Source organism: Colletotrichum jinshuiense, chromosome 10, assembly GCF_051148585.1.
Source record: "Colletotrichum jinshuiense chromosome 10, complete sequence".
NCBI classification, from domain to species: Eukaryota; Fungi; Ascomycota; class Sordariomycetes; order Glomerellales; family Glomerellaceae; genus Colletotrichum; species Colletotrichum jinshuiense.
This window is the reverse complement of record NC_139303.1, coordinates 2,622,531-2,894,261: the sequence shown is the minus strand read 5'-3', so window position 1 is coordinate 2,894,261 and position 271,731 is coordinate 2,622,531. Positions and strand designations below refer to the sequence as shown.

The window sequence follows — 271,731 nt, the reverse complement described above, 5'->3', positions numbered from 1 at the left end:
GAGACGTCGAATCTGGTGGCAGATTTTTATGCTGGACTCAAAGTTCTCAATGATATCGGGCTTGAGTCAATCACTTCTTCCCCGGCCAAGCGACTGTAAACTGCCCAAGAACTTGAACGATGCTGATCTGCACACTACTGCGACGGAACGATATCAGGAACACGAAGGTCCTACGGAGATGGTGGTTCCCCTGTTGGTGTATCAAATCGGGTACTGCATCCAACAAGAACCAGACATCGAGGCTCTTATGCTCTATAATGAGTTAAGAACCCTCAGTTCTAGCAGAAAGAGTAAAGTGCAGTCGGCTCAAACAAGCGCATTCATCAAAACCCTCGAGGATCGGCTCAACGGCGTCATGGAGAAGAACTCCAAGCCATCCGCAGGCCCCGTGCACGAGTTCGCAGGGCTTCTGAAATCCCTTATGCTGCAAAAGATCAAAGAGACTAGTTGTCCTCCACAAGAACAACCGGAATGGGGCACTGAAATTATGACGCCAAAAGACAACCTATTCAAGTGGTCAGTCATGACTACTGAACAAAATATCAATGCCTACAAGTCGAATAAGTATCCCGGGTTCCACTGGTTTATCAAGCTTCTTTTTCAGTATGACGTCCTTATTCTCATGGTTGGCCAGCTTAGCCAGCGGATGTCGGGATCGTTGGTTGAGCGGGCTTGGCAACAAATACCTGCTATTTATGAGTATCATCCTGAATTTCTTGATCCTTCTCAAGAGTACAATATTGCTCTTGCCAAATTCATTTTGAGAGCCTGGAAGGTGCGAGAGGATTACCTCTCCTCCCAACACGGAATTCGGCCGGATGAGCCAGACTTCGTAAACCGAATCCGGAAGAATCTAGGGTCGTATTTGAGTAGCTCTAGGGGAAAACCCGAGGCCTCGTCTCGATCTTGCGAGCATTCTTTAGAAGTTGATGATCACGATGAACAGGTGCCACTGGATCACCTATTCTCGAGATACTTGGATGCGAGCGAATCTTGGGATTCATTGACGATGACAGACCAAGAGGCCATCACTAGGCAATTAACCTCGTTTGGAGAAGTAGATATGGAAACTTCTACCGACTGGTAGCTCTATTGATATAGGACATTTATTCTTGCGTTATTTGCAGTGCTAATCCTTAACGTCGACTCTTGATTTCACGTCCTGATTCTTGGTTTTTCATGGATAACCTACCAACCAGAAGAATTTGCCTCCAGTCATAACAAATTTCACTCATCCGACTCACTTTTAGTGATTTACACTCGTATTTCCTTAGTCTGACTTTGTTGGGTAAAAGTACACCTTTATACTAATACTAATAACAAGAATCCAATCCCAAATGACAACATTACTGACCTCAATCGGAGTGTATTTAAGGTGTCCTCAAGAATCATCAGCGTGTCTAGACTTTTTGTAATCTAACGCCAAGTAAATGATTCGTAAGCCTCGGCTGGGACTTTGCATTCCAGGTTTTTTCTTGTTTTCTGTTTGCCCTGTTCCAAAATTCTGAAAATTTCAATCCAAACTTGGCGAGGAGCACAAGTATCCAATTTGTGATGTCGTTCCGGGGGCCGGTTGGACGGCTGTGAAAGTGCTAATTATCGGCGGCGCTAGCAGAAGTAGTCGCGGGGACAACGCCTTTTCTGGGACCACACCGCCGCTGTCTCCCCACAACCTTGTCTGCTCTATCAAATCACAGACGCGCATTCCTCACGTGCCTCAAGGTACCAATGCTACGTTGCCCGCATCGGCATAAGTGTCCGCGCAAGACAATGGCCATAGACAACACGATAACAGCACGTGGCCGGCAATGACCGGGCCGACAGCCTCCATGTACTCCGTAGATTGTACGGATATGTATATATTGATATGTTGGCTTGCAATGGTTCAGTCCCCATTTGTTCTGCAGCCATTTTCTGCAGCTCCTTTTTTGATTCGCAACGCGAATTCATATACAATGTCAGTCGTCAAGCTCAGTCTCGTCTGCCTTGCGGCGAGCTTGGTCGAAGCAAGCTCAAGAATTCTTGCGCCAATTCAAGACATTAATTTGCCGGCCAGCGAAACTGCTGAGCACCCACTTGAGCATTTGGGCGCCAACGGCCCTTGGTTCGCAGGTAAGGCTGGTTGCAATCTCGCACTATGAATGAACATATTGGACTCACAGCATGCATTCCAGGACCCAACGTTCATGAAATTTCTTCCGATATCCCTGAAAATTGCTATGTCGACCAAGCAGCATATGTCTCACGGCACGGGTCGCGATATCCGGATCCTGGTGCATATAATGGCTGGGTATCGATGCAGGAACGAGTCAGTTTGCCAGTTTGATTTGCTTATTCATTTATGTGCTCGAATTGGACTTACAATGCTTCCGTATCCAGTTCCAAGCCGGGAATTACACCGCATCTGGTAGTCTAAGCTTCCTGCCACGATGGCAGACAGCATTGACGAACCCGTCGTCTCAGATTTCCAACTTGAGCCCAACTGGCTATAAGGAAATTTTTGATCTTGGCTATACTTTACGGACCAGGTAAAAGAAGGTCATTCAAAGAAGAAAAAGACGTCGCTAATTTCAACAGATACCCACAACTCTATACCGAAGGCGAAGAGTTCATGGTCTGGGCCAATAATTATTCTCGAGTCCTCCAGACTGCGAAGCTGTTTGTCCACGGCTTTTTGGGCACAAACGCCACTTTGCTCGGAGATATTATCTCTGTTACTTCCAAGGGATTTCCCTCCGGCATTGGCGACTCCTTGGCGCCATCCGATATGTGTCCAACATTCAAAGACACTGAAGGAGGAGACTACGTCACCCAGTGGAACAACGTCTATATCCCTCCGATTCTGAACCGCCTACAAGCACTCATCGAGGGAAATCTCACTCTCACACAGAGTGATGTGTCGCAAATACCTTATCTCTGTGGTTATGAGAGTCAAATTACCGGTCGTCTCTCGCCGTGGTGTGATATCTTTTCAGATGATGAATTCCTGCAGTACGAATACTTCCAGGACCTTCGTTACTACTACGGAGTTGGCCTTGGCACAAATGTCCCCAAGACCATGATGACACCCTATTTAAATGCTCTGATGGGTCTTTTTGGAGAGGGTCCTTTAGTGACCGGTAAGCGCGGAGACGGCAGCAATTTCAACCTACCGAAGCTTATTATGTCATTCCTTAATGACGGACAACTCAACCAGCTGGTGGCGGCTTCTGGGGTGTTTGACGAGCAAGAACCGCTCTCGAGCACTTACAAGGACGACAATCGCTTGTTTGTTAGCTCTCGTTTTACCACAATGCGAGGAACTATTGCTTTTGAGCGGTTGAACTGCGAAATACCCGGAAACAGTACCTTTGGCAACTCAACTCGCCTCACTGGAACCTCCGCGCCAGTTAGAAGGTGCAACTCCACGGCGCCCTCCCCCCCGCATCACAGTTCTCATAATGCCACGTTCGTCCGCATTCGCCTGAACGATGCCGTCTATCCGGTGCCTTCTTGCAAGACTGGCCCGGGTTCGTCATGCTTGTTGGAGGACTACAAAAAATACGTTGCCGCGAAGCTGGAGGCTCAGGGCAATTGGATTCAGAATTGCAACGTAACCACTCCCGGCGCACCCACCGAGGTCAAAGGCGCAAGTTTTTACACGGATTTGAGTAGTCCGTGGTTGAGCCATGTTGCTCCTTGATCAGTTCTAGCACCGCAGATTCAGTTGGTGTTTAGTCTTTGCAAACGTATATAGCGGAAAACGAGCGAAATACACAGCCAGCTCACCATCCCGCAACAGACACTCTCGTTCCATGTACATCTCTAGATAATTTTATTCAATATTATAACTAATGTTACGTTGTATCTTAGCTGCATTGAGATGTAACGTGACTCTAAAGGAGTCGCGGTGCGTAGTTAAAACACCACAACACCTTTCAAAGCAGAACATAACTTTCTAATTAGGGGCGCCTACAGGTGTAAGCTTCACCCTAATTAGACAGAAAGCTCTCTATCTCTTATATTCACTTGCCCTTATAGTTGTAGACAAGCTTGATCAGACCTTCTGGGCCTGATTAGGATAGGCGCTCCTGTTGTGTGCGTATAATCTAAATGTTAGAAGTCATCTTCAATTAGGGTGGGTTGTTAGCAGGCTGATTATATACTTGATGTCTTAAGGGGTCCCTAATTAGGGTCACCTTTAGTGGAGAAGTCCTTCTTTTCGCTTGAGGAGTCTCTAATCAAGCGTGTAGGTAACAATATTTAGGGGTCTGATCTTGTCCTGAAAAGTCAATGTTGAATTTCTTCTCTAAGTCTAAGCCTTGATCAGGCTTATATCTGCCCTCGCACGGGTTCTAACCTGGATGATATAAGAAAATAAAGAAAATCCGCCCCTGATCTGAGTGGGCATCTGCAACCCCACCCCATTCCAGTAGCACAAGACATCCAACATTCCCATTTTCGATAATCTTTGTTTACAACTACCAAGAGTTAAATGTCAATTCCAGGTGACTCGCTTACACTCCTAGTACACTGTAACAATTTAGGAATGCCTAGATGCTAACTAGCACCAATCACCTCTCACGATGACGTTCCAGTTGGTTGGGTGGAAGGCTTGTCCTCCGACTAATGGCCTGATGAGGAGCCCTTTGGTGCAATAGCGGTTGATAGCGCCAGCACCGTTGGCAATGCTCCGGAATGAAAAAAGAGTTTTGGTTTGGGCAGACTGGATGTTTAAGAATGTCAGTTTCCGCGTGTTGTAATTGTAGAAATCGTCGTAACTTACGTCGTTGCACCACCAGATGGCAGAGTCAGCGGAGCAGCTCACTCGTCCACAGTTTCCCGGGCCTGGTCCATTCGAAGGCTGTCCCGGAATCTTGTCCAAGTATTCAATACCAAGGAGAATAGCCCATGATTCCGCAGGAGACCAGCGACCGAAGCACTCGCGCCGAAACTCGTCCCATTCTGCCTGACGCTTGCCCACACCCCACTCAGTGTCGCGCTGAAAGATCTCCTTCACTGCCGCAGCAGCTTCCTCTGGCGTGGAAGAAATGTTGAATTCCTCCTTCCAGTTTGGGTTGATCTTTGCGACCTCTTCAGCAATTTGCTCGATCGTTCCGTTAAAGATTCCCTTGCGGCCATCGGAAGAAATGTCAACTTCCCATTCAAGGTCTACGACGCCGTAGCCTTCGATGGGTGCTCCTTGGGCGACAACCTGAAGACAGTTAGTAATATTTCCATAATCAGACAAGTTACTGAGCAATACCTGTGCAGCGAGAAACGACAAGGCGAGTGTGCTGGTGGTAAAAGCCTTCATCTTGCCAATGGGTTGCGAGAGTTGTCGAGCGGCAGGAAGTCTATTGTGAAAAATGTATAGTATGTCGAGAGAGTTGGAGCTGATTAGAGTTGAAAGTGGAATCAGTGGTGCCCTTTATATATAAGTTGAGGGTTTAAATTACTGTCTGGGGCAGGTGATGACTCTCCATGAGCTGATGCTTTGACAGGAAATTGATCACACCTTGCGGGTTGTATCTTCCAGGAAGTGGATTCCGAATTACAAGTCCTCTTGGTTTGCTGTACGTGCTAAACAGAAAACGGAAGACCCCATAGCTAGTCCTCCACGTTCAAGGCCAAGTCCGTAGGTAAAGGGTAAGTCCGTAGGTAAAGGGCAAGTCCGTAGGGAAAGGGAAGATCCGTAGGGAAAGGGAAGATCCGTAGGGAAAGGGATTAAAGGTCTACACCGCTGCGCAGTGAAATGTGATCACACTATTGAATCCTACCAAAAGTTCTTCATGGGTCAAACTTGGAAAACAGTACCGACCTCATGGTTATTTCAAGGATTATCGATCGGCTTTCACCAATGCTAGCATAGATTAACTCGCACCCTTACCATGGAATCGGTAAGGGTCGTTCACTGTTGGAACCAACAACTATACCTATGCGACCATGTTCCACTTTTTAGGTTGGTTTCGCCCCACAAATAGCCTAAACACTAATTAAATCAAGCAGAAGGATTGTCGGAGCATATGCGTTCCGGTTCTTGGGACCACTTCTAATCTCTGACCTGCCGTATGAAAGCAAGTGTACCCATTGCCAAGCTCTTTGCCTATTGAACAGTTTCCGAGCTCCCAACGATCATCACTCACCTGCGGCGCAGTTTCTACGCTATCACCACTCACCTGCGGCGCAGGCCCCTATGCTGCTGCATGCCATTAATGCTAGTCCCAATAAGTATTTCTAGTGTAGTTGCATAGCCAAGATAGTTTAACGACCAACATACCAAATTGAAACTTTGAGTAGCGGTTGTCAATAATCCTGGGTATATAGATAGTGGTCCACTTCTGTTAATCCTTGAAGATATGTTTTGTAGCCACTTAGTCCATATTTTGTATAAAATTCTGCCATATTAAAGATGTACAAAGTAGTTTTATGGGCTTAAGGGCTTGAACCCACAATTCGGACCGAGTTCTAACAAGGACATGCAGCCAAGCGGGCTTGGAATTTATCCATCTCTAACTGCTTAATATCGTAATGAGAAACTAGGCCCCCTGCCTTGAGGGGTTTTGTTGGAACAATAGCTTATGATAAGATATCTTAGACGGCCCATGAAAAGAAATAAAAGCTAAAGAAACACCCTTCTACTCAGACAATTCATTCCCATCTCATTCTTCACAAACCCGTATCACCCAGTCAATTTATACTTTCTTCATCATGAAAGCCAGTCTTGTAACTGCCCTGTCTTTGTTGACGATTGCGGTAAATATTTGTCCCTCTCCCGATTGGTCTGTGGCTAACTCAGTTAGACTCGTGCTCAGGAGTCCGTTGTTCCTGGCTACAATGTCGTTGACCTTGAGTGGGAAGTTGAGTCGGCCCCAGGCAATGGCTTTGTTTCTGTCAACGGCACCATTGAGAGCATCGTGGCCGAAATGACGAAGGTCAACCCGAACTTCAGAGACGACTATGGCCTTGACAACACAACCCTGACCACGGAACTCTTCGAGGCCCGCGACGCCCTCGAAAAACGACAGGCAGTTGTTTCAGAGTTCTCTCACAAGTGCTTTGACCCTTGGGGGCCAGCTGATCGTGATGAAATTCGAAAAGGCATCGATTACTTGTACAAGGTCAACGGAAGACCCAAAAATGGTCCTGGCCCTGGAAACTGTGGCCGGGTTAGCTGCTCTAACAATGCCGCTATTTGGTGGTGCAATGATGTAAGTCTGCGTGTTTTGTGTTCTCGATCAGTGTCTCTCTCCCCCCGCTTTATTCTTTTTTCTTTCGGATTATTGCCGTTACTTATTTTATCTATGCCACAACTCATGACTAATAACTACTCTTTTGCCTTAGGACCCCACCACCAAGACCCTGTTCTCCTTTGTCAGCATCGGCAATGGCGCTTGGAGGATTCACCAGAATTGCCAGCAATATCGAGGGGGCACTTACTTTTACTATGCTACTGGTGGCCAAGCATTCCACCCAACCAACTGGAATGTCATAGTACGGGGTGATTGGTGTTAGTGAAGCTCACATCAATTGGGCACAAAGACTTAGCCTCTCGGCATTTTGCCTAAGATCTGCTTACAGTGTTACGTCCTTCATGTGACGTTTGCTAGTTAGTTGATCTATTGCATGCCATAGATACAGAGCCGTCTTTTCAGCCATCTCGTTGACCAACACCGTTACTGTTGGATTACTCAGCCAGAATACACGGAACCGGCCAGCAGCAGCAGCCAGCCGCGGCAACGGAACCCGGAAATCCAACCTCTGGGCTGCCAACAGCGATATTTTCACTACTGCTGCTGCTGCCAACCTACCTACTTTCTCTTCTATATACATACACACACCAGAATACAGTACCAGTTTTTGGCTTTTCGTTGCTTAAGATTGATCTACCACCCGTACGGGCATCCTGTGATACCAATGGTCACACTTACCAACAAGACTGAATAACAAGACTGAGCCACAAAATAGACCAACCTGATCAACAACCCGGATGAACTAGATCAGAAAACTGCGGTTCTTGGAGCCGAGCACCTCTCCTGTCGGTCTTAATCGCCGGTTCAAATCAACGACGTGCAAGCCTGTGGTGGGATGCAGCGGCCAATCTCTTGTACAAGGTTCTAAGAGCAGTCCGTCACTGTCGAAAACAGAGCGTGAGAACGTACATATCATAGTTTAGTTCAAGATAAGCTAGAGTTTGTTCACATCCAAACGGCCGTTCTTATCGTATAAATGCCATCTCTTTCCTCATGTCACTCACATGAAATTGTCCAGATCAACCATATTTTACTCGGGACTCTATTTTACCTAACAGTTCAGAAAACTCTCATTGCCTTCTAGCGACTATTGAGTAGACTTACTGCCATAGAAATACATCCACGTGGATCTCTGTGAATGAATCGGTCGGGGTTATTTCCAAGAATTGTTATCCCATTACGCCCCAAGCCATCCAGCATACTGGTATTCTGGCTGTAGCGCGTCCTGCAAATCACCTACTTTTCTCTAATCAGCTTCAAAAACTTTCATTTTTGAGAATCTCATGGTTGCTCTATATCTTCGGGATTGACCGTGGTGGGCTGTTTGTAATCCTGGACGTAGAAGTGGAGTCGTCACTATCATCTTTGTTAAGTTAATGAAGCTAATGTCGGTTGAGGCTTGAAGGCATCAAGGCCGGAAACAGGCGGACAAGCTCCCGGCGAAGGCAACATGCCAACACTCAGGGACTGTGAACTAGATGGCCTGGATCCACGTATTTACGTGTAGGAAGAACTTTACATGGTAAACTGGATAGAGATAGGGGGACAAGGGCCAAAATCTCCCGGCGTCTATTATAAGGGAAGTTCGTACGTCATGGAGAGCTTGGTACCAGCATAGGTATTACTTAGATGAAACCAATCAATATCAGATAGTTTTACCTATGAATCCCAATCAGTGACGATAGATAAGCGTCCCAATACAATCGACAAAGTCGATTGCTCACGTATAGTGCCCTCGTGGATCTCCTCGCAGATTATTTCAATCTGTTCAGCCGTGCCAACGAAACAACTACATCAACGCCAATTTTTCAACTTGTCGCAGGCATCTGATCCTAGCATGATGACGACTATTGCCAGCCGGGCGACCGGATACGGAGCCCTCTACTAGTTGCATAGTTGAGGCTTCCAAAACGGCCCGCTTGCGATGCCCTTAAGCGCCCACTGTTACGGCCGGTAGAGTATCCGCCCTCTAATAGTAGGATCGTCGGGGTGGGCGCTTCAAATGCACCGACGACAGTTACTGGTAGGGTACCGCATACCGGTAGTAAACCCTCCAATAGTAGCATGGCCGGGGTCAGCGCTTCAGCGGCCTACTAGGGGTGGGTCCTGGACAGGGACCCCAGTCCCCGAGACGTGCTGTCTGTATGTTCGGGGGTGGTGATCTGGGGCCGGTGGCTTGGGGGCTCCACAACGGGACGCCATGGCGACTCTCACCCCTAGCGTCAGGTACCCTGGGTCATTCTGGCATTGAAGATGATTGCACCGCTTAGGATCACCACACTGCACTTTATTTCGGTGTGGGGTAGGATGTGATTGGACAAGTAGGGTTCTGGGGCTTCTTTTCCGAGGTATGTGAACATGGAGCTTCGCTAAGGTACTGAAGAAGGTGACTTACTGAGCAACCGGCCACCGCACTACATAACTCTAATAATTCCCAGGGAGATCACGATCGCCCAACACAAGAGTAACTCAGTACCATAGCTTATAGAAAATTCGGTAATCGGCCTCGTAGATTGACTCTTCGAGTAAATACTACCGCCAATGTTGAGTAAAAGCTGACTGCTAGCTTCTACCGCCTTCCCGACTTGCAAGACCTACCAGAGTCAATCGACCATGGTGACAAAAGGGAACTGGCCACTTCACCAAGCTTCCCCGATGGGCACACAACGTCATGCGGACGCACCGGAGACAGCCGGCTCTCCCCGCCACAACCATGACAGACATCTCCCTCTCGGCCCTGCAGCAGAGCATCGAAAGTCTACGGAAAGACCACCCGGTCCGCCCTTACTCGGAGACGCAAGCCCGATTCTGGCTTGGGTACATGAAAATGGACTTCCCTGGTCTGCGGTCCAGCAAGGCGTGGGACTCCAACGAGTTCGGCATTGACGTCGCGCAGGGGGGCCTTCGACATGTGGGCGTGGGAGGCGCACTCCTCTCAGGAACAATGGGACTCGGCCGACGATGCGCTGTCTTTCGAGCCGGAACTGGACGGCACGCGCAAGAGCGAGGTGGTCTGATGCGGGTTGCCGGACGGCGGGGAAGGCTTGCAGGCGTGGTGCCGGGGGTGGGAGCCTAAGTTCGGGTGTGGGAGCCTGAGTTCAGGAGCGAGCAGGAGGTTGCTTTCCTAGCGGCCGTTGCGGCAAGGGAACAGAGTTTGTCGACGTGAGCAGCAACGAGGACAACCTGGACTATGCCATGCGGTCGCACTTGTTTCTGGGTTTGCCGCTTGTGGCGTTTGAGACGACGGATAGGGAACGGCATGTGGGGGGATCTGAAGCGGCGGGTGGTTGAGGCGGGTAGGCTGGACGAGAGCAATGCTGAGCAGTGGATTTGACACGTTCTAATGGTCATGAAGCCATATGTGCACGAGAGGTAGCAGCATGGATGGATCGCCTGTCGCTGCAGAAGACTGGAGTGGGTTGCTACGGCGTGTCCTGGTAGAAAATGGACAGCCTTTCGCAAGATGGATGCTTTCACCCACTTCCAAGGAGTATAGCTTTAAGTTGAAAACGAGGGAAGGAGAAAATAACATATCGATGGCGAGGGCGATAGTGTGACTCGTGCTGGATTACACCCTAGTGTTACATAAGGTACATACACACGCGCGCGCGCACACACACAAAAACACGTGTGTATATCCTCATGTCACAAACATGACTATTCCCAACTCTCAACCCTTAACTGCACTATGTTTCTGGGCAAGTACCAAAGGCCGGCTGGCATCCAGTCCCACAATAGGCATTCACACTTCCACAGTAACCGCATTCGAGCAACAATTAGCGGGTGGCATATGGCGATGGCATTGGTCAGTGCTTGGTCACACTCTTTGTCAACCCTATGGTTACGGCAGATGTTGCAGCTTCCAGCTGTCCGCCGTTGCAGTCCGTAGGACCTGGGTTATTTCTTTGTCAATTAAGTGTCGAGGTCGTAGGTCAACCGCCAATCACCCGAGAGCTTGCATTCGGATAGTTCCAGCGTCGGGTAGCGGTTGTTGATTCTTCTCGCAAACAACACCCTGGCATAAAGGGCATCGAAGACGAATACCGTCTCGCCGTTCCGGCCTTTTTCACTTCCGCCGTAGCCAAAATCTCGTCTATGAAGATGCACTCGTCCGGGTCTATCGAAGTTTTTGCCCTCTCGATATGTTCCTTCACATCCTTTGCAGTCTCAGAGTCGAACCGGGTACCAATGAAGTATAACTGGTCTTAGCCCGCGGCTGCCACATATGGAGTATCTGGCGCCACATCTTGGGGCCGTGTCATTCCTCGATAACCTTGGGCATGTAGCTACCCCGAATACTCCTCTTGATAGATTGGCGGACCCTCGAATAGTTGAAACGGGTTAAGAGGCATAGCGATCAACAGTATAAAGAGTATTGCGGTGAAGGGAAGGGTTGCGTATCAACTTCTCGAGGGTGGGGAAACACAAAATTTAGGTTTCTATCAATTGATCAAAAGAGAAAATTAGTTACGAGAATAATGTACCAATAAGCAGTCAATTCAACAAAATAGTGCTCCAAAAAGATGTATTTTCTCCCCTCTTGTTGATGAGAAATTTGGGCTCCTTTATATCTTCTAAGAGACACTTAAGGTTGGCGGTTGGGTCCTCCGCAGGAAAATCGCCTTAAACGTTTGACTCGGTCTCGCCCCAATACATGCAGAGGGCACAGGCGATAAGGGTTGCTTGCCAGGCGGGGAAGTATTGGTACACAGCCAATATTCATTACCCATTTACCTCAGCATTATTCCTAAGACGACTCACTGCTGGCAGTCCTTGGATCGGGAGATGGCGCGGTGAAGCATTGAGTGCCTTACCAATGTTCCCGTGTTGGTTTAAGCTTAGGACGTAATAACTGGACAAGGCAGTGAAGTGGTATTCTCATGAGATAACCCGCCACCTTTACATATTGCTGGGACACTGAAGCCGCATTCAGGTTATGCTTGTGGCTCAAGCTTCCTCAGATTTGTGATTAAATCGCTGTTCAAGGTTTCCGGTGCCTAAGAGGAAAGGTGCGCTATTATATCGATGCCAATGTGGATGTGACGAATGAATAGTCTGCTGTGGTGAGTTCGGAATCATGGCCGAATACGAGAAATCACTGAGTGTCTCTCATCAACCAACATTTAACACAGGCTGTCGGATCGAGCGGCAAAACTCGTAGCTTTACAGGTATTTGACCCTCTGTGTTAGGCTTCCTATAGCGAATGGCAATCCTGGTGGAGATGGGGATATCAGCAGACTTTACTGGGTGTAAGGGAGAGAATTGCACGTGGATACCAGAGGAAAGACAAGTTTTTGGGACGGTATTGATACGTTGATTGGTTACATTATAAAATCCGTCCAAATTTCAGGAAACACTTTCTGCTTTTGTGAAACCTCCAGTGCCTATATGTTTGCGGAAGTGATATCATCAAAGTTTGCGTTTTATACGCGCCCACATAAACTTAGCAGGGAATTGGACTTGCTTTCACGGATGCTCCTGGTAATTTGAAGCTCAGACTTACATCACACTCCGAAATCAAAGGCCGAAGTAAGTTTCATTATATTTCTTTCTCACGCAATGAACACGAATCAGTTGATGTTGATCGTAGGAGTGATAGTTCTCGGGTGGTTGTTCTAGTGGCTTAGTGTATCTTTCTGAAGACCTTGCACCTGGCGCTACGTAAGAAGCTAAATTCATCGCAAGCCTCATAGAACAGATGATTAAGGCCACCATGATATAATTTCTGACTAGTTGGCAACCCTTACCTTAGAACTCTATTTATGGGAGTGCATGTGCCGAAGGCCATACCCCTACGATGTCATAAGCAAAGTCCGCAAATCTTGAAAAGTAACTCTCTCCCATTCCTATTTCATAATGTTTTTGTTTCCCCGCTCGCTTCAAAAATCCAATCTTTACATATTGCCTCCATTTTGCTCATCTTTTCTGCGTGGTTTGCCTGCGTGCATGGGATAAAGGATCGGGGACCTGGCACCTATCGATATCGGAGATGTGAAGTGCCACCCATCCGGCCGCGACGAATTACTTCGTTGGAAAACCCTCAAAGCCTTCCTCCAAAGAATATACATACATATTTTGGACGAAATACAGACCACATGAGCTTGCTAATATGACGAATAAAATGGGGGGTATACTCATTGGCTCCACGGTGGCCATGATTTGCACCACTACTCTGGTAGTCTCAATACGCATCGGAGTCAGAACAAGCCTGAGAACGTATGGAATTGACGATGGTATGCTAAATCTAAAGTACCGCTTTGTTGAGGTTTTGCTAATCGACATGACAGCACTAATCACAGCAAGTTGGGTATGTCAGGTGTATTGAATATTGACCCATCTGAACAAGGAACTAACACATCTATTTTCTAGGTTTTTACTATGGCCATGTGCGTTACTACTATTGTGTGTGAGTGTGGTCTTACGAGGTTCTAAGTACGATCTTACCGAGATCGGCAGCTAAATTATTTGAGCAGCGGCTCATTCAGGACTTGGACAGCACCATCAAGATGTCAGTCTCTTAGGATATGAACTTTTTCTCAAGGCAAGCAGTTAGAACTGTATTCGTTGAAAACAATGTTTTAGCTAATTCGGCACAGCTTAGTATCGCCATATCGGTGACCTACACCTACGGACTTGCGCTCGCGAAGATGTCTTTCGCCGTGCTATACATTCGAATGCTGGCGAATCGGCAGCTGATAATGTTAAACAAATGCGTCATCGTATTCCTTTGCTGCCAAGTTCTCGAAGAAAGCCTCATTCCAATATTTCAATGTCAACCAACCGCCAAGACCTGGACAGTGGGTATGCGTGGACATTGCCTCGATCTTCCTGTGCTATGGTGGTGTGGTGTAAGTCTATGCCAAACCTCAAACATCAGTTAGTGTCAGTTCTGAAGATTGACTTTTCGTGCCTACCTAGTTTGGTTTCAATCTGTGTACGGATTTGATTCTCTTCGTACAGCCCATACCCACTCTGTGGAAGTTGCAGCTGCCGTTAGTCAAAAGACTCGGTCTCATTGCAATGTTGTCACTCGGTTTGATGTAAGGTTCTATGCACGAAGTGATCTGCCATTTTAGCATGATGCTAATAGGTTTTGAAGGGTGGTGGGGATTTCCGTGATCCGTATGCACTCTGTCACTCAAATGGGACTCGATGATACCCGTAAGTATTCTCTCTGAGGTAGGGCGTCAGAGATCTAACTAATGTTGAACAAGATGACATTGCCATCCCAATCATATGGTCTGAGGCAGAGGTCAGCACCCTAATCGTATGCTCTTGCGTACCGTCGCTACGTAAACTGGCACATAAAATGCCATGTTTTCATAATATCTTCGGCTTTTCCAGCAATGACATGCAACAACGCAAGATTGAAACAATCGGCCAAGCTAGGAATAAAGCTCGGTTTGTTGACCACAACAGTGGCGGTTGGAAGAGAAACTACGGTCCCGAATCCGATTTAATGGGAACGACTGTAGCATATCCTTTGAGCGTTCTGAGCCAGCCAGCCAAGAGTCAGGTCGCAGACAGCGACGACATGCAATTGATTCTGCACAGCGCAACCAAAACCAACTATGACGTTGGCTCACTTCGTCGCCTTGAGGTGGGCTATGATTTGGAGCACAACGCTGAAATACTCAGCATACCTTCGCTGTTATACTTTCCTACAGGAACAAGTCGCGAAAAGATGAACGATGACGAGAGATAGATTGAGATATTAGATCAACAATTAGTTTTGACCATATTTATTGTCCGTTCTGGCCGCTTGTCCTCTTCGGCAAGTTGGGAATCAGGTCTGACATGAGACCAGGACTAAGCAACGGAAGTGGGACGCGGAACGGCCGGATTCTGTGGGCTGTAGAAACGCCCGTCTCGGACCACCAAAAGTCAATGACGTAGGATATGTAGATGGTCGACGTAACTGCACAAATGCAGCCCTACGACCCTGAATAATGAGCCCATGAGTTTCTTGAGAGTGCCGGAACGTCAAATTTCAGTCCACAAGACAACTAAGTTCATCTTGTCACACATCGATGCATGACACCAGGTGTAGACGTCATACCACAAAGCACTACCATACCCTTTGAGAACATTTAAACAGCCCAATCTCCCCAGCACCTTCATAAAATTTCCGAACGATTCTCGGCCGAAAAACTTAGCATCTACTAAAATTTGATATAGTGAGAAGTTACTGAAGATGGGCATTTCCCTCTCGACTGCTAAATGGCTCGCTCCCTTGTCCTTCGCCGTCGACTTCGCGGCACAGAGTTATGGCATGCTTAGCACCCCCAACATGAAAGATGTCCATGATGCAAACATTTCCTTCTGGTCACCGCAGCCATTCTTTATCGCCTGTTTCTTCTTTCCCCAGCAGCTTTTTCAGCTTGCGTGGCTGTGGCGCCTGCACAGGGCGAACCCGAAAGCCGACAACGTTGACGCCGACATTGCGACCATGGTTGACTTTGCGCCCTTCTATGCTATCGGCAACTTTTGCATTGCCAGTTAGTCGCTTCGTCTGTCTCCAAATCTTTCATCATCACGACGCTGACTAGGCTCAATTAGCATGGATGCTCTTCTGGAACAACTCGGACTTGAAGACTTCCAACGTTTTTGTCCTCATCAATAGCCTTGCCCAGCTCTACTTCATCTTCATCCGCCTCCCGCAGATGAACACGAAATCCATCAATTCCGTTCTGACTCACGTTGTTGCCAAGACGTTTGCAGGAATTGGTGTCCTGGACCTCCTTCACAATGGTTCCGTCGCCTACTTCGTCCATCAGCAACCCTCTACCACTGTGAAGGTGCTCACAGGTGTAGGCTTCGGCCTATTGTCGACTGCAAGTGACTGGATTTTTGGAGGCTGTCTTGTCTATGACCTCATCGCCCTTTCAGTTGGCCAGTCTGCTTACGGTAACGCTGGCTGGAGCAGGCTGCTTGGTATCTATGCCGGTGGCGCCGCGGCCATTGTTGGAGCTAGGAATCTACTTAAGTATAGTCCTCCTTCGCACAACATAATCTGACAACCCGATCTGACTCACAACCCAGACCTCCCTACACTAGCGAGTCTACCGCTGGCTATCAGTCTTTATAGAGTGCTTTTGATGATGGATTCAGCTTGATGGCCTGTAGCCTTGCGACGAAGCATAGTGCTGCTGGGCCACAAGTTTAAACTATAGGGGGCATTTGTTATCCATGGATTGTTTAAAGCAGTTGCTTGCTATAGTACAGCATAGTCCGTACTTTCACTTGTGTGATAAGTGCTATTTTCAAACAATTCGTTGGGAGTTGGACGCGATAGTTCTATTCTTCAAATGTTTATTTCTCTATATGGTATCATTCATAGCTCATGTATAAAAACGCCTAGTGTCCTACCAACGCCATTTGGATCTATATGCTCACTCAACTATTTAGTCGGCGCCCAGTTTTTTAACCACTCCCGTGCTTTGTCTAGGTCTCCAGACGCAGCCTCGCACGCTGCAATACACCATTCAAAGTCCCACACACCCTCGCCCGCCAGCATTTCTGCCAGTTTTCTACGCCTTTGAGAGCCCTCGTCGACACAGAAGTACATTGGTTCTTGGAGTTGAGGTATTTCCTGGACAAGAGGCTTAACCAGCGGAAGGGCAGCCTGTGCACTGGCCCCCTTGGCCTCAAGGCCGAGATTCGTCCTACCTGACCGACACCATTCGTTTCCACACCACTTCTTGCCACAGCCTGTCATCAACTGGCCGAGGTATCTTCTCTCGATGCGACGACGTAAAGCCTTGCCTTCAGGATCATGCATGCTGACGTAAAGAGGACCAAAGCACAGCGAACAGAGGCCAAGCTCATTGCCAGGTCCTTGTCCCATTGCTGTGCCTGCACCAACGGCGCCGGCGTTTCCGACGCCGTGGAGAGTTCTACCGCAATTGGCGTTGCGGCAGGTATCAGGCTTTTGCCGAGAGACCTTGTCCAACTCATGATGCTTCATATGGGCTGTCATATCTCGCATGCGGACAATCTTCCCGCACAAGTGACAATCCGTGGTTCGAGCGCCATCTGCTAACTCATGGGCAGTGAGGCCAGAGAGAATAGTCTCGGCGGACGGATTGAAGGGATCGCCTTCTTGTGGCACCTCGAGATGACAAAACTGACAGAGAATCAATTTCCCCGGGCATACACTTGTACGATGAAGCGCCAACTCCACCAATGACGGAGCCGTGAAATCGCAACCCGGACACTGGCGTTCTGCGTGACGCACGCCGTCGTGCTTGGTTTTACTTGATGGCGAATCGCCAAAAGCGTCGTCATGGTCACAGTGCCAATGCGCCTCCCATTCCGGTGAACCCTTTTTGAAAACATGTTTGCATTTGGTGCAAACAATGTTGTTCCTAAGGCAGAAATTCTGGTGAAGAACCATGGTTCGTTTGGGAACCCACTGCCGGCAGTTCTTGCATTGTTCCTCGTCCGGTGATCTCGTTTCACCGTTGGTCAAGTCAACCGGTATATCTCGCGATCCTGCTGCAGCCGCAACACTGGCCCTCAGCCGGAAGTGAACTGGCACAGGCGCGCCGGAATCGCTCGTCAATGGGTAGCCGTGAACTGAAATAAGAAGTTGCTCGGCATTTTCAAGTTCGACGTTGGTCGGTTGAATGGTGATAGTCTTTGTTCCCTCTGACGCGGGTCCAAAGTCCCCAAAGACATGCTCGGAGTCGCGGGGCTGGGCCCGTTGTCGGTTCGACTTGGGGCTGATAAACAGGTCTACTGCATCAGGACCCTGCAGTCCGGAGAGCTCAACAGTCAAGGGGCGACTTCGGTCCCAGGACGATAATTCGTAGTCAACGTACTCTCCGGGTAGAACCTGTCCCTCAACAGCCTTCCACACGTCAATCTCGCCTCCTGTTGAACTACCGTTCGCAGAACCTGGCTGGGCCTTGGCCATGATCTGGCGCATAGTCTCGCGGGCTTGCTCCTCGTTGAGCGCCTCAATATCAACATCCAGGTCCGTATCAACTACACAGATGCCGTCGCCCTCGGGGAGAAACTTGTCGACAAGGAACTTGAACTGTTCGCCTTTGACGCCGCGGACAGACAAGACAGTATCCCTCGTGAGGGTAGTATAACTTTCGCGTAGCTGTCGCTCAAGCAACGACTTCCAATCATCCGGATTGTAACCTGCTTCAAGCGGCCTGAGACGAACGTAGGTGCCCTTGGGCAGCTGCTTGGCGTGCACCGTCACCCTCGGCTGCGTGTCAAGCAGCATATCAGAGGTTGAATCGATGGGTTCGTTGGCGGGGCCCTCGTTTCCAAAATCGGTAGGCAGTATGCCCAGAGCCTCCAAAAGGTATGTGCCCAGTGCAATATCGCCTTCCTCGGCAGAAAACTCGCGAATGCCTGCGTATACGGTGTTTCCATTCTTCTGGTTCACAAGGCGGAACATCAAGGGATTCGGCAGTTGCTGGGATGTGTCGCCGGTATGGCTCTGTTGCTGGCGCGCATATGGATTGAAGGGATCGTAGGAGGTGAATGTCGAGTTGGACGGTGCGGGTGGTCTGGGGGACGCTGCGAGCAGCTGTTCGAGGGCCGATTGGGGGAGGAGGATCTTGTCGCCGCGCAAGTCTCTAGGGACAGCTTTGGCAGGAGGCAATACGGAGAAGGGCGCAGACCACTTCAGCTCCGGCTGGGGGTCCTCCATGTTGTATCCGTGTGTTCGCCCGAGTCGTCTTTTGCAGATGCGGTAGTTATTCTTCCCGTTTCGTTATGTCTTGATGGAGTGGTGGGGTGGAGGGGTGGAGGGGTAACCGAGGAACTGTTCTTTCGCAAAGTGAAGGCTCGGAGATCGGGCTGTTGTAGGTCGTCATAACCAAAAGAAGAAAGATATCGAAGGAAGTGGAGGAAACGACGAGAGAGGAAAATACTCGTGCATGCCGGTTGGAGGCTGCATCATCTGGAAAACACCATGGTGCCGGTCGCGATGAATCAGCAGGATGATGGGATTCTTCGGGATTCCACAGAAATGTATGTAATTGCGGTTGGGAGTCTGCCGCGCACCGGCGCTGTGCACCAGCCACATGACAAACTCAGCGCCACATGATGCTAAGCCTGTCCTGGCTAGCTGGCGCCACATCCTGCCCAGCTTCCAAACTCACCGCCCGGAGCACAGAGGCCCGGATCCGGGGGTTGATTGAACCGGCTGCCGAGACTGGTTCGTGGCATGGGTGGAGATTGGATGACGCCACTGAGAAGGACTGTGCGGCCCGATTGGGAAGTACCGCAGTGGCTCTGGTGGCTCGGTGATTTGGTCGGCGAGTGGCTCACTCAAAACAATTAAAGCAGAAACAAAACGACTCCTCGGTTGCTCAAATAGAACTGAATCATGATGCGCAGCAGCCAAGAAGCTTCATGCCCCGAGCCGGCTTTGCAATGCGCCCTCCGTTGCCAAAAACAGCAGAAACAAAAATGGTCAAAACCCCCGACTCCGGACTGCAACTCCGTCACCCCCGGAGCAGGCCTGGCTAGCGGATCAGCGCGCCGAAACACTGCCCAAAATAGGCAAGGCAACCCTCCTGTGCCCCCAAGCACCCCCAAAATGCTTCCCATGCAGGAAACAAATATGGCGCTCTACACTAGGCATTGACGGATGAGCACTATGGTTGCAATGCTGCAGCTTCAGGATGGGGGTAGCGTGGTCCAGTATATGCACGGCGAATGGAGCAAGATCCGGGATTGGATCAGTCCAGGTCGAGCAATAGAATAAGAAACATTCCACGGTGGCGTGCCGCTCCCCGGTTGGGGTTGGTTTGGCGTGGTTGACGGTTGACAGGGTGGGATATGGGGCGAGACTGCCAGAGTGCAGCGCCGCGGAGTGACAGCCCTTACCACAAGGCCTATCGCCAGCCAAGCCTGTGACTAGGTGTTGGGGAGGTGTTATTGGGATTGTAGGTAGGTGACCATGGTGAGAGCTCCGGCAGGGCTACTCCCAACCAAGCTTTTACTTGCGCCCTTTGGTCAGGAACAGCGAACAGCGAATAGCGAGCAGCTAGCCAGAGCGGGTGGTGCGGCCAGATAATGGTGGACCTACCTGCGCAACTCTATTCACTAAGTCAAGCACGGCAGGTTTAAGCGGTTGGAGCGGCTAATTTGTCGGTCGTCAGGTTGTGTAACTCTTTCAAGACATGCCCAGCTCGACACCTTTCATTGGAGCTTGGATCCCGTTTCTCCTTTTTTTCCTTTTTTTCTTCTCCTGCGCGGCATGCGATCTGATGGGATGGGGGGTATGAGATCAAACGAAAGCATCATGTATCCCTCCTATCCGTACTTTCTATCCAAGGGGAGTTGGGAAGCTGAGCTGCGCTTCTAGATCAACGCCCAGCCGAACCAGGGACGCCTGTCTGGCTGCCCTTCCTTCTGCGTAGCCGTGCGAATGCCGTGCAATTACAGAGACCCTCCTCCGGTTATCTCGGGTGAGATTGCTCGCGGATATGCGCATCTGGGCTCACCTGCTCATCTTCATATCCGCAGAAGCTCAAATGAGATGAGAAGCGCCCAGGGCACGCCTGACCTGATGCAGTTTGCCTCGCCTCACCACTCCAGTCCCTCTTCCCATGGCTCCATTCGTTCCCATCCTCAACATCTCCGTCCACCGCCTCCCAGTTCCGTCTGCATCTTACCTTTGCTCTCTCCCCCAGTTGCCGCGTACCGCATCACGGTCGCATAAACAAACCCATGCATGGCACGGAGCATGGCAAGGGGTATGGTATGTGGCTCCCAGTGACAATCAACGTCGACGTCAAGGTGCCAGCGCAGCGGACCTGCTATGTCTATGTTGCTCTGCAGCTGCCAAGACCGCACCAGACGGCGGGTTGAAGCTCTTCCGTTTCAACCGTACTATTCTTTGTCCCCCTCCCCCCTCTGTTCCAATATGGCTCCATCCACTGGGTATGGATCCTTCTCTCAGGGTCCGGCCCAACCGGGCTAACCCCAGATACTACCGCGCTACCACCTTCTGCCGACAACACCTGCCCTGCTGGGGAAGCTAATGGCAGCAGATGGATGGGGGGCACCTATGACTCCTGCGTCTTCGCTTGCGTTGCGTGCGTTGCGTTGCGTTGTGTTGCTTTGCTCCAGCCTCTAGGATGAGGGACGTGGGCAGGGACCTGAAGGATGGGGGTGTGAGCAACTTGGACGTCCATCCACTTGGGAACTTGGACCGGTCTAGCCTGCTGGACTCTAGCCTGCCCGTGCTGCATCTCTCGGCGCATCTTGTCGACGGAATGTTTGTATCTCTGCGGCGGTTGATCCCAAGGTCCCTTGCTCGATGTGCATTGGCTTCCCTGCCTGTCTTGCCTCGCCTCACGGAGTACCTCTTCACCGCAAAACACCAGGTAGACCGGTCCCACGTTTCTTGTCTGGCCTTGCCCGGGCGTTGGCCTGCCGTCCACGCTCTTGTACTTAGCAAGGTTCGATGGCGTAGATATTTAGACCGACCACGCCTTCCTCTCAAGAGCGGCTCTGGTTTGGTTCACCACTTAGCAAAGCTCTCCCTCTCCCATGTAAACTCGACACCATCTCCGTCTAGAAGCCGACCGCAATTGCGCCAGCGCCAGTGATACCGCCCGACTTATCTTGACGGCCATCCTGTCGTTTCCTCGTCCTCCTCTTTCTCCTCACATCACCACCGCCACCACCACCCGCCTCCAGTCTGATCGCCGCGAACCCTCGTGGTTTACGGCCGTCGCGTAATAACTCGTCTCTGTTCCCCCGATCAACCCCCTCGCGCGCGTTCGCCGTAACATGCTCCAGGACGTCGACGACGCCTACACGCTTTACGAGAACCCGGCCATAAGTCTCCTCTATCTCCTCTCTAATCCTCTCATCCTCGCCCATACCGCTCCTCACCTCCCCGCCTATGACCTTCTAAGCCTTGCATCAACAAGCCGATCATTTAGAGAACTCGTCAAACACACGTCTGGTGTTTTCAGGCACCTCGACCTCACCCAAGTTCGCGGCGCGCAATTCGACGTTGACGGCATTGATCGCGGAGGCGAAGTTTGGCGCAACGCCCAACTCGACGAGAATTTGACCGAAGATGAGTGCGTCTAATTATCCCCCTCCATCCATCCAACGGTCCCTTTTCCCGGCCGGGGAAGCTAGTCGCTGTGGGGGCGCCGGGACGATCCAACGGCGGTGCAAAGAGTCGGCTGACACGATGACCTCAACAGTTTTTACTCGGGTCCGTTGAGGGGCATCTTCTCCAACATCCGCCGACAACACATTCTCCAAGATGTGCAGACGCTGATCCTCGACGGGTTGTCCGTCACTGCCGAGCTCTGCCACGAAATCATCCTCGACCCAGCCTACAGCGTGCGCATCCTTTCTATCCGTGGCGTCAAGAACCTCAACGAGCGCAAGCTTTGCGGTTCCCTCCAGTATGCCTGCAGGCCGTCGCGACCGGAGGGCATGCCTCGCCTGAAGGGCATGTACGTCTTTGGCGCAAAAGAGAGTCCACGGTTACCGATGACGGCCGCAGGCCTCTCTTCTGTCGCCATTTCTCACGCCGCGCAGATCAGCGCAGGGTGGAACGCCAAGTCGCAGCAGGCGTTGAGCTCCTCCCTGCGGAGCGAGGGAGAGGACTGGTACCAGAAGAAGGGCCGCATCATCACGCGCCCGCTGGCCGAGGAATGGGCCAACACCCTGGTCGACTGTCACGGCATCATTGCTTTTGATGCTGTGCCTTGCGCCGGCCCTCATCACACCAATTCGCCTGCGTATGGCAAGGTCAAGATTCCGGCCTCCGCCAAACACTGGGCCGTGGCTACGGTCGCATTGGGCGGCTGTGCCGGGTGCGGGGCCTCTCCCGAGGGCATGACAGTCCATAAGGACACCTCCGCGATCCAACGCCCGCTTCTGTCGCCCCCGCCTCTATTGACGTCGTCGGTCAAGGGTGCCACCACTCCGCAGCTTGCTCCAGGATCTGGTTCATCCTTCGTAGCACGATGCGTCGACTGCCTCCGAGAGCGGTACTGCGCAGGCTGCCACAAGTGGTGGTGCGAGGAATGCTACCAGACGCCGAGCACCGCGGCCGAGCTCGCCGACACCGACATAATTGTCGTTGACGCCGAGGGCGGCGCCTGGGTGCAGCACCAGGAACACGAGAGCCAGCCCAAAATCAAGGTACGAAACGGCGCCTGCTTCCCGGACTGCACCGTCGGCGAGGTCATCGATGCGCAGAGGGTGTTGCTGGGCTGAGTCGGACGTCGTTTGTCGTCTGGCCTAGCCTGTTCCAAAGTGTATGCCACAATGCCGTCTATGTTCCTCGTCGTCCATTGTCTGACTCTGATTTGTTGCGAAACCATGCCTGCCCACTGGGGAAATCTGTCGATGCTAACTGAGATCCATCTAGGCTCGCATCGCCAAGAGCTGTTGGGAGTGTGGAAGCAATGTAAGTTCCAAGGCTAGACCTGGGTCTATTGTCGACCTGGACCCAAGCTGACGGCAACAAACAGTGCCACGATTGCATTGAACTCACCCAGAGGCTCTGCAGAGGCTGCTGCGGCGGGTACTGCATGATACACAACGAGGGGTCAACCTCGACTTTCGTAAGCCCTACCTCTCACCAACCGCATCTTGTGGCAATGCTAACGTTTTTCGCAGTGTGACTGTCCGATCCCCAACTCCTGTGGAATGCGCCAAGATCGCTGACTTTTGTGCAGGGTGCTCAAGCCGCGGCCGTTTCTTGCGACACTTGTAGAAGCTTCTGGACTCAGCAAAACGGCACAACTCGTCGACGACCTCGTGTGTTGTTTTCGCCGTCGACCCCCTTACAATCTTCGCCCACAGTAATCCGAATGGGGTCATAGGATGATCCTCAAAGATGACTGAAATTCCACGACCATCTTTTTCTTTCCATCAGGTCACTCAATCGTGGCCCGAAGCTCCCCACTCGCCCATTTTGGTCATCATAGGCAACCGGCATGGATTGGGCATTGCCCGGACACTACGCTACGATTGACTTGGCTCTTGCAGGCAGTGTTTGTTTTTTTCCAGCTCGGGCAAGTTTCATTGACAGGCGACAGGTGCTTGTACATTGTGAGATACCCCTGAATCGAAGCGTTTGAGTCGTCGGTTGCCAAATAGCTAGCGGTAATAGACCACCTCATTTCTCTCCTCACTAAAGTACACGAGGCAATGAACTATACTACTCCAAAGATGCGTGCAAGGCTGCTATCCCATTCCTCCCGATGCGTTGATCATCATTGACCCCTCGCCATCCTTTGGATTATATGACTAGCACATTGTCTAGTATTAGTCGCTAAAACATCGATATTACTTGCATTGGCTCATGATTTGGATCACTTCAACTGCTGAACATAAGTAATGGGTTTTTGGTACGCTCTTTTGCTGACTGGAACTATGGTAGGACAGGGCCAATGAATGATGTGGGCGATATGGCGTATTATGAAGCCATCACCGAACCCGGGGACGCCGGGGATGCTACAGGAACCTTTTTTCTCGTGGTCAGTTACGCATCTGACAACTTCAGTCCTTCGTACAAATGCTTTGCCCCCCTCGAAGGAATCTGCCCCCAACTCTCTCGCTGTCACGAGTCACAGGTGTTGGGTCCCATGGGAGTGTTGCGCATCATCGTAGCCTAGAGTCAATTATGCTTCAAGAGCTGGGCGCGATGCCCCGAGAATAATCTCACGCATGAATCGACAAGCCAGCAATACCGCCCTTCCCTCCAGTATTACCTTGTTGACTTGGCATGAATGGGTGACTATGCCGGCAGGAATATCATGCGGTGCCATCAAGACAAAAGCCTGTCCTCCCAGAAAGCTTGTTATCACATGGCTGCGTGGAGTTGTTCCGAGCGAGTGTGGGACCTTGCCCGACAGTAAAGCTGGGAGGAGGTTCCACGAGCTTACTCTGACAGAACCCCTTGTGTCCCCCCTCTCCTTCGTTTGACATCAGCAAACTGGGTCCCGGTCACCTCAGGCGACCTCGTGGCAATTTCGACTCCGGACCGAACAACGTCGGTATGCTTACTACTCTCGCTTGGAATCATCCAGTCGCTTTTTGAAGCCCACCGCCAATTTGCAAGCAGTTTTTGGTCCCAGCAGCTTTCATTTTTGGAACTCGGACGCTTTGTCTCGAACGAACGTTGTCTATTACCAGCTCTAGGCTTCCTCGGCTTACAAGCTAGTCCTTGCCCGGTCAAAACATGGCTCTCATGGCCTTTCGTGTGCTAGTCAGCGAACATATCCTTAGGGGTCCTGCGTGGTAAGTTGCACCACCGCCTGGCATAGGGGTCCAAGGGTCTCTGCTGTAATCCGAGGGTCCTTTTGCTCTTGGAAGCATCCTGTTTGGCCATCTTCTCTCTTCAAACATATGCAGGCGATCGCCGATCGTGCTACCACCAGGTTAAGGTTCGAGTAGGGGTCTTTCGTCAACATGGGAATCGTATGGAAACGAAGGAGCTTTCTCTTCGGTGGCAGTTGTGGCATGATCCGGAAAAGAAGCTCCAGCTGATCACGCAGGATTTCAAAAGTTCACCGTGCTTCACCCGGAGATGACTCCGGTCTCTTGATTCGATGTAACCTGAGCTATCCGAGCTTTGCAACGTCCCAGTGAATACCTCTCACAAGGCCCCGCCGCGCCACGACTCTGACGGGGAACGAGGAGTCCTATCCACGAGTTCGAGGGAGACAACTGATAAAAGGTCACCTCATCCTGGTCCACGAAACGACAAGGAACTGGCAAAGCAGCGTATTTGAGATCAAGTTGGACGCCTCCTGGTTGCTTCGACCTTATTCACAGTTCACACCGTCCAACATGGCCGTCTTCTTCATGTCGCTAAATATCTTTTATCTCTTGCTTTTGTGCTCACTGGCAGTGACAACTGACGCCATAGACGACACACTGTACCCGGATCTCGTCAGATCACTGAGAACAAGTCCGACAGGTCTCGACAAGCTGAGCATCATTCCCAAAGATGAAGACTGGACGTTCAACTACTTCGCTCATCGATTCTTCACCCGCAACCCTGGCGGAGTCGTCAACGCCAATGCCGCTACATTTCCAGCAACCGTGGGCAACGGCATGACCATGGCTTGGATAAGTCTCGGTGCCTGCGCCATGCTGCCGCCACACTACCACGCTCGTGCTTCCAATTACGTCGTATCGATTGAGGGAACTACCGAGACCTACATGACTTTGGAAAACGGTGCTCGCGTTGTGAAAACAACTCTGGCACCGGGAATGATGACCATATTTCCTCAAGGTAGCCTGCATACAATGCAGAACACTGGTGGGCTCTTCCCCCTCCCCCTGATCAGAAAGGGCTGACCGTCCCAGGCTGCGAAAACGCTACTCTGATCTCGGCGCTCAGTTCGGAAGATGCCGGCACACAAAACGTTGCTAACGGGCTCTTCGACCTTCCTCCCAATGTGGTTGCCGCAGCGTTCGGCGACAACCCCATTTCAGCCAAGTTTGCGCAACTTCGACGCGATATTCCAGCAGTCGGGACAGGTGCATCGGTTGGCTCTGCTGAATGCCTGAAGCGGTGCGAAATCAGAGGCTCCATGTAGGTGGCATTTCGTGCATACATGCCTCAACCATTCAGGGGCAGTCTGTCCCACCATCGACGAGATTCATAGACAGGCCCCGCAAGGTCTTTAGGGGCGCCTAGTACAAATGCCTTTGGATGTCAATTTCCATTCGAACAGCGTGTTTGGAGGTTGCAACGACTGCTTCTCGCCGTTAAAGGTAGGCTGGTGCTGCTTTGGTTTTATAGAAGCCTACAAAGCATAATAGGCATACCCGAGACCAGGCGATGGATATGAGAGTTGCCTGTAGCCAACGTCTCCAATTCGGTTATATAGAGTATTCGTAATTCAGTCACCGGTATTTCCAGAACCGAATTTGCGAGCAACCCATGCAGCGCCGTACTCTTCATATTCCTGCTTCGTGGCAGAAAATTTGAGAATGTCAGGATGCTTGGCCAAGTTGGCACCACCCTGCCAGGTGCTCGTGATAGGATTGACGGGATGCGCGACTCTGACAATGCAGGCATCCGGCACTCTCTTGACAAGCTCCTTCTCGAGACGCTGGATAAAGCCAGGGAATAAGGCGTTACCCCCAACGACGACGATATTAGCCAACAATCCGGGCCAAAGTCCGATGGGAAGCTCGGACAAAGACTGCATTATGACATCTGCAAGACCGGGTTGGCGGAGGCCAATATCGGAGGGCTGAAAGAGTAGCTCAGGAACGGAGAAGCGTTCGTTGCGGAGCGTCAAGACATCTTCGTCGTTATCCGCGGCCCTCGCCGCCATCTTCTTCGCCTTTGTGTGCATAGCAGGGTCATAGTCTCGAACGATGCCCTTCGTACGGCTGTGAAAGTCGGGCAAGACGTAGTCTTTGGCGATACCAGCTCCAGTTACGTACGGCTCTCTCTTCTCGCCTCTGGTGCCCTTCCAGGTTTTCTCAAGGTCGCCGTTGAAGTCCATAGAAACATAACTGGCTTGCTCCTTAATCTCGTTGACGATGTAAGTATCGTTACGCATATCGTAGTATCGCAGGGAGAGAAGGCGTGTTAGGTAATTTGTCATGAGTTTCCCGCCGACGTCGAGTCTGCGGACAGCAGAGTGCAGCGGTCTCCCGTTGAGGAGAGGCATGACAATTGTGTTGGAGTAGCCGGAGTCGATTAGTAGCACAACTTCGGCTGGGAGTTGGGGCGTCGCGTTTGGGTCTCGGGGAGTTTGGAGAATGCCTTGGATATCGTGGTACGCGTTGAAGGAGGCACCTGTGAGGGCAATGTCAGTTGAGGCGTGCCATCGAAGGGGCGGTGGAACGATGTACCTATCCCCCGGTAGTAGCTCGCAAACTGGTACTCCTCGAATACGATTTGGTCGCAGTTTGATTGTAGAATAGGCAGCGAGCCTGGCTGCTCTGTCAGAAGCAGTCTGGTCTCGGTAGGATCGCATTTCTGCGGTGCGTTGTCGTCAAAAAACTCGTGGTCCCAGATCTCCTTCTGGGCTTCCCAGTTGACAATGAAGCCCTTTTCCACCGGTCGTCGAAACTGTATCTCTCCAAAGTCGCGGCACTTCTCAACATCTGACCCGACGTAGACCTTCCTCGCTCGGTCTCTGGCGATGCAGTTGGGGATCACTCGGGGCTCTTCGGTGAGCTCGTCGGAAACGAAGCCGGCTTTAATGGTGTAGGCGCCATTGTCGAGGACAAGCGTCCGGGAAGGGGGCGCAGGGCCTGCAGATTTACTCTTACGGCCGCCTGCCATCGGGAGAAGACACACTGTTGCAAGTGTGTGCAGAGCAAAAAGGCACCGAACTTGACTTTTCTCGAGGTCTTAGCTCTGCAAGCTCACCAATTCTGTTGGCGATTTCCATTGGCTGCTTCACCGAGGTGGACCAGGGTCAATCGGGGGTCGGGGAAAATGTGCCCAACGCAGTCGCTGACGTAATGCACGACCGGGAAACTGTTCGAGCTCCCCTCCTCTTGACCACAGACACCTGCGGCAGCGGATGAGATTGTTGTTTGACTTCACGAACGCCAGTGTCGTACTCTGTTTGGGGTTTCTAAGTTCAGTGCCCGCTCAATGTTAACCTATTCCCCCTGACTCCCTCCAAAGTTTGAAGGTGTTTTACCTTGGGCATGAAAGCCTTCAAGTTCTGTAATAGCTGGAACGTGGTACATCTCGCCCGTATGTCTTCACTCTGGGTTGAACGGATGCATATAGAATCATACGCAGACGCGTATACACAAACTCGGTTTAAAGCTTCAGGTCGCAATCTGGCATCCCGATCTCCTGCTCCCATCCCACAGCTGATTGACCAACACTATTGAGCAAGAACTGTTCGAACACGGAATGTGATGTGTCGGGCCAAAAGATTTGTTGGAATGAAAGCACGTGCAAACGTATTTGATTTCATCCTCAACCCTAGAATCCCACGAAATATTGGGGCAAAAGCAAGCTTCCGGCAACGAAGTCAGATTTGGATGTCCTGGCACTAACTCCGGGACAGCTTACCTGACTCACGGCACACGGGAACTGTCCGACGTGTCGATAAACCATCCCCATACCTCATGGCAATGTTACACCGATCGACGACCTGCGCTCTTGAATTGGCAAGCACTCGTGCACAGCAAGTCATGGGCCATTCATATTTCCATGGCACCAGGGCAGGTTTGAAAAACTATTCACCGCTGGCAGGGGAAGAAGATAAGGCCGATAGGCTAAGGTGGACGGTGGAAGAGCCATGGCCTAACGTGGGGTGCAGATGGCGTTTTGACGTTCTCACCGCTGCTAACATGGTGGGATGGTTGTCTCAGAGGATCACGCGGCAATGTCACGGCACTGGTCACAGAGGTAAGGCGACGGACGGCCGGGGCTTTGTAGATATGAAGGTGGTGTGTGGCTGGGCGCATGAAACCTCAAGAGACGTCGTGGGAAAGGTCAGTCTTCAGCAACAGCATGTATGTCAAGAGTCCAGATGCCGGGGTTAGTTGAGGCAGAATACGAGCGAGCGAGGCGTGGGAACGCACCCCGACTATTCTGTAAAGAAACCTTGAAAAGCGGCACATGTCGACCGCGCATTACAATACAGGGTACGACGCATCAAGGCGAGACTGCCACAGTACCTAAATGTGGCTCAACAAAGGATCAAACGAAAGATGCAGGTCTAGCATGAATGACAGTACATGCTCGGCTCAGACCAGCGGCGTTCAAGTTGGGTTGATGGGGTGGTTGTTGAGGTGCATTGCTTGGCGGAAGCGGTTGACACGTGGAATGAGTGCAGATCAAAGGGCGGTGGATTCGATTCCGGAGCCTTGGCCGCAGCAGGCGCTCAAGCCCGCAAGGCACCATAGCTCTGCAGGACACCTGTTGCGAGAGGATGTGCATGAAGCTGTCGGGCAGCGGTTCATGGATGAAGGTTGAAGGCAGTAAGCCTGAGGGACAATGGCAGCGTTGGGAAGCATTAGGCGGCAAGGGGCCGCGGGCGTTGTGGAGGGCGACATGAGACAGAGGCCAGGGTCCGGGTTATATGGGCGCATCTTGTACACGTGTAGACGATGGGGAAGACGGAAATAGGGGCGCTGGAGCACATACAATTGATGCAGTTCATGATGGTTCAGCTGGTGTTTACCTTGGCTCAAGAGGAATCGATGCTACCAGAGCCTGGTCTTTCATTTTCCCCCGGGGCGCTGGTTGCGGCAAGACCGGAAGCAGGGTTTTCTGCTCTCATCCAGAGCGGCCAGGCTTACCTAAGGCAAGTGTCGTTGGGCAAAGGCCAGCAAGCTACGAATACACTAGGTATGTTCAGAGTACCTTGGCCGAGCTTCGCAGCAAGGCATTAATGGCACCCCTGGGCCCAAGGCATCTCTCGTCGAATGTACTGAAGCTGTGGTGAAGGGATGATGCCTCATGGCCTCAATCTCGAGAGAGCGACAGCACCACATGAGATGCAGCGGCGCTGACCACTGTGAGGGTCATGGCCGGAGCCGCCGTAGACAATACCTACCTCTCAGGCGTATGGAGACTCGGAGGCCTACAATACGCTACACTGCGCTACATAGTGTGTAAGGGTACGAATACTGAGTCAACAGGTACCCCTGCGCGGGGAAATGCACAGAATGATACCTCCGCAGACGGTGAGAGGCGATGGGATGTCGGGGAAGGAGGGGTCCAGTCAACACTGGCCCCGCCTTCCACGCCAGCATTTTGCCCCCCACCCCCCTCCCGCCCTCCCTCCCTCCCTCCCCCCTCAGTGCCTGTGTCTGCAAGGTACGTACTTGCTTGAGTGAGCTTCCCCGACAGCTGGGTGAAGTTTAGAGCGAGGTAGGAAGGCGAGAGGCAAGAGGTAATAAGAGATAATAAGAGGTCAGAGATGTGAGGAAAGAGCTGGGAGGCAGTTGCATGGCAGGTACAGGTACAGGTACAGGTACAGATACACAAATGTGCGTTTCTGCTTCTATACCACCATGGTCATTTCATAATGTGGTGAGATGTGGCCGTTCCACTGCGCTTTTCTCGTCAATGCCTCTTTCTTTCCACTCATCGCTGTTCAATCCCTCATTAATGACGGCTCCCGTCCGTCCCTTTTGAGTTCCCTCCTCGCTCCTCCGTGCTCCTCGTAGTGCCTCCCAAGTGCATGCTGCATAGTGAAGATCTCGGGTAGTATCCAGTATTCATCTCTGGCCTGTCACAGGCAAAACAAGCAACCAGCCGGGCCGGTTCTGCCAGCGATTTCGGTCCAGGTTGTCTTGTCTTGTCCCCATCACCAAGCATCGCCGGCGGCCAGAGTCTCCAGTCTTTCCGCATCCCACAACAACAGCACAGGCCCAATGCCAATGTACCTCCCACCCCAACCAGGTGCCTCGTCTTGTACCCGGACAGCCGGCAAAGACACCCAAACTGGCCCTGCGGCCAACCGAAAGCCCGAGGGGGGAACAGAGCCCGGGTACGTTGGGCTCAGGTACGGGTACTTCTGGCCGAGATACCTGCCCTGGCCTTCCTTCCAGGTTTGAGGCACCCGACCTTACCTCATCTTAGTGCGCTTGCTGTACGGAGTACCATACATGGTAGTCTGTTGTGTGTATGCATACACGTCGCGACCCAAACACAACCGACCGCCCGCCCGCCGCCGCCGCACACCCACACACCACACACACACGCACACACACACACCCCCCGAGCAGTGCAGGCGAAGAAGCGCAACAACGCAACGCAGCGCAGCGCAGCGACAGCTTTGGGAGGACCCGGATTTCCTCTTGGACCCTTCCTGCCTCAATTCTTGATTCTTGATTTTTACACACGCTTCTCTGCCTTATTCCACAATTTTTTCGTTTCTCTTCTCCTCCGGCAGTACCACTTCAGACGTCACAACGGCCCTGCTACATCATCATTGGCAGATCGGCGCCTATCATTGAAAGACGGCAGAGATTCACCATCTCCTTGACCTCCAATTGCCATCCTCTGTACAGAGGACGGATACGTCAGTCAATACCAGCGAGGCACTGCACCGACCGATAACCATCCATCCCCCCCCCCCCCCCCCCCCCGGTCCGCCTCCTCCGCCCAGCTCGACCAGCATCTGCAGCTCGTCCCTCCAACAACGACACCCCGGAGTCCCCTCCTCATCTCGCCATCACTAACCCCGATCGGTCGCTACCTACCTTGCCATCTTGGCCTTTTCGAGTCTCCTCTTATCCTCCCGCTGGCCTGCCTCTGAGCTGTCCCTCTTTCCTGGGCAGATCTCCCATCTCCCCACGCCCGGAACCTCTCTTCAAACTTCGGCCGCCCAGCGCCCAGCCACGCACGTACGACTCCCACGCCGTCACAAGCTTCCCCGACCCGACAGGCCCGACCGGTTCCATCCCAAACACACAGCATCTGCTGACTACAACCCCTGGCTGTCAACTGCACTGCTAGCATCATACATCAACAACACCACAATCACAACCATCACCACCGCCGCCGCCACAGACCGACCTTCGCATATTGCCCAGCGACTACTTTCTGACGAAATCCATCGTGTCAACCATCACTCGCCATCTGACAATGCTCGCAGCTCTCCACAACCTCGTCTGAAGGATGCATTGTTGACTCGACCCATCTCCTCCCAGACCAGACTGTGGTAGTAATAACCCAGCATAACCACGACTTCGATCCTGTTTTCCATTCCCGCGATACGAACCCGACGACCTGACGCCCATCCGACCGAACCGAACCATCACCATCGCGCTGTTGTTGGCCAGTACCGCTTCTGGTCTATTCGGCCTTGTCCCTGCGACCATAATTCCTTTGGGATCGCCTAATAAGCCCTGCACATCATCTCCACGAATTCATACCGCCCGAGTTTGACGAACCCGTGAGGAAGCCCGCGAGTGCACGTCGTCTACAGGCAAAATGGGAAATTCAAGCACCAAAGAGTCTCGTCCGACCGACCCGGCGACTGATTATCGCCAGAGTCAAGCTGCCTACCTCCACTCCACATCAAACCCTGGCGATCGTCCCAGCTCTCGAAGGCAAAGCCGCTTTAGCAGGGCCGACCTCAACCTGCTTGGCCTCGGAGCAGCCGGATCCTCCAATGCTGCCAGCAGAGAAGATGCTCCGTATGAGCGGAGGGAGACGAGACAGGAACGAGAGGCTAGACGTCTCGAACGAGAACGCGTCGCTAGAGAGAAGGAACGTGAGCGCAGTATGAGGGAGGAACACATCGACGGAGGCTATCTTGTCACGCTTGGAACGTACACCGGCCCCGAGGACTTCAGCAAGCCCATTGTCCGGCAATTGCAGGTGAGAGATATTTCTCCAAACGATCATGGACCAAGGAACGTGCACTGATAACTGTGACCTGTCAGATTGAGAGACGCCTTGCACCATTCTGGAGGGGCCTCAACGATTACTCCGACAACTGGACCGAATATCAACTCATTTGTGCCGGGCGCGGCCTTCCCATTCCTGCTGCTGATGAACAGCCTCCGCCCGAGTTCATTCCACAGGCGAACACTTCCGCCTCCCCGACCGAGTCGTCCCAAAACCTTGCCAACTTGACCGTTCCAATGGGCCCAAGGTCTTTGTCAGTTGGTTCGGATCGCAGCAGCTCGATGCCGGGGTCCGGCATCTCGTCGCCCAATGCAGCCCAGCAACAGCAGAGAAGTAGCTCGCCCTTCAAGCCCCGTGCCAAGGCTCTTGCCGCTGCTCTCAGCGGAGGATCACGCAATACCTCATCCGCAGACGCCGCCCCACGTGAGATCAAGCTGCCCCGTGATCCGTTTGTCAACGGGCAGCCCTTGGAGGTCTTTTTGTACAAGGACGCCACTGAATGCCCGATCTGCTTCCTCACCTACCCTCCCTACCTCAACCGCACTCGCTGTTGCGACCAACCCATCTGCAGCGAATGTTTCGTGCAAATCAAGCGTGCCGACCCTCACCACCCCGAACACCACGGCGAACAGAACGAGGCGCCCCCCAACCCGGAAGAAGCAACTGAGATGCTCATCTCTGAGCCTGCAACGTGCCCTTACTGCCAGCAGACGGAGTTCGGCGTGACCTACGATGCCCCCCCTTTCCGTCGTGGTCTCTCATATGCCATTAGTTACCCGTCGCAAAATACCGCCATGTCGTCGCAGAGTTCTTTGAGCTCGACCTTGTCTCCCGTGTCTCCAAGCCCTGGCAGACGACGTGCGCAGAGTCTGTCTGCCAACGCTCCGAACGTCATCACTACTGATCGGGTCCGGCCTGACTGGTCGACAAAGCTTGCGGCGCAGCGAGCCCACCAAGCCCGGAGAGCCGCGGCGGCAACTGCTCTGCATACCGCTGCATTCCTTATGGGCAACAATGAACAACAGCGTGGCTTTGCCTTCACAAGACCGGGACGGTTCAGCCGAAGAAATACAGGGAGCCGCACTCCTTCGGGGCCATCCACCAATCAAGTGGAGGAGAGCCCAAGCCGCAACCCGGAGGGCGAGGATGCCCAGACTGGACCCGAGCCTGGGCCACGGGGTTCCTCCGGACGTGGAGCTCTCAACCGAAGAAGTAGAATGGAAGAGCTGGAGGACATGATGTTCATGGAAGCCGTTCGCCTTTCCCTTGCTGCCGAGGAGGACCGGAAACGCAAACAGGAAAAGACGGAACGCAAGGAAGCCAAAAAGAAGGAGAAGGAGGAGCGCAAAGCCCTTAAAAAGCAGGAACGCCAGAGCGTTTACGGGCCTGGGCAGAGCTCCGCTAGTGGGAGCAGCCTCTCCCTCGGTCTCGGTCGACGTAGGGGCAACAGCACGACCAGCAACCTGCGTGTCGAAGCAACGCTTCAGGGAGCGCAGACGAGTTCGGTGGGAACCAGCGCCGAGACGTCCCCCGTAGCAACATCCGGCGGCCCGGCTCCTACCTCGGCGCCTACTTCAGCGCCTAACCCCAAAGGCAAAGCCGTCGAGCGCCCAGCCGTCGAGACGCAGTCATCCGAAAGCAGTTTTCAAAGCACCTCGTCAACCCCTTCGTTACCAATTCCGACGACTAGTCGCGGCCCTTCTCATCTTAGACAGATGAGTAATGCTTCCTCGATTGCGTCGTCGTTGGCCGACAGCGCTGGGGGGAGCTACACCAACCCGGCATACCTCGATCCTCGGGCCAGCGAGTTGAGTGTTGGTAGCAGAAGCGAAGAAGGTGATCGTGATAACACGGAGCCAATGTTCAACTTCCGGAGCTTGGCAGAAATGGTGGGCGTTGACATTGAGAACGGCGAGGCGAATCAGAATCGGGATGGGGCATCTGGCGAGGGTCAAGTTGTCACAACCAAGAAGGCCGACGCTGAAGACGAACCAGAGGCGGAACACATGGAAGATGCCTACAGCGAGCAGCCTGTGCAAACCAGCGTGGGCACTTTGAAGCCGCCGCCTACGATTCCCGAAGAGCCCACCGACGGCAGTAGCAAGGACGGCGTGCCTTTGAGTAACGGGGCGACAACTCCCGAGGTTACAGTAACACCGGAAACGCCAGCCCCCATGACAGATGAGGACGGCGAGACGAAGAGGTTGGGCCATGAGAATGTGGTGGAGAGGTCGCCCGGAATCACGCAATGAGCGGGTAAACATGACGATACAACTAAGGAGGGCTACGAAGAAGGACTACTATTATGCAACATCTGACGGAAGCGGCTCAACGGTGATTTCGTGGGGAGACTTTTGCATACACACTCGAGGGGTTGGGAAATCGTGGATACTGGGCGTTGAGCGTGAAATTTGGAGGGCAGGGCGGACTAGACGTGATTCTTCTTTTGCCATGTGGATGGCTGGCTCATTGTATTGTACCCTACGTGAGACAAATGGCCGGGATCATGATGGTCCCGGCTAAACAATTCTATGTATCCAAGTAAACGCCCAAGATTGCAAGCCAAAAGTTTTGATTTTTTCCGTATCCCGTGCTCCGTGAAAGACGTTCGCTTGGTCTCGTGTCTAGAGTTGCAACTCGGCAGCAGCAGTAGCGGGAGGGGGCGGCTGGACACGCTGGTTTACGAAGCCTTCATCGGGACTGGCCCAGCTGTAATTGCGCCACTCTCCCAAAGCCGGCCACATTTGTTCTGTCACCAGGCGCTGGATTTTCTCATGGCGACTCACCGCGGAGCCGTCGGGCTGCGTGTTATCCCCCTCGGCCGAGAGCTCGCGCAACATGCCCTTCCAGGCAGACCACGTCTCCTCCAGCTCGGCAACAGAGGTGACGCCCATGACGCTGACGCCGACCTTGGACGGGCCGTTGAACGAGGGCGGCAACAGCTCGCTGCCAAAGGCGCCGCCGACGCGCGCCCAGTTCGCCATGGCCCAGTATAGCGCAACCTCCTCCATCTTCTCGCCGGCGCCCTCGGCGATGGCGACGAGGCCCTTGCACAGCTTGCGCAGGGGGCTCGGGGCCGGGTGCCAGCTCGCCATGGGCCCGTCGTCGACGCCGCGGGTGGTGAGCAGGCCCATGCTCAGCATGCTCGCATTGGTGACGACGCCGACGGAGGCGTCCTTCAGCCGGGCCAGGATGTCATCGCTGCCGAGGGTGGAGTTCTGGATGCAAAAGTGCGAAAAGGACTGGACGGCGTCGACGGGCTCGCCCGTCTCGCGGAGGATCTTCTCGGCGAGGCCGCAGAGGACGGGGACGGGGTAGCCGCAGATGCCGACGTAGCGGACCAGCCCCTCGTCGCGGAGGCGGCGGAGCTCGCGGACGGCGGCGACGACCTCGTCGGGCGAGACGAACTCGGCGTCGTGGGTGTAGACCAGGTCGAGGTAGGGCGTGTTGAGGTTCTTGAGGCTGCGGAGGACGGAGGCGCGGATCCAGGCCGGGGAGTAGTCGAACTCTGTGGGCGCGACGCGGCCGGCCTTGGTGACGAGGAAGTAGGAATCGCGGGGCGGGGCGAGGATCTGGAGGGCAGAGCCCAGGATGGACTCGGAGGGGCCGTAGTAGGGGGATGTGTCGAAGGCGTTGACGCCGAGGGCGAGGGCGCGCCGGACGATGTCGACAGAGGGCATGCGCTCGGGGTCCGCGACGTATTGGTAGTTGAAGGTCGCGGTGCCGAGGATGAGGGGCGGGAGTACGGCCGAGAGGGGTGGAAGAGACGAGCGCGGGGCGGCCATTGTGTCTTGTCTTTTTTTTCCTTCTTCTCTACTGTTGATCTGTAGCTTCAAGACTTGGGAAGTATGGCACAGCCCCCGTGGTTACTATCAAGTTTTGATAGAGAATACAACCAAAGTAGAATGGCAGCAAAACAAACTGTCGTGAGAAAAATCAAGCAGGTGAGAGGGAAGGGCGCAAAATACAGATATCAGGTCTAGCACGTCAATGATTGATAGTCAGGGTCCCCGCGTGCCCAGGTTCCCGACTGCGATTTGCCCCGCCGGGAGGGTGGGGGGATTCTTTTTCTTTGGGGGATTGCTGGAATTGGACTGGACTGGACCAGTAGCTCCGGCGAGGACCGAGCAGGTGAGGGAGGGGGGGATCCTAGACGAGTTGGTTATGGTCGGCTTCTAGGCCTGAGGCCCTAGGCTTGCCAGGATTAAGTTTGTTTGTCGCTCGTCGCCCGGCGGTGGATGTTGTTTGTTGAGTTGCCATGAGGCGAGCGGCAATAGAAGCAACGATACTCACCATTTCTCTCCTATCCTGTGCACCGCTGGGAGATGACCAAGGCCGACGCATTGCGGAGGTCGTGATGGGAATCCATCGTGGACACTGCGGGGATGGACAACGAGGCCAAGCATGACTCGATCCGGGTGAGGGACTTTGCGAGGCAGAGAGCTCTCAAGAAAGGGGATCCTGGGGTTTTCAATCTGGAGCTACCAGGTTGGCGCCGCTTGGTGCCGTGTCGGTGTGGAATCGCGGGGTGGTTTTGAGATGGTGGTGGCTGGAAGCCGGGCCTTGGGGCGCGATGCAACGACGGCGACCTTGGTGCGGAGATGTTCTTGGAGGAAAATGATTCTCTACTGCATGAAACAGACAAAAGACACACACACCATCTGCAGGCTACCGCCAAATACTTGGCCAAGCTGGATCGCTGTTCTTCCGGGCTTCATTCGCAACCACCTGCTTAGGTAATGAGCGCGTCTGCTGGAGGTAAGTACCTACCTCACTGTCTTGCCCATTAGTGGGGGGGAGAGGGGCTTATCGATAAGACGCCAGAATGTCACGATGATCTAAGCAAGGAGCAGTTGGCACGCGCTTGCTCCACGCTGAGCCGAAGCCGCTGCCATGGCCGTTGAACCTCATCGTCTCATCGATCACTTCCATCTCCGTCCCGCCAACAACGCCTTGCAATACTTGTTTTTGCTGACTGCTTCCCTACCAATGAAAAGTTTCTTCCACACTATTCTACTCGAGTGAGCGAGCAACTGCCCAGGCGACGATGGAACAACAGTTGGCTTGCCAGACCCGAGACTGAACAACCGCAATTGCACAAGCAGTCGAGTGTCCCGATCTGGATCCAATCATCGGGCATGGGTGATCTTCAGTATCAGGCAAATATTCTTTAAACAATAATACACCCATGCGTACTACTTTCGAGACCATCCCAGCTCCATCCCACGCATCTAATTCTAATCAAATCGTCCACATTGGTCGGCGATTAGCCTAAACATCCCCGGTCATGGGCTCGGCTCGTCGCATAAAGTCTTGTCTAACCCCCAATGCTGGCTGTTTACTTTCTCATCAATTTCCAATACTCCGCCGTCTCATTGATGCGACTCTGGCTGCCCGCTCCCCGCTCCCATCACCTTGACTCTCTTGGGCCGTACGCCAACCCCATCCGGTGGTATTCTGCACCGTTTTGCACGTCTTCCGGTGGCTCTGGCTCGGCGTCACCGCAATGCGCCATCGGCTTACCGTTTCCTCCAAGACCTGCCCTATTTAGCCCTCCCAATCAAGCAGTTTGTTTTAGAGTGTGCTATCAAGTGGCTCTTCAGTGACTTCATCCGCTCCATGATCCCTTTCCAAGTATTTTCTGGGTCTCATATATGCCGCTTTGGGTGGTCTCAGTTCCATTGTAGATGCCACGGTTGCGTGGACGCAGCCTGCCGCATACCTAAGCTATGGTTTAAATCCCCATGCCACCTATCCGCTTCTCGGAGCAGTACAAATGGATCGGCCATCCAAGTCAGAATCGTCATCAACGGCGTTTCCATTCCAGTCGTCACAACGCTAAGCAGTACAGGCAGCGTTTCTAAACACATTTGCAGTATTGCGAGGACACCCACGCAATCTGTCAGACACAATCTTCCGCCTTGGCGGCCTGTTGGCGCCGGGATCTTCGTATCGAAATTCCTCCTTTACTCTCTTGTAGGCCATGATCGCCTCGCGACAACGTTATTTCGTCCAAGGTAGACCTTGGGTTTTGCTGCCGATTCCACAGTCCCGCCAAGAACGGTTGCCGATAACAACAATATCTCGCGTCTGCTATTACCCCTCGCGTGGCTAGCCCCGTGTTCACCTGCCATGTTCATATCATATCACATCCCTTTTTGTCATACCGGAAGTCATTCCATGGAGCAATGTTCCGGACGCTTCCTATATGCGTCGATATTGCCATGAGCCGGGCTGTTTTAAAAAGCCCAGTGTCCCAAGTCATGCCTCTTTTTTGGGAATAGAGAGGCAAAGCTGCCCTGTAGTCTAAACGCCAAGACCGACATCATGCGCTGGCTGCCTACTGCACTTGGTGCCGCAGCACTCATCGCCTCTTGTGAGAATGACTATTTCCCATCCGTTCCAACAACCACTGACGCACCATACAGCTGCTGCCCAAGAAGGGGAACAGCCAACGTACTGCGATAGTCTAGGGCGTTGCTTTGCCTCCTTCACCAATGATGGTGGTGTCACTTTTGGCATCGCTATCCCGGAGGGCGCTACCTCGGGCCAGCCGTACGATGCCATCGTCCAGATCACCGCCCCTATAGAGGTTGGCTGGGCCGGGTTGGCCTGGGGAGGATCCATGACCTACAACCCACTGACCATTGTATGGGCAAACGGCAACGACGTCGTTGTTTCGTCTAGGATGGCATTGTAAGAACTCCTATTCGCAGCAGAACGATCAGTGTTGACCTCGAAAACAGTGGCTACTTCACCCCTCCGCCATATGAGGATGCCGAATACACCACCCTCCCTGGCACCTTCGTCAACGCCAGTCATTACTCAGTGACAGCGTTGTGCAAAGGTTGCACATATTGGGCTCCTTTCGGCAATGACCCTACATCGTTAGACCCCAATGGAGAGAACTACATGGCATTCGCGTACTCTGGTGTACCCGTCGACGACCCAAGCGCAAACGACACGACCTTTGGCATTCACGAACGTGTGGGACACTGGATGCACAATTTTGAGCCAGCACAGGCAGCCGATTTTGAATCATGGGCCGGCGGCGACAGCGGCGGCGAACCTCCAGTCAGCACTGTGACCCAAACCACATTGTTGACAGCTACTTCGACTTCGACTTTTCATAGTACCACCACGTTGAAAACCACTGTTACCAGGACTGGGCTTCCCACTAGCAGCGCACCCGCAACTGTGTCAGCCCCGGTACCTACAACATCGTCGACTGTATCGGCCATTGAATCTGTTCTTCCCATTCCCAATTCATGTGCCGGCGTGAGCGGCTTCAGATTCGGGTACCAGACAGCCAGCGGCTGGAAGGCCGTGAAGCTTGCCGGGTCTCTCACGGGGCCTAGAGGAGTGGCCGTCGACTCTGAGGGGAACCTTCTTGTGGTGCAGTCAGGCAAAGGCGTCACAGTTCACACCTTTGGATCCAACGGCTGCATCTCGTCGACCAAGACCCTGATCAGCAACCCCTCGCTAAACCATGGCATCGGCTTCACACCGGACGGGAAGACATTGTACGTCAGCTCCATGACTACGGCTTGGTCGTTTTCCTACGACGCAAAGGCGCAGACTGTGAGCGGTCAGACTGTTGTCGTCAAGAACATGCAGCAGGGGGGTCATCCGACGCGCGCCCTCATGATCCCACCTGCCACGCCGCATCTGCTCGTTATCCAGCAGGGGTCCTACAACAACTTCGACTATGAATCACTTAACAAAGCCGTAGGACGTGCCGTGGTTAAGGTATTTGATATGCGAAGCGTGCCCTCTGGTGGCTACGCGTATGCATCTCAGGGATGGCTCCTTGGTTGGGGTCTGCGTAACGAAGTTGCGCTTGCCGCAGACGGGAACAATATGTATGTGACAGCAACAACAACAACAACTCCCCGTCAAGGATTAGTGCTAAAGTTTGTTACAGGATTTGGGGCGTAGAGAACAGCGGCGATGACTTTACACGGACAGTCAACGGCCGGAGTTATGATATCCACAACGACAACCCGGCAGAGGAACTAAACTTCCGTAAGTCGCTCGAGATTCAAAGAGGTCCCACGAGTAAACTAACACATCATCCAGTCGGCGACCCATCCAAGCCCAACGAGCAGTGGTACGGCTACCCTACCTGCTACTCAGTCTGGGAGCCTTCCGTTATCACGGACAAGACCTTCAAAGTCGGCCAGCAGTTCGTTGTCGCCCCCAACAGCACCTTTAACGACGACACATGCACCCAGCGCTCCACTGCCGCGAGGCTTTCGCTCCAGGCGCACAGCGCACCCATCGGCGCCGCATTCGACAAGAGCTTCCAGAACCTGTACGTGACCCTGCACGGGTCGTGGAACAGGTCCCCCGCCACGGGCTTCAAGGTTTCCGTCGTGCCCTTCACGAAGCTCGCCAGCGGAAGCTTTGACCCCGTCGCCGCATCGGACTCCAAGACTGGCTACACTGATGTCTTCTGGAGCACGAACGTCGGCAGCTGCACAGGGTCGACGTGCTTCAGGCCCTCTGGTATTGTGTGGGATCGAGCGTTTACGAGGCTGTTCGTCGCCAGTGACAACACCGCAGAGGGAGAGTTGTTCATGCTTGTAAAGTCTTAGGCCCTGCATGAGAAATTGCTTGGTTCGTAGAATGAGAAAAAAAGTGAATCATGTCTTGTCGTTCTTGGCACCCATGTAGTCTGCACTTCCAATCAGAGTTGCGAGGCAAATGCCAGAGTCCAATGGAACGATGTCTATTTGCAAGCCTTGACAAAATATCCGATACTGCCTATTCCCGGATAATTACGCAGGTATCACTACTAGGTCGAAGCTTAGCCGGCAGAGCCGGAGTTCATTAACAGCTCCTACAGTCACCGGAGCCACCATGCCCGATCCTCTCCAAAAGTGCAGATCGAAGAAGGTGCCTAAAACACGTGTCTTAAATAACGAACCCTTTCTGTAGCAGTTTAGGCGGCGTTATCGTTCCCGGCTCTTTCAAATTGTAGTCGATCATTAACTGTCTGTTTCTGTCAGTGGTGTTACTAGCAGAGTGAAGGGCGCAGTAGCTCCGTTCCCCTAGGGGTATTTTATAGGAATGTTACTGAAATCTACCTCCTCCACTGGTGTTGGAGAAACCCGTCCTTATATCTGTATTGGCGACGCCCTCTCCCTTTACCCGTGGTCTACGTCCCTGCGTAACACGCTGCTATGATTCTGACCCCAAGATTGTAGTGCTGAGTCCCTGGAAGTTTCGGATTATGTTATAGGTTACAAACTCGTGATGTTAATATTCGCATGCTATAGTCTCCAGGAAGTCCATGAAGGGAACTTTCATATAAACACTTACATTGTACGTATGAGTACGTTTATACCGTTTGATTAATCACCCAGACATCTATGAAATATGCGTAACGAACGAGGGATAATACGATGCACGGGAATAATATCGCAGTGTATGAGGTAAGCGGGAACAAGGGAAAGGTGGAGGAACTTCAAAGTAATGGCCCTTACACACAAACACACTCGGGCATACTATATCACGATGAACATTGTGAGGCAAGTGTACTATGACTCCAATCCGATTATTCAATGGCTCTCTTAGTTATATAGCCAAACGCCGCTTTTGCTCAGGACAAACTCAGGTTAATTTAAGCTCGACTCACCCTATTCAGCCCACGCTCATCTGTAGCTCATCTTAACTTCCCCCCGTTCCCGCTCAGCGACAAATCGTCCGGCTAAGCCTTCAGACGACTGAAACTGGTTCTTTGATGGATTGAATATATAATTATTGCCGACACGGCAACATTCAAAAAGCTTGCTCATAATTGTTAACCAAAATATAATAGCATAAAAACAGTGTGGTCTGCATAAGTTCTGATGAATTCAAAGCTAGAGTTTCCGTTTCGCATGCCATAAGTCTGTCATAGTGGGAGTTTAACTTTGAAACGAAGCAGAATCGCCGTTGTCAAAGACTAGAGGTTCTGTCTAAGGCCCTGTCCCAACAGGGGGAGTATCTTGGCGTGCGGTACTGGTGCTGATGCCAAGCATGCGATGATGAGAAATCCTCTCAAATGTGCTCATGACAAGGTCAGAAGCAAATGAAGGGGCCAAAGGGTAAGCTGCAGAGAAGGAGGGAAGCTAGGCTGATACAAAATCACATCCAAGTTGAATCATGATTCCTACTCCCGCATCTGGTTTGGCAGACGAAATCATAGGTACTTGCAATCAAGAGGAAGGGCATACACAATGACATAGCACAAGCATGGCGTCCAACACCCGGTCCAAGTACCCCATCAAGTTCAAGCGAGGGACCACAAAGCTGTTCGAGCTGCGCAATGTATCGATTTATTTGCAGTAGCTACTTTTGATCCTCTTCTCCCTCCTGGACGTCGGCTATGACCCAAGCAGCATCACCATGGACCTGGCGCGATATTTCCCCTAGGCCACCATCATCAGCTCGAACCAGAGCACCCAGGTGACGGAACACAACCGGGCCAATATCGAATTCTGCCAAGGCGACGTGCGAAACATTTCCCCACCCAGCCGAGATAGACACCAGGCTCGACGTAGTTCACAAGAATACAACGCCCATCTGCACCCTCAAGAACGCCCGTGCTCTTGTGGCTTTACAGGCTCTTCGTGCTCCTATGTAAGGGTCATGATATTGGATTTACTATCTAACAGAATTATTTTTGTTATTTATTTGACTGGCATCCTGACTGCTGGCATTATCCTGCCGTGAAGGATTAGAGCATATGGCATTGAAGTTGTGCATATACCCTTCACCTTGACAGATTTAAAACATTGACAAGATTGAGTGTTAGGTGGAATGTATTTCCTTGGACCGGTCATCGAGTGATATAAGGGAAACTACTCTTCGCAAAGTCCTCCCTACGACGATGTGGGTGCCACAAACAAAGGCTACCGCTGCACTTTTGACATGTTTAACCACTGCATGACCAGCACCGGGCTTCAGCCGTGGCGCCGCATCCCCCATCATAAATGGCCTTCTGCGGGTACGGGCACACGATGCGACTTTGCATGGTTCCCTCCAGATCCGTGACGGTGACCGGTGTGTGGTCCGGTGCGGTGCCGTTTTCGACCCACGTGCGCAACTGGTCGAAAAGGCTGGTCGGCTCTCCGCTCGATCCTCCGGTACAGTGTGCCATCCCGGGTACCTCAAAATGGCGATAGAAGTCGAGGATGTCTGGGATGAGGGCCGAGACTTGGTTGTGGTACTTAATGGTGCCCTTTGAGGGTAGCAGCTCGTCGATCTGTGCCGTCGTTAGAAGTTACGCTGGAGGTAGCAATGAGGCAGCAGACTTGGTAAATAAAAGTAGACCTACAAGACCATGGAAGGTGACGAGCTTGCCACCGGCGTTACGGAAGGCAGACAGGTCGGGGTCATCCGTGCCGATGATGGACCTGTACCTCTGCCGACCCTGGTGGGCTAGCCAGTCGAATTCGACATGACTTATATTAGACAAGTTCAGGCCCGCATCCCTCGCAACGAATAGCGACAGCCACTGCGTAGCGATGGTCAGCGGCACGCCCTCACACGATGCATCGGTGCAGTTTGTCGTGGCGACGCCGACGGTCAGGTCGGTGCCCGGGTTCAGACCTGGCCACGTCTGTGCACCCTGCGAGTCTCTCATCCCTTGCCACGTCGCGTTGACCACGGCCGCTGCGGTAGAGCTGATCTCGAGTACCTGGGAGCAGTTAATAGCCCGACCGACCATCTCAAAGGGATCAAAGCTAGCCAGGCACTCATCAACATCACTGATAATGCCATCAACCACGCCGTCCAACCCGTCGCAGGCTGAGACTGCCGCTGCCGTGATGGCCTGCAGCTCACACGCGCGGGGATATTCGCCAAGCATGTTCATGAACTGTTGCGGCCACAGCATGCTAGGGAAGAAATCTGTCCAGTGGATGCCAGGAGCGCCAGCCGCTATACCGTCGTAAGCCGTCGGATAGCGTTGAGCGAGCATGAGTCCTTGTCGACCGCCTTGCGAACAACCATTCCAGTACGAGTAGTCCGGTCCGCGGCCGTAGTAGGACTTGATGAGCTGCTTCCCAATGATTGACTGTATTTACAATGAGGAAAAGGCCACTGATTGAGTGCAAGAAGGGTTATCGCTCACCTCATCTTCCAGAGACACTGACGCGAGGTTCTGCAGACCATACAGGTTCACGTTTCCGGGGCTAAGCAGCGCCCATGGACTTGCGTCCAGGGTGCCTCCAAGCCCGGCATCAGTGGTTATCGTTGCGTAACCGTCACCAATCGCTCCGCTCATGGCGCTGTAGAAAGCTGCATAGCGACCTGCGACCCACCCACCGCCTCCGACGGCCTGAAGACGCCCGTTCCATTCTTCTGCGGGAAGCCAAGCTTCGACAATAACGGTGTCGCCCTGTCCCGGGTGCGTGTAGGTTACCGTGATGTTGCAGAAGCTGGCGTTCCGTACTTCTACTGAAGGTTGGGTGAATCGCACGGCTGAAGGAACGGAACTACTGTAGTTGGTGACGAAGCTTGTATCTAGAGAGAGTATTTCGGCGCCAAACAAGGACACATTGCCAAAGGTCGCCGGTACACATGCTAGTGCTGACATGATTAACAGAGTTAGGTAGCAGGAAGCAGGGAGCCACAGTTGAGCGCCTAGATTCAACGGTGCAGAAAATGGTGCATTACAGCCAGCCTTTATAGTGTAGCTCAGGGAACTTCGTGTTCAGTTATTCCTACCCGGCTACTCTCCAAGAAAGGCAGACGTTTTGATATTGAGCAAATTTGAGCAAATTCAGTAGCATCCAGTTCAAGAAGGGCTAGAGGCAAATGGTTAATACTATGGGTGTCTTTATCCATGTCGATGCTTACAGGCAGGTCAGGTATAAATTGATTAGGATCTTGATCCCGGGCTGTGCATTCCGACATGAGCGTTAAAAAATGAGTTACACACAATGCAGCCAACCCCATTTGAGCATTCACACTATGGAACAGCTGGTGTAGTATTGTCTCGCACTACCCAAAAAGACTAGCGACAAGATGCTGCTCACCTAGAAGAAACTCCACGTGTGCATATGTCATTTTGTGCGTTAATTTCGTCTTGAGTCTCAGACTTAGAGTTGCCCATCCCACAAAGCTCAACTGAATATGTAACACCACGCCGCTTTGTCTAGGACAAGTTCTGCCTCGACTCGCCTTGCTCAGCCAATCATCACCGTTTACAAGCTTTGAGATCTAAATAGGTTGTCAGAAAGACTTCGCCACCATTTCTCCATGTTACGACTTTTGCGGCTCGCCGGTGTTGATTTCTTATCTTCACATGTTCTAGCGATACAGAACGATTTTGTTTCTCATCAAAGACATATAAATTTCTGCTGTGCCTGTCACGACTCGGCATGCCTGGCTGATGTGCTCTTGCTCCTGTAGATTTTGGGATCAACGTAATCTCGGCGTGCTCTGAGGGGCTCTGTTTGGGCAGGCGGGTGGAAGCTCGCCAGCAGTAAACATCCACCGTAAAAAGCCGATTACGATTTAAACTGTTTCGTGCATATCGGCCAAGCCTAGTATTCCTAAACGGATTGAAATGATAGCTGGACTAGGCAAGGCCATGTCTAACACGACTCCTTATTTGACGCGCATATATCCATTTTAAATCCGTTCTCATCTTACACTAGCGCATCTAGTCCATTGTTATCATTCAATACAAATAGTGGGCTTGCTGCTCATTGAATGAGACTGAGATCCCGGTCTTCTTCTCTCCTTGTCTCGGGAACTGACTCCTCCGAGTCGCGATAGTGAGCATCGTCCTGAAGCAGATGCTCGGAAAGATCTAGGAAAAGTTAGAGAGTCAGTTTTAGGATTGGAAAGGTCATTTGACGCACCATCTCTGTCTGTTCGTCGCTTGTTAATGGCCCCAAAGAGAGCGTCCATATCCTCCAGCTCTCGGCCCTTAGTTTCTGGATAGAAGGCAAAAATAACCTACGGTAGCCGTTAGTTTCGTGACTGGATTCTTTCTCGGTCTGGTGGAAACACATACCGGAATGCAAATAATGTTCACGGCCATGAAAATAAAATAAACGTTGCTGCCTAAGTAGAACATACCCATAGGCCAAACCTGGGCAACGATGACAGAGGCGATAGAGCCGCCAGCTGCGGCAAAGTTCAGCCCTCGGGCCCGTACAGATGTGGGAAAGATCTGAAGGACAGTGTTAGTGAGGATAAGATTTGAGTAACATCAGTAATCTTACTTCCGTATTGTAGACCCAGGCAGCTGGCCCAAAGCCCAAAGAAAATCCCATGGCGTATACAAATATGAAAATAATACAGATCGCATCAGCGGCTTTACTGATGTTGTTGGGGTATGCAATAGGCAAAGCCCCATTGATCTGAAAGGCAAAATTTAGTACGTGATATCCCACTGGAAACTTGCGGGCCCTATACGTACCAGCAAAGATAAAGCCATAACAGCACACCCAGCAATGAGGCAGTTCCTTCGCCCAAAACGATCAATAATGAACATTTCAAGAATTGTAAAGCCTATCTTGATCGTCATTTCGACAGCGCCGGCCATGAGTGCAACTCGAGTTCCCAAGCCAAGAGCCTTCAGCAGGCTTGGTAGGTAGTACTTCATTGAAGTAGCGCCGCAAAGTTGGGCCATGAATTGCAGCAGCGCCGCACGCCACAGACGGGAGAATAATGCCTTCTCCTTGAAAAGAGAAAGCCAATTGCTGCCCGAGCGATGGTACATATCGACGTTCTTGACCATTGCACTGAACTCGTGCTCGACCTCTTCGTCGGAGAAGCTGCCCTCACGAAGCCATTGAAGGGTTGAACGCGCCCGATCCTTGTTGCCATTTTCGACCAACCACCGAGGTCTTTAGCTGTCAGCATAGCCAAGCATCTCAAAAATTAGATCAACTTACGTTTCGGGGATCCAATGCAAGCCGCCGCCAAAGATCAAGGCTGGTATTATCTCCAAAAGGATAGAAACTCTCCAGCCATAATAAATACCGGAACTTGAATCCCAAAATCTCATCAAAAACCCGACCCTAACATATTCAGCTTGTATTACATATAAAATGAGTCGATACAACTTACCAAAGACCGGTGGCCATACCGGCGATGAATCCAACATGGTTCATTGTGACGAAGTGGCCACGTTTGTTGGCTGGTGATATCTCTCTGTGATCGTCTGTCAGTCATCAAAGAGTGATAATAAGTTTTGAAAGACTTACGCTTGGTAAAGTGGTACAGATGTTGAGACAATTGCAACACCAAGGCCACTGATCAGTCTACCAGTGATCATAGTGCCGTATGCGGTAGCGCCGCTACTTGTGCCTTGCAAGATAGCACCAAGGCATACAATTATGGTACCGGACAGAGCTGCGTAGCGACGTCCAAGCCAATCGCTAGCAGGATGAGAAATAAGAGCATAACTGATGAGTGTTCCAACATAATAGACGCCAGTGATGTTGCCCTTTTGAGCAATTGTCGGGAAGTTTAGAGCTTCAGTCCAACCGGGACTGACGAGAACCGAGGACAGAATTCCGATGTTGTATCTACAAAAACAGATCAGTTTTAATGCTGTACTTTTTAGATACCGCAAGCTAGATCCTTGAGCATCTATCGATTTGTACTGCTGGGATAAATGCCGGGCCATATGTCGTCAAACCAGCCACGACTTGCGCCGTGGCCCCGCCCCCGGTAAGGATGGATCTCCAGGGTGTCGGAATCAGTTAAACTCACCCCCAAACAGAAGCGCCGATTCCAAAGTAGAAACAAAGGAAGTAGAGACGTAGTACGCCAGGCGGCGTTGGGGCTTTTATCCCAGCCATGGCCACGGAGATCTGGTATGGGTCGAAAATGGTGGCGGGGTCGTTGCAACACCGAACGTCAAATAAGGGATACTCGACAGTTTAGCTGGGCTGGTAACCTTCCAGGACAAACTTTCAAGCCCACAGCCTCAAGCAACGCGCTTTCTATATCGATGGCGTTGGTCAGGCGATAGTGCGTTGCTGCAATTGAGGTGGTGCATGTTACGAAATTCTAGTAGTCAGCCGCGGGGTCGCTTGGCCGAGACAAGTAGGATACTGCATGATTATGTAAGATAAAACTACAAATCCTGCGAGAAGGTAAGTAGACACTTGCGCAACTGTCATTCCCACCTGGACAGGCCATCATACTCGCCTAGCGAATATATTACCAAGCCCACCGCTTTCACATCCTTTATAGTATTCATGTTTCCATTCCACTGTCAAATTGCTCTCTTCAACGGGGGGTCGCCGATGCCTACTCAAGCAATTGATTCTACCTCATTGCGAATGACGCAGTTGTGGAGGATAAGTAGTGTGTTATTATAATAAACAAAACGCAGGCGGTTTATTTTGCGAGAGATGCGATTTTGAGCTTGCAATCATTCTAATTACACTTGTAAATGGCTATTTGAGGGTTAAATGGCGGTGAACAAGCTTGTTTACCCAGTTAAAGAATGAGCAAAGAGCTTCACATGTTCTATTTCATCAATTGGGGGGGTTTCCACCGGCACAGCAATACTTTAGCTCGTCAATCGGTCTAACTACCGTTATGACAATGTTTCAACTTCCTTCCACAAGCTCTTCTTCCTCAATTCAATCATAGAAGGATCCCTATGGCTTGCTAAGGAGGTAAGAGACTATTTCAATGTACTACCTTCTGGAAGTGTTTGAGGAGAGAATGAAAAACCTCTCTGCTCGACAAACCCGTCATATAATCAGTGTTTCCCATAAGACAGAGTGCCAATCGTTTCTTATGTTTGTTTATCTGCTTATGTTGCAGGTATGCGTCGTACCTCTCTGCCATTCGGAAAGGTGTCAATTACGACATTGCGGATTGTGCTGATACGAAGGCTGTGTCTTGAAACGCAAAGCAGTGTTTGTGGTGTGGGCGAATTCAAATACATATTGTGCGCGCCATATGGGCGACACCTGAAGTCGATACTAGCAAATTGCGTAGTTTCCCATCTAGCACAGCATTACCGCTGCCATAGGAGCCCGCTATTAGGTTCAAAGTTACATGCTTACGGCGTCTCCATTACTCATACAATAACGACGCACCTAACGCCGCCCTTCACGGGGCCCAAAATTTCAACTCGGCACATACCCCGAAAACCCATACATCCCATTATGATCCTGCGTCCCAGCGTTCCAATCCAGGAACTGGTTCTGCCCATTGACATCCGTAGACGTTGCGTACATACTCATCTGGCCCGGTAGCGTCGACGAAACATTACTTCCTCGATAGCCCCAAAGTTGTGCTGCCATCTCTGGTGTCATACCACTCGCCATCTGCATGAACTCAGCCTGCTGCTCAAATATTTGTGATTGCTGAGGCAGTTGCTGGTGCTGTTGTTGCGCCGGTGATGGCTGGTGATGTGGAGAGCCTCCGAGGTGGAAGTCTGACGCCGGCAGCTGCTCCATCAGTGGCTGCAAGGTACGTGGCGGCACCGAGCCTCTGAACTCGGACGATGTGGAAGACACCCTTCTCACGGTCCGCACACTATCCGAGTGGCTCATCATACCCTGTCCATCAAGCCCGCCGCCCGGAAAGAGGGCAACCGACTGACTGTCCTCGGAGCCCTCATCGACATCTACGCCCGAGTCCGGACGAGGAACACTGCGGGTCAAATGGCGCGGGGCCACGAATCGTGACGGTGAAGGCTCGTTTTTGCGATTGCTCCTGTTGCAGTAAGGCATCATCTGTGCATTTGAGATACACTGCTCAATGACTTGGATGAACTGGTTGCGATAGATGTTTCCAATAGTCTCCAATGCCTGTGGTGTCATCCCCTTGTTACGTAGATTGTCTTCGACAGATTTGAGGCTGTTCATGAACTGCGTTTGCAGCTCGAAGTGTTCTATGACGGGGCAGAAGTCTTCCAGACGTTAGTTAGTACAAAGAATAATGTTAAGCGTTCGGTGTAACAAGGGTAGCTCCTTACCGAAGGGTCTGACGCTGTAGTCTTCGTCATCTGGGAACAGCAAGTTCCAAATCTCCCTCCATTGCACTTCGGGTGTCATGCCGCTTGCACGCTTCCTGCTGAGCAGTTTCGTCATCGTAGGGCCATCAATGCCGGACTCCGGGTCGTTGTCGGCAACATCGCACATCTGCTCTTTAGGCAGACGCTGGTGGTCTCGAAGGTCCTTCTTACTAGGGAAGTCTCGGTTGCAGCGGTCGCACATGAAAGCAGACGGGTCATTGCGCTTGTGCTGCTTGACAATGTGTTGCCTGTTCACGATTAGATCATGGTACGCGGGTCGGCAGGCTACCGGGGGTAGAGAGAACTAACCTCAACTCGGCAAACTTAGGGAAATAGGTCATTGCACAGGAGTGATGCTCCCTGACATTAAACCTATGCGGGTTTCTCTTCCGAAAGGGACAGCTGAGGCGCAGGTTCTCGTCCGCCTCTCTTGGCGTCGGCCTCGCTCTCTTGAACGGAACGCTCGAGTCTCCATCATCGTCGGTCAAGTCGTCGCCGTCCTCATCTCCGTCCATACGGCCTGCTTCTCCCTTCTTACGTTTCCCCCCATTCTGGGATCCGCGGCCAGACCCCGATCTCCGCGACAGGGGCATTGAGCCATTGGACGAGGTGGATGTGGTGTGCGCTAATTGGGTAGTAGCAGGAAAGCCATTGAAAGCGAATCTTCCGATATCCTGGACGAATCTAAATACAAATTGACGAAGAAACGACGGCGGCATGTTGACCTCCTCGAGGTCAACACCATAGGTCATCTGCAAGACATAATTGAGGATAGCATCGGCTTCTTCGTTGGAGAAGTCAATTGGTGTTGGCGTTACCGGCTCCCATGCGCGCGACAGACGGTCAGAACCAGAGTCGAAGCTCATTCTTTCGTGGAGAGGCCGTGGGGGTGACGCTTCCTGACGGGGCGATTCGGGCAACTCTGGCGTTTCGTCCGGCGTTGGTGGCCTTGGCCTGGCGTGAGCATGACTTTGGCGATATGCAATTATTCGGGACTTACCTTGGTGTTCCCGCGGCATGAGACATATCGTTTTGCACATCATCCTCCGGCTCGTTGATGTCCATACGTGACAGTATGTCATCCTTGTGCCCCATGCCAATGGACTCCGGATACGCCGGAAACCTCTCGCCATTGATTGAATCCACGAACGTGGACCCTGAGTCGCAAGATTCCCTATACCGATGCCCGTTGGCGCCGGACCTCGATGCCAGAAAGGGGGCGGGCAAGCGTTCCAGGTCATCAATATCCGGGGTCGTCGCTCTCGTGAACGTCGACGATGTGGGGGACATGGGCATGGAGCAGGTGGTCGCCGAGTCTGGGACGTGAGTAGAACTCATCGTCGACGAGGTTGGTGAGCGGTCGCGGAACGTCTTGCCGAAGGCGCCCGATATGATCTTCAGACCATCGGGGCATCGTTGTTGTTGCTGCTGCAGCGGCTGTGACAGGCGGAAGTGGTGCTCAAAAGGCGAGTGAACCACCTCTTCAATCTTGGCTTGCGTGGCAAGAGTTGAATCGCGGTGACGCGGCTCTCGAGGCCGAATCGGAATTTCGACAGAATATGAGCGCTCTTCGCTCATCGTGGACGTTGTTATTATGGCGAAGGGACCTCTTGCGGAATTGCCGGGGTGTTTTGAATGAAGGTCGGATGGCGTCTGTCCCTGTTACTGGGCTGCCCTTGATTGTTCTCGTCCGCAGAGTCCCTTGCTAGATCCCTTCCGTTACTCGTCGCAAATATCACAATGAAAAGAAAAACAGTTAAAAGAGAGAGTGAAAGAAGGCGAAAAAGAAGGCACCGAGGCTTGGGCAATACTCGAAAAAGGGCTTTCCCCTCGCTCATGCTGTTGCCTCATGGCTCAGCCCCCAAACCATGCGGAGTTGGATGCGAACCATTTTAGCATGACAAGGGAGGGCTGAGCCAAACCCTGTGATTGGATCATGACGACGACCGTTGTTGGCGCAAGAAACAAGTTTCTGTCATTGGACAACCGGGGCGCGGTGGACGGGATGCCTCCCCTATTTCTGGCGCGCAGCTTGCAGCAGGCGGGCAAGACCCCTACAGTAAACTTTGGGAGCTGATTCGCTCGTGGTGGGTGCCTTTCCTGTTCTCTGACAGCGCTGGCAGGCAGAAACATGTTTCTCCTTAGTTGGCCACGTTATTGCGTTAAAGAGCAACAATGTATCTGAGCGGGTTGCCGCTGCACGGTCCATGAATCGCGGTATACCCCTAACAAACGTAATCAGAGATCAGCATGCCCCGTCTCAGGGGTGATCCAGGCGTACGTTAGTATCCTGGCACTGGCACCACTCCAACTGCCAAAACTGGACATCAGCCCTACGAGGATGGCAAACTGCTCAACATCGCGTTCCCATTAATGCACGCCATCGCAACCCCGGTGTAGGAAGACACTCGTCTGGACCTGAAGCGTTCCAGCTTCAGTTGAAATTAAAAAACAAGGGCCTCATGGTTGCCCTGTCGCAGGCCGGCCGCCGGCGATTCAGACGCGCCCTGCCATTGGATAATGGCAACAGTTGGTCCATTGAGCATGCAAAGCGCATCGTCAACTCAATCGAGGCTGGGTTGGTATTGATGAGATACCATTCTGGCCCTTTTCAACGCCCGTCAGCAACTGATATTGTGAGATTTGGGCTGCAATGGGGACTCGGTCGGCTAAGATGAAGTTGGATATAAAGAGTAGTGGCGCACCAAGAGAGGATGGACGAGGACGAAGGCGAGGCCAGCCATCCTTGAACCCATTGAGAGTCTCGATTGAGCGCAAATAGCCATTATCAACTCGGAACAGCCAACACAACCAACCGCATCAGAGTCAGAATCTTACCAGGCGTTTCTCAAACAATTGAGTCCATTTGAAGCAAACACATAATTACAAGCCTCCCAAAAACTGGCGCCGCAAAAATGTCGCACTCAGGAGCTAGTTCTGGGCAAGGCTCATATGTTTACTCGGGCGGGTGAGCAGCAACTCGACGGCCCCATTTTCCCACCGAACGCACTGACGATGCAAGCATACAGGTCTTCCCAAAACACACCATACAGCGTCGATCGCTACATGACCGAGTCATCTTCCTGGACAACATACAACCAAACAAGCGGTTCGCCCCGCACAAGCTACAGTGACCCGATGCAATCGGACCTCGATGAACTATTACGACAAGCTCAGCAGCGGCCGACAAGTGCCAAAAGCTGATAATCATATTGCCAGGGATGATTGTACGATATTGTATAAATACTAGGATGAGGGGTACATCGAGGGAACCTGATGGTAGTCCTCGATACATGGCTTGGAGACCCCTACGATTAGCAACTTGTCAGCTGGTCTGCCAGGACGGGGCTGGATCAAAGATGGTTTAAATGACTGTTACTGAGATGGATAATTGGCAATTGGCATGACTAGTTATAATCAACGAAGCATAAGTATCCGATTGTATGAATAAACTTGTTGAAAGGGACGCGGCTGCATTGCATAGATCCATACACGATCTATTACATTCATTGGGAAAATGTTAATTATGAAGCGCCACACCCACAATGTTTTCTATAAGTACGATTGAAGGAGGGGCCTTGTGCATAGGCAGGAGCTGGAGCCGCCTTTTGTATTAAACATAGGTCTGGATTACTAGCAGCAGGATTTGGCCGCATTCTCAGGTTACATGTCAAGGAACTAAAGAACTTTGGTCAAGAAATGACGACGGGAAATGTCTTGATTGGTGAGATGGCTAGCCATCTCACACGGGTATGTAGGCTACATTTGTAGTATATGTACGATGAAGCGTATGTACTGCTGACCTTGAGTATAATATGTACCGTGAAGATTCGAACAAAGCAACTATCCCCTCCTCCCCCGAAGATGGATGGTGCATTAACAGCTCTCTCCTCTTAAATAGAGACAGAGGAGCTCACATCAAACATCAAACATCAAACATTTACTGGAAAAGCTCGACAGCATCAAAGATCTAGAAGTCATAGTTAGCAACATTTTCTTCTTCTGATAATGTAGGGGCACGGTGTGAACTTACGACACTGGGGCTCAAGTAAGTGGTACCAGTGCTGCCAGAGATGACAGTAATGGTGATAGTGTTGGCTCCAGCAACGAGGGTGCCAGCAGGGATGGTGACGTCGTAGACCTCACCGAGACCGCGGTAGGCGCCGCGGGTAACGCCGCGAGAATCAATCTTGGTGGGCGCAGCGGGGGCCGCGCCGGTCCAGCTGTTCACCTTGGCCTGGGGGCGGCCGCTGGCAAAGGCAAGAGTGGTGGCAATGCGGAGAGTGGCGGCGCCGGGGGCGGAGGCAAGGTTGAACTTGATGGTGACGGGGTTGTTGACGGCGGTGAAGATAGCCATGGGGAAGTCGGAGGCGGAGGACGTGCCAACGGTGTAGGTCAGGGGGCCCCAGCTGCTCATGCGGCTGTCAGAAGGGTGCATACGGAGCTGCTTGTCGGCGTTGCGGAAGCCGGTGGGCTGGCCGTCGTACTCTCCAATCTTGAAGAGGGTGGTGCGCGAGGTCAGGGTGCTGGCAATGTTGGCAGTGGTGGCCTTGCCGGCGGTGACGGTGACGGTGCTCTGGGCGACCTTGAACTCGGTCTGGTACAGGACCATGGTGTAGGTGCCGGGCTTCATCTGGGGCGAGGTGAAGGCGCCGCTGGAGGAAGCGTAGGTCCAGTACTGGGCGTTGCTGTTGTACCAGTGGACGACACGCTGGAAGCTGCTGGAGATGCCAGAGGCGGTACCGGTGACGGTGCCACGGCCGGAGCTAGCGACGTAGCCCTTGAGGCTGAGCTCGCTGTAGAAGTCGTAGTTGAAGTCGGTGTTCTTGGGGATACCGGAGCGGGAGAAGGACTGGACGTAGGGGCCGTGCAGACCCATGCGGTAGGCCTCGGTCTGGGCGTGGTTGCTGTTCATGTAGTTGTACAGGTTGGTGGAGTCGCCAGCATTGTTGGTGTTGATGTCGCGGAAGAAGGGGCCGCCGGAAGACAGCTCGAAGCCGGTCTTGGGCTCCACGGACACGCAGACGTGGATCTCCTCGGGGCTGGTGCCGTAGACGCAGCGGACCTTGTCATCGATGAAGCGCTCGCTTGAGTAGAACTTGGAGCGAGTCTGGCCGCTGACAACGAAGACATCGGAGCCCTCGACGGTAGAGCTGGAGCCGGCAGTGGTAGAGACGGAACCGAAGGGGTATTCGCTAGGGAGGGTGTCCTTGTTAAGACGGGAGATCCAGCGCAGCTCGCCAATGTCGGGCTCAGCGGAGACGTAGGTGGCCATGTAGATGTTGGCCTCACCCTCCTTGACAATGAGGTAATGGGTCAGAGTCGAGGTGGTGCAAGTCACCTTGATGACATTGCCGGTGCTGGCCTTGATGGTGGTAGCCTCGACGGTGGCGGTGCCGAGACCAGAGCTGATGTGGCTGCCCTTGCTCGCGTACTGGAGCTCATTGCCGCGGTACTTGATCGAGTTGATATCGCAGCTAGACTTGGAGACTTGGAAGACGAGGGTGTTGGATGAGCCGGCATCGACAACAAAGTTGGTGCCCGAGGTGGTGACGCCGAAGGCGGCCAAGGCGGAGGAAGCAAAGGAGAGAATGGAGAAGAAGAGAACTTGAAGAAGTGTGTTGAACGCCATCTTGGCTACAAGGGGTTGCCTTTTGCCGGGCGACTAGAGAGAGTGAAGGGCGAAGTTGGAATAAGGTCGAACAGCAGCACAAGCAAGCAAGAGCAAGAGAGGCTCTCCAAGGCTTCCAGAAACGAGAGTGATCGACTTATTATAAGCCACGCCACGCTCGTCGGGACTTGGCGCTTGGCAATCGGGAGGTACAGAGGTGAGCGGCCAAGAGTCTAAGCTTCTTCTGTGTTTCTCTCGCGGGGTTCCATAGGGGCCCGTCCGCCGGAGAGGTTACCTCTAGCCAGGACCCGTGATATATTGCGACAGCCTATTGATTGGCGGAATCATTGTCTCAAGGGCCGTCAGCCAGGGGATTCCTCGTCGTGGCTGCGCGAGATAGATCACGAAGGGGGAAAGAAAAGGGTGAGCGACAGGGCAGGAGAGACAAGGGTCGTCCAAAGTCCCGCTCCGGGTGGGTGGAGGACAGACAGGGAAAAGGCATGATTGATGGGATTTCGGTGGGCTTGGCAGGCACCCGCCACAGCAGTGTGCCGCGAGGTTCACAACGACGGGTGCCTCTCCATCTGCTCGATTGGATGGCAAAACTTTTGGAAGGAAGCATTCGAGGTTGCAGCGATATTGACATTACGATGACATGGCGGACAGCATTTGAGCGCGTAAGACGCGATCGTCCGAGACGTAGTACTCGGCCGCCTCTGCAGATATTGTGAGGTGAGGGGCTGGCGGTGAAATTGCTCCGCCGGACGGAAGGGGACAGGCGAGAGGGGACAAACATATCGTATTGGACTGTCTGATGTGAAAGCCCGGATGAACCGCCCAAGTTGAGTGTGCCTAGTACGGATACCTATGTTCAGACGAACGAGCAGCGTGGGTGCAGTGAGTCCAGGGGCATCTCGGGGTGTTCTACCCCAGATTGGAACCGGCAAAGAATGCAGGTGACTGTGACTCGGTGCTGCAGAGCCGGCAGATGAAATGCGGAGACGAGACTTCGGGGTTTCATTACTGCTGAATGCTCTACTATGTGGAATGAGCTAAAACAGGCAACGGTAATAACAATAATAATAAAGCGACGGGAAATTTGAGTTTGGGTTTGTCAGATGAAGCTTAAAGTATTGGCGAGGCGGAAACCCGGCACAAGAGTTCGTAAACGATGAGGAGACGCGCAACCCACCCATGCTGGCTGGTGAGATTGTTTTTACGTTTCAACCTCGCGCCTCTTTGCGCCGCGCAGTCCTGCTGACGGAATGGACGACGAGCTGGACGACACAGTGAGCCAGACGAGTTGAAATGAGGACTCTGAGCCTCTCCCCTTCCCTTGTGGTCTCCTTACACTAGTTCTGGGGGAGAGAATCCACAAAGAGAAGTCGAATGTCCGTCCGCCTTTTCGAGCCAGGGCTCGCTCGTTTTTAGGGTAAGAGGGGCCGTAACCGACGACTGTGGATGAAAAGTGGACTTAATCGCCGAAGGGCTCTGGGCTCTGTACGGAAGGTGGGAAGGTGGGACTGTCTGTGCCCACAAACAAGCCGGCAAATGAGTGATACAGCGGGGATTCTCAACTCAACAAGAAAATCCAAGCGGTGGAAAAAGAGCACACGGGACAACCGGGCAGAAAAAAGGGAATTGCTCCAGGGACGTCAAGGGGGAAAGCGCCCCACCACCCAGCCCTCCGTGCTCATCTTGCCATCACGTGGAAAGCCGGGGTAGAGTTCCCGATACGTACTCCTTGCCAAGTGAGCGGGACCCGCTACGCTTAATCCGTCTAATCGTTAGTGGCGCCCCTATTACATCCACCGCATCGCGCATGGCATCATTTTGAGCCACTCTGCTGTGCCCCATCTAGCTTATTCTGGCTTAAGCAGTTTCGCTAGCATCGGTACGTACCCCACCAGCCACAAACATCCCCATTCTGCCCACCCCCATCGGCCATCCACCGACCAGAAAATGTCCCCGTCCCGGCCATCGGAGTGCTGCAACCCACAAACTCATCCACCATCCCTCGCAATTTCACCTGCATCGCGACATACCACCGATACTCTCCCGTCACCCGCCCTCACCAAGCGCCCCAGCCGTCTCACTTGTCCATTGGCATTATCCTGCTTCATCTCGTCTCAGTAGCGCCAGCATCTCCAGAGTACGGATACCGCTCTATGACATCCCACACCTTATCCTGCGCCTTCACACAGCATCTATCTGACATCCTGCAATATCGACTTGATTGCCTTCACTTGTTTCCCTGTTTGTATTTTCCCGCCATCCCCCCTTTCTCCTCGGGAATAATTCAATCTTGTTTTCAGTTCGTCCACCAACATCCCAGTCGTCACGTCGTTTTGTAGTGTAAGCGCGCCGTTGCCTCCCCCCCTTCACAGGAAACACGCCTGCAGGCCCAGCGCTGCATCATTCCTTGAGCCTCAGCTCGGCGCCCTTGGCGCCAAGTTGCTGCCAAGAGCATACACGTTTGAGTCTTTACTGTACCTACTCCTGGATTACTGTCCCCTGTATTTCCGTACACTATAACCAATGCCACTTTCTTTTTCTCAAACTGTGGCTTGTGTTTGTTGGCCAGGGTTTCTTCCCAGCAGCATGGGCAAGCGTACCCCTCAGGAATCTCCCTACGAGGCAACACCCCACCCAATTCGATGTTCCCTTGCCAGTCGGATCTTGCCAGTCGGATCACGGCAGCAGAGGCGACGGGATGCACACCTGTCAAATCCTGTCGTGACAAGCCCATTCGGCATCCTAAACCCGTGATATGGCTAATGGTTGTGATACGGCCAAATCTGACCGACCCATCCATCTACCCATACCACATAACAAAACTGTACATCACCCGACTTGTTAATTTGTCCAACAGTTGCTTGTAGGGAGGAGCGAACAGCTGGCAGCGACGGTACTCCACCCATGTTTGACCCTGATGCTTGTAAGCTGGCAGCCCCATATCGCCGGCATCATGCTAATGTCCAATGCCGCCGGCAGTTTTGTTGCTGTACTCTTTTTGGGAACTATGCCCTCGAGATGCCGCTGCACAGCGACTCGCAAATCATTACAGTCACACAACGCAGTCGAAATCACGCTGCCGAAGACACGGGAGAAGCTCGAGTGTACTCAAGGGCTGAAGAGATAAAAACTGTGCATGGAGTCCGCCCAGCTGTTCAGAGCGAACCCTATCGCCATGGGCTGGTGCGGGCAGCCGCTGTTCGCCAAACACCTGATTCGCGCCCCTAGTTGGTTTAGAGCGTTACTGTGTCCATGGTTTTTGTCGGAAAATACGATACGCAGATGGACGCATCACCAGCAGTCAGGCTACATGTCATAGCCAACATGTTCGGGCTCCTGGTTCTCGCACCGCCCCTGTTGCCCTCTAATCGGATGTAGTGTTCGTTCTACAGAGAAAAAGGTTTAAGCTATTCGAGCACGGTCGTTACTTCGAAGCAATTCATCGAGGCTATACCCTTTAGGCATGAGCTGCTATCAAGACGTCATACTGATAGCTCGTCGAGAACTCGAGAACACTATTGATTATCATTTTTGCAGGGGTTAGTGCGGGTTTATTGCCTGGATGACCAGAATTATTGCAAACTCTGCCGAATATGCTCATTGACAAGGTGCCTGATCAGGGGTCGAGGATCGTGGACGCTGTGGCGAAGCTTCGTTTTTTGTTACACTTGCATCCGCCCTACTGTCAATCCTGGCCTATAGATTATATTCTGATCATCGGCGAATCTATGCGAATAGCCTCATGGGCTGGTGTAGCGTTCAATCTTTCCAAAGCAGCGAGCCTTACGAAAGAGGGGAGGGTATAAACGTTTACCAGCGAACGACTGCGCCTGCATTGTGGGGTGAGATGGCCAAGCCATGTTCTCCCAGTTAGGCCGTGGTTCTATTTGTCAGTAAACTCAATTTTCTAGACAACCGGAACCAAGTCCATCCGTGCAAAGTTCCCTCTACCTTGAACACGTGGTGTCCCGCTGACTGAATGAGATGATAGGTGCCGGCAACGATGTGATCCGAAAGCCAGCTTGGTTCACATAGGGTATAATCAACAACGAAGGAACGTATCATCGAACGGCTACCTTTGTAGACCTGGCACGTACAGACACCAGAGGCATGGCTCATTGAGTTGAGCGGCCACTTGCCACTACCACGACGCCCCCGGCTCCCGGGATTCGGATCGTCGCCTTAGACTATCCGGACATCTTAAATCCGGGGAATCAACGGCTCTTGCCGGCCAATGAGAGAGGATGTAATTCACAAGTGGTAATCTGTTGTCCCGACTCGGGCGTTGCTCTTCCCGGATCGGAGCTGTCCCGACGCTAGTCCCTGGCAGCTCACTAGCTCTGAACTCTTAGACAGAATCCGTGCCAAGGGTGGTCAAGATCGTCATTTCCTTTTCGGTATCATTTGAGAAACATTCTTTGAAGGTCAACTAGCAGCCTTTGGGTAGATGAATGATGCTGAGAGATGAGCAGGTTTGTAGGATAGCTTGCACTCGCCGCATTTAAACCCCAGACTTCGCACTCTGGAAAGCAATCCTAAAAACAGTATTTCAGCTTTTATTCTCTCTCTCTCAATACCCTACAGTAGCCCTCTAGGTTCTTTTGCCTAGTCTCCAGTCAATATGCACTGCAAAAATCTCGCGATTGCCCTCGCCATGGCGGGTGGTGCTCTCGCTCAACGCCCGACCAGCACTCCCATCTGCGACTACTACACCACAGCCCTGTTGAAGACCAACTCGGCCGAGAATCAGTACACTCTATTGACTCTGCTTGTCAACACTGTTGTCATTGGAAACTGTAAGGGAGTCCTGATAGACCTCCCAGAAATTGGCTAACATGTGTCCAACCAGATACCCAGCCAAATGTCGGGGTCAAGGTTCCCGGCATCCTGGCAACAGGCACATACAACGGTGCAGAAGTCAACCTCCTGCCATACTTCAACGGGAAGCTCGCTTCATCGAACCGGGGCGGCAGCTCCGGTGTATCTGTCAACTTTTTGGACGGCGGCGGTGCTGATCCCCTGATGAAGAACATGCCGGCCAACGACAACAAGTCCAAGCAATAGTCAGTGAACCTCAGTCAATCCCCCAATCCCGAAAAATTTCTGACTCGTTCTCTCAACCAGCTTCCTTCTGACTCACCTTTACCAATTCTTCGGCGCCCTGCTCGGCTGCTCTCAGTACGGTATGACCGGCTTCCCCAGCTACGGAGGCCAGGCCTCCATGTACCAGGTACACAAGTTCATGGACCTCGACGTGAATGAGGTGGGATACTTCATACAGCAAGTTGCTCTCGCCGGCGCCTCCTTTGGCGTGTCTCAGGATGATCTCAAGGCTGTCGGGATGGCTCTCAACCAGTTGTTTGGCATGCGCTGCAGTCCGCCTGCCACGGCCATCCCCGCGCAGGGTGCCCAACTGCAGGCAATCTGCATCGAAAACAATTGCCCCATAGCTACCAATGCTGCTTGCGCCAGCTATGCGCCAGCTGTTGCGCCGATGACTGCGTCAGCAGGAATGAATTCAACCGCTACATCCACCCCGACAACGACGGCCAAATCTACCTCGACAGCGACGGCTACGCCTTCTACTGTTCCAACAGCTGGCGCGGCCATCCATGGTGCAAGCTGGGCCGCCATTGTTGGCTTCTTTGCCTTGTTGCTTTAGCACAATCCGTGTGAATGACGAGAATTGGGATTACCCCTTGAAAGTAGTGCATAACTAGTTTGACGACGATACTATTATTATCGCACAAATGTGCACAAATGAATAATTATTAAGAAAACCTGTCCTAAAGGTGATTCATGCAAGTTGAGGCCCTTCATAAACATTCAACCTGCGGCGGTCTTGGGAATGGCGGCGGTGGCTAGTATGGCAGTTTTGTGATGATGATAGAGACCTTCCAAATGTAAACAGGGCCGGTTGGAACTTACCTAATTTGTTTATGAGCTGAAAAAGACCGCTTAATTAAGACACGGATGGCCCGTGGAAGGCTCACTCACCATAGAAAGTGAGAATGAATGGCTGAGGTCATTCCGCAAAGTCCTTCATTGTCATTCGGTATATGCTCGAAGTGCTGGGGAATCATCCTTGTTGTTCAGCAAGGCAGAACTCGTACCTCTTTGGCCAGCGCCTTTTACTATGTTTCCTTGGAAGTGTGCTTGGGCACACCGTGATTTCTGTACATGCTCAAGTCGGCGTTGTGGAGAATCAATTAGAATTAAAGTATAGCAATATGAACATTTAGTTGCATTTAACTCTAGGTAAATTTGAGAGCTGCGTGGTGTCTCGATTTTTTTTTAAAATCTTTGTAGTTATGCCTGGTTATTATTCCCAACGTCAATCAGTTTTATGGAGGATCTGCTGCTTCCTAAATCCGGCCATGAATAACACATTGAATAAATGATTTGCGGCAGGACGCACGTCCATCAAGCTTCTCAATGTATAGCTGGAGTCTCTCCCTTGGCTTGGACAATATAACCGCCGAAAGTTAGCCAGCAAAAGCATCGGAGCCATTGCTGGAGGGAGCAGATTTGGTATGCGAACAATTGTCACCGGACGGCCGACGGCGTATTCAAGGCCGAGCAGGCTACTTTTTAGCACCGAAGTGTTTCATCGGCAGTTTCCCTCGCACTGACTGCCCGTCGTCTATTGACTCAGAACAGCCAATGAAAGTCAAAATGAGTCGGTGTGACAGCTGCCATTACGGCTTTCGGCTCCGGATATTGTTGACGTCATCCATTCCATGACACAGCGCCGCTCGTATATCCCGATCTGGTCCCTCGGACTGCGGACCAGACCAACGCCGAGGGCACCCCACTACGCCGGCCATACAACACGACGCGTATCAGTTGACACTATGATGCTAAGGATATATATAGGTACTTATCACATCCGGCCGGATTTACATCTTTTTATCTATACGCATTCATGCATCAAAAATTACACTCATCGGAATCACTCAATACAATTCCTCATTATCTACCCTTACATTCGGCGACACATGTCTCATCTCAAAGTCCTCATCTCAGGCGGTGGCGTTGGCGGTCCTGCGCTTGCATTTTGGCTAGCGAAACTCGGACACGATGTTACCATCGTCGAGCGGTCCCCTTCTCTCCGCGCCCAGGGCCAGCAAATCGACATTCGCGGCCAGGGAGTTACAGTTATCCGCCGCATGGGCTTGGAGCACTTGATCCGCGCCAAAGTCGTCGAAGAAGATGGCATTGTGTTCGTCGATAGCAATGGCAAGCCCCAGGCAACTTTGGAAGCAAACAAGTCCGGCGTGGGCAGACAGGGCCTCACATCGGAATTTGAGATCATGCGCGGCGACCTGGTCCGGATTCTCTTTGATAAGACACAAGAACTCGGCGTCAAGTACATATTCGATACCAAAATTGAGGACTTCGAGCAGGAATCCGACTCCGTGACGGTGCGGCTGTCCAACGGCACCACGGACAAGTATGATCTTCTCGTTGGGGCTGATGGCCAGGGATCCAAGACAAGACGGCTCATGCTCGGTCCTGGGGCAAAGGATCCATTCTATTCTCTCGGCTTACACGTGGCGTTTTTTACTGTTCCGAAATGGAAGACCGATGACAACTACGCCAAGGTCAACATCGCCCCAAATCGGCGGGTTATGATGTCGAGGAACGACAACCCAGAGACTACCCAAGCGTACTTTGCCCTGGTGCCTCCCAACGAAGAGACCGAGATGCTTCTTCAACAGGTTGAGAGGAGCCGCGACCTTGCCCAGCAGAAGCGCGTATGGTCGGAGTTGTTCAAGGACGCTGGCTGGCAAGCGTCTCGTTTTGTCGATGCCCTTGAAGAAGGGGGCGTCTCGGACGACTTCTACTGCGTTCACATCGGGCAGATCAAAATGGACAAGTGTTACAAGAACCGGGTTGTTCTCCTAGGCGATGCGGGATACGCACCCAGCTCTCTGACCGGCCGCGGCACAACTTGCGCGTTTGTTGGGGCCTATGTCCTCGCCGGCGAGATCTCCAAACATTGTTCGGGGTCTTCAGGAAAGGCAAGCGATGGAATTCCTGCCGCTCTCGAGGCGTTTGACAAGTCAATACTCTCATTGATGAAGATAGTCCAGGACATTGGTTTCAAGCCATCCTGGCTTTACCCCAAGTCATCATGGGTGATTGCTATACTGTACAACATCTTGTGGCTGGTGACTCTGTTCCGAATTGACAAGCTCCTTCTGAGGCTCCAGTCAGATGACACTCAAGGATGGGAACTTCCAGAGTACCCTGCCCTGCCGTTTGATGGTGGAAAGGTAGCGTAGGAGTTGGATACTGGAGGAATCAAAGGAGAAAAGTCTTAGGCAGCGGTGTGCGTTACTTGAAAGGATGAGGTTATGATTCACAAATAGCACTGCCTGTGTTGTTTCTTAGTATGTTTACAACAATCATGTTCCAATGCAATTACGTTCTTTTCTGTCTTATTGCGTCGCAGTGTTCACTATGGAACTGTATAAACTGTCCAGGATTCAACGAATGTGTCGCCATTTGGCTGAGTGGCGTGCACATTGAAGTGCCTGTCACCAAAACAAAAATAGTCAGTGATCAAACTGTGCATTATTACCAAAGTAGCAATCAAACCTGAGTAACAACTTAAATCAAGCCTCTTTTTCAGTAGTTTGCGTTGGTTTTTGGTTTCGTTTCATTCTTGACACAACAACCACATCACCTTTGGTGCCGGATCCAATTTCAATATCTAGATTTGCAAGCAGGATTTTCTAACGACGAAAAGCATTCGTATCTTTGAATAAATTAAAATATAGGGCATATCGTATTGAGTAGATCTTACGTACATCTGTGCATTCCTGGTTGTGACCGCTTTGGATGCAGGGGATTGATAAGAGCGCATGAGTCGCCGATGAGCTATGCAGGCTTTTCAGCTCGCAACAGGTTGATTTTTCAGAGACGCTGCATTACAGTGACTCGGCTAAGGGAGCGTTGAACCGGAATCCTTTTAATATAACAGAACTAACTCATACCACAGCGTAGTTAAACACTTCAACTGACCATTCACGTACCATTCTAATAACAAGCTCTTTACTGCTGAATGATATTAGTGAGACATACAATGATGACTTGGGCTCGGTTCTCCACCCTGCACCCCGCTATTGCCCCGCTGCCTCCGCATGGAGGGTCTGTAAGAGCTCATTTCGGCCTTCCAATCACAACAGGCCCTCTGGCGCAACGGTAGCGCGTTCGACTCCAGCTCATGAGTTCATCGAAAGGTTATCCGTTCAAATCGGGTGGGGGTCAATCATTTTTGTGTCTTTCGACGCTTCACGACGTCTTCGTGATGTGTTGTTGTGGTGTTTTGCTCCGGCAGAGTGTTGGGTGAAGCATGCATGGGCCGAGCTTCTGCACCAGCGTGTCCAGAATTCAACTGTAAAGAGTGAACGGTTGCTAAGATGGATTCCATTTGCCAGCAGCTGACAGCTGGTATCGGTGCGTGCCTAGATTCAGCACAGGCAACCAACAGTTGCCGCATATCAGTTCTGGGGAGACCTTAGAAATGTTTGTATAGTTGGAACCGGCTGAGGGTGACATTTACCGAAGAAGCAGTGCAGTGTATCCACCTACAGACCAGACAGCAGCATAGAACATGAAAGTTGAAAAACAACTGCAGGTTATGGGCTGGATACAACAAGTGAAGAACCCGCTGACACAGATTCGACATTTTTGGGTCTGAACAAGGTGCTACGCGTTCAATACCACAAATAGTACTCAAGTATCACTCAACCTTAACGAGATGAGCGTAAATGGCAAAGGAAGCAGAAACCGCCAAGTTAATTTTTCGGTACTGCTCCTGGGGGTCGATCGAACACGTTCGTGGTGCAACTAGAAAGAACACCAGGGAAGTCCGAAGCCCAGACAAGCCAAACACACAGCTTCTGCGGATCAAGTCATGTAACCTTTGGCCCTGAACGCCCGTTCAAGAATCTCCCGAATCACATTTTCCTTCCTAAGGTTGTAATCCATCACAGTCTCTCCAAGCGAGTTGCTCACCTCCGCTGCCTCGGTTTTGGTCTTCGCATACAGATCCCGGTCGTCGTCATGCGCGATGAGCCACTCCTTCATAATAATGTGCCTTTCCAACTCCGCCGTCCCCGGCTTGAAGACGTGCAAGTTGCAGTTGTATGGCTCGTACATTGCAAAGAAGCGATGCTCGTGCCATTCCGGCTCACGTAAAATAAACTGGAAGCCCGCCGCTTCCAGGGCTGGCACGTAGTCGTCTTCGGCCGTGGGATTCGGCACGGTGAGGTCAACATCGATGACGTCCTTGGCAGGGAGGTTGGGGACGGACGTTGAGCCGACGTGGGTTATGGCCAGGGCTCGCGGGCCGATGGCGCCGACGATGAGGGACTTGATCACCTCGAAGTACCGCGGCCATTCGGGGTTGGGAGGCTCGATGGAGAGTGGAGGCTTGAATTTCCGATATGCGACGCGTTGGATTATGGACGGGTCGAATTCATAGTGTTTAAGGATGTCTTCGACCGAGCAAGACATGGGATTTCTTTGATGTAGATGCCAAGGTTTAATTGTAGAGGAGAGCAGCTCTTGGAGAAACACGAGGCGACACTCAGTATTCGGTCAAATAAGTGCAACTGTATTCAAAGTCAAATGTATTCATGTGTGTAATTCCAGAAAGTGCTCGTTATTAACGATGGTCGTCGCCAACCAATGCTGTGATTCGAGCGACGGCGTGTGAGTCATTCGGCCATTCCGCGACTTGCATCAAGGTTGCATGATGCAGCCCCCCCGGCCCCAGTCCCAGTCAGCATGTTGAACGTGTGCTTCGAGGGCATTCAGGGATCACCCAGATCAACAAACCGATACGCCCAGAAAGCGCACCAGATAAAGGTGAGTCCGCAGAAGAAGAAGCTGGCGAGATAAAACACGGCCGCCTAGTCTTGTTAGCAACGCCCGCCGAGAAGAACCAAATTACTGAATCGCACCTTGCTCGCGCCAACCCATCCCTGGCCGTCATACAGCGGCGCACAGACGTACACCGTTAGCCCACCGAGAAAGCACAATGCCGAATATGCCATGAGCATCATCGGCGCCTGCCACGTGAAGATCATGTTCCAGCGGAGCTCGACGAGCGGCATCTCCTTGGGAAACCAGCCGCCCTTCTCCTTGATCTTGATGGCGCGGATCTGCGGGATTGGCGGCAGCTCTTCGAGGGGCGAGTGCAAAGGCTCGACGGTTCTGCTGCGCCTGATGTAGAGGATCATGGCGAGCTCTTTGTCGACGCTGCGCGGCGTCGGAGAGCGGTGGAGCGTCTGGAAGATGAACTGCTCCGAGGAGGCGAGTAGGATGGAGAAGAGCGAGAAGGAGATGCTAGCATGCCAGAAGGCCGGGCCGAGCCAGTGGAGGGAATCGGGAGGAGGCCAAGAGAAGCAGCCGATGACGGCGGCCGAGATCAAGGTGCTCTGGCGGGCGTCAGTTACGAGTAATTTTTGAGTCGACGACTGGGAAACGCCCTAGAGACGTACCGCGACTTGCACGAGCTGGAACTCGCTCAGCTTCCTATCCCGCCATCGCTTGAGCTGGGCCGAGATTTTTTCGACATTCTCGCGGTCCTCGACGCTCTTGGCGATGGCCAATATGGGCAGCAAGGTGTTTTGCTGGTAGAAGCGGTTGTATGGGAGAGTGAGAATGTCGGTGGTGAAGTGTGCAATCTTTCCACTGACCGTCACAAATATGATCTAGAAAATCCCTGGCATAAGTGCATGAACGTCATCTGAGCGGTATTGGAGGGTGAGTTGGATCATACTGCAATTCTAAGGCCAAGGTCGCTCTTTGGTACACCTGCAACCTCGGTCACTCCCTTTTCCTTGTCCATATTGGTGCGACGGATTTGTATATTTTATTCCATACTGCCATATTGGGCGAGTAACTTTATATACATGTGTACCAAATTCGGCTGGCAGCGTGCTGGCAGACCATGTGCAGTACATATCACAGCAGATGACTGGTTGCCTAGCTCGTGACCGCGATAATCCCCCACCTCCAACAGGTGATTTGCCCCTCCAAGACCCCAAGTCGACATGTCTCAGCTTTCTGTAGCCTCGCGACCAGCGACCAACCTAGCGTCAACTGACCAATCACTGCCTTGACTCGGTCATCGAACAAGGCGAAATGAGCTCGCTCGTTAGGTCGGAATGCCAGCCATGGACGCGTGGCTGTGGTGGATGGGAAGCGAGGTCGCCCTCGCTCCCACCTGAATTTTGATACGAACCTATGCTCGTATGTGGGCTGTTTTGAGGCGCTCGGCGCTCAGCCCTTCTTGATCTCGGTCTGAAACTTGACTGCCCACTCGGAAAATTCGTCGCTTTCGCCGCTCCATGGCGCCTTCAATAGGTCTGAAAGTGCAACGATCTCGTTGAAACACTGACTCATAACGCGATCGATCTCGTCAGCTGAGAGCTCATAGAATGCGCCGGCAAGCTCATCGAACATGTGCGGCAGCTTCCTGAGGATCCCCATGGCCTCGTCGAGGCGCTGGGGGACGGCCGACTTTTCAGCAGGCAGCGACGGCAGAGTCTTAAGCCGCCTCTTGATGATGGCCTGGTAGAGTAGCGTCGTCAGCCTGAGTCGCTTCAGGCAGGATTCGAGGCGGTCGCGGATCTTATCGGGGTCGTCCCGAGGAATCGCTTGCTGGCCCGACATCATGTCGTCGATCATTTCTTGTGCGGAAGGCATCATGGAGCCAAGGGCGGAGTCGTGGTCCAGGTCGTCGGCGGCGTCATCGTCATCGTCGCTCTCATCGTCGGGTTCTTCATCGCCCCACTCCTTGAGCTCCTCCATGACATCCTTCAAAGTCGCCCGGAACTCTTCAACCTTCTTGATGAAACAACCGGCGATGCCACCCTTGGAAAACTGCACCACATCATCGCAGGCGGACCAAATGACACCAGTGGCGGCCATGCTTCCCTTGCCTGGCGTTGCGGCGGAGCCATTCTTTTGGGCCGCAGAAAGGATCTTGCCGTCCCTGGGAATCTTCTCGACCAGGCCCCGCAGCTCCTTTAGCACTGTGTAGCACTTCCATGCCAGGTCCCTTCGAACAGTAGTAGTGTAGCGCTCTGAATCGCATGACTGAGCAGCCGTGGCAATACCCGGAATCGGACCGCCGACGAGCTCGCGGAGGACTTTGCTGATTGCTGAAGGCGTGAAGGGCTCATTGATGATCAGGACAGAGATCTTGGTGGAGTGCGCCTTGATGAGGGATGCAGAGTCATGGGCAAGAGAGAAAACGTCGACGGAGGAGGTGTCAGACTGCTGCGGCTTGTCTTTGCCGCTGTTGATGCTGAGGAGGACTGCCTCCAGCTGTTGCACGAGGGCGATGGCAGTGTCGGAGAGCGCGTTGAGGGCGGCCGGTGTGTTGGAGTTCGACGAAGCCATGATGACGATACTTTGGTCTCTCGTAGAGAATCTGGTTGATCGCCGTAAGTGTCGTGGGCCAGGAGAGCCGTGGGCCGGGGAGGGTCGGTTGGCTGCTGTCAAGGTAATGGGCAGGAGAACATGGTCATAAAAATTCGAGATGGCCAAAATGCAGCAAAAACATTTTGCCCCGCGATTTGGAGGGGTAAGGTACGTACCGCACCCTGCCCCTTCCCGCCTAGCCGCCTCCTTCTTGCCTCCAGCTCTCTCCAATGACGCTGGTGGAGCTCTGAGCCGGGGGATGCTTTCACGTGACCGTCCTTGCACCTGCAGCTCCAGAGTTGTTGTTGGCAGCTCCGAACTCCCTACCCCCCCTGTCAACCAAAACCCACCTAAAGCGTTTTGGGTGAGCTGGAAGTTCCACGAAGTACTCCGTACCTTGGCCCCGTACCTCACCTTTCCAACCCTCCAGACTTCCACCGGGACTGGATCTGGATAGCTTCACCAACACTACCACGACTTCATACCAGACCTGAAATTGCGCGTTAATGACGGCTTCCATTGCCTGAAAAACTACAAGATGCGTCAAAGCTACAGCCTGGTGCTTTTTGGCACCTTCCTGTCTGCCACCGTGCCTGTCTCGGCAGCCAGCTTGCCGAGAGGTGTTGGCCCCGAATGTGAGTATCGACCATGATCATCTGAACTACCGGGCACCTGAAGCATCTGCTTTGCCCAAGCATGCAGAAGACCCTGAAAGGAGCTTTCTTCCTGCTTTGCTGCATTGGAAATTGCCTGGCGTTGTCGTAGGGCCACTTGGTCTTGAGCTCTGTTGTGGTCCGTGATCTGTCACTAACATAATTCCTGTTAGTCGCCAAGTTCTTCGAGGCCAAGGAGACATTCTCCTGCATCGGCCACCCCGAGATCAAGCTCAGCATCAAGCAGGTCAATGACAACAGCTGCGACTGCCCTGATGGCTCCGACGAGCCTGGCACCTCGGCCTGTGCTCACCTCGACCCCCTCTCTCCCCCCCAGCCCTTCGCCGGCTCCCTGACGGGCACTACCAACACCTCCAATGCCCTGCCCGGCTTCTGGTGCGCCAACGAAGGCCACATTGGCGCCTACGTCCCCTTTATGTTCGTCAATGACGGCCACTGTGACTACGATGTCTGCTGCGACGGAAGCGAGGAATACAGCAACGTTGGAGGCGTTAAGTGCCAGAACAAGTGCAACGAGATCGGCAAGGAGTACCGTCGCGTCGAGGCTGCGCGCAAAGATGCCATCGAAAAGGCCGCTAAGAGACGCAAGACGATGGCCAAGGAGTCCAGAGAGCTCCGCCGACGTGTCGAGACCAAGGTCACCACGCTGAAGGAGGAGGTCAAGGATCTCGAGACCAAGAAGGCCGAGCTGGAGAAGAAGCTGCAAGATGTTGAGCAATCCGAGAAGGGCAAGGTAGTCAAGGGCTCCGGCTCCGGCGGAAAGCTCGGCACTCTTGTCAACCTGGCCAAGACCCGTGTCACTGAGCTTCGCGAGACTCTCGAGGACGTTGTTGCCCACCGCGATGAGCTTCAGACCAAAGTCAAGGAGCTCGAGGGCATCCTTAGCCGGTTCAAGGAGGAGTACAACCCCAACTTCAATGACGAGGGCGTTAAGCGGGCCGTCAAGGGCTGGGAGGACTATGCCGCTAGCCTGGCTAATGAGCCTTTGCCTGATGGCCTGGAGGCTGACATCAAGGAGGTCCTCGTCGAGGATTCCGAGTCTTCTGGAATCAATTGGAAGGAGTTTGAAGAGGACGAGGTTACTGACACTGACATCCGTACGTTGAATCCATGAAGTATTACGGAATCTTTTCACTGATTATTATCTAGTCTACAACTTCGAGGCTTACCTCCCTGGATTCTTACGTGAACTGATCCACGAAAAGCTCAACGCCCTCAGAGTCTGGATGATTGAGAACGGCCTGGTCGCCGATAATGCTCAGCCTGGTGTTGAGTCTCGCTTGGTCACGGCGGCCCGTGAGGCATTCAACTCTGCCAACAGTGACTTGTTGGACAAGAAGCGCCAGCTGGAGAATGAGGAGAAGGACCTCGACAAGGACTACGGCACCGACGACATCTTCCGCGCTCTCAGGAACAAGTGCGTCAGCACTGAGATTGGCGAGTACGAGTATGAGCTTTGCTGGATGGATAAGACCAACCAGAAGTCGAAGAAGGGTGGCGGCAACACCAACATGGGCAACTTTATCCGCATCGACAAGGAAATGGCAGATGACGAGGAGCGCATCGACGGCAAGAGCCTTGGAAAGGGTCTCCGCATGGTCCTTCGCTACGAAAATGGCCAGGGCTGCTGGAATGGCCCCCAGAGACGTACGGACGTCTGGCTGGCCTGCAGCGAGACCGAGGAGCTGTGGAAGGTTTCCGAGTCAGAGAAGTGCGTCTACAAGATGGAGGTGGGTACGCCTGCCGCCTGTGATGAGCTGCTTGAGCCGCCCGAGCCCAAGTCCAAGGACGAGCTGTAAATGAAGGGGGGACGAAAGCATGGGGCGTGTGCAAAGATTAGCATTGGGTCTGCTTAGCTTGGCGTCAGGGTCATCTGCCTTAGACCAAGTAGAATGGCTGCATTAGGAATGAACAAAACGTCGTTTTTCACACCAGCAAGTTTGCTGCTCCATGGTGTCTGCTGTGTGACCCGTAGTACAGGGATCTGGGGTATCATTTGTTTAAGTAGTTTTACGAGTTGACTGCCGGCGGTGGCGGGGCTACGCTCTGGACGATGCTAGCTTCCTCCGCTTGCTGAGCTCCTCTTGTTCGGCCATTACCTTGGCTGTTAACGAGGCTGCCATTGCGTTGTTGATGCCACTGACCCTGCTTGGCGCCTCCTTTTTCGCAGCCTTTGCAGTAACCGCATCGTTCGTTGCCCTCTTCTTTTCCGCCTTCTCAACATTGCCGTCTTCTTTGGCGTCATCTTCTGCCTTGCGTTTTTTCTTGCCTCCAGCTTTCTTATCTTTCTTCAGACTGTGCGCAAGTCCTGCGGCCCTCAGATCATCCATCCTCTGCGCCAGCTTCTTCAAGTCGCCATCTTCGGCCGACAGAATCGGCACGACGTTCTCACCCTTAAATTCTTCGCTGCACTCGGGACATGTCGACTCTTGGATCTCCTTGATGGCGACCTCAGCGAACACATGGCCGCAGGGGACAAGGTATACGGACTTGACTGAGGGGCCGAGCTCCTTCAGGGAAACGGGGCAGGCCCAGATGGCCTTCTTGGTCCCCGGGGGAGAGTATCGGTGAAGCTTGAGTTTGACGATGTCGCGCAGCGATTTGATACCCGTCGCTGCGAAGGTAAATTCTTGAGAGTCGGGGTTGGACGGCGGTGATGCGGTATTGTCGTCGGAGGGCATCAGACCCTGGAGGATGGATTCGTAATTGTAGAGCCGGCCACGCCAGTCTGAGACGATGTTATCCTTGTCGAGGGGCTGAGATGTGAGGGGATCATGGGTCCAGGCATGTCCGAGGGATTCGAGGGCGTTTGCTTTCAGTTCGCTAACGCTAAGGGCGCGGGCAGCTTCTTTGACGAGCTCGCGTCGTTTGGGGATGGAGCCTCCGTCGTTACCCATGGCTGCTGATGATGGGAGGCGGCTGAAACTGACGGATGGAACGAAGGAGTTGGTATGGTGAAGCCGGTACCGAAACCGGAATAAACCCTGATTGCGAGATGATTTCGAGAACCTAGAAGGCGAATTGGTCGCGTGCCGCGATCGGAACTTTATGCAAATGTCTCGGGTCGTGATGGTGAAATTGACTTGTGGTTGACAAAAGATGCGACACAGAAAACGGCCCGTCGCGTTGCGTCGCCACCTGCTGACCGATAAGATAAGGTGGCAGGTGTAGTGTATTAGGAATGAGGAGCTACCGGGGTAGCACTGAGGTCAGCAGGCGAGGCGCCTCCACTGCAGCCCGCTGAAGCTCCTCGGTTTAGGAATGGATGCAATTGTGGGACCCAAACAGTGTGGACAGTGTGTGAAACAATCGAGCGTGCCCATACAAGGCTACACGGCAGACCGTACAGAGACTGTGTACTCAGGTACCTCCCATTCTTTGCGCCGTTGCTCCCACGGTCGACCCTCTCTCCAGTGTCGCACTTTCCGTCACTTGCAGACTGGTCTGGTATACATACTTCAGCCTCGTCACATACCTTACAGAGGGCCTTTCCATCCTCGCCTTTCTTGTACGACTTGTTTTTTATCCCTTCTCGCGACGACGAAAAGCAGTGAAACTGTTGTCGCTGCCGTGTCTCCTCCCTCTGCGTTTGACGGCGTGCCGAATCCCTCCACCCGATCCCGACGACGACACCACCACCCTCGCACCCGAATCACACGACAGCGCACACAGTCTCCCACGTCACCAGTCGATGTTTCTCCCATTCTGATTCTCGAACGCTCGGGTGCGCCAGCCAGTGAGCCATGGCGACCCAACAGCAAATCGCTCTCGAGCGACTTGACAATCTTGTCAGGGACCTGAGATCACGGTTGGTTTCTACCTCAAGAGCCCTCCTGGCCCTGGCTGTCCAGCCTCTGACCTGCTTCCAGGACCTCAGACGACGTTCGAAAGCGCGCAGCATTACAGCTTAGAGAGCTGGTGCTGGTATGTCACCGAGGTAAGCCAGCCACTCCGGGCACCATCGACGGCCAACTGCGCGACAGACTGCTGACAACCCACCTTTGCAGACCTACCCCTCGACCAATTCAACGCCATCTACGGCCAGGTCAACAACAAAATCACACAGCTCATCTCCCACGGAAATGACTCCTCCGAACGCCTGGGCGGCGTCTACGCCCTCGATGCCCTCGTCGATGTCGAAGTCTCGGAGCAGTCCACCAAGATGTTCGCCCGCTTCAACCAAAACCTCAAGACAATTCTGCGTGGGAAGGACATCAACCCTATGCAGGCTGCGGCAGTAGCTCTGGGGAAAATGTGCCGGCCAGGCGGTTCTATGATAAGCGAACTGGTCGAATCCGAAACCCAAATGGCCCTCGAATGGCTACAAAGCGAGAGGGTCGAAGAACGCCGGTACAGCGCGGCTCTGGTTCTGCGCGAGCTGGCGAGACAGGCGCCCACGTTGATGTACAATTACGTCGGCTTGGTGCTTGACCTCATCTGGAACAGTTTGAGAGACAACCGCCACCTTATCCGCGCCACATCCGCCGAGACTGTCGCGGCATGCTTCCGCATCATTCGGGAGCGAGACCAGGAATTGAAACAGACGTGGATGGAGAAGGCTTACGCCGAACTTATGCGCGGGCTGCAGCACGGCACCGTCGAGTACATTCACGCCTCGCTCCTCATGCTCAAGGAGCTCCTGGAACAGGGCGGCATGTTCATGCAGGAACACTACCCTGAAGCCTGCGAGATCGTCTTGCGATACAAGGATCACCGCGATGTGACAATTCGGAAAACGGTCGTCCTCCTCATCCCCGACCTGGCAAGCTACTCGCCGGCCGAATTCGACAGGAGCTACCTTCACAAGTTCATGGTTTACCTCTCGGGTATGCTGAAGAAGGACAAGGAGAGGAACGATGCATTCCTGGCTATCGGCAACATCGCCAATTCAGTAAAGAGCGCCATCGCCCCGTACCTGGACGGCGTCATGACCCACGTCAGAGAAGGTCTTAGCCTGGCAGCCCGCAAAAGAGGTCCGGTCGACGCAGTTTTCGAGTGCATAAGTCGCCTCGCCGTTGCTGTTGGCCAGACACTGAGCAAGTACATGGAGGCCCTCCTCGATCCCATCTTCGAATGCGATCTTACGCCAAAGTTGACACAGGCCCTCGTCGACATGGCATTCTACATCCCGCCTGCCAAGGATACCATTCAGAACCGATTGTTAGATATGCTCAGCATGGTCCTTTGTGGAGAGCCATTCAAGCCCCTGGGAGCACCCCATCCCAACACCCTTACAGCTGTGCCCGCTGTCCCAAAGGACTCCAAAGACCCTTTGGCATACGAGCACCGCAAGGCCGAAGTCAAGCTTGCACTCAACACCCTTGGCAGCTTTGACTTCACAGGCCACGTTCTGAACGAGTTCGTTCGTGACGTTGCCGTGAAGTACGTCGAGGATGAGGACCCAGAGACAAGAGAGGCTGCAGCCCTCACCTGCTGCCAGCTCTATGTCCGCGATCCCATTGTCAACCAGACCAGTTACCACGCACTCCAGGTCGTGGGCGATGTCATAGAAAGACTGCTCACCGTGGGCGTGTCGGACCCTGAGCCGAATATCAGACGGACAGTCCTTGCCGCCCTCGACGAGCGCTTCGACAGACATCTTGCCAAGGCAGAGAACATTCGCACGTTATTCTTCGCTCTTAATGACGAGGTCTTTGCCATCAGGGAGGTTGCGATCTCCATTATCGGTCGTCTTGCCCGATATAATCCGGCATACGTCATCCCCTCCCTTCGCAAGACCCTCATCCAGCTCCTGACTGAGCTCGAATTCTCTGATGTGGCCAGAAACAAAGAGGAGAGTGCCAAGCTGCTCAGTTTGTTGGTTCAAAACGCCCAGGGATTGGTCAAGCCATATGTCGACCCGATGATGTCTGTCCTTCTCCCAAAGGCGAACGACTCGAGCGCCTCTGTGGCGGCAACGATTCTGAGGGCCATCGGCGAGTTGGCTACTGTTGGCGGCGAGGAAGTTTTGCCATACAAGGACCGATTGATGCCTCTGATCATCGAGGCTTTACAAGACCAAAGCTCCAATAACAAGCGAGAAGCGGCGCTTCATGCGCTGGGCCAGCTGGCCAGCAACTCTGGCTATGTCATTGAGCCGTATCTCGAATACCCCCAGCTTCTGGAGCTACTCCAAGGTATCATTCGCACAGAAGGCCAGCGCGGCCCCCTTCGGCAAGAAACCATCAAGTTGATGGGTATCCTGGGTGCCTTGGATCCCTACAAGTACCAACAGGTTGAGCAGCGTCGGCCGGACGCTCAACGACGTGTCGAGACCACGCAAATGACGGATATCTCTCTCATGATGACTGGCCTCACTCCATCCAGCAAAGAGTACTTCCCCACCGTCGTTATTAACGCCCTCCTCCAGATCCTCAAGGACAACTCTTTGTCGAGCCACCATGCGTCTGTCATTGAGGCGATCATGAACATTTTCCGCACTCTCGGCTTGGAGTGCGTATCGTTCCTTGACCGAATTATTCCTGCATTCCTTGGCGTCATTCGTGCGGCAGACAAGACACGTCTCGATTCCTACTTCAGCCAGCTCGCTACTTTGGTGTCCATCGTTAGACAACACATCCGCAACTTCTTGCCCGAGATTGTCGAAATTTGTCAAGAATTTTGGAACACCACAAGCACGCTGCAGTCGACCATCATGAGTCTGGTCGAGGCCATCTCGCGGTCATTGGAGGGCGAGTTCAAAATCTACCTTGCGGGCTTGCTGCCTCTCATGCTCGGTGTGCTGGAGAAGGACACGACCACGCGCCGGCTGCCGTCCGAGAAGGTACTGCACGCCTTTCTGGTTTTCGGTTCCAGTGCCGAGGAGTACATGCACTTGATCATCCCTGTTATCGTCAGGACATTCGAGAAGCAGGGCCAGCCCTCTCCATTGAGAAAGCAAGCGATTGAGACGATTGGCAAAATCACGTATCAAGTTAATTTGAACGACTATGCAGCCAAGATCATTCACCCTCTTACCCGAATCTTGGCCGGTGGCGATATCGCCTTGCGTATTGCAGCCCTGGACACTCTTTGTGCATTGATCCAGCAGCTCGGCAAGGACTACCTTCATTTCATGGGCACCGTGAATAAGGTTCTCACTCTACATCAGATCCAGCACCAGAACTACGATCTGCTGGTCAACAAGCTCCAAAAGGGCGAAGTTCTTCCACAGGACCTTGGCGGGGGCGATCGATTCATAGACCGAGTTGACGACCAAGCAGCTTTTGCTGACCTCGGTGCGAAAAAGTTGGAGATGAACGCCATCCATCTCAAGCAGGCATGGGATACGAAGGGCAAGTCAACCAAGGAGGATTGGCAGGAATGGCTTCGTAGGTTTTCCACGACCTTGCTCACCGAGTCACCCAATCATGCCCTCCGCGCATGCGCCGCTCTCGCCAGTTCGTACCTGCCGCTTGCCCGAGAGCTGTTCAACTCGGCATTTGTGTCCTGTTGGAGCGAACTCTATGAACAGTTCCAAGACGAGCTGATCCAGAACATCGAAAGCGCCATCAAGTCCGAGAACGTACCCCCTGATCTGCTTGGCCTGCTTCTCAACCTCGCCGAGTTTATGGAACACGACGACAAGGCTTTGCCTATCGATATCAGGGTCCTCGGCCGGGAGGCTGCTCGCTGCCACGCCTATGCAAAGGCGCTTCATTATAAGGAGCTGGAGTTCTTGCAGGACCAGAGCAGTGGGGCGGTTGAAGCTCTTATCGTGATCAACAACCAACTCCAGCAGTCCGACGCAGCCATTGGCATTCTCCGTAAAGCCCAGCTTTACAAAGAGGGAATTCAACTTAGAGAGACGTGGTTCGAGAAGCTGGAGAGATGGGAGGAAGCGCTTGCTTTCTACACGAAACGCGAAACAGAGGTCCCTGACGACAAGCCTGTGCCCGTCGATATTATCATGGGCAAGATGCGTTGTTTGCACGCTCTAGGCGAATGGGAAGCCCTGGCCGGTCTTGCCGGCAACACCTGGGCAAACTCCTCCCCAGATGTACAGCGGCTGATCGCCCCGCTCGCAACGGCAGCCGCATGGGGTCTTGGCAAGTGGGATTCCATGGACAACTACTTGCAATCCATGAAGCGGTACTCTACGGACCGATCGTTCTTTGGCGCCATTCTTGCTCTACACCGCAACCAGTTTAGGGAAGCTGTCAACTGCGTGCAGCAAGCTCGCGAAGGCCTCGACACGGAGCTCAGTGCACTGGTTAGTGAGTCGTACAACCGAGCTTACCAAGTCGTGGTTAGAGTCCAGATGCTGGCCGAGCTAGAGGAACTCATCGTCTACAAGCAGACGGATGACAAGAAGAAGGCAACGATGCGGCGTACCTGGGAGACGAGACTCAAAGGCTGCCAGAGGAACGTCGAGGTGTGGCAAAGAATGTTGCGTCTACGCAATCTGGTGATAACGCCGGCGGAGAACATGCATATGTGGATCAAATTCGCCAACCTCTGCCGCAAATCTGGCCGCATGGGTCTCGCTGAGAAGTCACTGAAGCAGCTCATCGGTGTCGAGGCCCCTCTCGAGACGTTGATTCCATACTGGAACGAGAGGCAACAGCAGCCAAATGCTGGCATACAGAGGAATATCCCGTCCCAGATCATCTACGCCATGCTCAAGTACGAGTGGGAGGTTGGCCAGCAACCCGCATTCCGCACCTCTGGCATCTCCGAGAGAACCCTTTACTGCCTACGCAAGTTTACTAATGATTCGGCGCACCGGTATGAGGCGACCAAGGCCCATCTTACCGCCCAGGGCCCCAACGGAATGGACTTGACCAGCGACTACGGATTCCCTCACCAGATCGATCCCAGTCTTATGAACCCTCAGACTCAAAAGGCACTGTACGACCAAACAGTTCTCTTGGCCAAGTGCTACCTTCGTCAAGGAGAATGGCACATTGCTCTGAACAAGGAAAACTGGCAGTATGAGCACGTGCAGGATATCCTGACCTCGTACTCGCAGGCCACCAAGTACAACCCCCGCTGGTACAAGGCATGGCATGCATGGGCTTTGGCCAACTTCGAGATTGTGCAAGCACTGTCCGCTCAAGGCGAAAGAACGGACCACATGGTCGTTGAGCATGTTGTGCCGGCTGTGCGAGGCTTTTTCAAGTCAATTGCACTGTCTGCTGGAAGTTCCCTCCAGGACACCCTTCGTCTTCTGACGCTGTGGTTCACGCATGGCGCCAGTGCCGACGTGAACGCAGCTGTCACCGAGGGGTTCACCAACGTCAGCGTCGACACCTGGCTCGAGGTCATTCCCCAGCTTATTGCCCGAATCAATCAGCCAACGCGTCGCGTACAGCAATCCATTCACAGTCTCCTCGCGGATGTCGGCCGGGCTCACCCTCAGGCTCTCGTGTACCCGCTGACCGTTGCAATGAAGTCTACGCAAAACACTCGCCGCTCGAGATCGGCTGCTCAGATTATGGATAGTATGCGTCAACACAGCGCTAATCTCGTCTCCCAAGCCGACATTGTCAGCCACGAACTTATCAGGGTCGCGGTTCTCTGGCACGAGCAGTGGCACGAGGGCCTCGAGGAAGCCTCGCGACTCTACTTTGGTGACCACAACATCGAGGGCATGTTTGCCACCCTTGAACCGCTGCACGACCAACTCGAGCGGGGCCCGGAGACTCTGCGCGAGATCTCCTTCACCCAGGCCTTTGGAAGAGATCTTACCGAAGCTCGCGAATGGTGCAGGCAGTATGAGGCCAGCCGAGATGTCAATGATCTCAACCAGGCTTGGGATCTTTACTACCAGGTCTTCCGCCGCATCTCGCGACAGCTGCCCCAGCTTACTACGCTCGAGCTGCCTTACTGTTCGCCGAAGTTGCTGGCCGCCAAGGACCTCGATCTTGCGGTGCCTGGAACGTATCGCAGTGGCCAGCCGATCGTCCGCATCATGGAGTTTGAGGGCACTTTCACGGTTATTAACAGTAAGCAGCGACCCCGAAAACTCAACATCAGCGGTAGCGACGGTGTGTCATACGCCTTCTTGCTCAAGGGCCACGAGGATATTCGTCAGGACGAGCGAGTTATGCAGTTGTTCGGCCTGTGCAACACCTTGTTGGCAAATGATTCAGAGTGTTACAAGCGTCACCTGAACATTCAGCGGTATCCGGCGATTCCACTTTCACAGAACTCCGGTCTGCTGGGATGGGTACCCAACAGCGACACTCTGCACGTGCTCATAAGGGAATACCGTGAGAGCAGGAAGATCCTCCTTAATATTGAGCATCGCATCATGCTCCAGATGGCTCCCGACTACGATAACCTCACGCTTATGCAGAAGGTCGAGGTCTTCGGCTATGCTCTTGACAACACGACGGGCCAGGATCTCTATCGTGTTTTGTGGCTCAAGAGCAAGAGTTCGGAGGCTTGGCTGGAGCGACGCACAAACTACACGCGCTCCTTGGGTGTCATGTCGATGGTTGGATATATCCTCGGTCTCGGCGATCGTCATCCGTCCAACCTCATGCTCGATCGCGTGACGGGTAAAATCATTCACATCGACTTCGGCGACTGCTTTGAGGTGGCTATGAAGCGCGAAAAGTATCCAGAGCGCGTGCCGTTCCGACTCACCCGCATGCTCACCTATGCAATGGAAGTGAGCAACATCGAGGGAAGCTTCCGTATTACTTGTGAACATGTCATGAGGGTGTTGAGAGATAACAAAGACAGTGTCATGGCTGTCTTGGAAGCGGTATGTTCTCGAGTCCGTCCATTCTACTTGGGGGTTTACTAATAATTTTGCCTTAGTTCATCCACGATCCTCTCTTGACCTGGCGCCTTACGAATGCTGCCAGCCCAGCAGGACCGAACTTCCGATCCGAACGTGAGACCGCACTTGCGGGCCCGCAAGCTGCCCGGGCCCGTCGTCCATCTGTACTCGATGCAGATGTGGCGCCGTCGGAACTCCTCGCTGCCGATACTGCTATGCCTGGCGGACCAGTCGCGCGATCCCGGTCGAGAACAAACTCATCGATCGCTCATGAAGGCAGTGTTGTGAACGGTAACCACGGGCAAGACCCTGCTGAGATTCAGAACGCCCGGGCTGTGGAGGTGTTGGACCGTGTGTCCCAGAAGTTGACGGGCAAGGACTTTAAGCCAAATGAGGAACTTGATGTTATCAACCAGGTCAACAAACTCATCACGGAGGCCACAAAACTGGAAAACCTCTGCCAGCACTACATAGGATGGTGCAGCTTCTGGTAAACCAAGCGGGGCGGACAGAAGCATTCGTTAGCGGGTGGTACAAAATGATGATTGCAGTCAGCGAGAAAAGGACAACATATTGGGGTTCTGGAAAGGGTATCGGCTAGGTGGCAGACCGCGGCGGCGTTGGCGGTATTTCTCTTCTATGTGTGAGTAGCTCGCTATCCTGGCTTGCAAGCTGGGCTTCTTCTGCTTTTTGTCAATGTATATCAGATCATGGGTCAAGGGGGGATAAGTTCGTTTTTTGGGGTCGCCCGCGGCCTCCCCTGTTCGCTTCGGGCATGGCGAGGCGTCCTGGTAGACAGAAAATCCAATGTTTATAATGCATAAAATGTTTGTGTTAATAAGTGTGTAAACGATGTCTGTATGTACATGTAAAGCCCCACCGGCCCAAGCAGTATCACGGTCTATTGTGTCTTGTACAATGCTCGTGCAATCACTTTCCGACCTTTGCCAAGCTGACACCAAACGGCCTGGGTGAAATGCTCTTGGCCGACCCGTCTTCCGCGGTCGTGATGATGAAATCGTCGAAAGCCAGGTAGTTGTACGTCGCACGGTCAATGATGCCCCAGGTCTGGCATCCTCCCTCGGGGTACAACAGCTTGTCGTCGATACTCGGCTCGTCATGGTTCTTGTAAACGGCGCGCCACGACCACTGGTCGCCCTCTTGGATGTTGGTCGGGTATATCCTGGCCGTGACGTTGGCGGGTTTGAAACTGGCGGAGGCGGATGTGCTGTAGTTGGGGATGTTGGGGAGGATGTCGATGCCTCGCACCATGTAATTTGTGAGGGATAGGCCCGGGCCGTCGTCGATGGAGAGAGTGATGGTCGAGTTGGTCTCCTCGTCGGAATACGTCCCGGCAAAGGCCACGGCAGCGGATTCCTTGTTCGCCTCCTCGAGAGCGGGGAGGAGGGCGGAGATAACGGGAGAAATTACCTGTGCGGGGAATTGGAAGGTGCTTGCGGCCTCGACTCCCGCGGTGAGGATGGAGACTACGATATCATAATCGGGGATGAGGAGAAGGATGTTGGTGTAGAGGCCCAGATCACCGGACTTGGTGTAGATCTGGACGGGCACGCCGGAGCCGAGAAGGGTCGAAGAGGACCAGATCTCCCAAGGGGCGCCGATGGAGTAGCCGCGCGAGGAGGTGAAGGCGCGGGGTTTCAGCCAGGAGCCTGTGTCGATGTTGAGGTCGGAGGAGAGGATTGCGGTACCGAAGGCGAGCATGTCGCGGGTGTTTGTGTAGATGCCTCCGGCGCTGGCGAAGGCGCCGAGGTCGCCGCCCCAGGTGACCTCCTTTTCGGGGATGAAACCCCAGGAGTCAGAGGCCGGAGTGGCGATGGAGGTGTTGGTCAGGCCGAGGGGCTTCAGAATTGTCTCGGCGAGGATAGTTTCGTACGTCTTGTTGGTGGCGGCTTCGACGATGAGGGAGAGGAGGGAGATGCCGATGTTTGAGTAAACGGGGGTGGTATGGGGGCGGAAAGCGAGGGGCTTCTTGTTGAGGCCGCTCAGCAGGTCTTTGAAGGAAGTGTCAGCGGAGTTGCGATTGCGGAAGGGGATATGGTAGATTTTCATACCTTGTTTTGTGCAAGCCTGTGTGCCGAGCAGGCCGGAGCATTTGGGTTTCGTGTCGTTGGCCACGGCGGGAAGGCCCATGGCCTCCCAGGGTCCGGGGAAGACGGCCAGGTCAGTGGCGACTAGACTTGTCAGGGGGGTTCTAACGTGAAGTTGGCATGAAATTCTTACTGTCGCCTCCCAAGCCGGAGACGTGGGACGCCAGGTCCTCGACGGTGATGGTATCCCAAGGGATGTAGTTGAGCTGGCCCTCATTCTTGACGGCGTCGGTCTTGAGCTGGGGGAGATATTTGGTGACGGGATCACTGCCCTTGATGGCGGGGTTCTGGAGGGCCGTGAGGACGGTGAAGAGCTTGGTAATGCTGCCACCACGGTAGACGGTATCGATGTCGACCTTTGCGGTGCTGCGGTTGTCCGCATGAGGAGGGGTGAAGTGCCAGTCGAAGAGCGGCTCGTCCTCGTGGATGGATTTCACGCCGATGGAGATTGCCGTGTAGTTGAGGGTTGAGGTGAAGTTCACAAGACCGTCCTGGATGGCGACGAGGGTTTCCTTGACGATGGTTGAATTGCTGGGGGATTTGGCGGAGGGAAGAGTTGGGCCTAGTGGTGGGCACGGGTTCGCCTGGGTGCCAGTGATAATGTAAGCAGCCGTGATGGCGAGGACTCGGGTTTTAAGAACCATATTTGCGGGTGGTTCTGAAGAATGGGACACGCGGAAGGATTTAAATGGCTTTAATGTTGCGTGCAAAAAAGGAATATCAAACAACCGCAAAGAACCAATGGCTTGGAAATGTCTTGTTAGAACTGAGGAAAGAACTATCCAGGTTATGTGAGAAGGTGTAAATTATATAGTAGAAAACCCTGCCGATGCTCGAGATTTCCTTGAAGCCCCCTTGAGGCTATTCATGGATACAGACGTTGAACTCAGCCACGAGTCCACGGCATTGGGCCCTGGCAGCCAGGACGAGAGGGCCCCCTAGAGTTGAAGCTAGAGCCCTGGAAGTCCGGCATCACCAATCGCAGCGCATCTGGCAAAATATGGAGAGCCACACTGTCTCTGACCCCCCCCTCCCAAGGCACCATCACGAAGGCCATGTTTTGGTGGAAATAAGGTTAATTCTAGTGTTCTTGCTCAGCCCCGGCGCAGCACCCGGCGATCCCTGCAGTCAGCCAGACAGACGGCCGGGTTCAAATGGCAGCAGGGAGTTCCATCTGATCGGAGCGTAGAGTGGATACAGGTCTATAGGCAGCACCATAGGATTCATCTGAAAGCTGGGCTGGGCGATGCGTTGGGTGGGAGTTTGTGAAGGGATTCGTTGATGGTGAGAGGTACGTACCGTTGATGACGGCGGGGGGCAAGTGAAGGAGGGATCAACGGCGGCCAGGATTGCGGGGGCCAGAGCGGAGGACCCACTGAAAGACAACGATTGGTCCGCTCGCACCTGTGTCCGAGCATAGCGGCCAATGGCAGAGACACAGCGCTAACAGCTCACATAGGGCGCACCGTTAGGTCCTGAAAGGGGCCTACCGCCCTGGGCTGAGCCGCTTCCTTCGCATCGAATGTGTCCCCCATCACCCAATGCACGTCAAGGCACCCAAGGAGGATCTGGGCAGTGACAGGGCTGAGATGCGCCCATGGCCCATGTCGTAACCGTCATCTTCTCCAGGCAGAGAAATTCTTTGACACCTGCTCAGTAATACGTGGTATTCACATACTGATTGTCATGGTGCCGTCCACGACCGCATTGGTGATCTCGCTTCAAACCGACAGTGGATGCTGCGGCCGCTTATCGTTGCTGGAAGGATTCGTTTCCTCGTTGCGTGGACCGAATACAAAAGCAGCAACTCCAGCACTTTTCCCTTGGTCCTGATCTTGATTGCTGGCCTCGGACTTTACATCTCGGACTATTGCAAACCGTTTACTGGATACTGCAAGGGGACCACCGAAGTCCCAAGGCCCCGGTCCCGGCACTTCACTACCGGCAGAACAGCACCACCACATCAGCAAGCCCAGAACACGACATCATGGGCATAACAGCAGATCAACAAATGACGGAACCTGGAGGCACGTCCCCGCCGGCCCCGTCTGGTCGCAAAGGCAACAAGAAAGTTCGGACTGGATGTATCACCTGCAAGTTGAGTCCGAGCCTCCCTATCCGATCTCATCCCCCTTCTTGCCGACTCCATACCCTACGCCTGTCATCTCATCCCAAGCTTCTGTTCTGACGTCTGACCCCGACACACAGGATCCGAAAGGTCAAGTGCGACGAAGCTAAGCCTGCATGTCTCCGCTGCATCAAAACAGGGCGGAAATGCGATGGCTACCCGCAGTCAACGAGACGGCCTGGCGGTAGCCCCGGCGCCGAGAGCGGCGTCCTGCGCTTAAGCCCGCCCCTGTCGCCCTACGCCGACTGGGCGGGGGGCACCAAGGAGCAGCGCGCCTTCGACTTCTACCGCAACTTCTCTGCTCCTTCCATCTTCGGTGAGGGCGTCGCCTCGACGCTATGGAAGAAACTGGTGCCGCACTTCTGCCACGCCGAGCCTGCCATCCGCCATGCTGTCCTCGCCATCAGCAGCCTCCATGAGACTCTCTCAGTGGCGCAGGGCTCTGGCTCGGCCGCCAATGACGCAAGCAACCCTGGCGTGCTCGCCAACACTTTTGCTGCAGAGCAGTACGGCAAGGCCCTGAAGCATCTCCAGGAGTGGAAACCGACAGAGTCGTCGCCTGCAACGGTGCCGCTGTTGGCATGTCTGCTATTCGTCTGCATCGAGTTCATGCTCGGCGACGAGGGCGCCTCGCAGGTACACATCAACCAAGGCAGACTCATCCTCGCCCAACTGGAGCCCTCGCCCGAGGTGGACATGATCAAAAAGCACTTCGTGCCCATCTACAGCAGGCTCAGCCTCTCCTCATTCCTGTTCGGAAGCTTCCCGGCCGCGATACCCTCCAAGCTGAAGTCGAGCCATGCAACAAACCTGTTCTTTGCGTCGGTGGACGAGGCTGAGGTTGCGCTGTACGAAATGATCGACGACGGCCTGAGGTTTACAGGGCAGGCCAAGAGAGCCGCGTATTCGCTCCGGCCTGAGGACCCCGAGCTGCGGGCGCTGGCCCGGGAACAGAATGATCTACTCGCGAGGCTCTCGCGATGGCACATAGCCTTTGTCGTCATTTCCGCCACGGACGACGCGTCCGGCAAGGGCAGGCTGTGCATGGTGTACTACCACGCGGCCAAATTATTGGTCAGCACCGCATTATCAACCTTGGAGACGGCGTTCGACAGCCACATTGAAGACATTGCGGCCATTATCAGCAACTCTGCGGAATTCGTGCACGCGTCGCGGAGATCAACAGCCCGGGACCCTTCCAAAGCGGCAATATCGTCGCCCAGGTTCGTCTTCGATTCCGAAGTCATCCCGCCGCTGTACTGCGCCATCACCAAGTGTCGGCACCCCATGCTGCGGCGGGCGGCGAGGGACCTGCTGAGGCAGGACGCCGTGTTGAATCGGAGAGAGAATTTGTGGGATGCGCGGTTGTTGGCTGAAATTGGCAAGCGTTGCATGGAAATAGAGGAAGAGGCGGCGAGGCGTCGCGAGGACGCGCTCGACTTAGGGGCGGGTTGGGATGCGGCGTCGTTGGCTGGATCTGACGGGCTACCCACCGGCGTGCTCCCGCCGGACAATAACATCGACTGCGACTACCCAGTGGCTCGTTTTCAGTACCCGCAGATCCCTAAGAATATCGACCACCAACTCAATGAGGAGTACGAGAGGGTCCGAGACCTCATCAGAGAGGCTGTGCCAAGCAGGCAGACGACGCCTGGATCGATCTCTACGGGTTCAACGACGTCATCTGGTAGTAGCACCTGGGGTGTTTACCAGCTCGAGTCGCCCTTTGGACTCCCCGAGCACGCCAGGATTAAGAACGCGCTCATTGATACCGAATCGAAGCGGGGGGCCTGGGTGACCATCTTCATGGATCCCGAGGAGGCTGGGGCGGCGCATTGGAAGGTTACCAAGGAGTTCATCCGGCGTGACATACTTTGAGCTCTTATAGTTTCGTTTTGTCATTTGTCAACAGGCAGGGGCATAGACCGGTTCATGATATTTGTTCTCAGGAGCATTTGACTTGCTTCCAAGCAGCGAGTCGAGGGTAGCGTGTCATATTGCGGTTTCTATTTCTGCACAATAATGGCTAACAAGAACTTAAACGACGATATAAGGTCCAGTTATTGACACTTGTGTTTCTTTCTACCTGGTATTGTGATCAAAGAAAGCCCATGGCATCACACTGTTGTAACTTATGTATGTATGACTTACCGTCGGACACTCAACCCAACAAAAACTCCGGTGTTGTTCTTTGTACCCACTCCCCCCTTATTCCCTCCACATACTGTAAATGTTTTCAGTCTTTGTGAACCATCACGCCTATACACAACAACCAGAAGCATCAGACATTCTGCTCGAGTACAGCCAGGATGTTCAGGACACTATGGTCTAGATCCTTCGAACACCTGCTTCATATGCCAACGCTTAACTGGCTTCGTCACATTCCAAAGAAGTCCTGCAATGTTTTCAAATGACACGCAGTGAGTTGAAGGCGCCTCCCCATCATTAGAATGTCCAGCATACGTATCGGGCGACCATGGAAGTTCTTCGTCACATTCGGCATGAACACGCACTTGACAGACGGACTCAACTCGGAATGTAACCTTGGCGGCTATTGAGCGGGCGACTTCTGTGCTGATAGGGTCGGCAAGCCTTACCGTCCGAAGGGAAGCCATTTTTTCCATCTCGGCCATGAAGCGTTGAAGGGCCGAAATGTAATCCTTGGACGACGGACACGTATCTTTGGCACTCGGCTGAATGGTTAGCTTTTCCAGGCGAGTGGTCGACTCCATGAGCTGCCTGGCCAGCGAGGGCCCCGGCCCCGAACCTACAAAAAAGCGTAAGCAAAGATACTTGATTTCTCTGAGGGGAGGGAGGTAGGATATGTGGAGCTCAGCTTCCCCAAACGACGATGCGCTGCTGCTGCTGCTGGGGCCTGAGGGCCGGCTAACAACGCGAATCGGCATCCCTAGCCACATGGCGAAATGGTTACGGCTGTACACAAGCTCCAGCGCCTCGGACTTGATTTGCCGGCAGACGTTCGAGAGCGGCGACTCCGGGCACCCCTCGTCCCAGGTCGAGCTGCTCACCGTCTCACAAGCTTCCAGCTCGTGCTCGGCGGTCAAAAGTTCGGTTAGCTCGTAGATCTGGTCGCGCAGCTCGCGAGGGATTCCCAGAAAAGTGTTCGGGCCCGGCTTCTCCTCGGACGTCGGTGTCATCGCCATCGCTTCTTTACCTTGTATAGGGTTTGCTAGATGTACACGCAGCTGTTTCTCGGGGTCTGTTGTCGATAATACCTGCTTTCGAAGTCGGATAGCACGAAAAGATGAGTCCTTGGTGGATAAGTTTGGTTGAGTGGTGAGGTTGGTTAAATGGTGCTACAGAAAACTGACTTGTTGCTTCAGAATTGGAAACATCAGACCACCATATATCTTGATGCAGCGAGTGAGACCCAAACAATGCTCTTGAAGAAGACAAGCTAGCTGGTTTTGAACAACACAATAGCACATCATGGATTAACTCAAGGCGAGGAAACCAGGATATCAACGCCAGATATTGGAACTTCTATAACAATCCCTTTGTCGGTGAACAAAACACTTTGCTTGATGTCGAAGTGCATAGATACAACAAAGTAGTTCACAAGTCATCCTGCGGCCCCAGAACAATAGATTAATTGGCTGCAGCACAGATGATACCACAAAGCTTGTGCTTGAACAATTGAGCGGCCAGGGCAATCCCAGGGCCTCTTCAAGCTGAACTCATGCATGAACAATGCCACTGTTCCCACTAGTTTAGTCATGGACAAAGGCGTTAGCTGGACTTGTTGTGCTTTGATTATTTATGGCTACTGTAAGCTGGCTACAATATAGCCCTGCACACCAAGGTAAAACCGAGGGCTGGTTCAATAGACTACAGTTATTCTATTCTGTCTTGGTATCTTTACTAACCCTTGACATCTTGGCCTTTACCGCTGTCCACTACCTCGGATTGAGATACTGTCTCCGAATCTCCCTTCTTGCCGTCGGCTCCAAAGTGTCGGACAACCTGCCATGCGGGAAAAATCGAAAGGAACCACAGGCCAAAGTTGATGTATGGTCCACCAACAAGTGCGAAGATGGGGATCGCGTTCAGTCCGTAACTGAGAGCTTGCCATGCCGACTCGGTACCTCGAAGGAGGGCCGAAAGCCGAATAGTCTCCTGCGGGCTCTCGGAGATTTGTCCGATGATGAAGAATGCAAAGTTGTAGTTCAGCTGGAACCCCGAAACAAGGAAGATGAAGACGCCAAATCCCCTTCCGAAGCCAGGGTCGCTCCAGTCGAAGATGGGTTGCGTCCGACGATATTCGGTGACGTTGATCGTGAGCCATAACCACCATGCGCCCTGGAGGGTCATGATGACTGCAAAAGCCCACCGGGCTCTCTTTTTGAGTGCGATTTGGTTTTGGTCGAGCCACAGCCCTAGCAGGTTTCCGGCGATGACGGCCACGATACCGGATAGGAATGAGCCAAGAGCCCTGGCTCTCACTGAGAACCAAAGTGCGATGTATGTAAAGAAGATGGACTCCGAGTATACACCCTGACCAATCCACAAGATAAGGAGCAGGAACTTTGGATTGAGGAACGTTCTTGTGGTAGCCTTGATCTCTTGCCAGGGATGTTCAAAGATGGTGAGATCTACCGGTTTGCCGTCACCTCGTTGAACCTTGGAGGGCTTGTTCAATAGCATTGCAACGAATGGCCCACACGCCTGTAGGGTGATGAAGATGATGTAGACTTTATAGGAGACCTTGCCGGCACCGCTGCGGTCGGCGTTCAATCCGAGGTTGATGGCTCCGCCGAGGATTTGGCCGACTCTGGTCCAAGTCAGCCAGTAGGCAACCATGCGTCCTCTGTTGTGCGGCTCTGGATACGCTATTGCGATGGCTGCTTCGGATGCCCAGAAGATCCCGGCGGAGACGCCACAGAAGGCGGCGCCAACAATGACGAGCCACTCGACGCCGTATCGGTTGTTGAGGTAGAGGCCAGCGCTGTAGGGGGCGAATCCGATAGTACCGACGACGAGAGCGCCCTTAATGCCGATGTACTTGACGATTGCCGAGGTGAACCAGCATGAGATAATCATGAGGCAGAAAGTGAGGGCGTTGCCCGTGTTAACCAGGTATGGCTCCTGTGCCCCACCTACATATTGTCAATATGATGTCCGCCCCGTGAAATCCATGGCGAGACGCGTCCTTACCAGCACCGAGTGAGTTCATTGCACCCCAAAGACCGGGTGCCGCAAAGCTGCAAATGCCAAGAACTGTGGCATTGTAAAAGGGCGAGCGATACCATTTGACTACGCTACTGTTAGCAAATGACGGCAAAAGCATCCGCGGTGAAGTATTTACTCACCACTGGCCCTCTCTGTTTGCTCAACGGGCTGCGCCGTGTCGGATGTGGTGTCCCCTTTTTCGGCCATTTTGAACAGATGCCACTTGGGGGTTGTAGACGCTTCGCAGATATGCTGGGCTCAATACTACAGTGGTGGGCGTCGCTCACTCACTGGTCGTACAATTTCCCACAAAAGGCAGGTCCGAGAACTATGAATCCCAGAAGTAGATATTGCGGGATGCAGGAATTCCCGCTGAAGATTTATGAGGAGCAACGCTCCCACGCGGCTGGGCGCAGGGTGACGCTGTACGCGGAGCACGCCATTCAGGCCCTTCTTAGGAGCATCGCCCTCATCTCCGCGGTTGTCGCACCAAGACGGTTCCAGACCGTTGGTACATGCAAGGCGTTGACAGCCGAGGTGATTGCCGGCCATCTCCGCTGTCAGTTCAAGATAAGATATTGATTGTGCGGAGGATAGATGCGACTGGGGGGTGAGGTAGCTTCGATGATCACACCTCGGCACCCCATGACGTGCTTGTTCACCGTCTGCCGAGCCCCACTAACACCTTTGGGCATTGGTGAGGTAAGGTAGAGCATGCACATCGACCACTGGATAAATAGCACTATGTTTCCCGAATCCTGAATTCAAGGCTCTCTCGAGGCTCACCCAGAGCTGGTGCTTCAAAGTGAGGCCGAGGGTGACCTATGGTGAAGGTTTTTCACTCAGGGTGAGGCGAGAAAGCAGGGTGGGCGAAGCCGAAATTGTCGGTGATACAGTTCATTCCAAATTGCTTTATAAGATATAAATGAGATGATCCTCCGAACTTCATCGAACTCCTCTATCCTTTCCCAACGGTTGTGTTATACACACATATATAGTGAGAAGAAAGGCGCTATGCAGGACGTTGCCTAGGCTTGCCGCCGAATGATGTTGAAAAGAAGAGCATCTGAGTGGACACTTTGGATGCGTTCTTCGGCTGTCTAGTGTCTAGCAAGGCAGGCTGACGTTCATTTTCAGAATGTTGCCATGCACGATGCTGGAAAGCGCCCCCCCGCAGCTTCCCGTGGCCCGTGGCCCGTATTAATGGAGCGGTCACGCTCCCCCAGGTATATTTATACATTGCCAGAGTTTCTTGCTTGTAGCTGCTTTTTCGTCTGCCTCCCTGGTGCGGGCTCATTGCACGCAAAACGATTTTGTTTCCTAATCGAATCCGACGCTTACACCAACGACACCAGCTTCCACAATGAGTACCGAGATTTTTGGCTGTCCTGAGGAGAGCAACTCGACGGATTGCCTTTTCAGGGCCGTTCTTTGGGTTCTGAAAGAGAACCAAGACCAAGAAGACAGTAAAGTAAGTTTGACTGAGACGCCACCATTTCCGTCCTCACTCTCCTCCTAGGCATAGCCGCAAGGGCATTCCCCATCCTCACCATAGCGCAAGGCCTCATCTCTATAAAGAAGAAGAATCGGAAAGCCATCAAGCACGCCATCAGCGCTTAGGCAGACAACACGACGAAAGAGTGAATACGAGGTGAAATCAACTTTCAATGCACTGTGCGGACGCCCATCGTTCACATCGCTTCCCTGCTCGACTACGTTGTTGACCCCAAAACTGTACGCCCTGGGTTATAGCGATGTCGATTTTGGCGACAAGCTCTAAAGCGTGACCGTGGCAACCTGGATCGCCTTCTTTAAAGTCACTGGGCTGGAAGAATTCGGGCCACCCGAATGGTTAGGCCACCAGCAAAGACTAGGCTGCTGGAAAAGTTCAGGCTTCTGAAAAGGTTCGTGCTATAGGAAAGGGTCAAACCATTGGAAAATGTCGCCAGTCTCTGGTTAGTTGTTGCCGACTTCCTGTCGTATGACGTCGTCGCGGCCCCCCGTACGCTCAAGGCGGCGTGGTAATCACGGCGGCCGCAGCCGCAGGAATATAGAGAAGGCCTTTTATAAAAGGTTTCCCCGAACAACCGATATCGGCCATTCCTTTCAGTTAGACTAGAGCATCACAAGCCACGTCATTGGAAGGATCCAACTCCACGGCTTGCCAGAGCCGGGTATAATGAGAGTAAAATGAAAGTGAAGTTGGTAAAAGACTACAGACCGTTCAAGGCCTCGATCGGGAGAGTCTTCAAAAACTCGACGACACCGGAGTCTCAAAACTTCTACGTGCGTCTCGACTTCTTTAGCGAGCACTTCAATCTGACCCATTGTCTATTCAAAGCTTTCATGCCGGATTAACATCTCAACCTGTTCTCGCTCTCTTCATCTAAGCTCTGCGAGAGCCACTCGCTGACCGCCTTGGCATTGTACGGCAAATACTGGGCAGAGGCGAATCTCATCGCCTTTTGTAGGTCGACACTCAGATGGAACTATGGCAAACGCCCTTTCAAGACAATCCAGAATCTCTCCAGGACCTGTTCGGTTGATTCGTCGGTTTATTTTGATGGTCCTGTTGTTACAGACTGCGACTGATAACTGCGAGGTTCTGAAGTCTAGTTTCTGGAACATATTCATCCCCGTAATGAAGGCGGGAGTCCTTCCAATTCAATTGCTGTTCATCTTTGTGATTACCTGGCATGCGAGGGTGGGGGGACAAAATAGGATCCTCAGCGATGCGTACAGGTTGTGCTGTTGAGCCATTTTGCTGAAGGGATGCTTTTACTTGAGCTTCGTTTGAGAAGTTCTCTCCCAAGAAGATGATAGACTTTTTGGATAGTCATATGTATTATAGTATATTATTTAGACTGCTATTATAGCCACTGACCTTTCGAGTCGCAAGACCGGAGTTCGATACATGTCACCATCCCGCCCTGACATCCTTCTTCCGTGCTTCATCTACACCTGCACATACTTCAAGAACGCCCGGCTCTCGTTGCAGTGCGTCATCTTAGGGAGCGGCATGATATAGGCCTTCTCAGCCTCGCCCCGTCCCTGCAACTACCGGACATACGACTGCGCCACCCGGAGCCAGTTCGCTCTCGCGCCCCCGCTGGCGCCCCGCCCCTCCCATACCCAGACAGCCTGGCCCTCATCTAGGCTTTACTTCTAAGACTATACCTTATGCATAACGATGCTACTAGTGCCAGCCGATAGGATCTTAACAATTTGTAGGAGTGTGAGGGTCTCCCGTTATACTCCCTATCCTCTACTATAGAGTGGAATCTGGACTTAATGCCTCCTGACCCGATTAAGATATATGGGGACTAGAGCTAGGAACTTATCTGATGGTACTAACCGCAGCTTTTAGTGCTAGGTCACAACGCTGTATAGTAACTTGTTAAGCTGGACCGTCTTATAGATGATAGTACTAGCCTCATCCCAGAAGCATAGACGCCAAGCTGGAAGAAGACGTTATAGCTTACCTTCTCTATATACTCCTGGCTGTTGACCTTGAACCAGTGAATGAGGATATAGTTATTGATATTTATAAACTGGCTATACTTTCCCCTTAACTACAGCTTGGCCTTAATGTCCTTATTGCGGTAAATGTATAGGCCTGCCGACTGGATGACTTGGCCATCGTTCTAGGCCAGCTTTGTGGCGGTGGAGTTGTACTTCACCTGGTGGTCGATCTCGATGTTAATGAGCTTGAAGTTACTGCCCTTGATGTCGTACTCTTTCAAGTGCACAAGGCCTTGGTCCGGCGCCATGACTTTTTGCCGTAAAGATGTGTGCGGGGGAAACTAACAATAGAAGAATAGTTTTTTCAGGTCGAATACACATGATTATCAATTTTTCAGGTTAGAGGAGTTGAGAGAGCATCAAGAGTTGGGAAGATGATATAGAAGCAGGGAGAGAGGAGGCAGCGTTTCAACGTCACCGAACACGGACGTCAGTTCAGCATTAAGTAGCTCGGGTCTGCTCACTGTTGTGGTGGAGCGTTGTTCGTCAGCTTGTACATGGATCATAATCAGTGGGATTCGATTAGGCAACCCTCTCTCACGGCAATGTATGCAATCTCGGGCATGACACCTATCGTGTTTTATCGTGTTTTTCTTATTGTGTACTAGTGCAACCTAGAGGGAACGCTTAGTCCCCTCTCACGCCTTGCCTACATAATTGTTTTGTGGTCGCTGGAGTCTTGTACAGCACACTCACCTACATGAGCTCGCACACTTGAAAGAGCAGAGGTTTTTGACACTCTGTAGTACTCTGTACGCAGTACCGTTTGTGGATGGCCTCGCTACTTTCCCAGCTGCACACAGGCAGGGTTCTGTACCCGTACAGCAGAGTAAGCATATGCACCCTAGTATGCAGTTAACACCTACGTGGGCGTGGTGGGGTATGGTTGTAGCCTCAGAGAAATTTGGATTAGTGTTACTGCGGCAGCGTTACCACCAAGATGGGGTGAGTGGGCGCCATGGCTGGAGTGGATGCTGGGCTTTAACAAACTGTTGCCCGACTTCATCCGTCACCTTTCAAACATATTCAGCCCCGGTCCAGTAGAAGAATACACCTCAACTGCAATATGGAATGGTCGGTCAGATTAGTGCTATTTCACTTGTGCACGTAGTAAACTAAACCTAAAATGTTTATCCGATGATCTGATAAGCCGATAGCTTCTCAACGACAACGGAGAGCACCGGAGTTTAAATCTTGACTCGTATCACCCCCAATTATGCCAAGACGCCAAGGAACTTGACAAGGTGCGAGAACCGCCGTGAAAAACTCGGACTTTGCATGGACCAAGAGGCCTTAGCCGGTGCATCTGCGGCGACAGTTCTAGTCCTGTTCAAGGCTACTATCCGATACATTCGGCCCGTGACGCTTCTCATCCTTTATTGGCTTATCATCTGACAGGACTGGCCATTTCCTCTTTAACGCGCCGGCGATCGCGGACAAAAGCGGCCTCGTGCCCAATGAACCCGCTGAGCGAGGTTGCGAGGCACCGTCGCCCTCACCATGGATTTGGATCCTCCAATGGCACCACACATCATCCTTGACTTCATTAAAAATGCAGAAAAAAATTGATCTTATCAATCAAAGACCCCCTCAATCCACATTGAAATCCTTCGAGCCACTAGTGAGCCAGCATTTTGCCACCCCCAAAGACTCAGATTGGCCCAACGGACCCAGGCCATGCTGCAGTTGTTCGATCAAAGCGGTCGACGTTGCTTCCCACCGCCAAAACAATGACCTCGACAAGGGATAACACGCGTCAAACTGCGCAAAACCATGTGGTTGTTCCACTCCTTATGCGGGCCATCCTTGGCAACCCTGGGTTTACGGGAGACTACAAGAACCCTTTTTCTCGCCCCCGACTGTAACGCAGTTGTAATTCTTGGTACCTATCGCTTTGACCGGCACGATCCATCACCTTGATCCACAGGATTCGCCCAGTCGCTCCTGTGCGCCTCCACCGAGACAACATGGGTACCTCCGATAGTCCGGAAATCATTGCGCAAGCTCAAGCTCCTCACAATATCGACGAGAAAGACCCCGAATTTGTTGACGAGAAGCCCTCGCCCGAGGAAGTCGACCCCAACACTGGCGGTCTTGCTGGTGTTGAGAAGATTGAGGCATTGACTCAGACATGGACCAAGTCATGGCTTATTGCCGCTTACATCTTGTATGCAACCCGTATATAGCTAGCATACGTAGAGATGGACCACTGACGTAGTACAGAATTTGGGTGGTATTTTTTGTCGACTCTCTCCAGCAGCAGATATCAAGTTCTCTGCTTCCCTATGTTGTCAGTGACTTCGGCCTGCACGGCCTCATGGCGGCAGCAGGAGTCATCTCGACTATCGTAGCAGGTGTTAGCAAGTTGCCGCTTGCTCGGGTTCTTGACGTTATTGGCCGAACCGCAGGTCTTTGCATCATGTTGTTTTTCGTCGTCGTGTGTGAGTGTCTTAGCCATTCTTTTGCCGTTGCAAGTTAGACTAACTGGAGTTTGTACAGCTCTGATCTTAATGGCTGTCTGCCAAAATGTCGAAACCTATGCCGCTGCTCAGACCTTCTTTTGGACTGGTATGAACGGTATCGGTTACGTTCTCAACATTTTCATGGCCGATACCTCTACTCTCAAGAACCGTATGATTCTTTTCGGATTCACATCGACCCCTTATATCTCGAATACCTTCGCCGGTCCCGCTGCCGCGCAAGCATTCCTTGACGGCAGCACCTGGAGATGGGGCTACGGAGCATTCACCATCATCATCCCAGTCATCGTCGCCCCTTTGATCATCATCTTCACTATTCAGATGAACCGCGCAGTGAAGCAAGGTGTTTATGTCAAGAGGAAGGAAGAAAACCGCACGCTCTGGGAATCGGTCAAGTACTGGGTTATCGAGCTTGACGTTGCTGGTATGCTGCTTATTGTTGCTGGATTCTCGCTACTTCTACTGCCTTTCAGCTTGGCGGGTTATCAGGCTCAGCAGTGGCGCGAGCCGAAAATCATCGTCATGATTGTTCTGGGTGCGCTCCTCCTGGTTGCTTTTCCATTCTACGAGAAGCATATTGCGCCCAAGTCTTTTATCCCCTTCGAGTTGTTCAAGAACAGAACTCTTCTGGTCGCTTGCTTGCTGGGAGGAAACATGTGGATCAGCTTCTAGTAAGTTTTTTACGTCTCTGTTAACACACATGCAATCTAACAATGCTATAGTTGCTACAAGGTGCAATTCTCGTCTTACCTGCAGGTTGTCTACAACCTTAGCATCTCCAGGGCCGGTTTCATCGCTAATATCTACAACATTGTATCCTGCGCTTGGGCTATTCCTGTTGGACTGTGAGTTGTTACGTAACCAACTGCAGGATGGTGAGACACTAACGACTCAACAGCCTCATGCGATACACCGACCGATACAAGTGGCTCGGTCTGGCCGCAATCCCTATTCAAATTCTCTCCACTGGTCTGATGATTAAGTTTCGCATGCCCGATACCAACGTCGGTCTTGTCATTATGTGCGAGGTTCTCGGTGCGTTTGCGGGAGGTACCATCGTCATGGTCGAGCAGATTGCTGTTATGGCTTCCGTTCCTCACCGTGACGTCGCCATCGGCATCGCTCTTCTCAGTTTGGTTACCAGTGTTGGTGGCGCTATAGGAGCTTCTATCAGTGGCGCCATCTGGACTAACCTGATGCCGTCCAAGTTGGAGAGCTACCTTCCAGACGAGCTCAAGGGCGAAGCGCTCCTCATCTACGGTGATCTCACCAGACAACTGGGATACGAATGGGGCACTCCAGAGAGAGATGCAATTGTGCTAGCTTACGGCGAGACACAGAAGATCATGATCATTGCGTCGCTTGTAGCATTGGCTGGTTCAGTTGTTTGGATTTCTTTGATGAAGAACCACCGTTTGAGTGAGAAGTCGCAGACGAAGGGTGTTCTGTTCTAGGTTCACTACTTTTTTTCAATCCGACACTACCACGACAATAGCAATATAGAAATAATTAATGCCTGTATCAAGGTCAACCCAGGTCTAGATTCTTTTTAGAAAGCCGTAAATTGCCGTGTCGCAGAAGCAGCTTTGCGTAATATGACACTTGCATCCAAGGTTGATGTTGATGACAACTAGTAGCAAGCGCAGGACATGAAGTATTTGTTTTTTGAACTGGCTCCGGTTCCTTGAATCGTCGATGTAAGCAATACAACAAGGACTCTGAGTCTTGTGATCCCAAAAACTTGGACCCAGCCAACCCCGAGCCAATTTGCGGAGAAGTCCGGGGTTAATGTGGAGTTGGATTGCGGAAGCCGGAACTCGGGAGGGCAATGACTACCCGATCCGTCCTATATCTTGCAACTGACGAAACCGAGAGGGCTAAAACTGCTTTAATAAGTAATCTGCGTATTTGATCCATACTTTTTGAGCGAATAAGGATCTAAAGATGCAATCCTGGTAAACCTGGGGTTGATGTCGGCTGAAGTCCCAAGCAGACGTTTCTGGGGATGTTCGGGGGCGAAGCCGTCCGATTTTCTGACTCGATCCACATCTAGTCTTTGCCAGCCAATCTGGACCTCCCAAATTGCACTCCAGGTGTTCCCCAGTCATGCTCCCCGCGTCCCGATTCTACCAAAGCAGGAAGTCTTTACCATCTCTTAGCCTGGAAATGCCACCTCCACGTGGAAATTTCGGAAAGCGGCGGGGATTCGCCAGTCACTCACGGGGAAGTTTACAAAGCAGCCCCTGGAGTCAAGTTCGAACGCAGCGTCCCCTGATTATAAAACTCTTAACGATCCCATCCCTTAGAAGGAAAATCTCCACAGTTTGACGTAGACAGAGAGGAGACGGCATCGACCCATTGTGAATCGTTTACCATTCTATCGCGTCGAGCTGCTAATACCAGTCACCATCATGACTGAAACGAAGACTATGCCGACGGTGCAGCACGATGACAAGCAACAGCGTCTCGAGCAGCTCGAGGACGTGAATGCAGCAGCCATGGCAGCGCTACCCACAACGCAGGTCAATGAGAAGCTTGGGTTTTCTGATTTCTGGGAGAACAAGCGTGTTTTGGGATTCTGTTAGTACATCCGACGTTGCTGAAAGCTAGTACGGAATGAAATATGCTAAACTCGAAATTAACAGGCTTGATGATCTACCTCTTGCCGATCAACTTTGGATACGAAGTTTCGACTATCGGAAAGCTCCTAGCCGTCACTCCCTTCGCTCAACGATTCGGTCACGAAGTCAACGGAAAATGGCAGGTCGCTGCCCAGGACCAGCAGATTCTCAACGCAGCGGGCACTATCGGTATTTTTGTTTCGGCCTTTGCTACAGGAATTATTAGCGACTTCATCGGCCGAAAGAAGACCATTGGCATTGCTTGCCTGATTTGCTGCGGTGGCACGATCCTTCAATACTTCAGCACGTCTATCATGATGCTGTTTGGTGGCAAGGTTGTCGCGACCTTTGGATTTGGCTTGGGCCATTCTCTGGGACCCGTCTTCGTGGCTGAACTTGCCCCGGTCAAGATGCGTGGCGTCTGCCTTGTGTTGGTAAACACTATGATCACGGTCGGCCAGTGGCTCAACTCAGCCACCGTCTTGGCAAGCGACCATTACAAGAACGACCTCTCTTGGAGGATTCCGCTGATCACTCAGCTTATTCCTCCCGGCCTCCTCCTTTGCTTCATAACGCTCTTGCCCGAGTCTCCAAGTTGGCTTCTCATCAATGGTCGGCGCGATGAGGCTGCAAAGTCTTACCGAAAATTCAATGGCCCCAAGTTCGATGTTGATGCTGCCATGGCTGTGGCCACAGTCGCCATCGCCAAGGAGCAGGAGGCTAAGAAAGAGCAGGAGTCAAGTCGCTGGGTAGACTGTTTTACTGGAACCAATGGCCGCCGCACGCTCATCATTGTCATGGTCTACTTGTCCCAGCAGGCCATCGGCGTAAACTTTTTCTCTGGCTATCTCACGTGAGCACCATGAATGGAGGAAGCTTAGGCACGAGCCGCAACTAACTATCCACAGCTACTATTTCCGTCTGGCTGGTGTCAACAACCCGCTGGCTATTGGCCAGGCAGCATACGCCATTCAGTTCGTCGGCAACATGACATCGTGGCCGCTAGTCGACCGATATGGTAGACGGCCCTTGATCGTCGGAGGCGTGTTCACCATGACTGCCCTCTTACTACTCATTGGCGGTATCAGTACCATCGGCAGCCAGGCTTCTCTCTCAGCGACAGTGGCCTTCATGGTCATCGCGGGATATGTTTACCAGGCGACGCTAGGTACGAGTTGTGTCCTTTGAAGATACAAAAGCCATTATACTAACTTGTTTGAACAGGCGCCGTAGCGTACTCTGTTGGAGGAGAGACTGCGAGGTAAGTCAATTCAAGTTTGATGTCGGATTTTGAAGCCGAATTCCAGCTGCCTAGTTTGAACCTGAATCGTCCTCGATGGGAGGTTCTTGGGAAGCTGGGCAGTGGGTCACAAAACAACGACCCCGCAGATAAGCACAACAGGGACACCTTGCTAACTTGACCGGGAAAACCAGCGTTCAACTCCGTCAAAAGACATACAGCATCAACATTATGTGCTCGACAGCAGCGTCTTGTCTAGTGCTACAAGTGATGCCCTACCTGCTTAATACCGACCAAGCCAACTTGGGCGGCAAGGTTTGCTTCATCTTCTTCGGTCTATCTCTGCCCTTGTGTGCTTGGCTGTACCTTTACTTCCCTGAGATGAAGGGTCGCAACTATGCCGAGATTCAGGAAATGTTCAACAACCGTGTGCCGGCAAGGAAGTTCAAGGCTTATGTTTGTGAGGTCGGTACCGAGGGAGAACAGGTGAAGAAGCTGCAGGATGAGGCATGAAGGGGCACATGGTGGAGACGAATGGTGTAATCTCTGGTGTGTGATGAGTTTTGAAGAAAGCGAAAAAAAAACTTGGAAGCCATAGGGCACTGATTAAGAAGCTTAAATGAAGCACACAAACGAAGTTAATGAGCACATGATGCCCCGTGCAACGATTGGTGGATCGGCCCCTTTGCACATTTCGGTTGGCTCATTGTCGCAAGCCGGCGGAAATGACATGGGACTAATGCAGAGACGATGATTAGCGACGTTTTGAATAAAACAAAAAACGCTGTGGGCCGGGATCAAGATCGGAAATTAGTGTGATCCTGATAGGACTCAAGCCAAGACTTGATTGTTGACAGTGTTCCAGGGCGCGTCCACATTTTTCTTTTAAAATCTCCGCGATCCACGGTGTTCTACGGATCAGCATTCTTTTTGGGGGCAAAAAAAGCATTACACAGCCTCAGTTGACTGTTGATCCGCCGATCGCGAAGTGCAACATAACGTTAATTCATTCCAATCATGATGTCTCAACGGCTTTGGTGGCTTGGGGCCACTCTGCTGGCCTCATGCTCTCAGCTCGTGAGCGCTGAATTGCCCGAGAACTCCATCGAGCTTGACCTTGTCTTCCCTCGCGAGAATGGCAAGTACGGCGAGACTACCAACGGCTATCCCATTCTTCTCAACGTCCAAAACCCGGACATTGCCTACCAGTACGGCTACAACTTCGTCTGGGACATCTACTCCAGAAACAAAAACTCCTACCTCCGCACTGCTGCCCACGGCTCTGTGGGAGCGACCATCGGAAACGGCAGCACCTTCGGAGACGGCCCGCATCTCGAAGTTGGTGCCACCGGCCACCTCGCTGCCGGCGACTACACTTTCGCTTGGGTTTTTGGCATGGCTGCCCAGTGTGAGTTTACCGAGCAACCGGCTTATAGCGAATTCAATTTGAACCCTCGCATCGCCAACGGCAGCTTCGACTTCACCGTGGAGAAGGATGGATCGGAACCCACGTTCACAAAGACCTGCCCGACTGCCATCGCCAGCATGAGCTACGCTTCAACGACAACCTACGACTCCGAGGCCACGAGCGTTTGCGCCGTCACCGCAACCATGACCCACGACGCTGAACCTTGCTCGGCTACGGTCAGCGATGACCAAGCCACCAGCATCTACAGCCAGCTTGGATACGCCGCCGCAACAGGATCCTCCAAGTCAGCCGCATCCGACAACGACAGGCTTGCCTCGACCACAGTTGCCCTCTTTGCTGGCGTTATTGCAACCCTTGCGATTTTGGCATAAGCGCAGTAGACGGCTTTGTCGCAGATGCAAGAGAAGCATACCAATAATGCGACAGAGAGAAAAACCAGCTGAATGCGATGGGCATCACGACCTGCCCGATTCGCAGCCCTACGGGCAATTCCTCCTTCAAGAGAGAGGGGGCGAAGTAAAAGCCGCGCATGCAGGCTACACCAACGGCGTCTTATCACGCTAGCTGTGCCGTTTCGGTCGCATCGTGCAAATGGCGAGCCTGATGTCCGCCTCTATTGCCACCTATTACGGCATGGTACAACCCCAATAATACACCACAGATCTGCAATGGATACAGCCTGGCACGGATCCAGACCTCCGGCAGAAGTTCTGTGGTGGTCAGGCAGGATTGGGGAGAAGGACCAAAGCAATGCTAAGCTCTTCTTGGGAGACATAGGCATCATGACACCCAACCACCACCTTCCGTGTGCAAGGGTTGGACGGTTGAGTTCGGCCCCCACAAGCCCAGATCACTGCCAACTGCGGTATCTCGCATCTTCAGGCATGGGGGCCGGCCAATAACATAGCACGTCGGCTGACGTTATCATTAGATGCAATCAAATGGCACAATCTCAATCGTTACTTTCTCTGCAGCAGGTCCATGTAGTGTATGTGACATGCAGTTTGCAGCAGACCAAAACGTAGTGTTCCAACTCGTGAGGCGGATATGCCAAGGCAACGAGAATGCATCAAGCGCTTTTTCGGCGCTATAGTACTTGGGGTTCCCCAGTCTTAAGCCACCATGCAATTTCCCGTTTCTTTGCTTTTCCCCCTCATTATTATTCATGCATTGAACCCTTGCCGTCTGAGACTTTGATTGAGACTGCCTAGAGATGTCACATCGGCAACACTCGCACAACGTGAGCACAAGCTCGACTGACACAATTTATGTTAGTCAGCCCAATAGCCCTTTCATTCAGGGTTCCGGGAAGAGGCACAGTCTAGGGTCCTACAAAGCCTACCAGCCCCCTTACGTCGTCTCGATCGACGATGTTCCTCCGAGCGAACCTGCCTTAAGCAGCAATGGCGAATCGAGACGCTCTGTTCCGTCACGCTGGAGCAGGCTGTCAGACAAGACACACATTAGGTCCGAGAAGCTTTCTCCGTCTGCGTCATGGATGTTTGAGATTGTCAGCCTTTGTGTTTCTATACTCGCCGCCGCAGCTATCATCGGTGTCCTCGCTGCATATGACAACAGGCCTCTGGCATCGTGGCATTTTCAAATCACCATTAATGCCGTCATTGCTTTGCTGGCTACTGTGGCTACTGCTACTATGGCAGTTGTGCTCTCAAGCGGCATAAGCCAGCTGAAATGGATTCATTTTAAGATGCGCCGTGAACCGTTATCGGACATGGAAGTCTTTGATGATGCCAGCCGAGGAACTTGGGGAGCCTTAATGATGCTAATCAAGCTCAGGGGCGGGTACGTTTACAACCGATAACATAATTGGCATATGGCTGACTCTGATGTCTTGGGCAGCTTCCTTGGATCCTTCGGAGCCTTTGTTGCCATTCTAACGTTGGCATTCGGTCCATTCGCCCAACAAATTGCTACCTTCCATGCCCGCACAACAGATTCCAATGAAGGAGCCACAAATCTTCGTTCTCAGCAGTATCTGATTGCACTGAGCAGCACTACTGCATCCGAAGGCTTTATCCCGATTCTTCCTTTTAAAGCCGCAGTGTACAATGGTCTCTTTGCTGAGAACGGCAAACCGTGGCTGAGTCTTCCTGTCAGTTGCCAAACAGGAAATTGTACGTGGGAGCAATTTGAGACTTTAGGTGTCTGCAACACCTGCGTGGACATGTCCGAATTCATGACTCGATCTTGCGAGAACAGCTCTACACTAGAAGGCGATATGACGGACTGCGGTTGGTCCGTTCCTGTCGGCGCAAGACTCAAGACACATGCCGACGTGTTCAGCATGACGCCTATCTTTCCACAAGGCCTCGGCGACATGTCTTACTCGACAATCATGAAACTCGTCTTTTTAGGTACTGAGAAGCAAGGCGGAACGCCTGGTGTTCTTGCACCCTGGGCTCGACAGTGCACCCTTCAAGCCTGCGTTCAGACTGTTAACTCCTCCATCGTCAACGGCGAACTCAAAGAGAGCATCGTCCACATCAAGACCAATGATTCAGTGGCCACAGCAACTCAAGATACCCTTGAGCCAATCTACATCACCGGCCAAAGCAATGAAGAGTCCTACCCAGTAGACATGAAGGTGATAATGGGAATGCGCTCTTGGTTTTCGGACCTATTTCGCAGTGGCTCCGCCTCGCGCAACGAGGAGGTGATCAACAAGAGCATCACAACGCCCGATAATGTCATAGTCAACCTTACCGTCGGTATCTCCAGTGGCGAAACATTCTTTGACACAGATATTGTTCAGGCGTTCTACTGGAACTATTACGAATATCCCACAGGCATCGACATGCTCATGAACGACCTCGCAACCAGCGTTACTGTCAGTTTCCGAAGCTTCAACGGCACCAGCGTCAGAGGAGTGGCCCACACTGTCGAAAGCTACATTCACGTGAATTGGGGTTTCCTAACTGTCCCTCTCCTCACGATCTTGCTGACGACACTGTTCTTGGGTGCCGCCATCTACCAGACGTACCGTCACAAGGCAAGTCTATGGAAGAGTAGTGTATTAGCAACATTGGTTCATGGGCTGGATGTTAATGCAAGAGAGAGACTTGAAGACTTGGGTGGTCTGCGGGAGCAACAAAAAGAGGCGAAGACTGTGAAAGTGCAGTTGGATCAGGGCGATTGTGGGCTTTTGAGGCTGTCCAAGTATGACGACATTTGATCTGCTTGCTTGAGGGTCAGACGTGGAGTTTTTCATCCGAGAGCGAATAAGCCAGGCGACAATACTCTTTATGCGCGGCCACTAACTAGTACGTTATTATGAAGTTAATGACAATGCCAATTAGAATGAAGTCCTCTGCAGGGTTTGGTTTTTTTATAAATCTTTTTTCAAAACCCCTATGTTTGTTGTGTTTTGTAGTCTAGCGCCTATTTTACAGTTGCAAATGCTTTTTTATTTATTTAGTAATGGTCCCCGATGCACGTAAGCTTATTACTTGTTGTTACATATTCCACATTTAAACGTATTCTGCGCAAATAAGGTCACCACCCAAATCCATGACCTCTGCAATAGTCGCGTTGGGCATGACACCGACCATCCACAAGTTATGGTTCAGCGTAGTTTCGTTGCCCGAGTCGCCAAAGTAGTCGGTCAAGGCCGAGCTGGGAGACTCCATGCCGTTTTGTTGAAGGTAGCTGCTCAAGGGGACATTGCGGCCTCCCATGTCAGTTAAGCGAGTAGTGAGGTTGGCCTGCTGCCACTCCCACCACAAACGATCTAGGTTAGTGTGGTGCAAGAAGAACAGGGGCTCGCCGGGGCTGCCAACGACATCAAGCATCTGTTATATAAAGATCAGCGGGACTGGAATTAATGCCAGCAAAAAAATAGTGCTTACGGTTCCGCCAACAGCAGAATGGCCCGCGGTGTGAGGGTTGACCTGGTAGCAATCGAAAGCCGCAGTGTAGTTCTCAGCTGCAAAGCACTCGTCCAAGTACTGTTGTTGTCCAGTCTGAAAGCCATTTGAGTTGAATGAACGACTCAGGCAATCATTCGCCGACGTGGAAGTTGAGTTAATGTGCAAAGTCAAATTGACGAAAGGGCCGTCCGTTACACATCCGTCGTCACCGCCATCACCGCCGAAGCCAGTATCAGGGTCAAAAACAACAGACTCGTTGAGTGCATCCATATCAAGGACTTCGTTCCAATACGGCTGACCACCGTCGTAGCCGCACTCGGACTGAAGGAGGTATTCATGAACGCGCATGAAGTAGCGGTGCCAGGGAAGGAATGCTCCCTACACTTCACATTAGCCAAAGTTTTCCTACTTTGAATTACCAGTAAAATACTGACCACGTTGTGGATGATGTTGGACTGGGTTAGGTGTGCGTAATCAATCTCATCCCACCGGTTCAGGGCACCCTCGATGGAAGTCTTGGCCGGCGAGGCCATCAAGCAAAGCTCGGCGTCGATGTACGACTTCTTCTCAGTATCTGTCATATTGTTCCTTCTTTTTGTTAGTTCAAATTCATATTTCAACAGTGGAATATTGCAAGGCGAATCTTTACCATGCTTTTCGCTGGGTCTTGGTCGTGCAGGTGGTGTTCCATGAGGCAGCGGCAACCAAACCTGACGTCGCAAGGACTGAAACTGCCGAGAGAAGAGAGCCTTTCATGTTGAATGGTATCTAAATGAATGTAGTAGATAGGGATAAAAGAGTGAATGGTGGTATTCGAAGTCAAGCTAAGCTGCTGCTGAGTGATGACCAAAAGAAAGTTCAAATCCCACGGCAAAAGGCTCGACTTATAAGCATTCTGTCAATTGTCAACCAGCTTGTCGACAACACCCCTTCCCCCATAATCGAACCCATGATATTCGATATGGAGATTCATGTTCACAGACTGCGCAATCGGCGAATGCGCCTCGCTTGGCAAACCACGTCAGCCTGGCTGGGTTCGGACAAACCGTTCTCCTGCCCACTTCCCGTCCCGCTCGTTTCCCCTGTACGGCGGAGTTGCTGCCATAGCCATGTGGGATGAGCCTCCCATGCTTAAAGATGCCCCCCTAATTAAGAACCAGAATAGAAAACCCCCCACAGACACACGTAACGGCATCCCCTTATTATAACGTAGTAAGTAAGTGAGCGATATGCATATAGCGCCCGTGCGCTTGGTTGACATCTATTCGGCTCTCCGAACGGTCGCATCATGACGTCTCCGAGAGGGGCTCTTTTCGCAGTGCAGCACGAAGACTAAGAGATTCGACGTTCAATCGACATGTTGTCCTCCATGCACGGCTACACGGCAGTTGAAAAAACACAAACAACCCAAAAGCCGCGTCAGTCAGGGGTACTGTGTAAACATGGGGAACCATCAAGTCAGCGGCAACCAATGATTGTTCCAGGCAAGGGATCAAGCTAGGAACCCCATTGTCGCTTGGGCACGCCAGACCTATTCAGATAACTGTTTTTTAGAAAGGGGGAAGATTTCAGTTCTGGGGCCAAAAATGATCTCTAAAATACAGTAAATGTGGCGGAGTTGCTGAGTGTCGGTGGATCATCTCACGACTCCTGATAAACCGTGATCGCTGGCAGGTTATATGTAAAACGCACTTTGGCGTTATCGAAATGCGATATTGGGACAAAAAATAGTCTGCCGATAGGCTTGGAGCATGTGCATCTGAGCTTGTTGTTAAACAACTCCTGGATCTATCTCCATAGAAGAGAACGTGGTTATGAGTGAAATGGATAGACCTTGGGGATTGCCACATTTGTATGTTTGTTTGCATAACACTTGTCGAACATGCCCGGTCTTTCAAGCGCACGTCGCTTTCTTGTCCTTGATTCCACACAAACCTGTTGTCTCAAGTCAGAGTTGCAATTTGCCTTTCCAAGGTGCCTAAGAAGCTGAGCAAATTTTGATCGGCTACCTAGGTGGATATGAGCCCCTGTTAGTCAACCACAAATCAGCCGTCTCAGTCAAATGATGTGGGCTTCAATGCGGAATGGCCTCGTGCAGCCCTTCGTGTGGCTCCTTTGAACTAATCAATCAGAGAGGAAAATCATAAAAATAAAAAAGGTTTCGTGGTGCAGCAACGCATTCTTTTTCAAATCATTCAATGTCTTGACCAAGTGAGAGCCGGTCGGACGGCGACTCTGATCCACTCCCACCACGGGTGTATTACACCTCAAATTCCGTACTAATTTCTCTGAATCGTCATGTGGGCTGGTTGCCAAGGACACCCGGAGTCTCCGCAGCAGTGGAAGATACAATTTGGGGCCTCGGAACCTTTCAGTCGTATTAAACTTTTCATGTTGTTAGTTCCTCTTTCCAAAGTCATGGGCGAGTTTCACCTCCCTAGCCAACTTCTTGGACTTCAGCTTCCCGTGCACGCCATAAGATTTTATTTCGATGACAACCTCCTTATTTTAGGCTTGACGCAACATCCAGCGAAACAAATCTAATCACACCTGTCATGGGCAAACAATTGAGATATTCGAACGAAGCCTCACCACTTTCAAGTACCGAAACTTCATGCCACGTCCGGAACTTACGCGATGCTCCAAACGTCTTTGCATGCTTGATTGCCCCGAGGTAGATGGCAAGATGCGAGCGATGTCTTCTTGACCACTCCTCCAAAGTGTGTAAATCAGTGAAGAAGCCTGCGGCGCAGGTCTCCTTCTTTGTGTGACCCGTAAGGTCCCTGTTGCCCACAAACCGCAACCCCATGGCACCGCCACCCTCTCGGTTCTCCCACAGGTAGGCCATGCCGGAGCGCAAAGTCGGTTCTAGCAACTTCTCATACGACTCTGTCTCTTCAGGACCACAATTCTCCCAGAACTGACCGGAACGGATATGCACCATGTTCTTATAGTTGGTCCCGACTAGGTGTTGTCCCAGCCCCTGCGGATCAATTATCGGCTTTGCAGTCTCCGCAGCGCCATCTTTCTCGAAGAGATCATGGGCGGAGTCTGGGATTCGATCTCTTGCGGCGCCCCAATACGCTGAAAGTTCATGTTCTCTGGTGTCCGTATCTGGCAGTCTGGCTAAGCCTGGAAGGTAGTCGAGTCCGGAATAGTTCGTCTCAAGACGTGATTTGGGCGTCATGAAGTTTTCACTCCACAATCCAACCCGCCTTTGGTACTCAGGCGATAGACCGGCATATACGGACACCAGGCTGAGCCGCTCCAAACTTCGCCTGCCTTTTTCTGGGTCGTTCCAATAACAGACCCAGATTTTGGTGCCCGCAGTATCATCACCTTCCAAATGATTAAAATGCTCATAGGCAAGAGGCTTGTCGTCTGTATTTTTACCAAGCCATGCTTCAATCGCCGCAGCCACTTTACCAACAGCCTTGGACACTTCGATATCGTCGAAATGGGGTTGCACGCCAATGTAAGCCGTGAAAACTTTATTCACTTCCTCGCTAAGAACAAGTTGCCAACGTGGGACCGGTGGGCGGTGACCCTCCGGTCGTCGGAGAGGATAAGTGCGTGTTGCCGAGGCCATGATGTTGGTATCGGTGGCTGTCGACATATGCGATGGGCTGTAAACCTTCTATTAATTTGATGGCCAATTTCTGGAAGTTAATGGGACAGCCTGACAGGTGTTTTTGTTCAATAGGGCATATTTTTACCACCTTGCTGGTCGACAAGATATCAGTGTCAATGCTCAATGCGGAATTGTGATTAGTAACACTGGATAGCATTGTCGGCAACCTTTATAGTTTCCGTTGCGGCTTCGGAAACTATTTTTTGGCTCCGATTGGCAGTGGCCAATCCTGCCCCGAAAAGGCCAAGAAAACGACCACATATGTGTTACCTAAGAATTTGTCCCATAGGCATCTGCAACCAACAAGAGCCTTGAATGATTGCCGAGGTTAGAGTTGAGAAAATGCTAATTGGATTAGAAGCGCAATTAGCATACTGAACTAAAGTTCTTTCAAAGCCGACCCCGTAAGTAGATACAATACTTAAGTTAGTATTCATTGCCTTGGCTATACCTTGTTTCCGCTATCTCGTGATAGATTCAAATGACAACGAACATTGTTGATCAGAAATAGCTCAACTAGGAAAATGGCTGCAAGGGAAGCGGACGTTTGACTTGCCTATGTGAATGCAATCTGGCAATGCAGTTTTGTTCAACTGAATAAAATCGCTGTTACTTACAAACCATTAGACACACTCGAGAGACATTGAATGATGGGTCAAGGAGCATCTTCATTCAAACTGTTAATAACATAGAGGTATAACCCAATTTTTATCATCTATATCAAGGGGAGGAAAGGGCTTGATTGTAAAAAGGGAGATTGAACGCTGTCCCATTATACATGCCCATGATCTTGAAAGTGGAAGTTGTTTGGAGGTAGGTAACAAATGCCATTCTACGAACAATAACAATCAACACAAAGCAACTCGCGGCAGTGCTTGGAGTTGAACTTTGTATGGAAATTCTACCGTTTGTACAGCCATCATAAACAAAGGGCTTGAGAGGCCATTCCACAAAATATACAGTTATTAAGTACTGGCGGATCCGCAAATGTATTGCACGTTCTTTTTTGGTTATCGACATGCAAACACACAACAAAAGCGATTTCAAATCTTCAGACTATTTATCATAGAGTATCCAAGAGTGTAGAATAACCTCTTTCGAATCTCCCCGTCAAAAAAACCAAAAACCAAAAACCACAATGTCTCCTTCCAACTCAAATGCCTACACACCCAACAAGCCCGCTCGCCGGGGCCCATGCCTCAAGCTTGATACTGTGGCATCTATCCCATCGAGACAGCCATTACCACAGTTTATTGAACAAATCACCATCCCCACCATGTCTCTCAACACTGCCCTCGAAGAAGTCTCCAAACAACCTTTGCCACACTATGGTCCTTCTATATTCGAAAAGGCAGGGGGCTCACGAGATGCTTTGCAGCACTCCGGTGACGCAGGGCATCATGACTATCTTCACTGGGCACTAGAACACAATGGCGCAAAGCCGCGTAATTCCTGGGACATGTGTGGCTGTGAACACCTGATTCAAGAGATTGATTCTGATGAGTCAGAGCCCATAACTGAAGAAGAGCTTGCTCAAAGACGGAACAGACTTCAGGAAACTTACGCAGACCTTTTTACCTCTTCGGATACACAGACAGTGGAGATACATCTCGATGAGAGTTTGTCCAAGGAACTTGCTGAAGCTATGGATGAGCCTCTCTTCTCTGAGCCTATGGATCAGTTCAATGCTAATATCTCTCTTCAGAATGAGAATGAAAATCCCAGGAGTCCGCAAAGCTCAGAATTGGAAGGAAATCATCTTCCGCCATCAGTGTCAAGAGTCGATAATGATTTTGAGCATTTTGAATCCATTACCTTAGAAACCGCACCCTTCTACCTCCAAAGTCATGCCGACGTTCAACTTCAAGCTCCGCGACCGGCACTTGCCGCCTTAGATCCACGAGCCACATCATTCCAGATGCCGAGCCATTCCAAAGATTCTACGGCACAGAATAACGACAACGGCCCATCTCTCCGCGGCGGCATAATCAGCGTACCTTCATCTTGCGGTGATTCTGAGCATAACTGGTCTTCATCACGACGTAAGGGAGTTTTTGTTCCTCTCTGGTTGTGGTGCATACAGTGGGTCTCCCTGGTTGGCTTTTTTATTGGCTTCTTCATCATGATGACTCTTTTCATAGTTTTCAGAAGTGAGGGTTTGCTACACGTCGGCAAGGCTCTCCCATGCGCTTCTGCAGAGGCACATAAGACTTGAGGTAGATGATGGATTCTGAGTCAGATTTACGGGAATAGACAGAGTTTGAAAAAAAGACAAATATACTTTGACATGCATGAATACAGAATTGTCTGCTTAAGTTTGACGGTAATAATGGCCTATGTATTGAATCATATCATGTGGGCCAGCTAAAGCCTCTTGCAAGCATCAGATGTATTGGAACACTAACGGGGACGTTATAAAGCTGCACGAATCGGAAACCCGACCACAACTCCTTAAGATACTACAGTAAACTGCCGACTCTGAGCGATCTGTCAGACCCCGCACTTTAGAACGATGTCGCGTTAGTAAGCTCAAGCTTTCCGCTGATGTCGTGAGAACTATAAGATGAAACATCATCCAGCATCGATGATCAGCGTTTCAAGTCGTTTCATTGTTTCTCAGAGCCCTTAAAGATCAGAGTCACCAGAACAATTTCTTGTAAAATCTAGATTGATTACTTGGCTGTAGCAGTGGATAATTGCACTATCTTTAACTCCTAAGTGTTAACAAACTTTAAATCCTACTCGACCTCCCTCCAACGTTGGCACAATGCTGTCTGTGAGTAATGTGGCTCCCCCAGAAATCATGCAAAATACCAACCAAAGCAGGTTATGATCCTCGGCTGCTCCGCCCTCGCAAATGCTTGCGGGCTTTCTGGCCGGAATGGAATGAGTCCGAAAGACTCATCATCACCAATTCAAGGGTAAGCATTGAGTAATCCTTCGGGGATTCTAGGTTTAAACAAGAGAATTAGGATCAGCAAAGCCAGGGGAGGAGATCCGTTGCAAAGCTTACGCATCCTCAACCCCTACCCAGGCATATTCGCCTACTACGATGGGCGTACCGGGGAGCGTTTCCATTCAGACCAGCCCAACTGGTTGGATGATGGAGCTTTTACTCTGGGAGTGTCAACCTACTCCATCATCGATGGCACTGAGGCCATCATCTTCGACTCTCATATCACGCCCGAACACGCAGGGGCGGTAATGCGACATGTGCAAAGCCAGGGCGTCGGCAAAATGTCTGTTGTGATTAGCCATTTCCACAACGATCATATTGCAGGCACCGATGTACTTGTTAAAGGGGGAGCCACGATCGTTGGAAACGAGAAGACTGCACAGACAGTGAAGCGCAACGCGCAAAGTCTTGCTGCTGATGACCCGCCAATTCAAGCTGTTCCTCCGACAGATCTTTACACCGGAACCAGGGAAATGAAGGTCGGAAACTTGACTGTCGAGCTGCACAACTTTCAGGTTCATACTCCAGATGGAACTGTTCTCTGGATCCCATCAAAGCAGCTACTATTTGCCGGCGATACACTAGAGGACACTGCTACATTCATAGCTGATGCCAAAAGTTTGCCTACCCACCGAAAAGAGCTCCAGCGCATGGCAACTTTTCCAATATCAAGGATTCTGCCGGCTCATGGCGAGCCTAATCGAATAGCCACCGGTGGCTATAATGCGACTTTCATCAACGCAACCTTACGGTATATTGATGCTATGACGGAAGATGTACCTCAACCAGCGGCGTGGACGCAGCCGCTTTCCCAAGTCGTGGCTGCTGATGTTGCCAGTGGTGACCTAATCTATTTCGGCCAGTATGAAGAGGTACACAGAAGCAATGCGGAATCTATCCAGAGCGCTCGTGGAGGACGAAATTGAATGCCAGGGCCATTGATGGGACCATTGATAGGATCATAAAATTACAGTATGTATGCCGAATTTGCGTGCCATACTCGAGTACGAATTTCTCCTAGGTAAAGTTGCCTGGTCGGCGCGTGTACGATAATGGAAGATATCTTCTACTAGCTCTAACTACACCGGTGAACGACAAGCACAGGGAATACTTAAGGTATAGGTCTTCAAGTAGTTTCCCTTTTGGGAGGTCCAGAGAGATAGTATCTGCATCTTCATACACCACTCTCACTACCATTATAATCTCAATAATTCTCGCACATCAGTCCAAAGCCATGTTTCCCAGCAACCTTTAAGAAGTCAAGAGCCGTAGATTTCCGAAGGACACCCATGAAGATATTTTCCTCTAGATGTTATTTTTATGCTAATTTATGAATAACATTCGAACTCGGTGAGCCATTAGTGTGAATTCTGCACCGTTGTGCTAATATGAAAAACATCTTTTTTGAGAACATCGTTATTGATTTTCCGTCGGGTGCCAGGATGCCATCGAACCTTTCCGCTGGCTCGATAAAAATGAACAATATGCGTAGATCATTAAAACCCAAGTCAATGGAAATATTTCACACATTCTGGACCACAGGGTCATTTAAAGGTCCCAGGGAGCTATTTCATACGCAATCCCCCACCCTTGTCTGCAACCGAAAATGGGGAAATTGACCGGTGCCTGGGCTGGTTCACTGATTTTGTTCAAGATATCAATTCATGCCATGCAGGTCTATCTGCATTCTTCGGCAGATCAGCAAGACAGTAGCTGAGATAACACCCACTTATGCATGTTCACTGCGATACGAGCAATGTAACCAATAATAGGAACGTTCCAGGTGATAAGGTGTCACTACGTCAGCACGATAAAAGGTGTCTCAATTGTCTCACATTCCAGCCAGGTACGAGCACATGCGCACTGTTCTTTTCTAATGTAAAACTCTAATTGTTCCGGCACAAAAGAAACAACTAGTGACGTCGGCGGTAAATACTCGCGAGGGGTAGAACGGCACCACTATCGACCGAGTACCCAAGCGGTGCAAGGGAGCCTTCTGCCATATTTATACAAAAAGGCAGTGAGTTGTAACCTTGTTCAGATTGGCCTCAAGTCATCAGACGCCCAAAAACGTGCCAAGGTTTCCGCTATCTCAAGAGCAGTCAGTTTGACTTTGGTTTAAAGAAATTACCGAAACCGAGATCGCCGACTACGAACTACCGTCCTTCCACTATGCCGTCAACACGCAACCCCGCCTCCGAAGTGCCGGACATGAACCTCTATAAGCTAAGCCGGGTTCATCGCACGCTTGATAGATTGAATGACAAACCAGAATGGACTGCCGATGACACCAAGTCGTTTGACTGCATGCACTACCTGGGCGACGAGGCCATTGAGAACGCCGCCCAGGAGTTGGGTCTCCAGGCCGGCGAACGGGTGCTCGACATCGGGTCCGGGTTCGGGGGAACGGGCAGGTATCTCTACCGACATTTTGACGCTGCGACGACCGGCATTGAGTTGCAAAGCGAGATCCACGACATTGCGCAGACCATCAACAAGAGGTCCGGCGCCCTTGGCAGTGCCACTTCCATCAACGGCAACTTCCTCGAGCTCGACCCCAGTCAGATGAGCGCACCGGTGGATCACATCGTGTCATTCCTGTGCATCTTACATATCCCGGAACGAGAGGCATTGTTCAAGAAAGCGTTCGGCGTTTTAAAGCCGGGCGGAAAGATGTACATTGAAGACTTCTTTGCGCGAACGGCCCTTGATGACAGGACCCTTGATGTGTTACGGAGTTCAGTCTCTTGCCCAGAATTGCCGAACAAGCGGCAGTACGTGGCAGAGCTGGAGAAGGCCGGCTTTGAGGTTACCAACTGGGTAGACATGTCGAGCACGTGGACGGAGTTTGTACACAGTCGCGCCGAAGCGTACAAGAAAGATCCTGCCATAGATGCCGACCTAACAGCCTTTTACGACGCTGTGGATGAAGTGTTCAATGGAGGCCAGGTTGGAGGAGTGAGGATCACCTGCCAGAGAAAATGAGAGTACGCGCCAGTTCGCGCCGTCACCTTCAGGACTAGCAACGCCAGCGGCTGTCTTGCAACAGCAAAAGCCATCTCAATTAGAAACCAAGGGGCACTCTCACAACATGAGCATAGAGGGAAGCATAGAGGGAACATGTAGACTTCGCAAATCACAAACCATGTCCAGCCGTGCCACAAAATTAAGTTAACGGAACCCCTCGCGCGGGAAAAAAAAGGCACCCTCTACAACATGGGTCAAAAGTCCGCAGGAGTTTTCCTTGCCATGTTATCCATGCTCGACCGAGGCCTTCGTACTGTCATGCATTTGCGTGGCCCGGACGCCAAAACCGACCTTGGTGGATATGTTGGCCGATACCACAAAGAGCCCGCACCCATGATCGGCGGCGGACTTTGCCAGGACGGGCTCCACGCTGTCCGCGCGAAAGGATAAGTAGAATGCGGTGCCTGAGCTCGTCAAGAAGAGTCTCGACTATTTGAATTTCATTATAGAGTACGGCGCAATCTCCAAAATAACTCTAAACCTTACCACTGCATCTCAGGCTACTTCTCTCTTGTTACTCGTAGCTCGCTCGTGGCAAGGAACATGGAATGACTAGCGAAATCGCGTGCTCGGTCGGGGCCACAGTGGGATGGGTAACCACTTCGGCGTACGGAGTAGTACATAGTTTAAAACCCCGGAGCCATCCAGGAGCAAGCTTTTCGGGGGAGTGGTCTCAACTATACGAATCAGGCAAGTTTCCGCATGGGGAAAAATGCCTTAATTGGGACGAGCTCCTGGTTACAGCGTAGAGCACAGTACAGTTGTCAAAAGCGATAGCGAGCAACCCTAATCCCTTGTTATGTTTCAGCCCAAGAGGGTTAAAGAAACCCGCGAGGCGTACGGAGTATACAGAGTGCAAAGCACACCTAATCTTCTGTACATAACGCCCCTGTCGTTCTGGTGTCGGTATCGGTCCGAGATTTGTTTTTATAGGGTGAGCGGACTTTTATTTTTATTTTTTATCAACCCTATGGATACGCTGGCGGTACATGTTATTAGGAATGCCAGTCTCTGAGTCAGCCATGAGTGAGTGCGATCATGGACCCCCTCTTGCTGGAACTTGGCATTACTCTTTCGTCGGGTTGGTCCAGGCGGGCTAATTCGAGATTATTAAACAGGCCGCGTTGATCTACGCCTACAGTGTACCATGGTAATCAAGACAGGGGTAGAGCATAAAAATCTGACCGAGGGAGAGCTCCGCGCCGCAGCACCACCGGGCGCCGACGGAGGTTCAGGGCTCTCTTATTGACGATGGCGAAATTGTGTATTCCCTTTGAGCGAATTTCTCGTGCTCGAGACGGCAAATCAAGGTTGTCCGCGGAACCTTGAGAGTTCTTCATATTTCCATATTTGGAGGCCCATCGCATAGGTCGCGGGGAATTGCATAGCATTGCAGGCTATCTGTTTCAACGCAAATCAACAACGCCTATATCAGGCTCGTGCATCTGATATGTAAATCGAATACGTGTTATTTCCGCAGCTAGAGGTTAAAAAAAGCAAGCGCTCTGGTGGTCAGCAGTATACACTTTAATTTTAAATGACGCCGTACGCGTTGTTGACTCACACTCGTCGACTCGTATTATAATTCGCAAGTAGCGTAGCTGTTGGTGTCAATGGCGCAATGCACGTTGGGACAGGTGGCAAATCAAAACACACTCCTGTTCTAATACAGCAATCACTGGTATCTGTACAGACGACCAGGCGGTAAGACCGGGCACATGAGTTGACGTGAATGCGAACGTGTGGCGGGCATTATCCCATCACATGCGTGGCGTACGGGGATTGGGCGGAAAGAGGAATAGTGCTCGTAAGACTTTCCCTGCAAATTAGAAAGCAGGCTTCGGGATGATTGATTGGCCGGCAGCTGGTGTCGGCATGAAGCACCAAGTGGAATAGTCCATCTTGGACGTGAGGTAGGCTATGGCACTTACAGGGTGTTAAGGAAATGGGAAATGCCGTGCACAGCGAGCAAGGGCCGTTTTTTGGCCTTGTGCATACAGTGTAGAGTAAAGGTGCAGGTCACGCCGGGTTACAGAGTGTTCGGTTTCGCAATTATTCATCCTTGATTGGGTCCCGTTTTATGGGATGCCGATATTGAAAGCGGATTGGTGGCCGGATGTATCCGTACGAGGCCGCCTCGGAGGCCGAGAGCATGGCAGGGTCCGGGCTTTAGGGACCTTTCTGCCTCCGTCCTCGTAGGCGAGTGTTTAGGATTTAGACGATCAAAGGTTTGAATGGCGTCATCCCTGTCAGCAATGGTTGAGCGCGCAGACAAGCAGGTAGGTAGGTGCCCTGGGAACAAATTATTTCGCCGTGGTTCTGATAAAGATTCGAGGCTACGGTGCCGCGAAGGTGTGTACTCTCGTTGGTTGCATTAATGGAGGTTAATGGATCTATCGGACTGACCGTCCGCAGCTGATATTAAAGTTGCACCCAATTAAGGGTACGGATACAGTTACAGAAAAAGAAGGAGGGGGGAAAAAAGGAAAAATTAAGAAAATGTAACCCCTCTATTTTTTATTAATACTTATCCGTTTTTATGTTTTTCTTTGTTCTGGACACACGATGGTTCAGGTGGTTGATTGCACAGTTGCACATGGTTTGCGGTAGTCCAATACTCGTAGAGTATGTTATAATGTCAAGATTGCTGTCGTGTGGAGGTTTAAACGGTGATCCGTCCATGCAGGGGTGTTGACCGTGCTGTTGGTGACTAAGGATAAATTGGGCAAAATTCAGAAAGGGGCCGGCGGGAGGCAGCGGTGGGAACACATGCTCATTCCGGTTAATGTATCCGTACGGATGGAATGGGATGCATTGGAGAGAAGTTGAAAAGGCTTGCAAAGCATTGGGGTTGCCTTTGTCGGTTGCGCGTTTGCGTCCAGTTTTTCCTTGGGGATGTGTGCGACGCCAAGAGGAGGAGCTTGTATCAGTTGGCCTGCCCGCTTGCTTGTGTTCGGTTCGAAAGTGTTGAAGGAGGGCGAATCAAGAGTAAGAGGATAGACAAGTCTATCTGCAAAGGACGTGCGGGTGTGCATGCGTACGTACGTACGTGTGTGTGCGTGCATCTGGTGTGTGGGCAAATACAGCGGAAAATAAAACATGGACGAGATCCTGGCAACTCGGACTTGGTGGAAGGCGGACAGCGAGAGTTTCGCGTTAGAAGAGGGTTTTTTCTTGGGCTGGGCTGTAGGGATCTTGGTCCATCTTTGATCCATATTGGACCATCTTGGACATGGCGGCAAATCCCATCATGGCATCATTTCATTCCGCGATTAGTGACATGGATGATGGGTGGGTTTTACGCGGAGCTGGAAGCGAGGAGGTTCGTTGTGTTTATCGGTACAGATTAAGATGCGACCAATTTACGGATACTGGTTGGCGACGTGAGTGCGCCAGTGCTATAGTAAGGCAATAGTTTGACAGGGATGGTAGCTAGCGAGTCGCGTGGGACGCGGGCGAAAACTACCCAAAACGTTTGCGGGAGGATCCAATGAGCGAGCGAGGCTGTTAAGGGCTGGCCGGGCGGTATGACAGGACAGATGGCGAACCGTACCAATCCAGTGCCCCTACCGACATCAGGGTGTTGGCAGCTAATAAGTGGTGTAGACTACCTACATGAATATTAAGTCATGCCGTATGTATGGGGGAGTGAGGGTGAGTGACGCCCAGACCATGCGGCCATGCAGCAGTTGTCCGATGTGTTTGAGAGTAGTAAGAAGAGGTACCTCTGTATATCCTATCCGGACTGGGAGGTCGTAAAAAGAGCGAGCTTGAGCAAGGTGAGGTGAGATGAGAAGGTGAGCGACCGGGGTCGACGATTGCATGGCATGCCTTGGCATGGTGCGGCCAGGGGCGCAGGGTGACATGGGGCCTTGTGCAAATCAGATGCCGTGCGGATTACTCCCGTCGCGACCTTCGCTTTCCCCCCTCTCTAGTGTACGGAGTACACAGCAAAGCAAAGCCGCGCAGTAAAGTATATGCGACAAGGGTGGATCCGACCCGGTGCGAGCCACGAGGAGCAATCTTAGTGTCTTGAAAGGTTTTCCCTTCTCCAGATGGCCCATGGGCAAGGGAGGGAGGCAGACAAGGCGAGGTGAGCGGCGGCGAGTTTAGTCACTGGTGCCATTAGGCGACTGAGTAATCCGAAAAAATAAGAAGCTGCATGCCCCGGCTAATCGGATAACTCGTATAATTGGATGGGCAAGGAGTGTGGATTTGCGACTCGGCTTACTTAGACTGTAAGGCAGGCAGGTGGCGCCAAGCTGAATACTTTTGGTACTTTGGGAATTAGTATGTCTATCCGCCGTGCCAAGTCTGTAGTGGAGACACTGTACGGAGCCCGAGGATGGATTGAGTGGATGCGCGCCTGAAGTGTGTACGTGTGTGTGTGTGTTATGTGTGTTATTACTATGGCATGTATTATTATGGTGTGAGTGGGAGTGATGTAGGTATGTGCGCGCTACGGAGGCTTTTTTTTCTTGTTTGTCTTTTTGCCAGCTGTCTGTCTGTCTGCCCCGGAAGAGCGGCTGTCCGTCTACCTACCCTACCTAGTGTAGTGAGTGGCATCAGCATGGGCGCGGAGATAATATGTACAGTGTCAGCAGACAGCGGTACGTACTCGTCTCCGCCCAATCCCAGCAAGGCTGGAACTTGCCTTTCTCTCTTTCTCATTCATGCTCATACTTTTCCTCGCACTTTCTCGTATACTAGTAGTGAGTACTCCGTCAGTAGGAAGGAAGGATCCTTATCCGTAGGCATATACCAAACATGGTCCTGCTCCATCCATCTCATGCCGCCTGTCTAAGATAGGTACTGTCTCTAGTCTAGTCCATCCCATTGTCCACGGTCCATGTAGCCACCAAATGAGCGCTTTCCCTACTTGCACATGCACACACTGTATCTGCCTCTGCCTGCCCGCACTTTCCCTTTATTCATCATTCTTTCCCCCATCAATCCCTTCCCTTTTTGTCTTGCTACTACATGCCACTTCTACTTCTCTTCACACTTTCCACACGTGAGCGCAACCGTCTCCGAGTACCTCTTGCCCCTCTGGTTGGCTGTGCCCCTTCCACCTCCAGTAGCAAGTAAGTCAGTCTGATAGAGCAGACCAGACCAAAACAGGTACGTACTCTCCATTCTCTCTCTCGCTCTCTTTCTCTCTCTCGCATGGCGAGATGTGTGTTTACCTTTACCATGTACACCGCACGAGCGAGGGCGAAGAGGTGCTTGCTTTCCTTACCTCACCTCACCTCGCCTTACCTCATCTCATCCCCCAACACCGTCTTGTATCGTATCTCATCGTATTGTACCGTCATCAGCCATTGGCATCTGGGCTCTTACTGGACTGGGTATTTTCCCGAAACAATGGTTTAATTTCCCTTCTGGGCCCCCCCCTCCCCCCAGATACCAGACACCAAAGCACACACTTCCGTCCATCAATTACTACTACGCTCGCTGCTGCTGCACCTTTGTTACGAATCGCCTTTTCCCTTCCCCTTCCTTCACCCCCTCCGCCACCCTCCCAGTCGGACCCCTTGACAACTTCCTCTACTACCTACTCTTGACGGGGCCCGCATCCGCGTCCGCTTCTGCATCACCTGCATCATATGCATCTGCATTTGCATTTGCATCTGCTCCTCCCATGTCTTTCTGCCTGGGCCTTTACCGACCACAGATAATCTAACACGGACCGAGTAGAAAACCTCCTCAACAGGCAGACGTTGGCTCGCCTCCACGCCAACCCTTTCGACCAACCAGCCAAAAGTCCCTTTTCGCCATCACTTCACCCGTCACTTACCACGCCCCCAGCTGGCTTCTTTCTTGTCACTTCCTGCATCTTCTCTCCCTGCCAAACCAATCTCACTCTCCTCCTCATCCATCAATAAACAACTGTGGCCCGCCTGATTTCCCTCGCCTCTCTTGTCACTCCCCTGAGACACTCACGCCGTCTTCGATCCCCTGCCCCTGCAGACGACGCCTTCCACCTGGTCTAGTAGCAAGCCATATACTGCTTCTTCTTCACCTTCACCACTGGACGAATCCACTCGCCACTCTAATCGACAAAAGTCCACTGCTGCACCTACACTGCAGCCATCGTTTCACCGGCTTCTTTCTGCGCAGATACCCTTTTTCTCGTCTCAATTCTCGCGCGTTTCGTGCCTGCCGCTTTCAACGTACACATCAACGGCATCGGGCCCGATCCTGACCAAACAGGTCCAGCATTCACACCATTGCTCACGTTTGATTATTGGTTCGTTCCCTTTCTTCTTTTGTGTCGCCAAGAACTGCCTAGACTTCTCAAGTTTGGGGTTTTGCTGACAAGCTGTCTTGCAGACAAACGTTGACTTTGAGAGAAAGATTGTGGGCATGGCTCGATATACCTGAGTCTACCACTCAATCGCCGCAGATAACATTTCATCCGCTCTGCACATGACCAAGCACACTTGGGCTTAATTCACTTGACCATCATGTCCGCCGCCGTGGCAAGCTCCTCGGCGTCTGCTGCGACTGTGTCGCAGAATGCACACTCTGACCTGGACCAGGACCGCTCACGTTGGTTCGCCGAGCTAGAAGCAATTAAAGGCCGCTTCGAAGCAGAGAAGGACAACATCAGGTCCAAATTCATTCAGCAGCAGCGTGACGCCTGTCACGACCTGGACGAAGAGGCTCGCCTGGCCGCCGATTTGCCAGGTCTTCCGCAACAGGCTAGGGATCTTATTCAAAAGTATCAGAGCGAACTACGACGCCACCGCTACGCCTCTTGTCAGCATGCATACGACGCAGAGGAGAGCGAACGGGCAAAGCGTGAAAAGGATAATCTTCGACAGCATCACATGGTGTTTCCGGTCCCAGGCATGCCGGGACAAAATCCGGCTTATCCTCCGGGCGCTGGTCTCTTGGGACGAACCTCGAGCGGTGCTTCAGGCCAGATCCAGACTGCACGCGATGCCTCGACATCCGATATTCTGGGGCGTGGTCCTTCCTCGATGACGAGCAACACATTACCTCCTCCACGCCAGCCTCAGACTCAAACCACCATGATGCCCATACAGGCCACACAGCCCCATCAAGCTTTGGCTTCCTCGAGGTCGGAGAACACAGTCAATTCTGATATGAGCTCAGCACCGATGCCATCGCAGCTTAACCACACAAATCACCAAACTCAAATCTGGGCTAATCAGAACCACTCTGGCACTCAGCAAGGCCCGCCGCACATGCCTGCTTTGTACAACCAGAACCGTCCACTTAACAGTTCGGCAAAGACTCCGCCTAGAATGCTGGCTTCACACGGCCATCTGCCCACATTGGGAAGCAATCATTACGGACCTATTCGCGCCAGCCTTGGCCAAGGCCCTACTGGTCCCCAGCCTGTTCCCACTGATTTTATGCGCAGCAACCGAGTTCCACTACCGCCCATGAACCAGTCGGCACTGAACGCCCGCGAAGATAGGTCACAGCCACACATGGCAAGAAACGCGTCACATCTTCTTCCGCACCGACAAGACGGCTTGGCAAGGCAGGCGGCCGAAATTCAGCTTGAACGTCAACGAAAGCGCAAGTCTGATGCGAGCGAGATATCTGTCAGAGACGCTGATCTAAAGCGAGCGAGAATCGGGTCTCCGCAGTCAATTGCGCCTCGAACGATCCTCTTCAAAGACGTGTATCAGGACGGCAAGGCGGAATACAAGCACAACATTGTCAAGTATGAAGACGTGTTTTACATTCTGAGATGCGACGAGCACGGCGTGCACTTCAAGCAGAATGCTCTCGCCGCTGCGGCCAAGCACCTACACGGCGCTTCGCATGGCCACCAGAGGAAGGAACACAAACTGGCCGTCGAGACGCTCGGATTCCATGTTGTGGACTGCACCGAGGAGCTTGCTGCCTTGAACAACGCATTCGTCCGCCGGGCCTTTGAGAATGGCTACAAGCCTCTGAACCAGCTGCATGGCCCGAAATCCGGTGGCAAACGACACTCGGGCGGAACGACGTTTATGGAACCAGCTACGGACCGGGGTCCACCAGCATCAGAGTCGCCTTTCCAAACCCCATCTCAAATTACTGGAGCGCACGAGTCGGAGCCGGAGCAACAGGAAGCGAAACAGCAGGATTCGAAGAAACAGGACGGCAGGCCGCAGGAGCTTACAAACTACATCATTAACCCCAAGGCAGGAGAGCTCTATGACGCGAAGTGGCCGAGGAGCAGCAAGATTTACACGGTCATGGTCCTGGGCTGGACGGATCTCGACATGTGTGGATGGGATTCCAAGCTCAGCAGTACGGGGTTGTACGACAAGAAGGTCAGATCAGCCTGCTACACATACAATGCCGATGGTATCGCTGGATGGGCTCCGGGATTTGGCGATGGCGAAGCACGCGTCATGGAGAGAGACATCCCCGTCTTGTGGTTCGAACCCAAGGCACAGACGCGTCTTGGATGGCTTGGTGTCAAATGGCTTTTGAAACCCATGCTTCTTGATGACCCGGACCGACCTGCTGACCCCGACCACCCATCCAACCGGGCACGAAAAATGTATGCGGAAACCCGCGGGTTCAACTCGTTCGAGGCTATGCTGGCTAGACACAAGCACCAATCGCCGGGTGCGGACGAAGGCGCCGAGTCGGCAGAGGAGGTGCCCAAGTCCGCGCAGCTGCCATCTTCTGCTTCGGCATCCGACTCGGGCTCTCCGCCAGATGTGGATATGTACGACTTTGGCGACGTTCATCACCCAGCCGACGACTCGGACGACGAAGATTATATCGAGAGAAGTGGAAAAGACAAGGACATGGACGATGATATGACAGACGGCGACCGACGACCGACGACACCACAGCCACTCAGGCGGAGCACTCAAGAGGTGCGTCCCGTCTCGCGGCTTGGTGATAGTACTTGGTCGTCGCTTAGGTCTGGAGCTGCTGCCGGAACGCGCTCATCGGCCAAGAAAGACAAGACGACCGCCGAAAACGACGATGTGACCATGGAAGATGTTTCCCAAGGTACACCTTCCAAGACTCGTGTTGTAGATAGTAGAACTCCAACGCCCAGTGTCCAGGGCAATGCCGGGGGTCTCCCAAGCGTTGCACTTGGAACCCCTGCGACTCCCAACGATAGCAAACTCGACGATGCTACGACGGCGCCGGTGCCTAATTCAGCCCATCGGCCTAATGGTAGCGCTGCTACGAGCACCGCATCTCCGGGACCAACGGAACCACGAGCGGAACGAGTTGCACTCTCCGAGTTCTCGGAGGGAAATCCGCCTCAAAGATCGAATGCGCATGAGATTACCAAGGCAGCCAACAACAACGTAAAGGTGCTGCGAGAGAGCGACGTCAGCGAGGGAAAGAATCCTTTGGCCGAAAATATCTCGTTGGCAAACCTTGCCCAGGGCGCAATGAAGGCCGCCTCGAAGTCTCCCAGTTTGGAGAAGGAGGGCCCTCGAATTAGCCCCAAGCTGCAGCTTGCTAACCTACTCAATAACAACACCAGTGCCGAGAAGCCAGTGGAGCAGTCATCATTGCCAGCTTCACAGGCTACCAAGCCAACCGAGGCGCGCCGACCTTTACCTTCGGGCCCTCTCCAAAGCTCCCGTCCATCGCCGGCGCCTTCGCCAATGCCATCCAAAGAACAGCAAGCGGAGAAGGACAAGGCACAAAGGCCAACGCCTACCCCCCTCAAGCTCAGCCCCATAATCCCAGCCAGCAATCACAAACTCGATGCAGGCCAACGGCCGTCGCCTGCCCTCTCTGTGCAAAGCAGCAGAGAGGTGGCGCCGGCCTTGAACAGCCCGATGATACTGCCTCCTAGAAGCGGGAGTGCAGAGAGCGCGCTTCGGCGACCCGACCCACGCATGAGCATTAGCAATGCTCTCGACGATCAGGAGCGTGGGGTCATCAATCAGACCGGTCTCGGTATAACTATAGAGAAGGATGCAGGGCCCAACACGAGCAACGGCATTTCTTCGGGCAACAGCACTCCCAGAATGCCCACGCACGTCAACCTGGTCAACGACGAGCGGTGGCGGGCAATCCGCACGTCAGAATCGCCACGCATCTCGCCTGCTATGATTCGCTCACCATTGATTGACCGAAGCGCGGCTGCATCCCCTGCGCTGTCTGTCAAGAACCTTGCGGACAACCCGATGGATGTGGCGGCGTTCCGCGAGGGCGACAAAAGCTGGACGCAGCCGGGCAAGTTCCTGCGGTTCTTTGTCGAGGACGAGTCCAGCGGCATCGCGCGGACAAGAAAAGAAGACGGCATCGAGGTGGTTGTGGACGCCAGGCAGGTCAAGGCGGCGCAGATGGTTGGTTCGACGGTGAGGTTGATGCTCAAGGCGGAGGACGGCAAGCCGCTGGAGCAGCAGTTCGTATTCGAGGCAAACAGCTTGACGGGCAGCCATCGGGGAGCACGGCCACAGGCGACCAAATTTTATCGGTGGGTGACGAGCAAAAACTCGGCCATCGAGCACATTGCGTAAAGGGGATTCGAGGGGAGGCTCTGTTTGGAATTGGGCAACAGGACAGGGAGCTAGAGATGATTTTGATATCTCGGGTTCTCGGCAAGGGATGGGCGGGGGGTTTGGTTCAAGAACTAGAATGGATTTTCGCAAGACGAAAATTGGGATGCTGAAGAAGCTCTGGGCAGAATTGCCTCATGAATTGGGCTCATTTGGGCAGGCGTTTTATTTTTTTACTTATTTGTTTGTTTTCTTGGGAGAGGGGGAATGAAGGATTTTGTCACAGTGGTGATGTGATGTGATGGGTCATCACAAGCTATTAGCTAGCTCTATGAAAGCTCCTCTGCTCCTAGCTGTCAAGGGAGACAAGTTCGAGTCAAGAATATCTTATGACAAAAGACGCCTAATGCAAAGGCGGGTATCGCAAAAGCCAAGTACACATGAGCAGGACGTGGTGTTTGTGACTTTGTGAGCCAAGCAAGCAAACAAGCGTCTTGGTTGTTCATTTGTGAGTGGGAGGAGAGAGGTCAGATTGATCTTGACTGTGGACAGGTGACATGCATCCATGTCGTGCGCGTATACCAAGTTTACAAGGTCTGAATGAATGGCATACGCCGACCAAATACCCTGTTACATTTTAGCCCTGGACTGGACCGGGGGCGGGGAGTCGGGGGGATCCACGGTCGTTGCTCATGCGGGAGGGATGAGGTGCAGGCAGCAGGGACTACTGGGTTGTTTGGCATGTGATTGCCGGGGTTAAGGCAAGGTAAGGTAAGATAAGGTAAGGTGAGAGATGTGAGGTGAGGTGAGATGAAGTGAGATGAGACGGCGTGAAGAAGCTTGGTCCCCTGTGGCGGGTGTTTGTAGGGTTGAGGGGAAAAGGTATAGCGGGGTTTTGGCGGACGAAGGCTGCTGTTTCCGCTGGAAGAAACACACTAACACGGCCCTGGCCCGGTGGCTGGAGCGACCAACTCACTCACTCACGTGGGACGGCCAAGACAGCAGCTTCCCCATGCATGTGTGTCCCGCCCGCGGCTTCGTCGTCGGTCGCATTTCTTCAGCGACATTCTCAAGCTTCCTCTCTTCCTCTCTCTCCCTCTCCCCGCCTTTCTCTCTCTCTCTCTCTCTCTCTTTCTCTGTCGAGCCTGCCTGTGCTCGTTACGAACCGCGTCAACGACTGCGATTGCCAACCCAGGACCTGACGCGCGAATCTAGCCTTGCAAGAGCCGTCCATCGGACAAGGTACCGCCTCCAGCCAGCTCAATGCCGAGACGGACACGCTGAAGCGCGCGACCTTCTCCACGATCCGATCGAAACCGATGACGTTGCGATCCACCGGTTCAGGCTCGAGTTCGTCCTGGGAATGCGCATGCCCTCACTTTCTCGCTGAAGAGGATCTCGTTTATTTCCTTCGACCTCTGTCTCCTGCCCTATCCTACACCAGGTCCAGGTCGTGTACCGGCACTCTCCTCGACGTCTACTCGTCGACTTAATCTAGCTGCGCTCGACTAACCTTTGACGTCTGCCGGGCCCTTGGGAAGCAGGCGACGACAACGCGAAGCGGTAGCGGCACCGAAGATCAGCGGAAGCAGTGGAGGATCCGGGACATTGATGGCTGCCTTTGTGAGCTCCCCTCCCCCCCCACGCCCCGGGCCCTGGCTCTCTGTTTCTCGTCCCCGTCCCGCGCGCAACATTTCCCTACCCTTGCCCTTGCTCTTCATACTTGGTCGGCGTTGCTTTTGCCCCTCGTCATCGTGGAGCAATTACCGGTCCTCAATTTCTCCCCAGCTCCGCCTCGTTCCGCCGTGACCGAGAAAGGTGCTGCTGCTGCTGCTGCTGCGGTGCCTGTGCCTGTGCGCTTGTCGCTCTCCAGCCCTGCAAATGGCAGAGCAGAAGCAGAGCAGAGCAGAGCTCAGGACAGCTGCTGCCAGCAGCTCCCAGAGAGACGGCGCACGCCCCAAAGCTGCCTCTTCTCTGCCCCGACTGGCATGACGCTTGGGGCATCCTTCAACGCATCAGCCACGTCATAGCCTTTCTGTTCTGTTCGCCTTCTCCTCCTTCCCCCCCGTGCACATCCTCCGCGCATGCACCTGCACCCTCTCTGTTATTTCCCGTCAGATGGCATTCGCTCTGCGCTCTCCCATCTCCTCCCCCGGCCTCACTGACGGCTGCATCGGCTGCTCGTCAATCTCGCCAATCCATCCCCCACCCAGGCTAACCAACCCGTGTCCCCGGTGCAGGAAACGCCTTGGCTAGTCCACATGTCGACCCCGAAAGCCCACCGCGGCGCCGACGCCGACTCCGTCAACGATCCCTCCCAGGCCCCCTCCGGCCTCGACGGCACCCCCTCCGGCGCGCCTCCCACCTACGCGACCTTCTCTCCCGTCACGCTCTCCGCAAACACCCCGAGCCGCTCCTCCCGCCGTTCGACCATCATCGTTCATCAGAAGTCGCCCTTGCTGCTAGCCACCCCCCCGCAAATCACTCGCGCATTAGCATACTCGCATCCCTTCCTTCTCCCGCTCAACAAGCTCGCGGGGCTGTTGACATGGACGACCGACGATCCGTGGGAGAGCTTCCTGCTGCTCGCCTCCTTCTGGGCCGTCGTCCTGTACGGCGACATTGTCGTGCGCATGGCCGGCCCGATCGTCGTCGTCTTGACGCTAATAATGGGCATGTACGGGCGGCGCTTCAGCCCACTCAGTAGCAGCGGGTGGACGGAGCCGGCCTCCAAGGAGGCCGGCGGTGCGCAGAGTGCCGCAGGTGCGGCCGGGGCCAAGGGACAGAAGAGCACGCCCAAGAGCAACGCCGGCGGAAATGCCGCCAAGGGCCACCAAAGGGGCGAGTCCGAGGCCACGAACACGAGACACCAAAAGACGTTGGACGAGATCGTCGAGACGTTGAAGGAGTTCACCGGGCGCTGTAACGTCTTGCTCGAGCCACTCCTCGAACTGACCGACTTCCTGAGCACCCAGCGGACACCGACGTCGGCCACGACGCGGCCGGCCTTGACGACACTCTTCGTGCGGATATTGTTCTGCACGCCCTTCTGGGTGGCCCTGACGCTGCCGCCGCTACGAATCATCACTTCGCGGAGGGTGGCGCTGCTGTTTGGCACTCTGGTGCTGACGTGGCATGCCAGAGTCATGCGGGTCGCCCGGACACTTCTCTGGCGCAGCGCAACGATCCGGAGGACGGCGGCCTTGGTCACCGGCTTGACCTTCGAGAAGCCGGTCAAGGCCGTGCCGGTGTACTTGACAACGAATGGAGATAGCGGCAAGTTGCAGGCCAAGCGCCCGGCGACGTCGGAGCTCACCAAGGCGCTGCGGAAGCAGTCGCATAAGCATGGCAACAATGCAACGAGCAAGGACGCAGGGGTCAAGTTCACATTCATCATTTACGAGAACCAGCGGCGGTGGGTGGGGCTCGGCTGGACGCAGAGCATGTTCGCCTACGAGAGGTCGGCCTGGACCGACGAGCACAACAACCCCGTGCCGTCGCGCGACACTTTTGAGCTGCCCGAGGTGGAGGACGGCAGCAACATGAGCTGGCGGTGGGTTGACGGCGGCAAGTGGAGGGTAGACGGGGTACCGGATGATGGGACCGAACCCGTTGACTACGACGGGGAGGCCGGGAAGAATGGCTGGATATACTACGATAACAAGGTGAGCACTTGCATGACATGACACGGTGATGCGCGACTGTGGTTAACATGAGGACAAGTGGCAAAATGGCCGCCGCGGCGCCGACGGCTGGGGACGGTGGACGCGTCGGAGGAAGTGGTACCGTGACGCCGAACTGGTCGAGGTCTCTGAAGAGGACGACGTGGCACACGAATTAGACGCATCACAAGCTGCAAACCTTCCACGGCCCGGGTCGCCAAAAACCAACCCGCCGGGGCCCGCCTTGACGACGCAGAGGTACAGCACGCTCGAGGAGAAGATGGTATCCCCCACACAGTCCGCACATGACCTGACCCTGCCAGATAGGGATGCACTGGAGAGGGAAAAGGACGACACGGCATCCACACTCTCGACAAGCTCCGGCGGGCGGTCGTTCTTCAAGGCGCCGTCGCTTAGGAGGAAGGTCACGGACAAGAGCGCCAGCAGCAAGGCCGACAAAGAGCAGGACCGGAGCCGCAGGGCAAGCGAGGCGAAGAGCGAGGAGGAGGCCGCGGCGCTGGGCCTGAAGCTCAACCTCGCGCTGCAGGGGAAGGACGGCGGGCAGTGGGGTATTGGCGACGAGGCCCGGATGAGCCTAGAGTGACTCGGGCAGGGGGGGTTTTATGAGGGTGGTACCGGTACCGCCACGACGGTTGCCGTCAATTCAAATGAGATGACACATAGGATGGGGCATGGGCGGCGTTGTTGGGCTGTAGAGTGTAATGATTAGGCAGATGTACGATTTGGAGTAGTCATGCAAGCGTGTACAAGACTAAAAACGGGCTAGCTGGCTGTCACTTTGCGTACCTGTCACTCGGCCTGCCTCGGCCTTGTCAGTAGCATGAGTGGTCGTGCAGGTGAGCTGAACGAGTGAGACATGGGGTCTTTTAGGGGTGGTTTCCTGGGGTAGCAGGCCTGCTGAGGGGTCTGACTGGGGAGATGATGTGAGATGCTCAGCTGCGCCGTCTTGGTGACGGGGTCAGCTGGCCACGTGTCGAGAGGATATCTGATACCGCGGCCTCTTCCCCAGGGACGAAAACACCAAAATGCTCCGAAATGGTACCATCGAAACGTGATGCCATGTCTTGATATGCTGGAGCCCAATTCTCCTCAGGCGCTAGCTCGATTTTCTTCTTCTTTTCATACCTTTCTTTTCTGTTGGTGCTGTTCTTGTAGCATACTTCACAACCGACTCTCCCTCTCCCTCTCCAATCAGTAGTCGAAGTAAAGGAGCAACGCAACTCGCTCTTTTTTTTTTTTTCTCCCACTCTCTCCCTCCCCTCTTTGTCGTTGAATTGTGGTCGTATATTGGCCGGGCCTGCGATCGCGCAAAAGAGATATATGCCGACAGGGAAGTCTAGAAGACGCCGAAAGAGAAAGGAAGCAGGCGAGAAGAAAGAAAGCAAGAAAGAGAGAGACGGAGAAAACCCCGGAGGCAAACCATGGAAACCGCGTCACGCCTCGCTTTGATGGCGGTGTTCGCCCAGGCCGGGAGCCCTCGGCAGGGGCAGGAGAAGGCGATCTGGAACGGGTCGCGGGAGCATTTGCCCATCATCAGGGTCGAGGACTACGACGCGGAGGCTGGTGTCGGCGGCGAGGGGAAGAGGAGGATGGCGAGGAAGAGGGCGGGCGGGCGCGGCAGCGGCGACGGGGGGGTCAGGGGCGGAGGCGGGCTGGAGGGGGCCCTGTGGCTGCTGCTGCTGGGCTCCGAGTGCTGCGTCGTCGCCGGGATCGAGGGCTGGATCGTGTACATGGGGACTCGGGGGTGCGACTTTGACATTTGGATCTGGTGAGTTTCTATTTTGTTTTGTTTATCAGGAGCGTTTGTCTCTGTACACGTCGATTTTGCCCGAGTATCCCATCCATCCTCCCTGCGAATGGAAACTGGGAGGGGGTGAGCCCGGCCTGATGGCACTTTTTGGGGGGGTGGGAGAATTCTCGGCTGACGATCGGGCTGGGACGCCCGCGGCGAGAATAGGCTATCCGAGTTCGCGTCGCCGGCGCTGATGGTGCTCTTCAGCGCCTCCTTTTCCGCGGCGCTGCTCCGCACGGCCGGGTGCCTGGGCAGGCTCGGGGACCTGGGGTTCCAGGCTGCCGGGCTGGTCCTGGCGACGTTTTGCGCCGTCGTCATCTGCTCCGGTGCCAGTGGCGTTGGCGAGGGGGAGAGGAAGGGGGTGAGGGTCGTTATTGGGCTGGCTGTCAAGATGTGGTGAGTTCTTTTCTTCTTCTTCTTATTCTTCTTTTTGTTCCTTTTTTGGTTCTTTCCCTCCTTCCTTTTTCCTGTCTTTCTTGCCGGGATTCGGGGTATGAGCTCGTTGTGTGAGCGTCTTATTTGTTCCTTTCCTCTTTCTTTTACTTCCCCCTTCTTTTCTTTTTCCTTAATTTGTTTTTCTTTTTTGGATTTATTCTTTTGCATCCCTTTCAGTTCTGGGTACGGGCTGCTGACAACGGACAGGTTCCTCTTCTTCATCGGCTTCTGGTGCGCGGTTTTCCAGTGGTTGAGACACGACCGGGAAAAGACGACGCAGAGGAAGGGCAAGAGGAGGGAAACGGGCTACGGCACCACCTCGGGCGGGCTGGCGACGCAGGACGAGACCTTTGAGGGGTTTGTGGGCGACCTCTGAGCAGCTCGTTGCGTGCTGTATGATATTTTGTTTTCCTGAGTCGGGGTTTGTTTACTACGGGCGGCGTTTTCTGACTGGGCGGGCGGTCGGTTGGGGTTGTTTCTTTCTGGGGGCCATCCATGATCCTATCAGAACGAATTTTCACATCATGTCGGGGGGTGGGGAGAAACGTGTACACGGCCTTTTGAAAAGGACTGCCGAGCATCGAGCCATGGTTTCTATGGTTTTGTTGAAATATAAAGTGTTGAATCACGAAGCTTCAATCATCAACTCACCAATGTGGTATCATTGTTGTCCACATTGAACCCCTTGCCAGAAGAAAACAAGTTAACGACCACGTCTGCTTCCCCGCCTGAAAGAACAAGATTAGAGATGCCTTTTCAGAGCTGTGTTGTTTCCCATGCTTTTCCTTTATTTGTAAGCGTAAAGATTTCCGCTATCCAGTATAAGTTTTGTTATTCATGTCACCTTTGCTGAGGGAGTGGCGGTGGACCGCCTATTAGACAAATCCTCCCGTCAAGAAAGATATACTATTGCCTACACGCTAGCATTTTCCCATGAAGCAGAACTGTTGCCTGCGCTCCTGTAGTTCTGGTGGACCGGTGGGTTGGCCGTGGATGCTCGGGTCTATCAGGATGGTCTTTTGAAGCCGTCGCACTGTTTTGGACTGACCCCGTGTCCGTCAGGGGCCCAGCACCTAGCACCTCTACCAACTCCTGCTTGTTGTCCGGTTAACTCCAGTGGCGACGTCGATAGGAACAGCGGACTGCGAGAAATAGAATACTATAAAGATTCGTTCGGTTTGCCACGGCAAGATCCCCACAAAGCAGCCGTACTTCAGTGGCCCGCGGATGGGTGCCTGTCTAGGTCGGCATAGAAAAAGTGTTGGTCCCGGCGAGTGGCGCCCGCTTGTATTCTCGGCGGCTCAACATGGATTCGTGGGACTCGTTGTACGTGTCGACCAACGTGCCGACATTCTCGTACCTCCAGCCCAAGTACCACTCGGTGCGACCCTCGACGTCGGGATGCAAGTCCTGATTCGAGTCGAGCATCCTCTCCTCGAAACCACCGTCGATTACCGCGGGCACGACGTTGGGACTGGACGCAACCACTGGGGCGACTCGTAGAAATCTGCCGGCATCCTAGCCGGCGTATCGAGGCACTTGCGGTCCACGTAGACGCAATACTGGAACCGCGGCAGCTGTTTCATCCCTCGCATGGTGGCGCCGGGCTCGTCGCGCTCTTCGCTGCGGCCTGCGCACCAATAACCAAAGTGCCGTCGTACGTCAGCCTTGGACGCACCGTCAGGCGTGGCCTGATCGGAAATCACCGGCCCTAATAGTCACATGTCAGAAATGCCATGGTACAGCCGTTACAAACATGTCCTGCCTACAGTCCATATACTGCTCAAAGAGTACGTCGCCGCCCAATGATACGAGGGAGTTGAGTGCAGTAAACTTGAGCACCTTTAAAGGTGGCGCTCGCACGCCTCGTCGTCGTCATACGTTGTCTTATAAACTACAACCCTCAGCGGTGGAAGCCCAATCTCTCTATGGCAAGGACCGTCGAACTCAGCGGGTGTTCCCACCAGGTGGGCATTTCGAGGTCTTCGAGGGCTCGTTTTGGGTGCTCATCCTCCTGGAGGCTGACAATGTCGACCGCTGCCAGTGATTGAAAATCACATGCTGGGCGGGGTGGCGAGTCCTACACAGCAACAGCCTTTGGGCCAACGCTGGTTGCATCGTAGCCAGCGAACCAAGCCTTTAGGGGGTTTTGGTGGTTGGTTCTGTAGCACGCACGCATCGATGACTTAAGTAGCTGGAACTAGTACAGTCCTGTGGGAGTTCACCCTATGTAGCAGCGTTGCCTCTGATCTTTATTTTTTTTAGATGAGGCTACAATAAAGGAGTTTGGTAATAATATATAAGCAAACTGCAAAGTAACATGCTCTCAGGGCTTTCTGGTGAATACTGTTTGTGCACCTACCAGAACAGGTCCCCTGTGGCAAAATTATCCATCAGATCGGCCATTGAATATGGCTCGCCAGCCCCTAAAAGTTCATTGAAGCCCTGTGGTAGATAGTTGGCCAAGTTTGAGAAGGCTTCCTCCATTACTTCATTTTGTCCTATATTCGCGCTCTGAGATGTCTCGCACACTTCAGCAGGAGCAATGTCTTGGCTTGACGACACCGCTTTTGTAACACAGTTGGCGTCTTCTCGCCCTGGAGTTGAAAAGTCCATCATTAGTGCCTGCTCGGCTTCTGTAGGTACTCGCACACTTACTTATATGCAAGCTTTGGGCCATGAAGATCAAGGTTGCCGTAAACTTGGCGCACTTTTCCGTCATAGGATTCTGGATGTCTAAACCAGCGATGCAGCTGACAGAATCTTTCAGAATCTGGTCCAGCTCCTGAGACGTGCCTGCGTAGACTTGCGCAAATGCTGAGGATGCATAGCCCTCCTCGACAAGTTTGATCGCGACAATCGTCAGTGAAGCATTGAAAGCTAGCAGATTAGTCAGTCAACGTCGGCTGGCTGCGGAGAGTTGACTCACTGAAATATAGACTAAACCACCAAGCACCCAGGAAGGAGACCGCCGGCTGTCGGTCGTTTGCTAGTTTGCAGGCTTCCACTAAGCGAATAATGGCTTCCGCAGATTGGAGGCACACTGTTCTACTCAGGTGCCAGGCCCGTTGCAGAGTATCAGCTTCCTGTGGCGACTGGGGGCTTCCATCTAATGCCTGTAGACAACGGTCCAGGATGGGTCGGTGTGACAGGATTTGGAGGTTGTGGTGCCTCAGTGTTAATATCACTCGAAGCTTTAGTAGCATTGGGTTGTCTTCCGACTTGGCCACTTCACCTGGTCCGACAAGTTGCATCGAGAGAGGTAGGGATGCCTGCCAATCGGCTAACTTTTGCCCGATATGAATCACACTAGACATGGTGTTTGCCAAAGATGCCGACCCACTTGACCCGATATTGCTCTCAAAGAGCTCGTCAATGACGGCGGTAGTAATGCTATAAAGGGTTCTAGAAGTCTCATTAGCAAATGATAGAAGCGTCAGGGACTGGGTTCATGACGGACATGGACGCGTTCCAGAACAGCGTGCTGTTTTCTTCACCAGACCAACTCGACGAACCCGAACCTCTTTGGGATGGCATGAAATGTCTCGGAAGAGGTGTCCGAATATATATCTGGGGGATAAGAGGGGGGCGGCCAAATGTCATGCTTAATGTTCTGCTTAGATATTAGAGAAGTGAAACAATGCACTGCCTAGGAATGTCCACTGACCGGTCAAGAACGACGCAGCCATACCACGTGCGTATTCTGATCTCTCGCTCAAGCGAGTCAAACCTTTGCAGAGCTAGCTCGGAATGGAATCCCAACTCCAACGCAGCCTTGACAGCAAGCCCATGTATAGCCCATGTCTGAACAGATCGCTCACTACCCTGAAGATACTGAGACATCAAAAGCATAGCCTGAACTGTCCAAACCTTGTTAGAAGTGCGCTATAACATGCCTGTCCCGCAGGATGCACAGATCCACTTGAGGCATTGAAGGATTACTACTATACCTGCTTCGACGCTGGCTTCAGTCATCATTTGACTCTTGAAAATAGCTTCGGCGTGCCGGTAGTGGACCTCCGATACGGCCTGTCTGTCATGCAGCCCAAGACCAGAAGCGTTAGTGGTGCTGGTAGCCATAGCTAGAATCATGTTCAACAATGCAAGCCAAGATTGCTTCGCATTCTGCACTCCAATTGTTGTAAAGTGTGTCAAAGTTTTAAAAAAGGTCTCTTCATGGACATAAGGAAAGATCAATCCTGCATTACCGAAGAATTGGCGTACGAGACTGTAGACCTCTTCTTCAGGCGGCAAACGGCGCGGTTCGGATTGACCTTTTAGATTCTTGGAGTTAGGCAAACCATAGACTGGTGACAGAGGCCTGGAGATAGCTAGAGTATGTGGTTGGGTAGCTTGACTGGGTGCTGCCGACGCCCCTTGTTGCCCTTTTTGGCGGTCATGGAGCATATGATCGAGAGTGCGGCGTACGATTCTCGTGAATGCAATGTTGGATGATGGCCCTGGTAATGTATGATATCAGTAATTGTTCATGCTTAGGTCTCGAACATCGGACTTTCAAGTCGATGCCGTATAACACAGTACCGAAGTAAGTCCAGGTCTCGTCATTGCTATAGTCGATGGTACCGACGCCATCGGTTGCATCTGGAGTTATCCCGACTACGCTTTCATGTTCCACGTCCAGCGCTTCTTCCAAGCGAGTAGTGTCGATGGTTTGGTCGACAGCGCATGTGTTGTTGCGTGGGTAGACAACATGCTGTGCTCCGTTGGGCAACGCGGTAGAGATGATTTGCTTCAGCCGATATAATTCTTCTTCCACATCTGCCAATCGATTTTCCACTTGCTCTAGATACCTGACCACTTTGTGAGATTTATATTGATGACGATGACAAGTAGAGGCCGGACGTACTGCTTCGGTACCAGCCCGTTGCTTGCGCCAGAGTTCGCGGCGTAGACACAATCGATGCCTTGCTCAACACAAGTGGAGCACTGCGGCCTGGCTCCGTTGCACTTTTCCCATAGAACTCACGTCAGCTCGCCTCCTCGAGTTTTACTTTGGAATATTTGTGCCTTCCCCCCTGTCTAATGATTTTGAATAGGCGACAACTTCCTCATTCGTTCCAATCAAGCCAAGGAATCGGATGATTTCGCACTTACTCTTGACTTCCGAGTCCGACACGAACTGCATGCGACCGGAATCCGCTTCCGCTTCCGGATTGTCGTGGTTCCTTGCTTGGGGGTGATGTTCTCCATAGGATAACTTCCTACGTACCTACAGGTTAAGCGTCAAGACAGGGCGGGATACGGTAGGCGCGGGGATTTAGAGAAAAAGATGTCAAAAACGCCGTTGTAGGCAAAAGGGGATGGCGGGGAGTTAGGAGATATGCGAAACTCTAAACTCTATTCGGCTATTGCGCAAAGGTGGTGGTGCTAAAACGTTTCGCGCTGTAGTTAGTGGGTGCCTAAGTAAAGACTGGTGACCATGCCAGCACGGCCAAAGCTTAACTCCCCGATCCACCCTGTTTTTTCGTAACTTGGTGACTAGATGGATACAATGAACCCGAAGCCGAGACAGGAGCTGGTCTCCAAAAAGAATAGGTTATAGCACACAATTTTACAAAATTTAAGTTGATTTTTATACCAGTAATTCATCGCCGCTTACAATAGAAACGTTCAATTCTTCAATCTACAGAGTCTTGGTGCTTGTGAACCATGCCGAGGTGCATCTCCTTATTTTTGTGTGATGGGCCGAATAATTTGCACAGCCAGGATCCTATCCCATTGAGTGCGGCAAGACGCCATTTTTGCCAAGACCGATAATCTCCACTTTATCCCCATTATTACCCCGCATTTAAAGGGATACATGACGATACAGTCATGTATCCCTATGCTCTTTTACCTGGCATCACCACCAAATCCACCATCTTAACCAATACTGCGATGTCTTCTAGTGATTCTGATGATTCTGATGCTTCTGTTACCTCTGTACGCAGCTGTATAGTAGTAGAGGTCCTTCTAGAAGACCTTTCTGCTGCTTGTACTGCTGACTATACGCCGGAACGTTGTGACGCTGCAACAGTCCGGCCCCATAAACCTCCTACTGTTAACCGTAGACCTCCAGGCTCTTTCACACCTTTCAATATACCAGCCCGGCCGCAACAGATCCAGCAGCTACCAGCAAGCCAGCTTAACCTTTTCCTATAGTATATCCCACATAGCCTTGTTGAGCAGTAGGCCCAATAAACGAATACAGCACTACCTTCTAAGGAGGGCCCCCAAGCTAGACGGTCAAGAGCAAACAAGTAGAAGGAGACTTCTACAGCAGAGATCTACCTCCTTATAGGCATCCTACTATATATAGGGATCCATAATGAATCTACTATAGCAGGATACTAGTCATCTCAGCAGCAGCAGGAGGATCCTATCCATCTATTTACCCGGTTTATACCACAGGATCGATTCCAGGTACTATTCTAACGGCTACAGATCTTTAACACTACTAAGTTCCAACCCAGCCAGTCTACTACGTAGTCTACTACACAGTCTACTACGTAGTCTACTACACAGTCTACTACGCAGTCTACTACACAGTCTACTACGCAGTCTACTATACAGTCAAGTAGGCAAGGTAGAAGACATAGATGGAGACAGGCCCAAGATGTAATGCCAGCTGTATACCGGAAGGTTAACGAGTGGTCTACTCACATCCAAGAGACTGGAGATTCCTTCTATATACCTGGGTCTAACCTTACAGTTAACGAAGCTATAGTCCGATTTACAGGCCGATCTCTTGAGACAACAACGATTCCAATAAAGCCTATTCCAACTGGGTATAAGATCTAGGTGCTGGCCCAAGCAGGCTACTATCTACGGTGGTTGTGGCACGTACATGGAAAGGGCCCATACGGGTTGGTTGCCCAGGCACAGTCAACACAGTCAACACAGCCAGCACAGCCAGCACAGCCAGCACAGCCAGCCCAGCCAGCACAGCCAGCCCAGCTAGCTGTATTAACACCAACACAGCAGGTAGTCACTACACTTATTGCCTTATTACCAGCTGCAATCTACCACATCTTTCTAGACAACCTGTTTGCTTCTATACGACTATTTCAGGCCTTACGTATACAGCAGGTTGGTGCTTCTGGGACCTGCCGGAAGGATAGTGGTATAGATAAGATCCTAGTTGTTAAGAAAGAGACTAAAGGATGGGGAATTCCATAAGGCGAAATACACTATATCCCTACATCAGATAGGCAGGTATTACACCTCTACCTACTTACCTACCTACCTACCTACCTACCTACCTACCTACCTACCTACCTACCTACCTACCTACTTACCTACCTACTAACTATACTATAGGTTAACTAATTCACCTAGAAGGATAACGCTCTTATGCTCTTCCTTACAACTGTCTTTTAGAGTAGTAAAGAGGTTGTACGCGCCTGCCGCCAGCCAGCTGGAGATTCTGCTGTAAAGCAGGCTGCCCGGCAGGTCTTTAGTCTAGACGTCCAGAAGGACCTTCTAATACCTAGAGCAATTAATGTATACAACCACAGAATAAATAGTGTTAATATAGGGGACCAGATGAGGTCCTATTATTAATACAGCCGCCTTATTCGTCGAGGTGGTTGGCAGGTAATTACCTAGAATTTCCTACTAGAAGTAGTAGTTGTAAATAGCTTCCTACTGCAGCTTTAGGGCAACCCTAAGTGGCAGAAGGTAAAAAGCCAGTATAAGTAGCGGAAGCTACTTACAACCCAGCTTATCCAACAGTATAAGCCAGTAGTAAAAGGTCGGCAGAAGTCACAGCCACAACGGGCTACAGATAAAAGGAATACCTCTATTCCTTAGCAGCAGCATATAAAAGGCATAAGAAAGGTAAATTCACGGTGTTCTTATTATAGTAATAAGAAGGCGTTATCTAATAGGGCTGCTTTAAGTAAGGTATCTGGGAATAACCTCAACCAGCAGCAACCAAGATACACTCAAAAGGGCTGTCTAGACTGTAACGTACCTCTATGTATTAGTAGAGATTACTGGTACCTCTGGCATACCCAAAATATATAGGTAATAGAGGTACTACGAATCTATTGGCTAGGTTAATAGTTTTATACGCCCTTATTGGTCCTACCCCGCCCTTGGCAAAAATGGCGTCTTGCCGCACTCAATGGGATAACAGCAATCTCAGAGCCAAATGAGATGGGTTGAATATCGAAACGCCATTCTATGATGAAATAACGTTCATCATTGAATACTTCGTCTTTTTTTTTTGTTCACAGACTTTGGTTTAACCCATTTCTGCGATGGTCGTATTCTCCAACAGAAGTATTTACCCAATTGCGTGCGCCCAAGTTGATTCGGAGTTTTCGGGATCAGATAGGTTTGGCTAGAGCTTGCATTTCAATGAATGGCATTCTTGAAAACATTGCTGTGTCCATTACACAGCGTATCTCCCTCCTCCATTGCCTCGCCCAGAACATTACACCATCACAGTGCCCTTGGTGCCGACTGCCAATGGTTATCAATCACCCGCGTCACCAGTCAGGAGGAAATAGACGCAACAATACAGTAATCTTGAGTATATCGAGGTGCGAGGAACTATATACTAACGTAAAATTGGCAGGAAAATACAAGTAAGTGAAAGCCCCACCCCGCGCGGGAGAAAAGAAAACGGGGAAACAGGATTACATGGTGCGAAGCAGTTTGACGGGGGACGTTTACCGCTGCAATTAAGTATCTCCCACGGACCAAGTTGTTGGAAGTTAATACAACCGTTCATTGGCCGAAGCTTTTGGCCTGGGGTCACGTAAACCATATGTTTAGCAGGCTATGTGCCAGGGAAGATGGAAGGGTAGATTTCGTCAGCCGTTTCTAGAGGAGAGACTGCAGCGTGAGTACATGCAATTCGCGGGGCCAATCATCAGATAGCAAGTAGAGAATTATTTTTTACCATTTGAAATTTTCTTACGTTTGACTTCCGATTGGTGCCGGGCCCATCCTGAGCAGTCTATCTCGGCTAACCGTGTACGTTAGGAAGACGCGGGCAGCTAACAAATCGGTGGTGGGGCCCGACCGTGTACGTTAAGAAGACGCGGGCAACTAGCAATTCCGAAGTGGGACCCGACCGTGTACGTTAAGCGGTCCCGAGTTGCGGGGGCCCGGCGGTCGCAAGTCGCGGCCGGCGCAATTTGCGCAGCCATCGTGACCGTGTACGTTAGGAGGAGCCGGTATCAAATGAAAAAGTGTGCCGGACGGAAAACCTTGACAGTGCTAGTCATCCGGGCCTTGCTTGATTCGAAAGCACCTTTCTGCCGGCGAATGAGTAGACTTGGTCTATAAGTAGCCTGGCACCCCCCTTCCCTTGAGTCTAGGGTTTTCTTCTTCATCCTCATCACTCGGTGTCTGCATTCCTCATCTGAACCTTCCATGTTCTTTGGCCAACCATTTCAACCATCTTTAGTACCTTCCATATCTATCAACCCTACGCCATGTGGTCAGCCATGCCAAAGGTGACCCTCGACATCAAGATCGACGATCACCACGCGTCCAAGATCTATACAAGCAGCTCCCGTATTACGGGAACAGTTTACGTCATCTCTAAAAATGACGTATCCTTTCACTGCATGCAAATTGCACTCATTGGCACTTCTCGTACCCGAGTTGATATGCTGCCTGCTCCCAAGGTAACCAACGACATCTTCCTCAAGTTGGACATGCCCGTGACCAAGATGTCCTACCCACCAGGGCAGGTCTTCAAAAGTCTCGAGTCTTACGGTATTCCTTTCGACTTTACAATTCCTCGTGTACTTCACAAAGACGCTTGTGATGCTGGATCAGGGTGTGAGCACAACCACGACCAGCACATGCGACTCCCTCCAACGATGGGCAATTGGGAGAAGGACGACATGGCGCCTGACATGGCCCAAGTTGAATACACGGTAGTGGCCCGTCTGTTGCGAAAACCATCAGCTGAGCCAAGCCATACAATCGAAAACAGCCTACCGATCAGGGTTCTGCCGGCATTCCCTGAAGATCCACCTCTGAGCATCAACAGTCAGGACGCGAAATACACGCTTTCCAGAAGCAAGTCAATCCGTCGAAGCCTGTTGTCTACTCAAAAAGACAAGGTTATCGTCACCACGACCCAGCCCCAAGCTGTTCATCTCGGCAACGGCGGGCACCAACATTCTGGCTCCGAGACCTCAGCCATGTTGGATTTCCTCTTCGAGTCCTCCTCCGCCTACTCCTTCCCGCCGGAAGTAACCCTAGGCCAGCTCAGACTGGAGGCACAGACATGGTTCACCGGAACACCAATGAAGATGCTACCCGATCTAGGTGATCCGAGGCTGGATATGGGGATCCGTGAGCAGAGATATTCCACAACAGTTAAGCTTTCGTCAACCGATGCGGGGGCCATTTTATGGCACCGAGACAATGCTACAGAGGGGCAGAGCACAGCCACTTGGCGATCGAGAACAAGAATTCCGATCCGTCTCCCAACAGCACAAAGGATGTTTCTACCCACATTCTACAACTGTTTTATTGCCCGGAGCTACATCTTGCACATAGGTGTCATTATCAATGGCGCGAAGACCAGTCTCTCTGTACCACTTCAGATTGCCTACCGACCGCTTGCTCCAATCATATTGGAGCGAGGAGTGGAAGACCTACCATCATTTGATGCATCAATGGCGTGGAGATGACTGTGCAGTTGATTAGTATCTGTGCTGTGGGGATGGAATGGTTTTGTAATTTTCAGTGGGAGAGCACTATTTGACGATTCACGACGAAAAGAGCGGACGTCCTTCCAAGGAAGGTTGTTAATGGGAGTTTGCACTAGGGGTTTCTTTCGGGCTAATTTCATCATTCCAAGTTTATTATGGTATACCAAGTTCTTCCAATACATGCTATCGACCAGCTCTAATCGGAAAACTGATCAGTCCGCTGTATCCTAAGCCTGAATCATGAACCACTGATTGAAGGCTCCTAAAGGATCCCACAACGCCTTGAGTTGCCTCAAGCGCGGAAGACTTGACCCATAAATCGCTTCTGGCTCCTCGTCACCGTACGCAAAGTTGACATATGTTGGGTTCGCAGTCGACCTGTTGGAGAAGCTCCAAATGTCCCTGACCTTTCGCCCAAACACCTCTGCCTCTGTGTCCAACGCAGCGTCGGCATACCAAGGAAGCACAATTGCCTGCGCAAATGATTCCCGGCGGAGAGCTTCCTGAAAGGCGGCCGATCCTACGGGAACGGAGGCGGCTTTTGTCAAATTGTAGCGCTCGACCAGCAACGCCGAGTTCGGTGCCTTTGCCTGGAACTCGGTGTACAGATTCCAGATCTCAGTCCATGTCTCCGGCTGCATGTGTTTGAGGGAAGTGCTGAAACCGGGCTTGCGGTCTCCACGGGCGCAGAAGTTGTCATTTCCCGTGTTCCAGTTGTCGTATGAAGCAACACTGCTGCTGTTTAAAACAGGCCCAAGGGCGTATAAGGGCGCATACGCAGCACGACCAGACTCTTCGGTTCCCTTTCGAAGAAAACCTGTGACGAGTACCGTTGGCTCGTTGGAGGGCGGCCCCGAGTTTACCAGGACCAAGTATACGACCTGCTCAGGCTTCAGCGGGAGGTCTTGGATTACTTGTGCAACCTGGGGGAGCTTGTCGGGGGAGAAGAATAGGTTCATAAGCCAGGCAGTACGGTCCTCTGGTGACGTGGGCCATGTCCTGACCGTGGCCGAGGTGACGATACCAAAGTTGGGCCCGGCACCGCGAAGCGCCCAAAAGAGGTCTGGGTGAGAGGTTGGCGAGACTGTGAGGATCTCTCCACTGGCGACAACCACCCGTAGTGAGAGGATATTGTCAATCCCAAGGCCAACTTCTCCCATGAGATTTCCTAACGGAGATTAAGCATGATACTCATTTTTGGGAAAGTGTCACAATCATGACATACCATAGCCACCGCCGAGAATGGCACCAAGGGCGCCTACACAATTGCAATTGCCTGTCTGTACCAAAACACCAGCAGCATTGGCCGCTTGGATCGTTTCGCTGATGATTGCCCCACCGCCAATGGTTGCTTGTGTCTTGTTATCACTGAAGGTGACTGCGTTCAGGCCAGCGAGATTGATAAGAACGCCATCGTTGCCAAGGTTGAATGTTTTCGCCCATCCGTTACCACCGTTTTGCGCTGCAAATGGCACGCCACGCTCCACGCAGTACTTGACCTGGGCACGACGTTAAGCAATCTTGATGCATGGGTTAAAGAGTGTCCCAAATAAACATACTACGGCGGCGACGTCCCTCTCCCTTGTGACGTTCACCACAATGGCCGGGTTTGGCGCATTATAGGTACTCCATCTGGTCCGAAGCTCCACAGATACCGAGCATGACCTTGATACTAGAGCTTTGAGATCCTCTGCAACGGACGGTGCCCTCGTTGCGAGGGCAGACGCCGCTGCGAGCCAAAGGTGTAGGGAAAAGAGCATCCGCATCATGCCGTAAGAGTTGGTTGGAGATGTCAAAAGGGCCCCAATATTTTGCAAAGCGACCGGCGGAAGTGTATTATATTTACGAGCTCTACGGCGCCATTGCCGCTGCGTGACTGCTGTATGCGCGTAGAATGCAGTTGTGATCAGGCAATGTAAGCACTAAACACGCGCCCATGGAATGTAGCTTTAATTAACGGAATATACAGCTAGAACATGCCATTGAAAGCGCATGGCAGGGCGAATGGCTGGGGCGGGGGAGTCTCATGTTACATCGTTCAGCAGCATGCAGTCGCTTCTGGTGCAACTACTTACTAAGGCAACGGGAATTATCCCTGCGAACACCCACAAGACGATGAATACGAAAACTTTCGCGAAGCAAGCGAATAGAACATTTTTTGAACCGGTTGTCGCAATGCCCCTTAACTTCGTGGACGGAACTGTGTCTCAAGAGCCAGAGACCTGCGTATTGCGGGAAACAAAATCCCGCCCGAAGTACCTAGGCATTTGCAAGAGCCGGACACCTAGAGGTCACGACGGCGATATAGATAGCGACAATAGGCATGTTAGCGACATGTTTTACGCTATGGAAACTAAAGTTTCTGGATACCATGAAGGAATGTATTCAATCAACCGAAAGCGCGGGCCAAGAAGTGATCGCAGCAACCCAGGACCAGTCTGCCCCCTTGGCCGACCGGTGTCTCAATATGTGGGTTGTCTTGGGTCTCCCCGTATGTTGAAAGGAAGGCGAGAACACGAATTTTTAAAAAAAAAAAAATCCATTGCAAGAGCAAATAGCATCATTGCGGGCCATTCAGAACCGCGGGAGGGCTGGAACGGCATAGGCACCGGAGGCCAACCCGGGTCGGCCATGGCAGCAAAACGTGAAGTATGAGTGGCGGGGCAGAGAGTACCTTTTGATGGAACTCATCTAACGCAAGTTTAAGCGCATCTTATAGGTTTGCTTTCAATTCTGACTCTCAAATATAGGGAGTATCTATTGTATCCTTATTGTACAAAAGCCTGTTCAGGCTGTGAGGTATGCAGGCACATGGTCATTATAAAAACTTCGAGGCTGATTGTCTTACAGGAAGTTGATGCCAACGCCGACCTGTAGTCCCTTCGTGCCCTGCTCGCCCCGTCTCAACACCAACGGGAGACTGAAGTTAAGCTCGAACCGGGCGACGGGGTGGGCGTAGACCAATCCAACACCGGCAGCCGTGGACGGCAGACCAGTTGTCAGATCATTTATCGCTCTCCAAGCGCTGTTTGCAACACTTCCGGCATCAAGGCCCTCGCTCGTAGAATCATGGGCCTTGCCCTTGTTCTTCAGTGCGACCAGTCTGCCACTGTTGGCGAACACTTGGAAGCGCAGCGATGAGTCGGGACCCTTGTACGGCAGAGGGAAGAGCATGTTCACACTGCCGGCCGCGAAAACGTCTCCTCCGACGGAATCCTGTCCATCGTGAGGGCCGAGGCCGCCGTATTGGAAGCCGCGGACGTCAGTGGGTCCACCCAGCTGGAATCTGTCGTTGATGCGGCTAGGCTGGGACTTTCCTCCGGAAGAGAGCCCGAGAGGCAGAGGATAAAGCATGCCGAATCTGAAACCTCCGCCAATCGAGACGCCTGATGGTCCCTGGACGCCGGGGAGGGGGATGGGCACGGCGCCACCAACTTCCAGCTCGTTCTTGGAGAAGGCGACGTCACCGCCAAGTGGGCCAACACCGGCCAGCTCGAAAACTGACTTGAGCACGTAGCCGCTTTGCGGGAGTTGTGGGTTGTCTCTCTGGTCTCGCTGGTATGTGTGCTTGATGGAGCTCTTGACCGAGTCTCCAGCGTCGGCTCGGATGGTAGGACTGGCACTATCGCGCAAGCCAGTCACTTGGCGCCAGATGCCAGAGTACTCGACTGAATGCATGTCTTTCGCGCCTGACAGCCATGAAAAGCGGAGATTCCCGCCCTTCAGGACCTCCTCGTGAGCTGCCCATGACTTGTCGGTCGCAGAGGCCAATCCCTCCAGCGCAATCCTGGTATCTGGGTTGCTCTGCACCGGCGCGCTCAGCGTCGCGCTGTAGGCAGAACGGGTTCTGGTTCCAGCACTAGCATTGACGGTAAGTTGCTCGGCGCCGCCAAAGATGTTGCGCCAGAGCAAAGAGGTGTAAGCGGAGCCCTCGCTGTTTCCGACGTCGGTTCCGGCGTTGAACTTGTACCGAGACAGTTCCTTGACAACGACATCGACGTCGACATCGGTGGGTGCGGAGGAGGGATCGGTATTGTTCGAGTTTGTCAGGTGAACCTTGGGGTCGGGATGAAAGATGCCTTGTCACACATTAGCTACTGCCATCACGACCCATCCTTGGTAAACCATACCCAGTCTCTCAAGCTTTCCCCGGGCGTCGCCGAGCCGAGCTGCTACCTCGCCAAGGGTGGAGCTGCTGTTGACCTCCTCAGTCAAGAGCGGCAGGAAAATCGGGTCGAGGAAGCCTCTTCTGGTGTTGGTAGCTCCATGAACCTGCAGACGGTTTATGGTCATGGGCTGCGAGTTCTGTTCTGCCAGCTACGAGCAGTATTAGCAGAAGCATCGTAATTCGTGTATGGGCGACTTGCCAATTGCTGTATTCTTCTAATCTTGGCCTCTTCCTGCAGCTTCTCGAACTCGGCCGAGGACTCTGCCTCCTTTCGCAAGGCATCTGAGCCAGTGTTGAGCTTGCCGATCGGGTTGGAAGCCTGCAAGTTTGGAACATTCTAGTCAGCGATTGGTCGCAACTGCGGGAGCAATTACTACGATTCACTTACAGAACTTCCGCTCGAACCCGCCTGAGAAGCCATTGGAGCAAGCGATGTGTGCCCTCGAGCCGTTGTGTTGAGTATGAGCTATTACGAAGCTTGCTTGGTAGCGAAGCGAGAGCAAAGATCAAACGAGCCGGCAGGCGTCGGTTGAACTTGACATGCAGCACGGGCACAAGGGACGGATGGGAACGGAAACCTGACTGAGGCTGGTGCTTGGCTGGTGGGGTCAGGTCAGCAAGGTCCAGCCACAATTTGGAAGCTCTGGCCAAGCATTTGGCGGAGAGAGTGTGTGGCTGGAGAGGCGGCCGGGCACAGTGACATAGTTCAGCGGGGCGTTTCCTGTTTTATGCCCGAAGATACGTACCGTTTCCATTCCCGTCCTTGATGCACTTCCGCTCGCACTAGCCGGCGCTCTTGTCACAGCCTCGCCGCATTCCCCAACTTGTCCTCCACCGAATGCACTGTCGCTCGTACTCATCCATTTCAACGCCCAACCTCAACCCGCCCGCCACCGGACAGACAACTCTTATAGGTCGAGCCGCGGTCCTCCGTCACTCGAACTGGTATCTGTGCATATTTGTGTCGTTGTCTTCGCTCTCTAGACTTCATTTACTGCCACGTCTTCTTTGAGCCAACTCTCGATCACGACCTCTGCCGTCACTCCGACACGTCTCGCCTCCAACCCTCAACCGCAGTCTCTCGTCAAACAGCCTCTCCAGCCATGGCAGCCAGCAAGGCGGCACAGAAAAGGGCATGTCGTTCCTCCCCCTTTCCTCCGGCACCACCAGCGCTAACAGTCCAGCAGTTGACGCGCGAGTACAAGACCATCGCCGAGAACCCTCCACCATATATCGAAGCGCACCCCTCCGACTCCAATATCCTCGAGTATGAACCTTGTCGCTTTCCTGTCTACGCATACTGATCATATTGTAGGTGGCATTACATCATCACCGGCCCCGAGAACACACCGTATCATGGCGGTCAATACTGGGGCACCCTCGTGTTCCCCCCAAACTACCCTTTCGCGCCCCCGGCCATCCGAATGCATACTCCGTCCGGGCGCTTTCAACCATCCACGCGCCTATGCCTCTCCATCTCCGATTTCCACCCAAAATCCTTCAACCCCGCCTGGGAGGTTTCGACCATCCTTATCGGACTACTTTCTTTCATGACGAGCGAGGAGATGACGACGGGTTCCGTCTCAAGCACGGAGGCGGAACGGAAAATGCTGGCAGCACGGACAAAATGGTGGAACTCTACCGGCGGCGGTTCACACTCGAAGGCAAACCCTGCGACAAAGGGAAACGTCAAGGCTGGCGATGGCGGTGCCAAGTTCCGCGCCGAATGGCCTGAAGTTGACAAGGCGAACTGGGAATGGATGAAGGAGAGCAAGGTCGATATGGCAACAGGGAACAAGATCGGTGCGGCAGCAGGGGCCTCATGCGGACCCCAGCTCGGCATTGGTGCTGGTAGTGGGCATCAGGCCCAAGCGGTGGTGGATGCTGTCGTTCAACAACGTGACGCTGGCCGAGGCTGGCTCAACCAGAACAAATTGCTTGTCGCTGGTGGTGTCATTTTCTTCTATGTTCTGCTGGCAAGGGTCTTGGGTACCAGCGACAGTTGAAAAGGTCTCGAAACATACAAGGGAATCGGCCTGACATTGCCGACAGAATCAGGGGATAATACTATGTGCATGGGATGACATGGCAGAGCATGGCGTTTTTGGGCTTTCGGCAACGGGCCAGAGTGATACACACAAGAGTCTTATTAATACAAGGGGACTGAGACGGCTGGTAAGGTTGGCAAAACTCGTATGACGAATGTATTCTAGATTCGACAATGGGATCGGCTTCCAGAAGCGGCATTGGGATGTACTCTGGAATCCTCTCTGTGAACATTGTATGGCAATGTGGCTTCGTCCATGAACTCCTGAAGTGTAGCTACAACGGGGCTGCATAACGTATATTGTCGTTGTTTGTCACGCAGAGACGAATAGGCTAGGTTACGTGCTGTTTGACAGTCATCGAAAGTGAGGCAAAGCCGCTTAATAAGAGGTCAACCAACATCACATCTGCATGTTGAAAAACTTCACCTTGTATCCAATCAGAACACTTATTTTATGAGATGATCATGAAACTGGATAAGGTCGTCCGTGCAAGGAGCTTGACAACCAAGCTGCCTTTGCAATTGTATTCGTAAGCAGAAACAGCCAGCACACAACAACGCGACGGGTCGCCGCGCCGGGTCGCCGCGCCGGGAAGTGGACGAAGACTACATAGAACGAATGAGCCGACGGCTAGGTATCATCTGAAGGAAACATCAGACTTGACACATGAGGCGCAAACCGGCGATAGCCTCAAAAATGACACACAGGTGGATACTTCGGCCGTTCTATGGGCTTGGCGGAGGAGCAGATAGACGTGGAAATGCCTTCTACATTGGTACACCGAAACATGTGAGGTTGTCGGCATTAAGTCACGGTGGATGATTAGGAGATCAGATGATCGGGATCAGGCAATAGAGATAGTTTAACCAGGTTTAACATCCACCGGTTGCCGCTGTTTTCGAATTGTGAAAATGTAACCTCGTTGGTGGGTTGGAATGTCGCTGTGGCGACATCGCCTGGAATGTACAAATGCTTTCCGGATCTGTAATGTCTTACCATAAACCCACGTTGTTCAGCATATTTTGCATCGCCGTCCATGCATTGGCTCAAAAAATGAAGAACCGATGTGTCGAAGATCTTCGACGTCTTGAGTTGTGTTGGCAGTGAGGCACTCGGACCGGGGGTCTGTAACAGGGTAGTGGTGCCACGTTTATGCGTTGTCTCAAGCACCATAACAACGTATGGTCCCTTATCGAATACAACTACGAACTCGGTGTTACTGCCACCTCCCTTCCTCTTAACCTGTTGACATAGAACTGGCTTAGAGTCTGCGATCCAATGGAATTCCAAGGGAGCCATGTAGCCGCGTAGCGCGCGATGGTGATGCAATGTATAGGGTTTGAGATCTACTAAATTTGACGAAGTCGATCAGTTATTTCCTAAAGAGGGTTTCTTGGGGTCGCTGAGTTTCTGCTATTTGATGCGCAACTAGATGCTCTGGATCGTGGAATCCTGCTGCCCCCCAATGTGGTATGCAAGAGACAAGATCATAAGGCGCAGAAGTCGGGGTCTCGAGGCGCAGAATGACGACACAAGGATTTCTCGCGCCAGCGGATGTCGATCAAACCGTTGCTTGCCGCATTCCATCCCCAGGCCAAGCCATCCCCCTGAGTATTACCTTCACTTCCTCAAGTTCATAGGGCGCATCATTATCAGCATGATGTTCGATACAATCCCCCAGCACCTGGTCTAAGCTTCGTGTTAGAGACGAATTAGTCTCGCCTTATTTCCCCGGCCCGCCACCCGTAATCCACCTTGGACCCAAACATCTCTTGACAATTGCCGAAAGGGCATGCGCTTCAGGCTCCACTGGAAAAACTCCCCAGTACCTGGTTTCGCGGCGACGAACGTTTGTTAGCTAGAAACATGGCACATTTATACTAAGTGGCACGGAGTAGCTTGTCCGTCTACCGGCGGGATGTGGAGTGACAGTCGCTTTGTCGGCAGATATGCTCTTGACTCCGTCTGTGGTGCAACCAGCCTTGTTGATCGTCGTCGCGGGTGCCGTGCGATTAACGGTACGCCCGACAGGGCGATACATGCCCTGCCAGGGTGCGTCTCCGATTTGAAGTCAATATGCGACCGGGTGGTCCAACGCACCGTTGTTACGCCCTTCGCCTAGCCCCTTTCCCCTTTGGAGTGAGCTCAATCCAATGCTCTACTATCTGGAACTTAAGAATGTTTGGAACTTACCTATGACTAAACTAGCTTGTTCCAGATCGTCGCTGGGGTACATTTGTATAAGGCAGGGCTGGCGCCCCGCGACAAGATGATCTCTTTTGATTTTGGACGGGTGGGATTGCACTAACACTCTACTCCATCACGGAAAACGATAACATGGCGACCAACAGCCGTTGGCCGCTCCAGGATGAGCCGGCTGGCCCGAAGCGTTTGTCCACCGTGGTTGTGTCGGAGTTCGACGAGAGGAGGGGAAAGACAAACATGGGCGAGACGTTGGTCGTTGGTACGACAAATCTATATGTGAATGGGCAGCTGAGATTGATTCCTGTGAGTATTTCGTGCCGTGTCAACTTTGGGGTGTCACTAACATCTTTGAAGATGCCCACGCCCGACCCCAAGGGTGAGACTTGTTAACACTCATACCGACTCAATGGGCAACAAAGAAGGCTGACATCTTGACCTCTAGACCCCCTGAACCTCCCCACGTGGCGCAAATGGGTGGCGATCGGTGCACTCTGTTTCTGTAAGGCATATATCAAGCCTCGAAACTGACTAAAAGCGACTGACATATCCACCAGTCGGTGCCCTCGCCCTCTCAGCGGAGGTCGTCATCGGCGGACTCCTCCCCATCTTCATCCTAGAGTACTCGGGGGTCGACCCGCACATAATCAACAACATCGACTTCAAGTCTCAGAGTGGTGGCAGTGGGCTTAATATCAACCCCATGTCGGTCGTGCCCCCTGGTGTAAAGCCCGCTCCGCTTGAAGAGGTCGCTCTCCTAGCCACGATACCGCTGCTGGCAAACGGCATCGCGAGCTATTTCCTCGTACCCATCTCCATATGGATCGGTCGAAGACCCGTGCTACTCTTTGCAGCGACAAGTGCTTGGGCTGGTGGGTTGTTTGCAGCATTCAGCACGAGCCTGAACCAGCACTTGCTCGCCAGAGCGTTCATGGGTTTGGGCGCGGGGGCCGTGGAGGCTCTTATCCCTTTGATTGTTCAAGATATGGTCTTCATCCATCAGAGAAACAAGGCCATGTCAGCTGTTATCTCCAGTCAGGGAATAATCATCATCGGTCTTGGTGTTGCGGCACCGTGGGTCTCTGCCAATTATACGTGGAGGTGGCTGTACTACATCACCTCCGGCCTGGGTATTGTAGCCTGGGCCATTCTCATTGGTTTCCTGCCAGAAACCCGGTGGACTCGTTCGCAAGAGGAACTTAGTAAGTCTTCTTCACAATTCTGAAAAGTGACGCATGCTAACCCCCAGCCAGGTGGCCAGATGGCTTATCCTCTCCCGCCAGGCCAAAACCGCCCCGAGCTTGACTATGTCAATTACACCCCGCGTACCATTTGGACCAACATCGGCATGTTCCAAAACGGCTTCGAGTTGAAGAGCGCCGCCAAGTCTATGTTCTATGCCCTCCGTTCAACCTACTTCCCGGCCATCATCTGGGGTGTCCTTGCCAACAGCTCCATGATTATCATTAATCAGGCTTCTCAACAAATCACGCCTTTTGCGCTCCTCGCCCAGGGCTGGCAATTCCAGTGGACCGGCCTGACAGTGCTACCATTCTTCGCCGCCTCAGCCCTCGTGTACGTCTTTGGCGGACCTGTGGCCGACAAGATTTCCAACGCGGTGACGAAGTGGCATGGCGGAAGTCGAGAGCCGGAGCACCACCTTGCTAACCTGATATTGCCTGTCGTTTGTGGCATAGGCGGCTGTTTTCTATTCGGAACAGCTGGCGAGAAAAACATGCACTGGGCTGTTCTCTTAGTTGGTTCCTTCTTGATCGTGTTTGCATTCTTGACGACAATGACCATTCTCAATGTCTTCATTGTTGAGAGTTACCCCCAATGGGCAGGGTATGTAAAAACTGCATCCCATTCATATTGAGATTTGAAACTGATGGCATGACAGACCAGTTCTTGTAAATGTATCGTCGCTACGTATCGTCGTTGCATTTTTTGTCGCCTCGAAAGCGACTGTTTGGATCGCCGAGAACGGCCCATTGGCAACCTTCGCACTCTACGCAGAAGCCATCATCGTGCTGTCTCTCGGATTGCCGGTGCTCTATTTCTGGGGAAAGAAGATGCGACAGTGGACTGCGGGAAGTGTTCAGAGCAAAAAGAGCGAGAAAGAAAAAGTGCTCGAAGACGGAGCTTCCGTCTAGGGAGGTAACAGTGCTAAGCTGCCGTTTGAGAGAGGCAGGATACGGTCCATATGACTGTCCTCAAGTTGACACGCATTGACACAAAGCGTGTAGTTCGTATAATATAGACAGACTTCAAAGAGAATAATCTAATTTTTAATAACCTGGTGTCACAGTCTTTCTGGTAGCCGTTCCGGTTCTGCCAGAAGGGGTAAGACTGTCGAGGAGTCGGGATCGATCCCGACGGGGTCGTGAGGTATCGCAAATGGAGGCCAACGTAAATCAGGCAAACCGGGCAGAAAGGACTAAACAACGCGAACAGCAAAGTGAAAGCTAGGTGTGAGCAAAGTGATATCTTTAAGGTCGAACCCTCCCCATAGGCTATGACGTGTATCTGTCTATTTACACGATACCGGTAGTCACGCATTCCGTCACGTGTCCTATGCTGAGCCTGGTTGACTTAGACGAAAAGACGTTAACACCTGGAAGGTGTATTATGAGATCAACTTCCACGGCATATGCGGGTGAGATGGTTAAGAAGTTCATCAGAGGGCACTTGCGTTGAGTAATGTCACAGAAAATGACCTAATGAGCGCTACATAGCGACCATGATGTCTCGAGGTGCAGTGATCGTGTGTCTAGATATTGGCTCTGGTACGCCAACAGACTTGCAAAGGCCGACCACTAAAAACGGTCTTTCTACAAATGGGAAATACTTTGTTCCTCTCATCTGCCGCCTGGGCGGAGGGAACAACACGGAATGCTAATACGTTGCTCAATTACGCCCTAGGATTAGAGGGACGATTGTGTGTGCATTGAGTGACTATCAAGATCCATCACGGGGTCTGTATTCCAGGTGGTCTTATGGCCGATGACAGTAGGCACGGGAAATCTCTTATCAGTACAGCCGCTTACTAGGCAATCAACATTGGGCCGGCAACGGAAATACCGGGCCGGAAAAGCCAAGGCTTCGGTCTCGGTTAGAGTAGTATTCGATACGACATTGACAGACGTGTAGGGGCTACCTGGCCGAGACGCTACTCGATTGCGATATGGCGCATGCCAACTTTGGGCGGGCCGTGTGATGGATGCGAGTCAATTCTAATAACTTAGCGTAATAAAAGTAATTCAAGAAAGAGTCTCCCACCGGCTCGGTTTAAGAGAACATCACATAGACATTCGCGCAAACTCGGGGAGGAAATTCCAAAAAGGTGCTTGCGGTGCAAACATCTCTCAGAATGCATTAACAATATCCCCCGCCGACAAAATGAAAAGAGAGGTAGCATCGGATCTGGGGTTTCAAGATATCGGAGAGGCTATCGTGGGAGATTTGACTTCCTGGCTACGTTGACTTTTCTCGGTCTTCTTCATTGCGCCTCAACATTTCCATCACCATGACGTGTGATCAAAATCGGGTGCAGTGCATTGCGAGGACTCTATCTGACTTTCAATTAGACATAACTATAAAAACTCCGGGAATATACATTTTGAACGACACATGATGATGTAATCAGAAAAGACGCCAAATTAGAAAACCACGATAAAGTGGTTCGTTAGCGGGCGTTAAAATGATCATGTGCTGTCAACTAGGTACGGATATTTTCTGCACCCGCAACCCCAGATCAGGAATCAGTAGGCTGCGGGCCCAGCCCCATCCACAAAACGTCAATGGCATGCTGAGAATGGAGCTGATTAGTGCGTGCCAGCATCCCCCTGGACGTACCGGTACCTTTCTACAGTGGACTCTTAACTGAACAACGTTCACGCTAGATCAAATACACGTATAGCCACTCGTTATTCCACGTCCCCGGACAGCCAGATTTCATGCCCACTTCCCTCTCTACAAACCAGACTCAAGCAACAAACACACACCGATACAACTGCAGACAGCCAAAAAGCCAGTCCAGTCAAGGCATGTGATGTCCCGTAGCTGTAGACGAGGGCTGAAAGTGACGCACTGAGAGCACGAACTGCGCCGCTAGTAACAAAAGCAACACTGTGTGCGCGCGCAATGGCTGATGGGTGAGGTGATGCACTACAGTTTATAATGATGCATATTTAGTCGATGTCTCAGATGAAAATGAAAAGAACAACAGGGGGAAAATGGGGGGAAGGGGGAAACCACTCACAGTCTTACTAGCACTAGCTGCGATGGTGTAACAAACACCGCGCAGCCGATCATGGCCAGCTGCACAAAGATTGCCAACACCCAGACAGCAACGCTGTGCTTACCCTCAGGCATGGACGATGGCGTGAGCCTAGCAACGACCGCAACGTAAGGGGCAATGGTGTAGATGATAGGAAAGCCTCTCATGAATAGGCGCCATGTGCGCAAGGCACCCAATCGCTGGCTGAAGCGAGTGTACACCAAGAACTGCAAGGGCAGACCCAGCACACCTATGACTGAGAGGGTCCAGCCAATGTCGGAGGGGGCCATGCCCACACCGCCGGAGAATCGAAAGGGTAGGGTGTCGCCACTCGCATGTCTGACTACTGGGTCACTGAGGAAGTTGACCCATAGCGCTGTGTATGCAGCCAGGTGGCCGTCGTGCATCGAAGACGTAATTAGCATAAGCACAAAGTTTCTCGTCCAGATGCGTCGAAGAGGAAGTACTGGAGGTATTTTACGCTTCTGCTCGGTGGACAATGTAGATGAGCTGGCTGTCCGCTGACCGTCGTCGTCGTCCTCCTCCTCCTCATGGCCTTCTATACTTCTTGACTTCCTCGACGCGTTGAAAATTCCTTTATCCCCAGGGATGAGTTGCACAGCCTCCATTTCTGATGAAAGCTCGTCGTCTCCCAGACGTGCGTAAGACGGATCCTTACGTCGACCCACGAACCAAGACACAACTTTGCTTGAGATAGCTAGGCCACGATCACGGTGGTTATTGATGAACGGAGATGTCTATATTAGTTAGAAATTCTCATGATAAGTGGATTGAAGTTGCTTTGTTGGGTGAAGGGGCGCGTTAAGGATTGAAAGGCATACCTCTTCGAGGAAGAAGAACACCACGAAGAATGCTAGCAGTAGTATGCACATGTTGACCAGTGCAGGCAGTGCGTATGGATAATTCTTCCAAAACCGGCTGTTGCCAAATCTCTCAGGAGGCCCACCGGCGAGATCAGCTAGTTGGCCTCCCATCACTGGACTCAAAAGGATAGCCAGGTTGGTAGATATAGTAAACTCAACAAACGCCCTCGATAAGAACCTGTGCAGAATTGCGGTCAGTAGCTTATGCTATTATGAAATTTCGAAACGAAAAGTCAGGGGACATACTTCTTGTGACCTACCACTTCAGTCACTACAGTCCGGCACGTCGCTACATTGCCGTTGAAAAAGCCTTCCACGCCCCAGACTATCAGACCTTGGTAGAAGTGGCGTATGAACCCAAAAGCGCCACAGCTGAGTACTGGGAAGAGCATTGTTAGAGGGCTATTACTACTCAAGGACAGGCTAGTCGCCGACCGAAATACTCACGCGAAGCACCTGTGCCGAGTAGGAGAACCAACTTGCGACCCCCCTTTGGGGAGTCAGCAAGCTTGCTTAGTGGTAATTATGAAATGCATTGGCCAACAATGTAAGCTGCCTTTATCGCTGCCGACTGGCGTACTATTTGACCGGATGATAGTGACGCGTCCAAGGACTTTGATTGGTAGTAAAGGTAAGTCCCTAAAGCCTACTAGTACACTACGCTATCCGTTAAGCTACAGGATGCCGCCTTTTGCAACATCACCGTCACGTACACTTATCTAGGGCAGAATAATAACATTATCGCTAAAGCCTGGCTTCCTATAGAGTAGAACAAGCAATTTCTGGCTGTAGGCGGAGGAGGATAGGTTCCAGGCTGCTTCTTCCTATCCTACAACGCTATAAGAGGTACTATTGCCGACGGCTTTGCAACCATCACCACAGACGCAGGCCTTGGAGCAGCGACGGACCAAGCCTGTAGGCTCTTCTTAGTCTAGGCAACGTCAACCTCTACAACCTGCAGAATCTGGGATCAGTGTCCCTCAACGACGAGGTTTGTTGTCCCAGTCCTTCACACCCCCTACATCTCTGCTGGGTATATGTGTCCAGCGTGAGGAAGACGTAGGCTAACCCTAATTTGTTTCTAGGCGGTTATCAGCAAATCTCTTATTAAAAGCTTCTACAGACGCAATCCTGCATATTCCTACTAGAACAGCTGCTCCTAAGGCAGACGCCAGGGCCTTATGCTAGCGCAATGCTACCTAACTAAGGACGACGGCATTGCCACTAGCGCCCCTGCGATCTACTGGGACAAACTGTTCTCTTACATCCAGTAGCCACAGCAGGTTATAAATAAACTCGGCAAGTTCCCGTACGACTGCAAACTAGACGCCATCAACGCCGCAGCCGTCTCCGCATGCGACAACCTGTCGTTGACGGCGCTATCGCCGAAATCAAACAATGCCAGTTCGACCCCTTTTCCATCGTCGGATTCATCGTCGGAAAATCCATCTCCTGTAAGCAGACGAACGGGACCGAGATGCTCATCAGTGAAGCGGCCGCGTTCGTCGTCAACGCTACTTGGATGGGCCGGGTCACCGCGGACGGGAAGCGCGTCTTCCACGCCATCGCCCCCGGGGCGGCCCTGACCTGTAGTTCGGAGACGCTCGGCGCCAAGCCCGGCCTCGTGGGGACAAGCTGCACGGAAAAGGGCTGCACGGGAGCGCCCAGCCCTCTCGCCTCGCCATGGCTCCAGCTTTTCGTGGCCAAGAACCCGCAGTTTGAACTGTCGAACTTCACCCGCGCAGAGTTTGACACGCTTGCGAAGGCGGGCTGGCAGCAGTACGCATCGCTCATTGAGACGGCAGATCCGGATTTGATCAAGTTCCGCGACGCTGGGGGCAAGATGGTCACCTTCCACGGTTTGGTAAGCTTTTTGGAATAGAAACTGCACTGCCCAGAGACTATGTGCTGACTTGATGCTCTATAGGCTGACAACATCATCCATCCCGGGGCCACCGAAGAGTACTACAACGCCGTGGCAGGCATCGTCCCCAAAGTCCATGACTTTTACCGCTATTTCGAGACTCCCGCTCTCGGTCATTGTTGGGGAGGACCCAGCGGCCAGCCGAACAACCTCTTCCAACAGCTCTGCAACTGGGTCGAGAACGGCACGGCGCTGGAGCGCACGCCCATCAAGTTGAATGCCAGCGATGGAAAGGTCCACAGCCGGATTTTCTGCCCCTACCCGCAAAAGGCACAGTTTGATGCTTCTTGCGGAGACGCTGCTGTTGCCGAGTGCTGGTCCTGCTCCGGTTCTGACGAGCTTCCTATTTCCAACAGCACCCAACCCAACTAGCCCATGTTGATCTAGACTTGTCTCTCAGGGACTTGGAACCCGCCCGTTCAGGCTGTTTGTACTGTACCATTCTTGTCCTTTCACTTCTGTTCATTCGCTTTCAACCATTATCTCTCTCATCAAAGAGATTTATCATCTTAGCTATTTACATAGATACATGTAGACAACCGCATTGAAATAACAGGCCGCTTTTGTCGGTTCCCAGTAACGCTGAGTTACCGCCCAACTCCAAGATGACTTGAGATGACTCGGAATTGTCTGGATCTCCGTGAGGAGGGTTCGATCTATCATCTATGAACCGAGCATCTGTTGAACTAGATCAGATTCAACCACATCCATTCCGGATCGTCACCGACACACTCTCCATACATGAAACCATCAACGTACGCATCTCCAATGAAGCTATAAGTCACGGGACCATTCTCAGTCTCATACCCCAGCTCTTCGTGGAGCACGTACGGCACCCTACCGCCGGCAAGTATCATAACCACATCACCAGGATGAGAATCCGGGGCCACCATGCCAAAGTGCCCTTTCCTGGTCCGCATGACCCTTCGAGCTGAGAGCGTTGCTAACAATGCGTCTTCAAATGCAGGTCTGTTATCGAGTTGGGGGTCCGCGGATGGCACTCTGTTAACGATGTCGCTCCATTGTAGGTAGGATTCATAGTCAACCGCGGGGTCTGCAGCTCTCCAATCTCGGGATTTCTCTCCAACGTGAACAGCTAGGTTTCCACACAGAGTCCTCCAGAACTCGAGTTCTCGGGCAGTGGCCGCTTCGAGCGATTCGGGTGGGCGGCCAGGCAAGCCCGCCAATCGACGGGCCTCATTCACGTAGTCTTTTGCTTGGCCGCGACTTGCCAGGTCCGAGAAGAAACACGCAGGGCCGAGAGCCTCGATCCGGTCAATCGCTATGCCTTTCGTAAGCGCCCGGTTACCAGACCCAATGTGGAACTCTGCCGGAAAGCCACCCGACGCGTTGTAGTGCGGCAGCGTCATTAGGTGGTCGATGGATAGGTGGTGGGTGAGGATGTTCTTCGTCTTGAGCGTCCAGTCAGGCACGTACGAAGGGATTCCCAGGGATGTTCTCCTCTTCCCCGGGACGACGCAGCTGAGTACGTCAAGGGTCCGCGTCTGCTCCAGCTGCTCCCGGGCAACATCAACGAAGAGCTGCTCGACCGAGATGTCGTCGTTCGGCTGGAGGCAACTTGCCTGTCCTTTGAACTCCATGCCCAGCATGCCGTAGATCTTGTCTCGGGGGTTTGTGCACCGCCGCTGACGGCAATGATGCAGCGTTTCCAAAAAGCTCGTCGCTTTGGGGAAAGTCCTCATGGCGTTGAGCGCTTCCATCTGAGCTATCACGTTAAGGAACGTCTCGCCACACGCAAGAATGGAATGCGGCCCGCAGCATCTATTTTGTGCGTGTTGCCGAATATTGACGATGCCTTGTTCCAGCCGCTTACCGTCGACAATAGTCGCTCCACATAAAAAGGTAGTCTTTCGGGCGAGGACGAACTCTTGTACTGTCCACACTCGAGAGAACCACGCCGACGAGAAGAGCCTGAAGAGATTGTCTCTCAGATAGGGCGTTGAGATGTTTTGACCACGAACCTAACATAAGTCCATCAGCTTCATGTCATTCCAAATCACAGCTGTGGTATTCTTCGCCATCTCACTCTTCTTTCAAAGGGGTGCGGACTAACCTCTAAATGCGGTTGAAGTGACGGGGCGAAGTGAGCGTCCTCTCGCTGCGCGGCGAGCTCGAGGTATTCGCAAGCGATTCTCAGACCGTCCCATTCGTTTCCGAGGTAAATCAAAACACCGGAAGCTTCTCGGTAGATGTGCCCCATGATGCTGATCTGGTCGCAGCGCTCACCGAGGTCTTCTTGGTTGATGCATAGTGCATCGATCCAGACAGTACGGACTGAATCTTGCCGCCGTATGTTGAGGAGGACGTCGAATAGGTTGCTGGTGACTTGTACGTCGGCGCCATCCACCTCTACTATTTTTGCAGGGCTCTTATCTCCCCAGACGTAGGAGATCGCCTCATAATCCAAGGCTTGGCCAAGCGGAACTGTTCGTAGACTGCACCGGATAGGGTCGAATCTTTTGGTTGCAGATTTCAATTCTAAAAGGCGAATATGCTCGGGTTCGAGCTTCGAATAAGTTAGATAGCCACGTCTAGTTTTCTGCGTTTCATCCATTGCGTTCTTTATGTGCTGGCTGCTCACCCTAATTGGTCGAAGAATCAAAACGGGGATGTAGGTAGTCAAACTGAAGGTGGGTTTGCTGCAGTTATGAATGGACTGCTGTGCCGCAAGATGCCCCTGGCAAATGCCAATTAACAGAGAGGCAATCAAACTTAGCCCACCTTTACCCTTACAGCAGCGAGGTCTTCTCATGCCCCATTGGTTCAAGAGTCAGCGCTTACAAGTCCCAGGTTAGCTGTTAGTATTGGCGCTTGCACTAACACGTTACTTGGGCACCCTCCTCACCCTGCTGACCCTGCTCACCCCCAAAGTCACCTCAGGCATCGTTTTACCGATTAAAAGCAGCCACTTTAAGGTGAACAACTGGGTGAGGCGATCGCACTTGAACAACAGAGTGTAGTGCCACTTTCCAAAGTGTGCCCTTCAAGTCGCTCGCCAAAAGTCTGGCTAGACTGAACGGAATAGCTGGTACTGCCATGACTACGAATTCTGCTATTCCGGCGCCCCTAGGCGACGTGGATGACATTCCCGACTCTGGCTACTCCACGGAACCGGCTTCTCAAAGCTCCGATGATGGCAAAGCACAAAGTCCCCAAGAAGAAGAAACCTATGTCTTCAAGCCTATTTTATCTGGTCTTGAGAAGCCCATTCCCGAGACCTCGATAATGTCCGTCGATATCTTGTGGAAAGTACGCATACTTGTCAGTGAGATGATTGAGATTCCGATAGAGGAAGTTCCGCCATCGACATCTTTGGAAATTCTTGGTATCGACTCATTTCTCGTCACCGAAGTTCTGGCAGAGGTGCTCACGCAGTTCGACGTACAGATTTCCCAAGAACAGTTCTCTGAGTGTACTGATGTGCGCGATGTAACGAATTTGTTGCAAAAGTTTGGTCCTGCATCCGAGAAAAGCCACCTCACATGCGATCCTGTTAGTGAGGCGCCGGCCGCCTCAGTCTTAGCAGTCGATGGTCAACTGGACGATTCAGCCAAGTCGACTGGCCCTGCTGTTGCTACCCCGGCATACGACCACAGCACAAAAGAGGTATCAAATCTCGCATCTATCGGTTCTGATGCGTTCACCCAATGCATCTTTCATACGACAAGCATGCAGAAACAACGGGTTTCACCGAATTTTATGCAAACGTTTCCCCCACCCAGTCCGAACTTGTTGTGCAGTTTGTCCTCACAGCCTTCAACAAACTGGACTGCGACCTTCAACTACTTTCTCACGGTGATTTTCTCCCAGTTATCCAATATCAGCAGAAACATACGAAGGTTGTGATCTAGTTATACGAGATTTTAGTCACTGCTGGTTTGGCCACCAAGACCCAGGACGGGAGGTATCGGCGCACACAAAAGCCGTTGCCCAGTACACCGACGTCAGTTTTGATGGAGAAGCTCATGCAACAGTTCCCGCAACACATTTCTGAGACAAAGCTTTTGCACTCAACTGCCCACAGGTTGGCTGAGTACCTCACTGGGAAGCCAATCCGGTGTCGTTGATCTTCCAAGACTCGGCTGCACGCGCACTACTTGCAGATGTCTACACGAATGCGCCAATGTTCAAGACTGGAACACTTCAGTTGACTGAGTATCTGGAGTCTGTTCTCTCAAGACTCGAGGGTAAGCGGCAACTGAAGATTCTCGAACTAGGTGCTGGAACAGGCGGTACAACTAAGACCGTCGTCGAAACGTTGGACAGAATGTCTCACGATGCCAACTTCACATACACATTTACCGATCTGTCTCCTTCGCTGGTGGCGGCCGCCCGTCGAAAGTTCGCCCATTGGCACTTCATGGAGAACAAGGTGATGGACATTGAAAAAGAACCCCAACCGGAGTTTCAAGGCGCCTACGACATTATCCTGTCGACAAATTGCATCCATGCAACAAGAGACCTTGTGCTATCTACCACCAATATTCGTAAAATGCTCAAGCCCGACGGCCTCTTGTGCTTGGTGGAGCTCACACGAAACTTATATTGGTTCGATCTCGTCCTCGGTCTGCTTGAGGGCTGGTAGCTGTTTGCTGACGGCCGGCAACACGCTTTGGCGAGCGAAGATACATGGGAACAAGCCCTGCAAAAAAGCGGATTTGGATAGGTTGACTGGAGTCGAAGCTCGACTAAGGAGTCTGAACTACTGCGGGTCATCACGGCATCGTTCTACAACCTTGCTACGGCCGATTCTAACGATGGTCGGAAACTAGTTCAGACTCTCCCATTCAAGGAGGTCGATGGCTTGCAGCTGAAAGCGGATATATACTATCCTGATGAAATGGTTGTCCCAGGAAAGAAGCTCCCTGTAGGTGAGGCCCCATCAATAACCCCCTCTGAACCAGATGGGGTCTGTTTTATCTAATGCTCGGGATTCAGCCCTTATGATCCACGGAGGTGGCCACACGATGCTTTCTAGGCATGACATTTGCCCTGATCAAACTGAAATGCTTCTGAAAAGCGGCTTCTTGCCCGTGAGCGTCGATTATCGCCTCTGCCCCGAGGTCACCTTATCCGAAGGACCAATGGCCGATGTGGCTGATGCACTTCATTGGGTCCGCACAGTTCTGCCCACACTTCCGCTCGCCCGCCGCGATATATCCATCGACAAGACCAATCTCGTCGCGGTTGGCTGGTCAACTGGCGGACATCTTGCTATGACACTGGCCTGGACTTCTATCGCCCGCCAGACGGCCCCCCCTAATGCGATACTGGCGTTTTATTGCCCTCGGACTACAAAGACGAGTTCTGGCAGCTTCCCAACATCCCCAAAGGTGCCTCATCAGTGGAGATAGACCCTTATAACCTTGACAGTCGCATTTGGAACGGAGGGGTGTTTGACAACCCCATTGTCAAATACAATGTGGCACCCTCTAAGCGGCCCTGGGAGGTTGGATGGCGACTTCCGACCCGCGCAGCCGGCTAGCCTTGCACATGAACTGTCAAGGACGCACCCTTCACGTATTACTTAATGGACTAGACAAAAAGACACAGCAAGCTCCTGCTACGCCAACAAAAAGTCAGATCAGGTCTGTCAGTACTCTCGCCCAGGTCGGGGACGGTAACTATACGACGCCAACCTTTATTATCCATCCCCGCGATGACGACTTGATCCCTTGGGGTCAAGCAGAGCGGACATGGCAGGCTTTACGCGACCAGCAGGTTGATGCGGAGTTGCGCATCGGAGATGGCGTGCCGCATTTGTTCGACATGAAAAGGTTCATGAATTTGGAAAATGCCGCTGGACGTGCTGTGGTGGAAGGGTATGAATTCTTTTGTCGGCATGTGGGCTTGACTTTGCGTTATTGAGATTTCTTTAATGGCATTCGTGAAGATCCTTTGCCGCTGATATATATATAAGATAAAAATAAAATAAATGACCTAAATGCCAGGATCCCTCTCTGTAGAACTTCGGTACGGACAGAAGGATGGGATACCGGGAAATACTCAGCGTCTTTCGAGTACGAGAAAAAGAAGCGGGGTCATCTGGCATTACGGTATAGGACTTCTTTTTCTCATATAGCAATAACAGACTGTTGCCCGAAGCTCTACCTTTGTATCTGATATAAGTGAAAGAAGAGGGTAATGGATTGCTGTCCGAAGCAAAGCCGCTCTGGAACTAGGTTACAACAGTCGTTGGAGCGAGCGACACAGCGCCAAGTCCGCTAAGGGATGTACCGTTTGTGCAATTACTCGGTGCCGCGGCGCAAAATATTAACTCGCGACAAACTTGTGCGAGTCAGTCTGGCATGTCCGCTCCCGTTTCTCTAATCGAAATCTAAAAGTCCGAGACTTCTTGCACTTGCATATAATCAAAGATGCATTTAACTCTATGGGCAATTATACTATAAGGTGAAGTATCAGTATACTTGACTGAGATATATTAAATGGGCAATATAATTGTGCTTCTTAATCTACCTATTTGGGTCTTGGCTGTCCTTGTCTTTTTAAGCCTGTAGTTAGAGTTTAGACAACAAGTGTCTGCCAAACCTGACAGCGTAGGACCGAATTAAATTATTATGCATTCGACCCATTTTAAATGTTTACTTCATAATTGGATATTTTATAAAGCGACTTTAACAGTCTATCATACGGGAGCAAATTAAGTTTCAGCTTGAGGGCCTGTTGCTTGCAGATTCATGTAATTAAGCAGTGCCACGGCGAAGACTCCGTGTCTTTAAACACAAGCCCAACTCAACATAACGATTTCAGTCTTTACCTTTCCTCCGAGAAGTGCATTACCCCGTGCTAAATTCTTGAAGGTCGACATTGTAAACTTCACAGGAGTTAGAAACCCATGCGTGCTTCGAGTGAGCGAAAGCTTTACTATGATAAACGCCACCACACAATGTAACCGATCTGAACTGACTTTAAGAAACTGACGTTAGCAGGAGTCGCATCAAGGGCCTGGAAGACCTACCACTATACCTAGCAATACTCAACCGACTGATGAGTCCCTCGCTGAGGAAGATTCCAATATTGTCTGGTGGGATGGTAATGACGACCCAGAACACCCTTACAACTGGCCAGCGTGGCGAACAAGACTCAATTGCGGGTTAGTGAGTTCCGCCAGTTTCACTGTATCACTCGCGACTAGTAAGTAAAACCCTTCCGTTGGTCTAGGAAGGGTTATAAGATATTTAAGTTACCTACTCACTGCATATGCACCATCACTTTTTGCACCCGGTGTGCCTCGGCTCATGCGGGAGTTCAACAGCGACAGCCCTGACCTTCGTAACCTTTGTCGTATCGATTTATAACTTGGGCCTCGCATTCGGCCCCCTTCTGATTGCGCCCCTTTCTGAGGTTTATGGCCGCATCAAGACATACCACATATGTAACTTGGAGTTTGTGGCATTTGTGGTCGGATGTGCCTTGGCACCTAACGTGCAGTCTCTTGTTGCCTTTCGATTCCTTTGTGGCGTCTTTGGAGTCTGCTTCATGGCCAACGGAGGCGGTTCCATTGCCGACATGGTACCACAAGAGAGGCGCGCAGGCGCGATGGCAGCTTTCACGCTCGGTCCCCTGTTAGGCCCCATTGTCGGGCCCATCGCAGTCGGGTTTATTACTACCGCAAAAGGCTGGCGTTGGAACTTTTGGCTGCTCGCTATTTTCAGCAGCGTTCTGTCGATTGTTATGGTCTTCGCCCTGAAGGAATCGTTCCATCCCGTCATCCTCAAGGGTAAGACAGCCAGGCTTCGGAAAGCGACCCGGCAACAATCTCCTGCGGTCTAAGCTTGATTCCGGCCTCTCGTTCAACCAACATTTTAAGCGTAGCATCGTACGTTCGCTCAGGATACTACTTTACTCGCCGATCGTCACACTCATCGCCCTTTACGTCGCCGTCACCTTCGGATACCTGAACCTCATGTTTACCTCTATCACGGAAATTTTCGAATCTTATTATGGCTTTGAGACCAAGGAAGTTGGCTTGACCTTTCTTGGTCTAGGTATTGGCGCATTGATTGACGTTGCTGTGTTCCGGGTCACATCAGACCGTTATTTGGCCAAGAAAGCTGCCGAGGCTGACGCCGCCGCCGCGAACTCTAGTCTTCCTAAAGAGGAATGAAAGCAGAATATCGCCTGGTGAATCTCCCACTTGGCAGTCTTCTGGTTCCCATCGGTCTGTTTATTTATGGTTGGACTGCCCAATACCGTACTCACTGGATCGTACCCATTATGGCGACGGGGCTCATCGCGGGCGGGAACGTTCTCACTGTTACACCTCTCCAGATGTACCTCATTGACGCATTCCACATTTATGCCGCATCAGCTCTTGCGGCGAGCATTGTTCTTCGATCACTTGCTGGAGCATTGCTGCCTCTCGCGGGTTTGAGGATGTACTCGGCTCTTGGGATTGGATGGGGAACTACTTTGCTTGGGTTTGTTTCCTTGCTCTTTCTGCCTCTGGTGTTCGTTATTATGAAATATGGCGAACACTTGAGAAAGCGGTCTGAGATAAAAGGTTTATAAATATTTTGATAATTCCCTTTTAATTTCTAAAAATCAATCAATTCAGACAGTTCCCAGATTCACTGAATACTAGCATAATGCTATGAAATGGAGGTATATGCCACTTTAGTTAATTCAAGAAGGGATTGACGTGCGAAATAAACGACGATTGCCTTATCGGAAATAGTTATGATCCGATTCCCTGACATTTTGATTCTTTATTCGTTAGAACCGACGTGCGTAGCAGGCTATGACGGATAAACTGGGTTTGTATTTACCATGTGAGAATGATCACCATCAATCCTACGAATATATTCATGCGTTCACTAACAAGTCCCGCAGTGCTGCGTGGCTTACAACGCTCACCCCTATTCACCCCGCTTGCGCATCTCGATGACGGCGGGTGAACTGGCGGTACCTGAAAAACCTAGTGACATCTGCATGCCAAAACAAAATTGCAAGATTTTGATTCTTTGGCAGCAATGGCTAGCTGTTTGGGCGACAGACCGGCCGAGGTACAGGACGCCACAAGTGGCCGTGCGATTTAAGCTCTACTTTAGCCACGGATGAGGACGGTTTTGACCACAAAGGTCGGAGATGACATCAAGCTTTAAAAATCGCGAGCCCAAGGGGATGGAGACGGAGATACGGCCTCTCACGGCCATATACCTCTACCCCCAATTCAGCAGCCTCATCAGACAAAACAGAACCTTTGGGCTATCCTAAAAATATTTACGACCCCAGGCTCGAAGACGAATGAAATTGAAAATGAATGGCCCGCTGGAGCCCAATGATGCACCCCCCTCGTACGAGGAGGTCGGCCAACATCCAAGTCGAGACCAGCTCTTCGACTCGGCGGAATGGGAAGACGTCAGCCCTAGTCTGAGCATTCTATTCGCCCCAACCCTCGATGCGGCACTCTATGGCGAAAACGGCACCGAGTGGTCTGCCAGTCTTCACGTCAAGGTCAAGGACCTGCCACGGCTTATGCGGGAAGGGTTTCACTGGACACTGGTCAACTTCCATCGGGAAGCATCGTTTTTCAACAAGAATATCAGCGAGCCTCCGCTGAGGCAAAGCGGCTGGAGCTGCTCCCGCACCTACTACCTGTCGGACCTCGACGAAGACGACCCTCAGTGGACTGCAAAGTTGATGGTCTGCGCTCGCGAGAGGCAGGTCCTGACGCGGTTCCGGCTTGTTGAACTTCGACCCGAGCTGGTGTTTTACACCCTCGCGTGGAACCCGGAATGCCGTGAACAGTTCTACTATACTTTTGACCGACATGACCCGGAGAAGAACTTCAATGCAATTTACGACGATATGCCGCTGGAGGGATGGTGGCCCTGGCCAAAGAGGCAAGCAAGTAATTGAAGCGGACGGAACGGCGAAGGGGGGAGCGACTTGTCCCTCATTATCGACTGCAAAACTGAGCTGCAAAAAACGGCTATATGCTTTGAGAGAAAAGGAGTTTGGAGGCATTCGACGGATCTCGACGAGATGGGTGTGTGCACCAGCCAAGATGACCTTGCAAGTCATGCTTCTGAGTGGAGAATCCCCTTGCGACAGCATATAGTGTTTGGATACTAATACATGTCGTCGCGAGCCAAGCTAGAAAAGCCGCTGCGTTGCAATCATGGTCAATGTGCGTTGGAGGAACGATTTGTGCGCTCGGGGCCGCGATAAAGTGCAGCAGCCATCTCATCATCAGACTGCGGACGCAGGTCGACGTCAATCAACAACGGAAAACAGCCCAAAAAGCGGGCCCCGCGATCGGGGCGTAAAAGGGATCAGACGGGCCGATCGTCATGGATGTCGTCCTGGCTGAGGCGGGTGATTATGGCATGCAGCACTGGGAGCGAAGGGCTTGATTTATAAGTGGTGCTCGGTCTCGCGGACAAAGGATATTTGACAGTGACGTTTGGAATGGGGAGAGCGCTGACATAATCCTCCCATATATACGACGGGTACGCATGGATGGATTGGGCAGGGGCAGAAGCGAGAGATGATACGTACCGAAGGACCATGACATGCTAAAGACCGAAAAAAAAAGTGCTACCGTGTAAGTGCGTGGCTCATCCGTAATTAATAAACTACCTAGCGTACCGGCTGCCCTGTGGCTTGGGATATTTTTGAGCCCAACACACAGACCTCATCAGCAGCAGGGCCGAAGTTGAGCTGCAGTTCCGCTAATTAGCAGATGCTAGAGCTGGTTAGGGGTGCCGCACCATCAGTTAGAGATGCCGGGCCAGACATAGGAAGGAGAATGCTGTTTGTTTGCGTTGGTGTTCAGGGGAACAAAAAAGGGGGTGCGAACGAACGGCCTGGCTGAATCAGCAAACGGCGCTGGCCGCTCCCCTCCATGATTTTGTGGCTTGGGAGACTGGGGGTACCAGGCTCTCTATCTGTCTGTCTGTCTTGTCTTTGCTGAGGTAATCCGATTGGCAGGTTCCAAAGTACTTAGGTAGCTATGCACGTTGCCCGCAGCAGAATCAGGTGAGGTGAAAGAAAGGACTGAGACTGGAAAGGGCGTCCAAGAAGGTCGTCACGCTGGGCTCTGTGGCCATGTCTCCCATCGTCCCGGCTGCACCTTCTTACCTTGCCCACCAAGCTCCCGCTTCCCCCCCTGGTACGTACCGGCGCCGTGGGCTGGAGCTTCCCAGACTCAGCCCAACCTGACCCAATGAGATCCTGGCAACTTCGAGCTCGGGCAGGTACGTACCGGGGAGAGGGGAGGGGAGGACCGCACCGCGCCATCCATTCTTTCACATCACTTTCTTTCTTTTTTTGCGGGGGTAAAATTTGTGACGCAGCCCCGTTTTTTTGTCATCATCGGGTTTTCCTCGCGCGACTGCCCCAATTCTTTTTATTTTATTTTTTTATTTGTTTTATTTCTTTTTTTTTCCATGACCTAGGCACCACCACCATCGCCCGCCGCCTGCCAGCATCGGCACCAAGCAGCAGGAGAGGAGATAGCCCCAGTTGCAGTTCCTGTTTGGTCAGGCCAAAGTGGGAAGGAACTAATAGCAGCAGCAGCAGCAGCAGCAGCAGCAGCCGACATAATCTCACCACCAACACCAACACCAATAGCGGTGACGGCATCTTCCTCTGATAAGATTGCTTGCTTGCTTGCTTCTTCTCTTGAGCTCTGCAGCTCCACGACTCTTCATCGCCGGACGAGACACCCTTCGCATCCCCTTTACCTGTCTCTCTCTTTCCCTCTCCTTGGCATCCACATCCCATCTTGCTTGCTCGGTTCCCTCACCGCGTCTTGGACCCTCCTCTCCACTCCCTCGCTTTTCCCCTCCCTCCATCTGCCGCACTCTCCTCCTCTCGTCTTGTGCCTCACCTGCGTTGCCTCCTCCCACTTTCCTCTTCCACGCCCGTCCGTCCATAAGGCATCCGTATCCTGCTTCTGCGTCTTGTCATCTGGAGCCATCTGTGGCGCGCATTGGCACCCGCGGATCCTCTCTATCATGCGCACCCCCTGCCGACGAGAAGCTCTCAACCTGCACGAAAAGAGTCACTAGCCCCCCAGTCTGAAAGGCCCGGACCTGCGGCCTGCGTCCTGCGACCACCAAAAGTCGACCGTTCTTCTAGAACTATCCACTTTCCAAAGTCCACCCTGCTCCCAATTATCGCCGAACCACCGCTGCGAAACCCCGGCTCCCACTTCTGGCCCCAGTCCCGGTCCCAGTCCCAGTCGTCCCAGTCCCAGCCAGTCCAGCCAAGTCAAAGTCCAGTTCTTCTGCGAGGTGGGCTCAACGCCTCAACACCACCACCTCACAACCTCCGCCGTCTCGTCAACCATGGCTCCCAACGGCAACCCGAAGGCGAGGAACGGTGTCGGTGTCGCCCACGGAAAACCCAACCCTGTCAGGCGTGTGGTCCCTGCCATTCCGCTTCCCCTTGACCGTCGCGTCAAGGCCAATGCAGCTGCCAAGCAGGCCGCTGCCGCTGCCCAAGCTGCCGCTCTCGCGTCCCTTCCTCGGCCCCCCGCCACCACCAACGGTTCTTCCCTGAAGATCCAGAACGACGTCGACTCCGCGCCCCCGACCCCCAGGACCCTCGAGCCCGAACTTGCCTCTCGCGACGACAAGCCAGTTGCCCACGAAAACGCTGCCTCTCCTCCGGCCCCTGCCACCGCCCCCGCTTCAGAGGGCGACGATGTTAAAGATCTCGAGGGTACGTGCAAAACTTCTCCCCAGCGCAACTCGCCTTTCGCCAGACACGATGCTCATTTTTTCTTAGTTACCGACTCTCAAGGGTCTTCTGCTGCCATTGCTACCCCCTCCACCACCGAATTGTCCGAATCGACCGACAAGGCCCTTGAACAAGACGTTTCCCGGCCCGCTGAGGCTCCCGCTCGAGGTACGTCGGCTCCAAGCTGCTACGTCTGCAAAGACTCCCTCTCACACACCGCAGGCAACAACCGTGTGACCTCGCCGCCGTCCGTCAGAACCGTGAAGAAGGGTAAGGACCTTTGGCATTGGAATACCGGCTCGCGACAGAGCAGTGCGCTTACAAACCACACAGAGAACCCCTCTCAGCCGTCGACTTTTCGACCGCCTCCTGTCATCCCCCCAACGCGATACAACATGCCTCCCGCCGTCCACAACGGCGCCCGCCCCACGCTTGTAGTTATTAACGGCACATCTCACAGAGGCCCCCGATCAGTTCACAGCGGCCCTCAGCACATGCATGGCCCGCGCCCAAGCAACGGCAGCCTCCAGTTTGGTGGATTCGGTTCCAACTCGTCCTCCCCGGCTCCTCCGCACTCCGGGGGCTTCATGCCACCTCCCGGTGTACCCATCCCCGACGGGCGTTCGTTCCACAGCCACGCCGGTGCCACGAACGGCTACCACCACCAGATGCCCTATGGAACCGAGTTCGTGCCTGGCACGGCCGTGGATGGATTTGGCCGCCCTCTCCCAGGCCCTGCCGGCATGGAGCAATACCCCCCGTATCTCAATGGCTACGGCCCTTCGACCCCCCATAGCTTTCAGGGATCTCACTCCTCGGCCCAGGCGGATGACACTGGTGCCTACAATCACTACCCCGCGCCAGGCCTCCCCAACGGTCCCACCCACATCGATGACGCTCGCTCTCACCCTCCTCCGAACGGAGCCTTCGGTGCTCCACCCCAGCGGATGATGCCTGGTCCTCTCCCGCCCCCGCACATGATGCACCCCGGGCATGAGCACCAGGGATTGGACGACCTGGCCGCTTATCTGCGCTCACAGTTCCGGGATACTGCCTTTGCTGACTGCACCCTCGAGCTACGATACATGGACGACCGTGCCCCTCCTGTACGGATTCCTGGTCACCGCATTGTCCTAGCCAGAAGCCAGGCAGTCAGGAACATTCTCGAGTCTGATGGCTTTGAGTCGAGCCCGCCCGGCGCCAACCGTACCATCCTTCTCCAGTCCGAGGACAGATATCTTCGTTCAGACGCCTTTTGGATGGCGGTTCAGCACTTGTACGCCTTCCCCCTTTTGGAGATGCCCGAGCCAACTGCCAATGGCTCTTTCACCTTGGCTGGCAGCGCCGACGATCGTTTCGACTTCTCCCTAGGATATGCCGCTGCCGGCCACCTCCTGGGATCACAACCCATAGTCGTCCGCGGCCTGGAGATTGCGTCGCACTCCCTCAGCTGGTCGACCATTGAGCGAGCCCTGAGCTTCGCTCTCGGCGATGTGCCGAGCCGCGCTTCCGCTGACCGACACACCCAGTTCGTCTATGGCGAGCCTGTCCAGATTCTGATGAACGGCGTCATTTCCTTCCTCATTAACAACTTCCCCCCCGACTTCGCTCTGGACACATCCGCCGAGGATCCCGAGCGTTTTGCCCGCATCCCCTTCGTGCCTTCAGCGACCCCCACACGCGAGGGAACTCCTACCGTCGCTCGTGGACCGTCCGGCCAGGATCGCCGACCCCGACCTATGCACATCCAGTTTGGCGATCTGTCTGTGGGCTCAGACTCGGCGACCAAGGGACTCGAACCGGCGCCCGTGTCCCCCCAGCAGCGAAGCATTCAATCCACCCTCTCAACAATTCTCATCAACCTCCCCTTCGCATACCTGAAGCCCGCTCTCGAGTCGAGTGGCTACGGCAACGTCAACGGATGGGGTAGTGTTGAGGCGCGCCACCAAGTCATGCGGGCTGTGGTGAGCGAGCGGGAGGCGCGCCGTACCAGAGCCGTTGAGGCGGTTAGAGCCGGTGCGGTGCCGCATGCGGAGGCGATCCTGCACGGTCTCCAGAGTGCGGAACCGCACCAAAGCGAGGAATGGCACGGCCTCGGCTGGCGCGAAGATGTGGTGTCGTACGTCAATGGCGACGCGCCATCCCTCGGCCGGCAGTGGGTGCCGCTGATGATGCACATGAATGGCGGCGGCCATGTGGAGAGTGGGAGCCGGACGGCATACCCTTGAGTCGTTCAACGGTTCAGCCAGGATTTACGATGTTACGACACGGGAACTAAAAGAAAAAGCACAAAAATGGATGACCTAGGGCGGACTGCACTCGCATTTGCATCATGACCAAAAAGCAACATTTTATTTTTTCAGGTCCAGGGCGACGGGTTTGGGCATTGCGTATGGTGTTGGCAGTTTTGGCAGATGGGCCGAGACACAAAAAAGTTTTGGGCGTGAGTGGGCACTAGTACTTGGCCCTACGATTTGGCTGGTAGGGGCAATTGTCCCGGTCTCTTTTTGTACGCGCGAGTGTTTGTTGATAGTTTTTATAGCAGGGACCTGGCTGGAGCCGGCCGATTCCTCGGAACGGCGGGCACAGCGGAAAGGCTATTCGAGATCATCTACAGTCAAGACGTCTGGATGGGCGACCTGGAGCCATGTTTCCCGTTGATGGATGCGTCGGTCAACTTGGGCGGTTTGATGCGCGATGGGGACAGATGATGACAATGAGGACAAAAAAGGGGAGAAGGTGCAGGGCGGAACCACAGATTGTGGAGAGGAGTATATGGATACCCAGGAACGGAGGACCAGGAGGGGAGGGGAGCATAGGGCCGGGGCTGCCCAAGTCGGCAAATAGAAGCCAAAAGCGCGGCGGGTTTGACGGCTGGCTGTGACGGACATGGATGGCACTTGGTTGGCAGCGAAGTAGCCGTGGACGACAGCCTACAACAGCCCCGGCCCAGCACGAGAGCAGGAAGGCAGAGGCGACGGATGTGCCCTTTGGCGGGAGGCTCGTTTGCTAGTTTAGTTGGGCGTAGTGAGAAATGCAAGAGACTTGACCGCGATGACGATGACGACGATGATGATGATGGACAACCCGCGAGGTACGTGGAAAGTAAGGAGATGGGTGTGATATGACCGGGGGGGGGGGGGGGGGGGATTTGGTTTGTCATGAAGCAAGTCTCTCTCTTTCTCCCTCTCTCGCGGTTCTTGAGCTAAGATGGGTTTGGGTGGTCTCAATGAGGCAAAGTTGCCCGAGAGAGGCCAAGTACCGGTATCACAGTACGCCGAGAATCAACAACAACGGACAAAGGACGCGACCGGGAGGAGAGAGAAACATTTCTTTATTTTTATTTTTTATTTTTATTATTTTCATTTTTTTTGGTCGCAACGAACGCATAAAGGGCTCATTAAACTCGGCCTTGCCATGGTTCTGCAAAAGGCATCTGCAAGTGACGAGTGTGGGGGAGTCCCCTGCTGCGGGGAACCGAGCGAGGCTAGTAAAGGATGCATCGGCCTATCAACGACGACCGTTTCCGGTTTGTTTCTCTGTTTCCCCCGGACGGGGGCAGGGGTGGGATTGCCTGAAGACCGAGGCATGTGCTAAGCTCTTCCCGAACGAAGCGTTGGCCTTCTGCTGGCGCACGGTAGCGCCGTCCCGTTGCAAGTGGCCGCCCAGCGCACCTCCCTCCATCCAGAAGCTGTGTACTAGGCCCGGTGTCCCGTCGTCCCTCGCTCGCTGTCCGACGTCTCTGCACACACACACACACACAAACATACCATTCCACTCATTCCGCCCACGCAACGCTTGCACCATTCCATTTTAACTCGGTCATTGTCTCTTCTTCGACTGTTACTTTCCCCCCCCCCCCCCCTTTCCTTTGACAGCTGCCCTACAAAACTCAATTTTGTTTCGATTGCCGACGCGCCATCAACACTTGAGTAAGTCAAGTCTACCAGCGAGTGAGTGAGTGAGTGACATGGTCGAGGTCATCGCTGGGTCGCCAGGTCCCGGCTTTAGCACGTGCTAACGGAACTTCTTCTTCCTATCAGCACTTTCGGCTAACCACCACCCACCACTCACCTATCCCTCCTCCCTCCTCCCTTCAGCCCGAGACACACGACACGATACAGCACGACAAAGCCATCGACGCCGACCTCGCCGACGAAGCCACGCCCGACACCGAAACCGCCGCGACCGATCCATCGCTGCAATGGCCTCCGCCGCGGCCCCGTCGTCGCGGCCAGGCCCGGCCGCAGCCCCCCGTCCATCTCAGACCTCGAGCCCCCGGCCCGCTGCCGGCGGCCCCTCACGACCGCCGCCATCGTCGCGCAACAGCGTCACCGACCCCATCCTGCGCAACACGCTGCGGTATACCATTTCCGCCAAGGAGTATGCCACCCTGCACAAGTACGTGCTGTCGCGCTCGCGCCTGCTCAAGAGAGCTGCGCCGAGCGTTAACGCCGTCGAGCGCATCGTCGACGGCGACAAGGCCTCCGCCGCCGCGAGACAGGGCGCCAACTCGGGCCCCGGTGCCGCCGGCAAGGCTGTCGACGACTACAACGCGCGCGCGGTGCGCCATTCGATGCGTGTGTTTGTGGGCACCGCCCTGGCCTTGAAGGGCTGGGCTCTCATCTCGACCAAACTACTGGGCGGGAAGCCCGAGTGAGTACCCGTGATGGATGTCATCGGGTAGAGAACAGTGTACTGACTGACCTGTGATTTGCAGCCCCAATGCGTCCAACAAGAAGCAGCCGCTCCACAAGTCGCCGACCTTCCGCCTCTCCCTTTCCCTCTCCACCATCCTCCTCCTCTACCGGTTCCTCTTCCGTTTCCTTACCCGCCTACGCGCGCACCTCCTCGACCCCTCCGCCTCGCCTTTTCGGCAACGGAACCCGCGTACCGCGGCGACCCTGACGTCGCCATATGCGCCTGCCATCGGCGCCTCCATGGCCGGCATGTTCCTCGGCATCTACCCCGCCCAGCAGCTGCGCCTGAGCGTCGCCATCTACACGCTGTTCAGGGCGCTCGAGTTCAGCTGGAACCTGTGCGAGGAGGAGGGCATGATCTGGGGCTTCAAAAACGGGGGCAAGGTCAAGCGGGAGAGGCCTTGGTGGTGGGGCAGCTGGCTTATCCAGCCTTTTGCCTTTGGGCAGCTGCTGCACGCCGTTGTCTTTGACCGGGAGTGCTTCCCCGAGGTGAGTGTGCGGCCCCGAGGAGCGTTGCGGATGTGTACTAACCTGGTTGGCAGACGTACGGCAACTTTATCTTCAAGAACTCCACCGCCTACATCCACCCGAGACCAAAGAACTACCCCGCGCACATCAAGTGGCCTAAGGCGTACGAGATCGTCGACAACCTTGCCCAGATGGCCAAGCTGAACTGGCCGTAAGTCTCAACCCTCCAACCGTCAAGCGAGCCGGCTCCCCCTCTAACTTGAGCAGGCCCTTTGTGTCACCGACTCTCTTCCCCAACAAGGAGACGCTCCCGGCGGCCCTCGCCGGCGTCGCACCTCTCACCTCATCCGCCCACCCCATCATCACCTCCCTCTCCTGCGCGACCCTCCACCCCTCCGACCCGTCATGCCTGCGCACCTATCTCAACTTCTGGCTCGGCTCCTTCCCGGGCCTCACCCGCTTCTTTCTCATCATCTACTCCGTCATGACCTTTGTCCCCCGCTTCCGCTCGCTGTACAACGCCCCTGTCACGACACTGCAGCGCGTGCTTACGCGCTCGCTGCGGATGAGTACCTTTCTCACCGGCGCCATGTCCACCGCCTGGGCCAGCATCTGCTTCTTCCAGCAGTGGTTCCCCCGCACCTTTTTGCCGACGCAGAGGTTCTTCTTCGGAGGCTTCCTCGCGGGGCTGTGGGCCTGGGTCGAGCGCAAGAACGGGCGCGGCGTGTTCCTGTACTCTGCGCGCGTGAGCGTCGACTCGCTCTGGAAGGTCGGCGTCAAGAGGAGGTGGTGGAAGGCCATGAAGGGCGGCGATGTGTGGGTGTTCGTCATGGCGTTGATGCTTACCGGCGTGGTGTACGAGAGGGACGCGAGGGCCGTCAAGGAGGGCGGGTGGAGGAAGGGCATTAGCTGGGTCCGGGGCGAGGGCTTCAAGGACTGGAGCATCGAGGAAGACTCCGACGACGAGGCTGTGCTGGAGAAGACCAACTAGAGGGCGGAGCGGACGAGCGCATTGGCGGTCTTGTTGCTTTAATACGGGGGGCCGGTTCAAACCCCCCCCCCCCCCCCTGCGCTGGCATGTTTATTATTCATGATGAGAGTGGTGTTTTTTTTTCGTTTTTTACCACGCATGTTGTACGAGTGGCGATGAGCTCATGCTTGATAAACGTTGTAATACCTCATAATTCAGACCATTGTATTGTCCATTCATCAGTTCCAACCCGCATCTGCCATTATGTTGTAGAAACCAGCATCTGTTTGATGATCCACGGTTGGGATGGCAACATCGGAAATGGGCTGAAGCGGGCCCAGTCTAGGCAGCACACATCCATTGGGTCCCGATTTGAACAACTGGCTTTTCCCCATTCGCAACACCAGTTCCTGAATTGCAGTGTGCCAAACGTCGAGAAAGGACAGCTCGCCATTCGATATGCTCATGGACACAAATACACCTTGAGCTCCCGCAGCTGCTCAACACCCTGCTCATCACGAAAACAGCTCACCGGTCACCGGATAACACACACAAACAGCCGACGCCCACCATGAGCCGGCCACATTTCTCTCTCCTTGTCGCCCTCGCCCTCGCCCTCGTCGCAATCTCGCCTGCTTCGGCAGCCGCTACCAGCGACCCACCATGCCTCCCGGGCTGGCCCGCATATCCCGTCACCGACCCCCGCGGAATCTGCCCCAACTTCCCGGCCCCGTACTTCGGCACGTGGCCGCACACGCACCTCGCCCCGACGCGCCTGACCCACGGGACCCAACTACATGGCAAACCACACGTGAGAATGGGAGACCCCGCGCTGTCGGGCGCCCAGCTGGCCGATAAGCTCCTCTACGACGCCGCCACGCAAGGGGACCTCCCCGCCGTCGTCCGCCTCCTGGACCAGGGCGTCAGCCCGCTCAGGATCTTCCGCCACGTGCCGGGGCACCCCGTGAGCAGCACCCGCATCCACGCGGCGGCGCTCGCCAACGCCGCCAGGGCGGGCCACACGGACGTCATGGCCTACCTCATCGACGCCGGCGTCCACCCGGACACGCCCGCGCCGCTATCCCCAGCGTCGCTGTTACCTGCACCGCTGTCCCCCGGGGTGCGCTGTTGGGAGGTGAGGGGCGAAGTCACGCCTCTGTTCCACGCCGCGTGCGCCGGGCGGGCGGCGGCGGTACGGGTGCTCCTCGACGACGGGCGCGTCGACGCGGGCCGGGCCGTGCTCACCGTGCTCAAAGACGCGACGGTCCTCGACGTCGCCGCCGGGAGCGGCGACCCCGAGACCCTGAGGGTGCTGATGGAGCACCCCGTCTACGGCGCGCTGGCGGGGAGCGGTGGCGGCGGCAGGAGGGTCCGGGTCGGCGACTTGAAGCACCTATTTCGCAACGCGGCGCCCTCGCTGGAGCGCGACATGACGGGGACGCTCCGGTACCTGCTCGCCGCGCTGGGGTTCCCTGGGGGAGACGGCGCCGAGGGCGAGGGCGGCGGTCCGGTCGGGGACGCGCTCGCGGGCGAGCAGCAGGCCGCCGTCGTCCACGCCCTGCGGTTGTCTCCCTGGGGCCGGGACGGGGACGCGCTACGGCTGCTTCTCGGGCTCGTCGTGCCGCCCGGCGGAAGGCTGCCGGAGGACATCTTTGACGTGTTGGAGAGGGCCTTCGACGGCGGGCTGATGCAAGCGGCCGGGAACGCGAACGAGACGGACCACTTCCACCGGCTCCTGCGCATCCGGAGCCGGCCGCCGGGGGAGGAGCTCCTGCTCCGCTGCCTCATATCCGCAGCGCGGGGGGACAACCCTGCCGTGGTCCGGTTTCTCGTCGAGGAGCACCGGCTGGACGTCAACAAGGGTGTGGGAATGGACCGGCACGACCCCTACGCCGAGGCCCACGCTCTGCAGGCGGCGGCGCTGGCGGGGAGCCCGGGCGTCGTGCGGTACCTCCTCGAGAACACGGACGCGGACATCCACCGCGGGTCCGACGTCGAGTTCGAGGCGGACGGGACGCCGCTGTGGAGGGCGGCGGTGAAGGAGCACGCCGAGGTGGTGGGGCTGCTGCTCCGGCACGGCGGGCCGGTGGACGGGATCCTGCCCGAGGGCGGCGGGGGCCCGGACTGGGACCGGGTGGGCGCCGGGGAGGTGTTTGTCGACGTGGTCACCCGCCCCCAGGTGCCGGCGGCGCAGGACTGGGCGTCGCTGAGGGAGGAGCGCGGGGAGGCGGCGGTCGCGGCCGTGGACCTGACGGGGTGGGACGTGCACCTGCGCTGGGGCGCCGCCGAGGAGCTCGACGCGGCGAGGCCGGTGGCCGACGACGACGTGTGGCCGCCTCCGTGCGAGCCGGTGAGGTTCCGGCTGGCGAGGGAGGACGAGGGGTGGTGGCGGGCCCTGCAGTTTCGGACGAACCGCCGCGGGGGGCGGTGATGCTGCATTTCTTCATCTTTTGTTCATTTCGTAGGTTTTTTGGGCAGGTCATGTAGAGCAAGTCCTAGCGGAATCCGCGTTTTTGTGAAAGGTATTCGACGTAGGTGTATCGTTCGGAAATAGGCTCTTCTCGTACAGGTACATTCGGCTCATACGGGACTCGTTCCGGAGCCGAAGCCGAACGGGAGTCTCATTCTTTCGCCGTGCGCGGGAATAGCGGCCGACCAAAGATTCACATGGCGAGCCACGGTAGGCCAGAATTGGGCAGCGCTGGGCTTATGGTTAACACACACCGTCTTCTCGGCGTATAATGGCTCATTCAACCAGGTCCTCGAATCGGGATTTAGTTGGTATCAAGTCACAATGGGAATTACTCAGTGTAACCATCGCCCGTGTCGTATCGTGGTATCAAATGTTCCCCTCATTCCCCCGAAGGACGAGAGAGAGGAGACAGAAGGAGTTTAAGAAGGGGATGTAGCTCTTGGCCATAGTATCTCTGAGCATGATCAATATTGACTGGCGTAGAGGCACCTGTTCATTTCCCGCGCCTGGTAGTAGGGCGAGGTTAGAGTTCTCGGGACGTGTGTTTTGCAACCAAGGTTTCACAGACATGTCGCAACTACACAGGCTGTCACTCATTCTTCACGTCAATCGTTGATTCATGTACTAATGACAATATATACAGGCGAAGTGAGAAGCCTCATCGACTTTGCAACCACACGCTCTCCAACCTAGCCCGCGCGCCCCTCACGCACTGGGCTCCGGCCACTCGAAGCTGGGGCCCTGGGGGATGCCAAAGTTGGGGGTGCCGTCGGCGTTGGCGGTGATGGGCTGGACCATGACGTAGCGGCTGTCGTCGCAGGCGCCGTTGGCGTTGCCCGTGGCGTGGAAGGTGATGTAGGTCTCGGTCTCGTCGGGGCTGCGGAAGAAGCTGTTGTGGCCGGTGCCGAAGTTGCCGTTGGCGGCCGTCAGCTTGCAGCCGTCGCTCTTGGTCCAGGCGGCGGGCGAGGCCGGGTCGGTGACGCCGTCCCACTCGAGCAGGGCGACGCAGTAGTCCGGGGTCCAGCAGTAGTTGGCCGAGTAGGCGATGTATGTCTTGCCGCCGAAGTAGAGGCCGTACTGGCCCTCCTGCACGGGCACCTCGCTCTGCTCCCACGGCTGGTCGGGCTGCGAGATGATGGTGATGTTGGCCGAGGCCGAGATGAAGTCGGCGTTGAGCTTGCGCACGCAGGTCGACTGGTGGGGCACGCCCGTCATGCACGAGTAGACGAAGTAGTTGCCCCAGTCGTTGAAGCGGACGACGGTGCCGTCCAGGGACCAGTCGTCGGTGACGCGGCCGGCGTACGACCAGTCGTCCCAGGGGGAGGCGCCGCCTGCAGTCACCCGTGTGTCAGCGTGGTTACGGGAGGATTGGGATTGTCTTTTGCTGGCTTTGTAAACCACACAGAAGAAAAAGAACTTACCCTGGAGAACGTGCATCCGCTGGCCGTCCAGGTTACCGTCGTTGCCGGCGGTGTAGTAGAGGTACCACCTCCCGTCAAAGTAGTGGATCTCGGGGGCCCAGACGCTGCAGCACCGCGTCGGGTTCGAGTCGGAGTAGATGACCTTGGGCGTGGCCGTCTTCAGCCCGTCGATGGTGGTGGCGCGGGCGAGCTGGAGGTTGGTCCACTCGGTCGAGATGAAGTAGTAGTAGCCGTCGAACCACGAGATCTGGGGGTCGCCGCCCCCGGGGTTGCGGATGGGGTTGGTGTAGGCGGCGGCCGAGCCGACGAGGCCCAAGAGCCCCAGCGAGGCCGAGACGATCTTGGACAGAAACATTGTGTGCGTGTGTCCCGGGGGTATGGATTTGGCGGGCGGGAGAGGGGGATGGGATGGGATGGGATGGCGGGTTTGCTGCTGGATGCTACACAAAACGCTTCCCCGGCGGGATCTTCACGGGCCTTTATAGTCGCGACACGGGCAGACGCGACGTCGCAGCAGGATTGCCGACATCATCAGGTCGTCCTCCGAGGTTTCCTGGGGTAGATCCGATGCATGCTGGGGTAGCTAGCACGCGGCAACTACTGCCAAAGGGAGGCGGGGTGGACGGTCGGGATGGCCTCGGGATGGCCTCGGCGGAAGCACCGTGGATGTGCCGTGCTCGAACGTAACTGGAGCGCTTTTCTGGTCGAGGCCGGAAGCAGCTCGAGTCAAGACGGACAACAAGGGACGATCCGGCAAGAGGCGGCGGCGACCCCCCTCGAGCCCATGAAACCCATCAATCATGTGTGCGCAGCCTTGGTCTCGGGAGAGCGAGCAATTAGGATGCGGTAAGGCCAAGACGTCGCAGCGGGCTATGGCACCCGCCGTCGACGTCGACTACCGGTACCTTGCGTGACGAGGTTACACGGGATTGGCGCGCGAGAGCAAGGGCGGCGGTGATGGCGGGGTAATGCACCAAACGGGGGCAAAGGCGGAGCCGAATGGAGGGGGGACCGCTGCTACCTTAATGTGTGGGGTTCGTCCGGTCGTGCGAGCACGTAGCATTGCACCGACCGGGAATTAGCTACATACATGGTTGGACATAGTGAGGTGAGGCAGACGCAGAGGTCCTGGCCGTATTCCAATCCGGCCGCTGTCTTTACCCCGTATTTGCAGCCTTCGTCCTCCCCTGGTTCGACCTCCACTTCCAAGTTTCTCCGTGGACGCGTGACGGCGTTGCCCCGCGCCGTCGTGCGTCTGTCCCCCGGCCTCCCGAGGCGGTGCGGTGTATACCTACCTGCACGATGATTCCATCGCACGCTGTTTTATTCTCTTTTTTTATATATATTTTTTTTATATTCTCTTGTCAAGTCTGACGTCAGGGCTCGGGTCGGGAATCAAGTAGTGGCTTTGCCATGCCACCGATGCACCCAGCCACAACTCGCGGCTGCTGCTCTGCGTCTGCCACGACGTGTCTGTTGAATTCGGTGGCTGGTTGCCCTGGCCGAATTCCTGGAAAACATAAACTTTTGTTTACCAATTTCAAACGAGCAGCGCGCAGCTGACAGTCGCTCTCAACCCATCTCCACCCTGGCTTGGCGGCGCGTTTCTTCTCCCACGTTCCTTGCAACGCAACACGGCCCCGTTGCTGCACCGAGCCTCCCTTCGAAATAGGTACACTACGAACGATTTGCCCTTGCAATTGGGCAATGAGGGATCTCTCCAGGTCGGCTTCACCCTACGTCGTAGATGGCGATGACCATAAAAACGCCCTCTCAATGGAAGACAACCCCGCTTGACCGGTATCCCTCAAGCCACTTATTACTGTAGTTGGTTAGTCTAGTCCATTGGCGCCAGGTAGGGGGGGAATGTGCAATTGGCAGGGCGAAATCCCTTGGGAACGGGAATGCGAAAGTCTGCGTCGCCTTTGTGGAAATAGGTGCCGCGGAATTCGGCAACGGCCCGTACGTTCACGTCCATGTGGCAACGTTGATTTTTTTTCGTTTTGTCGCGATGCCGATCCTCTTACCAACGCCCTCGACGTCTGCCGGCAATCTTGTCAACGTTGTGTCGCAGTTGGCGATGCATACTTAACTACTTTCAAAATTCAACCCAAAAAAAAAAAAAAAAAAAAAAAACTTTTTATATTTCCTGCATCCGCGCTCGGGCTCGTCGGCATCTTTAACTACCGGGCGGGCGATATGGGGGGGGGGGGGGGGGGGGGGGATCTGTCTGTTTTGTTTGCGACCGAATGAGCTACGACAATGCTGCTCCTGAAAACTGGAAAGAAAGAAAAGAAGAAAAAAATGTGCCTATGGAAAGCCCATGGGCCAGAGCAGGTCGTCCGAGTTGTAGATCGTTCTTCGCTGATGTATCAGCCCTACGGCACGCCGTTCGCCAATGGCTTCTAAGGAAGCGCAGACTGGCGCTCCTCATGCTGATCTTTGCCAAGTTCATCCCGGAACCTCTGTATAAACTACAAAACCCCTATTTTGGAGCCACCGGCCCTCGGTCTTGCACCTGCATGTCAGCAGCATAAATGACGTCGTCATTTATTTTCAATCTGAAAGGCTAGACGTCAGTTTACCTTACAAGAAATCACGGTATTGCAAGTCAGTTGCGCGTTACACTGAATGTCAACCAGATTGCAGCGATGCAATCAAGCAGCGCGCAGTCAGTGACCTGACGAGTCAGCTCGCGCTGCCTCTAATATCATACGAAAACCAATTCAATCCACATTGTGATTGTTTTTGGACACATGATGCCGGTGTACGATTGATTGGAGCACATTACATGGTCGCAGGCCATGACCATCAATCGGTACATCCCTTGCATGCTTCCCTCGTCCCCGATCTCGACCACCCTCCAAGGGTCAGCGATTCGGGCTCGCCATCGCTCGCATAGACTCTTGCTTCTGATTGACGCTCTGGCAAAGAGGGGTGGAAGTGAAACTTTGGCAGGCAGGTCACGTCACCAGCCGTACGCGGCAACTCCGGACACCGGTGATTGGCTCCGGGCATCCACCGAACCTCGGAACGGCCTCCGGTGAGCAAATCAGAACTGCCATGACGGACTCGGAGCTGCCTGTCAAGCTGATGATCCACTTCCGCACCACCGCCAGGTGGAAGGCTCTGGTTCTTTCAAAAGGCCCAGGCCCTCTATCTGTCACTGCTACGCATCATTTGGCTCCCTCCCGGCCAGGCCCGGTTCTGCCAGCGACAGGCTGAGCAGTGCAGAAAGAAAGAAAAAAAAGGCCCTGCAGCTGCCCGGTATTCTGGACCCTTCTTATTTGGGGGGAATCCTCGCGCTAATTCGCAGCCATGTGCCATGCATGTACTGTGGACAGGCGCTTTGCTGCCCGGCAGGAGCATTCCCATCCATCCGACATGGGCTGTGTATGGCATGTTCTTCACCAGAAATCGACATTTTTGCTTTTCCCGATTCGTCTACCAGATTTCGATTCGGCATTCGACAAAACCGCCTTTGCATACATCTCCCATCGGCGTAAAGTTTCCATGGCAAGCCAGGTGCATCAGCGTTCGTCGGCCACCAACGCGTTCCGAATGATGAACTCTTCCCCAACCAACTAGAAGCTAAGTCATCCAAATGATGACAACTGCCTTCATCCCTTATTCCACCACTGAATTTTCGCCTTCTCCCTATCCTTTCGTTAAAACCCGACACCATCTTTGTTGCAAGCTCCACAGCAGCCTGCTCAACCAGCCACGATGGCTTCCGGTAAAGGCATGCTCGACCATGTCCCACCCAAGAATAAGATGGAACTTATCCGCCAGCGGGAGGTCTTCAAGTCAGCTCCTCTGCCTGCGGTTTCGATTACATCTTCTGCGATTTGCAGGATTGGGCTACATCGCTAATTGTTCTCGCAACCTAGATATGCCTCGTCCATTCTATCAAATATTGTCGTACACGAGAATGGTATCCCAGAGGCGGCCGAGCCGCGAGTCACATCCGAGAACACCACCATCACGGCCTTTGCACAGCTCTGCGCCTACCAGACCGGGACGGGCAGATCCTTCATCTCCCTCTTCGATGAAAACTACCAGTATATTGTCGCGGAAGCGACTCCGGCCCTGCCTCTCGTACCGAGTCTCCCGCACGAAGACTTGTGGTTTTCCGGCCATGCCATTCCCCGCCGTCTAGGCATTTGTGAATACACCCTCTTCGAATCAAACGAGATCCGCGACGGTTTGGGCGATGGCGCTACCGAACCTCCCGTTGTCGTCATTCCCGACCTCACGACGGACCCGCGCTTCAGTTCCAAGTTGAAGGCCTGCGCCATCGGCACTCCCGAAAAACCCTCAAGATTCTACGCGTCGGTACCCATTCAGACTGCGAAAGGGATCAACATTGGCGTCGTTTGCGTCATGCACCCGGAGCCCATATCATCTTGGTCCGGTGCCGAGAAACAAATCATGCGGAACATTTCTCGCTCAATCATGAGCTACCTCGAGGGAAACCGGACGAGCGCCCATTTGCGCAGCGAGCGGATGAATAAAGGTATCTCGGCATTCATGGAAGAGAACTTTAGCCTGTCAGGGAGCCGCCTGGGCCCCAAGGCCGCTGACCTTGCGAAACTGGCATTGGCTAACGATGCATCTAATACCGTCCATAAAGACCACGAAAACAGGCGAGATTCTGCCTCTGAAGAACGCCCACGCCCCCCGTCATCCTCTAGCTCATACATGGCCGATGGTCAGCCGACACCGCTCTCGGAACTCGGTGATGTCTACAGCACCATCGCCGAGGAGGTGGCGACAGCAGAAAACACCGCCACGGCCAACACCCCGAAGCCTACCATCCAATCTGCTACGATGTCGGCCTTTGAGATTCAGACGCAGGCCGAGACGACGCGCAAGAGCGCAATCGATCTCATCTTTTCCAATGCCGCCGAGAAAATCAGACAAGCAACGGAGGTGGAAGGATGTCTCTTTCTCGACGCCGCCCCGAGCGGCTTTGGCGCTCTTAGAAGCCGGGAAATAGAGGATGCCATTGCGACAATGGGGTCGTCTTCGACCAGTAGCGACGAGGGAACCGACTCGGCAGCCAAACCTCGAACGTCGCTATCAGCACGAGTCCTCGGTTTCTCCATATCAGAAGGGTACGGCATAGATGGGCATGAGCATATCGCCCGCCACGCGGCTGTCGCGGAAAAGCTGCTCGAGACCCTCGTCAGACGGTACCCGGAAGGCAAATTGTTCACTTTTGACACGAAGCACGGCCTAAACCCCACCGACTCCTCGGAAGAAGACCGACTCAGGCAGCTCTCAACAATCCCAGATGATCTACAACACGGTCGTAGTGCGGCCGGGCGCCAAAGGCCTCGAAACAAGCCGTGGGCGCGGCAGAATGAGGGCAGAGACCTTCTCCAAATATTCCCAGGAGCTCGCAGCGTCGCATTCGTACCCGTCTGGGACCCGAGGAAGAACAGATGGTACGCCGGTGGCTTCGTTTACAGCCGGGAACCGACGCGCACTTTCACGGTCAAAGGAGAGCTGAGCTACCTGCGCGTCTTCGGCATACTGGCCATGACGGAGACCCTGCGCCATGAGCTGATGCTGGACGAAAAGGCAAAGTTCGACGCGCTGAGCTCCCTGTCCCATGAGCTGCGGTCCCCGCTCCACGGCATCATCCTTGGCATTGAGCTGCTCAACGACACAAATCTGAGCGTGGCCCAGGGCGATATAGTGCATACCCTCGAAGCCTGCGGCAGGACTCTTACCGACACCTTGGATCACCTCCTCGACTACGCAAAGGTCAACAACTTTCAGGTGACCCGGCGGCCGCTCGCTCGAGGTCTGCGTAGCACCAAACCACACTCCATCGAGGCCGGCATGATGACGCTCAACTCCAGCGTGCAGATCGACGTCCTCGTCGAGGAGGTCATGGACAGCGTTTTCGCCGGCTTCAACTTTCAGCACATGTCCATAGCCCAGCTGAAGAAGAAGAACAGGGCCCTCGAGCCCGACGTCGCCGCCAACCACTATCTCGACAGCCTGAGGGCGCAGGAGGAGCTGGGACGCGGAGATAGTTCGCCTCACGGGTCTCGAGCCGCTTTTGGAAATGTCATGATTCTGTTCGATGCCGATCCTAGCTGCGCCTGGGTTTTCGACACGCAACCCGGCGCCATCCGCCGCATCATCATGAACCTATTTGGCAATGCGCTGAAATACACGCAGACCGGTGTGATCAAGGTTTCCATCGAACAAAAGGCCCCGAAGATGGAGGGCGCCAACCGTGAGCGACAGGTCACCATCACCGTTTCTGACACGGGCTGCGGAATCGGCGAGGACTTCCTGCGGTACCAGCTGTTCAAGCCGTTTTCTCAAGAGGACCCCCTCGCCCCCGGCACCGGCCTGGGTCTCAGTCTGGTCAAGCGGATGGCATCTCAGCTCCGCGGCCGCATGTCGGTGCAGAGCCACGTCGGGCTCGGAACCTCGACCAGCGTGACGTTGCCACTGTCCGTCCCACCGAGCGTGTCGCCCGACGGGCCGCATTTCATCGCGGAAGATTTGTTTCCCCAACAACGGGTTGAGCTTGCAGGGCTTCGCATCCGTTTGCTGGGCTTCCACGGCGTCATGACTCTGGTGAACGGCGTGAGCCACGACAGCCACGCCATGATCGAGGACACCTGTCGGAACTGGCTCCATCTGGAGGTGATACCAGACTCGGAGGCGTACAGGACGGTTCCGGACTTGGTCCTGGTGTCGGAAGATGCCTTGGCCTTGAGGCACGAGGACAAGACGCTCTCAAAGCTTCCATGCGTGGTAGTGTGCGTCAACGCCCTGATCGCCCACAACCGTTCTGCGCAGCGGGACGACCACGCAGGAATAGTGGAATTCATATCTCAACCGTATGTTCACGAGACCCTTCGTTTTAATGACATGGATTGCTAACATCATCTAGCGCTGGCCCGCGGAAACTTGCCAAGGTGTTGCTGTTGGTGTTTGATAGATGGGCAAGCATGCAGGCAGAATGGTCACACTCGGAAGCAGAGTCGCCGACATCGCTGATCTCCCCGCCCACCAGCGACTCTACGATCCGTTACCATGAGGTCCAGATGCCTTTGCTCAATACCCCGCCAGCGGATACCTCGACAAGCAATGGGTCGATTATTCCGCCGAGGCTGGCAAAACATGATAAACCGCTCAAGCGACCAAAGCTTTTCAAGACACCCTCAATCGCCTATCTGGGAGTCGAGTTTCTCCTCGTGGAGGACAACCCCATCAACCTCAAAATTCTGACAATGTACATGAACAAGCTCGGAAGGAAGTACCACACGGCGACCAATGGCTTGGAAGCGGTTGCAGCGTACAGGCGGAGCCCCCACGAGTGCAAATACATTCTCACGGACGTTTCCATGCCGGTAATGAATGGATTCGAGGCAACGAGGCAAATCAGGGCACACGAGCGGATGCTGGACCTGCCGCCGGCGACCATCATTGCGCTAACGGGTCTGGCGTCCGATGACTCGCAGAACGAGGCGTTTGGGAGCGGGATGGACCTGTTTCTGACGAAGCCGGTGAAGCTGAAGGAGCTGAGCTCCATCCTGAAGACCCGCGGCCTGTTCGTGTGAGCCGCCGAGCCGCGCCGCTTGGTGAAGAGAGTGCCAGCATTAACAACCGCCACGGCGCGAAACACTGAAGCGCCTGGTCTTGGGGTTTGGAAGGCTTCCATCACTATCGCATTACTGCTACCACTTGGAAAGATTTCAAGTATATAGGCCTCCTCGGAGTTGGCCAAGAAATCTCAATGGTGGTTTGACCAAATCATTTCAGGATAGCCATGTCTTTTGGAAGTACATTGCGAAACGGTCGTACAGCACCGGTTTTACGGCAACCAAAGTGAAGTGGTTCCTTCAAACCAGATGCTATAAACAGGCGTAATCTGTCAACCACGGGATCCACGAACCGCACGAGATCCGAAGTCATGGGTGTGCGTCTGGTCAGGCAGACAGGCTGCAGCGATTCGGGAGCCTCGAAGCAATGACAGAAACCGGAAACCATCATCAAAAGCTTCGGTATCGTCAACAAAAAAAATTCAACAAGCTATAGCAGTCACTCCAAGGACCATTGGGGAATGAAGACTGAGGTGCGAGGATTGGTTTGCGAATGGCGTTTTGTTGAGAAAAGATGGCAGGCATGGCTGCAAGACCGGGCGCAAATACCACAGATGCGGACTTTGTCTTTCTTCGGAAAACCGGCCGAGACTGGAATGAAGGGGGCGGGCGTGGTGATGGAGGATACGCAGAGTCAGCCCTACACACTTGATAAGCTGCTATCCTTTGTTTATTCTGGCATCTTACCGCTAGCAGATGTCGTCGACGACCACGACGCCTACAATCAAGTACCGAAACATAAACCAATTCTCCATGTGGGAGGAAATCGAACTCAGTGGCCGAACTTGGTTGGTACCCGGCACCACCGTCTGAATTGGTCGATGGCCTGCGTCGGCATGTGCTCTACCGTCGGCTCATCGCCACGTGCGAGCTGTGCATGGCATGTCCTGGCCGAAGTCGGTTGGATCCGAGCATCTGGCCACGATGAACCGCCAAAGTCGGCATCAACTAAGACAACCAACGTTCCATCCTTAGCATTAGGCTGGGATTATGAAGCGCACTGGTCCCGAGGTAATGGGCCAGCCGTCATGCCAATGGGCGACATTTTTGGTGGCGTATGTCTATCCGGCAGCAGCCTACACAAAACTAGCCGCACATTCCTCGGTAGTTGTGTATTGCCGATATGCGGCTAAGTGGGTGTGCTGTCCGTTCCAAGCGAACACGTTCGACTTCCGTTAACGTGTATAACAAGAATATAAAATCCATTACACGTATTTTTCTATGGAGCGACCCCTGGTTCCGGTGAATCGTTTGCATATCAGACAGGTCATGAACAAAGGAACCGTTGACTTCGTCACACGAAGGGATTGATTTCGTCCAGCGTTGGGAGGTTCTTTGTTGTTGGCCGGTCCATGAAGAAGGAATAATTAATTGTCGATGCCAACAGCAAATTCTTCAATAATACCACTATATCACCAGTCTTTCCTGGCTTGCCTATGCCTCCGACGGGTTTCCATCCTTGTTCTTTCTTCCACACAAACCAATTACTTCCCCATCGCTGCTTGTAGTACCATGGATTCTTCGCGTGTCAATGAGGAAGCCCTCAAGCTTATCCTCACCAAGCTGCAGCGTCTCGAGACACGTTTCGGCAACATTGACAATCGCCTCGGTACCATTGAGATTTCGGTAGTGTCCGACGCTGACAGCAACTCTCCCGCCAACCCCAGTGACAGCTTCTCCTTCTATGGCACTTCACAACCAGGCTTCCAGAGCTTCCACATGCATACCTCGGGACAACAACCAGCCGTGCCGGCTTGCCAGGCTTCCGTGGATAGGCTTCGCACTCACTTTGAATTCGAAGACAGATCCCAGTCAGGTTTTATGAGTAATGACGGAAGATGTGCCGAAAGCCACAAAGATGACAACCTGGGCCGCGCAATCAACAACCACTCCACATCAGTATACCCTTCACGGCCGCCTTCAAGCATTGGTCCCTATAGTGGTGATGCTCGGACGGATTTCAACATCCGAGAAATCCCATCTCTGCGATATGAACACACCATACGATATGTGGGCACGAAACCCAGTCCCCGGAACAACAGATCTAGCACCGGCACCTTGCGAAGAAAACTTTCGGACATCCAGCAGTCAATCAGCCCGCCTCAGGCTTCTGCCGCCCAACCATCGCCGTCCTGGAGCAGGAAACACTCGACCTCAGATACATTCCAAAAAATCAGGGGCTCTCTCAGAAAAGACTCCCTGAGAAAGGACTCGCTTACAAGTGAGAACTCCCTGTGGCACAAAGAAAGGAAGACATCTGCAGTAGACGCAGCCGCATCTCATTTGGAAACGACACAAGACACATTGGTGTCTGAAATTACTGCCCTTACCAGGTTAACTGAGGAAAACAAACCGGAAAGTCTGCGTCAGCGAGCACATAAAAGTGCCGAGTCCTGCATTTCCTACGGGGTAAAAGTGATGCACCATGTTGGTCGGAGAATGGCCAATCAGCAAAGATGCTAGATGGCGCAGCTTGAAGGTGTTTCGGAGCAGGAGTTGATAATATCTAATTGGTGTCCAAAATAGGCACCCTGTATTGATTGCCCCAAGGCTATCCCTTTGTGCCTTATTTTTCTGTTCGCGTCTAAGTGCAGGGAATTCATAGTGACCGCAGTATCCAAACTGAAGTAACTTCACCGCGTACTAATACTTGGCAACTACAATAGGTAGAAAGCCCGACGTATGGGTTGTAACGGAAAAGGTACCACAGCTCAGAGCATAATGCTGAGCTTTTTTTCGACTGGTGATTGCAGTATTATGGCTGGCCATAGAGACTATTTTGATATTGAACTATTAATACGTCATTTAATTATTTCAACCCGTTCATAGCCTACAGGCGGTTCACCTATAGAAATGCTGCGACGAACCTTATGGTAAACCTTAACCTGGCCTGACCATTTTGGCCGCGTCAATTAGCCGCGACAAATTTGTCGCTTTGGGTGGCTCAAAGTCTTAGCGTCCGGAAAGCTTGTTTTTCATTTGCATTTTCTTCGGCCAATAATAGACTATTCAATTGGCCAAAGTCTAATCCAACGGGCCATATCGAAGAGGTGGACTGAAGTCTGAGTGTACTCTGTCCTTCATTTCCGCCGGAATCTTTTCCATCGATTCGACTCCTTCCAGCAGCACAACCTGCTGTCCAGCCTGGGAGAGAGTTAGTCACATAGGCACCGTGCTTGAAGGAACTTTTCTTACCGCAAAATGGTGGATCATGTGGCAGTGAAGCATGCTGGCCGCGGGGAAGGTGATTTCATATCGAATGACCGTCCAGTCTCCTGTGCTGTTTCCCAGTCTGCAGCCATCGCGATTCGGCGGGTTGATAAAGTTGAAGTGCTTCGCCATGCCGCCTTCGCGTATCGCATCCTCCACCGTTGGCCACGGGAACCCGCCGCTGCCGGTACCGATGATGAATGCCTTCTTGTTATGTTTGTGAAAGGGATGTTGAGAGGTGACGTTCGCGCCGTTCTCAAAAATGATATCCACAACCGTGCCGTTCTGTAGTGTACCACCTTGATTACTATCACCATAGGTGGTATCGCCGCGAGACTCTTCGTCCCATAGGAGCGGGGGTAGTTGCTGACGGAAGGCTTGATGAGGGCCAATGTTTAATGCCCAGCTGCCAGGGCCGGTCATGTTGACGAAGAACTTGATTGTGCTATCTGCCTTTGACGGCGGCGGGTTTGAAGGGTATGGGGCGAGCTTTGTCTCATCCATGGCAACAGACGATAACGAGATGAGGGTTCCATTGAGATGGACCCAAGGTTGTGTGTTGGGAATATCCCGCTTGGCCTCGGGGCTTAGGTCAGGGTAGCGAAGAATTCCGAGTCCTTGAATTACTTGTTCTCTCCGGAGGGAGGTGACCCTGATGGCATAGTCTCCAGGCTTCTGATTAAGATGAATCAAGATACTTCCGTAACGTCAGTCATTGATGTTACCATATGTAACAACCGTGGGATGTCTCACCTAATCCTCTCGCCGAGGTTGCAATTGGCGGCATTTACCTTCTGAGGGTGTACGAATTCTCCATCGGCAGCTACAACATAGAACTCGTGCTCGTCGACGCTGATTTGTAGTTCATGATGCGCTCCCGAGTGTATGAAGTTGATCCAAATCCACTCCTGGCCACTTTCCGCCTCGAATACCTCAAGGTCAGCATACGTCTTTTGACAAACTTGCTCGTTTGCAAACTCTCTTTGGCCATTCTGGGGAAGGCATCCCAAGGTGTCTCTTCCAGCACCTCCGACAGACTCAATGAGTTCCTTAGAGTGGCAAAAGGTCCTTCCCTTGCCATTCAGGACAATTGAGTTGCTACACCACGGGACGACGCCAGTATCACGATACATAATCAGCAAAATATCCATTGGCTCGGCGTTCCAATCACTTATGACGACATGTTTTGGATGCTTCTCTGCACGCTTCATGCCATCTATATCGCCAGAAAAGGACGAGATGATCTCATATGGTCTCGGTCTCCAGGCCGCGGGCGCTATCCATATTGGACCTCGCATTCCATCCGCAAAGGCCGGACCAAAGTGGCCATGATAAAAATAGCTTCCATATTGCTGCTGCACCGTGAAGCGGTAGGTATAATTGTCTCGGGGTTGGATCGAATATTGCGTGACGCCAGGAACTCCGTCGTTCCAGGGTCTGTCAATCTGGTAGATTCCATGCCTGTTTGCGGTTAGCTCTGTGGTTTGTCGCAGCGAAACATGCAGTTGCTTTTGGAAATCACGCACCAATGCATAGTCGTCTCGAAGGCGAGCTGGTTGTCTAGAAACACCTCGATTTCATCACCTTCCTCGGCCTCAATGAGCGGCCCGGGACTTTCACCGTTGATCGCAAAAACGGGCCGGCCGTGACCATCTCCGGTGCTCCATTTGTTACTGATTGTGAAGTTATATCGCCTCGTTTGTTTCGCAAAGCTCCTTCCAGCGAGAAGGAGGAGGACTGCACACCGAACGAGGGCCGCCATGATGGATCTGGCTCGCAACTGCGTTGTTCGAAGCAAGAAACTGAAGATGGAAAGAACACTCACCAACTAGCAGTCTTCGGTGCCTGGCACAGTTCCTTTTACAATACTGTATCAAACCCCCACCTTCTGATGTTCTAGGAGTCCCTACTAGCACCCAATGCAACCCTTAAAGTTTACCGAGTCAGGGATAGCAGCCTGCTTTCCTGCGACATATGCGTACTGTTACCAGGCGAGCTTTTGTCTAGCGCCAGTTTAAGGTTTTGAATAGCGCATTAGCCTCCTGCCAAATACCCATGTGCGCGGTTATCGACTTCCCATTACCGCCGCGACGGCCCTGCGAATTCGGTCTCGGAACCCCAGCATACCATACTAGGCTAAATTACGAACCCCGTAACGACACGAGCCATGCCCCTTTACAGTATGTCATCGGAAAATCACAAGGTTACTATCTCGAGGTTCAAATTGCACTACGGTTTTTGTCACATTTCAGATCCATCATTTACTAATCAAAAAAGTCTTGCGAGATCGCAAGTATGACTCGGACTGGGTACACCAGGATTCGGCCCGCCGCAAGTCCGCAGTTGCCGGCGACAACATGGCCTTCCTTATCATCCGAGTATCTGAACAAGACTCCCTCCCCTCGTCTCTTCTAAAAGGTTCACAGTCAGAAATCTCCTCCGTCACCACAAATAATGGAGCCCAAACGCCATCCCCCGGAACCAACGCAAGTTGACATACCCCCAAACAGACCCAGGAACCAGAAATCTCCTGTATCCTGGGTCCTCGGCTTAACTACACTGTCTGTTTTCGCCCTCGTTTGGTTATGGCGTGACAGAGACCCGCGAAGTACCCTGTTCGGTAATTGGGTCCACCGCACTGGGGACGGACAAGACAGACTCACGAGGAAATACACCCTTCAGTCTGGTGTCAGATGGATGAATCCAGGTTCGCGACCAATTTTTTGGTTATTTCTTTCTCGATTTACTTTTTAAGATATTTCTGGCTAACTGTCGCTCAAGATGGCGGACGCTGGAGAGTCATGTTTGTCTGTAACGGCCAGTCGCCCTGTCCGACGCTGTATGCTGAGGAGGGCGATCTTGTCGAGTTGACTGTCAAAAGTGACATCTATGCTCAATCTTCAATCCACTGGTCAGTAAATAATCTCAGTATACCTTTCGCTGGTCATCGTCTGATTCTCGGATTTTACAGGTCCGGCATTGGACACAAAGGGTAAGCCCGATCACCAATATCTGCTACATCTATCGTGGTTGACGATGGCCTCTATAGAACTGGCAGCTGGAACGATGGCACAGCTGGAATAACACAGGTTCGATAAAACAGAACGATCTAAGCATATGGAGACTCACGAAATCAACCACAGTTTCCTATCCTTCCCCGCGGCAATTTTACAAGCGTGATCGACACAGCTGGTTCTTGGGGATTGAACTGGTACGCCGAGCACACATCGGCAGCTTCAGCTGATGTACCAACCCCTCTCCCCCCATCATCAAGCAGAATTCATGGGGGACTGATCACAAAGCGATAGGGTCTGTACGGCTTGGTGTACGTAGCCCCTAGCCCCTCCCGATCGCGCCCTTACCGCCTCATCACGAACGATGCAATTGAGCTTCGAAAGATCATGGAGGCGGAGAGAGAGGTGCGCCATATTGCAATAAAGAACCATCAGCACCGCGATACTGGGTGGAAGATGCTGCGGATGAAAGCTGAGGGTTCCGAGTTCTACTGTTACGACTCAATCCTTGTTAATGGTGAGTTGGAGCGGGGTGTTGACGTGCATCGGCCAGTCGCTGACGCAGTTTCCGAGGTCAGGAAAAGGCCGTGTTCATTGTCGTCAGCCGGGATTCGAACGATTAAACGAAATGGAGCTTGACGAGACAGGTTGTATCCAGCCTCCTGGTCTCCCCCATGAGTCTTGCACGCCTAGCGAGGCTGACTACGAGGTATTTCGTAGTTGAAGACCTACGATAGTGGATATACTAATAGTTCCCGCAGGTCATCGAAACAGACGGAAAGTCCTATATCATGATGAATTTGATAAACGTGGGGTTCGAACATTCTGTTATGGTGTCCATTGACAACCACAAACTTATAGTTGTCGCCAATAATGGCGGGTTTGTAACTCCCGAAGAAGCAGATGTGTGTCAACTTTACATAGAAAGTACTTCCAAAGTATACGACTAACAACGCGGCCTAGGTTGTATATGTGCCCAGTGCTGGCAGAATTACGGTTCTGGTCAAGCTTGACTCCCAGCCCAAAGACTACGCCATGCGCATTTCATCCACAAGTCAAATGCAAAACTTGCAAGCCTACTCAATCTTAAGATACCCAGTTAGTGCCTCACACCGGATGCATATACCCTACCTGTTTGAATCATTGGGCCTAATGAACAAACTAGGCCAGCCGTCGACCTATTTACGGGGAACCAATGAAGGTCCCCCAGCCGATTTCACCTGGCGATGCCTGCGTGCTACCTGACAGCTCTACAAGAGATGGTTGTAAGACGATAAGCGGGCAGTCTTTGCCGCCATACCCTCCCTCTCCACCGCCGAGAACCAAAAAGTCGCGTCCTCAGTCAGCGGATTATACGTTCCATCTGGCAGCAGGATCCCAGGCTTCACCCACGGAACCTTTCGTGCCTGAATACTTTCTCAACGAGAAACCTTGGCAGCTTTTCCGGTCTTCCATGATGCCACTTCTTTTCCACAGTTTCAACGCTTCGAGCTCGGAAAAGTCGTTAGGAAAGCCTATCATTGAGGGGATCCCTGTTGGTGCTGTCGTCGATCTAATAATTGAGAATCAGCTGAATGACACAATACCGCTCTACAAGCACGGCAACCCAGCATGGCTGCTTGGAGCCAAAGACAATGCTCGTTTCTCATACACAGACTTGGAGGAGGCAATGGCAGCGGATGAAAATATCGGAATGTCGATCAACTTCCGGGATCCGGCACTAGTCACCGTTCATGATCTGCCGCCGTTGGGTTGGAGTGTTCTCCGCTTTAAGCTTACGGCGAAGGCGGCAACTATGATTCATGCTGTGAAGCTCCGATACTTTGCGGTAGGTTTGCTCTTTTTTGTCTTGAATTCACTCCCAGTAACCTCTCAGGCTAATTTATTGTTTGAATTGGCAATTTAGCTTGGCATGTCAGCTCCTATAATGGAGGGGATTCTTCCCAATGATCCAGCCGAATTCCCTGATTCAGCTGTTAACCGCCCCCATGTGGACTTCGAACCTAAAAACGACGGCGTCTTTGGCTAGGTTATCTCTAGGTTGCTACAAATGAGCAAATTCGAGAAAGGTCTCTCATGATCTTAGGCTTTCATATCTTCCCGGGAGCCTCACACGACAGTAGTTGTCCTTAACGTCAATAAACACGCAAGGCAATCATCCAGTGGCGTTCAGTATATTAGAACGCTATTTTCAAAGCGATGGCTACTTATTTCTATGTTAATCGCCCGGCCAAAGCAAGCTCCGCTTAGGCTGTCAGAGTCCTCATTGAAAACGGAAGCCACTTGTCCCATCAAAACTTTCCCACAACTAGCTGAATTTAATATACAAGAAGGTTTGAGAATATTGTTGTATGCCAAATAGTCGAGTTGTCATCTCAGGTGTGAATAATAACACTATCAAGAGCAAATAGACTTTTTCTAATCGAGTTGATCTATACGTAACCTTTGTAGGTCTTTAGATGCTTTTATTAGCATGCCTTGACTCAAATATACTCGACGTCACTGCTTGTGTTGGATTCGGATAAAGGTAGGAATGCCCAAAATTCCACGGGAATGTTTAAGCAAACAACGATCCACCGCAGTCAATTATATACATGCTGTCTTTTGTTACAAACATGCTAACGCCGAACCCCCCCCTATTCGTAGGCTACAGCATTCCTATCTGCCGTTACACTTATTCCACCTTTATGTATACGCGCCACTGTCTTACGTGATTCAACAAATCCGCAAAGCTTGAGCGACCCTGCCATTGATTGATTTCAGAGTACGCCACTCTTGGTTCTTGAAGTGTTCATTGAGCTGGAACGTGACCTCCTTGAACAGCTCGCTGGTGGGATTTTTCATGTCCGGATTGTTCGCAATGGTCTTTTCCCATTCCACCTCCTGCCACTTGGTGTTCACAGCGTTTCCTTCCTTATCGACGACGCTTACATCCAAGCCCCTGAGGTTGCTCTTCAGGTGATCCAGCAACCCCTGGTTGGCCTGGCGGCTGCGCCACTCAAAGTCGCCCTCGAGGACACCTCTGATGTTGGCAAGGTAGCGCTTGATCTCGATATCGGCCGTGGCACCGGTGACACGACCCTTCTCAACCGCGAAGCCCATGTCAGTCCAGATCCCGACGCTAGACTTGCGACCGTCTCTGAGTCGTGTCCACTTGTCAGTGGCTGGGTCCTTGTTGGACTGCGATAGCCAATCGTAGGTGGCCGTGCTGATGTCCGTGACTGAGTTGGGTGTAAATGTCCACCCGACTTCAATGTCGTAGACTGTCGGCGCGGGCGTCGCGCTGCCAGTCTGCACATAAGACAAAAACTCATTGTACGTGCAGCGACCATCCGCCCCGGTGCCGCGGCAGCCGAGGGCGATATAGCCTTTTCCAACCCCATACACCGCGACATCTAGGTCGTAGACAGTCCAGAAGTAGAGGAGGTCTAGAGCATCGATCATGGTTGCCCCGAGGCCTTGGGCCGCCAGGCCGAGGGCTGTGAGCATAAATGACAGCTTCATTCTGTAATCGGAAGAGTAGCTTAATTATCAGAGACCTGGAAAGCGCAGAGTTAGGTTTTGATGGAAAGGTCGGTGTCAGATGGAAGCTTCAGTGAACGTACTAGGACGCCAAAAGATGGATTGTGGAAAGTTGATGCAAAGTCTCAGCCTGGCAAGTGCCCTAGACTTTGATCAACGCTCGGGGGAAAATTAGACGGGATGTTGCAAAACCTAAGAAGAAATTCTGCACAGAGGGTCTTGCCGCGTGAGCCGACGATGACAGTGATACACGGTGCAACGAGGATGTTATTGTTGAACGGAATGTGGGTTTCGCTCGATTCTCGGTGCTCTCCGTCCATATGATGTTCCAGACCTGAACTAATACCAAAGTTCCAATATCATGAGGCGAGGACTGCGCCGAAGGAATGCCTACTGGCAGACCTATGGACCGGCCTGGACGGAACTATTCATAATGCTGCTGCCTTTTCTTTGAGCCAAGCCGGCTTGAACGGCGCCAAGTTTGCGAAACTTCGTACATATTTATTTCCTGTAAGTAAGGTTTAGAAGGGCAAATGAGACATTGCGCAGCTGGCTTATTCGACTGCCTAGAATGCTTCTAGTCAGGGCAGGGATGCCACAAGGTGGCAAGGTAGCTGTTGTAGAGATGGATTGAGGCAAGGGTTGCAACCATTGCCTTACCCAAAAAAGTATTCCAGGCCGCATACTAAGCTTAACAACATGCAATTGTGCGCCAAAGTCCCATAATTCGGCATTTACTGCAACGTACAGGGGTCAGGGGCTCCAAGGGTTGCCTGGATATCGCGAATCCACCAGGAACGGGTTATCTGGATAGAGGAAATTGAGGATGTGCCTTGCAGATGCCAAGAATTACCGAAGTCCCTATTCCTCCGTGGAAGACTAGACTTGATACGGCAAAGCCAACGTTAAATTAAAGATACCGTCAATAGACCGATGCAAGTGTCGCTCAGGCAGATGTTCAAATCCCTGTTCAAAAAGTCCGGACTGGGGCGAATGTGCTGAATCGACCTTGTTACGCGGATAACTGTCGGCCTTAGTCAACTGGGATAACACCCAAGACAGGCCTAGCCATGCTGCATCTCAAAATACAAACCGGCCAGAAGGAAGAGTGGGCTGTCTGTCATCCTCTACAGAACCCATGTGGCCATGTGGGGTGAGATTCACGAAGAGGTGGATTTAAACTTGGCGAAGCCGCGTGCCGTGACATTCCGCGGGTTCACAAACACGATCTTATAAGATGGTAGCTAAAGCCGACAGGGACTAGATTCAAAAGGCCCACGACAAAGCCAGCTTGATTCTGCCAGAGACAGCAGAGCGCATTTGAGTCCAACATATGTCGCATCGTGGACAAGATGCAGTATTTACCGAAGCTCGGCTGTGTTTTGTTTCTTTCCCTCTTTCTTGGGTTGCTAGAAAGTGTGTCTAGTTTGCCTCATGACCGATTCGGAGACGATCATGACCGTCTTTTTGCAAGAGGTACCCATCCTTTTGCCGACTTTGGCCACCGCTCCGTAGTCTCTCGTCAAGATAAGGTCGACGATCTGAGAATCTTGGCTCTTGGTGCTTCGATCGTCTTTGGCGTGGGATCAAGCAATGGCAATGGGTAGATTTCACGCCCTCATTTTCTTGGATACAGTCAAAGATGTTACGATGAATAATGCTGACGTTCCATATGTAGCTTCCGCAAACCGCTTCGAGATGCTCTCCGATATGACGGTTACAAAGTCAACATGGTTGGCTCAAAACACAATGGGGACATGCAAGATTGGGTATGCCCTGTTATGCCGTGGCCTTTTCCTATTACCGCTATTGACTCGAACAGGATAACGAGGCCACATCTGGAGCCATTGTCAGTGAGGTCCGCTCTTACCTGCAAAGTTCTCTTGGCTACAAGCCCAATGTTGTCGTCATCAACGCTGGAACCAACGACTGCAATCGAAATATCGACATAAACAATATTGGAGAGCGGATGAGGGGTATATTGAATGACATCTGGGGAGCGCCTGACATGGCTGATACATGGTGCGTTATCACAGTACTCAACCAAAGATGGTCACGGATTCAACGCTCATTATTCCCTGCAGCGTCATGCTTTCAACTATTCTTCCAACATCTGATTCGGGCGGTGCGTTGAATCGAATAACTGCCAACCAGCAATATCGTCTTCTCGCAACACAGCTTGCGGCTTCTGGCAAGTGCATATATATGGCCGACATGGATCCTCCAGAGCCTGATGCTGCGGCCAACTGGATTGCTCTCGGTCGCGACATTGGCAGCGACGGCATTCATCCCAAGTATGGTCCTAATTGCGCCCCGTAGTTGATGTAACCTAGCACACGAGCTTACTTTGACCACAGTGATCAGGGTCACCGTAAGATGGCCAACGTCTTTTACAACGCAATCCTGAAGGCCTCTTCAGGTGGCAAAATCAAGAAGCCAGCCGCGATGGCCGAGACTGGAACAAGCGGCTGTGACAAGGCCTTTGGCAATGGGGTTTACGCAGGTGGGCTCACGCAGCGCGGCTCTGGATGGGATGACGGTATTTATAAGCACGCCAGCGAGTACGGTGGCTTGCTATTTTCCGTCACCAGTGACTGGGACCGCAACCAGTGGCGATTTGCACGGCTTTTCTCCCGAGACCGTGATGACCTGCTCGGCTGGTTCGAAAAGAGCGAAGGAGTCCATGCCTACGGCGTCTGGAAGAATAACGGTGGCGGAAATTTTGAAAAGATTGCAGACTTGGATCCTGACTTGTACTGCGTTCCTCGAGGTGTACGCTTCATTGATATGAACGGTAAGTCTCTTGGCCACGTCTGCCATCATTCGTCTTGGTGCTGAACTGATATTTTCAAAACAGCTGATGGGCTTGATGACCTCGTTTGCATTGACCCTGATGGGAATCTTTATCTATCAATAAACCAAGGTGACGGCTCGGGCAGCAAGCCGCCAACATTCAAGCGAGTGAGCGCTTCAGCCAAGATAAAGGACACAGAGGGCTTCAAGCAGGACCGCATCGTTCTCGCGGACATTGATGGCGACGGTCGGGGAGACTATTGTCACTTGGACGATAGGTAAGTTCCTATTCAAGTTTCTGCTTGAGAAGTGGTTTCATTGACACTGCGATTCTAAGTGGCAACGTTTGGTGCTGGCGCAACGGGTGGGTCAACGACATACCACAGTATTGGCAGGCACTCGGCCTGAGATTCACGGCCAAGGGGATGGGAGACGTCCACGGCGTGCGTTTCGAAGACATCAATGGTGACGGCAGGGATGATTGGCTTTGGCTCGACAATGATGGCAAAACATACACATGGACCAACGCCCGAAGCTGCGCGTCGGGCGAACTCGGGAACGGCCTCAATGTAGCCTGGCGGCAGGGTTTCCTTGGCGAAGCCACCGACGGTCCAACCCACAATGGCATGGCTGGCTTCGGTACCGGGGACAGGAATAGAGACCGCATCCACTTTGGCCGCGTCTTCGGGGAACCTATGGCTTTCAGCCTTCTGGGCCGCCAGGACTACATTTACATGGAGCACACGAACACCACGGATGGAAAGCACAAGTTCGACATCCACGTCTGGAAGAACAAGGGAATGGGCGGCTCAAAGCTTTTGGCGGACGGCAACAAGTATTGCAACATGATCGGTCACAAGGACGGTCGTATGGACTATGTCTGGACTCTCTCAACAGGGAGAATGACACTGTACCCGAACGCAGGGAAGGACCGGATCTCTGGTGACGAGTCATTTTGGGGACCGAGTGAATTGGAAATATGGTCGCCTCAGAAGTGGCTCGGCAAGGACGCTGACCGCCGCGATCTCCATCTCGTCGACTGGGACGGAGACGGCACCTGCGATATCGTCTACACGGATCCCGACAAGAACAACTCGCCACAAGTATGGCTCAACACTTATCCCTTGACCGGTCGCTGGGACTGGACGTATGTGGCCAACCCTGCACCCCAGGTTCAGTGCAAGGAAAGGCGGGGACTCGGCATTCACGACTGTAGGTACCCTTTCGGTGCAAGCATATGAGGTTGGATCTTACTAACATTGACATAGTGGCTGTTCGATTTGCCAACATTGAAGGCGGCAAGAGGGGCGACTACCTCTGCATCAGGCCGGATGGTTACGTATCCGGCTGGGTACATCATGACGATGGCACCTGGGAAGATGTAGGTCAGATCAAGTTCGTGGAGGACAAGGACCGCGCCAATCTCAGATGGGCCGACGTCAACGGCGACGGCAAAGACGATATGATCTGGGTCGACAAGTTCAACGGCGACGGCCACGTCTGGTACAACGGAGGCCGTGGAAACCGGGGCGACCTCGCGGGGTCCCTTTACTTCTGGAGAAAGATCACAGACCCCGTCTATGATGGAAACCACGCCGGCACCTGCATGTACTACCCTGATCTGGACGGCAACGGTAGGGCAGACATGCATTCCATCATCGGCACATTCAACAACCAAGCCGAGACTTGGTTCAACCCATCATGCGCCATGACTGATCGGACGGGCGATGACGGCGATGTCGTGAACCCAAACTTGCCTGTCCAGCCGGGATCGGGTGGCGGAAGCGGAGGGGGAGGTGGAAGTGGGGACGGACAGCCATACGAACCGGATCCCAAGGATGATGAAGTCCCCCCTGTCTGCGACAAGACCTTTGCAGATTTCGACAAGTTGATCGAAGCGAGCAATGACATCCCTGGAGGCTGTGCTGCGCAGTACATCCTCGAAGTCGGGCAGACGACGCTGCAAGCGGCGGTCAAGCGCTACGACGAAATCATGAAGGGCGGCTACGACAGGTATTTTAACATATACTCCGAATACCTCGTCCAGAACGCGCCAGCCACGGTCGAGGACTTTATGAGGACCAAGGGCGCCGATTATTTTGACTGCACCGTCACACAGCAGTACGCCTGCTGCCTCAGTTGCGACCAACTTGGGACTGTTGGTAACACTTGCAAACACTGCACCGACGTGTGCACGCCTGCGAGCCCTTATGACAAGGGAGTGAAATGGGGCAACTTCTCCGAGACATGCCCACCAAAGACGTCGGATTGGGGCATGGGCGAGAACTACAGCAAGTCCATCTACTGGAAGCTCCGCAATAACGACAGGGACAATTTCTGGTCGAATTTGACAGTCACTGTTGGTGCGCCGGAGGAAAGGCTTCCCCTTGCCAAGCTGCAGTGGATCGTGGGCGAACTATCACAAAGTTGTGCCATACAGTATTCCAGAAGTGGGCTAGAGGGCATGTCGGAGTCATGTTACTACGAGAATTTCTGGTTCGATGCGCCCAAGGTGGACGGCTTCAAGGAGTCGGATGTGGTCAACCCGAAGACGCCGGTGCAAAAGGCCATTTCGGAATCAACCGCACTTGTCGACAGCCTCGCGACCACCCTATTGGAGATCATGTCCGGCCAGTACACTGACGCCTCCGAGAACGGAGTCGACGTAGTCGACGCCGTCATTATGCCCATCCTCATCATCCAAGAGTCCCTCGACAACATGGAAAACGTCGTCGAGATGGCCGAGGACATCGAGGAGGCCCAGAAGACCGAGTTCATCGTCAATCTCATCTCCGCTCTACTATTCATCCTGCCCGTGCTGGGACAGACGCTGGGATCTTTGGGGATGACCGGCTTTGGCCGTGCCATGATCTACTTGAGCGAGACCGGAAACATCGGAATGGGCATCTATAGCGTGGTATCAACCCCTGAATCGATCCCGCTGTCCATCTTTGGATGGATCCTGAGCGCGAGGAGCATCCGGGACGCCACGAACATGCGGAAGGCTGCCTTAGCGCGTCGCGACTTCCCGCAGCAGGACATTGCGGCGTTCAGCACCACAATCGCGGCCAAGTTGAGCAAGATTGAGGGGATCACCAAGAAAGCCCCAGCGGCGTCGTTCTGCTGGAGGTATGCTTAGGTCATTTTTGGAAACGGAATTTTCAGACGTTCATCATTTTCTAGTTGGATTCGCTTGCACGTATTCTGGCAGAGTAATCCAACGGTTCCGGCCAGCCCCAAAAATACATACGGGGAATATATAAGGGACCAAAACCACATCTCAGACAAACACATTTATGAAATAATTTGAGGAGAAGGAAAGAAGGAGATCTGTGGATGAAATTAAACGGCGGCAACTATGTGATGATGCATCTCCGGTAGGCTTTCGATATTGTTGTAGATCATAACAATAGTCAGACTTTATATTCATTGAGCTGGCGGCGTGCCCGAACCCGTCCAAACTCTGCCCACTGTCTGCATGCCACCGAAAGTTAGAATTGTCGATCAGTTGTACTAAGCTCTGCTGAAACAGTGACGTGGTAGGGGGGCGAGTAATGGACGGACATGTCGGACATCAAATTAGGCCTGAAAGCCGGAGCCATCCGGCTCCGACTTGCTCGGGCGTCACTAATTGGCCTAGAATCGGAGCCATCCGAGCCCCGGCTTACCGGCCCTTCGGCAGCAAGGCGTCAAAACTGTCGCGTGCCAGTGCAATATCACCAACATTCTTTGTGAAACCTGCCAAGAAGCAATGCAGTCACTAAAAATGGCACATAAACACATAGCCTCTCTTTATATGGACAAAGCAACAGCACAACCCACGGGGAGCTGCAGCTGGAGCACTGCAGCCAAGGCTCAGCTCCAGGTGGGCAATCGCCGACTGCGCATACCTCCGTAGAAGAGGATGCCACCGAACGTCTGATGTAGAACGCAATGCCACCCACCATTGACTCTGGCTGAACAACCTCACCTGTCTACTCCTGATGCTTGGCAAACTTTGTTTAACGCGAACAATGATCTGGCTGTGATATAGCTTCAAATCCAGCGGCAGAACTTCTGCCATGGAGGCAGCGAGCTTTGTATATAAGGAGAACTTGGTTCCAAGATGATGCAGGACAGTTGATTAACAGCCTCATTCATTCTTTGCAACCACACAAGCACGCACACTCTCTCTTACCAACTACATTTCTTTTCCATCTGCCTCTCCTTGCCCACATTCCTTCCACCACACCAGCCTTCCAAAATGCGTTTCAACTCTGGAAACCTGCTCCTCGCCGGCAGCATTCTCGCAGCCCAGGTCGAGGCCGGGTACATCTCCGAGCTGGCAAAGCGCCAGGCAACCTGCAAGGAGTGCCCGCTCAACCCGGGCAACATTGTCAAGCAAATCTACGAAATGGTTACCAACGTGCAGTCCAAGAAGGACTGCCGCTGGGAGGCGATGTTTGGTCTGCCCCAAGACCTGGGAGGCCCCAAGAAGCCCAGCTACGACCACCTGAGTACGTAGAGCCTCCCCGCCTCCCATAACATACCGCGCTGCCAACCCACCCGGGGGAGGTACGAGTGGTGAAGCAGAATCTCGCATAACTAACAAGCATACCTGCGTAGTCCGCGTCAACTACGACGAGACGGCCAACACCTGCTCGGTGGAGACGAACAACCGCGTCGAGGCCATGGGCGACAACCTGTACTGCATCGCCGGCGGCTGCGGCATCAAGGAGCTCACCGACAGCTACGCCGTCGTCGCCTGGGGCGCCTGCGTCCTCAAGGACACGGTCAACTTCGTCCCCGACCAGACCATGGGCACCAGGGAGTGCGTCGACGCCCAGGGCGAGATCAAGTTCACCCGCGGCCACAACAGCGAGCACTGCAGCGGCTCCCAGATGGTCAGCGCCAGCGTCGGCGGCCGGGACCACCGCGACTTCGCGCCGTCGGAGAGCACGGGGGGCAGCTTCTGGGGAGGCGTCGTCACCTTCTGCAGCGCCCTCAGCACCGGCTCTTAGACGGAGAGCAGGGCCGACACTGGTTGATTTCCTCCCCCATCACTCCCCCGGAAGAGCTGGTTCATGGTCTGGGAGGATATTAAATGATCTTGGCGGGCTGCAGCACACCCACCAGAGATCTACCACGTATGATTCTGCAATCACCGCAATAGGTCGGACTTTTCAAGATACCTATACACGTTTCATGTTACTTCCAAATATGGTCTTTTACTCAAGTAGTCGTAAAGTAGTAAAAGATAGGAATTCTATACTAAAGTTCCACGGCAACCCTGCAAATGTGTTTCGTCTTGGTGTTTAGGAACAATTTGTATCATAGCTGTAATGTCATATTCTACCCGCCACTTTTATTCATATGGCCAGTGCTTGTCGCCAAATAGCTTGATTCGAGCTTATTGAAGCAACAATCTCTCCTCTGAAAGTGGCGCGCCTGCAAAAATTAGACTTCACAGTTCAAGAAGACAGTTCCGAAAGTCCTCGTTGTACCAGATGCCGCGGCACACCTGGCGGGGGGTAGTTCTGCGTCATGTGAAAGCCACCTGATATCGAAGACTGATGGAACATCGCAAACCAAGTTCACTCGTAATGAATCTGGCGACTCATCGTTTATTCGGCAACCCTACGCCAGGAAATGTCCCAAGCGGGGTGGGAAAAAGCCAGGCATTGTGAAATAACAAGCGCAACTCAACAACAAAAAAACACCACATCACATGTCAGGTCCCAAGCAAAAACATGTCCAACTCTGCGCTCCTGGTGGCACTCACGCCCTACACGTAGACCCGAGGAGGGAAATAATGTGCCCTCGTCATCATCATGCAAGCCCGACTCTTTGGCGCCTCTCGAACCCGTCGTTTGCAGAGCCGGAAGACAACACATGGCAAAGCACAAAAAGGGACCGCTACCGCAGCACCCCCCGAGACAGCGATCCCCATGTCAACGAGAGCGATGGCCGCGGCGGGCACCGCGAGCCCCGCAATTCGTCGGCTGCGGCCCGAAATAAACGCATCAACCAGGCCTGCCGGGAACCTACACTAGCCCGCAAGGGTGGTTCGACCTCGCCTGGCGGGCGGCGGTCCGGGTTCCAAAGGCCGGACAGGGTTCCATGCTTATCTTGTAGCTTGAAGGAGGTCGTTGCGGGGTGAGGGCTTCGTGGGATATGTTCTCCGGCCGCGCAGTGATGGAGTAGGTGGCTCTAGCTAACCGGGTGGATGGCGGCGGCATTAGACAGCTTCGAGAGACTGTTGGTTCGGGGCCGAGGGTGGCCGTGTGGCTTGTTGCATTTCGACGTGTTAATCTCACGTATCCGAACTCTCCAGGGAGGATCGATGCGAGCGAGCCTGTATCATATCTTGACAACATAGTCAAGGCCAAAAGAGGTTCGAAACACGTCAAGTCATCTCGCCGGTATGCTTCATTCTCTTCCCAGAGCTTCCCAGAGGGTAGAAGCATACCCAGCCACATGAAGCCATCGCCTCCATCACCTCCATCGCCGGGAAGAGGCGATGTTCAGCAATGAAGCTGTGACGCTGCTGCTGCTACTGCTCCACACGAGCAAATACTCTCGAACTGACTCGACGCGCCGACGACCTGGCACACGCCCCCCCACGCCCCCCCACACGCACAGTCCCAGCCCATTTTCTCTTCCAAGTATAGTTGGCCGCAGATAGACTTTTGCCATGGCACATGGAGCACCCTTGCAAGCACGCACTCAACATCAGACGGCGCGCCCGCCCACACGACCAGATGAACGGACATACCCGATCCCCAGGGTTTTTGTTCTTTTTATATTCTCTTCTCTTTTCTGGAGACTGCTACAGTTGTTTGCAGGTTTTCCCGCAGTGCCGGAACAGGACTGTCCTGTCTTGTCTGTGCATGTCCACCAACTCTCCAAAAATGTACACAAATCTACATGTGCCCGAGGCTGTTTCCTTATACACGCAGCTACCTCCCACGCGAGCTCGGATCATCAAGCGGGAGGTCCGTAGAACGGGATGACAGGAAGGGGGGGATAAGCCGGAAGGTAAGAGAAAGAGAAAGAAGAAGAAAAAAAGGAAATTGAAAAGGAAGAAAGAAAAAAGCCGTGGTAGCCAGTAGTAAGTAGTTAGCAGTTCCCCTGCAGTGTTTACCCAGAACGCCATGCCATGCGCATCCAGATATGTAACCCGTACAACAAATCAAAACAGCCCCCATTAGGACCACACACGCACACGCAGGTGTGCCTCTCCCACTTCATCATCCCGTCGTGGCTCCCGCCTCCCAAGGTTCCCCTTTTAGTCGACCAAACTCATCCATCCCCACGTGCCCAGACCGCCGGCGAGCACGATGAATGTCAGGATGCCCGCACCGGCGCGGTCGGCCGTGGTGATGGGCTCCGGCTCGATGTTGTCCTTGCTGTTCGATCCAGCGTCCGGGTCGCCCTTGGAGATACCGCCGGTGTTGTTCGTGGCGGGCGGCTCGGCGGCCTCGATGAGCAGACTCGACACGGCGGCCAGCACGTTCATCTGCTCGCCGGCGCCAGACGTCTTGTCGGTGGCCGGGTCGACGAAGACGCCATCGTTCCAGTAGAAGCCGCACACACGGCCCGTCTCGCCACCCGTGCACTGGTTGACGGCCCTCTGCGCCGAGTCCTTGAGCACGGGCAGGATGATGTCCTTGGTGAAGGGGGCGATCTGGGTGACGACTGAGAGCCAGCGGGCGACGTAGCCCTTGAACGACAGCATGTCGGCGGTGCACTGGCCCTTGCGGCCCTCGCAGGCGAGTTCGTAGCCCGTGTTGTTGGGGAAGAAGTTGAGGAAGAGCGACTCGGTGAGCTTCTCGATGCGGCCTTTCCAGACGTCGGAGCCGTTGGTCTGTCTCTGGTCAGCCCACGACACCCTCCCATTTTTATGAGATTGTGGCTTGGATGGTTGCACACCACCAGCACCAGCACAACCACTACAAAAAGCTGGAAAAAACTCACATAATTGTACATGAACGCGGCTCCCTGGGTCAGGATGGCGGCGTTGTAGGAGAACTGCTGCTTGTTGACGTCGGTGCAGTTGTGCTCGACGTGGCCGCCGTCGTAAACGTTCCAGTTCTCGTGGTCGATGTAGTTGACGCCCCAGAGCCAGTCCCAGGTCTTCTCGGCGTGCTGCGCGTACGTGTCGTTCTGGGTGTATCTGGCGAGGCGGGCGCCAATGTTGAAGAAGCATCCGTTGGCAATGGCTACGAAAACGTGTCAGCATATCCTCTTTCTTTCTCCCTCATCTATTCCATCCGCCCCGGCGCGCGCGAGCCTCCTCTCTGTCTCACACAGGCCAAAACACCAGCGGGGTCGGGGGGGTCGGGGTTCGCGTACTGTTCTTGTAGTTGTATCCGGCGTTGGAAAAGGGCACCTGCCACCTAAGTCCTCCATTGCAGGTAGTGTCGTGGCGGTCCGGGCTCGCCTGCGTCGTCCACACGGCCTGGGCCAGGGCGAGCCACTGCGGCTTGTCCTCGGGCGGGTTGGGGAACTTGTTCTCGGCGGCCAGCATGGCGGACATGCCCCAGAAGCCCTGGTCGTCGTTACCCAGCGATGCGGTGTGGTTCGGCGGCATGTAGTCGGCGTTGGGGCCGGTCTGGTGCAGCATGCCCTGCATGACGAGGTCGTTGTAGGTCGAGTCGCCCGTCAGCTTCCAGTAGTCGATGTAAGTGCCCATCATGGCGCCTCCTTGCCACCAGTAGTAGTCGCCCTTGTGCTCGGTGGGCGGGCCGGGCAGGATACCGGGGATCTCGCCGGTCAGGTTGCCCTTGTACTGCTTGATGAGGTCGTATGCGAGTGTTTTTGCCGACGACTTGATGCTGTCTGCATGAGGGGAACGCAACTGGTGTTAGTGGGGTGTGACTTTTTTTAATGGCTTTGTCGGGACGATGGAGGGGCAGCCGTTTGTCGCGGTTCAATCGCATCGCGGATGACGGCCCCGGGGTGTTATTCTATGCTTACCAGTTGAGTCGATCTTGTAATATTGCGCGCTTGCGGCCGGAAGACTTCCGACGAGGAGAAGGGCCGCGGAAGCGGCTGAAGCGAGTGATGTGACCATGGCGATGAGTGAGCCGGCTGGCGAAAGGAGGCCGGGGTGGTTAAAGGGCGATGAGAAGAAAACGGCCTGAATCGAGTGAAAATCGCTTGTCGGTCGGTCGGTCGGTCGGTCAATCGGGGTTGGGCGTCAAACGAGTGCGTCGAAGGGAAGATTAACGATGCGAAAGTCGTGAGGGAATAATAAGAAAGAAGGTTTTGTTTATGAGAAGCGAGTGTTCATGACCGGCGCCGCCAGGGAGTTTTCACGGTGGTGCGGAATCGCCGCAGAGGTGTCGGTCGGTCAGTTCGTGTTAGTCGTCGGCAGCGATGTGTGATGTCGGGTGTATTTTTTTTCTGGGGCGGTGTTGAGCTGAGGTTTCGGCGGTGTTGGTGGTGTTGGTAGTGAGTGGTGTGTGTTCGTTTGGTGGAGGGCGAGAGACGGAATGGAGGACGAGGATGAGCCGGGGATGGAGACAGGTAACCAACAGCTCAGGTGCACAGAAAAGGGGGGGGGAGGAACAACATCCAGGTCACTCTCTCGGCTCTTTTGGGCATCTGGGTGTATGTCTATGTTTTTTTTTACGAAGGGGAGACGACCGGGGGTGGGCAGAGGGAGCGAACAGGATGACGCGGTAGAATATGTCGTGGTGGCCGCCAAAGTCTTGGTATTCTTGGTACGGTCTTGGCCTTCTGGGCATCGGGGCTGTGCAGCAAATGAGAAGACGCCGCGGCGGTTGAAGGAGAACAGGCGGCCCCCCTTCAACCCTTTCCTCGTCAGGGTTCATATGAGCGTGGGCGGTTACTCTTCCGCAACATGCAGGGCATCCACGGGGACGGCTGGATGCGCATCCACCGGTTTGATCTCGAACGGCGAGGCATGGCACGGCTGATGCGACCGGGGAGCAGGGAGGGGATGGGATGGGCTTGAGCTGCATCGCGGGCCTCACGACTGGTGCTTGCTCATCCGGAGACAAGACGAGAAATGGGGACGAACTCTGAATGAGCAACGAGGCGAGACGGCGGGCTGAGCTGGGCTGGGCGCGACACAAGGAGACAAGGAGACAAGGAGGACGGACGCTCGGGTCGGGAGACGTCCCCCCAAAGAGAAACCAGCCATCCCTACCCAGCGCGAATGATGCCAAGACCTATCCCAAGCCAAATACGCGGGGAGCCTCTGTCAGTCATCTCAACGAGGGGCCGCCTGTCACGCACGACTCACGGACGGACGGCCAGCAGCAGAGGGGCACGGAGGTGGGTGGATGGACGAGCGAAATGGGCCTTTGGCAGATCGGACTGCTCTGGCAAATGTCGACGGGATGCAGTAGGGCGCAACAGCAACGAGGCCTCGACGGACGGAGGGAAAAGACTGAGAGACACGGAGAGCGAGAACGAAGTAAGGAAGTAAAAAAACAATAAAAAGGGTTGGACAGGATCATCCAGGGGGGTTCGTCCAGCGAGTAAAGCTAAGGCCCAGCAGCGTCTTGGCGATGAGATGGCGTCTCAGGCCAGCGAGGGAGATTGATTCAAGAGGCTGGGCTATTGACACGACAAGAATCCGAGGTGGATGGTGAGTTGGATAGAGTGCCGCCGATGGTTGACTCGCCGTTTTGCTTTTGCCTTCTTTGTTTGGGTTGAATTGAAATGCATCGAATGATGGTCCGTCCGCCGCACGGGGAGCGCAACCGTTGCGGCTTTGGGGGCAGGGAGGGGTAAGCAAGCAATGAAAGGGAACCAGGTTGGCGACAGAGCGAATGATGGATGCCAAGCAATCAATTCAATCGCTTCTTTGTCTTCAGTCAGGTACTGGGACAACGGGACTGGCTGGCTGGCGGGAAGAGAGGGACACAAGCAACAAGCACGGCTGGTCCTCAGAGACGGGATGGTGTGTGTGCTGCATCTCGCCTCGTGCCCAATCATGCTAAAAAATAAAAATAAAAATCACAAAACAAAAACTTGGTCATCCGTGGGAAAGCTCGATGGCACAGCATAGCAAAGCGGATGGATGGTGGTAAGTGACGGCAAGCCAAGGCAAGCGGGCGTAATACGAATTGGTTGTCGCGAGGCAGGCAGTATGAAGTAAGCAATACATGGTAGAGGTACCTTCCTTCGCAGAGCGCAATACGAACGGACACGCGGGATGATGGACAATGGGATGGCAGGAGCGAGAAAAACATGGCAGAGGCGAATGCCACTCCCTCCGTCTGGTCAAGTCGGGCAAGCGTGCGAGCGCCTGGCCCTGGCATTGCGGTGGTGTCTATGTACGCCAAGGAACAGATCGGTACGGCCAAGGCAGATCACACGGCGGCAGAGGGGCGCCGCGGGGGCAGAGGAAGCAGGGCCTGCAGGTGTCGTCGCTTAGGTTTTGTGGTCAATTCGTATCCGTAGTCAAAACAGAGGATCGTCTTTCCTAAACACCGGAAACCCTTGGTGGGCTGGGCTGGGCTGGGCTGGAATGGCGAGTGGGTTCTCGAATCCTCCAACAAAGTCGACGACTTGAAGATGAATGAGACGAGGGGTGAGGAGAGGGGCAAAGGGTAAGAGGGTGAGAGAGTGAGAGGGGGTGGGCAGGTGTGGAAAGAGGAGCTGGGATGGGATGGGATGAGATGGGAGCGAATGTGAATGAGAAAGAGAATGCATGTTTGAATAGTTTGGGTTTACAATGTCTGGTTGAGTACGGATAACTCTATCGGTACACCATGAATGAACCACTGATTGTAATGTGGATGAGACTACCGGTAAAGCTGAGCTGAGGTAAGGTAAGGCAAGGCAAGGCAAGGAATGACGGACAGTCCGGTCCGGGAGACACTGGAGAAGGAAGGAAGGAGGGAGGGAATGGCCAGCCCAGCCTGGAACCCTGGAACACCTGGAGAAGGAAGGCACCTTCCGAAGCGAAGCACCCAAGTGGCACCGCACGCAGCACAGCACAGCAGGTAGGTGCAAGGCACCCACCTCCCACCCACCACCTTCCCGGTCCCGACCGCAATTAACCTTAGTCCCCATCCGCACTGTGCCCACCCCACCTCTCTCCACCAATTCTCCAAGCGGACCCAGTCACCATTGAGTGCCAAGACCGCCGGGAATTTGGATGCGACTCTCAATTTCCTGCCTCAAATAAAGGGGAGGCGCACAGTGAGAAGTCGACAGTGCCGCCAACGGTGCGGTGGGGTCCCCGGCGCCCAATCACGTAAGCCACTCGAGCCATGACAGCCTTCAGCCGCCAAGACCCCATAAAATTAACGCACTCACTGCGGACCTCCCAATGACCAGCAACCAGCAACCAGCAAGCTTTTCCCCTGAAGAAACATACCATCGGCGCCCGAACCGTCCGGAGCTGCGGACGGCCGGATACCAATGCCAATACGGTACCAGCACCACCACCACAAAATAACCTCGACCTCGCCATTCCTCACTTCACGTTGTCACATTGTCTGTCTGGACGCCGGGAGAGTCTGGGCCAACCAATCACTACGAATCTCCACCGGCTACGGATACGCGTACATGGTATGCATACACCCACCCCGGCATCGGTGGGTACTAGTGTAGTATGCAGTGTACGGATTGGATGTGTTCCTGGACTGCCGCAGCGGTTACACTGCTACACATGTTTGGGCAGTGTAACTGGGCACTCTGGGCCGCCGGGGGTGTCTGGCCGTGCGGTGTTCCGTATCCCCTCATCTCCTACCTGAAGCACGAGGCAGATTCTCCGGCCAAGGTTTCAACACGCTCTCACACAGCCTTGTCGGCACTCGCCATTCCCTTCTTCTGCCTCTCTACACCGTGTGCCGGACATTTGCAGGCTTCCAATCTCCAATCTGCCACCGTCTTGGAGGGGGTGGCGCACATTGTACCTGATCCTCCCGACCGCCCGGCGGAGTTCCCTTCGTTTCGTTTCCATCGTGCTCGCACCCTGTCCAGCTGATCCGCCAATCTTCCGAGATTTGGGGCACCCACCATGGTGTACAAACATACGAGCCTCGTTCTTGGCCGTCGCCGAAATCAAAAAAAGGGCACTTCCCCCCCCCTGCGAGCCTCGGGATGACCTCATTCTCCCGCATCCCGAGGGACGCTGGACCAACCGGCTGCTCCGCCAGCACCCGGGACGGCCGGCCGCTCCGCCGCACACAATGCCGGGGCCCCGGCGCCGGAGATGGCACAATCGGTCCAGCTTGCCTGTCATCCCCAGGCTGAAGGCCGGTGTAATTGGCAGATACAAGGCACACGGCACACTTACAAACACATACTAGGCCCTACAAGGCTGATCGTATCGTCTCACCCACCCAACTAACACGATTGAGTCCTCAGCTTTGACGGGACCACCAACAACTGACTACCTTCTCAAAGATCGCTCGTGAATTATGCAATATTATCAGAAGCCTTGACCTATGTTTTCAGCTTCTCTCCAGATGCCCAACCGTCCAGTGTCCGTTGCGCTTCGGCCCCTCCCTAGGCTTACGTGAGATATCGACGATAAAGATATGACCATGTGTAAGCAACGTCAATTGGCCGTCGTCCGAGCAGACGAGGCGGGAACGTCCGGTCATCCGCCGCAGTAGGCAGAGGAGATGGCCAGGACAATCGTAGGGCCAAGGCCATGTTAAATAATGCACCACGGAACCATTGACAACTCTTCCACTCTTTACGTCGCTATTTTGATCTCTGTCATGGTGGGCTCCAAAGGCAGCAATTCCATTTCGACAAAGAGAAGATCTAAAGAATAAAATAAAATAAAGCTCCGCCGTATCATGGCCACTCTGAGCCCGATATTCTCCCCGGACGCAACGTCCTTCCTCGCGGGCTTAGCCGTCTACCAACTCCTGAACCGGGTTCTACACAAGTTGGCCAGACGGCTGGACCCGGCCTTCTACGCGACGCTGGAGCTCGACAAATCCCGAAAGCTGGCCCCCTACTTCGTCTTCCCCGTGGGCTTGCTCGTGACCCTCGTCACAGCTCCCATTTGCCTATCCGCGTACAACGAGACGCCCCCGGCAACGGACGTCTTCGCCGCCCAGCGCCCCTTCACCACCTCCGGCAAGATCTGCCTGGCCTCCCGCGGCGTCCTCTGGATCTCCGAGCTGCCGCTCCTCAGCTACTCGCCCGAGTACTTTGCCCACCACGTCCTTGCCCTGGCCTCCCTGCTGGTCACCCTGGTCCAGAGCGCCCCGCGACGGCCCTTCTACCTCATCTATGCGGGGTTGGCGACGGAGATCTTCTCCGACACCATCGCGCTGTTGCGACACCACGGCCGGAACGCGGGCAACTCGTCGGTTTTCCGGCGGGCGATGGTCGCCAACGTCGTGACCATGGTCGTATTGCGGATCGTCCCCATCGCGGCCTTTGCCGCCACCATGCCGCGGCCGAGCCCGGACTTCATCGCCGGCGTCACGATGTACTGCGTCTACCTTGCCCGGCTGACGTACATCCAGCTGCGGACCCTGGGTTTTATCGGCGACGGCGTGGACCAAACGGCCGGAGCCGGTCTGTCGGGCAAGGAACCGGCAAAGCCTACCTCGGCCATGAGCTTATTTCAACGTCCAATCACGCTGGTCGTCTGCGTCGCGGCCGTCATCACCTCCATGTCGGTGAACGAATACTTCAAGTCGTTCGCCGAGCACCCCGCCATGCTATCAAGCCGCATAAGCACTTGAGGCTTGAGAGACGAAGGCGCGGCCCGACTGCAGGGTCTTCACACGATAATCACACCACCCTTGTAGACTCACATGGTTGGCACCGGGGTCAAGGACAGCCCCTTACCAGAGAGATGTTTAGCATTGCATTGGTTATGACGGAAAACGGGGGGTTTTGTTGGTAGAAACGTAATGTTTGTTTGTTTGTTTCCGCAACGATGGTATCATTTTTGGAAAAGGAATATGTACAAATGCCTTCGTCCAGTGGCTTACAGTATGTAGAGAAGAATAGATAAATGTACATGATGTTACACAGAGGCGCGAGGCCCCCCCTTCACCACCACCCGCTTAAGCGACGGTGGCACCGGTCAGGGTGAAGGAGTAGTCCAGGCCCTTGTTGGCGGCGCTGCTGGCCAGCTCGAAGCCGTCGTACAGGATCAGGGTCTTGGGGGTGTTGGCGACGACGAGGGAGGCCTCCTCGCCGCTGGCGACGGTGGCGGAGCCGGCGCCGTTGGCGAGGGTGACGTAGCGGACCTCGCTGGCGCCCTTGATGGCGAGCGTGGCGGTGAACTCGCCGGCCGACGTGACCTTGACGTCGACCTTGCCGCCCGAGGCCGTCAGCGGGATGATGTTGGCGCCCATATAGCGCGGGGCGCGGGCGGACTTGACCTTGTAGCCGGAGCCGGACTTGTCGACGTTGGCGAAGTTGAGGCCGGCCTTTGCCTGGTTGAAGATCTCGAGGGCCTGCTCGTGGCCGATGTCGAGGTGCGCCATGCGGGCCCAGTAGCGGCCGACGATGTCGGCGACGGTGGCGTTGCCGGCGACGCGGGCCAGCGTGTGCAGCGGCGTCTCGTTGCTGTTCTCCTCGTACTGCACCATCATCTGGTGGAGCGTGTCGCGGCCGAGGCCGGCGAAGTTGTCCGGGTTGTTAGTGAGGTAGGTCAGGAAGGGCCAGGCCTGGTAGTAGTTGCCCGTGTCGACGGAGCCGTCGACGATGACCTGGTGCGAGTCGCCGATGACCTTGTCGACCTCGAACTCGGTGCGGCCCTCGGGCTGGTTGTTCTTGGTGCGGGCGTCGGCGCAGAGCGGCGACGTGTTGTACGTGTCGGCGACCCAGTTGGCCACCGTCTCCCACCAGGCGCCGGTGCGGCCCTGGCCGACCCAGGTGCGCTGGTGGTAGTGCAGGGCGTGGCCGTACTCGTGGACCGTGACCCCGGCGGTGGCGAGCCAGGTGTCGACGACCTCGAGCCAGCCGGCGCCGGTCTCGGCCTCGGAGTGCATCACGCCGGCGGCGTTGGCGAGGGTGGAGACGGAGTAGACGTTGGTCTTGTAGTACGGGCCCGAGTCGGAGCCCGGGTTGTACGAGAGGCCGGAGGAGCGCCAGCCGAGCGTCTCGACGAAGCACTCGTAGGCGCCCTCGAGCATGGCGAGGGAGTCGTCGGCATCGGTGCCCTTGCCGTTGTAGACGCGGAAGTGGGCCGAGTCCTTGTAGCTGCTGCCTCCGGGGCCGGCGTTGGTCTGGGGCTCGAACGTCGCGGGCTCGTCGGCGCGGGCGACCATGGCGGGGCCTGCCTGAGGGGCCGCGTGGGTGCCGGTGAGGGCGAGGAAGAGAGCGAAGATAAGTTGGTTTGACCTGGCCATCTTGGGCAACCTGAGCTGATTTGGATACTGAAGAAGAAGAAGAAGAAGAAGAAAGAGAACGACACGAAAGACAGGAAATGAGTGTAGTTGAATGAACGGAATCGCAGACGTGCTGTCTAGCAGAGAATGAAGTCGAGTTGATGGAAACCTGATCGGAGAATTTCCCCCTGGGCGACTCGAGGACTGCCGCCTTTTGTAACCAGAGGTGCCACCATCGCCAAGACGTCCCCGTAAGGGGGCCTCTTCAATCCTGGACTGCGATGTGTAAATCACTACCGGGCTTTGGTGTTGACGAGGTACGTGCTGGCCCTGTTAGTCGAGACTGGCCCTCGTTCACGGGGTTGCACCGAGTGTTTCCGAGAAAGTAAAGGTAATTTGCGATGAAACTCCGGGTTGAATCCTCCAATCACGTCTCTTCAGAAACGAACCCCTTGTCCTGCCTTATTCGCCGTGTTCCCTGCACCGATTACCTTAAAAAAAAGCATCATCCCATCATCCAAGTTTCACCCCCAGACCCGAGACCGAGAAATTCAGACAAACCTCATGATCGATAGATTCTGGCTCAAGAAACGAACACAGTGCTTACATTTAGTTTATTCTTGGGGGATTTTTTTTTCGCGGCTGCCATTTCTCTTCGCGGAGGCATTTGCGGCTCTGGAGACGAGTCAAGGGAATTGCAAATGATCCCGGCCTACAGTGTAGTGTACATCCTCCGTCGATCCCGCAACTCGAAATGACGATGGTCTTCCCTACCCCGGGTACCCCATTACACTACTTTACACTACAGTAGACCCGACGATGGCCTCATCCTGCAAGTACCGTGCCACGCGCTAAGCGCTGACAGGTGTTGATTAATCGAACGATCCCACTCTGGCTCGCCTGGGTCCACCATACTCTGACACAGTTCCCTGCGCCCATCCATGGCGATCCATGGTGATTGCATGCAATATCTCCATATACAATTTAAAGTGGCTTAAAGCCTCGGGAACTTTTTTCTAGCGTAGTCTAGACTCTGACATAGTGCTCAATACTCCCGGCTCCTTGGGCAATCTTGAGAAGGGGGCATTCCCAACACCGGGCTCCCTTGGGCCATGAAGCCGCCAGGATGCCCCTGGCATATCTGCGAGTCTCGTTGCTCCTCAACCAACGCTCAAAGCAAATGGCAACTCTTCTCCGGGGCCATAACGTCAGTTTTGCATCTCAACTCCCTCTGTAACGCTGAATGATCATCTCTGAACCGGTTTCCTACACAGTTTTTCTATTTGGAAATGTTTGAAAAGGAACTTGACAACTGTAGAACTTGTGCAAGTCCGTAGCCAACCGCAAAAAAACAAAGTTGCCGTATTTAGTTTGCAACTAAGCGCGCGTCAGACCTCCCGAGTCATGCCAACTACTGCTTTCGCTTAAGCTTAATGTAAGCAATATAAACCCTCCGAATATAGGGGGGGCAGATGAAACCTGCACTTTTGCGGGAGATAAACCAGTCCACAAGAAACTCTCTTAGATAAATTTCTTCAACGGAGATCTAGCCATCCCCCTCTCATGCGGTCAACTCCCAAACCATTACTTACCGCTTAGTAAGGAATGCGCGGAGAGCCAGACAGTGATGGCTTCGTTCAATGGCTCTGCCAAGACGCCAACGGCATTCGGGCATGCCCTTTTCCGACCTCAGCTCTTTTTTAATTTCCTATACATATTTACTGCCGTTGTATTCGGAGTATCATTGGGCCCCAACTGTTCTGCTATCCACCTGCCTGATCTGTCAAGTCTGTTCAGTACTTACCTTTCTCATTTAATCGATACGCATTAACCCATCAGTGTTGTCATGTTTTGGCAATGGAGATAAGAGGCCAGTATGGGGTATTCCGTGACGATCCCTCTCTCAGGACTCCTTCAAAGAGCATAGAGTTTGTTGAGGGAGTCCAAATGGGGGGCGGATGTTTCTTCGAGCGAACTTAGTCTGACCTAATTTCCCGCACCATCGCCTTTCTTTCTTGCCAATCTATCCGTAAGGGCTGTCCTCTCATAGGACCCAAAAGATACCAAGCCGGACTGAACGCTCTGGGATTTCGAGCTCATCACTTTTAGCCGAGTTTCGCTCCCGAACTCGGGCTGGATTTCAAGCCTCAGTGATGAATGATGCAAGCAGGCGCCATGCCCCCTAAATTTCAAGCGCAATTACCCTACCTGTACCACTCTGACCCTGCCAACCAGACCCTATGATGTCGAGAACAACACGGTAGGGCCAAGCCGCACCTCCTTCCTCCAGCACCATATCTCTCCTTCCACTTTTTGCTACTACCCTTGCTACCGTGAAAAGCTCTGTGGTTGAGTGGTTTTCATGCTCATATTTCTGACGTGTTTGAAGGTTCTGGTTTGATTCCTCAATGAATAGCATAATGGCGATGTATCTATGTTTCTCCCAAACCTAGATGTAAGCCAGTTTCCCAGAACCATAGAACCGGAAGAGCATATGCGACGGACTTTGTGGCAATCGATTCATCTTGGTAGCGTATGGAATGGAAAACTTTGCATTATGGAAAGAAGAGCAAAATGTATAAAAGAAAACCCCCCTTCTTGGAGGAGTCCTTCCTCGGTTTCTTACACGTTCGTAACACCTTGCACCTTCTCTGCTGGCTAGGATGGATTTAGGACTTCTTCATCGGGACTGCGTTGAGAACCTTCGACAAATTTGGACATTATATGAGTATCTGGGCCACTTCCTGGCTCTGGTGGAAGTGGGCGATGCATCATGGAAGGCCGGTCCTTCCTCTCCCGGAAGGGGATGCGAGGGCTCAGCCCAGCATATTCGGAGAATGGTGATGAGAAGATCAATCGCGGAGCAGCTTCCCCCTCGACGGGGAAATCTCAAGACTCGCCAGATTGTATTTCTGAGTTCTCGAGTCTTCTCTTTGTTCTAAAACTGCCAGCGAGAAGATCCGGCACTCAGCTTGACGGCTCTAGGTCACAGACGTGGCCACGTGCTCTCTTGGTTCAATTCCTATCTCCAGTGGCGGATGCGAGTTGATAGCCCTTGACTCGGGAACTCAGGGTCGGCCTCGAGTGGCTCTTGGGTGTGAGTGTCGTGTGGTGGGGGCTCGGATGTTACCAGCAACTCGGATTCGGAAAACACCCAGCAGGAGAAGGTGGGCAGTACGCAGGCTGAGCGCGCTTCCAAGTCCTCTGCAACATCGGGAACACCTCTCCCAAGGTCAAGGCCGCCGCTGACGCGTCCTTGTCGGATGAAGAAGGCGTCAATGAGGAGGTGGTACAAATATAAACCCCAAAGACCGTAATATGTTGGGAAGTGGAATGCGGCCAAGAAGTAGAACAAAGGCTCGTCCGACTACTCAATGGCGCTCGAGAAAATTCCTCTAAGGATATAATGCCGTCCTTTCTCAGAAGCAGCATCGCGGGGGCGGCAAGGCCACCACTACCTTGTAGGACATCCGCGGATGAGTGCTGCCACTGTACTAGAATAGTGGTTCAGTTGGTACGACCCCGAAAATGCGTAAATTTTCTCTATCTGGGGTTGATTCTGCGGCGGTGCGAGCACTTCTGCCTGACTTGTCTCAGGGGCGGCGCAGGCATCCTCGAGCTACCCATACCAAGATAATACGACGAAAAGTCCGATTCTTGTCGTACTACTTTGATCTTTAAAAGCTCGTAAAATGAAACCCCGCCAGCATTTTAGAGGGTCATGTGAACTTGACCCTCAGATTGATCATTTTTAACACCCGTCCCTCTGTTACTAGCATAGAACGGAAGCCCTGCCAAGACCAATGTTTTCATCACTGGGTCGACTCTGTGCTATGGTGGATATCCGGCCAACACTTTATATCAAACGCCCTTTTCTTTCGGAATAGCTGGGGAGAATAACATTCGCATGGGCAATGTGCGTAAGGTTCTTCTGGGGCTGCACCTCCCCAGGTCGGTTGCTCCCCCCACAGCTGTTAATAACTACCCAAGATGTGCCGCAGAAAAAAGCCAGTGGGAATTTATTATCAAATGAGTATCTACATATTTTACCCAGAAGAAACCGAAAAGGCCAAGGCCATTGCTGCTGAACTCTGCAGGGTCCCGAATGATGACCCCTTCGTCGTAGACCAATGAGAGACACAACTAGCGGCACGAAGCTGGACCATCATCCATGTATTCATTATTGACCTACAGCTCCATCTCTACGAAGTCCAAAGTTCGGAACACACACTTTAATAAATTTGCGAAAGCCCTCCGAATTTCGCTTGCATGCTGGGTTACAACTACTGTCAGATTCGTACCAGGGTCAGGGATTCCCTTGCTTCGGAGTCAGCTCCAATGTCCCTTTGCAGTACTTGGTCACAACCAAACACCTTCCGTAGACGGCTTATTAACCACTCGACCTCATATGTCTTCTCGGCATATCCGTATCTATACAGCTCCGGCTCTGTCCGGGGTGGACGTCGCGGCAGCTGTATGCAAGCGAGTCAATACACGAGCTAGGCCCTATTTTCTTCTGGCCCCGCCGCTGGCATATTCAGTCTACTCGAAATCTGTTTAGTTCTCTAATACTGCAGGTTGCCGGCGGTTTTGGCTATCACATTTCTCAGATGCGTTTTATCTTGTTGGATAGTTTAACATTAGTGCCTGAATACCGCACAGAATAGGGCTTGCTGGTAAGTAAATAGCTGATAAAGAGGGAGCGCGGGCAGCTGGAAAAAGTGTCAAAGTCTAATGCCTGAAGTGATTCTATGGGCCGCTACTTACCGACTACAATCGAGAGCTTTCAGTAGACAACCTTGAATAACGAATCAATAAAGAAACAGACAGCGTGAGTTTTTGGCACAGTTAACTGTCACAGAACTGATTCTAACATCATCAAGTAACAGATAATGGTCATTAGCTCAAAAATATGTCAGCTCATTTCGCACAAATCCGTCAACCCTCTTCGCCTTGGCGCGTTGTTTTAATCCTGAGCCAAACTCCAGGTTTGCCTTTTCAATAGTCTGTTCGAATTTATCATCCGCCTTGTCTGTGAACAGCTTGAGTACCTCTTCTGCCTCCACAGAACCGCATTGACTAAGTGCCCTCCACACGTTCCTGAGCGAGCTTGCCTTGCTAAACTGGAGGAACAGTAGCGTAGTAATAGCAACAAGAACGAAATGTAGAAGTCGTAGACAGTAGGGGAGGTAAAACAGGCATGAATTTGGACATTGAGTCTCTCGATAATATGCCGCACTTGGTGGAGCATACTGAAGTCGGCCAATATTCCGTTTCCTCTATCGGTTTGCCTACGAACATGACACTTTCGAAAGGCTGACGAAATCAATAGTAATTCGAATATGCTGGTTCTCGATAGAAGACGGACAGTTCTTTTGGGATGCCCCATCCGGTGCGGACAAACACTTCATCAAAATGGTCAATTCGATTGTATGGTGCATTGTCAGTCACAGCGAACGTAAGGTTGTTGAGGAGAGGCCGAGCGCAGACAACTCTGGTATCTATCACTACTGCCGTACGGTGATATTCAGGCAAATTTATTCCCTCTCTTCCGCTTGTGAAAGGTAGAATCGCTCTTAAAATTGTTGTTGAGTCTTCGATGTTTTCGGGATTTCCCTCCTGTGTCGATTTGTTGAAGCGGTACTCGCCAAATCAGAAATATGTTTCTGGCTGCGAAATCCAGATATTTGAACCTTTAATGTTGTAAAAGCCCGTGATAACACCAGGACTACTGCTGGAGATATCCGTCTTGTTCGCGGCATATATAATCCCGGAGATTCTTACTGACACCGTTATGTTTGCTCTTTCGAAGCGGTAAGGAGAGCTGTTGAAGTGAACTGAGCAGCAGTGGCCAATATTACTGCGAAGCCAACGGCGAAATTTTAGATGAAGTCCCTTTCCAAGGCACAGTCCATATGGTTTTGGTAACTAAGCCGTACGGTGACGCAGGCCTTGCCCTGAGATTTCCATAAACCAGGGCAGCAGTGGGGCCACTTTCAGAGCCACACCGGCATTCTCAAATAAGAGAGAAGCGATCATGCCGGTGAATACGCCCAATTGAGTGAAATACACACTCGAATGGCAGCGGCCGAGAGCGCCAGTGCTGGCCTTGGTGTCTGCTCCCTCTCAGAGCAAGCATGGCTCCTTGCCAGCCATGGGTTCATGTGGCCATTGCTGCCAGAATGATAACGATGCCCAGAATGAGAATGTGAAGGCCGATTCCCCCAATGGGCTTCCATTGTTTGTGAACAGTTCAAGCGTTAGCCTTTCCCTGCCACAGTTCCTCCAGCAGGGAAGTCCTGCCGCTAACCTCCTCTTACGTCGCTTTTTGACCTAGGCTGGGCCCGTCGTTGAAATAATTGGAAGTATATGAATTGTGATTCTAGTATCGTTGAGTGCGGCTCATTTGCTAAGATGTATGACCAAAGTGCTACAAGATATGGACGCGAATTCAGGCTGGGGGGAACGAAACGTGAAATGAGCGGGCTTACTTTGGTTCAATCAGGAGGTTTAAAGCATCCGTATGCCCAAAGCGTCGCTAGTAAAGCGCAAAAATAAGGAGGGATGGTGTTGGCAGGGGAGTATCATGCTGCGTTGATATCCGGTTGGCATGCAGTGTGGCCGTTACCAAGGGCCAAAGAATCAATCTCACTAGGCAGAAGTATACACCTGATTGCTTGTAGGAATGCCGCCGCATATCTCATACACATTGGTAGCTAGGACACATACAAAACGACTAGTATTTTGCCACGTCGGCAATTACCTACGGAAGAACTCATTGAGTGATTGCTGGCGGAATCGATGACACAACTTGGGTCACAATTCTATTTAACCGCAAGTCCTGCTTCTCAAGATCGCCAGTTTGAAATCTGGCTTGGCCACCTCCCTAAATAGTGCGATATGAGCGAGCAGGGTGAGCAAGCCACATCTAGGGAACCTGATAGAGACAGTCTACTTCTGCTGTAGTCGAATTGGAGTATAAAGAGATCACAATTCTCATAGTATCTGTCTCGTTGATTTGTCGAGGTTGCCCCATCTTCTTACCCTTCTTATCTCTTCCATAAGTGTCAAGTCCCCAGTGTTATTCTGTCTTCGCAACGGGGATTAGCAAACAGATGCCAAGTAGTCTGACCATCCTCTTCCCGGGACTCTCCAAAGAGCAAAGGTCTATAGGGAGAGTCCAAATGCCCCCAGCGAGAGAACTTGACCTGAACTGATTTCCAACCTATCTTCTCGATTGACGGTTCCTAATCATATTTTTATTGTAGAACTGTTCCTTGGTTTCAAGACAAATTCGTTCTAACTGCTATGCTCTCCTACAAATGTAATGGATATCCAACTAGTGGTCCTAGTCCCCAAGATGGAAGAGTGGTGGTATGTGTCAAAAAACGGCGTAAAAAACCCCTTGTGCCGGTTCCTTCTACTTGACTGGAATTACTCCCTTCTGAAGGATGATATTGGAAGATCTGGTTTCGAGGTTGACGGTAAGAGGGTGCGTTATGGCCATCACCTTTACTGCCAGTTCCTGAGATGGACCACAGCAATTCAGGAATTAATAATCGCGTGGTAGTTTACTAGCTCATAAACCCATAAACACGGTCTAACAATCTACCCGTAACATAAAAGTGCACATGCACTACCGTAAACATGAAGTCACACACGAAATCTGCAATAAAGCTAACCTAAAATCGTAGAGTAACCGTGGTTATAACTTGAGTAGTTCAATGTCTTCGATCACACACTCTACCTTTGTCCTCTAATCCTTTGTGATTTTTCATGGGGCTGTTTTGATTTAAGTAAACTTGCCATTCAACCTCGTTACACTACTCGAGCGATTGCATAGCTTGTTTTTCAGTGATCCTAACGCCATCGTGGTCGAAGATTCCCGAGAAAAGTAGATTTGAATTAGCCTCGTGCCATTCTTAATAACTGCCTATGGCAATGGTGTCTTGCTGTTGGATTTCATGACAAGCGACCTTGAAGTCTTCGATTCAGAGGCGAAGTTCTTTAGCGAAAAACTGAGGGTATGACGCCCATTGTTGGAATCACAGGGTATCTGTTGTACTCAACAGGACTGCCTGCATGGGCTGGAGCTCGCTGAATATCAATATAGTATATTCGGAAGCTGTTAATCGGTATGTAGAAGAGAAAGTAGGAGGTTGGCAGCAGCAGCAGCGGAAGTGTAGATATAGCTGTTGGCAGCCCGGAGACGTAATCTCCAGGCTCCGCTGCTGCGGCCGCTAACGCGGCCCGCGGCCCGTATTCTGGTCACGTAATCCAACACCCATACATTAAATCTCTATTCTAAAATTGCTGCGTTTCTCAATTCGCTCGTTGTTTTAAAGCCGGAATTGATTGCTTCAAGGAAGTCCTCGAAAGTTCTTATAATCTCGGGCGGCGCAGAGGACGGGTTCCACATTTTCTGTTTCTCTGGGTGTCGATTATAGTTTGGTACTAATACGCAAGGTTATGTCCGTTCACCAGTTGTATTACTTGTATCAGACCATACAGCGTAGATTAAATCTTGCATACGGCTCTCAAATATATCCGTGCCTAGTAACAGTATGGAGATTTTTCTATGGTATTCTAAGTATTTCACTATGCTAATATTTATACCTGGTGGAGGTTTACATCCTCCGCCTGCTATCGGCACCGCAGCCGCAGTAACTCCAACCAACCATTTGAGTCCCAATTTCACTAGCTATCTGTAGGTCAGAACCCGCAAAACACGACTAATGCACCCCGTATCTGCATCTGACGTAGCCTTGACTTATGCATACAAAGGCCCCCCTGTGCAGCACAGGATAACTAACTAAGCTGATTTACACTAGAATTTGCGTCGATCCTATGTGGAACCTATGGGTCCGGAACACCCTGCCGACGTGAAACTCGGCGTCGGACTGCCCGACGCCTCCGAACACAAGACTAAGCGGCGAGGACCGGGGGTTTAACAGGTCTGTAGAGACTTAGGTACTAGGTTCTTCATGTTGTAGCATTCCGAATAACTCGGGTTACCTCGTATACCTCGAGCGGCCTACAGCCTAAAAGCTCGATCATCCCGATGTTTGTCGTTAATATGATTACCACAAGACAAACGAACTATAGAGTTCTGTTATTGTCATTTACACCTCTTCTCTTGATAAACAGCACCATCATCATTAAGTGTTATTCATTATCTCTCAAAACTTGCGATGAATGATACTTCCATTCATTTTATTCTTGAAGGTCTGTTTTACAGGCTATTAGTTATAGCTGCCGCTCTGATCTTGCTCCGCTACGTGGTTCGAGTCGCATACCATGTCTTTATTTCGCCTCTGAAGTCGATCCCTGGGCCTTTTATGGCCAGGTTCACGAGGCTTTGGGAGGTCTGGGCGATGAGTCGAGGAGGCTTCCACAAGAGAGTGGTAGAACTACACGAGAAACATGGTAATCATTACGCCCAAAGCCACCATGCGGGCACTTCGCTCTTAACACGCATTTAACTAACCCTGAAGAAAAGGACCAATCGTACAACTGGCGCCAAACCGGTTCAGTGTTGACACGTATGCCGACATGAAGAAGCTATATCGAGTCACCGACGCATGCCCGAAAAGCGACTACTACCAGACATTTGGCATTCCGGGTACACACAATCTACTGAACATACAGGATGAAAAGTTCCATTCCAAGAGGAAGAGATCTGTGGCTGGTCTGTACTCGGTATCAAATTTGCTGCACTATGAGAGCGCGGTCGACACAACGAATGCAATTCTTAGAGACAAGATGCTGCAGCTTAGTCAATCGGATGCCATGGTCAATATCCCAAAGCTGTGTCAATACTACGCGTTTGACGTTATTGGGCAGATCACGGTAGGGCCTTGTTTCTCTAGAGTGTCACGGTCGATTGCTATTGCGCACATGGGGATTGCTAATCCAGAGTTCAAATAATGTAGTGGAACGACAATTTCAATATGATCTCCCAGCAACGCGACCCAACCGGTGTCCTTCTCAACATCGAAAAGACCCTAAAAGGATCGGCATATATGGGCTTAATTCCTGAAGTCGCACTCTCCCTCTTCAAATGCATCAACAGCATCACTACTACGCAGGCTGGTGCAGTTGATGATATAATCGACTCGCAAATTCGAGACACCGCTGTTGAGATGAAGAAGAATGCGAAGAATCCGTCAAACGTTACTACCACGTACGAGCCTTTCCTGTTTAAACTTCTTAGACTGGAGTCGGCCGGTCAGGTGGATCACGACAGTGTGCGCGACGTTACGAGTAGCAATATTGCCGCGGGCTCCGATACCACTGGCATCACGCTCTCAGCCATGCTCTGGTACATATACCACAACCCCAATGTCCTAGCCGCCATCCGACAGGAGATCGACAACTTCGCTGCAGAAGGCCAATTGTCGAATCCAGTAACCTGGAAGGAGAGCCAGACTATGCCATACTTGCAAGCAGTCATCATGGAGACGCTTCGGATGCATCCCGCCGTCGGCGTGCCTCTCCCACGCATAGTTCCAAAGGGCGGTTTAGAGCTGAGCGGTGTCTTTTTTCCAGAGGGTGTATGTTCAACGCCCCTTAATACCCCAAGTAACAAATTTAATCGAGCAGAGCTTACTTATGGGAGTGAAGTCTGTCGTAGGTTGCTCAGCGTGGGCTCTCCATTACAATCAGAAGGTCACAACCGCGCCCGAAGTGTTTAGACCCGAGCGCTGGCTTGATGGATCGGTCAGGGATCTCAGCCCAAAGCCATCAGAGAGCTTCTCAGTCAGTCTATTCCTTACTTTCTCTATCTTCCCTGGTGCCACGAACAGTCTACTGACAGCAGTGAAATGAAGTTCGGTGGCGGTTCGCGTGTTTGTATCGGCAAGAATATTAGCTTGCTTGAAGTCTTCAAGGTCATTCCGCAGATTGTGCGCGAGTTTGAATTGCACTTCGATGGTGAGGATTGGGAATTGGAATCGGGTTGGTTTGTGTATCCTTGCTATACTGCTCGGATTAGCCTGAGGAAGAATTAGCACAGGCAGTTAGTTAATGTCTGGTCAACCGGACATATGCATTGCCCACAATACCCATTCTTGCTCATGTAGCTATAGCACGACCTTCAATCCAATGTACAGAATTCCCGCCTCTATCTTTTTAACTGAACAGTTGCTACTTTCGCCTGAGTTAGCGTTAAGCTGGTGAGAACTCACACCGATCTCATTGTTGACTGCTAAGCATGAGGGAAATTCGGGGTTGATATTTTACCGAGAGTCTGAAATACCCCAAGAGCTCCTTTTTGTTTTCCATCTGACTATCTGGAAGGCTTTCTGTCCGTATACCGCGTTGCCCCATTATATTATGTTGAAGTGATCAGCACTACCATACCTCCCATTTGGTACCCTTTCCAATTGCACACAGTCGGTTGAAGAGCGCATCCCGGTATGGGAGAGCAGTGACGACCCATTGTTTATCATTCTGATCGACAATTCTCAGACCATCATAGATGGGTCCATCCGTAGCCCAACCCGATGCAAGTTTTGCCTTCATTCCATAACCAGAGTGCTTTCGAAGCTGCGTTATACCTTCAATGTTGAGAGCCCACACGGTATCAAGGTCCACGTTATCGATAGAGTTCCGGTTGAAGGCAACAAAAGGCACATCGGCAGATGAGTTGACGTAAAGAAATCCCTTTTGCCCGTCGTAACGGGCGCTGAATTCCACAGGCCCGACAACCTCTGGACCGTTATGGGATGAAGGGATAACACCGACGCGCATCTTCGCGTTTTCTGATCCGGCCTTGGCCCGGAGCTTGTCGACACCACTGCTAGCTTTGGCAACCCCCTTGGCGCCGCTTTTTAGAATGCCAAACATCTTTTCGCGCTTTTTGCCGTGCCCGACGGCCTGTTGTATCTCGGTGTCTTCGCCGCCAGCATGCTCGGCAATTTCCGCATCGCGTTCGGCAGCGTGCTCAAGCTCAGCCCGCGAAGCACCCAGGGGGCTGTCATCGCCCAATGCGTCAATGGTATTTTCGTCAATGGCGATTGCTTCATCGGGAGGAGCATGGTGTACATGTGCCGGTGGGGGAAGGGGAGCCTTGTTTGCCTCGCCTATTCGAAGAAGCGTCAATGCCAGTTGAAGATTGGTCGGGACTCCTTTGAATAAAGTGCTGTCAACCAGTTAGTAAACTCAACCCTGATTGATTACCATATTTATGACGTACTTATTGAGGTGGAAATATTGTGTCCAATTGTTATCATTCATGTAATGATACGTTTTCTTCAGCAGAGGATCGCCGAAGAGTCCAACTCCGATAATAAATGTGACGCCTCTGAGGAAGATATTCCTTGTCAAAACCAAGGACACCGCGGCTAGAGGCGCTATATAGGCGGCCAACCGAAGGCTATGCTTCTCTCGGTCAAAAGGAGGAGTGGGAGCCAGGATGCTACGGCAGTAAGTATGTGCATGAATCTGACTAGGAAGATGAATAAACATACTTTGACAAGCGCTCCCAAAAGTCCGACACGAGAATAATCATGTGGAGTAGTGGTGTCATTTGATTCCAGATCTTTCGAAAACTTGTTAGTAACTTCGAATTGTAAGTGTTGATGATAGAACTGGGGCATTACCTCTTCTTCCATGGGCGCTTTCGTCTTATCCTGCGATGGCCTGTCCATACCCTCTGCTTTGTCCTTCACAACAGCCATCGTAGTAACATCCAGCTGGGGTTTGAAACCCTGCTTGCTGCCGCCTTCCAGTTCGTTTGGGGCGCCGTGCGGATCTCGTCCCGTCATCATATTGGTGGCGATAGCCGCAACACTGGTCACAAAATTGCTGGCTTCGTTTTCGACAGACTCGCCTTTGAGATTCTGGGGGGCTCCAGTAGCCGAGTCTGTAGATCCGAGTGTGCCAGCCAACGGCTTTGCTAAACTACCAGTGGCCATGTCGACCATAGCCAGCGGTGCTGGCGGGAACAGGCGGAGCCGGAATTTAGGCCATATGATGCAGGCGATCAGTACGCCCGCCAAAGAAAACATCAAGCAATCAAGGAACCATGCGACAAAATATGCCTTCAATTTTCATGTCAGTGAATACTCTGTCGTTGGGAGTAGGGATCTCTCACGGTGCAAAATGCCGCCGTTCTTCTGGTTTCGCGCCAGGAGCGAAGTCGAGCCATGCTTTTCATGAATGCAAGCAATCCGAGGAGCTAGGAGTTAGAGTCAGGATATTGAGAACATTGAAGTCGTGACCCTTGGATATGAGCATTTGTACTATTCCCATGTATAGCCTTTCGACTTCACTGCGCAGCTTGTTGGGAGAGCATTGCATGTCCTCCGCGACAACCAGATCGAGACCCCCATACGGTACATTTTCGGTTTTCTTCAATTCATAGACTTCCTGTTCACACTTAGTTTTTGTTGTACGTTTAATTGGTTCGGTGGGAGGGCAACTTTATTGAGCCTTCGAATAAGCACCCATGCATCTTCATTGTGCAAGTCTTTGATCCATGGCCTTGCGTCGTGGTCTGGATTCTGATTCCATCCCAAATCGAACACCGAACCATCATCGCTGAGAGCGGCGTTGCTTGTATCCAATATATTGGGCGTTGAATCTGCTATCGCATGAGAGTATGTTTTACGCTGATCATGTGCCATCTTGGAAGAAACTCAAAGCAATGTTACAGGTTCTGCTGACAATATGGTAACTACTTTTGCCAAGAAGAAAAGCATGCACGATGGAGCTCGGGACGTTAGGAAACACAATTATTATATCAACGGGGCCATTAGATAGACTGAATTCGCTGCGTGCTGAACGTGTGAATAACCTGTAATTGGAGGCTAAGGGATGCACTTGAGAATGACGACTCGATCACGTCACGTAAGACAACTGGATGCAAACAACTAGGAGCAAACTGTCCGCCCCTGTAACAGGGCTGTCATTAGATTGCTAGGTTCGACCAGTTAAAGTTAAGCAGCGACTCTTTCATTCAGGTTGACACAAGAGTTGGGGTCACTGTTAGAGGTGTCCTATAAAACATGGTGTCCAGCCATTTCTTTGAGCATGCAAACAATGACCGATTTATAATGACGCAGTGATAAGGAGGACATTTCTCAAACTAATCTTTTGTGACCTTGCGTTACCATGAGCATTTTGCCGACAGTGTTCGAGTCCAATGAGTACTCAGCCTCTCTGAGCGCCTGCGCAACCGCTTTAGAACCCCGCTCAACTACGTCGGCACTGTATGCTGTCATGGTTTCCTTTCGGCTAAGCGTATCGCTGGCATCCCTCAGCTCCTTGAGCGCATTTATATAATTGTTAGCATCGACAATGGCATGTTGCAGGCCCTGTCCCCTGACTTTTAAAGTGTTAGCTAATGGGACGGTCGAGACAACATACATGAGTGTGCCAAAAAAGATACTTACAGGGCAGCATTGGATGGGCAGCATCGCCGGCAAGCGTCACTCTGCCGTCGTGGGTTTCCCAGCGGCTTGGAAGCCAGTATTTCATTTCATCCAGATGGCAAGAGCTTCCTTCGGGTGTCCACTCCATGGCGGACCGGAAGGGTTCGCAAAGGCTGGACATGTCTCCTTTGGCGTACTCTATGGCCTCTTTGCCCTGGAGGTTGACGGAGTGGCCTCGCCAGACTTTAACCCAAAACGTTTCCCAGGTAGAAGTGTCCTTGGGATCGTCGACCGACATGACTAATATTCGAGTTTAGATACGTATCAAACAATCGCTTTGGCTGGAAGATATCAATACTCACCACCGCAACCAGCCAAACTTCCAGAGCCCAACATCAGCGCGCAAACCGGGTGCGCCTTAACAATTGCGTTTACCCTATCTGCATCTCCATATTTACAGATGCAGTTGGCAATGAGGAACCCAGATGGGACTGGCCGAGCCGCCTCGGTGCCCATGAGCAATTCGCGAACCTTTGAAGACGCACCGTCGGTTCCCAAGACGTAGTCTGCCTCGTACTTGTCACCATCTTCAAAGATAAGTTCAACGGAATTGCTCTCTGCGGTCATCTGCCTGAGGCGCTTGCCCCAGCGAATAGCAAGTCCTTCTACCAGGACTTTCCGGAAACGATGCCGACTAACTCGCCTAGAACCAGGGGTAGGGTTGCTGAACAGAAGATCGCCAGTGACGCCGTTGTACCCGGCAACACTCTCGTCCCACTCGTTGAAATCCAAGTGGGGGTTGCAAAAGGACTTGGGAAGGTTCTTGGCAATGTGCTCAGGCAGCAACTCGATGAGAGTCGACATACCCCAGTGAATTAGGATAGTCCAATCACGCGGGCGTGCATCAATGCTAGCATCCCGCTCAAACACAGTTACCTCGAATCCGTTCTTTCCAAGGTCAGCCAGGGTCCATTGAAGGAAGGCATGTGCGAATTCACCTTCTTGAGGCCGTGTGCAGCGATCATACCTGTCAACCCCGCACCGATAATTGCGACCTTGGGCCCGCAACTTTGGTGTAGGGAAGATTTGACATTAGCGGTTTGATTAGCCATTGAGTTAATCGGTTTAAGATATGGATATGGGTTGTTATGAGTTGTTTAATAATCCAACAACGTGTTTTCAATGGAAGGGGTCAACTGGGTGCTGCTACGGGTCCAAGACTCGATGACGCATTTGAGTTTCAACACGTGATAGTCTTAAGTTGTGCTACTATGTACTTGGACACCTTTTTGTCGCATCTTCGGATGAAGATCAGTGCTCCGCAACGATTTTGACGTATCACAGCGCCTTTCTCCCTTGAAAATCTTAACCACGGAGCTCATCGGCACTATTACTAACCAATAATGGATTTAAAACATCGGGCCTCCTGCCATCGAAGGTCGAAGATGCCAGACCGGGGTCTTGACGTGGGTCAAGCTCGATAGCTTCGCAGATAAGATGGTCAAATTTGCCGAGCATATGTAGTGCCTGTACACTCGTTGGGCCGCCGAGCCTCGGCAACACAAAAGTATCACACCTGGTCCAAGCAAACCAGCATCTGAACAACGAGGGTTTAAATCTGGTTGTAATGTAAAGTGATACAACAGAGTTTTGGCGCAAAAGGCTAGTCTTTTTGCTTTCGAAAACACACACATCAAGCTCCCATTATATCCCCCCTTCAGCATCGGATTCATCTGGATCTTTATCCACCCATTCCAGACCGTCTCCGTCCGTAAACCACTGTTTGTCTTCCCATGCTTGATCACCTCCATCCGTAAACCACCCGGAGTACCAGTGACCACGCACGGTTTGAACCGCATCTCTGGCGCTGTCCCTGAAGCTTTCAATAGGGCACTCTACCCAGCTGCGTAGTGTCGCCTTCAAATCCACCGCCACATTCTTATCCTTTGGATCACGAGCCTGCTCTACTAAAGTTTTCGCCATATCAATTCGCAAATAATCTGCCAGTGTAGGGTTCTCGACATTGACGTTTTCGAGAGAACCGAAGCGCAGGGCTAGGTGGGCGAGGCGAGGTTTCCAATCGGCGTGCATGTGCACAGTATGTCGCTTCAGATGCGCCCAGTTTTCATGATATGGCTCTCTGCTCCCGGCCAAATCATTGATAAGGCCCGAAACCTCTCGCACAACCTCCTCCTCGAGATTAAGTCCGGGCGGAACCGCCAGCATCGCGACCTTTAATCGGAATGTGTCGGGGAGAACCTGAGGCTTACGTTTGGGGTTGCGTTGCCACGCAGATGTGCGCAGTCCTTCGACGCGGCCGATGATCTTTTGTAGAACCGGTTTCGTCGTTGTCTTCCATCGTTGCAGTGACTCCAGACTCTTTTCTTCGAGCATGGCCGAGGCCATGCTATCAAAGAGTGACACAACGTCGCGAGGCTGGCCACTTCTAATAAGCTCCCCCGCAACCTCAAGCGCGAACTCTTGAAGCATGCTCGAAGTGATGCGGTTTGAGGTGTCAGCAACCTCCTGGCTGATGGTGGTTTTATGCATTACTGCAAAGCAGTCTTCAGCGCCGTACAGCTCTATGGCAGACCGACCTCCACCGTAAAGGTTCAACCAATGGCTTCTGGCGTTTGAGTTGGATAACTCGGGATTTTCCTTGATTTTATTTGTGATGACTGCGATGCCTGGGGACGGACGAAGGTTCGTTAGCACCACGCCCCTCAGCATCTCAAACATGTCCTTCGAGAAGTACTCTGGGCATTGCGTGAATACCCTCAGCATCTTTGGTTCGACCGGTGCTGTTAAAAGGACTTCTCCGGGAGGCAGTGAGAAGCCATATTTGCGGAGAAAAAGTTTTGTCCATCGTAAATTATTCTCGGCGGACTGTTTTAACAGCCGAACTGTTATCCTTGCCAACGTTGCTTTTGTTTCGGGATCATTATGAAGCCTTTTATTCAAGTGGAGGAACAGTGTGCGTACGGGAGCTGCTGATAGGTCTCGCCTCTCAGCCACTTCAGGCAACTCACCGCCGTCCTCTGCATCCTTCCAGTCCGCATCTGTTGTAGGTCGACGCTCATTGAAGGATGCCGCAATCGGCAAGGCGAGCTTCTCAAGAAGAACCAGAATCCTGCCTTTCACCTCAGGCGAAGCTGTCTCGGCCTCCAAGGTGTCGAACAGGCTCTCGATAATTGCCACGCGAATATCAATGTGCTGGGACTTGGCCAGGAGGCCAGTCAGAATATCAATGGAGGATTCTATATCCAGGAATGGCGCGTCGCTTAGAAGCTTGGCAAGCATCTTGACGGTTGTGACCTTGACAATAGGCGGAGACTGTGCCGGTAATTCACCGTTCTCCACTTTCGCCTCCTTGTTCCTTGCAAGCTGGTCGTCGAGCCTTTCCTGAAGTCCATCTGATATCATGTTGAGGAGGTTTTTGGACTCGGCTGGCGGTAGGATGTTGAAGAGACGCTTGCTCAAGAGGTTTCGGTGCCAAGAACTGTCATTGGGCCTGTTGAGAATGACATCCCGAATCAGTGGGAATGCCAAAGAAGGTCGGTCACTGCCAACGAGCAGCCTAATGAGCTTCATGGCGAGGTCTATCGGAGGCTGTTCATTAGACTCTGAGTTTTCAGTGTCTTCCACTCTTTGAAGTATGGATCTTGCCACACGTGCAAGCAGTGACGGCGGCCCAGATCTGATGACACTGCTGATCCTTCGAGAGTTTTGATATCCGAAATAGTCCGTGTCCACGGTCTCCAGGAATTCCTGTTCCAGATACAGCGCCGGGTAGCGCACATCGGTCCCAGACGGGAATGGCTCTCTCAGTATCGAGTTATTCGCACCTTTTGTAGTATTAAGGTAAAGGAGTAGAGATACTACAGTGCCGTCTTTGGTCTTCCCGGACAAAGGCCAATTAAATCTTGTCAGATCCCAGAAACTCATACGATCGTCGGCTTGTATTTTCACAGAGTCTTCCCAGAGAGCCTCCTGGTCGAACTCGGGGTTGGCAGCCCAAGTTGAGTGTTCCATTAGCATCTGGTCCAGGATGGTGGCGGGGAGCTCTCGCGACTCGAGTTTGTCGAGCTGGCCGTGTTCTGCGAGCGGATTCCACTCTGTCGGCATCTCGGGGTTGTCACAATTCGGGACAAAAGGTTCCGGTCGTTTCGGCAATGTGCTTCTCAGGTCATGGGGTAGCTTGATTCCATTACGATGGAAGACTTCCGCCCAGAAACGCAAAGATTCAGTTGTTGTCATTCGCGTTACATTAAGACGTTCAACTGCGTGACGCCATGCTCTGTGAACGAGTTCCTCATTCTTTGCAGGGTCATCAGTACTGTTGACGTAGGCCTTGATAGCATAGTTGTAGTTGTCCACGAAAGGTCCGATCCCCGCCCGAGACTCCTTGTCTTTTGGAGGCTCCTGGAGCAAGATTTCGGGTTCCCCAAAGACGACATTTTCAATCCTCGAACGAACATAAGGAATCTTGTCGATGTTCTTAAGATCCAGAGGATCACCCGGTAGAAGGCTCTGCAAGGGCAAGCCGCGGGGCCATGTTTCACTCAAGGCGAGTACTGCAGGGAAATGCTGAGAACGGTACGTCTGCCACAACTCGTCGCGTCCCTTTGCAAAGCTATCCCAGAACTTGTCGACATGAGGTCTTGCTTCCAACCCTTTGAAGCACGGCATACCGTGGAGAATTCCGAGAAGATGGCGGGGATAGAGCCGCTGCATGCCTGGCCTGAGCAGGTAATTTTCTGCTTCGAGCAAAAACTCTAGGGTTGGCCGCCACACCTGATCGAAAACTTCAGCGTCCGACAGTTTTCGAGCATCTTGAAAGTCGTTTACGAGCCGGAAGCGATTCTCCAGGACGGAGGCAGGCAAACTAAGAACTTCGACCCAATCATATCGTTGAAAACTAGGTTCCCGAAGAGCCGTTGAGGCAGTCTCAAGTAACTGAAATAATATCTTGTTTGCCGATTGAATCGTTTCCGCGGCATTGAAGTCCGAGTTGTTCGCGTAAGCCGCCGTGGAAATTCCACTGAGCAGCTCTATTCCTTCTGTTGTTTTCAAAACGGCATACGAGTATATTTGCTTCACCGTGTTGGGGTCCTTGTTGAAACGTTGTGCCCACAGTAGAGTCTTTGAATAAACATCCAGAGAGCCGGTCGCGATGGACAGATTGAGTGCCGACTGAGCCCAGGAGGCACGACCCTGCCAATCACGAGCTGATGATGACTTCTTCTGGCGCTCATGGAGGATCCCTTCGAATTTAAGGGCAAAATCTGACTCAGAATCTGCTCTGCCGGATGATGCCCGCAAAAGCATAGCCTCAAGTACATCCGAGTCGCCCGTAATGGATGTGGACTCCCTTAGAATGGATATCGAATTCTCAGTCGAGGGCTTTAGAAAAGATGCGCTGGGAAAGATTTCCATCAATCGCCGGAAGAGGCGCAGGGGAATGTTTTTATCGTCGTATCCGAACATCGTGGTGAAGAGGTTTGCGGGCCAAGGGCCGTTTAGCTTTTTGAAAGAGGCGTCGTTTCCATCAGAGGTGTCATGGACGTCAAAGCCGTAATGCTTTGAGTTCTGAATGATAAGTCTGAAGAGCTGGTAGGATACTGCGGGATTGACAGCCCGAAGCAACGGCACGATGCTATCTGCAGATTTGTACTTGGCCTCCGGCGCAAGTCTTATCAGCTCGGCCAAGTGCTGTTCTACCTGAGGCCGCGTCGTGCGTGTGTGCTCCCAGAATTTGATGACATAGAATATGGTTCCATCCAGACTTGCATCGAGTACCTCAGTTAGAGAAGGGTATTTGCGTATAACCTGGACAAGGACTTCAAGGGTCTCGAATGGAAGTTGCTGCTCTGCCGTCGACCTCCTCCGACGCAATCGCCTTGCAAGGGGCTTTGCGATGTTCTCCATAAACTCGTACGGCTGGACGACAAGTTGGTCCTCGCTGAGAAACTTGAGAAGCAGCTGCTTGCCGAAGCCAAAATTGTCATTGATTAGCTGCGTCCATACTCCAACGTCAATAGTTGTTCTTTTGGGGCCCTCTGCGGAGAACATGGATTCCATGAACTTGGTTTGGTAGAATGTCGGATGAGTGCGCAACAGAATGGAACGTTGCCTGCTTGTCCAAGCAGGCGCTGTTTCCTCGTGCTCCGCCACTCTATCTATTGTACACGCTGGTAGAATTCGCTTGTAGTAAGGCAGCAGCGGCCTTGTATCCGGGTTGTTCTCTGGAGAAGGGGTATCAGCGCCGAGGATGCTGACCAGCTCAGTCAACCTGGCGTGTCTTTCGGTACGTCCACGAGGGAGGGAAGCTGTCTTGGCCAGGCCATTGCATAATGACTTGATCTCTTCGACGCTAAGATTGCTCATGATGGCTGCAAGGCCGGAAGCACCACCGCAGGCATCCCAAACTTGGGTCATGGACTCCGGCGACCGCAGTGCCTTGATAAATGCCCGGATGGCTGTGCGCCTTTCCAACAGGCTCTCCGACTGACGGAGTCCTGCAACAATTGTTGCTGCATCGTTGCTGAGAGGAGTCCATATCATGAAGATAGTATGCGGAATGGAGCCCTGGGCAACGGCGTTGTGAAGGTGTGAAGTGATGGCGGCCGGATCGGGGGTGCTGAACCGGAGCTGCTTGAGGTACTTGGCCACCTCGGCCGGCGTACCGTTACGTAGGACCACATGGTCAATGTCCATGGAGATGTGGTCGGCCATGGTGGGGCTTATTGGCGCGGCCACGTTGGTTTGTGGAACTCTTTCGGGCTGTTTACGGTTGTGCTGGACCTGTGACGTGCGTAGGTGCTAGCTGCGACAACAACGGCGACGACGATAATAGGGATGTCGAAGCCAGGTTTACAATAAAACAAAATTAAAATGGAGGTAAGTGTTGATGTCAAGGCGGCGGAGTGGCTTAGTATCCGCCTGAATGGTGGTCTGAAGGGAGAGGGAAGGTTTAAGGGATGTTTGCATCATATACACAGACTATTCTCGTATCGGTCACCGTGATGCGGGGCTGAGGCCAATTCAACGAATACGCAGCTGAGGCCACTCAGCCCTAAATCTGGAGATGCTACGTTGGTGCATCCAGGGGCGTGCTGCTGCCTGCTATTTCAGGAGACGCCGTAGCCACCTAGGGACATTAATAGTATGCATTGGTCTGTCGCTCATTCGCAAGTTTGGGACTGGATGAACTAGCCCCAACGCGGTGCACACACCTGTTATGGAGCCATAGGTTCACTCGCCAGGCCGTCGAAGGATTAAAGACACCAACACTCGTGAATTGGGGAAAGGGACTTTGTCCAGTGACCTTGGTCATTATGTAATCTCCCTCAACTGCCAAGAGAGATCCTTACTTTACTAAGCTCGTTCTGTCAGTCGACGGGTCCGTGGCTGAATGCTGATTCGTGCCCTCATTCGTCTGCCCCCATTGATTCCGGCTTCACGCGAGTCACAGAGCGGCCTCTCTCCCCTGCGCTGGGCCCTTGAACTAATTAAGTCGACATTTCGTCAATCGAAAGCCCCGATGTTTTAGCATTTCCATCTTCAGCAGAGCTGTCTGCTCTAGGGGCAGTGTGTTTGAATCGTCAAGTCTCTGACCATATTGATATTGGATATCATCTCGACCCCAAGCCACTCCGTCGAGACTAACGTGTGCTCTGATCTGACCATTTGCCATTTGCGGGCCATTCACCGAGATCGCCGTTGTGCACCCGGCTCCTCTCATCTTCCCCTCACCTGGATGGAGGATCTTCAATCGCTACGTCCAAAGCAGGCCGCCTGTCTGGTCTGCCGCCGAAGTAAGATCAAGTGCGACTATTCTCCGCACGAGAACAAATGCAAAAGGTGCATTCAGCTCGATTCTGAGTGCATACGGCCTACTTTCCATGCGGGAAGGCAGAAAGGCATCAAGAAGTAAGGCCCCAGTCCGGTCTGCGAGGACCAACAACGGCCGAGACATCCCCGAGCAGCACACCCCACCTTCCCTTTGGAAAGCCGTATTGATCAGTGGATGCGCGTAGCAAGCGGAAGGGTCTTGATAAAGCTCTATATCAGATAGAGCAGGCCATCAAGAGAGCCAGAGTTGGGGAACAGAATTCCGAAGATGACAAGGCCATCGGCAATCTCCAGGCGCTCCTGGAGGGCTCAAGAAATGCTCGGTCGGCTACCGCCTCCTCTCACTTAAGGCCCGGGTCGTCCAACTTCAACAGCCCCGACCAACCCGACCTCTCATCTGACGATGATGATGACCTGAACAACACGCCAGACAGCAATACTTATATGAGTTTGCATCATCACAACGAGGAGAGCCTGGCAATCGACGATGCCGAGAATCCGCTCCAGCTACTGGCGCGTGCTTCGAACCTGCAGCTGTCGCCGAAGCCCATCAGCGGCCTCTCGCCAAAGCAACCGGGTCCCCGCGTAAGTCGCAAGAAGCACGTGGAGCAGCCCGATGAGGACCTGGAGATGCAGTCTTTCTTCACCTCCGTTCGCGTCAACTTCGATGTCGGCGACGACATAGATCCAATCACCATGGGTCTCGTCACTGAAGAAGAGGCAGAATCGCTCTTCGCCTTGTAAGTGAAATCTTCAACATCGATGACCGCGTCGCTTAACTCACCATGCAGCTTCCACGGCAAGCTCGCTCATACCCGTTGGGGTCTTGATCCAAAGATCTATACCCCATCGTTCACGCGCTCGCGATCTGCTTTTCTATGCACCTCTATCATGGCCGCGTCGGCCCTGTTCCTCCCTTCTGCCGGCGCATTGTCCAAGAGACTCTCCAGCCACTGCAAGGTCCTTGCCCACAGAGTCATTACCAAACGGCATAGATCCGTCGAGATTGTTCTTGCCTTTATGGTAAACGTCCCATGGATGTTTCCGGGCCAGCATAGCACCGACGACGAAACTTGCTGGTACGTAAACATGGCTGCCACCATCGCCATCGACCTGTCCCTGCACAAACTTCTGATTCCCATGGAGGTTCTTGGCTCTGGCTCGAATGTGGCTTTGGCACGTGGAGACTGCCTCGACCCTCGCACCGCACTGGCAATGGACGGCTTCAGCCAAATCGAACATACCTCTGATCTCGGCCAGCGACTCCTCCGACGCCGCGAGCGCTGTTGGATCGCCCTTTTCGTACTAGAGCGAGGTATGTCTCTAGCCCGTGGCCGACCGTACACGGTGCCTATCACCAGGGTCATCAAGGATTGCGATCAATGGCACAGATCCAGCGTCGCAGATCCTATGGACGGCCACCTGGTTTCGATGGCCGTCCTCCGCCGAGATTTGGACGGCCTATTGAATACCGTTCGCGCACTCTGCGACGGGTCGCAGGGAATATCTACCGACGGCGGGCTTATTGCTCAGTCTATCGAAAGCGCCATCGAGAGATTCTTCGATCAGTGGCTGACGGAATGGGGTTTCTCTATTGGTACCGGGCCCCAACGCCGTCTCCCTGCGTACGTCGAGATCCTCGTCACGCATACCCGACTGTCGACATACGGCGGTGTCATCAATCATCCAACTGCGCCGATGGAAGTGCGACAGTTTTTCCGCACGGCTGGACTCTCTTCTGCAGTGACGGTCATGCGAGCAGTCATACAAGGGGAGGCGCAACTGCAATCGATCCCGAACAATACGACCATCATGGTCTCATTTGCCGCCTGTTTCGCGCTGACCCTGAGTGCGTATACTGGCAGCTCGAACATAGCTCCCAGCATCCGGAATCTCATTGAAGAAACTGCAGATGTTTTGGAACGCATTGGGTCAGCAACCAAACACAGAAACGGCTTGTCTACTCTATACGGAAAGTATCTCAGACACATCGTCAAGAGAGCTGCCACGGCTACGGACGGCCAGCCTCAGACGACCGTGCAACCCGACCCGACCGCCCACCACAGCGGTCAACTTGGGACACCCTCGGCCATTGCAGCATCACCTCCTATCAACGCAATGAGGCCGCCGGTCTCCCAACCCCCTTACATGGAATCCCAGCTATGGCCTGGGACTCTACAGTTCTCCACCATGTCTGATGATCAAATTGCCGAGGTTCTCAACCAGCCTGGCAACGAGTTCGACCCTTCGTTCGCAGGCTTGTCTTGGGAAGACATGAACAACTTCGACTGGCTGAGCTGGCCCAATTTGACGGAGCTTGGCTTCCAAAGTTGAGATGCGACATGCTCATCGTCCAGGCATAATCAAGCCTTCATGGTCTCAACCGGAGCGATGAATTGCCACTGTGTCAGTTTTCGCAACTGCTCCATGAAAACAAACGTCAAGACAGTGTTTGGCCTTCAACACACAAACATTAGCAACGTTGCCCAAATTTTCCATTCTTAAGTTCAACTTACGTGAGCCTCAGCCACGCCGGGGTCCATCCTTTCATAAGAAATCTTGCTCCTTCCTCGCGAAGGCCGGTCTTTACAATACCAAGCAAGGACTGTGGCGTCGTCAGAGAATTATCTTTCCAGCGGTGGATGGGGCAAGACTCACGCTTCCGCCTGGACCGCTCGCGGCAGCACTCTGGATCCTGCTCTTGAGGACATCAGCCGGCGCGCAAATTGTCGTCGCTGCAGTCCCCGCAAAGAAGGAGGCCACGGCATGCGTTCGAATATCGTCTTTCATTTCAGTCTTTTGCAAGAGGTATCGCTTTGCTGTTGAGTATCTGTTTTTTGTTTTAGTTCTGCTGTTCTCCTTGTCCACCACACATGGACGTCCACTCATTTAGCACTCACGTGGCAATTTGTCCCACATCTGTCGTCTGCTATTAGCCTCAATTAAACCCAACACTCGTTTTTCAAGCCACTCATTGACTTACTCATGAGTATACTGCGCACGACGTTGGCAGAAATGCCTCGGCTGAATGCCCCGATGCCCTCTTCTCTTCCTATTCTGTACAGTCCTTCGATTGCATTGGAATAAGCGAACCGTTCGCTTGCGCCTTTTGCTCCGTCGGCGCACATTCGCACAAGGACAACCTATCATGATGTTAGAGAAGGCTGGAAAGGGCAATGGCCAACCGTACCTCGGCGGGGTTTCCAACCAGCCCAGCCATGCCTCCCGCCAACCCAGCGCATGATATTGTCAGCGCCGTAGACAGCTTATCTTTACCAGTCCATTGTTTCGCTTGTTGCGCAAAGTAATTGTAGAGCCCAAATCGTGCGGTGGAGTACGTCGATTGTCGTAGAATGGATGCTGAGAGTCCAGACCACAGGGAGAAAACACCTGCTCTTTGTAAGCGACGCTGTTTGGTGAATTGGCAGCAGAACCCTCACCATCTCGTGCCGCAAACCGGTACATGGCTCTGAACATGGATTCTCTTGATTTGAGGACCTGCATCCGACTACGCCAGTCAGTTTCCGTCGCCGTATCGTCCTGGAATTGCCTCTGGACTCACTATTTTGTTTGATCGAGGGGGTGCGCTGCGCACACGCCATCGTCAGTAAAGGACTAGGAAGACGCTCGAAATGGGACATACTGAAGAAGACGGCCATCGAGGCCGCAGCACCTCTGCAAGCACTAAGTCAGTGACTGCGCTATCGTGTCACCCAACAGCGGCACTACTCACCCAAGCCAGAAAGGCTCTTTTTGCTTGTTAGTACCGGCCATTGTGGGTACATGCAACGAAAGACCCAGGAGTATTCCAAACCTCTTTTTCTTTCCAGAAATGTCATCCACGGACATGCTCTTTTGATAAATAACGTGGTATCGGATTCCATCCAGCCCTTGCTTGCGCTTATCCGTCTGCAGAGCCCCCCTACACGCTTCCCAATCCCTCGGAGCCCAAAAGAAGCCCCGGCGCACACTCGGCAACTCGGCGCAATGTTTAGAGCTGTCACTGCGCTGATGTCACATGGAATCCACAATGTCGGCGCTTCTTCTAAAAGCCGACACCTTTTGCTGGGGGAGCTTCTTCTGGCCTCCGACCGACTGCGGAACCCCTCCGGTTACTTCAATCGGGAAACAAAACCACTTGCGCATCCCACCCAGAATCACACCTTCCGATGGACGATGCGCCCGCAGAGAAACAGCAGCAGCAGAAGCAGTCCGATCACAACCGCAAACCAGAGGAAACCATGTCGAAGCTCGCACCGTCACTCAAGGCCTTGATCAACGCGCCCTTTGCGCGTCCCGGCCCGTCCGCTGCGCCGTCGCACATCCGCGACGTCTACCAGGCCATCGCCCGCGATGCAGCGCAGAAGAACGTCGGCGCAAAGCCGTGGCTGGCCATCTCGGTAGGCAACTCGGTTGCGATTCGCTCCCAATTGAGCGAATTGAGCTCTGGATAGAGCCCCGGGGACAAAGGTAAACTGACGCTTTGTTTCAGGCCGCGGCGACATTCACGATGAACTCCCCCGAGTCCCTCGAGTCGCTCTACACCGTCGCATCCTCCTCCGGCCGCCCCGACAAGCGCGAGACGGCCGAGTTCATCCGCGAGATCGGCCTCAAGTGCATCAGCTTCAACGGCATCCCGCGCACCATCAACTGCCTAAACGCCTTCTACGCCAGCCTGCCGAAGGACGTCACCTCCCAGCTGGCAACGCAACCGACACGTGCGCCCAATGCGCAAAACATTGGCGACATCACGGCCCGCGGCCAGGCCCTCTGGAACTCGATATACGCCCCCTTTGAGGTCAAGCTGTACGAGAAGCTGGCTCAGTCGCACCCCGATTTGCCCGTTCACATCATGAACAGCCACTACGCGGGGCTGCTGTCCGACCCCAAGGAGCGCGGCGGCTTGGCGAGCGTCGGGAGAGTATTGACGTCCGTGGTGGCTATTTCGTGTTTGAGGGCGCAGACGGGCGTTGGCCCGCAGGTGCTGTCTCACGTGTTTGGGTTGAGAAAGGGACTCGAGGACGGCACGTTCAAGGCGGACAACCAGGACGACATCGAGGGTGCGCAGTGGTTGGCGAGCGACGAGGGCAGCGAATGGATTCTGAAGTCGGTGGATAGCATCACGGAGGCGATCGGGGGCCCGTCGAGGGTGAACTTTGCGCCGGGGCGAGAGTCCAAGCTGTAGAGTAAGAGAGGATACTCGTTGTGCCTTGGGATAATGTAAAATACCGGGCTCCAGAACCGGATCATCTTATAGAGGATGATTAAATGGCGTTGTTTTTGATTAACGTCCGGTACATATGCAAACGCAAGGGACCAATTTACCAACACATTAAACGCTGGCGGTGGCAAGCTTCTCCGCGACAACATCGAGATGACCGCAACTGATGTTCCCCAATGCAACTATAACATGGCAGTGTTTCAATTGGAAGCTTTTCCTTATAGTCTCACTTGCATCACTAAAGAGGTTGCCGTGCTAGCTCGCGTCTTCTTCTGCTGTGCCGCTTTCTTGCCCCATAACCCCACTTGCTCCTGTCGTTCGTCCGATTTAAATCTACGCCCCCTGACAACTACTAGTGTGCATTAGTAGGTGACGTGGCCGAGATCATTGATAATCGTCCCCGCCGCGGGGTCTGGGGTTGCCATATTCGTCGGCGAGACTGAAGGTTTCAAATCGCCGTAGGCAGCTGAACCAGCTATTTCAAGTTACGACAAGATTCGAGCATAGTAAGTTTGGCATTGAACTCGTTTCCCTAGGGTTTTGGGACTACACCCAAAGGTTACGCGTTCATGAAATAGGAGATCATGCCGGCATGTCGCAAGTGTCTCGGTTGATCAACTGGGAAGATAACCAGAGGTTGTGGATGAACCGTCACGATGAAATTGTGTCCAAGAAAAAGTCTATCTGAGATGTAACAAGGAAATCTAACCCTAGGATTCAGTGAAAGCTGAAGAAGAAAACCGGTCGTAAAATTTAGGGTGTTCCTAGAAGACCTTTCATGTTCACATATGCTTTCGTAACCATACAAGCTTTCCGGACTTGCAGTTTTCACAACACCATCTTGAAATGGGGTTCTCGGTCGTCGCCCGTACCAATAAACTGATCGTATTTTCCAGACGCCTTGTCGCGGTTGATCTTGGCACACCACAGGACATTCAATAGAGTTCTTCAAGAAAACTGTTAGTTGATGAACAGCAACGCTACCAAAAGGTGAACTTACGCAACCCAAGCATAGCACAGCAAGCCCAAGATGACGGTGTGACCCTTGTGGTAGAACGGCCCTTCATAGTTGGGATAGACGAAAGCTGAGGGGCGAAATTAGTAGAGTTCCCCGTCCGAGTGTGACATACGACTTACTCGCGACAAATCCTCCGCAGTTGGCAATGGCCAGCTGCAACGCCGACGTTGTCGCACGTTTATAGTGCCCTGCCGAGTTGTTGGAGTTCCAGACCAGGACACATGGGACGGCGCTGTACATGCCGATCGCCATCAGGCATGTCATGGCAAACCTTGCCTGCGGTGCCGTCACGTTGGCGATGCCTGCGTAACCAGCGATGGAGATGGGAAGAACGAAGAGCATGAGAAGTCCGCGCAGGCGAAGGCGATCGGACAAGAACGCCACGAGAACTGCATATCGAGGTTAATCAAACGGTCTCGAAGTGGTTTGGGTTTCGCTGGTGTCTGTCTTTACCTGTGACTGGGGTTGCAACGGCATACGGAATGACGGACCAAAGCTGTGCGTCGTTGGGGTTGGATGCAATGTTTAGGTCGTTGATGATGGTCGGAAGCTGGATGGAGTCATTGTAAGCCAATGTTATTCACTTCTGTTTATTGGGAGAATCGATCACTTACGAAAAGACCGAAGGAGTATAAACCAGAGAGAATTGCAAAGTACGCGGTGGAGCTCAGCCAGACCTGAACGTTAAACAGGCCGCGAACCACTTCAGACCAACGTAACTTTTCCTCTCGTTCGTTTGCAAGACTTGTTGCAGCTTGGTTAGCTTGAAATCCCATCTGTGAAGTTGTAATTGAGCTTACTTGAATCTTTCCCCGGTATTGCCTTCAAGCCGGAGCAATGCCCACTCCTTCTCCTCAGGAGTCAAGAATTTTGCTGTCGCCAGGCTGTTTGGCAGGCCAATGGCGGCAATGATTCCGCAAACGACAGTCTTTCGTCCATCATTAGTAGCTCCCCAAAAATGATTCGAAATCGATTGAACGTACGAGGAGGCCTTCGATTATGAAGATCCATCTCCAGCCCTCGAGGCTAGTCTTTGGCCCGATGGCCGACAACCCCCGTGCAAGAAGGCCCCCGAACGCTCCTGAGAGGGACGCGGCCGTGTAAAAGATGCCTATCCGCAGTGCCAACTCCCCTCGGGTGTACAGCCCAGAGAGGTACAGCACCATGCCCGGCAGCAGTCCACCCTCGGTCAGGCCGAGAAGCGCGCGGACACCGACGAAACTTTCGTAGTTGCGGACGAAGCCGAGGCCCATGGTCACTATACCCCACGCGCAAGAGAGGAACGAGAGCCAGATTCTTGGCGAGACCTTTTTCAGGACGAGGTTGCTTGGCAGCTCGCTGGGCGTGCATTAGCGACGTGGGTCATTGAACATCACCCAGAGCACCGGTTGGAGAAATGTTACCTCGCAATGTACGTCGCATAGAAGACGGCCAAGCCCTGGTTGTATTGGGTGTTGCTGATGCCAAGGTCCTCCTCCAGGCCAATGATCTTCGCATTGCCGACGCTGGTTCGGTCGAGAAAGGAGCACAGGAAGAGCAGGGCTAGGAGCGGAAGGACCCTGAAGATCATCCAATATTAGCGGCTGCCATCCGATCACATCGGACTGATGGTTTCACTCGCCTGGTGTCGACTTTGAGGAGCAAAGTCTTTGTGAGCTGTCGCTGACGCTCTACGTTGATGGCCACCTCGCTTTCATCGTGCTCGGGCTTGATGTCCGTGTCGTAGTCTCTGGATGCCATGGCGAACCTGGGGAAAAGATGACACTCTGAAAAGGTTGAATGCTGCTCTTGGGGCTACAAGACCAAGTAACAGGCAAAGACAAATAAGATCTTCGATGCAATGTTCCAAGAAAAGACAAACCTAAGGGGATTGTCTCTCATTTTGAAGCCCGCCTTCCCCAGACCCCAAATCTGCGGGGGTGATTGAACCCGCCACGGGTAGATCCCTAGATCGCGCCCGTTGCAAACTTGCCGTTATCCGTCCTCACCAATGACAAGCACTGTTGAAGACGATGACCCGGAGTCTACTTTTGCACGCCGAACATTACCTCCCCAAAGGAGAGCCCGTGCTGACGCCCCGCAGCTGTCAGTGCAACCCCGCGAAGAAGACGTCAGACTCCGCCCCTCATTGCCGAGCCCACCCCGGTCTGCGCTGCGAGGCCGTCGGCGTGCAAAAAAACTTCCGAATAGTCCACTCAGGAACCCGTTCAAAAAGATGCGTCGCGCCCACCTAACCCGAACCCAGAAAATGCCACCGACAATCGGATCTCCCCCTTTCCTCTAATAGCTGTTTCCGAGCCTCGTCGTCCATTCGAAAAAGATTCTCTTTGTGCTTGTAGCAATCCGAGCGGCGAAAATGGCTTCACTTACTCGCCAATTGCGCCCCCGGGTGCTGGTCCGCGCTTCCTTCACGGCTCTGCCCGCGATTTGCGCGCAGCCGCAACGGTTCCCCCGTGCAAAGGCCCTCGGCGTCGCGGGCTGCCGAAGCATCACCTCGACACCGATTCGCAGATCCCAGAAGGCCCCGACCGTGAAGAGGGGAGGCTCGAAGCTGTATGCTTCGGCGGATGAGGCCGTTGCCGACATCAAGAGCGGGTCAACCATTTTGAGTTCCGGATTTGGGCTTTGCGGTGTTGCTGGTAAGAACTCTGAATCTTCTAGGAGTGGGGGGTTGTCTTGGGTTCCGGAATCTGACAGGCATTGCTGCGAATAGACACAATCATCGGCGCCCTCAACCGCAGGGGAGCCGACAACCTGCACTCGCTGACGGCCGTTTCTAACAATGCCGGCCAAGAGGGCAAGGGCGGCTTGGCGGTTCTCACCAAGGCCGGCCAAGTCAACCGCCTGATTCTGTCGTTCCTCGGAAACAACAAGGCTCTTGAGAAGAAGTACCTGACTGGAGAAATTGGCATCGAGCTGTGTCCTCAGGGAACACTCGCCGAGAGGATTCGTGCTGGCGGTGCTGGAATTCCCGCCTTCTTCACGCCAACCGGAGCTCGTAGGTGGTACCACTCAAGAGGCCGGTAGCATTACTGACTCCTACAGACTCACTGGTACAGAGCGGCGACATTCCTGTACGGCTCGACGCGTCCGGCGCAGTCAAGGAGCGCGGCCGGACAAGAGAGACGAGAGAGTTCAACGGCAAGACCTACCTCATGGAAACTGCTCTGACCGGAGACGTTGCTATCCTGAGAGCCTGGAAGGTCGACACCGCCGGAAACTGCGTATTCAGGTGTGTTAGGCCGTTGCTATATGACACGATACCGGGGGGCTAATTCGAGTTCTGTGCAGATACACCACCAAGGCATTCGGCCCCATCATGGCCAAGGCCGCCACCGTCACCATTGTCGAGGCGGAGAACATCGTCGAGGCTGGCGCCATTGACCCCAACGACGTCGACTTGCCCGGCATTTTCGTCGACCGGATCGTGCCCTCGACCGCCGAGAAGAACATTGAGATCCTCAAGCTGAGAGCCGAGGAGGCCGACGGAGAGGACCTGCCCAAGGCCAAGAACGATGCGCAGGAGAGGCGCAACCGGATCGCGAGACGGTCGGCGAAGGAACTGCACGAGGGATTCTACGTGAACCTGGGCGTCGGTGAGTGGGGGAGCAGCGCCACGATGCATCGAGAATATTGCTGACCATTGCAGGAATCCCGACGCTGGCCCCCTCTTTCCTGCCTGCTGGGCGTAACGTCTGGATCCAGTCCGAGAACGGAATCCTGGGAATGGGACCCTACCCGACCAAGGACCAAGTTGACGCGTATGTATGGCCCCAACCTCAAAATGCAGCGGACGCTAACAATTGATTCCTGCAGCGACATCGTCAACGCCGGCAAGGAGACCGTCACTCTCGTACCCGGCGCCTCCACCTTCGACAGCGCCGAGTCCTTTGGCATGATCCGCGGCGGCCACGTCGACGTCTCGATCCTGGGTGCGCTGCAGGTCAGCGCCACGGGCGACTTGGCCAACTACATGATTCCCGGCAAGGTGTTCAAGGGCATGGGCGGCGCCATGGACCTGGTCTCCAACCCCGACAACACCAAGATTGTCGTCGCGACGGAGCACGTGGCGAAGGACGGGTCGTCCAAGATCGTGCAGGACTGCAGTCTGCCCCTGACGGGCGCCCGCGTCGTCAGCACCATCATCACGGATTTAGTAAGTTTGGAACCCCCAATCGCATGATTCGCCGAGCCTCGTTGCTAACGCCGCTGCAGTGTGTCTTCGAGGTTGATCGCAAGAACGGCGGGTTGACGTTGACGGAGATCGCGCCGGGCGTTGAGGTCGACGAGGTCAGGGCCAAGACCGATGCGACGTTCGAGGTCGCCAAGGACCTCAAGACGATGGAGTAGGCCGTGCTTGTATAGATAGACCTGTTTGAGATACCACATAAAAGAGTCAAAGCGACATGCGAATTTCAAGTTCTGAATCAATCATTACATTTCATACAGTGGCTGCCATTTGTAATCAATAATACATTAACATCTATTTGCGCAAGTCATGACATTCAAGCAGTCGTCGGCAGGCGTCCTCCCGGTGCGCTTGACAAATATTGAATCGTGGGTATCATCCAAATTGGGCACCAGAAGGGGGTTTTAAAACATGTGAGGCGCGCCTCGTGGGATCGTGGGAGCAGACGTGGCAATAGTCTTTCCAGTCCGGGGGGTCGAGGCTTAGTTGCTGCTGGAGCTGGAACTGCTGCTCCCGCTGCGCTTGCGGAACTTGTCCTTCTTATGCTTCTTGTCCTTCTTGTGCTTCCTGCATGCCGGTTAGTAATGCACCCAAGGGCCCGTTTCGTCACTGTGAAAAACTCACTTCTCAAACTTGTTCTCGAGCATGTTCGCGCCAACGGCACCGGCAACCATGCCACCTAGAGTGCCGAGGAGGCCGCCACCAGCCTTGTGTGCCGCCCATCCGGCAGCTCCGCCGCCAACAAGCGTCGCGCCGAGACCGCGCTCGTCCTGAGGACCACCGGGAGCACCGGGTTGGCCGCCATACTGCTGGCCGGCGTATTGGGGCTGGCCACTCTGGTGGGAAGGCGGGTGTCCCTGCTGGTTGTAGTTCGGCTGGGACTGGTAGGGCGAGCTGCCTCGGTTGTCGTGGCCGTAGCCCTGCTGGTGCTGGGAACCTTGGCTGTAAGTGGGCTGTTGTGGCGCACCGTATCCGTGCTGCTGAGGAGGGGCGTTGTAGCCGGATCCCTGCTGGTAGGGAGAATGCGACTGAGGGGGGTAGCCGCCGTGCTGCTGAGGTTGGCCCTTTAAGAAAAAAGTCAGTATGGTTGGCCGTCTTACTATTTCGATTCCAAATGCTGTGGATTCGTACCTGGGACGCATAGCTGGGCTGCTGGGGCGCATAGCCGCCCTGGCCGTAATTCGGCTGGCCGCCGTAGCCTTGGTTGTGACCGTGGCCGCTGCCGCTGCCTCCGTAATAATCGCCTGCGGACATGATGTGGTTGTGTGTGTGGGTGGTTGACTGTTGGGTTGAGTAGTGACGGTTTGCTGATGGATAGCGCGAAGCTGAATCGATTAGAGACTGGTGTGGTTATTGACCCGGATCAAGAGCTGAGAAGAGGGGACAGCTGAGGTTTAAAAAGGCGTCAGGTGTGTAAGACGCAGAAACGGAGCTTGCGGAAATTGCCAAGGAGGGGCATGGATGCATGCAACACGCACCCGAACGGGGATTGGATCTCCCATGACATCCACTGCTTTCTGCGCCTCCTTCAGCTCAGCACCTCGTCACTTCTCGTGGCGCAGCGACTGCGGGGTGCCCAGTCAGCCCTGCCAGCCACAGCCCGTGAGCTGATGACAAGCCACCAATGACGCGACCCGACTGTCACTGTTCGCGTTCGCTTCCTCGGGTCCGAAGCGGCGAATCGCGAAAGGCTCGTACCTAGGCGCTCCGTTTCTATCCGCGGATGTCAGCAGTGTTCCACATCTACATCTTTTTGCCGTTTCTGGATGCATGCAATTTTTTTGACGGATCGTGTCTCTTCAAATTGCCGTCTGTGACAGACGACAATCATGGCGGGCGGTCTGGGTGTTAATGTTTCGAACCGCGATCTGCCGGGTCCGTTTTGGAAAATCAGACGAACTTTCGGGCTGCCACTGTCGCCTTTCTGTCTCATCAAAACCGGCCCTTGCATGCCCAGAACCGTTAGCCAAGCCTCGGGACTCTGGAGTGCATGCATGGCCCCAACGGCAGGGAAGCGGTGCCTAGGAGTGTGGAGTTGAACCGCAGCTGACTTCGGCCTCTCCGGTTGCGGCACCAGTGGGGCCGAATGCCCGAGCCAGTCCCGACCTTGACATTCAGCTGCAACGCCGGACATTTAAGACTGCAGAGTGCATGGAGTCGCGATCTTGAGTCTTCTATTTCCTCTTTTCTTCGTCTTTATTAATCAAAAAGACAAGAAGAAAATCCACCAACCTCGCGGCTATCTGGTCATATATGAGGACAGCTGACTGAGCCACTAAGCCTGGAGCCAATTTAAACCTTGAACCCGGTCATTCGCAGCATTCATTCCATCAAACTTGGAGAATGCTGGCGTTTTTGAATTTTGCTTATGCCCATGGGCGATTGAAAGCATATTCTTGCTAGTTTCGCCTCTTTTACCGCAGCGCTAGGAGTTATGGAGGCTGACATACTTGGTTAGCTGGCCGGAACGGTACGTGGCCACTAGAGTTGCCGTAGCCTTAAATGTTTCCTGCAGCCCTAGGCTGTTACTGAGGTTTCTCTCCTCTCCACCTTCAAGTTTCCCGGCTAGGTCAATGCAGCAGTATCCCCTCCTTGCCTAATATTCCCATCGTGACACTTTGATATGCAAATCTCACGGCGGGCATGCACTATAGTAGCCGCAGGGAGCGTTCAACGGACCGTTGTCATTAGTGCGGGATACTGATTCATAGCGTCCGCGTTGACTTGGCTAATGCAACTCTGGTTCCTGGAGGATCCTAGGTTTAGGACACTCTGGAAAAACACCACCTGCATTTCAAGCACCTTGGGGCGGATTAAAGCTGGCATGAAAATCAGCACACAAGAGAGAACAAAAGAGATTTTTACGTAGCTGAGCTCAAGATTTAGCAACAACTTCTCACGCCAAAGGTTTCGCACCAGTATAAGAAATCCCAATAAACAAACCATGGTATCTATGTTCCTTACTCTGAATACTTACTGCTTCCCCAACTACTTGATTTCCTCCACTCGAAGACCAAGGAGGCTGGTCTTCAGACTCAGAAGATTTTGAATTTGAGCGAGGTCTTGCCGATTCTTTTGGTCGGCGATGAGATTGTGGCGGATCAAGAAGTCAATCATGATCAAGGCACAGTTCGGTTTGAACTGCCCCGCCAGAAGGGCATTCATGACTTCGTCGATGGACATAGACTTGATGCCCACGATGTCTTGCTTGTTTCCAGTGATGGCAATCTTCTCCTTCAGCTCGATATCAAAAGGTACTTTGATACCTGCTTCCGGAATCCCAATGTACTCTGCCCCCCATCGTTTGTCGCGGATGTCGAAGTATTTGATGGACTTACATCGCTTGATCTCCTTGTCCAAGTTCTTGGGGAGGCCTTTCTTGAGCTCCTCTTTCGCTTCTCTAAGAAGGCAATCCAATGCGGTCTTGTCTTGTTGGAAATCAAAGCCCCCGGCGACACACTGATCTAGGTAGCATCCAAACGCAGACTTGTTCGCCGAGCGCCGGGCAACATAAATCTTCGTATCTTTTCCAGAACCTTGGAAGATATTCAGGTGAGCGCCAGTAGTGACGATGCCGAAGATGGGGGCGACATCGCACAGCATACCAGCCTTGAGAGGAGCACCGATCAGCGGCCACTTTTCGTCGCCGTATTTCCTCAGCTTACCAGCCCAGGGGCCTGTCTGGTTGAGGTGGCTCCGGATGTCATCAAATGCTTTGTGAAAAGCGTTGCTACCTGCGGAGTGTGCTTGGATCAACCGTATCTGTCTCGACGTGTCGTCAAAGGTGAACCATTGTGCTACTGTCCCGCGGAGGTGCGCAGCATTGGCCGCGGTAACGATACCGAAGGGCTGCCAACTTCTGAGCTTGTTTTCTACCACCTCTATGCAGAGTTTCCAGTACTTTCCTTTGTCCACATCCACGTACAGAAACTTGTTCGTATCCTTGACGAGGTCAAGAAGAGTTGCGAACTGGCGGGCGTTGTTTGGCAGTGATAGCGACATAGTAGGCGACAGGAAATGGGGATTCTCTGTTATGAAGAACTTACTATGATGGGTTTTTGTTTGAATGCGGTTGTAGTGAACTATTTGGGACGGTATGTTGCGGTGAATGGCTGATGATGTGCTGTTCTGACGAATGGAGTTAGAAAACATCGTGCAACTATATATCAGCATATACAGCATTGGAGGAAACAAATCGAAGACAAATAGTAGTGATTGTTCAAAAACATGGCTTTTGGGAAAATTCAGTAGTAAACTTCTCAGAGGCGCGATTGACTATTCAAAGGTTGGAGATCAGTGCAAAAGAATGGGATCTTGGCCTGAACACAAGAAGCGAAGACAAGTGTAAGGTTTTACTTTAATCCATGACCACGTTGTGTGTACTTAGGTACTCAGTTGGTCAAACTTTTAATCATAGTCGTGTTTACTCCAAATATTCTCGGTACATTCCGAACTTGTGGCCTTGGACAAACTCTGATGATATACCTAGACTTTGCAACAGACTCTGTTTATTAAGGCTGTGGTCATTTTGTGTACGGCCTTTATATGTTCTTCGAGGACCTCATGGTCCCGATATAAGTATCGCTCTGCCTCTCATTCACTATGGATCTTCAAAGGCAACCAAAATAAACTTTGCATTGTCCGGTTTTTTGCTCAAAACTCACGAAGCCGGTATTTTTCTTTGTTACATTTTCCTTATTCTATGCGTCCCCGCTGATATCATTGTCGCTACTCGTTGTGGAACCCTCACACTCCTTGGGTTCAGAAATTCCTGCTATGTGAGCCATCTCTTCTGAAGTTGAGACCTGTAAATAATCCCAGTATGATTCATTATCCCATGGGGAACTTGCAATGTTTTCCTGCAAGACCTCGATGTTCTCGTCAACCGATTCCAACGCGGCGTCCCACATCCGTTCCCGAATCTGCACACCAATGGCCTTGAAAGTTCTAACTAGCGCCCACTCTTTCCACTCTTTTTTCTGTTTGATTAACGGGTCCAAGGCAGCCATGCCTCCTCGTTGGTCCTTCTGCAACAGGTATTGGCGAACCCATTGCAGCCTCTTGATATCCAGCTCTAGATTTCTGTCTCTTGCACCTTTGTACAGGCGAACAAAGAGATCTTTCTCGGCTGGCTTCGGTCTGCGAAAAGATCCAAGCATCCAGTCCTCAGTGTACGAGACGAAGATGAACGAGTCCCATGGCGTGTCTTGGCCACTGTCAACCAGCTCTGTGTTGATCCCGGTAAGCGACAAACTTTCCAAATAAGAAAGCGTTGCAAAGTTCCCATGAAGTGCTGCTTTGTGAAAAACATTCCTAATCATTGAATTGCAAGCTGTTATCTTGGCGCCTGATTCTACAAGACACTCGAGGCCTGCTTGGTTTCCAAGACGGATTGCACGTAGGAACGGCGTCTCTCCATAAATGTCATATGCTTCTAGATCAGCCCCCGCAGCCAGAAACAGCTGTAGTTTGGATTTGAAAGATTTTTTATCCCATTCGTTCTCGACAAGACCGTGGATGACAGTACGAGCACTTTGGTTTCTGTCTGCTGTGGAAGCCCCAGCGGACAGCAAGCTCTTGATCACGCTCGAAGAGATCTCGCCTACTGTGCGGGAAGTAAGGTACAGGGCTGAACGACCGTACGAATCTGCGGCATGAACTGAGCAACCAGCGTCGAGTAAGTATTGCACAACATGGACGTGTCCCAGTATTGAAGCTCCCATGAGAGCAGTATGCCCAAGCCCATTTTGATGGTCGATATCGCAGCCCAGGCGAAGAAACTCCTTGATAGCATCTAGGTTTCCAAGCCTTGCCGCAGTGTGAAATGGAGATTCACCTCGATAGTTCCGATGGTTGATAGCCCACGGATAGTCTGCGGCAGCTTGTAGTATTTCGGTCATGTCGCTACACAGAACAGCGTCGTGCAGCGGCGTTTGAAAGGCATCAATACTGGGTTCGTATAGCGAAATCATCTTGCAGAGTCCTTGACTATTATATTCTGAAAGAAAATCAGGGTCGTCTTCGACCAAGGTATAGGCGTCAAAGAACCAGGAACTATTCAACAATAACGACGTCAGCCAACACAGCAACTCAACGCAGTCTATGAAGTGCCGTTTTCCAACCACTAACTTGTCAAGGTTGCCAATACGCAGTTGGTCTTCCCAAAGCTGCGCTAGATAGTTCACAACATCAGCTGTTCCCAATTCGACAACGTACTGTTCATGTGCATGTCTTGTTAGCGATAATACCAACGGCAATGGAAACTTCGAGGTGCAGCCCTTACCATCAGCAAATTGTCTCCATAAGGATCGACATCCCCCGGGTACACTGCCCCGTTATGTAGCATCCATTGCTGTACCTCTTCCCTCGACCGGTTTTCCAAACAGCCCCATAACGCCGAATCTCGGGGCACGACGCGGACAGGCCGCAATGTCATACGAAACCCAGTAAAGGCATCCACGCAGGCCTGCAACGAAATGAATCGAGAGCATACCCATACTGGAAACCGATAGCTGATGATTGCAGATGTTCGCACATTGCCCTTACAATCATCCTTGTCACATTTGGCTCCGTTTCGAAATGTTACCTGGCGATTGCAGCCCATGAAGAAAGATCCCATGAGACTCTGTGCCCAGCTTGGGGATTTGTAAGACACCGGCGTCGAGGCATGACAACAGCACCAACACGGCCGTGGGCATCGTCCCATCATGGTAAGCGTCGCATTGAAGGTGACGCTATCCAGCCCGACAGGCGAATACTTGCCAGGTGTTGCTACCTGAGCACCGGGCAATAGAAGCCGTTCGGGATTGGTTGTCAACTGACCAACAGGACTCTTATTTTCAGACCGAAGGGGCTCGTTCTCGTTAGGAACCTGGGGCAATGGAAGACGACAAAGGCTTGTCTGCGAGCCTGTCAGGCTTTGGGGCTCTAATGTCTTTCCCCCATGTGAGTCGATGGACAAGCTCTCAATGCGCAACGCTATTTGCCTGGCAGGGCCAGTCTGTTAGCTTTAGACGTTTACCAGTCCCTTTCAAAGAACCGCCTACTTAGTTTCTTTGGTTTCCTGTATGTGCAGCGTTTGCAGAGCAAAAAAGAGGTTGGCACGGGCATCGCTTGCCTTCCCGCGGCACTCTGACAGCTGCTTTTGCTGCAAGAACCACTTAGTCTTCTTTGGTTTGATTTTGCCGTCCTCTTCGACAGCTCGGACGCAATATTTGCGGATCTTCTCGAGGTCTTCCACAACTTCCGTTAGCTGGAGTCTAGCTCTTTTTAACAGCGGTGTCTCTGGCATGGTTTTGTCGGTGCTCGCTCCCCTCATCCCTGCTTCTTCAACAGCAAGCCGGAGGGTTTCGATCTACAAGTGCACCCAGGTGATTAGTCTATTGATTTGACTGCTATCTATGAAAATCCCCTGACCTAAGATCGGAATTTGATACTTACCTCGTTGTTGAGCCATATTAACTCGTTTCCAATGCCGGGAATTGCTCGGAGAACATCGACAACGTGGCGTCCAGCGATCAAGGCCTGGCCGATAGCAATGAAGCTGGCTGCCGCACCGATGACTTCCATTCTGCAAACAAACGTATTTGCCCATGGACAACCCGGAACCTAGTCGCCAAACGGTAAAGGGCACGGCGATATCTGGAATAGACTCCAGAAGGCAGATCGTCGCAGCCCAGAATTTGGGGCGATGCCTGACTGTAAGTTTCGGGATAAAATGTTGAGGAAGAAATCCCGAGCGACGTGGGCTCAGCCTGATCTTTGCCAGCAAACTCGGTGACAATGTAGGCGGCAATTGAGGCCAATCACAGCAGTGGGAGGGGTCAAGAAGGATGCTACATGCATGGTGAAGTGGGTGTGTGGCGCAGACCGTGCAGTGCCCGATGGACTCGATAACTTTTGTTCTAAGCCTTGTTCAATTGATTCATTTTGTTGACAACTCTTGAGCCATGCCGCGCTCTACTCTCTTACAAACAATCCTGCCATGCCCATTCCAGTACCGACACACATGCTAACAACACCCACCTCTCCTCCGGATCTTCCGAGACCGTGCAGCAGAGTGCTCGTCATACGGGCACCGGTAGCACCAAGGGGGTGTCCCAAGGCGATTGCGCCACCATCGGGGTTCACCTTGCCGTCCTCATAAGCTTGCTCCAAGCCCAACGCCCTCAAACAGTAAATCGCTTGACTGGCGAAAGCCTCGTTAAGCTCCCAGCGGTTCACGTCCGCGTTCTCCAGGCCGAACTGGCCCAGGAGCTTAGGGATCGCCAAAGCGGGGCCGATGCCCATCTCATCCGGGGCACAGCCGACGGTGGTGGCGCCGACGAACTTGCCGATGATGCGGTCGGTAAGGCCAAGCTCCGTGGCGGTGCTGCGGCGCATCAGCAGCGTTGCAGCGGCGCCGTCGGAAACCTGCGACGAGTTTCCTGCAGTGCTTGCGCCATCGGGCTTGAACGCCGGCTTAAGCTTCGTCAACGCCTCGACGCTGATGTTTGCGCGAATGCCGTCGTCCTTGGTAACAGTGATGGTTTGCTCCTCTCCGACCTTGTTGCCCTGCTTGTCCACCTCTTGGTATCTTGTTGTGACGGGCACAATCTCCTGGGCAAATGAGCCGTCCTCCCTTGCTCTCGCAGCGTTCTGATGGCTGCGCACAGCGAATGCGTCCTGGTCGGCGCGGGATACACCGTAACGCTCCGCCACGTTCTCCGAGGTGGTGCCCATGGGCATGATGCAGTCCCTTGCATCCTTGACCGGCGAGTCTTTCAAAGCAGGCCACACGTCCACGGGGATCGCGCGGCTGCCGTAGTTCCGCGTCATGCTCTCCATTCCAGCGCCAATGCCCACTGATATCGCCTCGGTTCGGATCTGCGACGCGATGAGCGCAATTGATTGCAGCGACGACGAGCAAGCGCGGTTGACGGTATACAGGGAGGTGTCGTTGCGGTAGCCGACGTGGTTCATGGCCATACGCGCCGCCTTGGAGCCGCCGAGCTCCGAGAGGACGACGCCGACGGCGACATCTTCAATCTTGGCGGGATCAAGGTTCGGGTTGGCTTCGAGGGTGGCCTTGAGGACGGTCGAGAGCAGCTCTTCGGGGTAGGCATCTTTCAGCTGACCTCGGTTCGACCGGCAAACGGGTGTTCGCAGCGACGACAGGATAACGACGTCGGAGGGTGCCTTCTTGAGCACGGCCGAGATTCCTTTGGGAAGAGACATGTTTGTGGTGTTGCTCCGGTCTGCGCTCGTCAATTGAATGGGAGAATTAGAGAAGTCGAGCTTAGTATACAGAGAGACAATGGGAGACCAGATGAAGGAGAGGACAAAGAAAAGAGATCCTCGAAAAATAGTCGGGTAAATGTGAGCGATGTCGCTGGGGTAGGGGAGCTTGAGATGATGTATCCGTGCCCGCGGGGAGAATAGCTCTTCCCCTTCTTCCCCCTTCCCTTCCCCGGCATGATCCTCGACGCCCAGTGGGGGACCCGCACCCCATGGCAATTGGATTCGGCAACCACCCACGGAGCTAGAGCTCGGTCAGAGGGCTAAATATTCTCCCGGCAATTCCGATCGGCATTTACACCGAGATAGACCGAAAATCTCCACCAGCTCTCACCTTCGGTGAGTCTAATTGAGAGACACTTTCAACGAAAGGAATACAATCATGTAATGGTAGGAGTTAAGATTAACTACATCTTCTGTGCGGAGTTCGCCTTCCTTTATTACAGTGTCTACTTTAATACGGTCTGTCATTTGCCGGCTATCCCATACTCATTCTCATCGAACGACGCCAATATCTGCCCATGCACTTAAATCCGATGCTCCCGCAACCTTCCGACAAGTGCCGAGGCAGTACGAAGGCTCTTAGGCTCCCAAGGTAGAAACCCAAATAGGTGGGGAACTCCCAAGAAGCCAATGGCAGTTGTATTCGACATATTAGATGTAAGTTGTTTTATGGAAGAGTCGGGATGCGGCAGAGTGATGCGTTCATAGCTTTGTATTGACTGAAGGGCGGCATACCGTTATGTTGGAGCATGTCAGTGAAGCGAAGTTTGAGCACTGGCTACCAGGACCCACATCGATCCCCAACTTCAATGGCCATATCTTCCTCTTTGTCACCTCTCTCTCCCACTTCCCTTCATATCGTCGACCGTCATGGTTGACTCGCATTGAGCTTCAGCAGTTGCTGCAGTAGGTCCCGCCACTGTGGATACCAAGCGTTATGTTGTGGAATTGAGGGTGTGTACTCCGATACTCGTATTCTCCGCTCTTGCGACATCGATCCCAAGTGAACCATTACTTGAAGTCTCTCCTTTAGTCTCGGCGGTTAGTTTACTTCTGCCAGAGAACCCTAGTCGAAAAGTTTCCCTTGAAAGGATATGTGGTCGATAAAAACACAGTGAAATCTTGATTGATCATGTATTAAAACACCATTACAAAGGTGTGCTGCATTTAATACTCCATAGGGATATATTGAGAATAATAATTGCAAGATTCAACGATAATTGTTACCAGGACCCTAATTCAGAGGGCAAGGTTGCGTTAGTTATCAATGACCGCCGCGAAAAGAGCAGCTTGCTACTTGGATTAAAGCTAATTGCCACCAAATGCCACTCGCTTTTCTCCTGTTCGTCCTAAAACAAATTAGATATGATCTGCCTTTCTTCCTGCCCTGGAATCTTTTGCCTCTTGACTCTGTATCTCCATCTCAACCCTCGACTCATCCACAGAAACACCCAGCGTCAGTCTCTAATCCTCAACCACAGTTGCCATGCAACTAACACCCCAACCCTTCTCAAACCAAATAAACATCCATTATGTCCTTCCATTGAGCCAACTTTGACATCAACTTCAAGATTGACCCCATTCTCAGAGTAAATTAGCGAACAACTTCGACGATTGGGTATGGTACAAGTGCAACCTCAACGGCTGAGTCGTCAACAACGATGGTTCCCTCATTTTCGTTGGTGAGAGGCTGCCCCTTCTCTCTCACTCCTCTTTTCTTGTTCGGATCATTGCACGAGTATGTTAAGAAGTGTGATCTGAATTTCTCTACCCTAGGATTCATAGGATCGGCTGTAAAGATCTTTGAGATCAAGGGGCGTGATAAACTCTACATCCTGCACGATGAGCTCATCTGCATTAAAAGTTATCTCATCAACCACAGTATCAACTTGTCCAAGATGAAAGACCTTGATAGCGATTTCTTCTATAATCTGCTATGTTCATGTTCACTGTCACGATGGGCTATATTGACATACTTGCTTCAGGAGTAAGGACTTTGCGTAGATAATGACCGTGCAGGCTGGTATTGACAGCTGAATGACGTTATATCCAGTAAATTCAGCGAAATTGCGATATTGAACAAAGCCGGGTAATTAGTGCAGAATTTTTCTTCTTACAAAAACCTTTTCCTAAGTCGTTAAACTTCGGCGAAAATCAAATCGGTTCCCGTCACCCTAAATAAGCACCCGAAACTCAAAATTAGCGTCAGTGGTCCTTTTTTTCTTCCTCAGCCTCAAGTTGCCTTCGAGGATGACGGAATCAAATTTCCCGTGACATACCCGTCCTTCACCTCGACGAATCTGATACTCTTTAGGAAAATGACGTTGTTGAGATTGAAGCAACGCCTGCTAACGTAACAGCTTAATATCCACATCCATACAGGCCTGTTTGTAAACCTTAAAATAACGGATGGGTAATCCGGCATTCAAAAATCAGAACTGTGTTCCTACTTATGGCTTCAACAAAGTCATGGGCCTTCAGGGTATCATCCGTCGCTCAAACCGCGCCTGTATCTACGACATGTATCACAACGACCTGCCACATGAATGAGCAATATATCCACAAGATAAGCTTAAAATTAGGTTTGTTCTTGAGGCTGCTGTTCGTAATCAATTCAATTCGTGCCAAGCAAACACCTCTGTGATAATCTGACAATCAAATCATTCAGCCTCGGCTTTTCACTGGCGGCCCCATAGACTTTGACTACGCTGACGCAAATGGCCAATTACAACCAAAGATGGTTTTCCGATGCCATCTCCATTCCAGGGCATAGGTTTACAACTTTCTTATTGGACTACGCTAACCATGCAGTCTAATCGAAATAGGATGTCTCCAACTTGGTCACTATTTAATTTAGTGGTTTCGCTTATCCGGCATGCGCTCCGCACCAGCTAGCTTCCAACTACTTCGTCTCAGAAAAGCACCTACAAGGTGGCAGTATTGTTTTCTTCTCGCTGTGTAACGGGGTTAGAATCCCGAGCATCTAGTTGGGAGAAGTTTATCTGTGGAATTGGCTCATACCCAGAAGGGGGCAGCGGAAGTAGATGTTTTGAACGCCACCCGTATCTGACGCAATACGATGATAGGGTAGTACGCATATGTGCGCGGCTTGCAAAAAGGAAGTTACTGTAAGCTCTGCATTAAGCCTCATGTCGCTAAGGCTTCTTATCTCGGGCTAGACTTACCCGCACATAAAGTACTCTGGTAGTGCCGCCTTCAATACCATCGCTTCCCGACCAGCGGCATCAACAGGGTTGAGGACTGATAAATGTCGTCGGTCACGAGTGCCCACATTTCCGCATCATAAACCGTCATCCTGCAATCGACAACCACCACGGCATCAATACTTCCCAACCCCGGCCAGAACTCCACCTCCATGCTCCGGCTTCGCATACATGACTCTCCTCCCAAGAGGTATCATTGATCCACACGGCACGTTTTCGAACGAACCAAAGCACGCCTTCTGACACATTTCTCCCTGCCCCAGTCCCAACGTAACTTGCTCTGACGGCACTAGCCCCAGCACTTTCCATTCCCTCGGGCCTTGGCACGCGGGGTTCCAATTCCCACTTTCCCCATTTCTCCATTTTGGGGTAGCCCAGTAGCTTACCAATTCCAACTTCCCCAATGGCGGTTGTCTGACACTATCGACTCTGCTCGCCGCCGCCGCCCAGCAACGCACGCTGTCTGATTACCCTGCTTTCTCTCTCTCAGCACCCCTGGCCTAATCCTCTTCCAGAGACCGCTTGTTTCTTTTCGGGTCTTAAATCTGTCTCCGAGAACCCCGCGTTCTTGCCTTGACTGCTTCTCCAAACTTGCGACAATCCACTGCTATTGGGACCCTTTCCCTCTCCTGTTTTGGGCAGCGCACCGGATCCCAGATGTTGCCCCCGCAAAGTCAATTACCCCGGATTCGGGGGTTCACTGGCGCCTTTTTGCGTGGGGTGGAAAGCGAAGACACGAAATGTCATAAATAGCAGATCCTGCTAGAGTTGAGCTGTTCTAATCCTCGGTGTCGACACACGGTTTGATGCTGCATCGCCATCAACTTTAAATTATTCTTTCCGGGACTGAACCTTCACCGCAACTTCGGTTAATAAGCCCTGCAGACCCTTGACAACAAAACCCGTCTGGCGCACAAACCGGCCCGAGCATAACAAAATTCAAAATGGCCGCGAGCGAGAAGCGTTCACGATCAGTTGAGCGCGAAGAACATGCCATCAACCAAGTCGAAAGCGTCTTCCAGGACGAGAAGCCCGTTCCTCAGGATGAGGAGCGCGACTGGACTGGTTCAGCAAAGAAGACGGATCCCGAGGAGATCAAGCTGGTGCGGAAGCTCGATTGGCGGATAATGGTGAGTTTCTAACCAATACTGCAGTATTTATCCCGTGTGAATCATGCTGACAGCGTCTCTCACAGCCGACACTTTGTATCATGTACTTCCTGAGTAAACCTCCCCCGCTCGAAATCGCACCATTCAGTGCAACATAACTGACCAATCAGACTACGTCGATCGTAATGCCATCGCGCAGGCTCGACTAAACAACCTGGAGAAGGACTTGAACATGACGGGAACCCAGTTCAACACCACAGTTTCGATGTAAGGAACCCCGAAAAGACAACCTACAGAGGCTTGGGCGTTTCCTATGGCTGGCGTAATCAAGTGGTTCAACGCTCTAGCCAGGCAGAGGGAAACCTCAAGTCTTGTGTGCCCGGCTTTCTGATCACTGCGGCAGACAGCTAACCGTTTCATAGTCTTTTCGTCGGTTATGTCCTGATGCAGGTTCCGTCAAACATGTTGATCACCAGAATCAAACCAGGCATGTACATGAGCGCATGGATGCTAATCTGGGCTGTGGTCTCGGGTAAGTGATGCTTGAGTTGCACAAGTTGTACCAGGACCCTAACAGAAGCATAGGATGCACGGCTCTGGTCAAGAACTACGGAGGCCTTGTAGCGTGCAGATTCTTCTTGGGTATCACTGAGGCTCCGGTACGTCACATCGGTATTAACTCTTGAATTTACTGGAGTTTTGACTAACATGGCCTCAGTTCTATCCCGGTGCCACTTACATGCTCTCAATCTTCTATACCCGTAAAGGTACGTTGACGCTGCTTGAGCAAGATATATAATGCAGGCTTTGCTAATACTTTCCCCAGAGGTCGCCTCCCGCATTGCGCTTCTCTACTGCGCCCAGATTCTCGCCACCGGCCTTTCAAGCTTGATCGCCGCTGGGATTTTCGCCGGCATGGACGGTCTCAACGGGATCTCAGGCTGGCGCTGGCTCTTCATCGTTGAGGGTGCCGCCACTGGCGTCGTCGCCCTCTTCGGCTTCTGGCTCCTCCCCAACACGCCCCTGACGACACGTTGGCTCAACGAGCGCGAGCGCGAGCTTGCCCACTCCCGCATGGAGAAGGATAAGCTCTCAGACTCGTCGGACACTAAGGCCTCAGCCCTGGATGGTCTCAAGCAGGCATGCCGCGACAAGAGGACGTGGTTATTCTGCCTCATGCAAAATTTTCATCTCTCAGCCTGCTCTTTTAACTCGTTCTTCCCTACGTAAGTCTCAAATCTTGCATTACACTTCGTTTATCAGATCAAAAACTTACCCGAGTGAACAGCGTCGTCAAAACTCTTGGCTTCAACACGACCATCACTCTCGTCATGACCTGCCCGCCCTTCATCTTCGCCGGCGCTGCCGGCATTCTCTTCGGCTGGAGCTCCGGAAGGCTTCACGAGAGAACGTGGCACATCACCGTCGGCCTGGGCGTCGCCATCGTGGGTTTTGTCGTCGCAGCCTCGACCCTCAACACGGCCGCGCGCTACGTGGCGTGCTTCATCTTCCCCATGGGCGCCTACGCCGTAAACTCTGTTATCATCGGCTGGGCGTCGTCGACGTTGTCGCAGACCAAAGAGAAGAAGGCCGTTGTTCTTGCCATGACCAACGTCGGTGGCCAGGTATGTTCATCAGTCCTCATTGTGTACAATCCACACCGTTTCTAACTACGGCGGTACAGATCGGCTACATCTACGGCGCGTACTTGTGGCCCAAGACCGACGAGCCCCGGTACGCCATTGGTTTCGGTGCTTCGGCCGGCTTCGCTCTGCTTTCCATTCTCTGCGCATGGTGGATCCGTGTGTTGCTGGTTAGAGAGAACAGGAGGATCCGGGCGTCTACTTCGGAGCACGTGAACTTGTATGGATACTAAGATGCTTGGGTTTATCTGTCTGCCCAGCATACCGGGCACATAAGGTTTTGAGAGTTGCACATTTTGGCATGAAATCGGTCGAGAAATGATGATCAGACTATCTCTTGAGTTTGGCGGGGTTTACTATAACTCCAGTTCATGATGTGATGCCGTGGATATTCCACGAAACAACAATTATTCATCCAATCATATTTTTAAATGTGTTCTTGTCCGGCCCTGCAGCTCTCTGTAACGGACCTAATTTCCACTTGAAGCCTACCTTTTCCAATCCCCTGTCTATTATAATAACTCTAGTAAGTAGGACGACTTGGCTAACGCGATATAATCACAGCGGTATTTGTAAGTATTGAGGCCTTCTTTTACTTTAATGTCTCGCAAGGATATCATGCATAACATAATCATGCATAACATAACTTATTTATATTTGAACACTACGCTCTTGCTTCAATACAACTCGGGTTCGGCTCTCTTGTTCAAACATTCTTTCTCACAAAACGTGGTCCGTTCTCATCCATGTGGAGCCGTAGCCTTAGCTCCTGTGCCACAGTTTGTAACTCCGCATCTCCCATGTGCTGCCAATCCTTCAGATGCTCGCGGCTATCCGGGTCAAGGTTCATGAGCAGTGTGGCCAGCGGACTGGTACGCCACGTCTTGATTTTCGCCCGGCGCGTCTTGATCACAACGCCGATGAAAAGCACCAGCCCAAGGATCCAGACAGCCAGGGGCGCTGAGACGTACTGCCATTGCGCAGTGCAGATCTGCCTGGCTACTTTCGTCGTGCCTCTGATCACCGAACGGCTGTCTTCATTCTGTGTCTGCCAATCCGCGAGCCTGAAGGCGTTGGTGAGCGCTGCGGCAACCTTGTTCATGCCACATGCAACTCCGTCTGTTTTGGTCGCTTCATTGCTGCCATTGCAGTGTATGGGCGTCCACGTCTTGTCGATCGTGTGGTTATACATGCGTTGAATTGCCGTCATTTCGTAGGTGTAACCGAATTCTGTGGCATTGGGCATGCTCCAAAGGTACCCACCGAGAATACCTCTAAGATAGCCTCTCAAGCCCTTGTAAGTAATCTCCGACATCCTAGGTCTCATGAACTGATCCGCCTGCTGTTTGCTTATGTTCCTGATATGACTGAGATCGTCAATATTAATCCACATCAGGCCGTCTTTCTGTGGTAACGTGTAGTTATTTGAGCTCTCGACTATTTCAATCAACGGTACTATGTCTGCGGCGTTGGCTAGCACTGTATCATTGTTGCTGCCGTTCAGCTGACGGGTAAGGGTAAGCCTCTGTCTCTGTAAGCAGGGAATAATGACACATTCTTGGGCAGAAAGAGGCGAATCCTCCGTAGCTGTGAAAATTGTTGACGAGTTAAAGGCGGAGCTCCCGGGGGGGAATCCTAGGATGGTTTGAACGAGAACCAATGGTTCCGTGTAATTAGTGTAAACAAGGGGAACCGTCGTAGTGTTCATGGCCATAATGATTCTATGAGGGTTGAAATTACGCTCCCCCCAAATCGGGAGGATATTGTTGAATGAAAAGCCATTGGGCAAAGCCACATTGCACCCTCCGGTATCATTGAGACCGTCGTCGCTGGTGACCACCGGAGTACAGTTACGTGTAAGAAGGTGACTGATATCGGCGCAGAGACTGCAAGCTGCGATGGTGTAATAGTCACCCCAAATGCACTCTCCCGTTTTGCATTTATTCGCAGGAATAGCCCATTCGTAGGACGTGTCTGTCAAGGCTCCCTCAACCAAATACTGAAGTGATTTTGCGGTAGCTTCAGCATGCTTGTCAGCAGCGTGTACAAAGGCTCAACACAAGCAGACTTAACCTACCTGTGCCATTGTTGAGTTCGGAGTTATAGGTGAGTGAAAAGGAGAGGAGGGCGTTGTCGTCTGCCGGACGATACTTGATGGCAGTGATAAGCAGGTTCTGCACGAAAGGACCATAGGCTAAAGCCAGCAGTGACGCCAATCCTCCTAAAGCTGCCAAATGCCTTCAACAACAATCAGTATGCACGCTAAAGCATAAAATAACCTTGCATATATGACCTACTTGAACCTGAGTTTCCAAATAAGCCGAGCGCTGCCGAGCTTTCCCCGCGAAGCAGAATCGAAAATCTCCAAGTCGGCTAGTTTACGATCCTGCTCGATAAACCATAGGTACTTCAGCTGGCCCAGACCCTTGGTGACGGGGATCATGGCACATGTTGAGCCCAGAACGGAGATAATGGAGAGCAGCGAGTTGATCGTCAGCCGGAAGTGTGATTTTCTGCCCGGGACTCTCGCTGTCCAATTGGGTATCTCCTTTCCATCGTAGTAATGGACAATCATGCAGATGACGATAATTGCGAGGCCCGATACCGCAATTCCGAAGACCTCCCAAACGTAATACCAGTCACCGAAAAAAGAGGCGACTTGCTTGAAAAATGCATTGTTCTGGTTCGGCTCATGCCCTTGGGCGGACGATGCCGGAGACGGCTCGTCAACAGGTTTTTCGGTGACAGGAGTCTCGGTCTTTTCGGAAGTCATGCTGGGCGACTTTGAGAATAATCGCGCACAATAGCATGAGTTGAGGAATGAAAATACCACAAGTTGCGGTTAACCTGGACGCACCTGACCTATCGGATTGTTGGCGGCTTGTATATAACTAATGGATACGCATAATTGTTCAGCAATGAACATCAGTTCTAATAAATGGACCAAGAGGTGGCAAGCCTTTGCAAAGCCATTGTGCTTGCCGACGTAGTTGAGGTCAATCTTTTGACTGCAAAGAGTTTAAGGCCTTACATTTTACGTCAATTTGAACCACCCATTCCGCATGAAGCTGGCCTCTGTCGCTTATCCGCTCAACCCACAGCCGGATTCGAGCGATACTAACTATACTAAGAAAAGATGACCTGGCATAGAGTTTCGGGCTCTAACGATTGTCTGAGACAACAGACAACAAGCTCTTATCAGTAGACATTAGTGTTGGGCGGCCTAGCCTGAGAGAGAGGTCTTGAGGCCATTGAATGCTTGGTCTCTGACACTCTGTGGCACCCGTCGAGGTCTACCCAGAATCTGGAGGCAACACTTAATCTCGACAACGCTCTCAACTCGCCATCTACAATATTATGCTTCAGCCATTATGGCACGCAGCAGCTTGATGATCGATATCGAGAAGGTCGCAGCACCTCGGCCGGCCGAACCCCTGGTGCAGGTGACATCCGTCTCTGCCCCTTCAGTAAGACCCTCTGGCGACAGCGTCCGACCAGGTCTCAAGCAGAACGGCAAATTAAGATTCAACGAAAATGAGATGATGGGTTATGATGCCGATGCAGGCACCCGCGAGAGTCTTGGGTGCATGTACGAGCGCATCTGTAGCCTGACGGCCCTTCTCCGTTGGGCACGACACTTCGTTCCAGTGGCCGCTCTGCTGGGCATTCCAGTCGCCCTGCTCGCGACCGTCTATGCCGACCGGCGTGCTAGTGACGTTCGGCTCCTTGGCCTCTTCATTTGGCTGGAGGTTGTTTGGGGAAGTCTTTGGGTCTCGAAGCTGATCGCGATGCTCATGCCGACGGTATACGTCTTCGTCTGCGGCATCGTCAACTCCGGCACACGAAAGTATCACCCGGTCGTCCGGGAGATTGAGACGTCTATATCCATTCTCTTCTGGACCATCATCGCCTACGCCACCGTCGTGCCCGTCTGTATGACATTCGACCCCGACATGGCTCCCCCGGATTGGGTGTTAATCTTACAAAAGGTCGCGCTGGCTTCCATCGCCGTAGCAGGCATGGTCCTCGTTCAACGCTTCATCATCCAGCTCATCAACATCACCTACTCGGCGACGCAGTTCACAACCCGTAAAGCGGAGTCGAAACGCCGAATCGCCATGCTCGACACGCTTTACGCATCCTCGACGCGCAGGTACCCTCTCTTCTGCGAGCGGTTCGCGCAGGAGGACTATACAATCATCACCGGCGACATCGAGGGGAAGGAGAACTCGCCAGGCAAGCTCCTGGCCAACGTGCGCATGGCTGGTCGCGACGTAGCGCAGGCCTTTGGCGAGATGACGGCCGACATCTCGGGGAACAACTCGCTCTTCAACACGCAGGCCGCCCACACAATCGTCACGGAGGCGCTAGAAGCCATCACCTCGTCCGAAGCCTTGGGGCGGCGCATCTGGAGGTCGTTGACCCCTGACGACGGAGACTCCCTTACGCAGCAAGATCTCGAAAAGGCGTTTCCCGCCGATCGACTTGGCGATGTCGAGGAGCTCTTTGCCCTGCTTGACGTGGATCAGAACGGGGATGTCAGCTTGGATGAGATGGTCTCGACCGTCGTCCGTATCGGTCAAGAGCGCATCGCCATCTGGAAGAGCACGCACGACATCAAGTCGGCCGTGCGGGTCCTCGACCGCTTCCTCCAGACATGTATCCTCATCGGCACCGGCCTCATTTATGCCGCCTTCTTCAGCAACTCCTTCTCAACGTACCTCGCCACAATAGGCACACAGGTCGCGGCCATTGGCTTCGCGATCTCCGGCACGGTCCAGGAGTTCCTGGGCTCGTGCATCTTCATCTTCGTGAAGCACCCCTTCGACGTCGGCGACCGCGTCAAGATCGACGACCACGAAATGACAGTGGAGAAGATCTCGCTCCTGTACTCCGTCTTCCGCAAGGTCGACTCCAACAAGATAACCCAGGTGCCCAACATCAACCTGAACAGCACCTGGGTGGAGAACGTCTCGCGGAGCGGGCCCATGCGCGAACGCATCGACGTGCAGATCGCCGCCGACACCAGCTTCGATGACATCGAGCGGCTGAGGAGGAGGATCCGCGACGAGATCAGGGCGCCCGAGAACCGCCGCGACTTCAGAGAGGACGTCGACGTCGAGCTCATGTCCATTGGCGACATGAGCAAGCTTGAGGTCTACATCGAGGCGGAACACAAGGTACGTTCGGGCCCAGAGAATGATGCCCGCCGCAGTCTCGCTAACGGGAGAAACTAGTCAAACTGGAATAACGAGCACGTTCGTCGCCTGCGGCGTAACAAGCTGATGACCGCAGTCGTCTCTTCTCTGCGCGCGGTCGCCATCAACGGACCGTGTGGAGGCGAAGCGGCCCTGGGCGACGAGGCTAGGCCGACGTACCAGGTTGTGGTAAGCGCGGAGAGGGCTTCGGAGGCGAAACAGAAGTTCCAAGATGATCAGAATGCGTCGAGACGCCAGTCGGCGGTCTCGTCTGCTATTGATGATGGTCCTGGGACTTTCTCGGGGGCGGTACGACGAACATGACGGCAAGCGAAAATTAATGTGCTAGATTAACGCAGCTGCTAAAAGATTACATGGGGATATTAATGACCTGTCTTGATAGGGATTCGTATACAGTCACGTTTTTGAATGAAAATAGTTTTCATAATTTCAAATACAGGATTCAGTATCTGAGGAGATGGGACTTACACCGATACGGTTGTTTGCTAACCTGCTTACACCAATTATCATGCTCACCCTGGATCACTCCAGGCATCGCTCGATTGTACCACAAAAAGGGCCATATTGTAAGTGAGCAGGTGGTTGAGGCA

At 52.8% G+C, this 271,731-nt stretch overlaps 75 protein-coding genes across 75 annotated transcripts in view; 42 read left to right on the top strand and 33 right to left on the bottom strand.

Moving 5' to 3' along the window:
- EsH8_X_000740 (Zn(II)2Cys6 transcription factor) overlaps positions 1-1,087 on the top strand; it is a gene marked incomplete at both ends in the record, with an annotated part of 2,440 nt that extends 1,353 nt beyond the window's left edge. The window contains one exon of the mRNA XM_083274828.1: positions 1-1,087. This exon is cut by the window's left edge and continues 131 nt beyond it. Coding sequence (XP_083120220.1) covers positions 1-1,087 — 1,087 coding nt within the window.
- Positions 1,088-1,955: 868 nt separating this feature from the next.
- On the top strand, positions 1,956-3,682 carry EsH8_X_000739 (histidine phosphatase superfamily; the record flags this gene model as incomplete). The annotated part of the gene is made up of 4 exons (XM_083274827.1): positions 1,956-2,112; positions 2,175-2,308; positions 2,380-2,528; positions 2,578-3,682. 4 exons carry the CDS (start codon positions 1,956-1,958, stop codon positions 3,680-3,682), a joined length of 1,545 nt encoding a protein of 514 aa, XP_083120219.1.
- Positions 3,683-4,543: 861 nt separating this feature from the next.
- On the bottom strand, positions 4,544-5,296 carry EsH8_X_000738 (uncharacterized protein; the record flags this gene model as incomplete). Its single annotated transcript, XM_083274826.1, has 2 exons — positions 4,544-5,194; positions 5,246-5,296. 2 exons carry the CDS (start codon positions 5,294-5,296, stop codon positions 4,544-4,546), a joined length of 702 nt encoding a protein of 233 aa, XP_083120218.1.
- A 1,394-nt stretch (positions 5,297-6,690) lies between these two features.
- On the top strand, positions 6,691-8,028 carry EsH8_X_000737 (uncharacterized protein; the record flags this gene model as incomplete). The annotated part of the gene is made up of 4 exons (XM_083274825.1): positions 6,691-6,735; positions 6,795-7,190; positions 7,324-7,473; positions 7,948-8,028. 4 exons carry the CDS (start codon positions 6,691-6,693, stop codon positions 8,026-8,028), a joined length of 672 nt encoding a protein of 223 aa, XP_083120217.1.
- Positions 8,029-9,903: 1,875 nt separating this feature from the next.
- Positions 9,904-10,249, top strand: EsH8_X_000736 (uncharacterized protein; the record flags this gene model as incomplete). The annotated part of the gene is made up of 2 exons (XM_083274824.1): positions 9,904-10,119; positions 10,172-10,249. The coding sequence occupies 2 exons, from the start codon at positions 9,904-9,906 to the stop codon at positions 10,247-10,249; spliced, it is 294 nt and encodes a 97-aa protein (XP_083120216.1).
- A 5,178-nt stretch (positions 10,250-15,427) lies between these two features.
- EsH8_X_000735 (uncharacterized protein) lies at positions 15,428-16,321 on the top strand (the record flags this gene model as incomplete). Its single annotated transcript, XM_083274823.1, has 3 exons — positions 15,428-15,731; positions 15,793-16,219; positions 16,276-16,321. The coding sequence occupies 3 exons, from the start codon at positions 15,428-15,430 to the stop codon at positions 16,319-16,321; spliced, it is 777 nt and encodes a 258-aa protein (XP_083120215.1).
- A 312-nt stretch (positions 16,322-16,633) lies between these two features.
- Positions 16,634-18,904, bottom strand: EsH8_X_000734 (uncharacterized protein; the record flags this gene model as incomplete). The annotated part of the gene is made up of 1 exon (XM_083274822.1): positions 16,634-18,904. One exon carries the CDS (start codon positions 18,902-18,904, stop codon positions 16,634-16,636), a length of 2,271 nt encoding a protein of 756 aa, XP_083120214.1.
- A 3,098-nt stretch (positions 18,905-22,002) lies between these two features.
- Positions 22,003-23,910, top strand: EsH8_X_000733 (uncharacterized protein; the record flags this gene model as incomplete). The annotated part of the gene is made up of 5 exons (XM_083274821.1): positions 22,003-22,301; positions 22,431-23,382; positions 23,612-23,650; positions 23,715-23,807; positions 23,863-23,910. The coding sequence occupies 5 exons, from the start codon at positions 22,003-22,005 to the stop codon at positions 23,908-23,910; spliced, it is 1,431 nt and encodes a 476-aa protein (XP_083120213.1).
- Positions 23,911-26,040: 2,130 nt separating this feature from the next.
- EsH8_X_000732 (germin family protein) lies at positions 26,041-26,795 on the top strand (the record flags this gene model as incomplete). The annotated part of the gene is made up of 2 exons (XM_083274820.1): positions 26,041-26,515; positions 26,563-26,795. 2 exons carry the CDS (start codon positions 26,041-26,043, stop codon positions 26,793-26,795), a joined length of 708 nt encoding a protein of 235 aa, XP_083120212.1.
- A 306-nt stretch (positions 26,796-27,101) lies between these two features.
- On the bottom strand, positions 27,102-28,504 carry EsH8_X_000731 (beta-lactamase family protein; the record flags this gene model as incomplete). Its single annotated transcript, XM_083274819.1, has 2 exons — positions 27,102-28,012; positions 28,069-28,504. The coding sequence occupies 2 exons, from the start codon at positions 28,502-28,504 to the stop codon at positions 27,102-27,104; spliced, it is 1,347 nt and encodes a 448-aa protein (XP_083120211.1).
- Positions 28,505-33,133: 4,629 nt separating this feature from the next.
- EsH8_X_000730 (uncharacterized protein) lies at positions 33,134-35,805 on the top strand (the record flags this gene model as incomplete). Its single annotated transcript, XM_083274818.1, has 2 exons — positions 33,134-33,523; positions 33,589-35,805. The coding sequence occupies 2 exons, from the start codon at positions 33,134-33,136 to the stop codon at positions 35,803-35,805; spliced, it is 2,607 nt and encodes an 868-aa protein (XP_083120210.1).
- A 372-nt stretch (positions 35,806-36,177) lies between these two features.
- On the bottom strand, positions 36,178-37,338 carry EsH8_X_000729 (Aldo/keto reductase family-domain-containing protein; the record flags this gene model as incomplete). Its single annotated transcript, XM_083274817.1, has 1 exon — positions 36,178-37,338. The coding sequence occupies one exon, from the start codon at positions 37,336-37,338 to the stop codon at positions 36,178-36,180; it is 1,161 nt and encodes a 386-aa protein (XP_083120209.1).
- Positions 37,339-39,880: 2,542 nt separating this feature from the next.
- EsH8_X_000728 (uncharacterized protein) lies at positions 39,881-42,150 on the top strand (the record flags this gene model as incomplete). The annotated part of the gene is made up of 5 exons (XM_083274816.1): positions 39,881-39,929; positions 39,982-40,249; positions 40,300-41,415; positions 41,478-41,578; positions 41,633-42,150. 5 exons carry the CDS (start codon positions 39,881-39,883, stop codon positions 42,148-42,150), a joined length of 2,052 nt encoding a protein of 683 aa, XP_083120208.1.
- A 2,324-nt stretch (positions 42,151-44,474) lies between these two features.
- EsH8_X_000727 (uncharacterized protein) lies at positions 44,475-46,139 on the bottom strand (the record flags this gene model as incomplete). Its single annotated transcript, XM_083274815.1, has 3 exons — positions 44,475-44,804; positions 44,877-45,617; positions 45,675-46,139. The coding sequence occupies 3 exons, from the start codon at positions 46,137-46,139 to the stop codon at positions 44,475-44,477; spliced, it is 1,536 nt and encodes a 511-aa protein (XP_083120207.1).
- A 1,114-nt stretch (positions 46,140-47,253) lies between these two features.
- Positions 47,254-53,123, bottom strand: EsH8_X_000726 (uncharacterized protein; the record flags this gene model as incomplete). Its single annotated transcript, XM_083274814.1, has 12 exons — positions 47,254-47,360; positions 47,413-47,509; positions 47,568-47,726; positions 47,779-47,916; positions 47,976-48,405; positions 48,454-48,579; positions 48,629-48,712; positions 48,766-49,089; positions 50,669-51,440; positions 51,507-51,793; positions 51,855-52,493; positions 52,546-53,123. 12 exons carry the CDS (start codon positions 53,121-53,123, stop codon positions 47,254-47,256), a joined length of 3,741 nt encoding a protein of 1,246 aa, XP_083120206.1.
- Positions 53,124-55,485: 2,362 nt separating this feature from the next.
- On the bottom strand, positions 55,486-57,177 carry EsH8_X_000725 (Rhamnogalacturonase B, N-terminal-domain-containing protein; the record flags this gene model as incomplete). The annotated part of the gene is made up of 2 exons (XM_083274813.1): positions 55,486-55,515; positions 55,579-57,177. The coding sequence occupies 2 exons, from the start codon at positions 57,175-57,177 to the stop codon at positions 55,486-55,488; spliced, it is 1,629 nt and encodes a 542-aa protein (XP_083120205.1).
- A 4,615-nt stretch (positions 57,178-61,792) lies between these two features.
- EsH8_X_000724 (uncharacterized protein) lies at positions 61,793-62,833 on the top strand (the record flags this gene model as incomplete). The annotated part of the gene is made up of 3 exons (XM_083274812.1): positions 61,793-61,967; positions 62,021-62,234; positions 62,296-62,833. The coding sequence occupies 3 exons, from the start codon at positions 61,793-61,795 to the stop codon at positions 62,831-62,833; spliced, it is 927 nt and encodes a 308-aa protein (XP_083120204.1).
- Positions 62,834-64,169: 1,336 nt separating this feature from the next.
- On the top strand, positions 64,170-65,459 carry EsH8_X_000723 (uncharacterized protein; the record flags this gene model as incomplete). The annotated part of the gene is made up of 1 exon (XM_083274811.1): positions 64,170-65,459. One exon carries the CDS (start codon positions 64,170-64,172, stop codon positions 65,457-65,459), a length of 1,290 nt encoding a protein of 429 aa, XP_083120203.1.
- Positions 65,460-67,089: 1,630 nt separating this feature from the next.
- Positions 67,090-67,698, bottom strand: EsH8_X_000722 (GrpB protein-domain-containing protein; the record flags this gene model as incomplete). The annotated part of the gene is made up of 1 exon (XM_083274810.1): positions 67,090-67,698. The coding sequence occupies one exon, from the start codon at positions 67,696-67,698 to the stop codon at positions 67,090-67,092; it is 609 nt and encodes a 202-aa protein (XP_083120202.1).
- Positions 67,699-67,997: 299 nt separating this feature from the next.
- EsH8_X_000721 (uncharacterized protein) lies at positions 67,998-69,037 on the bottom strand (the record flags this gene model as incomplete). Its single annotated transcript, XM_083274809.1, has 4 exons — positions 67,998-68,096; positions 68,148-68,624; positions 68,688-68,900; positions 68,969-69,037. The coding sequence occupies 4 exons, from the start codon at positions 69,035-69,037 to the stop codon at positions 67,998-68,000; spliced, it is 858 nt and encodes a 285-aa protein (XP_083120201.1).
- A 434-nt stretch (positions 69,038-69,471) lies between these two features.
- EsH8_X_000720 (uncharacterized protein) lies at positions 69,472-70,596 on the bottom strand (the record flags this gene model as incomplete). The annotated part of the gene is made up of 1 exon (XM_083274808.1): positions 69,472-70,596. One exon carries the CDS (start codon positions 70,594-70,596, stop codon positions 69,472-69,474), a length of 1,125 nt encoding a protein of 374 aa, XP_083120200.1.
- A 559-nt stretch (positions 70,597-71,155) lies between these two features.
- On the top strand, positions 71,156-73,090 carry EsH8_X_000719 (glucosidase II beta subunit-like protein-domain-containing protein; the record flags this gene model as incomplete). Its single annotated transcript, XM_083274807.1, has 3 exons — positions 71,156-71,252; positions 71,444-72,388; positions 72,441-73,090. The coding sequence occupies 3 exons, from the start codon at positions 71,156-71,158 to the stop codon at positions 73,088-73,090; spliced, it is 1,692 nt and encodes a 563-aa protein (XP_083120199.1).
- A 240-nt stretch (positions 73,091-73,330) lies between these two features.
- On the bottom strand, positions 73,331-74,188 carry EsH8_X_000718 (Rtf2 RING-finger-domain-containing protein; the record flags this gene model as incomplete). Its single annotated transcript, XM_083274806.1, has 1 exon — positions 73,331-74,188. One exon carries the CDS (start codon positions 74,186-74,188, stop codon positions 73,331-73,333), a length of 858 nt encoding a protein of 285 aa, XP_083120198.1.
- An 846-nt stretch (positions 74,189-75,034) lies between these two features.
- Positions 75,035-82,517, top strand: EsH8_X_000717 (armadillo-type protein; the record flags this gene model as incomplete). The annotated part of the gene is made up of 4 exons (XM_083274805.1): positions 75,035-75,099; positions 75,161-75,228; positions 75,299-82,005; positions 82,062-82,517. 4 exons carry the CDS (start codon positions 75,035-75,037, stop codon positions 82,515-82,517), a joined length of 7,296 nt encoding a protein of 2,431 aa, XP_083120197.1.
- Positions 82,518-82,953: 436 nt separating this feature from the next.
- EsH8_X_000716 (beta-lactamase/transpeptidase-like protein) lies at positions 82,954-84,775 on the bottom strand (the record flags this gene model as incomplete). The annotated part of the gene is made up of 2 exons (XM_083274804.1): positions 82,954-84,215; positions 84,265-84,775. The coding sequence occupies 2 exons, from the start codon at positions 84,773-84,775 to the stop codon at positions 82,954-82,956; spliced, it is 1,773 nt and encodes a 590-aa protein (XP_083120196.1).
- A 1,343-nt stretch (positions 84,776-86,118) lies between these two features.
- On the top strand, positions 86,119-88,137 carry EsH8_X_000715 (Zn(II)2Cys6 transcription factor; the record flags this gene model as incomplete). Its single annotated transcript, XM_083274803.1, has 2 exons — positions 86,119-86,228; positions 86,340-88,137. The coding sequence occupies 2 exons, from the start codon at positions 86,119-86,121 to the stop codon at positions 88,135-88,137; spliced, it is 1,908 nt and encodes a 635-aa protein (XP_083120195.1).
- A 403-nt stretch (positions 88,138-88,540) lies between these two features.
- EsH8_X_000714 (uncharacterized protein) lies at positions 88,541-91,656 on the bottom strand (the record flags this gene model as incomplete). The annotated part of the gene is made up of 5 exons (XM_083274802.1): positions 88,541-88,604; positions 88,723-89,479; positions 90,147-91,376; positions 91,435-91,533; positions 91,590-91,656. 5 exons carry the CDS (start codon positions 91,654-91,656, stop codon positions 88,541-88,543), a joined length of 2,217 nt encoding a protein of 738 aa, XP_083120194.1.
- Positions 91,657-96,938: 5,282 nt separating this feature from the next.
- Positions 96,939-98,905, top strand: EsH8_X_000713 (uncharacterized protein; the record flags this gene model as incomplete). The annotated part of the gene is made up of 5 exons (XM_083274801.1): positions 96,939-97,138; positions 97,195-97,412; positions 97,471-98,122; positions 98,174-98,296; positions 98,350-98,905. The coding sequence occupies 5 exons, from the start codon at positions 96,939-96,941 to the stop codon at positions 98,903-98,905; spliced, it is 1,749 nt and encodes a 582-aa protein (XP_083120193.1).
- Positions 98,906-99,862: 957 nt separating this feature from the next.
- EsH8_X_000712 (uncharacterized protein) lies at positions 99,863-101,825 on the top strand (the record flags this gene model as incomplete). Its single annotated transcript, XM_083274800.1, has 5 exons — positions 99,863-100,031; positions 100,097-100,925; positions 100,981-101,240; positions 101,297-101,333; positions 101,507-101,825. The coding sequence occupies 5 exons, from the start codon at positions 99,863-99,865 to the stop codon at positions 101,823-101,825; spliced, it is 1,614 nt and encodes a 537-aa protein (XP_083120192.1).
- Positions 101,826-102,329: 504 nt separating this feature from the next.
- Positions 102,330-103,112, top strand: EsH8_X_000711 (uncharacterized protein; the record flags this gene model as incomplete). Its single annotated transcript, XM_083274799.1, has 1 exon — positions 102,330-103,112. One exon carries the CDS (start codon positions 102,330-102,332, stop codon positions 103,110-103,112), a length of 783 nt encoding a protein of 260 aa, XP_083120191.1.
- Positions 103,113-103,954: 842 nt separating this feature from the next.
- Positions 103,955-105,934, top strand: EsH8_X_000710 (DUF3176 domain-containing protein; the record flags this gene model as incomplete). The annotated part of the gene is made up of 2 exons (XM_083274798.1): positions 103,955-104,544; positions 104,602-105,934. The coding sequence occupies 2 exons, from the start codon at positions 103,955-103,957 to the stop codon at positions 105,932-105,934; spliced, it is 1,923 nt and encodes a 640-aa protein (XP_083120190.1).
- A 295-nt stretch (positions 105,935-106,229) lies between these two features.
- Positions 106,230-110,244, bottom strand: EsH8_X_000709 (uncharacterized protein; the record flags this gene model as incomplete). Its single annotated transcript, XM_083274797.1, has 4 exons — positions 106,230-106,550; positions 106,608-107,006; positions 107,063-107,202; positions 109,263-110,244. The coding sequence occupies 4 exons, from the start codon at positions 110,242-110,244 to the stop codon at positions 106,230-106,232; spliced, it is 1,842 nt and encodes a 613-aa protein (XP_083120189.1).
- Positions 110,245-115,387: 5,143 nt separating this feature from the next.
- EsH8_X_000708 (SAM-dependent methyltransferase) lies at positions 115,388-116,200 on the top strand (the record flags this gene model as incomplete). Its single annotated transcript, XM_083274796.1, has 1 exon — positions 115,388-116,200. The coding sequence occupies one exon, from the start codon at positions 115,388-115,390 to the stop codon at positions 116,198-116,200; it is 813 nt and encodes a 270-aa protein (XP_083120188.1).
- A 6,509-nt stretch (positions 116,201-122,709) lies between these two features.
- On the top strand, positions 122,710-126,717 carry EsH8_X_000707 (uncharacterized protein; the record flags this gene model as incomplete). The annotated part of the gene is made up of 1 exon (XM_083274795.1): positions 122,710-126,717. The coding sequence occupies one exon, from the start codon at positions 122,710-122,712 to the stop codon at positions 126,715-126,717; it is 4,008 nt and encodes a 1,335-aa protein (XP_083120187.1).
- Positions 126,718-128,307: 1,590 nt separating this feature from the next.
- EsH8_X_000706 (integral peroxisomal membrane peroxin-domain-containing protein) lies at positions 128,308-130,962 on the top strand (the record flags this gene model as incomplete). The annotated part of the gene is made up of 3 exons (XM_083274794.1): positions 128,308-128,319; positions 128,937-130,361; positions 130,420-130,962. The coding sequence occupies 3 exons, from the start codon at positions 128,308-128,310 to the stop codon at positions 130,960-130,962; spliced, it is 1,980 nt and encodes a 659-aa protein (XP_083120186.1).
- Positions 130,963-131,800: 838 nt separating this feature from the next.
- EsH8_X_000705 (uncharacterized protein) lies at positions 131,801-132,982 on the top strand (the record flags this gene model as incomplete). Its single annotated transcript, XM_083274793.1, has 3 exons — positions 131,801-132,147; positions 132,337-132,567; positions 132,814-132,982. 3 exons carry the CDS (start codon positions 131,801-131,803, stop codon positions 132,980-132,982), a joined length of 747 nt encoding a protein of 248 aa, XP_083120185.1.
- An 863-nt stretch (positions 132,983-133,845) lies between these two features.
- EsH8_X_000704 (uncharacterized protein) lies at positions 133,846-137,817 on the bottom strand (the record flags this gene model as incomplete). The annotated part of the gene is made up of 10 exons (XM_083274792.1): positions 133,846-134,080; positions 134,146-134,317; positions 135,265-135,486; positions 135,536-136,011; positions 136,067-136,219; positions 136,274-136,466; positions 136,557-137,066; positions 137,149-137,417; positions 137,474-137,574; positions 137,722-137,817. 10 exons carry the CDS (start codon positions 137,815-137,817, stop codon positions 133,846-133,848), a joined length of 2,427 nt encoding a protein of 808 aa, XP_083120184.1.
- A 4,238-nt stretch (positions 137,818-142,055) lies between these two features.
- Positions 142,056-143,270, top strand: EsH8_X_000703 (uncharacterized protein; the record flags this gene model as incomplete). The annotated part of the gene is made up of 2 exons (XM_083274791.1): positions 142,056-142,902; positions 143,137-143,270. The coding sequence occupies 2 exons, from the start codon at positions 142,056-142,058 to the stop codon at positions 143,268-143,270; spliced, it is 981 nt and encodes a 326-aa protein (XP_083120183.1).
- Positions 143,271-143,518: 248 nt separating this feature from the next.
- Positions 143,519-145,060, bottom strand: EsH8_X_000702 (FAD-binding oxidoreductase; the record flags this gene model as incomplete). The annotated part of the gene is made up of 3 exons (XM_083274790.1): positions 143,519-144,459; positions 144,517-144,790; positions 144,851-145,060. The coding sequence occupies 3 exons, from the start codon at positions 145,058-145,060 to the stop codon at positions 143,519-143,521; spliced, it is 1,425 nt and encodes a 474-aa protein (XP_083120182.1).
- A 1,075-nt stretch (positions 145,061-146,135) lies between these two features.
- On the bottom strand, positions 146,136-147,880 carry EsH8_X_000701 (SAM complex subunit SAM50; the record flags this gene model as incomplete). Its single annotated transcript, XM_083274789.1, has 4 exons — positions 146,136-147,370; positions 147,422-147,608; positions 147,659-147,778; positions 147,848-147,880. The coding sequence occupies 4 exons, from the start codon at positions 147,878-147,880 to the stop codon at positions 146,136-146,138; spliced, it is 1,575 nt and encodes a 524-aa protein (XP_083120181.1).
- Positions 147,881-148,562: 682 nt separating this feature from the next.
- On the top strand, positions 148,563-149,465 carry EsH8_X_000700 (ubiquitin-conjugating enzyme/RWD-like protein; the record flags this gene model as incomplete). The annotated part of the gene is made up of 3 exons (XM_083274788.1): positions 148,563-148,592; positions 148,647-148,726; positions 148,775-149,465. 3 exons carry the CDS (start codon positions 148,563-148,565, stop codon positions 149,463-149,465), a joined length of 801 nt encoding a protein of 266 aa, XP_083120180.1.
- Positions 149,466-151,844: 2,379 nt separating this feature from the next.
- EsH8_X_000699 (uncharacterized protein) lies at positions 151,845-153,862 on the top strand (the record flags this gene model as incomplete). Its single annotated transcript, XM_083274787.1, has 5 exons — positions 151,845-151,971; positions 152,155-152,211; positions 152,267-152,911; positions 152,963-153,554; positions 153,610-153,862. The coding sequence occupies 5 exons, from the start codon at positions 151,845-151,847 to the stop codon at positions 153,860-153,862; spliced, it is 1,674 nt and encodes a 557-aa protein (XP_083120179.1).
- A 2,104-nt stretch (positions 153,863-155,966) lies between these two features.
- EsH8_X_000698 (uncharacterized protein) lies at positions 155,967-156,983 on the bottom strand (the record flags this gene model as incomplete). Its single annotated transcript, XM_083274786.1, has 2 exons — positions 155,967-156,746; positions 156,831-156,983. The coding sequence occupies 2 exons, from the start codon at positions 156,981-156,983 to the stop codon at positions 155,967-155,969; spliced, it is 933 nt and encodes a 310-aa protein (XP_083120178.1).
- Positions 156,984-158,226: 1,243 nt separating this feature from the next.
- EsH8_X_000697 (uncharacterized protein) lies at positions 158,227-159,168 on the top strand (the record flags this gene model as incomplete). The annotated part of the gene is made up of 2 exons (XM_083274785.1): positions 158,227-158,736; positions 158,800-159,168. 2 exons carry the CDS (start codon positions 158,227-158,229, stop codon positions 159,166-159,168), a joined length of 879 nt encoding a protein of 292 aa, XP_083120177.1.
- Positions 159,169-159,482: 314 nt separating this feature from the next.
- Positions 159,483-161,701, bottom strand: EsH8_X_000696 (HET domain-containing protein; the record flags this gene model as incomplete). The annotated part of the gene is made up of 5 exons (XM_083274784.1): positions 159,483-160,522; positions 160,631-160,778; positions 160,871-161,323; positions 161,399-161,494; positions 161,681-161,701. The coding sequence occupies 5 exons, from the start codon at positions 161,699-161,701 to the stop codon at positions 159,483-159,485; spliced, it is 1,758 nt and encodes a 585-aa protein (XP_083120176.1).
- A 152-nt stretch (positions 161,702-161,853) lies between these two features.
- On the top strand, positions 161,854-163,402 carry EsH8_X_000695 (uncharacterized protein; the record flags this gene model as incomplete). Its single annotated transcript, XM_083274783.1, has 2 exons — positions 161,854-162,423; positions 162,965-163,402. The coding sequence occupies 2 exons, from the start codon at positions 161,854-161,856 to the stop codon at positions 163,400-163,402; spliced, it is 1,008 nt and encodes a 335-aa protein (XP_083120175.1).
- A 4,682-nt stretch (positions 163,403-168,084) lies between these two features.
- EsH8_X_000694 (uncharacterized protein) lies at positions 168,085-168,699 on the top strand (the record flags this gene model as incomplete). The annotated part of the gene is made up of 1 exon (XM_083274782.1): positions 168,085-168,699. The coding sequence occupies one exon, from the start codon at positions 168,085-168,087 to the stop codon at positions 168,697-168,699; it is 615 nt and encodes a 204-aa protein (XP_083120174.1).
- A 2,435-nt stretch (positions 168,700-171,134) lies between these two features.
- Positions 171,135-173,756, top strand: EsH8_X_000693 (uncharacterized protein; the record flags this gene model as incomplete). The annotated part of the gene is made up of 4 exons (XM_083274781.1): positions 171,135-171,510; positions 171,577-171,696; positions 171,751-171,798; positions 171,862-173,756. 4 exons carry the CDS (start codon positions 171,135-171,137, stop codon positions 173,754-173,756), a joined length of 2,439 nt encoding a protein of 812 aa, XP_083120173.1.
- Positions 173,757-175,732: 1,976 nt separating this feature from the next.
- On the top strand, positions 175,733-177,687 carry EsH8_X_000692 (uncharacterized protein; the record flags this gene model as incomplete). The annotated part of the gene is made up of 4 exons (XM_083274780.1): positions 175,733-176,184; positions 176,249-176,717; positions 176,771-176,907; positions 176,964-177,687. 4 exons carry the CDS (start codon positions 175,733-175,735, stop codon positions 177,685-177,687), a joined length of 1,782 nt encoding a protein of 593 aa, XP_083120172.1.
- Positions 177,688-178,237: 550 nt separating this feature from the next.
- Positions 178,238-180,097, top strand: EsH8_X_000691 (uncharacterized protein; the record flags this gene model as incomplete). The annotated part of the gene is made up of 1 exon (XM_083274779.1): positions 178,238-180,097. The coding sequence occupies one exon, from the start codon at positions 178,238-178,240 to the stop codon at positions 180,095-180,097; it is 1,860 nt and encodes a 619-aa protein (XP_083120171.1).
- A 747-nt stretch (positions 180,098-180,844) lies between these two features.
- EsH8_X_000690 (glycosyl hydrolase) lies at positions 180,845-181,915 on the bottom strand (the record flags this gene model as incomplete). The annotated part of the gene is made up of 2 exons (XM_083274778.1): positions 180,845-181,470; positions 181,561-181,915. 2 exons carry the CDS (start codon positions 181,913-181,915, stop codon positions 180,845-180,847), a joined length of 981 nt encoding a protein of 326 aa, XP_083120170.1.
- A 3,371-nt stretch (positions 181,916-185,286) lies between these two features.
- On the top strand, positions 185,287-189,152 carry EsH8_X_000689 (hybrid sensor histidine kinase/response regulator; the record flags this gene model as incomplete). The annotated part of the gene is made up of 3 exons (XM_083274777.1): positions 185,287-185,366; positions 185,451-188,429; positions 188,483-189,152. The coding sequence occupies 3 exons, from the start codon at positions 185,287-185,289 to the stop codon at positions 189,150-189,152; spliced, it is 3,729 nt and encodes a 1,242-aa protein (XP_083120169.1).
- Positions 189,153-192,218: 3,066 nt separating this feature from the next.
- Positions 192,219-194,166, bottom strand: EsH8_X_000688 (multicopper oxidase-domain-containing protein; the record flags this gene model as incomplete). Its single annotated transcript, XM_083274776.1, has 4 exons — positions 192,219-192,338; positions 192,390-193,101; positions 193,158-193,865; positions 193,931-194,166. The coding sequence occupies 4 exons, from the start codon at positions 194,164-194,166 to the stop codon at positions 192,219-192,221; spliced, it is 1,776 nt and encodes a 591-aa protein (XP_083120168.1).
- Positions 194,167-196,874: 2,708 nt separating this feature from the next.
- EsH8_X_000687 (uncharacterized protein) lies at positions 196,875-197,447 on the top strand (the record flags this gene model as incomplete). Its single annotated transcript, XM_083274775.1, has 2 exons — positions 196,875-197,246; positions 197,325-197,447. 2 exons carry the CDS (start codon positions 196,875-196,877, stop codon positions 197,445-197,447), a joined length of 495 nt encoding a protein of 164 aa, XP_083120167.1.
- Positions 197,448-198,133: 686 nt separating this feature from the next.
- On the bottom strand, positions 198,134-198,922 carry EsH8_X_000686 (uncharacterized protein; the record flags this gene model as incomplete). The annotated part of the gene is made up of 1 exon (XM_083274774.1): positions 198,134-198,922. The coding sequence occupies one exon, from the start codon at positions 198,920-198,922 to the stop codon at positions 198,134-198,136; it is 789 nt and encodes a 262-aa protein (XP_083120166.1).
- A 1,748-nt stretch (positions 198,923-200,670) lies between these two features.
- EsH8_X_000685 (uncharacterized protein) lies at positions 200,671-204,872 on the top strand (the record flags this gene model as incomplete). The annotated part of the gene is made up of 7 exons (XM_083274773.1): positions 200,671-200,709; positions 200,763-200,962; positions 201,025-201,234; positions 201,298-201,734; positions 201,798-202,011; positions 202,071-202,945; positions 203,002-204,872. The coding sequence occupies 7 exons, from the start codon at positions 200,671-200,673 to the stop codon at positions 204,870-204,872; spliced, it is 3,846 nt and encodes a 1,281-aa protein (XP_083120165.1).
- A 1,104-nt stretch (positions 204,873-205,976) lies between these two features.
- EsH8_X_000684 (uncharacterized protein) lies at positions 205,977-206,733 on the top strand (the record flags this gene model as incomplete). Its single annotated transcript, XM_083274772.1, has 2 exons — positions 205,977-206,229; positions 206,339-206,733. 2 exons carry the CDS (start codon positions 205,977-205,979, stop codon positions 206,731-206,733), a joined length of 648 nt encoding a protein of 215 aa, XP_083120164.1.
- A 2,267-nt stretch (positions 206,734-209,000) lies between these two features.
- EsH8_X_000683 (glycoside hydrolase) lies at positions 209,001-210,788 on the bottom strand (the record flags this gene model as incomplete). Its single annotated transcript, XM_083274771.1, has 4 exons — positions 209,001-209,579; positions 209,690-209,934; positions 210,068-210,553; positions 210,692-210,788. The coding sequence occupies 4 exons, from the start codon at positions 210,786-210,788 to the stop codon at positions 209,001-209,003; spliced, it is 1,407 nt and encodes a 468-aa protein (XP_083120163.1).
- Positions 210,789-215,508: 4,720 nt separating this feature from the next.
- On the top strand, positions 215,509-216,411 carry EsH8_X_000682 (uncharacterized protein; the record flags this gene model as incomplete). The annotated part of the gene is made up of 1 exon (XM_083274770.1): positions 215,509-216,411. The coding sequence occupies one exon, from the start codon at positions 215,509-215,511 to the stop codon at positions 216,409-216,411; it is 903 nt and encodes a 300-aa protein (XP_083120162.1).
- Positions 216,412-216,738: 327 nt separating this feature from the next.
- EsH8_X_000681 (uncharacterized protein) lies at positions 216,739-218,031 on the bottom strand (the record flags this gene model as incomplete). Its single annotated transcript, XM_083274769.1, has 1 exon — positions 216,739-218,031. The coding sequence occupies one exon, from the start codon at positions 218,029-218,031 to the stop codon at positions 216,739-216,741; it is 1,293 nt and encodes a 430-aa protein (XP_083120161.1).
- Positions 218,032-227,562: 9,531 nt separating this feature from the next.
- On the top strand, positions 227,563-229,019 carry EsH8_X_000680 (uncharacterized protein; the record flags this gene model as incomplete). The annotated part of the gene is made up of 4 exons (XM_083274768.1): positions 227,563-227,859; positions 227,943-228,563; positions 228,634-228,768; positions 228,840-229,019. The coding sequence occupies 4 exons, from the start codon at positions 227,563-227,565 to the stop codon at positions 229,017-229,019; spliced, it is 1,233 nt and encodes a 410-aa protein (XP_083120160.1).
- A 343-nt stretch (positions 229,020-229,362) lies between these two features.
- On the bottom strand, positions 229,363-230,927 carry EsH8_X_000679 (uncharacterized protein; the record flags this gene model as incomplete). Its single annotated transcript, XM_083274767.1, has 4 exons — positions 229,363-230,152; positions 230,207-230,428; positions 230,481-230,551; positions 230,613-230,927. The coding sequence occupies 4 exons, from the start codon at positions 230,925-230,927 to the stop codon at positions 229,363-229,365; spliced, it is 1,398 nt and encodes a 465-aa protein (XP_083120159.1).
- Positions 230,928-232,094: 1,167 nt separating this feature from the next.
- On the bottom strand, positions 232,095-233,497 carry EsH8_X_000678 (FAD-dependent oxidoreductase; the record flags this gene model as incomplete). The annotated part of the gene is made up of 4 exons (XM_083274766.1): positions 232,095-232,339; positions 232,407-232,685; positions 232,748-233,333; positions 233,384-233,497. 4 exons carry the CDS (start codon positions 233,495-233,497, stop codon positions 232,095-232,097), a joined length of 1,224 nt encoding a protein of 407 aa, XP_083120158.1.
- A 592-nt stretch (positions 233,498-234,089) lies between these two features.
- EsH8_X_000677 (uncharacterized protein) lies at positions 234,090-239,120 on the bottom strand (the record flags this gene model as incomplete). Its single annotated transcript, XM_083274765.1, has 2 exons — positions 234,090-235,141; positions 235,415-239,120. 2 exons carry the CDS (start codon positions 239,118-239,120, stop codon positions 234,090-234,092), a joined length of 4,758 nt encoding a protein of 1,585 aa, XP_083120157.1.
- A 1,024-nt stretch (positions 239,121-240,144) lies between these two features.
- On the top strand, positions 240,145-242,573 carry EsH8_X_000676 (Zn(II)2Cys6 transcription factor; the record flags this gene model as incomplete). The annotated part of the gene is made up of 3 exons (XM_083274764.1): positions 240,145-240,317; positions 240,425-240,979; positions 241,031-242,573. The coding sequence occupies 3 exons, from the start codon at positions 240,145-240,147 to the stop codon at positions 242,571-242,573; spliced, it is 2,271 nt and encodes a 756-aa protein (XP_083120156.1).
- A 29-nt stretch (positions 242,574-242,602) lies between these two features.
- On the bottom strand, positions 242,603-244,013 carry EsH8_X_000675 (mitochondrial dicarboxylate transporter; the record flags this gene model as incomplete). The annotated part of the gene is made up of 9 exons (XM_083274763.1): positions 242,603-242,696; positions 242,756-242,844; positions 242,898-243,069; positions 243,195-243,382; positions 243,430-243,629; positions 243,680-243,747; positions 243,802-243,826; positions 243,883-243,914; positions 243,973-244,013. The coding sequence occupies 9 exons, from the start codon at positions 244,011-244,013 to the stop codon at positions 242,603-242,605; spliced, it is 909 nt and encodes a 302-aa protein (XP_083120155.1).
- A 395-nt stretch (positions 244,014-244,408) lies between these two features.
- EsH8_X_000674 (uncharacterized protein) lies at positions 244,409-245,424 on the top strand (the record flags this gene model as incomplete). Its single annotated transcript, XM_083274762.1, has 2 exons — positions 244,409-244,639; positions 244,732-245,424. 2 exons carry the CDS (start codon positions 244,409-244,411, stop codon positions 245,422-245,424), a joined length of 924 nt encoding a protein of 307 aa, XP_083120154.1.
- Positions 245,425-246,288: 864 nt separating this feature from the next.
- Positions 246,289-248,218, bottom strand: EsH8_X_000673 (major facilitator superfamily domain-containing protein; the record flags this gene model as incomplete). The annotated part of the gene is made up of 9 exons (XM_083274761.1): positions 246,289-246,406; positions 246,461-246,545; positions 246,598-246,867; positions 246,932-247,028; positions 247,093-247,222; positions 247,279-247,406; positions 247,462-247,816; positions 247,882-248,037; positions 248,100-248,218. 9 exons carry the CDS (start codon positions 248,216-248,218, stop codon positions 246,289-246,291), a joined length of 1,458 nt encoding a protein of 485 aa, XP_083120153.1.
- A 616-nt stretch (positions 248,219-248,834) lies between these two features.
- EsH8_X_000672 (3-oxoacid CoA-transferase) lies at positions 248,835-250,828 on the top strand (the record flags this gene model as incomplete). The annotated part of the gene is made up of 7 exons (XM_083274760.1): positions 248,835-249,117; positions 249,192-249,476; positions 249,578-249,710; positions 249,770-250,074; positions 250,128-250,239; positions 250,295-250,634; positions 250,694-250,828. 7 exons carry the CDS (start codon positions 248,835-248,837, stop codon positions 250,826-250,828), a joined length of 1,593 nt encoding a protein of 530 aa, XP_083120152.1.
- Positions 250,829-253,655: 2,827 nt separating this feature from the next.
- EsH8_X_000671 (NUDIX hydrolase) lies at positions 253,656-254,669 on the bottom strand (the record flags this gene model as incomplete). The annotated part of the gene is made up of 1 exon (XM_083274759.1): positions 253,656-254,669. One exon carries the CDS (start codon positions 254,667-254,669, stop codon positions 253,656-253,658), a length of 1,014 nt encoding a protein of 337 aa, XP_083120151.1.
- Positions 254,670-255,367: 698 nt separating this feature from the next.
- On the bottom strand, positions 255,368-258,236 carry EsH8_X_000670 (ankyrin repeat domain-containing protein; the record flags this gene model as incomplete). Its single annotated transcript, XM_083274758.1, has 5 exons — positions 255,368-256,721; positions 256,797-256,882; positions 256,951-257,653; positions 257,714-258,021; positions 258,108-258,236. The coding sequence occupies 5 exons, from the start codon at positions 258,234-258,236 to the stop codon at positions 255,368-255,370; spliced, it is 2,580 nt and encodes an 859-aa protein (XP_083120150.1).
- A 390-nt stretch (positions 258,237-258,626) lies between these two features.
- On the bottom strand, positions 258,627-259,883 carry EsH8_X_000669 (thiolase family protein; the record flags this gene model as incomplete). Its single annotated transcript, XM_083274757.1, has 1 exon — positions 258,627-259,883. The coding sequence occupies one exon, from the start codon at positions 259,881-259,883 to the stop codon at positions 258,627-258,629; it is 1,257 nt and encodes a 418-aa protein (XP_083120149.1).
- A 4,231-nt stretch (positions 259,884-264,114) lies between these two features.
- On the top strand, positions 264,115-266,155 carry EsH8_X_000668 (major facilitator superfamily domain-containing protein; the record flags this gene model as incomplete). The annotated part of the gene is made up of 9 exons (XM_083274756.1): positions 264,115-264,300; positions 264,366-264,393; positions 264,450-264,546; positions 264,702-264,811; positions 264,865-264,938; positions 264,998-265,046; positions 265,106-265,505; positions 265,568-265,904; positions 265,964-266,155. 9 exons carry the CDS (start codon positions 264,115-264,117, stop codon positions 266,153-266,155), a joined length of 1,473 nt encoding a protein of 490 aa, XP_083120148.1.
- A 473-nt stretch (positions 266,156-266,628) lies between these two features.
- On the bottom strand, positions 266,629-268,695 carry EsH8_X_000667 (DUF3176 domain-containing protein; the record flags this gene model as incomplete). The annotated part of the gene is made up of 3 exons (XM_083274755.1): positions 266,629-267,323; positions 268,000-268,160; positions 268,220-268,695. The coding sequence occupies 3 exons, from the start codon at positions 268,693-268,695 to the stop codon at positions 266,629-266,631; spliced, it is 1,332 nt and encodes a 443-aa protein (XP_083120147.1).
- A 598-nt stretch (positions 268,696-269,293) lies between these two features.
- On the top strand, positions 269,294-271,444 carry EsH8_X_000666 (uncharacterized protein; the record flags this gene model as incomplete). Its single annotated transcript, XM_083274754.1, has 2 exons — positions 269,294-271,102; positions 271,160-271,444. The coding sequence occupies 2 exons, from the start codon at positions 269,294-269,296 to the stop codon at positions 271,442-271,444; spliced, it is 2,094 nt and encodes a 697-aa protein (XP_083120146.1).
- Between the last annotated feature and the right edge of the window lie 287 nt (positions 271,445-271,731).